Genomic DNA, 288,358 nt, shown 5'->3' with positions numbered 1-288,358 from the left:
TCAATGGCTAATTTGCCCATGCTGCTTTGAGATACAGTTTTTATCATGTCAAAAAGTATTTTTAAAAATAGATAATATAAATCACTTTGGGGATCTAAAAGTAGTTTATCTGCTGAAGGGGTCAGTGATGTAAAATTTTATTTTGATTAAATAATTTGGGGGATGACAGAATGCAGGAGGCTAAGAATAAATATTTTATTTAACTACATAAATCTGAAACATTCCTCATATGAGTCTTTTTAATTGCATTTTTTAAAAAGAAATAGGTTTCACAGGGATGTCATATTTATAGAACATTAGGAAAGAGAGAGAATTAGGGCATAATTCAGACAATTGAACATGTACTTTCTGAAGCTACAGTCCTGAACCTCTTACATAATTCTCTTCAGTGTGTGGGATTTTCAAGTGTATTGAGGGCATGGTGGAGAAAAGATAATGTACCACTTCCAGTAACTGCCAAGTTTGGAGTTAGTATTCATTTAACTACAGAGAAGCTACAGTTGAACTACAGAGAACAGTCCATTGGTTCCCGGTAAATTGCGAGGTCAATAAACACACAGAGTGTTTAGCACCTTGAGAAGGTTTAAGTTTATGAGAATTTCTCTGGAAGCCTATGAAATGATGTGGGATTTCAGAACATGTGAAATACATGGAGGGAAAGTAGTCTCCTTCTCCTCCTTTTGAGAAGAAAAAGCATTAGAAGAAATACTATGTGTGGTGAAAAATTTGATGATTTAAATAGTGACAGAAATGGAGAGGCATAATTCAGTTTAGGAAAGTTTTCTAAGTCTATAGCTCATTTTACATCTCTCCCAGAATTCCAGATGTTCTGTGAAAATTTTTTTCCTGGTAATTGTTTAGAAGAATGTGAATATGGTTGGTTATTTTCAGCCCAGAAGAAAGGCAAATGATTATAGGCTGTTCTGAATATTGTCTGACCCGGCAAAGAGCTGGTTGCTAAAACTCACCCCAGGCCTAGTACCTTCCAGTAAATAACTTGTAGACAGAGAGCAACCAGAGCCTAATTCCTATTTATTTTTTAAGTGATGGCTTAATAAGAGAGAAATTCCAGCTTTGCAATCTTCTGTGCTGTTTCTTCTATAATCTTGTCCAGATGCTAATTGCAAACATTCTTCAGATTTGGGGATTTTTTTTGTTTGTTTTCTTTTGGTGTGTATGTAGCCTTTTTTTTTTTTTTTTTGGAGAAATATAATTGGGGGAGCAAATTCTCAAAGATAAAACTCAGTAAGAGTAAGAAAAGACAAAAGACAGCATTTTGCTTCACCCCTTCCCTTTCTTCACTCAAACCACAAGGAAAAAATAATTGTCCTGAAAGTAAACAAGCCACAAGCATGACAACTACCTTAGACTCAGTGCTGCTTGGAAGGTTCAGATTTCCTTCCATGCTGTTCTTGCTTAGGGAGTTGTTTCTCTCCTTATATTCTTTTCTAATTTCTGCTGGCATTCAAGATGTCTCTTTCTCTCTGCCTCCAGGCCTTTCTGCTCCCTGAGGCTTTCTTTGTGCCTTTTCAAGTCTCTACTGTTTCTCAGGCTCCTTTTCCCCCACATCTAATCCTGGGGAACCATGATAGCCAGTCAGATGTTTCGGAGTTTGTGAAATTCATCTGTGCTGGGGAAGGAGGCCCTTCTGTGTTTTAGCTCCCTAGTTTGATATCTGAAAGGCAGACGCTGGAGAAAAGTGCTAAGCAGGGTTCCCAATCACAATAACCCACATCTACTGACGTCTCACTGTGAGTCAGGCACTTCTCACTTCTCAGGCTTATGTGATGGCTCACTTAACTCACACGGCAAATCCTAGGGCACATTTGTCGTATTTTTCTATTGTACAGAGGAGGAAGCTCAGCCCAGAGACCTTAGGTGACTGGCTCAAGTCTAGGATGTCTTGCAGTTATGAGTCAGGCCCAGGAAATGTGGTTTCAGAATCTGCTCTCTTAATGACGATGATCTAGAATTAATTTTTAATGAGTTAATAACTTTCTGAGCCCAAGTCCTTTCCTCCACTTTGCATTTGCTGTAGTTAACAGTCTTAAGCAGTAACTGTTAACTGCAAGTAACACGAGATCACCAGACTGGAACCCTCAGTGGTCTGATGTCACGTTGACACTATGCAAAGGAACACATGTGCATCTGGAAGTAATACAGATTTTACTACATACTGCAGTCTGATTGGCTTTGCTGGATTAAATAAATGAGTACGGTCTGTACTTGGAACCGGCCTCCCTTTTTGTGGTCTTTTGGCCTGACCGCTCTGGAGAGTCTGTGTGCTTGTCATCTGGCCATGGTGATTCAGGGGATGTGAAGGGCCATCGTCCGCGGTGTCAGTGTGTTTTTAGGCTTTTCACAGGCTCCTAGTGGCAGCAGCCCAAGAGCCCTTCCCCTCTCCGACCACCAGGGCCTTTCGCTGTCTTGTCTCACCAGACAAATATGTTCTCTGCTCTACTATTTCTGAATACATAGGCCATTATGAATGAGTGGAATATTCCACCCTGGAGCACAAACACATAGTATCTGCTCTGCTTTAGTGAGAGTACCCCCAAAACAGAATAAGAAGTTTTGCTTTGAAATTGGGTATCTGTTTGAGATAATTTCACCAACATTTTTTTTGTTGTTGTCGTTGTTAATTAAGAGTTGCAAGTAAAATGGAATTGTGTTTTCAAAGACACAAACACAACTTATTAGGACTGATGAACAGAAATCACCCCACGTGTTCCATTCTGCATTTCTGGTGGATTTCCTAAGAAAATGCCAGTAAACGACAAGGAGAGTTGGTGGTGGTGGTTGTGGTGTCTGCAGGGTTTCAGATTTATGTCCCCAGAACATTCTCATCAATCACGTCGTCAACTACCCCCAGGGCAAGTTGATGCAGCCAGGCAGTTGCTGGTTATTATCTCTGATCTTTAGAGCATAATTACTCCAGAACAAATTAAAGAATGCCTGGGAGTTCAGGCCTTCTCTGATGTTTATACCTTCAGCATTAGAAAATCTAAGGGAAAAAAATGGTAAATTTGATCTGAACCTAAGGGAAGAAGAAAAGCGTGTATTTCTAATTAAATTGCTGAGTTGGCTTCCAATCAATACACACCTGAAAAAGATTTGAAACAAAAGAAAATTAATATTTGCTTTGGTCTTGCTAGCTCCTTTTTCATTTTTTTTTTTTTTGAGAGTTTAAAGCAAAAGAGAGCATCTCATTTAGATGATACACAGTGCCAGGGGTAATAATGAATTTACCTGCAATCAGAAATGTCTCACCTATTGACTTAGTGGATGCAAAATTATACCTAGATGAGTAGCAACTCTTTCTGTATCGCTACATATAGCTGAACACGGGTGAGGTATATCCTGTATATATAGCCACAGGAAAGATCACAAATTAAGATGAGGAAGCAGGCCGCCCACTGTGGGTTTCTAAAAGGCTAAGAGATTAATTCCGTAGACAGTACATCTGAAAACCAGGAGTGTTCAGAATATTTCTTTATGGAAATATATTTGCGGAACATATCCTAAAATGTATAAAAGACACTTCAGAAATCCTTGGAAATAAAAGCTCTTTCTGTCTACCATTTTCCCCTCTAGGACCACTTCTGGACATCCTGTGAGTCAAGCTGCTGAGACATACAGTTTCACTTATTATTGACACTCTGACTGCAACTGAGTATTGCAAGTTCAGACGATGAGAAAGGTCTCTGCGAAGCGGGTTTATGACTGGATACATATCAAGACTCTCTAGTTAAACAGAAAAGAAGAGGCCACATTGTTCTATCACAGTAGTGGGCCCATTCAAAATGGGTTTAGAATGGGGGCTGCTTTGATATTTTCAATGTGTATTATTTTGAGGACAAATACAACTTCAGTGGGGATTTGCAGAGGGCATCTGCCAGTTGGATGCCTGATTGGGAACATTTTGAAACTGACAGATTTGCTTTGTTGTTTTTCACTACCACTGATCTACAATTTACTTATTTTTTCACTTGCATGTTGTGAAACTTCTCAAACACGAAAGAATAGAGAGAATAGTATAGTGAACTCATAGGTGCCTGTCACTCAGCTCCTCATTTGGCCAATGGAATTGGCTCTTGTATTTGTTTGTTTTGTTGTAAGGTGGTTTAGAAAATACAGAAAACTCTTTGGAATCTCTTTTCCCATCAGATGGCCTTAAAAGAGGTGAAGTCATCACCACTGATTAGTTCCTTCTTTGTGGCTATCCAGCTCGTAATGCATGTCATCTTCCATCTTAATGCAGTCATTTCCAGATGTTCCAATTTTCAAAGTACCTTTTTTTTTTTTCTTTTTTTCTTTTGGCAGGACTCCTTTTTGTCTCATGCCCCTTTAGAGTTCACACACGCAATGGGAGCAGTCATGGTGTGTCCCCTGGGCACTGCCTCAAAAACCAGGGTGCCAGATGTGTACACAAGCTCCTTTCCAGGGATACCTGTGACCTGGAGAGAGGCAGAGGGAGAGCTCTAAAATGGCACCTGCCAGCCTCTGTCTTTGGAAAGTATTTCAAAAAGCCCTTCACTGTGTGTTAAATTAGATGCCTGCCCCTCAGGCTGAGGCTCCAAGATAAAAAAAACAGGTCTCTTACATAGAAAGACAGTGCTTTTCAGTTGGCTGCCTCTGTGCTGAGCCCTGGAGTGTAGCCAGGTGAGGCTGTGCGAGCCCTTTAAGAACATTTCTTGGTTCACTCTAGCCCTGTGGGGCTTGTGAATGCAAGACCCAATGACTTTCAAAGCTAGATGTTTTGTGGGGCTCATGTCTCAGGTGGAAGTCTTAAATGCTGGACTGCCAGATTTGGGGCTCAAGCCACCTGCTCTCCAGGGGTTCTGAATTCCCTCCCTATTGTGGGTTGCCACGCCATGGGTGGGGTTTATGGAAAGATTGTGTCTCAGCCTCTCCTACCCATTTCAGTGTGGTTTTGTCTCATCTGCGTGATGTGTAGGAGTTGCTCAGCTAGGTTTTGGATTTGTTCTGTATGTAGCTGTAGATGTGGTGTGTCTGTGGGAGGAGGTGAGTTCAGGATCCTCCTCCATTCCATCTTGTACCAGAAATCTCAAGTTTTCTTATGCATCCAGTTATCACTAAAGGTTGCTTGTCATAGCAGAAGAAGTCTTTCCAAATGTCTATTTTCTTTCTGCCTATATGTTTTCTGCTTCTCTTTTTCTGCTCATAAGATCAGAGGTTTACCCAGTAGCTGTTTTTGGCTTTGGAATAGCCCTTGACAGAGTGGCAAAGAGTTACACTCCACTACTACTATCAAAACTACATTACAGAGTGGAAAATGGCAAAAGAGATAGAAAGCAAGCTAATTTGCTGATACTACTATAAGTAAAACAGATAAACAACCAGGTCCTACTGTATAGCACAGGGAACTATATTCAGTATCTTGTAGTAACATAATGAAAAAGAATATAAAAAGGAATATGTGTATGTATATGTATGACTGAAACATTATGCTGTACACCAGAAATTGATACAACATTGTAAACTGACTATACTTCAATAAAAACAAACAAAAGCAAAACCAAAACCAAAACCAAAAACAAACAAACAAACAAAAAACCTCTCATCACACACAAACACACAAAAGGTAACTATATGATGTGACAGATTTCCTGGTTTGAATTCAAGAGCCAGGAGCATGAAATAGAAACTGAGTGCCGAACACATGGTGTAGCAGCAGGCTGAAGCTGGGGCACTGGAAGCAAAGGAAGAAGAGCTTTAGCTCAGGCTGATATAACAGAACACCACAGTCTGGGTGGCTTATAAACAACAGACACTTACTTCTCACAGTTCTAGAGGCAAGAAATCTAAGGTCAGCATGCCAGCATGCTTAGGTTCTGGTGAAAACCCTCTTCTGGGTTGCAGATGACTACTTTCTCAATGTATTCTCACATGGTGAGAGAACAATCATCTCTCCAGTGTCTTTTCTAATAAGGGCACTAATCCTGTTTACAAGGGCTCCACCCTTATGACCTAATCACCTCACAAAGGCCCAACTTCCTAATTCCATCCCATTGGGGATTAGGATTTCAACACATGAATTTTGAGGTTGAGGGGCACAAACATTCAGCCCGTAACAAGAAAAGAATCAAAGAAGATGGCTGGACTTCTGGTGGGAAGGACTCTATAATGTTGAAAAGGTGAAGCCAGGGATGTTTTCACCCTCCTCTGGGCTCAAGTGCATCTCTGGTTCTGTAATGATATGACTTTACACACTAATTTATTTATTTTTTTTTGCAGAAGTTATTAGTCAGAGTGACAAAATAATTGCCAACACTTTGATTTGCAGTCACGGTCAAATGCCACCCTTTTTCTTTCTGGATTCTCCTGTAGATATTCTTATGCTGATTTTGAGCTTCTGCTCATTGTAGCTGATACCTTTGTACCTCTTTCTGAGTTCTAGAAAGAACAGAGGCACGTTATCCAAGACACATCTTTGCAGAATTTTGTTAAATTTTTTTTCAAAATATAACTATTGCTCATTGCTGAAAATGTAAACAAAAGAAAAAGAACATATATGACACAAAAATCACTTTAATTCCAACATTCAAAGAAATTCTTATATTAATTAACTCTTGATAGAAGTCTCAAAACTCAGTGACTTAGAAAAGTAATCATTATGAATGCTCCTGGGTTTACAGGTCAGCTGGACTGTAATTCTGATTTGGACTGGGGATGGTGGATCTCAGCTGGGCTCATTTTTGCAACTATCATTAGCTGATGGAGCAGTGAGGGTCATCTGGGACTTCCTAGAGTCTGGTCTAGAATGGCCTCAGCTTAGATGACCTGTCTCTGTTCCTCATGGTCATCTTCCAGGAGGCTAACCCAGGTTTGTCATTCTCCTGGCAGAAGTAATATTCCGAGAGGAAAAGGAGAAATGTTCACAGACTCTTGAGGCCTAGGCTTGTAACTGGCACTGTGTCAATTCAGCTGAATTCTGTTGGATATCAAAAAGTAAGAAATAAACTCTACTTCTTGGTGGTAGGAGCTCCAAAGATACATTGCAAAGGGAAAGGTGGAAAGTTGAGGCTCTTTTTACAATCAGTCTGCTACAACTCCTTTAAATGTATGTGTATATATGTATATATAACATATACACACACATACACATACAAAGATATTTATATGTAGATACATATGTACTTTTAAAATGCAAATCTAGTAACGAAGTTATAAAAATGTATATACATGAAATATATGCAGAAGTATCTTTTTACATATATAAATCATATAAATTATAATACAATGCAAATGTGTAATTATATAACTTATATTACATATTATTTATAATATAATAATTAGAATTGTTATATTATATATGTAATTTACAAGCTAGGATTATAGAGCTTAATATTCTGAATTTATTTCACACTCTACCACAACTATTTCTTACTTTATAAAATAATGTTTGAAAATATTATTCTAGTGGTACAAAACACCTTATTGTGCAGATGAACTATAATATTTTTAGCTTTGTATGAACCACTTTTATTTATTTCATGTAGTTTTTTGAAATGTTCACTTTGTTTTAATTATACATTATCTTAAAAAAAATAGGCAGTGAGTAGTAAATTCTCTTCCAAATAGAATTAAATAATTTTGTAGCAGTGATAAAACACAAAAAGCAATGGTCAAAAATAACTTAAAGATATAAAGTATTAAATAAAGAATTCATGAGTTATCTTAAACAGTAATAAAATCCGAATCATACTAAGTAATTCTGGGAAAGAGTGAGAAATAAAGTGAAAATATGCTTGTCTCCTTGTCTTGCATGGGAAAGGGCTATACACGGTATCTTTGGAACATAATCTATGTCCCAGGAATTCTACTCTGAAGTACATAACATAGAGAAACTCTCACAAATCATGCCATACAGATACAAAAAAAAGTCACAATGGCATTATTCATACTAACAACAAAGCTAGAAGCATTCAAAATGCCCATCAACGAGAGAATAGAAAAATATATTGGAATATATTCACAAAGTGGAATACTCTTTGGCAACGAAAACTAATGAATTCCAATTGCAGTTCAGAACAAGGCTCTGAAGCCAGACTGCCTGGATTCACACATAGTTTCTGCCCTTAAAACCTGTGTGACCACCAGCAAGATACTTGACTGCTCCTTACTGTATTTTCTATTTTCCTCATCCCAAAAATGGGAATAATAACAGGATCTACCTCACTGTTTCCTGTCAGCAGTTATTGTAAATACATGTGAATTATTTATAGCAGTGCCTCACATATAGCTCTCAAATACTGCCTATCATTTCAGGAAGGGTTTTTTTATTTGTTTGTTTTGCTTTTTGTGGGTTTTTTTAAGATGTGGAAGAAAGATACTTTTTAGTTGCAAATCAAAAGATTTCTAGGTTGCATCATTTTTATCCATCTTACTTTTGGGTACAGTTGCTCCCTCCTTGGACCCTTTGTAGTGATTCTGAAATGCCCTTCCCCTTTGTCCACTTAGTTCTTCATATGTTTCTCAAGTTTCATCTTCTCAGTAAAGCTATTCAGACCATGCTGTTTAGAATCGCAGACCCACTCTCCACTGCTGGTAGTTCTGATCCCCTTCACTCTGCTCAGTTGGCATCCCTCATCTCACCTTCTAACATACTGTATATCCTCTTTTTCATTAAGCTCATTGTTTACTGCCCGTCTCTTTTAGCTAGAATCCAGGCTTCTTGTGGGCTGGAATGTTTGTTTCCTTTGTTCGATTGCAGATACAGAGCACTAGAGCAGTGTCTGGCACATAGTAGGCACTCAAATATTTTGCTGAATGAAGAAAGAATGAGTATGCGTGAATTCTCACCTAACAACTCCCTGGCTTACAATTTGGGGGAAGTCACTTCATTGCTTGAGCCTCAGTTTCCTTATCTATTTTTTGAAGATGAGAACACTCGAGCTTGAGGTCTGCTGTGATGATCCCAGGGGACGTCTCCGTAAGTACTCAGCACATTCTGACACCTGTACTGGGAGCAGAAGAGGCTGCTGTGCTTCTCCTCCTCCTCCTTCTCTTTCTCTCCATTATGGTCATCCTCAGTTTCCATTAAGATGACCGCGCGGCTCACTACATCTTTAATTAGTTTTTGAACAGTGCAAGTTATAAAGCAATTGCAATCTAAAGAAGGGCATGGATTAAGTGCTCTAACCATTGTCAGGGGAGGAAGACAGGGAGAGCGCAGTGAGGAGATGGAAGCTCGAGCGTGAAGGCTCAGTGAGATTGCAGAGTCTGAGTTCAGGCTTCAGCACTGCCAGCAACCGATCAGATGCCCTGCCAGTGCTTAGTGTCTCTCAACTTGGCTACATATATGAAAATTAGGGATAATACTATCTTTTTCCCAAGTCTGAGTGGAGGATTAAATGAAGTAACTTTTGTAAAAGCATCTGGACTGTGCTATCACAAAGCAGAACTTGAAAAATGTTAGTTGGATCTGAGGAGGCACTTGATCTTTACTTAGAGGAGGAGAATTTTAACATTTAGAGAGGGTGGAAATGGAGAAAGGAAAAAGAGAGGGTTATAGGTGCAATGAGATCCAAGGCATAGATGGAGAACATTTTGGGACCATCAGTTTAGCCTTTATGAGAATCTGTAAGAATTTATGAGAATAAAAACATGGATTTTAGCCAGAGTATGGGAAGTCTTCACTTCCATGTAAATATTTGAAATTATTCAGTGGTCAGTCAGTGGCAAACCTTAAGAGCACTGGGAGCATGGAATTAGTAAGAGGGAACCCACGCTTTAGTGAGATTGATGAATATGACAGCAAGTGGGCAGGCTCCACTGGAAGAAAAGAGACTCCAGGCAGTGAGACCAGTCCCTACTGGGTGCCTGGCGCTTAACCAATATTTGCTGAATTAATTGAATATTAAAGAATGTATTTGCATTTTGTTAGGTGCACTATTCACCATTCTAATTAGTGTCTAGAGACATTATGCACATGATAATGCTTTGCTTACTCTTTCCATCTCTGATGCATGTAATGGGAATGAAGAAAATGGACATTTCCAGTGACTCTCAGGATTGACATACTGTCTCCTCTTTGTCTCATTTAAAATGCAGAGATTGAAAGTCAAATTTTAAAGGATAGAGAAGATTGCATTAAGTCATTAAATAAAACCTCCCTTGAGGCCAAAGGTGTGATGGGATGTAAATAGCCACTTGTCAGCAATATGGATTAACCACCTTAAACCTTATCCTTTTTTTAGCCCTAACAAAATGACGGCTCTTGCAAAACTGAGCAGGTTCCTTGTTTGAAGTGATCTTTTGTTGACACTTGTGTGCCCTAGTGGAACTGGCATCCCAATTTGTGAGTGGGCGCTCAGCCAACTTGCAAATGGGCATGAGCACAGGCAGCCAGTCTTTGTGGCTGACGTGCACTGATTATGCAGGATGTCAGGCTAGTAAAGTTGAAATGGCCGTCTGTCCTCAGCTTCTGTGCTGGCCACTGAAGGGATGGGCTGTCATGAGTCCAGCTTTCAGCTCAATTAATTCCAAAAAATAAGAATTAGCTTCTGCAGTGAAATGCAGCAAATTAATATGCTTAGGAAATCAGAATAGGAATTCCTCCAAAAGAAAAAAGCTGAATCTTTTACTTTATGGCTGTTTCTGTACAAAAGGAAGGACAGATTCTATAACAAAAAAATCACCCACCCTCCCCCAGTTTTTTTTACTTTTTCTCCCTTTAGAATGGGTCCAGATCCAAGAAAGAGCTGGATTTTACCCATGTTTTCCAAGAGAGTAAGGAGGTCTAGGGCAGTGTCTTTTCTAAGTCTTCGGACTTTTATTTTTTGCTTTTGCTTTTTTAGATAAAAGAATAATTTAAAGGCACAGATCAAAATTTACATTGTCAGTGTATTAAGCCAGATGTTCCAGCACTGATGATTCCTGGAGTGGCTCTCTTCAGGTTCTTTCTAAAGAGCCCAATAGATGGATCTTATGTGGCCATTCCAGAATGAGTGCGATGGTCTCTCAGGTCTGCCGTATTGAATTCACTCCATGAGACAATAAGCAGCTGAAGGGCTGAGTCTCTCCCTTCCTCACGGACCTGCCCCTAGTCACTAGCACTAAGTCTGGCATTTGCCAGGTGCTCGGTAAATATTTTTTAAACCAATGAATGAAACTTATTCTGTAGAATCTGTCTGGAGAGGTTCAAGGCTCATAGCAGAAGGGATGGGGAAGAGAAATGTGATTCACTGAACTCCGATAATGCACCAGGCAAGTGCTAGGTCCTTTATACATCCATGGGTATCCCTTGCCTAGCTCTTAACAGCTTAGATGTTACTGCTTTCATTCAGCAAACCTTCATAATCTCTCAGGTCTGGTTTACTTGTCCCTTCTAAATGCTCCCATCTATCATCACAGTGTATTCTAATGGCTGTTTTATGGGCTATCCCTCCCCACTGGATGGCAAACCCAGGAGGGTGGGGACAATGTCTTTCTCATTCACTACTGTTGTCCTAGGGGCTGTGATGCTGTCTACTTCTTCAGTCTCTCCAGTGGGTTGTTTGTTTTCATGTTTCCATGATGGAAGCATTAAAATTCAGGTGAGAAAAGTGAGGTTCCAAGAGGTTTTATGATTTACCAAAGTCAAGAAGCCTATAAAAGGCAGAACCAGAATTAAATCCAGATCTGATCTGTTCTGTGTTTTTCCTTTTATACAACCCTGCCATGCTACTTTATGACACCAATGGTTAGGTGACCAGAGCGTGTAAAACATTCATGCAAAGAGAATAATGTTACTAGAGATGTTCAGGGAAGCCCACGGATCTGCCACCTGAGATACAGAAGTTTCCAGTCTTATGTTGACCATGGCTAATATAGTAACATTGCTCCTGTCCCTTTGCAACTGCATCTCCATAACTTTATGTTTGTTTCCAATATTTCATTTATAAAAGTAAACTCAGTGCCTGGACATCTGGGTATATAGGCAAACAATAAGATATCGTACATTTCAATTTCAACATGAGCCAGAGGGACTCTCTATCAAATCAGGCAAAAGCCTGACTGGAAAGAAGGGATAAAATTTTATCAAGAGAATATATTAAAAACAGATGGAATTGGGAAATAGGTACAAGTACAAATCATACCTACAGTACCTCTGCTGCCCCTAACTATATTGTGGAAGCGCAGACTGCAGATTCCTGAAGCCAATCTAAGGACAAAATAAAAGTGGACAAACATCCTCAGGGTAACTTTAAGTTAGTCAGTTAAACGTCTTTTTCTAGTGCTCCCTGTTGCGTAGTCAAGGTCTTAGGAGACAAGAAACAAAAGTTTCAGAATTTGTTTATTAGCCTAATAGATAAAGAAGATACAGAAATAGTGAGGGGGAAATAGAACACCCTCAGGCTAATGTTACTCAGAGCTACTGTGTGTAGTGGGGTGGAAGGAAAGGCAAAAAAAAAAAAGTTTAAATTTATGTCTTCTGCATATAAGCCATGACATTTTTTTGAAAAGTCTTCAAAGAGGCTTCAAATTTCTCCATTTGCTATCATCTTGGAAAAAATACGGCAGAAAACAAATTCTGTATTTTCAGTCTTTGTCCTGATAATGCACAAGACAAAGGATCCAGACTGACAAGAATTTGTTTTCTTTCATATAAAACACTTTTACCTCCACCTCATATAATACTATGGCTGAGAGGAGACTTTAAAGATTCTTTAGCCCAAGTCTTTATTTCAAAGATCAGACATTTAAACATTTGACAACATTAAACAACTCTTGCCACCATGCCCTCCTATCCCTGACCCTTAGAAACAGTTCCAGATTTAGGCAGAGACGGCACCATTTACCTGACTGATAGTCCTCCCCAGAGGGTCAGACTTCATCAGAGGTTGGCCAGCTTTCAGCTTCTTTTGGGTTGTATCAGTCAAAGGCTTTACTGGCCTCTTAAGCCAAGTTGGGATGATATTATTACAGCAGTACTACAGATTTCCACTCCCAAATTCAAAATATTAAATATATAATTCTTTATCTATGATGATTATTGGGGCTCAGTAGGAACAGGCACATATAAGCACAATAGGAAAAGACAAATACAGCAATGCATAGTTTTTATTACATTCATGTAAAAGAGACGGCATGGGGGAAATGGGTGGGGGCCATATCGGAATTCTTTGTATTACTTTTTCAATTTTTTGTAAATCCCAAACTAAAAAAACAAAATATTTTTATAAGCAAACAAATAAGTAAATAAATAAATTAAGGCCACAGTCTGCAGGGTTTTTGCTACCTACATTTTTCCTGGTCCCTTAAGTGTTTTAGTCTAGGTCCAAAGCTGCTTAGCTAACTGAAACCCCAAGTCGACACCCATAGGTAGAAAAAAAAAAAAAACCTGTTAGTTCTCTTGTAGACTAAACAGAAACCTCAATCCCTTAGTGCTTAGAGCTACCTTTAGGTAATATTCTGCAGAAAAGAAAAGGAAAGAAACTAATGACAAAAAAATGGTTGGGTCTTATTTGAGTAACATGGCCTCTGAATATTTCTACCTTAAATCTTGCAGGGAGCATAGATTCCCTGAGGCCAGCATTTATAGTGATTCTTTTACTCTGAAGTTTCCAAGTAGGATGAATTTTATGTGCAATTATGGAGAAGAAATTTATATTTATACAGGGATCATACTTTGTTTTTATTATTACGATTATGAACCAAAAAAAAAAATGAATGAAATTAGTTTGCATCCTAACCCCCCCCAAAATGCTGCAAAGAACAGGGAGTATGATTTAGAATGAGAGTGACAAAAAAATCATTGTTGTGTTATTTTATGTTCAGAAAATGAATACATCAGTGCTTAACGTTATGGAGCAATATAAACCAGCTTCAGCTATTTCTCTTGAGGAAAGCGATGAACTGGTTGAAAGTAAAAGGGCTGCAAAATAAATAGCACAGCTAACCGCCATGTAGTCACCCCGAGCGTGTGTCTGTGGGTTATGTGCATCAGAGATGTTTTATTTTGTTAGTGTTTACCAATACATTATTCAGAAATATTATGAGCTCATATTCAGAACTATACTTCTAAAAGAAATCTGCAACGAGAGCAAGAACCCATAGCATATTAAATTTATAGAATGCAAAGAAGTTAATAAATCATTTTTTATTAAGGCTAGATTTCCCCCTTTTTCTCTGACACAGTGATATATGCATGCAACTAAATATCATAAACCTAATATTTGGGTGCATGTGGATGAAAGTAAAAATATTCAGCTATTAATAAAAATTATTTCCTAAGGCATATATTCATGCAGGGGATTAGTTCGGTCTGAGCTCTTTTAAAAAGAATATTAAAAGGCAAGGTCCTTGCTGCTGAAGTCACCTTCCCCCATCTCCCTACTTTGCCTCTCTCAGCCAGAAAACTACCTCAATTCTCCACTCCATTTGGGGTGACGAGACCTCCTGATCTTGCGACTAAATGAAAAGCTGGAAAGGTTCTTATTTACTCTTGTACAGAGTCAGCCATTTTGAACACATTTGTATTCACAGTGCTGTTCTCAGTCAGACTAGGCTGCACTCCACACGCTGTGTCTCCGATGCTCGAATCAGGACTGGTCCTGCAGGCCGGTCCTGGTGGAGCTGAGTTACCTTCACATCCATCTCTCGCGCAATATGTAGCCAGAGGACACGCCTCAGTACCTGGGAATTGTGCTTTGTGCAGGCTCTCCCCCTTGTGTTTCCTTGAAGATGTGAGCAAAGGAGAATACAAAATGGGGCATTTTAGCTACATTAATAAACACAGACAGGGATGCTGCGAGTGGTACATGGTAAACGAAAAACAACTGAAATTAGCTTTGGCTAATTATGTAATGACTGTGGGTGAACTGCCTCCCTCTCTTCCAAACTATTTTCTCTCTTACGGTCTTAAGAAAGGCATTTGAATTCATGTTCCCGGTATGGCAGTAGTGATTTCACACATATAATATAATTTTTTTCCACATTAAAATATAGTTTTGCAAGAGTGTGTGTATGTATGTGTTTGCATAAAACGCCTCATAAATGACTTAAAATTCCCGGGAGAAGTGGCAGTGGGTATATATGCATCTTCCAAAGGGAAAACTATTCTGAAGTTATTTCTGGTGCAAAGACCTTCTAGTAGATTACAGACTGTAAGCTACATTTTTCTTAGGGAAAGATATTAGGGATCAAAATGCCACGTCCTTGCAGCATTATTGTGCACTTGTAAATCTCAGAGAGAGGTGGTATGAAGTAGTGCTTAAAAGAACAAACTCGAACCACACTGTCTGCTTGAACCCCAGCTGTGCCACCCTCCAACCCTGTGTTGTAGGCAAAACCTCATAACCTCCCTGTGCTCCTGCCAAATGGGCTTATAGAACTGCTAAGGGAATTACATGAATTTCCATGAGTAACTTGCATAGAACGGTGTCAGGCCCACAGTAAGGACTGCATAAGCAATGGCAACTATTACTCCTTCTTGGAACGGAAAAATGGGCTGATTCACCTCAACCTCTACTTTCACAGTAATGAATCTCAGTGTCACCATCTCACTAACAAGTTAAAAAAAAACTGCAAACAAGTTTATCCCAGACTCTTGAGGACATGCAGATGTGGCTATGTGGTCCTTGCCTTCAAGGAAATTGGACTATGATAGAAAACAAAGTTTCCAGATACTAATATGACAAATGTGTATCTTCCCAAACCAGGTGAAAATTTAAGAAGGAATAAAAATCTCATAAATCACTCCAGGCAAATGGCACCATTTAAAAATGTAAACGCCAAAGCAGAAAATTACCTCACTGTGAATGAATGTTACTATCTGCATGACTCGTTTTTAGTTCTTTCTTACTTAGCAATAACCCTTCTTCGTTCTGTTATAGAAAACACTGTTTCCCTTAATAGGCATTAAACCAGCACTAATTCCTGTGGTTTCCTGATCAATAGCAAGACGAGTGCATATGTACATATTTTTTCCATGTTGGTTAAAACTCTGTGGATTGGCAAGTTATTTCCCCTCTGATACTGTTTTTATATTCAGGTCTTCTAGGTATCATAAGAAACAAAATTAAGAGTAATATATGTTCAATTTTAAAATAAGCGAAACTAAGCTATAAAATTTTAGATGCCTTTGAGTGTACCTCAAAGAATGTGACATCAGCAGTTATATAATTTTATTGCTGATGTTAAGTCTGTGACAAACTCTCAGCTACAGTTTGCTCTGGCTGTCGGAAAATGAACCTTATGAATTTTAATGCCTTTTACTTTTGACATTGATTTATGTTTTGTACAGCTGTACTTTTCTATACACTGATATAAATAAACAGCATCCTTAATAGAACATTTGCAGAATGCCTTGTTCTAAAGTGTTACTTTTCTAACATCAGCTGGAGGTTGTTTAAGTAATAATATTCAAAGTGTGTACACAAATCACAACAATTTGAAGTGATATGAAGATGTCTAAAAATGTTTGTGTGTTTGTTTTACAGATTCAAACTTTTAGATATGAAAACAGTGTTCAAATAAAGCTGCTAGAGGTGCTTTCAAACACTGCCAAAAACAAAGATGACAGGATGATAATCTAATAGACTTAGAGCCAGCATCTGACAGTGAGTCATTTAGATATGAGGTGTTTGTACTCATTCAAGGGCAAAGTTTGGCCTCCAGGATAGGGGAACAGAGGACACAGAAAGGGATATTTTTCTGTACTCTTTCTGTTTATGATTTATGCATCATTAGATGGCATCTTAATTAATTTGACTTTATTTGCATAACAGACATTTGAAAACCGGTTCTATGGAAGTTATAAGGCACCCAGACAGCACAAACTTCCTTCCTCTACTTCTTCATGGGATCAGTGTAGTTGTTACCATAAACCAACTTTACAATGAACTTACATCTTACTTTCTCTCATTAGTAGGCAGTGGCCTCAAAGGGAAGGGAAGGTCTCCATCATAAAGAGATTTTGGTACATGTTGCCCTACACTCTGTTAGGGTCTCACAGACCAAGAAATGTTCACATAAATGAAAGTGTCCATATGTTTTTATAAACTATTCGTATTTTTAGCAGGTATGATTTTTACTCCACAAAATGCAGTTAAAAGAACTATCCCATTCATTTATTTTGTGAGTCAGTTAATCTGCTCTGAGTCCCCCCACACCCAGCTGGCAGGAAATAAAAAATTATGATCATTTTTAGGGGAAGCTTTTCACTCTTGTTAGGGAGTAAAAGAATCTCAGTGATCTCTTGACCTCCAGAACATTTTGGGAAAAACCTTGAGTGTTCAGTTGGCACTGGTCACTACTAATATACCGGTTATCCAATCTTCATGATCCATGCACTGGAAATTCTTCCAGTGAAATAGAAGACATGTAATATGCAACTAAATTCTGAATCCCCAAATTATCTTTTCAAGGTTAGTTTTCTGTAAAATGGTGGGCATTGTCTATTTGCTTATGAAATCTTTCCTGTGGTTTCTTAACAGCAAAGAACTAAGGAATGGACCAGTTCACTGGTGGTCCGTATGACAACTGAGGAAAAGATATACTGCCCTCAGATACATTTAGCACCCTGTTCTGTAAACTGTCTCCGAAGTGAATGGTGCCCCCTAATTGAAACAACTGTACAACTGCATATAGCGGCTTGGTAGAGGTTAGAGATTTCTTTTTAGCTTTGTTTTTCTCAGTACTGTAGATGTTAGAATTACAGAGCTGAAAGAGAATTTGTGATCATTTGACAATTAAGAAGACTGAAGCCCAATGGGTAAGATGAACAGTCAAAAGCAGTTGGTAAAGGAAATGGAATTAGGACTCATGTAGCTTCGCTCCTTTGCTGCCACATTTTCTACTTGACCAAATTCTAGAAAACAAATATGGCTTAAAAAATTCTAAACAAAACAGAAAAAAACACATAAATATGAGAAAGTTAACTTCATTATCCAAAGATTCATCTCATTAAAAATAACAAAAACAAGTTACCTATGCTATTTAAAATACAGCTACCTTTCCAAAAGAAAATGTACAGGCAAACTTCTCGAAATGTGGGTTTTGTGTGTGTGTGTGTATAAATAAATAAATAAATATTTATTGGAGTATAGTCAGTTTACAATGTTGTGTCAGTTTTTGGTGTACAGCACAATGCTTCAGTCATAGATGAACATACATATATTCATTTTCATATTCTTTTTCACCATAAGTTACTACAAGATATTGAATACTATTCCCTGTGCTATACAATATGAACTTGTTTTTTAGTTATTTCATATGTATTAGTTAGTATCTGCAAATCTTGAACTCTCAATTTATCCCTTCCACCCTCTTCTCCCCCTGGTAACCATAAGTTTGTTTTCTAAGTCTGTGCGTCTGTTTCTGTTTTGTAAATAAGTTTGTCTTTTTTTTTTTTTTGTTGGATTCCACATACAAGTGATATCATATGGCATTTTTCTTTCTCTTTCTGGCTTAGTTCACTTAGAATGACAATCTTCAGGTTCATCCATGTTGCTGCAAATAGCACCATTTTGTTATTTTTTATGGCTGAGTAGTATTCCATTGTATAAATATACCACAGCTTCTTTATCCAGTCATCTGTCTATGGACATTTATGTTGTTTCCATGTCTTGGCTATTTTAAATAGTGCTGCTGTGAACACTGGGGTGCATGCATCTTTTTGAATTAAGGTTCCCTCTGGATACATGCCCAGGAGTGGGATTGCTGGATCGTATGGTAAGCCTATTTTCGGTCTTTTGAGGAACCTCCATACTGTTTTCCGTAATGGCTGCACCAAACTACGTTCCCACCAGCAGTGTAGGAGGGTTCCCTTTTCTCCACATCTTCTCCAGCATTTACCGTTTGTGGACTTTTGAATGATGGCTACTCTAACTGGTGTGAGGTGATACCTCACTGTAGTTTTGTTTTGCATTTCTCTGGTAATTAGCAATATTGAGCATTTTTTCACGTGCCTACTGGCCATCTGTATGTCTTCATTGGAGAATTGCTTGTTTAGGTCTTCTGCCCGTTTTCAGATTGGGTTTTTTGGTTTTTTCTTATTAAGTTGAATGAGCTGCTTATATATTCTGGAAATTAAGCCCTTGTCAGCCTCATCTTTTGCAAAAATTTTCTCCCATTCCACAGGTTGTCATTTTGTTTTGCTTATGATTTCCTTTGCTGTGCAAAAGCTTGTAAGTTTAATTAGGTCCCATTTGTTTATTTTTGTTTTTATTTCTATTGCCTGGGTAGACTGCCCTGGGAGAACATTGCTAAGATTTATGTCATATAATGTTTTCCCTATGTTTTCTTCTAAGAGGTTTACAGTCTCTTATCTTATGTTTAAGTCTTTAAGCCATTTTGAGTTTATTTTTGTGTATGATATGAGTGAGTGTTCTAACTTCATTGATTTACATGCAGCTGTTCAGTTATCCCAACACCATTTGCTAAAGAGACTGTCTTTACTCCATTGTATGTTCCTGTCTCCTTTGTCAAAGATTAATTGACCAAAAGTTTGTGGGTTTATTTTTGGGCTCTCTATTCTGTTCCATTGATCTGTATGTCTGTTTTTGTAGCAATACCAAGCTGTTTTGCTTACTGCAGCTCTGTAGTCTTATCTAAAGTCTGGGACGGTTATTCCTCCAGCTTTATTCTTTTTCTTCAGTATTGCTTTGGCAATTCTGGGTCTTTCATGATTCCATATAAATTTTAAGGTTATTTGTTCAAGTTCTGTGAAAAATGTCCTGGGTAATTTGATAGGGATCACATTAAATCTGTAGACAGCTTTGGGCAGTATGGCAATTTTAACAATATTAATTGTTCTAATCCAAGAACATGGGATATCTTTCTTTAAGTCATCTTTAATTTCCTTAGTCAATCTTTTGTAGTTCTCTGCGTATGTCTTTCACTTCCTTGGTCAGATTTATTCCTAAGTATTTAATTTTTTTGGATGCAATTTTAAAAGGGATTTTTTTCTTTACTTTCCTTTTCTGATATTTCATTGTTAGTGTAAAGAAATGCATTGGAATGTGTTTTGTTTCAAGCAAAATGCTCCTGGATAAGCAATGGTACGATGTATGGTCTGTGTAGCACATACGATGCTAAAAGTCCTGGAACCTCTTCTTAAGGGCTTCTCCCAACAGAGGTACAGGAGAGTGGACAGAAGTTAGCAGCAGCCACTTGCTAGGGCTAAGAAAAGTGTTTCCAATGACCTTCCTTATTTAAAAAATAGTCAATATTCATCTTGACCTGCAGTATCATCATCATTTTCTCTCTTCAGCTTGACACAGCCAGTCCATCTTCTCCCTCAGCTTTTACTCTCTTGATTTTCCTTTTTAGTCATTTGTGAGACCAAAGCAGGCTCAATGCCACAGGACTTCTGAAGGTAGCTAATGTTGCTGATGGAATCAGCAATACAATTAACAAGAAACAAATGGCATAGCTCTTGGTGTAAGCATTCTCCTTTGTCCTTTACATATGTTTGCTTTGGATGAAAAATAGTGAAGATGCTCTGGGTTTAAGGACTTAATAGCTTCTTCTTTCAATAGAGGATGATTCTTCCAAGGGCAAAACAAATTACCTAGATTTATTACATTTTTACTCAGTCCATCTACACTCTACCTCATGCGTTACAAAATAGAGTATTTTATTCTCCATTAAAGTCTTTAATTTTTCTAGAACTACCATATTTTTTGCACCTTAAAGAGTCACCTGGGCTATGGAGACTGGTGTTTTAAAGAGATTTTATGTTTTGCATTGTTTCTGTGCTTTGCACAAGAATAATTTTTTTTAATAAGAAGAGTTTCCGCCCACCCCACCTCCAGCCCTGACTCTTATTTCTACATACCAGATGCATTCTCTTCTTTCAAATCAATCTTTTTCATTTCCCATCTTTCAATCAGATCACAGAAAAGGGAAAAATCACCTCACAGGCCTCAGAATCTAATTATTATCTAAACAGGAACATTTATAATATCTAACTAGAAAAATGAGGTAAACAAAATGTAAGTACAGTACATTGCCTCAATTTTATATGATGAAATGGGAACAATAAAGCTTATAAGATCATAAAAGTAGCATAATAAACATCATTATGCATCTAATGGAATGGGTGTTAAGGGTGGTAGATTGCTTGCTCTAAGCCTGATGACTTTCTTTTTAGCCACCTTGCATTACCAGGAAAAGAGAACACTGAAATGACTGTATTCACCGGCCAAAGGATGCTAAGTGTGGGTCCTGGACCTTTACTTACTAAGTAATCTGAGAGACAACATCATGCAAGAGCCCTGTGGTTTGTTTGTTAATAAGGGAATGCTTTATTCTGCTCCTGAAATTCAAGAGAATAAGACAATTGGAGAACATTCCTCCACCTCCTCCTTTCCTAATATATCTTCTTTCTTTCTTTTGATTGGCATCAGCTATGAGACTGGTTGATGAAATTATGCAATGTGTGACATTTTTTTCCCACTACAAAATTTCCATTGAACTTGGCAACGTTAAATTCTAAGCACTTCTCTTTCAGATTTCTGGTCTTCCCAGTGGTCTTTCCTTCCTTAGCCTAGTGCTCCCAGAGTCTTGGGGAAGGGAGCAGAATTCTTTGGTTACCTGTCTGGAGAATTTTCTCACAAACTGTCCCACGGGCAATTTAACATCATGAACCAAACTGACCAGTCACAAAATCAGGCACTAGTAAGTTCCTATTTGTCAAGCTGATTGTCTGAATTAGCCGATATTGAGGGGCTTTCCTCCCCGTCAGTGATAAGAACACCTTTCTCATAGAAGTTTTCAAAGATGATATGGATTGCCTCACTATAGCTGCTGAATCATGGTAAGTGGTAAAAATGAAATGATATTTCAATTCAGTCAAAACAGCAGCTCCACTTTCTATCTATGGCATATTCTGATAGAGCACAGAAAAGCAGCACCAAACCACTGGCTGACATGCACGAAATGCAGTATGGCTTCCTCTAGCCCCGAGATGTATGAGTCAAGGACGTATTTTTGTGAAAAATATATAAAATATTGTTTTAAAAATCCTGCCTCCAAAGAGGGTTCTTCAAATATATGACATGAGCTAGCACAGCCCCTTCAGAGTTTTTTTTTTTTTTTTTTTGCCAGGTTACATCGTCAGCTGTTACTTGTGATACAGTTTCTAGGTTCCTATCAACCCTAGACTCTTATTGGATATTATGGAGCATATGTTTAGCTTGTTTATAAGCCTTTGCATATGAACTGCTTTCATTCCAGATATTATATCTTTTTAGATTATTTTAACAAAATCGTTATTTTGTAGATACACAGGATTCTAAAATTACATTGGTTATTTTCATTGAGATTGAAAGTCAGAATTCTAGCTAGAAGAGATTTTTAAAAATTCTCTTTCCTTCATTCAACATTAGCTCTTCCTCTTAACTTTATAATATATATGTCATCAACATGATTTCCATGTTTTCATCTAAATTATTCATTGAATATTAAATATTGATACAAATATTGAACAGAACATGAAAAAGGCAGAAGCCTAGAGAATATCACTACAGATGATCCCTTTAGAACCTGTGTTTTTTAGACTTAATTATTACAGTAAACATTTTTTAAGGAGAAAAATTGTTTTTCCTCAGTGTTGACTCAGTTTTTATAATTATTAACGAAGCACATGCAAACATATTCATGAGCATATCATTTGTATACAAATACAAGAACAAAAATTTCTAATTGTTCAAAAGAGAAATAAGATTAACACTAGTTAAAAGAAATGGAAATTTTTTCTTATTGACTATAAAGCAGTGATACTATTCTTAATAGCAGACTTACGACTTTAGTGTGTAGTTTTAATTTCAACAGTTTCTTGACTATTAATAGTGGAAACACGCATAGTTGTCTTATACCCAACTTTAATGGGAATTCTTCTAATACTTTATCAGTGTGTATGAAATTTGCTTTAAGGTTTTGATAAATATATTTTATCAGGTAAGAATGTGTCTTACTGTTTTTTGGTTGTAAAGTATAGGTATGTATGTGTGTATATGTGTATGTATGTATGTATTTACATATGGATTTTTTCTTTAGAAAAGATGAAATTTTATGAATGTTAATGAAGTGGTTTTTCTCTTTCAATATGTTACTGCAGTGAGCACAATATAAAATTATTCATTTTCAACCTCTTATTGGAGTTACTTTGTTAATATTTTACTTGGGATTTTGCACGTATCGTTCTAAATGAGACTGGCCTTTTGTTTTCTATCCTGTACAGTTCTTTCTTCTCTGGTTTTAATATAAAAGATATATTAGCTTCATGAATAATTTTGATAGGTTTCTTATTCTACTGGAAAATTTTAAGAAAAGTGCTCTCGCTTTCTTGAAGATTTTGGTGACCTCTCCACATGTACAACAATTTGAGTTTAATGTATTTTTGTGGGGAAAGGATAGCGAAAGAGATACTTCAGTACTTTTTAAACTACTTAAAAGGTTATTGCTATACATATCTTTATCAAGGTACAACTGATACAATAAACAAAACCCATTATGTACTTTTTTTCACAGGGGATATGTGTGTCTGGCTTCTTCTACTCCGCAATTAGTTTTAAGATTCATCAATTTTTTTGGTATCAGTAGTCCATTCCTATTTATTGCTAAGTGGTATTCCAATGTGTGAATATACCACAATTTGTTTACCCATTCACCTGTTGAAAGACATTTGAGTTGTTCACAGTTTTTACCTATTACAAATACAACTGTTACAAGTATTCATGTGCAAGTCTTTTTACAGATATATAATTTTTTTATCTTGGGTAAATATCTAGGAGTAGAATGGCTATATCATTTGGTAGGTATATCCTTAAATTCAAAGAAATTGCCAAATTGCATTCTAAAGTGGTTACACAACTTTTCATTCCCAACAGCATAGTAGGAGAGTTCCAGTTGCTCTGCATGGTCACCAACACTATGCATGGTCAGTTTTTTTAATTTTAGCCATGCTAATAGCTGTGTAGGGGTATCTCATTGTGGCTTTGATTTAAATTTGCATAAATGAAAATGGTGTTGAGTACTTTCATTCACTCATTTGCCATTCATATACCTTTGAGGAAGTGTTTACTCAAAACTTTTGTCCATATGTATTGGATTGTCTCTTTTCTTAGCGGATTTTGAGAATCTTCATCTGTTGTGGATACAAATCCTGTGTCAGACAGATGATTTGCAAGTGTCTGTGACTTGTATTTTCACTCCCTACACAAGGTCTTTCAAAGCGCAAAATTTTTTAATTTTGAAGAAGTCCAATTAATAAGTTTTCTTTTATAGATCATACTTTTTATTACCTATCTAAGAAATCTTTGCCTAACCCAAGTTCATAAAGTTTTTCCTTTATGTTTTCTTCGAGAAGTTTCACAGTTTAATATTTTACATTTAGGTTTGTGACTCATTTTCAGTTGATATTTTATGGTATGAAAACTTTCATGTGTGTTTGTCTCCACTACCATCACTTCTTGAAAAGACTGTTTTCTCTCAACTGAATTACTTTTGAACATTTGTCAAAACTCAGTATATATATAGTAAGATAATATATGTACACAATCAGATAATAATGATATAAAACAATGATGATATATAATCAGACATATACAAAGATGTACAAATAGATAGGCAGATAGATAGCTATCTGGACTCTGTTCTATATCATTCATTCATTTATCTTATCACTTATGTCACATAGTCTTAATTGATATGGCATTATAATATGCCTTTAAATCAGGTAGTGTTAATATTCCAGTTTTGTTTTTCTTTTTTAAAGTTGTTTTAGTTATTAGAGATCCTTAATTTTTCCATGTGAATTTTAGAATAAATTTGTCAATTTCTTCAAAATGTCACCTGGAATTTTGATTGGGATTGCATTGAATCCACGACCAGTTTGGGGGAGAATTAAAATCTTAATGATACTGAGCTTTCCAGTCCATTTGCCTAATTTATGGCTCCCTTTACTTTGTCTTCTTTTATTTCTCTCAGGAGTATTTTGTAGTTTCAGTGTTAAGATATTATGCATAAATTGTCAGATACATTGGTAAGTATTTGAGCCTTTTTATAATACCGCATAAGTTGTATTTTTTCAATTTTAAAGTATTTGTTCCTAGCATATAGAAACGTAATTAACTGTTATAATCAATCATGTGCCCTGCGACCTTGCAAGATAAACTTATTACTTGTAGTAGCTTTTTGAAAAGATTCTTTGGTATTTTATACAGTCATTTCATCTGAAAATAGATTTAAGTCTTGGCCTTTTCAATCTAAATGTCTTTTATTTATTTTGAAAGCCTTACTGAAATAGCAAGAATTTCTGGTAAAATACTGAATAGAAGTATGACAGCAGACATCCTTGTTCATAACTTGAATTTAGAAAGCATTCAGTCTTTCATTATCAAGTATAATGTTAGCTGTAGGTTATTTTCAGTGTCCTTTGTCAAATTGAAGAATTTTCCTTTATATTGAGTTATCTGAAATTTAAAAAATATCAGGAATGACTGGTGGATTTGGTTAAATTTTTTTCGTATCTATTGAGGTGATCACATGTTTTTTAAGGTGTGTTTACATAATGAATTACATTGGTTTTCAAATGTTGAATTCATCTTGTAATTCTGAGACAAACCCAATTGTTCATTGTGATAGGCAGAATTCTAAGATGGTCCTCGAGATCCCCAGCTCACTGTATACAAACTCCCCTTGAATACTGATTGGATCTGTGAACATGATGTAAGATAGTCACTCCCTAGATTATGTTAGATTATATAAAACATCATTGTAGCTGCCTAGAGAGAGATTCTAGTTGGCTTTGAACAAATAAGTTGACATGTTGTTAGAGGGCCATGTTGCTAGGACCGGAGGGTAGCCACTAAGAGCTGAGAGTGACCCTAGTCAATAGCTAGCAAGAATGTGGGGACATCAGTTCTACAACTATAGGAAATTAATTTTGCCATTGACCTGAATAAGCTTGGAAGAGGACTGTCAGCCTCAGATGAGACTGCAGTCCAGGATGACACCTTGATGTCTGCCTTGTGAGACCTTGAGCAGAAGACCCAGCTAACCTGTGTCTGGCCTCCTGACTTACAGATACTGTGAGGTAATAGATTTGTGTTGTTTTAAGCCTCTAAGTTTGTGATAATTTGTTTTGCAGCAAAAATAGAAAACTAATACAGTTATGATGTATTATACTTTTTATATACTGTTAGATTTGATTTGCTAAACTTCTTTTAAGGACATTTTCATATATGTTCAAGAGAGATACTGTTACATAGTTTTCTTTTCCTGTTAATGTTTTTGTCTGATTTTAGTATCTGGGTAATTCAGCCCTTAAAGAATAAGTGGAAATATTCCTTTCCTTTCACTTTTCTGGAAGAGTTTGTGTAGAATTTTTTCTCCAGAGATTTGGTAAAATTCACCAATTAAGCTATCTGGGGTCTGGAGTTTTCCTTGTGGCAAGGTTTAAACTATAGATTCAGTTTATTTTAATAGATTCAATTTATTTTGGTAGAATGACTCAGGTTACCTAATTCTTCTTGAATCAGTTTTGTAGTTTGTGTCTTTCACAGAATATGTTCATTTCATCCAAGTTGTAAAATTTGTCAGGAAGTTGTGTATAATATACCCTTATTATCATTTTAATGTCTCTAGTGATATCATTGATCTCATTCTTGATATTGGTAATTTGTGTCTTCTCTCTTTTTTTTCTGATCAGTGTGTTAAAGGTTTACCAATTTTGTTGATCTTCTCAAAGAACCAGTTTTTGGTTTCACTGATGTTCTCTGTTGTTTTTCTTTTTCTTTCTTTTTTTCAATCACTGGTACTTTGGTCTTTATTATTTCCTTTCTTTTCTTTACTTTGGCTTTCATTTTCCCCCCTGATTTCTTAGAGTGGAAGCTAAGACATTTGGTTTGAGAACTATATTCTCTTAGTGCTATTTATAACATCATTCCACAAGTTTGATATCTTTTTATTTTCATTAAGTTCAAAATATTTATTTCTCATTTTGATTTCTTATTTCTATCTGTTATTTGAAAGTGAGTTTTTTAGTTTCCAGTATTCACTCTACATATTTCTGTTACCAGTTTCTGATTTTATCCATTGTGGTCAGAAAATACAGTTTGTATATTTTAAATCCTTTTATATTTACTGAGACTTTTTTTATGGCTTATAATATTGTTTAATCTTGAAGCATGTCCCATGCACATTTGAAAAGAGTTTGCCTTCTGTTTTGGGGTGGAATATTCTATAACTATCAGTTATTTGAAGTTGACAGTGTATGTTCAGAACCTGAACTAGTGGGCAAAGTAATTTCAGAGTTTTATATGTGATTCTATTTCTCCCTATGTCCTGGCACAACCATTTTGATTCTGGTCTTTGGAGCAGAGATTTTCTAATCACTTTTCAATCAACGGTAGCATTTTTCTACCTCTTAGAACAAAGCAGTGAGTCCAGTTCCATCTATTCAAATGCTCAGAGTCCATGACCTAAGAACCTCTCCCTTCATAGGCATTAAGATTCCAACCATTAAAGGATTTGCCTGTTCTGTATCATTCTGTGCATTCTGGTACATCAAATCCAGGTCCACCATGACTATAGATTTTCTTCATTTCTGTCACCTGAAGATTCCTCTTTCTTGCATTCAAACTTAGCTGTAAATTTTTCATAACTTTTAAAGTTAGTATGTTTGTGTGTTTGAGTGAGGTGAAGGAGGCTTTTTGTATTTTTTCAGCCTGGTATTTTGACTATTAACTCTTAATCTATGTTTAAAAAATTTATTTTAAATCTTGGCTACAATCACTCTAATTCAGAGAATTATTATTTGAATAAACATGTTTGACATAGTGACATTAATAAGTTAAACTTTTGTCTAATAGTTTAGAACAATTAGACCTCTTTCTTACCAAATACATCTTTGAGAGATTTCTGAATGGCAGTTTTAATGATGTGTCACTTGATAACATTGTAAAGCATCCTTGATCATGTTAAAAATGGTTTTGTTATCTTTTTGGTATTAAAAATGAAGTTAGGTGAATTTCCAGTTATTTTATTGCTAGAATAAGAGACAGAAATGGAAAAGAAATTCATCGATTATCTCTTTTATTCTGACTGCTAGTGAACTATTGGTAATTACAAGACCAGGATTAATTCTCCTACGGACAGGTCCTTTTGACTTCAGCATGTCGATAAAACCATAAGAGCTGTGATGCCTCAATTCTTATGCAAGTTCTATTCAAATTACTTTGAAAATTTAGTTCATACACTATGCTTCAACTTTATTTTGACTTACTTTGGCACACGCATACAAATAGAAGCAAAAATAGGCTGTGAAATTACATTACATGGAATTTAATTATAACACCAGTGTTTGGATAATTCAGAGTAAGTTTATATTAATTTTTATAATCATTATTAAAGTTAAGCCACAGAATTCTTAATTTTATTGAAGAATACATTTTGAGAAATATTATTTTAGCCTCTAGAAAATATTTTTCGATCAAGAATAGGAGAGTAAATCTACTAAGAACTTTGTCATTGTATTGTGAATGAAGACAGATCATACGGGGACATTATAAACTTCTCAGAGTTACCCCTGCACCAACACTTGGCTCTCTTGGTGTCATAGTCTCCCTAATTATGAGCTTTCCATTTAGACTGAGCTTCTCTGTCTTAGGGAGTTCTTTTGGGTAGTAGATCAGGTGAGATTAGGATTTTTTTTAAAGTTGGAGAGTTTCAATGAGGAAGACATAGAAGTTCATCTTAACTACAGTTCCTTTCCCCTATTCTTCAGATACACAGTAATACTAGATGAAATATTGAAGACAAAACCAGAAAGACGCAACTTGTCTCAAATATTACACACAATTCACTGTATACATATGAAATAGAACAGCTATACAAGGTGGTGAGTTTGGGCCTAAAATTTGGGCCTTCTGGTCTTTAGGACAGATGTAGGCAGCAGTATCTGGAAGTTTAACGGAGACAAAATACGTCACTGCAAGTAGAGTCTGGAGCCTGAGATGTGCTCCTGCTTACTAAAGGAGGCTGAAAAATCACTGACTGACTTCTTGGGGTTCTGTGTTTACAGGAAGCTCTGGGCTTAGGGAGGCAGAAAAAGAAAGACAGAGCCTCAGGATGAGAAACTGTTTCAAACCATTCGCTGGCTCACTGACTGGATCTACTGATATTATTACCTAATTACCTGGGGCAGGAGTCCCAAAACACCATTTTAACATTTCAATGTAGAATAGGGGCTTAGCACATCAAGCAGAAGTGATCACAAAATTCCAGATCCAGAAAAAAAAGAGAAGAAAAAAACCAAGAACAAAATGAACTGGTACATTACTCTTCAAAAATATTTACTCCATCCCTCCCACTCTGCTAGAAGTATACTTCCTCACCTCACTAAGCTGGGCTTCATGTGATATTCTTAGACCAAGAGGATATCAGCAGATGTGATACAAGCAGAAGCATGAATTGTGCTCATAAGGCTGCACTGCCTTCCTTGAGTCCCCAGCATGGCCATGAAAACATGAGGATAAAAGAACAGTAAAACAGACAAGGAGCCAAGCTGGCCAAACACTTCTCAGATCCAAGTCCCCCACTGATGACCTATAGATTCATGAATGAGAAAGAATGACTGCAGTTTTAAACCATTGAGATTTGTGATAGTTTATTACTGAGCATTTTTGTGATGATAGCTAAATACACTAAGACCCCCCCCCCAAATCGACTTAAAATGACCGCAACACAAAAGTCTAAAATATATGTGGTGCCAACAAATACATGTAATCTTAATAAGGACATGAAAGGAAGTAAAAAACTGAAAGCTTAATTCACCTCTGATTAATTTATGATAGTTTTACAAAGCCTTTAATATATTATTACATTAAATTATTTATTTTATTAAATTAAAATAACTATTTAAGGACGTTAAAGTAGATAAATAGTTTAATCATAGCTATTAAAAAAGGAGATTTTTAAAAAATAGATGAAATAATAGAGTTGGAAAGATAAATACATACTGTAACTCTTAGAAATAAAAGGTACAGCATTTGAAAATTTAAAAATATACCACAACTTCTTTATCCATTCATGTGTCAATGGACATTTAGGTTGTTTCCATGTCTTGGCTATTGTAGTGTTGCTGTGAACATTGGGGTGCATGTATCTTTTGAAATTAGATATATGCCCAGAAGTGGGATTGCTGGGTCATACAGTAAGTCTATTTTTAGGGGAATCTCCATAATGTTTTTCATAATGGCTGCACCAAACTACATTCCCATCAATAGTGTAGGAGGATCCCTTTTCTCCACACCCTCTCCAGCATTTATCATTTGTGGACTTTTTAACGATGGCCATTGCCAGATTTCCATGCCATATATTGTAGTTTTGATATTTAAATAGAGACAGACTACCTTTTAGAACATTTGAGATTATCCCAAATCAAATTCAACTTTGAAAATGTATACATTTCATTTCAGAACTTATGCATATGTAATTACAATATAATATAGTAGTTTAAAAAGGTCCAAAACATATACAAAACTAAGATTTTATCAATTATGGACAAAAAAGTTGCTGTTAAATGCAAGGCCTTATAAGGAAAAAAGGAAGCCAAGATACCTGATAAAAAACAGTAAACTTGATTAACCATATACTGTAAAATAAGAATACTAATCAAACATTACAAACACTTTTAAACAGAACTCTAATATCTAGCAATAATAATAAGATCAGGAATGAGCTTGTTTAATGAAGGGTTAGACTCTGCTAGAGTTTCTTATTGCATTCAGAAGGAGGATAGATACATGTTAAATTAATTCATGGTTAACTATGTATATTGTTTTTTAAGGATCACCCAAAAGACTAGAATGAGATTATACAATTTGCAAAACAGGAGGAAAATAATTTAATAAAAATCATAATGCAATCATAAAATCAAGAGAGTTTAAAGAAAAGGAAATTAAAAACAAACTATGAAAAAGGCTAAAATAACGTGGTAGAAAAAGAATTATCATTCATGCATTAACCAAAATAAAGTGGTGTGGCAATACCTATATTTTAACAAAGTAGACCTTAAATTAAAAACAACATAAGAGTGAAGTGGTATTCTAAGGAACAGCGTGTCAAGAAAATATAGCTATCATTAATTTGCAAGTGCCTATTAGCATAACTCAAATACATATGGAACGCAAAAAGTGGACAGAACTGGAGGTATGACTTCCAGCATAGTGGTATGAGGTACTAAGGAAAAACTTCTCTCCCAGACAAACATTTTTTAAGCTGATCAAAATTAGTAAAGGCAATCATTTAAAGTCTCCTGGAGGCTGACCAAAGGACTCACAATGAATCTGGAAGCATTTATTCAGCAAAACGTACAGAAACTCAGTAATGAAGGGCCATGGCATTCAAGCTACAACTGCACCCCTCTCCCTCAGCTCTTGCCTTACAGAAGAACTATTTCAGTTGGCTCAGCAGCCAAGTAGAAGTTACCATCTCCCACAGCTCCCTAGGGTGAAAGAGCTATTCTGGGTGGTTCTGGCAGCCAGTGAACATTGGCAGTTCCCGTTTTCCACAGCTATGTCCTATGGCAGATCTATACTGAGTGACTGCAGGCAGCCAGCCATGCCTGTTCCTCCACTGGAACACTAACTAGTCAGGAGATATGGGCAGAAAAGCTGGTGGAGAAAGCAGTTTCACATTCCTGCTGATTTGTATTGAAGGAAGCTGCTCTGGTGGGCTCAGCAGGTCAGTGGTAGTTCCCACCTCTCCCACCTTTTTAGGGCAGAAGACCTACTATAGGTAGTCTGGGCATCTGTGAATACCAGCCAATCCTATCCTCTCTGGGTCTAGGCTGCAGAAGATCCATATTGCATGGTGGCAGCAGCCAGTGGTGACACCAGTTTCCCCTGGTTACACAATCACACAGCTCCTACCCCAAAGGGAGAATTTAGGTGGGGAAGCCAATGAGGAAAGAGTTCTTCATCTGCTGTAGCTTGTGGTTCTTAGAACCTCCCAGGTAAGTAAGACTCAGGAGCTGACAACACCCTGCCCTTACAAAGGAGCCCAAATTCAATTGGATCAGACTGTAGAGTATTGTCAAAACTAATAGAAAAATCAGCTAGCAGTTAATAGAGGTTAATAACTGTATGTGATGTTGATAAAGGCAGACCATTCAGAAGTTTAATGAGGGGAAGAGGGAGAGAGACAATGAAAGAGAGACTGGCTAAAGCCACAGATATCCTTGGTGGTCAGGAAGACTGTGTAGTCAAGTCTACGTCCTCTGAGGAGTGATATCAAGAGTCTGCACACTTTGTGGGAAATAAGCTTCAATGAACTAGCCTAGTCACATGACTAACAAACAAACCAACAGACCAGTAAACAACAAACCTCAGAAGGAGGATCATCATTCAGAATTGCCACAATAAATTATCTGAAATGTACAGTTTTAGAAAAAACTGAAACATGCAAGCAAATAGAAAAGTGTGACCCATATACAACGGGAAAAAAAGCAGACACAGAATAATAGAAATTACCTTAGCGGGGTCCCAGATGTTGGGCTTGGCAGACAAATACTTTAAAACAGCCATTATAAACATTATCAAAGTCCTAAAGAAAAATCATACTTTAAAAAGATAAAAGGAAGGTATGATGACAACATTTCATCAAATAGAAAACATCAATAAAGATATTACAAAGGTAACAAAATAGAAATTCTGGAACTATAATAATGAAAATGAAAAATTCTCTAAAGGGGTTCAACAGGAGATCCTTGCTGATAAGAAACAGCAAACTTGAAGATGGATTAATAGAGATTATGCAAGTCTGAAGAATAGAGAAAAAAGAAGAAAAATAAATAGACCCTCAGAAAAATGTGGGACACCATTAAACACACCAATATATGTAACAATAGGAATACCAGAAGGAGAGGAGGGCAAGCAAGGAGCAGAGAAATATTTTAAAAAATAGATAGCCAAAAACTACAAAGGGGTTGAAGAGTAGATTTGAGAAGACAGATCAGTGAACTGGTACTCCCATTACCTGTATGTTGGTTAGCTAATTATGTCCCACACTTTTCTGAGTTTATGTTCAGTATTTTCCTACAGTGTGGAAACTTAGAGAAATTCCTATGCTGTATGTTCTAAACTTCTGAGTTAAAATGTTGCTTGCATTACTGAGAAGGTATAAATCAACTGGAAAAGTTAGTTTTCTACCATGAAAATTTTTACATATTTTATCCAGGCAATTAGCTATCTCGTGGTTGTTCACTTTTATGTTTGAAACACACACACACATACACGATACTCATACATGTTCATATTTACACAATTCTTCGTGGGCTTTTGTTGTTGCTGTTGTTGTTTGCCGATCCAAGTTCATTCTAGCTTTAATACTTCAACGTTACTACTTCTAAAAAATTTTCTATTTGTACTCAGTTATATGCTGGTACATTTATTGTTGGCGCATTTAAAAAAATTCTTGAAATAAACAAAATTAGATTAAAGTTATCCATTCTATATTCTAGAGGAATTTGATTATGGTAGACTCATCACGCTATTTCTAAAGTCCAAGTCTCTCTTCAGAGAATGGAGTCCTTGCATGGCAAATGGGTGGGGAAATTCATTTTCTTTTGTCAATAGCTATACTTCAATTGACTTATATAAACATATAGCAGAATTCTAATTTTAGTAACTCTGTGCACTACAAAACACAGACATATGTACTGAAGCGTAATTATACACAAAAAATACTTGAGAGAGGCACCTAGTCCATAAAGTTGTTGAGGATCCTATTTCTTTCACTGGGATTATAAACTCTCCCTAGGATATGACATCTTAGAACTATAAACTTCCATGGAGGCCGGAACAGTTTACCAACCGACCCATGGTCATAACACCCAACAGAGAAGAGCCGTGGTAACTGTTCATGTTCTTTCAGGCTTACCCAAATCTTCTTGACTTGACCTCAAGTGAGACAGTATTAAGTACTGGCTCTTTCTTTATTGGACAGTTTGATATTTCACTCTTAAGATGTTATTGTCTAAGACTTGAGAAGCTAGTTCTTGAGAACAGCCTCATGAAAGAAACGATACTGGATTTAAAGAAAGAGTGTGCATATCTAGTATAATCCAAAGACTTGTGTTTAAGAAATGACTTATTCGCGTCCACTGGGTCCCTGAATCATGTACATCTCCTGCTACGTGTGGGGTAGCTTGAACCCTGAGTCTGTTTTCCAAGACTGCTTTATGGGAAAGCAACCGTGTGAAATTATTTAAAGACCATGTTAAGTGAAAGGAGAAAAGGAAAGAATGCACTATAAAGGTTGGCATGAAAGATGGCTTGGAGCTACTAATTAGGAATGCTGGCTACCTGTTCAAAAGCTTTTTTTTCCCTAGTGTGAATTCCTATGTCTGATGTGAGAAAGTGGAGGGCAATTTTTTTTTTAAAGCAAAAATTCCTAGCAGACTCCATTGGCTTCTTAACTTGTAAATGGTTACCCTCAAACTTACTAAAAATGATGATGACAGGAGCTTCTGGAGAGTTGAACAGGGAGCAAAGACATCTTCATTTAGAAAAGTGGAAGGCAGTTGGTGAGCAACTGTAGGAGAACAAAGATCATCTGACATGACAAGATTTATAATTATGAGAACATGAAGGATCAGGATTCATTCTGAGTTAGTGACAAAGCTCAGTAATAAAACTAGGACTCAGAAGAGTTCAGGTTGAAGAGACTGGAGAGGGTGGAGGAAGGGAGAGAAGGAGATAAATACATAGACTGATTGATCATTAAGTGACGGGGGTAGGGTAGTCGGAGAGAGAGAGGGGAGACAGAGAGAGGGGAGAGAGAGAAAGACAGACAGACAGACAGACAAAGACAGGGAGAGAGACAAGCAGCAGGGAATCCCTACAGACCATGATGCAGGTGCACTATTAAGGCTTCACTTCCGCTTACAGGCGTGAAAGCACTGTATATCAGCCAGCAGAAACTTGGGAAAGGACAGTTACCAGTTGAATTTTTAATGCAGAGCTATGGAAAGGGGTGGAACAGAATGGGGAAAAACTCACAATAAACAGGACTCATATAGTGACACTGAGAGTAAAGGGGACCATGGAAATACTCATCTACCCCCGACGGGCGCTTATATGAAGTAACAATATTTTTTTCCATCTAAATGCTGCTTAGAATGGTATTTTTCTTCTCTTCTCTCTTCTTCTTTTTTTTTTTTTTTTTTGTTGTTGTTAGTATACAAAGATAATCTGGGGCCAGAAGCTTAAGCTGGCTGCTTATCCAATGCCTGTTACTTTGTGTGACACCTGATGTCTCATATGGATCCCATTTTTCTTGTTTTTTGTTCCTGTCTTTGAACCTGTTGCCTCAGTAACAACCTCTGTTTTTAATAAAAGCATTTGATAGACTCAGATTTAGACTTATAAAAAAGTGCTCTATAATATAAAACAGTGGCTCAGGGTTTGGTGCTGGGGTCTCTTAGCTCTGGTTTAAATTCAAATTATACCCTTTTGCTAATCATGAGACCTTGGGCAAGTTCCTCAACCTCTTGGAGCCTCAAGTTTCCTCATCCCGCAAAATCCTGGTAATAACAAAGCTTTGTCATAAAGCTATTGTGATGATTAAACGAGGTAAGGTAATATAATGCATTAGCACAGTGTCAGGCTCACAGCAAGTACTCAATTAAATGCTGGCTCTGTGTGTGTGTGTGTGTGTGTGTGTGTGTGTGTGTGTTCATATGTGTGCTTATGTATTTATCTGCCAGAAACAACTTTTAGCTCTAGTTCTGTGATGCTGGATTAGTCCTGATCATGACAGATAGCACGTTGCTCTTCAAGGCATAATTATAAATATATGTAAAAAAAAAAAAGACTCTTTGTAAGTAAACATAATAGTTTAACAAGTCATTTTGGAGATGGTATTCCAACATTTTGAAAAGAATGCTGTGGAAAAAGTTAGGCATTTCAGATAATAATAGATATTATGCAAAAAGAGATCATTAGCTAAATAATTAAAAAAAGGCTGGCTTACACAAATCAGAAGTTTTTTTTCCTTTACAGGATTTCTCAGAGCTTTTAACTCATTAAAGGACATTGTGATTTCCAAAAACGGAATATTTGGCTAGGAAGCACGTTTTTCTTCAGACATTTAATGGACCTAGACAGTCATTTTAGTTAAAGCTGTTTTATTTTTATTCCAATTATGTGGCCACAGTTCAGACCTCTTTTGGAAGGCTCTTAAGGGAAGTTCCTTGTGGTTCTTTGCAACTGAGGCTTACTTTTTAAAGTTTTTTTCCCCACCAAAAATTGAATACATTTTTATCCTGACATCTTAATTGTTTCCTTCTTTATTTTTAATTGTAATAAAATGTACATAACATAAAATTTATCATATTCACTATTTTAAAATGCCCAGCTCAGTAGTATGAAGTTTATTCACACTGTTGTGCACCAAGTCTCCAGAACTCTTTACATCTTGTGAAAATGAAACTCCATACCCATTAAACAACTTCCCATTCCCTTCTGCCCCCCAGGCCCTGTCAACCACCATTCTACTTTCTGTCTCTGTGAATTTGACTAGTCTAGGTACTTCACATAAGTGGAATTAGACAGTATTTGTCTTTTGCAACTGGCTTATTTCACTTTGCATTGGTTGACATAATTAACACTAGCAGACTACCCTGAAACCTTCACTGCTTGACATACTTACTTTCTCACTCATGTAGAGATCAGTATGGGTCAGGCGAGCCTCCTACATCTAATGATTATGCCCTTTAGAAGACATGGGCTTTAAGGTCATTACAGGAGGGGAAATGAAGAATGGAGTAGAAATTAAGGCTGCTAACTGCCTCAGCCAGCCTTGAAGCGACCCATGCTATTCCTTATTGGGTAAGCCTACTTACATAGCACTCACCCATCTGCAGTGGAGGCTGGGAAATATAGGAGGGCCCATGGAATTTGGAGGGCACTGATTTTGTGAGACACGTTTACTCAGACTAGTGTTTTATTAAACACAATAGTGACTAGCTGTTGTGACTTTATTAAATTAACATTTGTTAAGTGGTGCACAGGGTGTTGGATGCTGTGTTGAAGTTCAACAACAGATCACATGAGAAACCGAAATAGATATATTTTATTACAGGTCCTAGAAGAAATACATGGTGCACCTCCAGGAAGAACATGGGGAGGTCAAGGCAAGGTGGAGAGAGAGACAGAGGCAGGACCTGGGGCTTATGCCTTTATTAGGGTCAGTGGGTGGAACACTTTTGGGTTTCTCAGCTAGAGCTGGATTGGTCAATTCAAGCCAAAAGAGCCAGGTTTTGGTAAGCCCCACAGAGGTCTTAGCTAAGGGGCATGCAGGCATGGAAGTGCTGGAAGGCAAGTGAGACTGCTGATCACAAGACTGTTGGGGAGTCACATCAGAAACCTACATTTGCTTGTGACTCTGACAGCTGTTATCTAGGGCATGAGCTTGTATGAGGGCGCTAGTGTCAGTTTAAGGTCCTTGCAAGCCATTTGGCCAAAAGAAAGTAGATACTGAGGCAGCAATACCATGAATCAGCTTAGCTAAACTCTCAACATTAGCTGTATTTTTAAAATAGCAACAAATGTATATGTGTGATTTATTTGGTTTACAAATCTTGGTGGACACAGGAATTCATAAACCTCTTGCAATAACTCTGAGGTGCATCAGGATTTTGCAGATAAAACAGGTTCCAAGTATCTATCATTAATCAAATAATACTGTATTGTTAACCAGCAGAAAGTTGAAGCATGAAATTTATGACTTTTTGATTTCCAGATTAGACAAAGGTTAAGTTTAACAGATGAGTATATTTATTGTTTTTAAAAATCTCCAGAAAGAACATTAATGATAATGTTTTCTCCCATAGCTGCTCCTGTGATGAACTTAATTTCAGTTATTTTGATGTGGGATTTTGGAATTATTCCTTACTGTGCATTCTTCTTCGCCTCTGTTATGCAATAAATTAAGCTTGCCACTTTGATTTGAAATTTTCTGGGTTGGTATAGTTGTTTTGACTAACTGATCATGCCTTAAAGTTGTTTTTAATTAAAGGGATATTCATTAACTCTTATGTATAAAACTGATTTACATTCAATTGAAAAGCACATGGCATATTAAGTATTCACTGATATATGCTTTATATCTTACGTTCTATTGTCCATAATAATTACACGAAGACTGTGCCTACATTATATAATTGATTAAAAAGTGTTAAGCCTATGATGCTGTTTAACATATAGACAGAGAAAAAAAGAGTTCTTTGAATGCGTCCAACTTATAAAAACTACTGAATTCCATCAAAACGTATTATATATTGGAACACTGACAGCACGTAACACTATTGCTTTATGTTTTATTACAGTGGCTAATTTTAGCCCCTAATATAGTTTCTGGTGGCCTTGTCTAACACATTTGAGAAAAATAGATATTAGTTTCCACCTTGCTGTGAACTCACCCGGGAAGCTTCAATTTCTTTTTCAAAAATAGAGCCAATATCCAGTTACTTAAAAATATGTTTTTTGGCAATAACTGGAATTTATTTGAAATTTTATTTCTACAATATGAAGCACGAGGATAACCTTGCATTATCAGGTGTCCTGATGCATTCTGAACATACTTAAAATTATACATAATCTTTAATTAATACTAGATCAAGTATTTACAAAGTATAATCCAGAGTTATGATTTACAAATCACTTGATTTTTTGGGTATTAAATTTGGAGAATGAATATGTGTAATGGATGAGATGCATGTAGGGCCAGTTGCAGAAGATGTGTATAGAGGCAAAGACATCTAAAAGATTCTCCAACATAAGGAAATATGGGGGTGCAGATTCCCCAGGAGAAACAGGAATAATAAAATCAGTTTTACCCAGATATATACGTATAAAGGAAAGGATTGAGTTCTACTGTGCAATCTTCAGGGATTCCAATCACAATATGAAAGCTCCACAGCCCTTACAGATTATTTTCAAAATGCATTGCTCAGCCAAAACTACACATTTTGGTTTCTGGTAGATTAGTTTTTGTCATTCCTGCAGCCAGGCTGGCTCATGCTCATTTAATCATGTTTATCATCACAGAAACCAGAGTAAAATGACATCCCTAAGTTCACACAAGAGTCAACAGTAGAAAAAAAAATGAGTAAAATGCTCAGGCCACTAGTTTCCAGGTTGGGTCACAGCCCACAGAAACATCCTATGTCACTTACATCAAGTTATTTGAAATTCTCCCATGGTGCTTCTCTTTAGGAATATGTTTTCCCAGTACCTTTTTTTGTGTGTGTGCTAGAGGGAAATATGAATTAATTTCTTACCAGTTCTGTGCATGGTCCTACTTTCATTTATATTAAATGCATTTTATAAATCCTATAGGTTTATTTTGGATTTTTTATAGAAATATACTGGGAAGGAAAGGAAATGATTGCTAAGCTGGATTTCAGTAATGGAGTAATCAGAGGCATTTTATTCTTTATTTATGATTTATAGTTGTTTCTTTAATGGACTGCAAGGTACATGAAAGAGCATAAGCCAGAAAACTATGAAAACATACATAAATATTTATTCAAATGTGTTATTTTTCACCTGATAACAATGTCTTTTTTTTTTTTAAGTTTTCTCTATTGCAGCATATTTCTCAGAGCAACTCACTCAAGGTTTTTTTTTTCCTTCTTCTGATTTGTTTTGCTTTTATTCATTTTTGCAAATTACCAGAGAAGAGGCAAAAGTTTTATTCTTCCAGAAGAAATTGCACTCACTGCAACTTTAGCATGCCCCAAGTTGAAATGCATGAGGATGTGATAATGATGCTGTTACTGTTTCCCACAGAGCACAGGTGAGAGGCAAAGCGAGTAAACAATCAGGTCACACACCCCGTCTTGCCTTCTACATAATTTGAAGCATAAAAAGAGCCTTGCACAGATCTGGAATTTATACTACCATTCTCAAAAGTCTGAGTGTGTAGTGTGTGTGTGTGTGTGTGTCTGCCTTTTATTTCTTAACAATCTCTCTAGAGATGTTAACATTATGCTTAACAATGGATCGAAAAGTGAAAAATTCAAACAACCATAAACAATAAATAACTGTTTTTATTCCAGTACACCTAATTTTACTGGCTTTAATGTTTTAATTATTTTAATGTTGCAGACATGAGCCAGAATAAGAAAATCTATGGGCCTAATGATAAGACCAAATATTGCTCTCTCAATGGCTTTAAATTTAGACCCCATGAAAGGTATACTGGTAACACAGTCATCCCAGACATCACTTCGGTGGCTGCATTAACTATAGCGGTAAAATACTTGGGTTCTGGAATCAGAATGCCTGGTTTCAGATTATGCCTGTGCCCCTGTCTAGCTGTGTGATCCTTGGCAGGTTACTTAACCTTTCTGCGACTTAATTTCTTCCTTTACAAAGTGTTAGTATTGACAGGAGCTACTCTAGTTTTGTTATTGGGATTAAATGTGCTAAACCATTCAACTATAAAACATGTTAAAGGGCTTGGTGCATTCGAGACACTTAGTACTCAGTAAAATTAGCTAACATCATTAAGCAAAGTCACACTAAAGATTTTACAACTGACTGAAATCTCATTAGAGACTCCTAGTTAGGGATCCAACAGTTGAGTCCAGAAGGACAGTGAGTTCATTGGCATTGAAGGCTCATGTCCACACATGTTTTTTTGAAAATGCTAGAACACAAAACAACCTCCTTAGTAATTGAAGCAAAGATCTCTGTTGACTCACTAAAACAAAATAAAATAATGCGGCATATTACTTAGGGAAGGAAATAAAATTGATAAATGTTAGAAATGTTTAACAATCTCTGATTTTCAGTGAAAGAAAAATGTTACCTCATCCAAGGCAGAGACATAGTTTGGCTCAGGGCAGACTCATTGCACGGAACAGGCTGCTTGTGAAATCTGTGACAGGAATCCCACGTTATCCATTACTCTGCTTAACAGCAAGAATTCCAGAGGGAATGGGATTTGTTTTGTTTTGTTTTATTGTTTTATTTTAAATGTTAAATATATAAATGCTTGAGTATCCATTGCTTAACTACTTGGCATTGAATGATATATTTAATGTACGCCAGTTTTCACAGAAGCATGATATAAGAGTAAATATTTTAACAACAGCAGCAGCAACAACATAAACAGTTCCACAGAGTGTTTGCATTTCCAGATACATGTGAATGTCAGTAGCTATCGTTCCTTTTTTTTTTCCAATCTGGCCTAAGTCATTATGTATTTTCTGATGTTTGAGAGCATAATCAGACTTCTCCATGGCAATATTCAACACTAGAAAATAGCAGAGTGGTATCTATTTTCTAAGATAAAGGCAATGAACATTTTTGAACCTGCAAGAACTCAGATAGTATAATTACTGTAAGGCCTTCTGGAAGACACTACTGGAGGCTGATATTCAAGCAATCAAGACATGAATAAAATGTATATATGTGTGTACGTGTGTGTGTGTATGTGTATATATATATATACATATATAGTGAAAGGTCTGGTGAGGAGCATTAGGAATGTAAGACTACCACACAAGAACTGTATGGTTATGATTGTAAGGCTACAATTGTAAAACTAAATATTAGAATTGCAGGACTAATAGACAAACACATGTGGAAGTTATAGTTACGGAGTTGGATGCAGTTGTCATAAATCTTGACAGGGAAAATTTATGTAACTAAGAGAAGTTGGGAAGAAAGAGGAATTGCATACAAGAAAGAAAAAGTGTGGCTGCTTCTTTCTTCTTTATCTGTGGTTGTGAATCTAAATACACACTAGAACTAATAAATCTAGTAATAGAAGTATAAAGCCATTTAACAGTGAAAAGCTATGTATTAAGAAAGATTAAATTACTTAAATTGCTTAAATTACTGTTTAAGGAAAGAGGGAAATGAGAAAGAAGAAAATCATTCTATACACTAACTTAATCACTGTTCTATAGCACATCAAAAAGAACTATGTAGATAGTTGTACAATTCTGATAAGTCCTATATTTCTCATATTAAATCATGATGACAGGAATAACAACTTGAAGATCACTCTGCCTTGTAATACCAGAACGAAAATCTTCTAAATTATTAGAAGAGATACATAAACACATATGTCATTATCTACTTTCCTGTCTAGATTCATATTTTATCATAACTTTTGGCCAATGAAGATTTCCATTATTTTATTGCCAGTTCAATTATGCATTTAGCAACGTTGTAAAATATTTTAAAATTTATCTGGAATTTTTACATATTTTATACTAGTGGTTGAGATTTAAAAAGATAATTTTGAACATTTTTCAAATAAAAAGTATGGCATTAATATAAAAATTGAGGTGGGGAGAATCTACACTTACACCACTTTGAATGTTGATGTAAAAGTCCTGAACAGAACAATATCATGACAAGATGGGGATTATACTAGGAATGTAGGAAGGTTCCAGATAGAAATCTACTAATATGTTTCAGTATATTAATACATTAAAAGTGCAAAACATTCATGCAATCATAACTATCAATGTTGAAATGTCATTTGACAACATTTCATACTCATTCTTGATAAAAACTTAGTAATACAGGAATATATGACATGCTCCTAACCTGGTACAATATACCAATCTCAGTATGTCAACCTGTATCATGCTGAATGGAAAAACATTAGAGAGACTTGCAACAGAGTTATGAATGTGACGAGAATGTCTACTATCACTACTGTTACTTAGCCTTGTCCTAGAAGGACTAGGCAAAGCAATTAAGCAAGAAAAAGAAAACAGAGGTATACAAGTTGGAAAGAAGGAGGTAAAATTATCATTGTAAACAGGTAATTTGCTTTTATACCTCCGATACCAAAGGAAATGTGACCAAAATTCAACTACAATTAATAATGTGTTAACGTGGATGTGCAAAAAATTAATATATAAAAAATGAACAGCCTCCATGCATCAAATTAAAAGGTAGAAAATATAAAGAAAGAAAAACTCTCTTTATAATACAATAGTGTAATAAAATGTTTAGACATAAAATTAATAGAAAACGAACAATTTCATATAAAAAAAAAAACCTGTAAAATGCTGCTGATAAAGAAGACTTGAACAAATGGAAACACATACTTTGATCTTGCATGAGATGACTCAACAGCATAATGATGTAAAATTTCCCCAAAATAACATGGAAATTTTACGTGAGCTATATAAAAAAAGATTATTATTGGAATTAGACAGTGTGATTCTAAGATTTATGTGGAAAAGTAAGAAAGCAGTAATTGCCAAGAATACTCTGAAAAAGTAATGAGAAAAGTATAACCATTCTAGAAAAAATACTTTATCAACCTCCAATAATTAAAATAGTGAATATTAAAATATGTGAATAGATGGTTAATTGAAAAGAATAAATATCCAGAGATAGGCTCATATGTGTATTTTATACATGTTAAAAATACCATTTCAAATCGATGGGGAAAAGATAATAAAATAGATTATTCAATAAATGATACTGCAACTATGAGGCTCCCCTTTCTTACAGCAGGATAAAAATTTAAAGGTACAAATAAAGGTTAAAAAGCAAACCATTAGAAATTTTTTTTAAAATAATCTTTTATCAGGGAAGAAATTTCTTAGTATGACAGAAAAATCATAAAAAAATGGTTAATACATGTGTCACTGTAAAAATAAAAATAATTATGGGGAAACAACTCCATTAAAGTAAACAAAGGCCACCTTGGGAAAAAATATTTGCAACTTATATCACAAAGGACTAATTTTTCTACTGTAAACATAATGCTCACAAAGTACTATCAAAATAACCCAACAGCTTAATAGAAAAATGGGAAAAGATAGTACATATACTGTTTACAGAAAAGAATATCCAAGTGGCCTTTAAATATGTGAGTTGTACAAATTCAATCATGAGAGAAATGTAAATTATAATTGCAGTGGAATACCATTTTTAGACTGGTAAGTATTAAAATAATTGATAATGCTCTGTTTTAGAAACCATGTTGGGAAACAATATAAATTAGTATGATTTAAATGAAGGGCAACTTAGTAATATATAGCAAAGGCAAAAAAAAAAAATAGACATATCTCTTGACTTAGCAATTCCGTTAAAAAAATTTCTTCTGCAAACTCCAACATGCATGAAATGGCATATATATATATATATATTATGTAATATATATATATAAAATTGTAGCATCATTTGTAGTAGCAAAAGATTAAAAACACCAAAATGTCCATCAGTAGGGGACCAATTAAATGCATAATATAAAGGCATACAATGGAAGAGGAAAAGAAGGGTAAAAAAATTTGTTTTATGTACTGATGTAAAACAGTGTCCAAGATAATAGTAAGTGAAAAAAATAAATAAGCATAAGAGTGCATGCTACCATTTGAAGAAAAAATGTAAAAAAAACCCCACAAAACCAAAAAACCCCACAGAATAACAACAACATGATTATATGCATAATAAATTTCTCTAGATGCATACTTAAAAGCCACATAGCAATTTACTTTAGGAATGTGAACTGGATGTTAGGGTTAGAGGTAGGGAGGAAAATTCATTTTTGATCCTTTTGCACATTCTGAATGTTGTAGGATTAGTATTTATTATCTTTAGAAGCAATTAAATTTAAATTAAAGAAAAACAGTAAGTATTCAACTGTGTTTTTTATGACCTCAATGAAAATGGTTCAGTGGAACGGTTTGAATGGAGTAGGTTAAGAGGAAAATGAGTAGTGAGAAATTGGAGGGAGAACAATAAAACATAATTATAGAAACACATACATGTTAAAATAAGTTTGTGCTTAAGGTTCTAGATGAGGGCAATAGGATTAGGAGGGTTTTTTGAAAGATGGGTAATAGGCAAAGATTGACAATAAGGTAAATATGGATAATGGATAAAGATAATTATAAAGACAGAATATTCCAATAACTTTGCATGTTGTTAGGAGGTGAAACACTAGATTTTTTTTTCCTGATAGGAATTAGATAAAAGTACTTACTATGTATTAAGATCTACTCCTCTTTGGTGGCAATTAAAGCATTTTATCTATCTCTATTTCTGTAATAAAGGGGGTGGGGAGGGTAATTGAATAAATCAAACAAAGCTGCATGGTCATGGGAAAATGCATTCCTGGTGGGGCCAGCAGTATGATATACTATCTCCACCCTGCTGTTAGTGCTACTTAGAGATTCCACCAATATTCATAACATGTGCTGCTTGGGAGAGTTGAGTGGATGAAGGAGAGACAGAAGACATTCTGTAGGTTTAGTACTACAAAACAAATGGAATATGTTTATCTTGTGAAAAGGAGAGGTGGAGAAAAGTTATGAAATATTTCTATTCAAAATCTATAATTATGTAGAGATTTATTTTGCTTTTCATTCCAATATATATTCTACTTTTATAGTTCATCTGTAACTTGGGAAATTTATTTTGCTTATTGTACTTGCTTCTTACCATCCAATTCACACCCAACCCAAGCCATGGCCACTCATACTCAAATGCCTTCTCCAGGCCTGTCCCTTTTTGATTTACTATTTCATGGCTTTCTATTTCCATCATGTGAAAATTATTTGCATTTCTTCTTCCATTCCAACTTTATTTTCAGACCTCTCTACTGACAACTCAAGTGGGTGGAGTTATTGCATATTGTTTTTAGTAGATCTATGTGAATGTGTAGAAATTCTAGCACCTATGACAGTGCCTGTTAATTGAATACAGAGTCAGTACATGTTATTTAAAATAATGAGTAATAAAATTTCAAGAGAAATAGATTTTTGTTTAATTTAAGGCAATTCTATTAGCAGAGCTGTCCAACAGAGAACGAGGCTCTTCTTTCAAAATACAAAAGGTTTTCATTCTGGACAACTAACTTCCAGTTTATTGCAGTAGGAATTCTTCATTAGATGGGCAGTTGGTCTGATGATGTCTAAAATCCTTTCCAAATCTTAATAGTTTTTGATCTTTGGATTCACTCTCTACTTATCACTGAAGTTTAGTCTTATGTCTGCATTGCTTGTGAAAAAGTCAACTTGCTTATAGTAAAGTGATTCACTTTGTATGTAAGATATAAGTTCTATATCAGAATAATCTTATCTTTAAAAAATTCAACCTTCTGAGGTATTCAACCAGCTTTTGCTGGAGGGGGTTTATTGAAATGAGCTGAGACAGAGAGACGTGACTGCACAGGCCTCCAGCACATCAAGGACAACCAAGATGAGACACAACTGGCTCAGCTGTTCAAAAGAAAGGAGAGCTACTGGTTCCAGACCTGCTCCAGAGAGAAGCTCAAAGGGACTCAGCACTGGCAGAACAAAGAACCCCAGGAGGGAGGCTTTGCTCCAAAAGAGAGGTTTTTGCTTCAGGAGAAGACTGTTCCAGGAAAAGGAGACTGGCTCTTTCAAACTCAAAAAAAGAAGTTGATCTCGTGGCTCTTAGCAAAATAGTGAGTAGAAAAGAAATATTAACTTGAATCCAGCTGAACGAAGTGGATCAAAGTAAACCTATTGCATGTCTAGGAAGAGAAATGACTGTTTCTTGTACTTAGCTTTTGCCTGCTTTTCCTTTGTTTCATATTTTGTATTTTTCTATTATTTATGTTTGATAAATGTGCTTTGAAACTATAAGCCCTTTTTGTTTGTTTTCTCTGTATCATTCATATTTAATTCTAGGAACATTTATGGAATGTCTGTTATGGAGCAGACACTATGTGAGGTGCAGCAGTTTAAAAATGAATAAGACATGGCCCCTTCCCATGTGGGAGCCTGGTGGATGGCCACACAACTCACGGTAATAGCAGGGAGTAGTTAAAAAGCATAGGATTTTAAATAAGACACAGACTAGGATTTAAATTCTGATTCTATCATTTTTTATCCATAAGGACTAATTAAAATAAATTCTAACCTTCAGTCCCTTATCTGAAAAATGTGGTATATCTCATGGGTTGTTGTGAAAATTTAATGAAATTATGTATGTTATGGACTGAACTGGGTACCCTCAAAATTTATACATTGAAACACTTATTCCCAATGTGACTATATTTGAAGATAAGGCCTTTGAGGGGGTAATTAAGGTTAAATGAGTTCTCAAGGATAGGACCATAATCTAATATAAATGGTGTTCTTATAGGGAGAGGAAGACACCAGAGCTCTCTCTTTCTGCATGCACACGGAGGAAGGGTCACATGAGGATATGTGAGAAGACAAGCCAGGAAGAGGGGTCTCACCAGAAACCAACCCTGCTGGCACTTTGATCTTGAACTTCCAGTCCCTAGAACTGTTAAGAGAATAAATGTCTGTTGTTTAAGCCATCCAGTCTGTGATATTTTGCTATGGCAGCCCAAGCTGACTAATACAATGTATGTGCATATGAAAAGCCAAAAAAAAAAGGCACCCAGTGCATCATATCTACTATGACTACTTGCACTGTTACTACTACCATAACTATTCAGTGAATATAAGAAAAATACTATGGTATAATTTGCATGTATTATAATTAATATTATCTGGGATGGGATTAGAGAAGATATTAGGAAGAATATTTTTGACTCAGGTCTAGAAAGATTAAAGATTTCTTTATGTGGAGGAAGGGAAAAGTATTTCTAGCAGGAAAAAAAAATGAGGAAAGATAATTGGAAGATTTCATCCACTACATCGAATGCTAGAAGACAAAGTTGGAAAGATCCAGATCTCATTTGTAAATGATGTTGGGCCAGATGGATAGCTGATTTCCTTCTAGCTCCATTCTTTGCTCTTTTCTCTCTTGCTCTCTACCTCATGACTTGAGTTCTATGGACTGCATTGTCCCATTGTAATTCCCCATGTTCTGTCTACACCATTGTGATTCATTCTTTTGTAAGTAAACTCTCCTGGAGTTTTCCTCATTTTCATATACTGTTTCCTGTTAGAACTGTACTGATAAATACTGATTGCTGTATTAAGACTTTACTCATTCAATTGTTTGTTCTATCATAAACATCTGTTGAGTGCTTAAAGAGTGGTGCAAAAAACTGTCTCTGGTCTCTTCCAGTATCAAGTCTGATGTGAGATATATAAATGTATATAGTAATAACAACATAGTATAAAAGATGTTAAAATAAAGAAAGTGTAAGATGCTCAGGACTACACTGCAATGACACTTGACCTGGACATAATTCACAGGTATGCAACATGAGGTTGGCACAGTGTCAAACAAAAAAGCACTGAGGGCAATGGAGATGAAGATATAGAAATTTAGTACATAACAAGATGGTAGTACACTTTAGCAATGACAATGAATGACAGTGAGTGAAAAACATGGTGGATCTGACGGTACACATTTTGTCTAAAGAATCAGCAACAGAAACTCTATGGTGTGAGTAATCCATCCTGATCTGGATGTGATCATTGTTTTAGGAAGACTTGGGGATAATCTGACTTCACTGGATAAAGTAAATTTTGGTCCTTAATTGTTAGAGGTCCTTAATTGTCTGGGCAACAGTGCAAGGTGCAAAGTGCAACTGGAAGTCATCTTGCTCTCAAATCTGTCTTCTACACCTCAGAAACAATACGTTGATTTCCTACTTCTTTACTATTGTTTCTCTCTTTTTCACTTTAAAATTTCTCAAGTGAATAGTAATGCCTGTATTAGTCAGGGTTTTCTAGAGCAACCGAACCAACAGGATGCAGATATAAATCCTTATTTTAAGGAATTGGCTCACATGATTGAGTGGATAGATGGGAGGGACAATTGGAAAATCCAAAATCTGGCAAGCTCGAGTCCCAGGGAAGAAATAATGTTGTAGTCTTGGGGCTGAAGGTAGACTGGAGACTAAATTCCTTCTTCCTAGGGGGACCTCAGTTTTTTCTCTTAAAGCTTTTGCTGATTGGATGAGACTCACCCACATTAAGGAGGGTAATCTGCTTTACTCAAAGTACTGATTTAAATATTAATTACATCTAAAAAATACCATCACAGCAGCATCTGGATTAGTATTTAACCAAACAACTGAGTATCAAAGCATAGACAAGTTGACACATAAAATTAACCATCACAATGAATGTACATGACCTTCATGTCTTCTCCACCTGCTCCTTGAACCTTTAGCAACCTGTATTCCAGTTCCATCACTAACCTGAAACAGCTTCCTCAAAGGGCATAAAGAGTTTCCTTATTAGTAATTCCAGTGGCTTTTTAGCTCCCTGGACCTTTGGGTAACATTCGGCCATCTTCATCCTCATGGAACCATTGTTTTCCTTCTGATTTCTACACACTGTCAGGTCTTCTTTCTTCCTGCCTATTTGACTAGCTGTGAGCATTCCTCAAGGCTTAGTTCTTAGTTTTGGTTTCTCCCCTTCTAATTATAATTCTTGGAAAACATCTTTCAACTGGTTTCAACTGACAGGTTGATGTCTATGACTTCTGGATTTTCTTACGTTTTGACCTCTCATCTAGCAGAGCTCTTTCAACTATTACATTTCTTTAGCCAATTACTAATAAAATCATGTTAGTTTTCCCCATGGCTTCAGGCTGCCTCTACCTTGTAATCTGCTATTAGACTATTCCACATTAAATAATTTTGACTATCTGGCTCTTCTGATTCAAAATTGCAATCGCTATTAGTTTGAGAAATACTCTACCTATTTCACAAAGCCTTTTGTAATTGTGTCAACTGTCTAATTTTTTACCCTTTTACTTTACAACTTTCTCCAATTAGGTAAATCTATTCACTGTCATCAAACTCACTGTATCCAGTCCCAATTAGGTAATTTTTTTGCTGGATATTGGGATTATAGAAATGAAAACTACAAGATGTGTATTGTATACATAAAATATACCCTACCCTTCCTATACTGACAGTAGCAGATCAGTACCAGACATGCGGGAAGCAGATGGAGAATATACCTAAATACAACTCATACTAACACAATTCAGCCTATGACTAAATATTTTCGTACTTTTAAAATCCAAATTTTAGTGAGCAAGCAACTTATCTGATGAGGGAGTAGGATATAATGTGAAGGTCAATAGGTGCCAGGAATCAATGTGTGACCACAGAAATAAACCTTGACTTCTCTTTTTCTCACACAGAATCTCAGTTTTTACTAGCCCAATGTTGTTTTAATAGGTTAAAGAGAGTCAGCTTTGCAACAGCTCTAGAGGGATTAGGTTGAACTGCACGGGTGAGAGTTTATGAATGCCTATCCAATATTGTGTAGCTCCATACACAAAATGACACTTAAGTCAGAGAGCCTTGCCCTTTTTCATGTGTCTTATGTAAGGATTTTGTCATTTAGGATCCTTTACTTCTCCTGCTAAGCATTTAAATTTAATGTCCTTTAAAGTCCAGCTCAAGAATTATTTCTCTCATCAAATATTTTGGTTTGTTGTTTGTTTCCTGATTACTCTGGTTGCCAGTGATCTTCTCTTATTTAATTTAATATTCAGTGACTTTTTAATGTTATTATTTGAAATCATTTTATGTGTGTTAATCATGTTTTTTTCTAACTATGTGGTAAGTCCTCTTTAGGGCAGGGATCATGTATTTATTCTTATCCACTGACTTTATAGAATAGTGGTTAGAGGGTAGTAAGTGCTAAACAAATACTTATTAATTAACTAATATTTCTTTTGTTTTGAGGCAGTGGGGAGAAGCATAGAACAAATACTTCTTGCATATCTAATACATTGCAGACATAGTGTTAGCCCACTATATATAATTTAATTTAATCTTCATAAAAGCAGAGTGAATGAAATATTCTTATTTCCCAGTTTTCAGATGAGGAAGTAGAGACTTCTAGAGGTTAAATGATTTGGCCAAGGTTACAATAATTTGTCACTGTTTGATCTCTGAACCTAGATCTGACTGATTTCAAAGCCCATGTATCCCCAAGTCAACCAGGCAGGCTACTTCCCTACTACACACACTTCCTCTAGTGGATGCTGTGATGCACTGCCCAGATTCCCCCTCCAGGACTGAGGCATTTATTCTCCTTGGAGCTGGAAGTGTTGTTGGTTGAGAGCGTTAGCCATGTCACTCTCTGAGACTTGCCCTCAGCTAAAGAGAACAGCCTCGCCTGACACGATGCCCCCTTTCCAGGTGCGGTCCACATCCAGTGACTGGTCCATGTTGGGACTACTCTGAGTGGCATGCCAACTCCAGAGCTCTCAACAGGACTGACCAAAGCTGGGCTTCATTACAGTTCAAAGTTTCTTTCTATCCAAGACTACTTTCTTCATGCTACCCCCGTGTTTATCCCGGGAGTTCCTCTCAATAAACCTTTTCCATACAAATCTCTGCTTCCCAAGAATTGACCTGCAACCTGAGTCGTGTCTCAAGCAAGATGGTTATCAGAAGAGAGTAACATGTTCTTGCCTGTTACTAAAAGTTCTTTAAGAAAGGCTTCCAATAAATACCATGAGTGCTAAGCTTGCTCTAAAGTGTTACTACTACTGTGTTTTCCTCCCTCCTTGTTTCTAATTCCAAGCAAAAGAGTTCTTACCATGAACAGGACAGCACAGACTTTGTTGTCCTCTTCCTATGAAGTAACTCCCTTAAACTCATGTAAACTGTACAGCTACTATGGTTGGTAGTATTTGTGAGCATTTTTTTCAGAAAATTGAAGTATGATTCTATTTCAAATCATTTTAGATTATCCAGAACACAGGAGGGGAATTAATTATTCTGACTCACAGCAGTTATAAGATATACTTATACTGGTCCTTTTCCAATCCTGATGACATTTACTTAAAACCAGATTTCACATTTGTGTGAGTTTTTATTTTGGCACAAGACTAGATGTTAACTTTTGCCTTTCACACACAAATTATAAAAACATCTATTAAAAAATCTCTAAGTCATTGCTTGTGAATCTCACAACTCTTTAATTTTGGCTCTTTCATGCTTTTGTTGTATCAGAGTAATAGAACATTCTTATTAAATCTAAATACTACCATGCATATGCAGCTACTGTTTGGATTATGCTGGAATATTACTAAAACTAGAAAAGTCATTTTTTGGTTTTCAGTCTCTTTGTAGAGCACAGCCTACTAATAGATGTTAGCTGAGCTGATGCCCATGGAAATTTAAGCACAAGGCAAAATAGCAATGTGTACTGAGATATTACTTACTGAATGCCTTGGGGAGCAATGTACTCTTAGTCCAGACACAAGCTCTATCTTGGGAAAATATGGGACAAGAAAAAAGACTGATGGAATTGGCAAGTCAGAAACAACCTTCCACCTGTAGGAACTCAAGTCCTGGATAAATAAGTAGAATTTAGTGGAGATGGATAGATGAGAAAGCTAAAGAGTTAACATAGTATATATATATATATATATATATATATATATATGCTTAGGGTTATTGATTCTGTTTACACTGTTCTCCATGTAGTTCAATGTAGCTGAATAAACCAATGAAAAACTACCTGCCATTGCCCATTTTTGTTTATCTGGGAGCCTCTGATATTTCCTAGCTGGTAATCTGATTATCCCAGGGCTTTCAATTTCATTTTGTGGAGTCTTTGGGTTATGTATTCTACCTTTTCCTCACGCTACTTCCCTTTTTCCAGCCATCCCACAGTGAGAGCTCACAGCTGTGCCACTGTCCTTGACACTGCATCACTAGCCCATCACAGCCAAGCTGTAACACACAGTGATTGCCTCTCATGTAGCGTAACTGGTAATCAGATTCAGTATCAGTGAGGGGGAAATAATAGAGGGGCTCATCGTGCATGATTCTATTTCAGACAACACAGAACAAAGGGGACCTACCTGGGCTGGTTATTGCTAGTAAAGCTCAGAGCTCTAAAACTTTCAGCACCTTATTCAGAGGCAAGAAAAGAACCAATACAAGCCCTGGGAAGCAGACAGGGGTGACAAGCATTAATAGTGCCATTATCTCAAGATAATCTTAAACTGATAAAATATTTGGCCATGGCCTAGGCTTTTATTTCCCATGGAAATATGGGTTTCAAATACCACAATCTATCACAGAATCTCAAGAGGACTGCACATTTTATAATGTATTAAATTCATGTAAACTGCCACTATGAAGACAGGAAATCTAATTTAGAGAAAAATATTCCAGCATAATAAGGAGGCTAAACTGAGGTGGCCACATTAGGGACACACTGGCTTTCCGGCTGACTATTTTCTTAATCAAAGAACATGTCAGTAGGAAGGCCACCAAAAATGATATGGGATTCAGAACTGTCAGTTATTAGATGCACATAACAGGTAAATTAATATTTGGTGATAGGCTTCTGCTGCGTGGAGCTTGACAGCTTATGCAATGCCACTTTGGCACTACAAATAAGGGGAGATCAGATTCTTTGTCATAGTCAACCAAGTATCACTATTCCCAGGCTGTCACTAGGCTGTTTAGGAATCTGCATTGACTCTTTCAGGCCACCAAAGTCTCTTTAGAAAATATTTTTTCCAGAGATTAATCAGTTACTGTGAGAATTAGTTGAAATACCCTACTGGCCTGTAGTTTCTGTATTGTACAGTCAGGCCTCTGATTTGGAAAACAGCACATAGTCTATCTTGTCCCACACTCTCCTCTCTACCTACCTAGAGAGTAAGAAATTGCCTTGGGTCATACTTCTCGCCAGTGGCAGAGTAGGAAGGAAAACTCATTTCTATTCCATCAAATACAATTTCCTAAAAAGAAAGAATAATTTGTGAAATACTCTGATATATACTCTCTACTTTGTGCACAATCGAACTGTGAGAAAGATGGTGGTATACCTCACAAGTGAGGAAACAGAGATTCAGCAGCAAAGCAACTTGCCTAATGTCAGGCAGAGTGGGAACTGTTATCCAGTTCCACTGATTCCAAGCTCCATGTTTTTCTCACTACATTGTATACAGCTTGTATTAAAACCAAGATTGCTTGCTAATAAATGCTTCCTATAGATTAATGCATTTCCTTTATTAATCTGCTCTTTTCCAGATTAGAAAAACATGAATACGTCTACATTTTTTTTTCCCACAAAAATCTTAGTGCACTTTAACTCAAATTTAAACACTGGGTTAATCAAGCCATTTTGCTCCTCCTGTTCCTTCCTGCCTTCCTTTCTCCTCCTCCCCCATGTTCTTCTCCTCCACTCCTTCCTCCTCTACTTCCTCTTCCTTTGTCTTTTTATACTAGGGGAATAATACTTCCTGAAGATTAACTTATCCTTTTCATGTTTACTTCCTGTGCCATTCCTTCCGGAATGTATATCCAGTCTTCATTCTTTATTTGCATATCATTTAATGTCTATTAACTTCTGAAGGTTACTGAGTCTTACCGGCTGTTCTTTATACAATCATTGGGCAGATCAAATGCAAATGTGGTTGTTAGTTTTACAATCACCCAGAAAAAGTGACAATTAAAAATCAGCATTTTTATCTTTTAATATAAACGAGTGGCATTTCTTACCATAACTGTCAGAAGCCATGCAGTACACACTATCAGATTACACCACAAAGAGGCCAGCACGCTCATATTAAGCTCTAGTTCACTGAATTCTATCAGTCATCAGTTATGAAGGGACAATTTCCCCACAACAGCCTGTTTAGAAAGTGAACCCTTTCTTATGTAGAAGCTTTAGCTTAGACTATATTATCATCCGGGCCACCAATGATAAGATTTAATGGACACTTAAAAATTTTGCTTACATAAAATCTCCTGTAATTGTTTTTAGACAACTCAAGTGATTCAAGCGTGGTGGCATTTTTTTTTAAAAAGTGAGAGCCTCTCACGCAGTCAGAAAGTATTCCAGAAAGAAGGTGCTATGTCAGGATCTTATTTTGAACAGGACTGGGCATCTTTGAAAGGGTGCAGGAACATGGGAGCTTTACTGGTAAGACAGAGAAAGAATGTTCTGATCTCTTCCAAATTAAACTTTCAGGTGTGTTACCACCCACTTCCTCTGCCTCAGCTCCAAGTTCTAGAAGATTAACCAAAGCTCAGGCAGAGAGCTATAATGCTGATGGAGTTTCCCGGGTTGTTGCTATTCCTAGGATCCCTGAGGAAGCATCTAACTGCAGCAGCAACAAAAGCATTCCTAAGACACACGTGTTTGTTTAAGTCTCAGCAGGTGGAACAGTGGGGGCTGTCATAAGAAGAAGGTTAAGGAATATTCTTAGGCTTGATAAGTTTGAATAAACATTAGGCAATGTCTGTGCGGTTCAGAAACAAATGCCACGTTGAAAAACAGTCTATACAAGGGTCTGACCACTGAAGTGACCAAACTGAAAATCCATTATGGTGGGGCTGCATTTACGCAGTGTACTTACTTTATATGCTCAGCTAAAGACAACACACACACACACACACAACACAGTATATTCAATTTTATAGTTACCTACATTTTACCTGGCATTCTACTTGATGTAGAAATACCTTCATGAGGGTGTGTCATGAGAACATAGTCCCCATAGCCCTCTCCTAATGCAAGCATCTCGCTTTTATAAGTGTGCCTCTATGATTAAAGATGTATATTCCTATTCAACTTGGTCCTTAAAAGTGCATGTAAATTATTTCCTCTGATGCCCAGACAAGGAAGTAAGAAATCTATTGTTATAATGAAAGTGAAAACTGATTGTGTTGGACTTTCTAAGAGATGGTAAAATACTAGTATTTGTGGGTGACTGAAAAGATTTTTAGGGGTAATTTTGATTTTAGAACCCAAATTCTGTCTAAGCTATCACTCCTCTCTGATGATGCTCCACTCCACATACATAACTATTACGTTCAGAAATTGGTTTTTAGAGCAGGCACAATGTAAGCATCTCACTTTTTAATGCCACTGAAAAATACTTAATTCACAGGTCACATTAGACATAGCCCATCTTTCTTTTTATGTATAACTAAAGCAAAATAGTAAAAAAAAAAAAAATCCAAGATGTGAATTCTGTTTTCTATTTCAGCTCCTCCTGGACTGATACCTACAGAGCTCATTTGCTTGGTATTAATAGGGTCTCTCTTGAACACATACACACTGACACATGTAAACATGCACATCATATCTTAATAGTTCTGCCCCAAATGGACTTAGAAAATGTCAAAAAGTAATTAATTCAAAAGATAAGCATATACTCAAAAGAATTATTGCTGGAAAAGCCATGATTCCTACAAGAGTTATGTGCTGAAAGGTCAATCTTATGTAGCTCCTGTGAGTCTCTTTAGCTGGTACCATAAAGTAAGTACAAACATGCAATATGGGGCCCCCTTGAAGGTAACCCGTTTCCACGTTTGTACAATTTTAGCATCAGGACCTTCACTCCAATAAGCAGGGGTCCCTGCCAGTCCAGACAGCTACAGGATTTCATGCAAACAGTGAAATGATTCATTGGAATGGCTTAATCCATACCATAGAATGCATGCTATAAACATTTCATTGTTAACTCAAGCATAACCACATACAATAAATTAGAAAAGATATATTTATTTTTATATCATAACTGACTAAAGAATTAGAGAAAACCCTGAGGTAGTTTTGTCTAAGAGAATTATCTCAGTATGAGTTCAGTCTGGATGCCTCCTGTTTTTGCAATATCTAAGTTCTGTTCATCTTCTGCACTCACATCTCTACTGCTCCTTATCCAGCACAAGTCTGTGCTTGGGCATCAGTTATGCCTACTAGAACTATTATTGGTATTTGCATATTTTTAACATTTATTTGTAGTCACCGAAAGTTCACTTTTTATGTCAAGCATTTATTGATTGTTTTGCTAAAGAGAGGTTTTGTTTCTTCTAAGTAAACTCGAAGATCGAGTCCAATCCCTACTAACCCAGGAATGGCAGGCCTGCCTGCTTGACCCTGAGCCTTTTTCTCTCCAACATGGGTTTTATGCTCTTTCAGTTCCCATTGTGATATTTTTGGCCTCACTGCAGGATTGGGAAGAGATTATATTCCATCCTATGGATCAGAAGAGAAACTTCCTGATGGAACCTGAACTGTATAACTACATAAATATCTTCCTGTCTTTGGCAGCTTGAGAGAGTACAGCTTACTCATCTCATAACTAGTGTTGTGTGAGCTGTTGTTGCATTCAAAAAAAGAGGAATGCACCTAAAGAAGCCAGAAAAAGAAAGTCATTATAAAAGTTAAGGATATTTATAAGGATAAGTTGAATATATCCTTAATCCAAGTCAAATTATCTTCGGCCTTATTACTTACAGTAATAATAAGGACACTGAAAATTTGGCCCCCAAATGACTACAACCTGTAATAAAGAAAATAATCATTAAGAAAAAGAACTCAGAAAATGAAATTTTTTCCACTCTCATCTGCTGCTACCAAGAAATCTTTGGCATTCTGGAATCTATATGAAAAATCTTAAATCTCTAAGAAATAGACTCGTAATGTTACAATTTTCTGTAGCATTTAGGTTTCAGAAATACTTCCCATTGGGCTTGTTCTGCCTACACATTTTTATCCTCTATTTCTAGGGGAAATTGACATTAAAGATATGCCAAAAGTCAGATTTTTAACTGGGCTTCCAGTTGCTTTTTGACACTGAATTTGTAGCAATGCCTTGAGAATGAAACTTCTACATCTGAATTTCTCTTAAGTCTTATGGTAGAGAGGGAAAATAGAATTTTTCCGCATTAAAGGGAAAGGATGCTTGGACACAGGATGGGATGGGATCTAGCCCAGAAGTTGCATCTCGTCCAAAGTCATTTACAAATCCCTTGAGACAAAAAGGTAGAAACTCCACACCTGATACAAAAGCAAACTCTAGTGATCTCACCAGGAATTTATTTTGTGGCCTTATGAGAACCCCACTTTTATTCCACCTTTTGAGTGAGGCAGAAAAGCAGACAGTTTTCACTGCTGCAAATCTGGCTTGACAGCACAGCTATCATTAGTTTATCAAACTGGGCAACTTCTAGGGTCACACTGAATGTTACAGGACTATCTTGTTCCAAGCTCCCATCATTTACAGGTATTCCTTTTTCTTCGAGTTAATACTATGCAGAAAAATCTGACATAAATAATAAAATACGCATATTTACATTCCTCTAGTTCTTTTAACATTTCAATGGAGCAAGATCACCAAAAGATGGTGTACAGTGTAAATTATTATTGTTAAGCAATGATTATTACAGATTTCAAAGGTTTGTGGCATTAAACAAAAAATACTTACTTTCAAAATCATCTGAGGAGCAAAACTGTTCCAAATTCCAAATATTTTTACCATGTTGAGGACAATTTTCTAAGAGGATCATTCACCTTGATTTCAATATTAACTGTCAGCAACTTCACTTGCTATTCTAAGAACTAAAATCAAACTTCAATTAAGAAACCAGGCCTGTGGAGATGAGAGAGTTGGGTGATAAATGTTTCCTCGTTTCTAGCAACTATTGGATTTTCTCTTTCACTCAAAGAAATAAGAAGCAGGCAAATCTCCAAGGCTGAGCTTTTGGGGGTGAGACTTTTCTCACAACCCTACACCTAATTATCTGTGTGTACCATCAGCAGAGATTCTCAAGGTACTGCTTATTGAAACTGACCTGGTGGGCATTCCAGGTCTTAAGGATGAATGAATAAATAACTCTGCTGAATGCTGCTGAATATGTGATAATGTAATTAGTATTCCTGCCAACAGAATTGAAAATGAGATGTTGCATCTCCAGGGACTTCTGAACTTCTCTGTAAATAGTCTCTCTTGAAATGCGCAAGATAGGTATGAGCTAAGCAAAAAGGCTCATTCTAAATTAAAATGCTATTATGCTACAGATGATGTGGATGAAGGGCTTACTGAATTGTCAGTCCCAGATTGACAGGGAAAAGCCATCATTCACATATTTTCCAAGCACATTAAGCCCCCAAAGGCATTTGGTTTCTTCAAACAACAAAAAAAGCCATTTGGGCTAGAAATAATCCACCAGAGGGACACAATAGTGACCCACTGCTAGTATCTCCATGTCAGTAAAAATAAACATAAAATTTATTTGATCCTAAGGAGAAGGAAAACAAACTGTTTGAGATAAGGTACTTTCTTCTAGATTTCAAAACGAGAATTTTAAAAAAGTATGATGTTTCAAAATCATCACAGATTGCTGCCTCGATTTGTTTAAAACATTAAGGTATTTACCATATTGGCACCAAATCAAGTCAATCTAATCAATTTCCCCTTGGATACTTCAGTAACTTAGAATTTAAATGTTAATCAGTTCCATTCAGATTATTTACATACAGGTGCATAGGAAATAATCCAATGGATTGTTGCCCAATATTTGCTAGCTAAGACTGCAAAGACAAGAATTATTTTCTCTTCCTTACAGAGCATTTGCAAAGGATGAGTGAACTTCCTTCAGACTCAGCAGGACTTCCTCAGTCTGGCTGTGTTTCAACTCAAAATGATTTCCTCCTCAGAAACAAGCATGTGGATGCCAGTTCATCTCTCACCAGAAACAAGAATAGAGATGTATGTCTCATGGCTAAAGACTCAAATCAGGAAAATGTCTAGAGAGCAGCTGCGAGTGGGTCCAGTTCCTTTAATGAAATCACTATAAACTAAAATAAACAGAGGAAAGCAGACCACACACTGAGCCAAGAATCAGAAGTGTTGGTCTAACACTGCCGCTAACAAGCTCTGTGACTTTGAGCAAATCACGTAAGTTCTCTGGGCTTCATTGTCTGCCTGTGTAAAGGAAAGCAGTTTGACTGGCCACTCCTTGATTTGTTAAAATATATTGAATGCTTGCAGTTTTCCAGCTCCTGTAACAACCACTGGGATTTCTACTGGAGAACCACCTCACAGAGTCTGCATCCTGGTGCACTGACGCTGGCTTTTTGGCTCTCTTTTTTTTTAATATACATTGACACCATCCTGGTTGATTACTCTCAAAACTGTGAAGAGAAGATTGCCACAAGTCAGCATAAACTGCTCCTTTTAATCTTTCAAAACTGGGGCCGACCTTGCTTAATTAAATCAAAAGGTACATGTAAATAATTAATGAATTTACAAGGATCAGCCTATTTCCAGTGTCTGGGGCTTTTACTAGATAACGATTCTATATCATCTTAAACATGGTATTTCATAAAAACTTCTAGTATTGGAGATGGGCTGACCAGTGATCATTTTAGAGATATTAGCAACACTTACCTGCAGAGAGTATGTACTCTGAATTTTTGCTCCTTGGCTTCCCAGATAATATTTTTCTCTACTTAGATTGCTTTCTCTTGGTAATCTTTATCCATCCTAAACCAACCTTCTCTTGTTGAGTCAGGAGGTTTGCTACTTCCAACAAATAATTTTCCAATAATATTTGCTTCCATTTTGAAAAGTGAACAGCTATGTATTGAGCAACTATATTTGACCGACACTAGATTTTTATATACGTTTTTTCTGTCCTTAGATTTCTATAGCCCAAATGTCATTTCTCATCTCTAGTTCATTCATTTAACACATATTTTTTGACCATTTACCATGCATGTGGATTTATTCTACGTACCGGAAACACAGTGGAGAGCAAAACAGTCACTGCCTTCATGGAAGTTCCTAGAAAACGAGTTTCATTTTATTCTCTTCATTTTTTTGTTTTGTTTTGCACATAGTAGAAAGCAAAAATTTGTTACAAAACTAGATGCTTGTGCTGAAGAGACAAAAATATAGAAACCTGGATGCAATAAGACTAACTTCAGCTTTGTTACAGGATGATTAAGAATTGTTGTGCAGCAACTCTCTTGATGATCTGATTAAAATCAAGTGCTGTTTGCATCACTGCCACTGTATCCACACTGAAAAAGCTATGGTTAACGCTAGTCCAGGAATGACTCAGAAGCAAAACGCATGCTTTTCAGTGTCCAATTCACCTGCCTGCCTACCTCCCTCCCCCTCCTATCTCTCTCTCCCTCTTTTTTCCTTCCTCCCTCCATTCCTCACTTCCTTACTTTAGTCTCTTCTTTTCTTCCCGAATCATATAAATGCTTTTCATAATAGCATTTGTTTTAAATTTTCCATCATTTATCTTAAAAGTATTAGCATTTAAGAGATGAGCAGTAGAGAGATGTAGCATTAAATATAAAATTAAAGTATAAAATTTCAAAACCTGATTCAGGAGTAGGGAAGTTTTACCAAGGCAAAGAGCCAATAAAACTTATACTACCTACTGGTGATCAATCGCTTGTAAAGAAAGACTGCATCATAGTTAGCAATGAAGGTCGAGAAGCGGTATGATAGTAAAAGTGTGGTCAAAATTTTACTTCTTAGCATAAGAATTTCTTGGCAAGCATTTTCTAAATTCAGCGTACATTAACTTTTTGAAAGGTTAATTCCGGAACCTAGTAACCAAGATAGCTGAAAGCTTATTGGCCGGAAAGTTTGATAAAGACAACCGAAAGAAGGGGGAAACAAATCTGTTTTTCTAAGGATATGCCCAACTGATCAAGCTTTCATTCCCAGCAGCACACAGATTTTCTGACTTTCAATCTGACACCCATAAATATTCCAGCTCAGCAGGTCTTTGGGTTCCCCCGTCTCTATAAATATACCATAGCTTTTGATTGTTTTATGATGGAAGTTTATTTTATTTTATTTTTGCCTGCACAGTTGGCTTTGTTTTTTTTTTCTATGCTTTATAGACCCTTGTCTTTTTATTAGTTCAGTGTTCCCTGTTGATTTTGTGTTTTATATTCCTGCTGTCACCACCAGAACCTCACTGTAAACAAGAATGTTGTATCTCAGTGGGTTATTTTCTGTTAATGACCTGTGATACAGTATATAAATAAACCAGCGAGTCATCCACAGGTGCAGTTTATTAGAGTTATTGCACTGTGGCTTGGGTAATGTTCCTCAGTTCTTTAAAACTTTGCTGCTTTAAGAAGCAAAGGGGCCAGCTAGCTGGCAGTTTTGAAGAAAGAAAAATGAGCCTGTCACTTTGCAATGGATGGAAACCCAGTCTAATAATCATCATTTTAATTTCTCAGTGTCAACATCTAGGTTGCTATACGACTTAAAAAATTCCACTCAGCCAAATTACCCAGATAAAGTGGTCGGGTTCTAAGAGCTGTCTTGGGCAGGAGTAGAGGGAACACACAACGGCCTCTCCCCACGCATAAAAAATAAAACCACAGGGAAAAAGTACACACTATACTGCGCAATTAGAACAAGAGGGATTGTTTTGGGTTGCTCACAGGTGCATAATGAAGACCGATAATGATAGCTTATTAATGAATTCTCATAACCCCTGGTGAGGTAGGTATTATTAAGACTCAGGTTCACATGGGGCAATGGAGGCTAAGTAACTTGCCCAGGGCCATGTAGTGAATCAGTCCCTCTGAGGGAACCAGAGACACCAAATGAGCTCCTGCCATACCTCATGCTCTAACCACTAGATCATGGTCTGTCTTTGTCTTGGGATGAAATTAGCAGAAGTGAAATTGGAGCTGAAGAGTCAAAAGACAGAAGGAATATTTGGTAATGATTTCAGAAGGGAAATGAAAAGTAATAAAGGACTCTGAAGACACTAACGTGCTTCAGTGAGCAGATATGTGCTACTGGCTTTGAAATACATTAGGAACAGATTCTGTCACACATCAGAACCATTCAGGACTTGCAGAAGACAATGGTAAGAGCAGAGGTAAAGTGGAAAGTACAGTAGAGGAGACCGAAGTTTTGGACATTCTATACTGTTACGCAGTGTACTTACAACATAATTTAGCCCCACATCTTGTCTTGTTGGTCACGCTGTGTAGTGAATAAGGCTGTAGGCTTCTACCTTACTAGTTGTGAGCAGAACATTAGTAGATATTCCTTGATTTTTCCTGTTTTCTTATTATTCATAATAATAATAATGCTCACTTATAAATATTTATAATTATTTATCACTAGTATCAGAAAAAAAATCTCTAGTTTTTGCCAAAGGTATCCAGGATGACTCTATTCTGAACTAACCAAAGCAGCTCATGCATAACAAATCCCTAGTAATTTAAGATGTTTAACTAGTGCATGCACAGCCATACCTGTCCCTGAAATAATGAGTTTCACTTTGATGCATCTCAATCTTCAAATTTGTTACAGTTCCTTAATCAGACAAACATACTTATTTCCCTTTGCTGTGTTTGTTCTAGAAATATTTCTGCTCAGTGTAACAGCATGATCAGTTAGCTCCACTGTTTTTATCAAGTATATGAAAAACATGCGATCTATGCCATTGCATAAAATTGGTTTGGGGAGTTAGCATTCCAATACAACTTATTCAAATTTACTAATTCAACTGAGAGTGATCTATCAATGCATAATCTTAAAAAACAAAATACTAGCACCTAGATTTCACAATAGCCAAGTCATGGCTATCCCCAGTTACATTCTACTTCTTATTTGCTATCCCATAGTGTCATTATTTAATTCTTGGGTATCATTATTGTTCATCTAGAGAGCACCCATTACTTCAGATGCATGCAGCAGGACAATGGCACTTTTCCTTGTTGTTGGCTTAAATGAAACAGGCAGAGCTGTCAGACTGCAAAAATCATACCTGGGTTCTCTGTTCATACACCTCATCTCTCTAGCATTTCTCGTCACTACTACTTTTGGGAAATTGATGAGCCAGTACCAAAGACCTGTACCCATAAGCACTTCTCTCTACATGGCTTGCTTATGGTGTTTATATCTTTATAGTGTCCTTATTAATTATATACTAAGACATGATTAAAATGTTGAGAGAGAGGAAAGCCACTTACAATAATGACTTCAGCCTTTCTCACTTTATGAAAGCTCTTAAATCATTATCTAATGTTAACTCTACCAACTACTTGGTATAACACTTTTTTCCTTTTTTTCTTGGAAGAAGAAACAACTATAATACTTGTTTACAACCAGGCAAACCATATTTTTTTTTAAAAAAGGACAGGAACATCAAATACTGATTGTGATACTTCTTTAATAAGTAATATTTTAAAACTATTATAAATCATAGTGTCTGTTAGGTACATGAGTGTTTCTCAGAACTTCTATTCTGCACTGGTCTACCCAATTTATCATCTGCTTAGAATCTTACATTTTTATTATTTTATACCTAACTTCCATTTTTACTAATTTACTTTCTAACTTACTAAATAAGAGCAGAGAAATGAAAAATCTTATTTTTTGCCTGCTTTGAGAAATGACTTCAGAGTGACACTTGAAATCAATGTTTGCAGATGCTTGATTAAATGCATGTATGGATGTATATTAACATACATAATTTTTCTTAGTGATTTAAATGACATATAATATTTCATCAAAAATTATAACTTAATATAGAATAAACACTATCAAAAGAGCCTCCAGAGGTTAGAATGTAAGATAATTTATGGAGGAGAGTAAATCCCTCCTCCCCCTTGCTTCCCTCAGTTGAAGCTCTGGGAACAGCAGACACTCGGAGGTACAGAGCAGAGGGGTCAGAAATCTCAGAAGAGGTTGGGAGGAAATGATCTGCCAGAGGTTAGCATAACAGTGGGCCAGGGGAAAGGACGGGCCAAGGCTACAGACAAGCTCTTCTCCTCTGCCTCAGAGAAGTGCTGTATGATGCATATATAGCTTTCTCTTTCTGCCTCTATGTTATCTCACTGTCAATAGACCCCTTTTTCCCCTGAACTGGTGGGGACTTTTGGTATTAGAAATCACAGTAGCCTAGCTTTTGAAGGAAAATTAGAGATTTACTCAAACTGTCACCTAATGCTTTGGTCCATCACACATTACTTGATCAATAGAAATCTACCTCTACCTGAATACTTGCAGTGACTGTAAATTAACCATGTCTCAAAGTAGTTATTCCAAATCCTGCCTCCCTGTAGCTTTCAGCCATTTTTCTAGCCTGCCTTATGGAACAGTCACCATAAACGACTCTCAGGTGTCATGCTCCAGAGTTTTGATGGCAGCCATCACTGGTGAGTTCCTCTTCTCCTGACCTGAAATGCCACATTACACCAACAGTTCTTCAAGTCAAGTGGTTATGAGACTCCCCTTATCTTCCTGGCTACTGTTTTCTTAATGCATGCTGGTTTGTCAAGATCCCAACAATAAATGTTTTCTAAGAATGGAAATAATATTCCAGATATAGTGTAATCAATGCAGTGTGTGATAAGGATATTGATTTCTAAGGTCTAGATATACCTCCACTAATACTATTTGAATTTTCTTAAATGGTTGATCAGCTGTATCACAGAACTGGCTCATAGTAAGCTTGAAGTCAGTTAAAAATTTCAGAGATTTTCACATATATATATATCCCAATTAGGTCTTTCCTACCCTGCCTTCATATATCATAAGACTGCATTAATAGGGAAAATATTCAGGAAAAAGGAGATAAAATAACCATTCTATGTTGTGCTTATAAGCTCTCACCTGAAGTATATGTGTCAGTTCACAACCTTGGGAGCTTCCCAGGTAGATATGAAACTGGATCCCATACATAGATAGTAAGGGAAACCCAAGAAAGAGGCAGACCACTCCAGGTTGGTAGGTGGCAGTTTCAATAAGAAAGGGAACTTACATACAAGGCTTGTCTTGGGCAGCCACAAGATGAGTCTGAAACAACCTCAAGGGCAAATCAACTCCTACTCCAGCATTCACAGAGATGCGGACTTGATGGCCCTCAGAAGACTGAGTATGGCCAATGGTGGACATTAAAATTCTGTTCTGTAATTTTTGTCTGCAGCATACTTCTCCTCCTTTTGGAGATAAGTGCTTTTGCACATTTATGGTCTTAATTATCATCTTTAAATATCTATAATTTTTCAAATATTCCAATCAGTGACATAGACTGCATTGCAAATAATTTCAACCCATGAGATATAACTCATATGGACCTAGACATGTAAACAGTTTGGTTGAAAGATCTCATAGTATCCCCAAATCCAAAGACCTAAAAGACTTTGAACCACTAAAGTTTTTTTTTCCTTAAAGTTTGTGCTAACTTCCTCTTTTAACCTAAACTGATGTAAGTCATTAGTTATGTCTCAATGCCACTACCACATCCCATATGCCTCTGTTGAGAATGAATGTTTTCTTGATTTTTTTCCCCCTATTTTGTGACTAAGTCTACTTGCATTAAGAAATGATGTGACCAACAGTGAGAAGAAGAAAGGGAGCATCTGGCATTATTAGTAGCATAGAGCTTGGAGTTCCTGTAGGTGTTTCAGGTGGTATAGCTAGGAAGCATACTACTGAAGGGTAGGAGATCATGTACTACTTAAAACAGAGAAAGACAAGTTGTTGAAGGTTTTTAGTGACCATGATAAATGAAAAGCAATGAAACATAAAAATAAAACAAAAGAATACCACAAAACCTAAAATACCTTAAATATTTGCTTATCAAGTCAGTTTGACATTAGGAAGGGACTATAACTACTGACTGACTTGTTGGTCATGGACAACCTAGAATGTACCAAGCAAAATAGAAAACTGAAGATGAATGGAATATTTAGTAAGTTGTCTACACAAAATTTAAGGAGTATCATGGCACAAAGTTTCAGAAAACCTATTGGAAAGGGGTTTATATAGATTATGATGGTAGCTGAAAAATTGTATTGGTGGATTTGACAGGATAATATCTGGGGAAAAAAAATCCTGCATCATAAGCATGTTTATAATGCTGGTGGACTGATGCTGTGTTTCTACAAAACCCTTAAACATAGCCTATGAGAGAATACCAACAGGATAAGATATAAGACGTAAGAGATCCATTTCCCAGAAGGCAACACTGTGGGCACACACCAACTGAAGATGTAGGGGTTGAAAGAGCCAGCATGAGATATTTGGAAGAGGTATGCAATTCATCTGTGTGTTATTATGTAGACAAATATTTTCTAGCAGCACAACTTATTGCAAGCAAGCTAGAATGGAAAAAATATCTGTAAAATTTAATTGCTTCTGGACACAAATCTCTCTTGAACTTTTTGTAAAAAGAAATGTTCTGGCATTAATTTCTCTCAATGAGGCATTCAGCCTTGCAACTAGAGTTTTACTCTGCCCTACTCCGAACTGATATGATGACAATTATGACAATTGTACGTGAGGAAAAAATTTTTTTTCTCTTTACCCATCTTGAATTCATTGGCTGGTGCCCTGTAAGTTATACTGGCAAAGGATAAATTAATTACAGAAAAACAAAGAGGATTTTATTAACATATGCATCGCTCTTACACATGGGAGCACTCAGCGATGAGTGACTCAAAGGGGTAGTTAGAACTAGACTTGTAGAACATCTTAATAACAATAATGAAAACAATAAATTTTTAGAGAATTGATATGACGACTAAGGTTTGGAGTTTCTAAGGTGGCAAACTGTGGGAAGGTAACTATATAGATGAACTAATTGAAGATATGGGCTGGTGACTGAAGTTTGCTAGGTAGACTCCTTTGGTGCCATCTCTGGGCTGAAAGGGTAGCTTCTGTCCTTCCTGGTAGAGAGGGAAGGGAGGACACCTTTACAAACTTATGTCCTGCTTTTAGGAAAATAGAGGGCAAAGAGCTTTCTTGTATCTGTTTCTCCTCAATAGCCTTCAGTTCAAAATAATCCTTATGACAAAATGGCATTTTTGGGGGTGGCATAATTCTACTACCCTTCACACTGATGTAGTCCTTTTCTTTAAGATTTTCATCCAAACATTGTAAACATTTATGGAGTGTATAGCACAAGTCTAGTCAGTTTGATTCTATGTTTGAAACTTCAAAAAAAATTAGAAATGAAAAGCTTATCATCTCTATCTTTCTATTTCATTTATCAGTTTACTTCTATATATATAAACTAATATGATATTTGTAGTTTTTAATCTGACTTGTAGTGATTATTCCTATATTTGATTGAAGACATTTTAATGTCATTGATTATAGGGTACTGCTCCAGGCCCTGCTGGATTTTTTTTTTTTTTTTGAGTACACAGTATATGCATATACTGTTTTTATAAAATCTTTAAAAAAAAAGAAGAGGAATTTTGAAATACTTCTGGCCTGGCAGTTTTCAGATTTATCTATACAATATATATTTATCTATACAATTATTTATTTGTTGTCTCTCCACTAGATTATAAGTTCCACAAAAACAGCAACTATATATATTTGTTTTCATTTTATTATAGGCACATTTCTACATGCCTGGTAGAGGATAAATGTCTATTTAAGAATAAATTAAAATTGGATGTTACTCTTCAAGTTTTTCCTCTCCTCTCCTAAGGTGTAATTCCTCTTTACCCTGTTCTTCTGCACCTAGCTTGAAGTCCATTCACACTCTGAAGGTGATTATCGATTTGCACCCTCTCACATATCTGATGTCCCGAGATCCTTTCCCCAAAGCATCAGGAGCATCCCTCTCTTCCTTCTTTGTCATCCTGCTGAGAATGTGGATTTTAAAGCCTTGTTTTCTTTTCTCTTTGAACGCTTTGTGCACCAAGTCTCAGATCATTTCCAGTGTTCATCTTTGTAAATAATTCATAGGTTAATGCCAATTTTTGTGTGTGTTCTTGGTTTTGTGTCCCTCTTCCAAGTTATTCACGTGTCAGTATACAACTTAAACTAATCATACAGTCCTCTAAGCAACTGCAGGATTTCTCTGAATGCTTCTTTTCTCTCATGGATCATTTGCAATTGTATAGTCCCAATGCCATTTTCTAGAATCTTTTCTATCAGCCACATTCTTTCCCAAATCTCTTATCATGGTGCCATACTAATTATTTCTTTCAACTACTTGAAATATTATGTGACTAACCTGAAGGGAAAGTAGAATGAATTGAGCTATTAGTATTTAGTAAGTATTATCTAGCTTTTGCCAATAGTATCTCATTTAATCCTTACAAGTGACCTTAAAGATTGGCATTCTTATTTTATTGATGAAGAAACTGAGAGAGATTAAGACGTATACTTTCACTCTGTCACACCATTTACATGTCTAACCACATCTAGCATTATCTTTGCTCCTTATCACCAATTCCTAGTCAACCTTGTCACTCCTACTCAAGTTCCTGTAACTTTGAATTAAAACCTGCTTTATTTTGCTTGTTAAACAAAATGATATCCCAGATAATGTTTTCTGGCATTATTTCTTTTCTCTTTTGTGAGACTGCAACTGCCAAAAAGTTACAAAGTTTATATTTTTTTGTTTATTTTTCCAGTTGACTTGAAACTCCTTGCCTCTGGTCAAGTTTTGGAAACTAAATTTAGAATTTAAAAAAGGGAAGTGAAGTTAGAAAACTCATTTGTTGAGTGTCTACTAGGGCAAAAGTTATGCTAAGTCTTAATTTTTATTAATTTCTTTATTTTTTTAGAAAACATAAGGTATTATTATATTCAACTGATTGTTCTTTTTCCTTTTCCTTCCACTTAATTGAATTAGAATTATTCTTTCCAATAAGCATAATTAGTCAAATCTTCTTCCCAGACGTACCCCAAGTTCCTCCTCATACACACTCAACAAGGCTACATGAGGGAAAGAGGTATCTTTTCCCCCATGTACTGAAGTGATTTAGAATTTCCACGACGTGGCTTGGAGAATAAAGGATTCTTGCTACAGATTATTTAGAATATTGAAGGTGATTTTTCAGGAAAACAGTGAGGTTTTCCCTTGACTCCTAATAGACATACATATAGTGAAAATGTAGTATTGTATTGGTAGGACGCTATATTGAGAGGAGACTCAGGAATTTATTGCCATTTAGGTAGTAATAATAACATTTTTGTGAAATCCTCTCTGTCATCTCTGGTATGGGACATTACCTACTTTGGAGGCATGGAAAGTAACAGCAGGCAAAAAGGAAAAAAACTTCTTAGTTCTGTTGGCCAAATGGCCTGTAGCCATGGCTGCAGAAGTATCGGGTCCTGATATTCTTAATAATATCCCTCTAACCAAAACTGTGTCATTAGAAGAGGCAATATATTTCCATTGTCCCTTTATGGGCATGAATCTCATTGTCACTAAGTTTAAAAGGATATTTGATAAAATTTGCTTTCTCATTTAAAATTTTAAGGTGGTTTTGCTATCTAGTCATGGATTGTCGTATATTCAAAGACAATAAAAAAATCTGTTTTTCCTATTAAATTTCTTAATAGAGTTACTGAGAGTATATGGGAAAAACTCTGCTATGCTAGTATATTCCGTCACATATGTTGTCCTCCACTGTAATGTTTCAGATTTATTTATTAATGTAATGCATTTTTCCATATACCAATCAATTCCACTTAAAGTCTTTGATCAACTGGGCAACTTACTTGGCAACCACATATTCCCCAGTCCTCCTCCTGTGCCTTTTCTCATATCTGAGAAATAAATTCACTTTTAGAAAGACAGAGCTCTAATGAGCCCTTAGGAATCTTTGTTCAAAGATGTTCAGTCCACCAGGGATCAGCTAAGAAGGTGTCTGAAATGTGAATTACTTACTGATTAGAAGCCAACATTAGGAATTTTTTTTCTATTTCTTGAGGTCACCAATCAAATTCAAATCATGTTTTAAATTCCACCCAACACCAAAGCCTTAGACAAAGCCTTTTTTTTTCTGAGAAGAATATTTGAAAATCATGGATTCATGTCTTTCAAACTTTGTGGTGGATGAAAAATAATGCTTTAAAGAACTTTGATCCTTTGCAAACAGTACACCATTAGATGGTTTAAATAGTGTACTTGCCAACTCCCCAGGTCTAAAATGTGTTTTATAGACAATGTGACTATTATTAATGGTAGTTGAATTATTAGAAATTAAAAGGTTTCTAAGCATTTTATAAATAAAAATTTTTAAAGCATTTTAAGGAGTTTGAAAGCATTTTAAAAATGTAAAGAATACAAAAGAGTAGTGAGCTAACCTCTTTAGTTCTTCCTCTCATTAAATTGTAGAAAAATTTTAGCTTTTAATTAACTGGCAAAAATATGGGAAAATCCACAACCATATATACGGCGAGGTTCTTTCTCGTTAGAAAGCAACATCAGCTGAGATGCTATTTAGATCAGCAGGAGCTTAGTGTGACTGAGGGGTCGATATTCGGGGGTGGCACAATGAACAGAGCAATTACTTTTTGTGTTTGTGAGGATACATCACCAAATCTGTATCCTGACTTGTCCTCCACTCCTTAGGGGAGAATACATCTTAGGAAATCTTCAATGTTATAAGAACGAAAGGAAGGAAATGTTTAATTAAACAAGGAGGCTATTTGACCGATGTGGCTTTAATGCCCTGGCAGCCTTCGTAAGCAACGCTAAATCTAAAGTTATAAATGCCTCAGGTTTTAAGAAACCGAGACCAATAAGGACAACCAATCACAAAGAGCCAACCTGGGTTTAAGCTACAGCCAAGCAAGAATTTCCTTACTTTGCTTCTGCCGTTTCTCTGTGGAGAGCCTCCCCCTGAGCTATAGGTGGTTACTTCCTAACCATTACTCATTTGGCATTGCCCAATTCAAACTGATTTTTAATCAAACAAACTTAAAATTTTTAATATGCCTCCATTTATCTTTTAACAGAAGTTAGGGAGGAAGGAAGGTGGAAAAGAAGGAAAAGAGCCCAAGGGAGAAAGGGAGTGGGGAGGAGGGGAGGGAAAGAATCATTAAAGAATAACAAAAACCCTAATTTGCACCTTTATCTGCATCTCCTAGTAGCAAAGGACTGTTACCTGTGTCATTAACATATGGGTCTCCATTATTCAGTCAGTTTCATCTTCATGTTAATGGCCATTATTTAAAGTTTCAGGGAACTCAGAGAGTTTGGTGTCATCTGAGGCTAGGTAGAAATGTCTTAAATAGACTAGTTTGTAAAGCTACTGCAGTTTAAACTAATACCACTGGTTGGTTCATCTTATGCAAAAGGAGATACAGATCTCCCTGAAACCTTCTATTTTTCTTTCCTCCTTCTGCTTAGGGAACTGAATAGAAACTTTAAAGTTTAAATTAAAAGAATCTTCTTTCATTCAATTTGGAGGTGGGAAATTGGAGATTGCTTAGTCTAGAGAACTTTCAAAGGCTTGATACCTAAATGTATTCACTGGGTGAATTTTTCCTGATGATGAGACATCATTTGAATACACTGAAGCCTCATCATTTACCAGGTTGGTAATAATTCTGATACAAAAATAGGCCTCCGTAGGAATGCGGCTTGAACCAATAACAAGCAACAGGGCTTCCTTTGTGATAAATTGACACTAAAGCCCAATCCTGAAAATCTCTTATATTATTTAGAGGAGCAGTGATCAAAGACAGAAGAGAAGAAAGAGCTGGCAGCCTAGTATATTCTCCACTGATGCTGAGATAGTGGCAGTAATAGGGAATGCAGTTACTACCAGGGAGAGCTGGAGAGCAGCTTTAAACCTCACATTCATATATCTTCTGGAAAAGTCAGAGGCAGGAGTGAAAAATAGTCAGCACAGTGTCTTCGGAAAGTTCTTTAAAACTGGCCATCAAATTGCTGCTCCCCAACAGGACTGAGGTGAAGTACAAACTTATGTAGATCAAAACAAAAGAACTGGAAAGTCACTGGAATGCTGATGGGAATGATAAAAAAAAAAAGCTATGGGTTTGCTAATGAGGGTGGTTTCAATCCAGGGAGAATTTAGTCATTCCCTTTTCCAGTTTATACAACATTTTGTCATTAGGCTAAAATTCTTAAAATCTGGTTTTCTCCACATCATTTTTTGCTTAAAACTCCCCATGTGTCCCCATTGCTTATAGGATCCTGACAGAAATGGGCACACCCCTCTCCTGTGTGACCATTTCTGTCCCCCTCTAACCTTAAAAGAACCTATTTATAGAAATGAGACCAGTAAGCAATTTGAAACTAACTCCTGACATGCTCTCTTCAATGAGCACCATGCCTTGTTTAACCAGTCAATTCTTTTCCTAGGTAAACAGAAGTAAGAATGAAGAATTAAGCAGTTAAAGAATGACTAGCTCTCTACCCTCAAAAGCCCCCTAAGCAATCCCGCCAGCAGATCATGGGGTAAGGAAACATCTGAAGAAAGGCAGCCAATCTGCACACAATGGAGAATGATGCAGAATCCAACCTCCCGCCTCAATGATTCACAGGGATTCCTCCCTGCCATTTTTCCTTTTAAAAACTGTCAGGGCTGAGCAAAATCTTCAGAGTTGGTCTCTGGACAGGAGACCACCATCTCCCCAGATTGCCAGCTTTTCTGATTAAGGCACCTTTCCTTTCTACTGACACTTGTCTCTCAAATTATTAGCTTTTGAGCAGCAAGTAGCTGAAGCTCAGTTTGGTAACACTGTGCAGCTGAACAGCTCTAGTAAATTGTTGGACACATTAAAAACTGATGACCAACCAAATTTAAATCTCACGATATAAAAAGTTTATTGACAACTATCTATACTATAGCTTCCTAAGAATTCAAACAGTTATAGCTAGCATAACATATCATTACAGGAGATCTTAATCACTACCAATAAAATAGTAATTCATTTATATATGCATTTTTCATTACAAAAACATTTTCTTTGCAGATAAGAGTTCAATGAGTCAACCCTCCATACATATATATGGCAGTGCCTACAACTAAAGCAAATATTTCCAGTTTATTCTCCCATATATATTGTTGCTTGATTATTTGCATTAACCAGATCTATTCCATAACTTTTACAGTGCTGTTTCACTCTTCCTCTTTTTTCTTTTTTTCAATATTCTCTACTAATTTTCACATCAAAGTTAGTTTCCATTTGTTTTTACAATCTATGTGACCATATTCTAATATTTTGCTTCATATGTTTTCTCAGCAATCTTACAAAGGTTTCATTCATGTTTATGCTTCTTAAAACTTTTAAGCATTCAAATAAGTCAAAGTTCAGCAATGTATGCAATTTTTATAAATGATATTAAGTTAAATTTATAAACATATAATAACATAAGGTGAGAAAGTCCTACATCATAAATTGAAACATAATTTGTTTAGACTGCACTGTACCATTTTTGTGCTTATATCATAACATATAATAATTAAGCTTTTATTAAAATAATGAGCAGAGGAACATACAAATACATGTATAAGTTTATAGAACTTTATCTATGGGTAGATCATGTGTATTTTTCTCTTCTTCTTTCCTTCCTTTATTCCTTACTTCTTTCCCTCCTTCCATTTTGTCAACTGCACAGGAAGTGGAAATTTACAATGATTCATGACTTGTAATTTAAGTCCTTAAACAATCTAGTTCAGATATATCTTTCCAACTTAATTAGCTACTTTTCTATATAAGCCTTTGACTTTAACTTGAGTGTATTACCCTATCACAACAGGGCACTCTTCCTATTTTTCCACCTTGCTTATATTGTTTCTCCCATAACAGTACCTAACCTCTGCTCACTCTCTCCATACTCTATCTTGGTCATGTCTGTCATGTTCTAGTCTCATATATGCCGTCTTTGATTTCCTCGAACCATGACATCCCACCCATCTTACACTTAATCAGAATCACCTGCATGTCCTTTGGTGGCTTGCTTTGTCACACAACTATCCATGGCCTTACCTCCTGCCTCCTCAGCTATATTTTAAATCCCAGGAGAACAAAAACATGGGCATCTCATTTCATAGCACCTAGTGATAATTTGACAGCTTCTGGGGAGTAGCTGTTGTAGGTATAAATGAATGATAGAATGGAAATAATTCTGCCAGTTTGTCTAGGAGACAATCAGAGTTTTTAGATTTATTTGATTTTTATGTTGTAGTTTGTTTGTTTGTTTCATGGAGTAAGGGAAGAGGAAGAAAAGGCAGAAGACTACTGCCTCTGACATCATAAGAATGTTCTAGACCTTTGTTGGAGGTACTATTCAGCCTTACAGCTGAAATACTTGTCAACATGGCTATAGTAATTATACCACTGTTCTGGATTTCATTTTCTTATACTGAAAGCTGAATGGGAGCACAGTCCTCCTAGAACAGGTAGCAGGATAAGCCAGGTGACGAGTATTATTTTCCAAAGAGGAAGGAGAGAGGATGGATGTAGAAGGCCAAAAAAGATTAACTTGACAATTTGGGTTTCTTTATGTAAGGCACCAAGCCACTTTCCTACACAAATCTGAGAATGCTCAAGTGATTTCTTTACATCTCTAGTCAACTTGAGCTCCCTTACTGAGTCTGAATACCTCCCATTATCTGCTGTGAATATAGAGTTACCTTCTCAGCAATACATGTAGACCCTTCAGGGTTATAGCCCTGAGGATATAGAAGAGATTGTGGCACCCTTGGGAATTCGGAAAAAGAACCTTCTGAAGCAACTGCTCTTTTAGTAGAGAAACCAACTTAAAAGGTGACTGGCTAAAGGCAGCCCTGATAATGGATTTTTTTCTTCAGTCAAGGTAGTGCTAATAGTAGGAAGGTCTTGATTGCTTTGTTTCGCTTTGTTTTAAAAATTAGTATTTTGGGCACCATGGATATTGGAAAAGTGGTTGAGGGAGCTCAGCCACAGCTGTGGGGTCAGCTGAAAAGGGAGGAAGGAACTGCAACTCATTGTAGACAGTTTCCCCTGGGGTCCCTGTTTTGTTGGCTTTGAATGAGGCAGAACATTGTTTTCCAAAAATACTCCTATTTTCATTATGATCATCATTGTCATTATCATCATTATTGCTATTCTCCCAATCACCCATCAGAGCAAACTTTCACATATTGACAGTGCCTGAATATAAGCGCTTTAGTTACTTTCTCAAAACAAGAGTCTGCAGGGTCACCCAGTTTTTGTTGCTTCATAGGCAGGGGCCCTCCAATTACAGACAAATGTTCTGAAATTACCTTTGTGTTCCATTCACAAACCACATAGATGTATTTTTCTCATTAAGTGCAATTCCATGATGAGAGAAAAGTAAAGTGGCACATATATATTAGCCCATAGAAGGTAAAGCTATACTTAGAATGTCCTAATTCACCAGACAAAGAATAGGATAAAGTTGTCAAAAGTTGAGATATTATGGGAGTTCCACTGAAGGCTGAGGTATTTCTGTATACCCCAAAGTTTCAAATCAGGTGTTTATTGCCTAAAATATGTCTCAGAAAATTAATGAGGTAGGTTATTACCCACAATGTCTGCGGTTTTTTCCATTACCAGCTATAAAAGCAGGTAGCAATCTCACTGTACCTTGAAGGCATCATTCATTATAAATTATTTGCTTCCAATCATGAGTGGAATACAGTGAAAGGAAAGTACCAAAGAAGGTCTTCACTCTGCTTTCTTAGGACACAAAAATAGGATCACTGAGCATCCATGTTACATTTTGAATTCAAATGATTGGTTGGTAACTGGATCCTTGCTATTATCTGAAACCAGACTGGTTTCTTTCCTTTTTTTTTTTTTTTAAACTAATAAAAGCTTGAGGCATATTCTCTTATCTAGAACAGTAACTCATTACTGAGAAGTATTTTCATTTGTATCTTCTCTCAGTCCTACTTTTGTTCCAACCAACTGCTGGTGAAGATAAAAGGTAGGGGTGGAGATAAAGTGTTCCTTGTGGTTAACTCTGCTCCTGACCTATCAGAGAGAACCAAGAGGTAGATTTCTGCTCCTTACTACCATGTTTGGTCATAGATCCAGATTGCTCTTGGAGGACAACAAAAAAATCACTCTCTGTTGATGACTGTCTGTGATCATGCAGAAGCCTTCAAGATATCCAATCTGTAACCATGAGTAAAAACCGCAGTGGCCAATCATGCAGACACTTCAAATTAGATTCAAATATATTTGTATACACAGATGAACTTCATATATGATTGCCAAATTTCTCCCTTATCTTTGCTATTTAAATCCAGACTTAAACTTTCATATCACACTTGATTAAAGTACACGATTGTTCCACATAAGACTCCGAGGTGAAATAGGCAAGACTCTGAGACTAACAGTCAGTCCTACTGAGATAACAAAGAAGGTGGTAAAAATCATGGACCACGGAAGTTCCTTGGGATTCTGCTTGTGATGTGTTGTGAAATACTAATAGTTTGATATGTTTAAATTGGGGGGAAGAGATAATTACTCAAAGAGCTTGCCAAAATTAAGCGTAGGACTAATCAAGGCTAGCCTGACTGCTGTAGTTTCCTCTTCCATTGAATATAACCCCCGCAGGCAGTAGGGGTGTCTGATGGATGTTCTCCTTAGGAAGTGTGTGGTCATGTCTGATAAGCGCAGGCAGCACAACATCATTTATTCTTATCAAAGCTCCCCAGGCAGGAAAAATTAAGAGATAGAGATTACCATTTAATCTGAAAGAACTGGGATCTTTATTCAGCAGTACTTATAATTTATGTACTTGAATATTTTGCTATACTTAAAACCTTGAAATTTCCAAGTGTAAAAATTGCTGCTAGTTTTCTTAGAGTACCAATGGTAGTAACAACTTACCTTTACATAGACTTCCACTTTGGAGCTGGATTCTTTATCTTAACGACTAAAATACATTGTATCTCTGTAGCAATAGTGATTTGTTAAGGGATAAAATATTGTAATGAACAGAAATGCATTCTAGTGTCTGTTTTTGGTTCATTCACTCATTCAACAAGTTACCATCATCTTTGCACCATACATTCTGCCAGAATTTGAGGTTACACAGCTTATCTTAGCTTAAGGTAGTTTTCACTCTACTAAAAATGAACCACCAAAAACTTAGATGCCTTTAATGACAAAGACTAATTTGTTGCTTATATATCTCTTGAAGGATGGCTTTGACTCTGCTCTACGTCAATCTTCATTTTGCAATATAGGGTGAAGGAGCAACCCCTGTCTGCTCATGCTGGTCTCATTGTAGTGGGAAAATAGCAATGGTAGAATCACATGGTGGTTTTTAAAATTTCTGCCTGGAAGTGGCATATGTTACATTAACTCACATTTCATTGGCCAAATTAGGTCACATCTAGAAACCAATTGTCAATGAGGTGGAAAAAATAATCCTTCTGTCAAGAGGTCTTGGAAGTGAGGGGCAGTGAATATTTCTGACAATAATGCAATTTACAACACTGCCTAAGGGAACTTACAGTCTAGATGGAAAGCTGAAAGTTATGACACAGAAGTGCTACAGGGCATGCAACAAGCAGAGTTCTGTATCAGCATCTATTAAGGTTCTTCAACTTGCTCCCTATTAAACGTTGCAAATATGTACTCTTTTGGTAAATGTTTCTGTTTTCCTTATACTAAGTTAAGGCAGATATTTGCCAAAAGAAAACCAACATAAGCCAGGCTTCATGGTAAAAATAAAGCATTTGGAAATGTAGATCAGATATACAGTGATTTCTCTATATGAGGCCACATTGACTGAATGTCCAATTCAATTGACCGTGTAGATATTGACCATCACAATCACAGGAGGAAAAAACTCTAATTTAATGGAAAAATGACTGATTCAATAGTCACATATCAATACAGTCTCTTGATCATCCAATAACTTTAGATCTCCTTAAAAACCAAATGACAAGGGCAAAGAAGTGGAAACATATTAAAATTCTCATGACATCCCTTGCTGACCTTCATTAGGCCAGTGTTGGTTTGCTTTTGGCTCAGGTCTTTGTACTAGTTCATCCAACTCCAGATGAATGCACATCACACATTCCAGCCTAAACCTCATCTCAGAATTTTCATCTAATTTCATTTAATATGAAATGCCTCTAACATCTAATAAAATTTGATAATATTCAGTTGCCCAAAGGGGCTGATTGTTAACTTGTCTGAAAACTTGTGATTCAGTTTAGTCATCCTTAGAATTTATAGTCAGTAAGTGTATCCATATAAATAATTCAACTACTAAGGAAAGACAGAATCTGTGAAAATGGTGGAATTTGCAAAACTTTCATTATCATGTTTAACATCTGATGAGCTTTTAAAACTGAATACAAAGATCCATTGCTTAATGAAGGCTATTTTTTAAAATAAGTATAATATAGTTCTTAACGTTGCTTGAAACTTGCAAGTAAAATTCTTCTAGGAGAGAAAATTAAATGACCATTTTGATAAACTAATTAAATAGATTTAAAAAGTAATAGGTATCTAGGGTGACCCTCTGTTGTTACTGAAGGAACAGTGAGTGACTCAAAGACAGAGGACATGAACTACACCCAGTTCTTCCTTCAGTGAAATGTGCTATCAGAGCAGTAACTTGCTGTGCTCAGATATTCTGAATTTTGAAACTGAGTGATCTGGATCAAGTGCTGGTAAATTTGCTAGAAATCATATTCCTTTCTTTCTTCTTTTCTTTATTGATTGAACTATTACAACTGAACTACTAAATCTAAATATGTCAGACAAAAAAGTAGTCACTGGATAATGTCTTAAAACAATTATGGTCTCTGCTCCCAGGAATGTGGTATCAACAAAGAAAGAAAAAATAAACAAATTGTTGTAGTAGGTTCCATGAAATAAATAAAGCCCTGATACCTAGAAATCTATGTAGGTAGTGAAGGATGTCTTCTCTGAGGAAGTCAATTGTCCTGGTTCAAACAATGAGTCCTGGGGACAAAGAGTGTTGCAGGCAGAGAAACGAGCTTCCGCCATGTAAAAGATTTGGTTTTTATTCAAGTGCAGTGGAAAGTCATGGATGAGTTTACAAGCAGGGAAGTAAGAGGGGGTGATTTATGTTTAAAACAATTGATCTGGCTGTTGTGGGAAGAGTGAATTATAGAAGGGTAAGAGTATAGGCAAGGAGATACGGTGAGGGAAACTGCACTGGTCCAGGCAAGATGTGATGGGAAACTGGACTAGGAATAGTGACAGTAGAGATCAAAGCAGGTAAACAGATTTTTAAATACATTTCGGAGGAAGATGTGTCAGTATTGCTGATATTTGGATGTATGGAATGATGCAGAGGGAGGCATTAGGAATATTCGTAGCCCTCCAGCTTGAACAACTGGGTAGATGGTGTCCTGCAGTGAAAAGATGAAGGCTGGGAAAGAAATAAGTGGGAAGGTAGGTGGTAATCAAGGAATTCATCTTAATCTGCGTAGTGGAGATTACAGTGAGTTTGCAACTGGAGATTTCAAGATACAGTTGAATATTTGAATTTGGAGCCTGGAAGAAAGTCTTGGGCTAAAGATAAAACAGGATAGTTAAAGCCATAGAAATGGATGAAGTCACTGATGAAAAAAAGGCTGAAAGAAGTGTAAAGAATCTGGGACCAAGCTCTGGAGTCATCAAGAAAACAAACAAAAAACTGAGAAGATAAAGTCAAAAAACTCTGAGGCACACCAGGAGAGAGTAGTGTCCTGGAAGTCAAGGGAAGGCAGTACTTCAAGAAAGGGGTGGTCTACCCTCCTAAACAGTGATGAAATTAGAATAGAAAAAGAAGCGTTCTTCTCAACAGTAGAGGCATCGTTGATAACCATGGAATAAATAGCTTCTCAGTGGAGTGTGGATGGGAAGATGTAGCCCAGACTGGAGTGGAGTGAGGAAGAAATGCGACGTGAGGCAGTGGAGGCAGCAGGTGTAAACAATTCTGGAACAGCTGTTCTGTAAAGGGAAATAGAAAAAAGGACTGTCTGGATGGGAATATGAGACTCAGAGAGCATTTTTCCTGAAGAGTAAAGACTAGATATGTTCATTACTAATGGGGAAGGTAAGGCAGAGAAAGAGTTTGCAATTAAACTGCAATTAAAGCAATGCAAAGCCTATGAGATGCCTACAGCAGGTGGGGAGTTTGATCTTCAATAGACAGAGGAATTTTTTCAATAATAGAGAATGAGGTAAAGATGGATATAGATGCAGGAAAGTGGAAAACGAGGACATGCAGATTTTATCATTTGAGTAAGATGCAGAATTATGACATGAGAGGTAGGGAAGGTGTGGGGCAGAAATTCTGAGAGAAGAGAAATGTCTAGCAAGCTGTCTGAAGCTTTAGGAAGTATTCACATATAAGCGTGTCCCTAACATTTGTTAGAGGCTTAAAGCATGTTGACAGACAGATTAAAGTATGGCATTTTAGTTATAAAAACGGATTCACAATTAATTTCCAGACAATAACTCAAGACAAATTTTTGCATATACCAGATTAAGTTCAAAAATACTTTTTGCAAAAATCTTTCAAAGGCTCGTCTAGAAGAGTAACACTTGTCAATGTGCTCCAGCCATGGCCCAGAGACTGTATCACCAAGACCCCAGAATAGAAGAAAACAGTCAGCATTACATGTCTCCTAATTGCCCCAATCCTCTAACTTGTGTGAAAGAAGCTGATGAAGTCAAAGGGTTTTGCTCAGTATAAGTTTTAGATATTTGCATATCAGAGATCCCATAATTACATGCAGATAGCCATTTTGGACCATGTTTTATATGGATAATTGAGATGCTTATACCACTTATTTTGTATTTTTAAAATACATTTTTTCTGTGACCACCTTTAAAAAGCCCCTTTTACTGGTTCTACTTGAGACTGTTTCCCAAAACCACTTCCAAAATTCGGCACTCTGAGTAAAAATGCTCAAAACCTCCTGGTAAGCCTGAGTATTGATTATCTTCTAATCTAGTTTTGACTTTGCCTTGAAACTTCAGCCATAAAAGATTTAAAAGATTCTGCCCTTCACTAAAAGCTATCATCTGTAATCCTTGCACTTGCCCATTTCAGAATCCAGATGACTGAATGTCACATTCAGTTACCTTTATAAACCCCCAAATCAAAGTTTCTAATATCAACACTTGCCTCACTCATCACTCTTGCTTCTCAACTCCCAATTTATTGGTAATTCTTTACCACCCCTTGCCACTTACTGTCTGCAGGGCTTGAGTGCTCAGAGCAGCTAAGCAGGCTTCTGGAATCAAACAGCTTTAAAAGTTCCACAAATTTCACACTGAAAATGGGAAAACATAAAAACAGTGCATGTCAAAATGTCATCCCATGTTGACAGTAAATCACTTAGCTACCATTTAGTTTGTCTTTGGTGTACTATTGGGAACCACTAGCAGCTGCTGTGCGTGTGCCTGTGTGTATGCGTGCATGTGTGCTTCAGTGCAGTTTCTTAAGCCCTTGGAAAATGCTGCAGCTTTTGCCTCCATTCTTCTTTTTTAACCTTTTACAAATAGCCAAAATTATGTATGGATGTGCGATTTTACTGTCCTTTTCTCTCAAATGCTGGCAATAAAAGTTGATTTGCACTAACAAGCTAAAAGCTCTGAGTGCTACCAGACTCTGCTGCCTTCCAGGAAGGAGAGCAGCTATCAGATCCTATGATGGTAGAAAGTATTTTCACAATAGACATCACAAAGATTTAGAATCCAAAGTTGGGATCCAAACTATTGTTCAGAAGTCAGTCAGTATAGAAGAAAAGATTCAACGGAAAATTGGTCAGAGTACAAACTATCTTCCTCTTCTGCTGCTTCTGATTTCAGTACAGTCCAGATAAACTATAGCTGCTGCAATTTCAGCCCTCCCTACCCTCCTCCACACTTTGCAAGGATTCTGACTATGGTAGGCTCAAGGGGTTAGCAATAAGATATCAACATGTTTACGAGAAAATACGTGCTAGAAATATCCTATCTTTATGCCATTGGCTGGCAGTTGAAACTTCCATTAGTTAGTTACAAAGAAAAGTAGAAAATACAGTCAAAGAATATGTTAAAAATTAAAATATTCCTCTGATTATATGCACCTATTTTTCCCATTTTACATTTCATTGGCAAATTTACTAAATTTGAAAAAAAAATGTTAATTTGAAAAGATGTTACTGTGGTCCTGCAGAGAATTGTGGGCTAGAAATACAAAGCTGCCAATTTGCTAAAGTAGATTTGCCTAAAATATGTATATATTTTCTTCTTAAAAGGTGAAATTATGACTGGGTGGTTTCAAATTTCAACCAGCACACAGAATAGGCATACAACCACTATTTAACCACCATGATTATGCTGTTCAGGCAAACAAAAAGGTGTCCCTAGAAAGGGTGGAGATTCCATGAAAAAAATGAATGTGTCTGAAAGGAAGAATATAGTTCATATTAACAGAAAGGCTAACCCATTTTTGCATCTTGGCCTTTCTCCCATCAATCAAAACCAGAAGGACATAAGTGGAATATTACAATGAGTTTAGGGAAAAAAATGTTTGTCAAACCATTAAGTCACTTCATACAGTATAGACAAGAAGTAGAATGGTAGTGGTCTCAGAGTTTGGGCTTTGGAGCCAAATAGTCTCCGTGTTCTAATCCAAGCTGCCATTTGTAGTGAGTTCCATGAAAGAAATAAAGCCCTGATACCTAGAAATCTATGTAGGTAGTGAAGGATGTCTTTTCTGAGGAAGTCAATAGCCCAGGTCTAAAGAATGAGAACTGGGGACAAAAAGTGTTGCAGGCAGAAAAGTTAGCTTCAGCCATGTTAAGGATTTGGTTTTTATTCAAGTGCAGTGGGAAGTCATGGATGAGTTTACAAGCAGGCAAGTAAGAGGAGGTGATTTATGTTTAAAACAACTGACCTGGGGGCAGGGAGATATGGTGGAGGAAACTGTACTGGTCCAGGCAAGATGTGATGGGAAACTGGACAAGGAATAGTGAGAGTAGAGGTCAAGGAAGGCAAATGGATTTTAATTACATTTGGGGGGAAAAAAGGGTCAGTATTTGCTGATATTTGGATATATGGAATGATGCAGAGGGAAGCTTTAGGAATATCTGTAGCCCTCCGGCTTGAACAACTGGGTAGATGGTGCCCTACAGTGAAAAGATGAAGGCTTGGAAAGAAATCAGTGGGAGGATACGTGGTAATCAAGGAATCCATTTTAATCTGTACAGTGGAGATTTTAAGGTGAAGTTGGGTATTAGAACTTGGAGCCCAGAAGCTGTAAATGACACTTTATAAATTTTGCTCAAATATCAGTAACTTCCAGGTATAATTCTATACATAGAAATGGACACAGATACTACATGCATGAAGTCTGTTTTTTATGTAGAGCTGTACTGTTCCTCTATTATAGAATGGATAAAAAGTTCATTTGGATTTTATTCTTAGAAAAAAATTTAAGCAAGTCTAAGTAAGCTACAAGTCCATTAAAAGCAATAGAAAGAGATAGAGATCAGCTCTAAGTAAATCCTGTGCAAAGGAATTTATCTTTCAAGTATTCACCTCTTCTGGAAGATAAGAAAGATTTTCTTAACCAATTAATTGAGACTGTTAACAAAATGTCATGGCAAATAAACTCAAATTTTACATCAAGAATCCATTTTTTATTGCAAACTTGGCAAGAACACTATAAACTTGTGTAAAGTGATGAGACAGCACTTCCAGAATCCCTGCTGCGCCTCATGATTAAGATTTAAATCCATGGCTTATTGGGAAAAGAAAAAATGGTGACTGGGAATCAGTGGCAATACAGCTACTGATTCAGATTCTGAAGCAGCTATTCCCTGATCTCCTGATGAAAGATGAGACTGGTATTTGACGGTATGACATCATTACTACTCACCAGGTTAGTAGAGTTGACAACAGTGGGTGGAGAATTTGATAGGTTTTCCTGGGAACTATGAGACCAACCTGAGGTCGGGATAGCAACATCTTAGAAGGAATCTGCAATTTACCTGTTATGTTACTCAAACTCCACACAGCCATTAATTGACTTCACATCAGTTAGTATACATATCTGCTTAGATGTCTGGATATTGGGCTCTTAGACGGAGTTTTTCATTTATCTTCATTTCTACCTGGGGACTAGTAAGATGCTTCACACATAGACAGAATTCATTTATTTGATAAAAACAGCACTCTGATTTTGTATGGTAAATTCTGGTTCCAATATTTTTATCCCACAAAAAATCTGTATTACAAATAATTAGTCAAAATGTATTTATTGAAGACTGACCACGTAGTCATTGTGCTTAATGTGTGTGCTCTTACGTGTGTGCAGTGTGTGTATGTGTAAGTTCTCAATGCTTCTTGAGTGAATAAATATGCAAAAAATTCAAGGAGAGTTCATTTAGGCTAAATTTGTCAATGGATGCTCAATGGAAAAGGTGGGACTTGAGCCATCTTTTGGGAAGAAACAGGTAGAGAAATAAGGAGCCAGCAACAACTTCAATATTTGGATAAGGACAATTACCCACTGAAAGAACTTTGCCTTGACAAGGAGCTAATACACAATGTGTTCCCATTGTCATCTTAGTAAACAGCTTTGTCCCCAATGCACAGAAGGAGACTAATTGTGGCTCCCAGGAAAAGCGGTAAATTAGGTTCAGACTGATGTTTTGCTTACAGCTGGAATCATCCCCAGGATTTTAAATTTCATAAGATGTGTGTGAAACCAAGGGAATCTGGGTAGTTGAATGGGGATGTCAGCTGTCCCTAAGAGTTTAATGCCATTTATGTCATTTTTTTTAGATGGTATGAACTTCTTAGGGACAGCTGACACCCCCTTTCAATAACCCAGGTTCTCAAACTTATTTACAAAACAGAAACAGACTCAGATATAGAAAACAAACTAATGGTTATCAAAGGGGAAAGGGGATAAATTAGGAGTTTGAGATTAGCAGATACACACTACTATATACATATAAAATAAACAACAAGGTCCTACTATATAGCACAGGGAACTATATTCAATATCTTGTAGTAAGCCATAATGAAAAAGAATATATATATATACATATATGTATAACTGAATCACTGTACTGTACACCAGAAACTAACACAACATTGTAAATCAACTAGATTTCAATAAAAAAGAAGTTCATGCCAGTATCAGAGTACAAAAATGATGATCATATGGCTTCTGTAACTACTATTACTACTACGTCTGATGAGTTTGTATTTTGTTTTAATAGATAAAGGACTTATTGCCTAGAATCCAACCTGATAACTTCATTTTCTGAGTGGACATTACTCCTGTTCGTGCTGGCTATTGTGGTCCACATAAAAATGAATAAAGTTGGTTGAGTCTCAACTCCAACACTTTGAAACAAAAGCTATTATGAAACTTTTCAAGAAATTTTAAGTCCTGAAATCTGATTCACCACTAGTTGATTAAATCTGCCAACGTGCATCTGTCAAGGTGCAGTGAAGACAGGAAGGGATGTAGAAATGTATCTAAAGCATAAGCTTGATTCTACGTTTCTGTACTATCCACTATAAGGAGCAATTTTGAAAAACTTTTTATTATGGATATCTTCAAACATGTAAACTAGATAGAATAGTAAAATGTATTCTCATGTACCCATGAAAAGCAACAGTAATTATCAATACTTGGCAAGTCTTGTTTCATCTAAGTGTTCACCCACTCCCTCTTTTTCCCTCAAGGATTATTTTAAAGAAAATTCAAGAAATCACGTCATTTCATCTATAAATACTGTCATTATTTGTCTCTAAGCCATTAAAACTCTTGTTTACATAAGAATAAAACCATGGTATGATTTTAAAGGTTGCAGGGATAACTCCTATGTCCTCAACTTGTTTTTACCAAGGTCTAAAATTCTACAGACTTACTGTTCTTTATTGGAAGATAAAATACTAACACCTCATCTGAACTGCCACAACTAAAACCTTTTAAGTTATGACTTACTAAAGAAAAGGTACCTGAATTTGTGAAAGATCATGACTGGCCATTTTTGTGGCCATTTTTGCAATTGTATCTGTAATAGGCACAGACATCTAAGAAAGTTCAGAAACTGTGACAAGGTCCTCAAGATCCTAAGGTTATCTGTTCCTTGAGGGTAAATAATAGTCACAAGTGTGCAAGATCACAGAACAGTGGGTGACAGAGGTAGGTTTCTAAGCCAAGTCTCCAAAGGCTACATCTTAACTTCTGGCTTTTCCCCACTGTCCATCCCTTTCTTGGATAACTTTCCTGGAACTAATGTTTAGTCTTCTGTAATCCTGCCTATAAGTGTATCACCCAAGAATGTTTCTCTTTTCTAGTCATCCTTGCTCCAAACTCCCCATTGTCAATCAAATGTATTGGATTTCTTTAATGTATCAAACAGAAGAAAACAGATACTGTTATGTTGCACATTAGAACAGACTGAAATTCCAATTCTTGCTTCTAGTACCACATGATTATTATCAGTTGTAGAGAACTGGAATTCTGAAAATTCCTTTCAAACCCAATGGCTTCCTTGAGATTCCCTGAATTCATTTCCAGTGTGTACTGATGAGTGAGCTTGAAGGAAATGAACTAGAAGACATGCAAATTATTTCAGACTGCAGCAGCCTGAAGAGGACTACAGAAGATAAAACTTGTAAGTTCCTACGCCAAACAGCAGCCCATCCATCTTGATGGGTTAAGACAAAATTTACTCAATTTTATAGGGAAGGCTTCCTCCGCTCTTCACATGAAAACTTCATCTGTTGCAGAAAGAAAAGAATGTGCCAATGAAGCTTATGAAGTATTGGCATGTTAAATATAGAGGATTCTAACAAAAACTCTAGCCACTACAGGTCACCGACCCCTTCCTGTCACAACCAGTACTCAACAGGTGGCAAGGAAGGGCATGCAAATTCTGAGCTATTTATCATGCTTTGGTGAACAGAGAGCCTGAGATCAACTACATGATTCCAATGAGGTGTTTTCTGCTAACTCAATATAAATAAGAAAGCGGATGATGATACTCAATGTCCTTCTGGAGGCTGTAGTTCTAGTGCCTCATCAAACTTACAGTAGTGGTTGCTCTCCAGTGCTCCCTTCTTCCTGCTTAACTAAATCCCTTCCTTCTTCCCAAGTCTAGTGCAAGTTCCCGTTCCCTCGTAAGCCTCGCTCAATGACCATGGACTTTAGACATTGTTTCCTTATCTTCATTCTTGTTTAACTTATTGTCTTTTTCACTTTACTGGAAAATTAAAAGATGCCTTAAAAGTAATTTTAAGCAGGCACCAAATCAGAGAGATGATCATATGTAAATCTAAAAAAATACTTTGTATGTCTCTGTTTACAACTATTTTTTGTTACATAGGATGTAAGGATTATTGATATTATGTTATAAAAGCTGGGTATAATAGGAATTCTGAGAAGGAATGTGTAAAAGTGGGCAGCATTCCAGAGGGATGTAGCTCTCATATGCAGTAGGATCACTTTCTAGCAAGCTGTTTACTACCTGGTGCCCCATGAAAAGTGACAGAGTGGAGCAAAAGGGCCACAGTGAGCCGCCCTAGGCTCCAAGCAAACTCAGCTGTGTACTCCTGCGCCTATACCCTTATTCAATAAGTAACAGCTGTATCTTTTTTTTTTGCATTGAAGACAAGCTTTAATCTAGTCATTGTTTTCCAGTAATAGAAAACTGTTGACCGTTAATCAATTGACATCTAACATATATTTAACTTATATTTTTCCATTGGCTTATTTTTGAAGTGAAAGCAAATTTATACAGAGAGATACACACTCCACAGACACAGTGTGGTCTATCTCATTCAGAAGGGAAAATAGCTTAGGAGATAACACGCTCCGTAGGCAGAATGTGGGCATCTCAGAAAGGTGAGAGGGAGAGAGACTGAGAGGTGGAGGGGTATCTAGTTTAAAATAGAAGTAGGTACACACTACATAGATGGAGTGTGGGCCATCTCAGAAGGCAAGAAAGAGAGCGACCACAAGGTGCGGAGTTGTTAGGTTTTATGGGCTTGGAATTTTCATATGCTAATGAGTAGGAGGAACCTCCATCTCACCATCTTTCTAAAACACAAGTTTCGAGAAAGGGGGTAAGTAATTTGGAACTTGACTCGTCAAGGACATGAATCTTAGTCATCTAGCACGTGACTTTGATTTGTTCCATCTGCCAGAAATCCACTGGCTTTTTATCTTTCTCTTTAACTAAGTTGTAAACCCACTGAAAATAAGACTCCCCATTTTTGCTATCCTCATGCACAACTCATTGCCTCAGGCAAAATATACTGTCGATGCAGTATTCATTTGCCATTGCTGGTAACAGTCTAAGTAAACACTGGAGTGCTAAAATATTTGCAAAGCCTCTTCTTGAGGAGAAAGGTGGTTTTACCCGATAATTCCCTTGTAGCCCACAGTCACACATAGAGGTAAAATAGATTTTGAGATGAATAAGAATACTAACTTAAAATGTCTAATGGGAATAACAGAATATTAAGTCTATCACTTATTTTACTGTGATTCAAAGTATTTAGATCTATTCTAAGTTATTACTACCATAGACATTTTCTGGAGATTTTAATCTTAGATTCTCTCACAGCTATTTACAGTCAGTAGCTCAAATGGCTGTAAGATAATTCAAGTCTTGTATCATCTTTTACTACTTCTAGGTTTCCTATAAAATCTGAGAAAACAAGAGCTAAATCATTGAGCCTTTTTTTCCCCTCAAAATAACATTTAATGAATTGCTATGTCTTTAATTTTTGTAGGGTAGATACAGACAAATCATTGCATAACTTTTAAATTTACTATAAAGTTTCAACGGAGGATATTGTGTATCATACCATTCAGTGTCTATTGTACAGCAACCTAACATCAGATTCTTCTTTCAAAGTTTGGGACTAGAAAACTTTTTGTTTCCCTAAGGAAATTAAATGCATTCAACTCTGTACACATCCTTGATTTGGATACCAGGAAGCTTACATGGTTTCTGTGCTCAATCCCCAAAACCATATTGAGCTTTCTTATCGGTACATGTGTTTTCTCTCCTTAGCTATGTTTCTGTATTGTTTGTGATTTTACTACTTCTTTTATATTGCATTTGTCATTTTAGTAACTGATTTAAATCCTTTCTGAAAGGATGTGGTATACAATGTATTGAAATTGAAGTCACTCTTAGCATTAAATGAGCAGGCAAGCTCTGGGAGGCTGTACTGGTACCAATATGAGCAATGGAGTGACACTCGCCTTGCTTGAGCTCCACTGAGCAGGCCTCTGAAAAGGCTGGATGATAAGAAGCTGTTTAAGAAAGCTCACCCAACCCACTAGAATAATGAGCTGTATATGGGGCCAATAGACTAAATGCTTTCAGAAAATGCTGACTTTATTTCACTTAGCATGATACTCTTAAGGTCCATCCATGTTGTTGCAAATGGCAGGATCTCCCTCTTTCACAGCTGTATAATACATATGTAAACACATATCACATTTCCTTTATCTTGTTCATCCACTGATGGACACTTAGGTTGCTTTCATGTCTTGGCTACTGTGAATAAAGCTGTAATGAATGTGAGAGTGTAGATACCCTTTGAAATACTAATTTCATCTTCCTCAGATATATACTCAAAGAGGGATTGCTGGATTATTTGGTTGTTCTATTTTTAACTTTTTGAGGAAACTCCGTACTGTTTTCCATAATGGCTGTACCAGTTTACATTCCTGCCAACAGTGCACCAGGTCTCCCTTTTCTGCACATCCACACCAGCATTTGTTCTCTCTTATCTTTTTTATATTAGTCATTCTAACAGGTGTGAGATGGTATATTGTTGTGGTTCTGATTTGCATTTCCCCGATGACTAGTGATGTTGAGCACTTTTTCATGTACTTGTTGGATATGTGTATCAAATCATCACATTGTACACCTTAAACTTATACAAAGTTACATGTCAATTATATCTCAATAACGCTGGGGAGGTGGGGAAGAAAATGTTGGACCTCTGCCTTCTGCTAGGAAAATAGTAACTGAATGGGATCTTGGAGATTGCAATTTAGACAAGGAAATACAGTTTTCTCAAGACAGCCCAGGTTGTTAGTATAGCATTGATCATGAAAAAGGGTTTCTTGAATACCAGCATTTTTTTTTTGACTTCTTGAATACCAGCATGGTTTTCCTGACTGACTTTTGAACATCTTATCACTTCTTAGGTAATGGTGCCCGAAGGTCTGGGCCAAGACAGTCTAGACACAAGTTCAACTTGCTGGAGCCAAGGAGCAATTGTTTCCTGCCCTGGACAGGGGAGAAAGCATCAGGCCTCACTATCTCTGGGTGAGAGACCTGGAAAATAATAACTCTTTCTACATGTTCACTGACATCCCTGAGTACTCAGTAATGTGGGTGTCAAAAAGACAAAACCACATATTGTTACTTCCTTGCCATCATTTTGGGCAACAGCCAGATGGTCATAACTATTCAGCATCCAGATAAGTTTGGACAGGAGAGCCCAAGACCAAGACTGATGTTTGGCCACATGGGAAAGGGCTGGGAAGCCCTCAGGGCTGTCAAGCAAAATATCCATTTCTGGAGAAGTCAGTACAGAAATAAAGGACACAGTTGTCAAGAACAGAATTTGGGAAGTCAGGCCAGGAAGCTAAGTTTTGGTGTAAGTGGGCATCTGATCTTAGGGAAGAAGCTTCTCTATTTTAAAGTAAATTTCAGTTTTTATAGCGATTTTAGGTATACAAACATTGTGCAGAAAACAGAGTTCCTATATACCCCTCATGCCCACAGTTTCTCCTATTATTAACATCTTGTATTAATGTAGTATATTTGTACAACTGGTAGACCAACATTAATACTCTTAATTAATGACCATAATTTATATTAGGGTTCACTCTTTGTCTTGCACAGTTCTCTGGGTTTTTATAAATGTGTAATAGCATGTATCCACTACTAGAGTATTACAGAGAACAGCTTTGCTGCACTAAATTTGCCCTAAGATCAAACTATTTAGCCCTAACCCCCTCCCCCTTAACTCCTGTTTCTACAGTTTTGCCTTTTGTAAAATGTCACATGTAGTTGGAATCATGCATTATGTAGCCTTTCAGACTGGTTTCTTCTACTTAGCAATATGCATTTAAGTTTCTTCCATGTCTCTTTGTAACCGGACAGCTCATTTCTCTTTATTGCTAAAACAATACATCTTGCATGGATATTCCAGTTTGTTTATCCATTTACTTATTGAAGGACATTTTTGTTTCCAATGTTTTGGCAATAATGAATAAAGCTGCTAAAAACATCTGTGTGCAAGTTTTTGGGGAGATGAAAGTTTTCAATGCATTTGAGTAAATACCAAGCAGTGTTACTGTTGGATTATATAGTAAACCTATGTTTGACTTCATAAGAAACTGCCAGTCTTCCAAAAGCAGCTGTACCATTTAGCATTCCTATCAGCAATGACTGAGAGTTCCTGTTGCTACACATCTTCATCAGCATTTGGTGTTGTCAGAGCTTTGGATTTTGGCCGTTTTAATAGATGTGTAGTAGTATCTCATTTTAATTTTCAGTTCCCTAATGATAAATGATGTCAAGCATCTTTTTATATGCTTATTTTGTCATCTGTATGTTTTCGCTGGCTCAGATCTTTGAGCCATTTCTGTTTGGGTCTTTTCTTATTGTTAACATTTTAAGAGTTCTTTGTATATTTTTATTACAAGTACTTTTATCAGGTAAGTGTTTTGCAAATATTTTCTCCCAGCCTATGGCGTGTCTTTTCATTTTTTTCAACATTATCTTTCATGGAGGAGAATTTTAAAATTTTAATGAAGTCTGATTTGTTAATTTTATCTTTCTTGAATTATAATTTTGATGTAATGTGTACAAAAATTAGTAAACTCAAATCATCTAGATTTTCTCCAATTTTATCTTCTAGAAATTTTATATTTTTGCATTTTAGAGTTTTTTGATCATTTTGAGCTAATTTTTGTGCAAGGTGTAAAGGTTTAGGGTCTGTATGTAGATTCTTTTTCCTCTTTTTTTGCATGTAGTTCAATTGTTCCAGGACCATTTGTTGAAAATACTATCCTTTCTCTATTGAATTGCCTTTGCTCCTAGTCAAAAGATCAAAGATTATATTTATACAATCTTTGGATTGTTTCTGGACTTTTTGTTCTGTTCCATGATGTACGTGTCAATTCTTTTGCTAAGACCACATTATCTTTATACTAAGTCTGGAAGTCAGTTAGTGTCAATCTTCTGACTGTTTGCTTTAGTATTGTGTTGGCTATTTTGGGTCTTTTGCCTTTCATATAAACTTTTAATTACTGTGTTGATAGCCACAAAATAACCTGCTGGGATTTTAGCTGGGATTGCATTGAATCTATACATCAGTTTGGGAAAATTAATGTCTTAATGATGTCATCTTGTTCATGAACATGGAATATCTCAATTTATTTAGATCTTTAATTTCTTTCATCAGAATTTTATACTTTTCCTAATAAAGATCTTATATATATTTTGTTACATTTATACCTAAGCATTTCAATTTTTTTTGCTAGTATCAATGTTGTTTCATTTTAAATTTCAAGTTATAATTTTTTTATAGCTGGTATACAGGAAAGCAATTGACTTTTTTATATTGACCTATTTTTATCAGCCTATAATCTTGCTGTATCTGCTTATTAGTTCTTTTTTTGTCTAGTCTTTAAAATTTTCTAAATAGACAATAATATCTCCAAAGTAGAGACAGTTTTATTTCTTTCTTCCTAATCTAGATAACTTTTACATCACTTTCTTAATACATTAGCTAGGACTTCTACTATGATGGTAAATAACAGAGGTGGGAATGCATCTATTTTCTCACCATTAAGCATAAAGTTAGCGTCAGGTTTTCTGTAGATGTTCTTTATGAAATTGAGAAAATTCTTCTTTATTCCTAATATTCAGAGAATTTTTATCATGAATGGGTACTGGATTTTGTCAAATCTTTTTTCCTAGTTATATTTCTATTTATATTATGTATGATTTTCCTCCTCAACCTGTTGAGTGGTAGGTTTTATCAATAGATTTTCAAATACTGAACCAGTCCTGCAGACTTCAAATAAACCTCCTTGGTCATGGTGTATGATTCCTTTCATATTCTGTTGGATTTGATTTGTTAATATTTTTCGCACCTTGGTCATAAAAAGATTAGTCTGTAGTTTTCCTTCTAAGTAATGTCTTTTCTGATTTTGTTATTTAAGTAATACTGGCCTCAGAATGAGTTTGAAAGTTTTCCCTCTGCTTTTTGAATTGACTTCTATCTTTTTTCATTTCCCTGCTAGGCATGATTTTCCCTGAGCCCAAAGGTACTGACAAAGGGTAGGGTGGGGCAGGAAGATGAGACTTGTAGACACAAGTAATCCTTAGGTGGGAAGATCAGCTACACTGAGAAGACCTCATAGTTTCTGTGTTGGTGATGTTATAGTCTATTGATAGCTAATCATTACTAGTAATGGCTAAACATGCAACATGCTTGTTCTAAAGGATCTTAACTATTTTATGAATAAAGACAGAGAAAGGTCTTTAAAACAATTATTGTAGCTATAAACCAAAGAAACAGTGTCCAGGTACACAGTAGGTAATAAAATACTGATTACACATTGACTTTGTAAGGTCTGGTTATGAATGTAAAGTACAATGCCACCAACAAATTTTCTTAAAATGGGAAGGAAATACTGTATTTAATGGTGTTTGAAAACAAAGTAAAAATACATACTTTTTAATGTATTTGAATAGCATTTTAAAATCCCCTATACATTATACTAAGACAAACCACCACTTTATTTTACTTCATTTCCAGATGTGAAAGATGAGGATTGTAATCTTGCAGGATTTTTAACAGAACCAAATAAGATAAATTAATTAATATGTTTTCATCATCTATTATTTTAATTATTTCAGTGAATACAAAAATAAGTCAAACACAGCTCTTGCCTTCAAGTAGCTTGTACTTTAGAAAATGATAGAATGATTACAAATCATTCTGAAACAAAGCCTATTAGGATAAGTGACTTAAATAGGGTACAGACACAATGCTGCAGGGCAAGGCTTAGCTAACTTTTACTGTCCTGGCCAGATTGTAAATATTTTTGTCTTTCAAGCTACAGTTTCTGCTGTAACTATTCACACCTGCTTTTGTAGCACAAACGCAGCCATAGATAACATGTAAAAGAAGGAGCATGGCTGTGTCCCAGTAAATATTTATAAAAACTGGTGGCTGGCCAGGCTTGTTCCATGGCTATAATTTGCCAACCTCTGCTCTAGGGTCTCAAAATAAAAAGAAAGAATATTGTGAAAAAGAGTTTTCAAATTACAAAGCTCTATTCAAATGTCAAGTTATTATTCATTGAGTTTATTGAAAACTGATACAGTGTCTAACTTGACGTTAATGCACAACTAATAGTCCCCGGCTGATAAGCCAATTTGTTGCCAGGTGAATCAAGGGAGTTATAATAATTAAGGGTAATAAACCACATTCATCCTTTTCTTAAAGGAAAGGGAAGAGGAAATACATCCTTCATATTTCTTTTATCTTTTTCAAAGGGCTTTATCTTCCCAAGAGTTTAGCAGATTTTAAATACATCTTTGTCACTTCTCCCTGATGAACTTGGGGATTTAATCTAATTCCCAGCTTAATATGAGAACCTCCTATCCCCTCTCCCCCTCCCCACCTCTGTTAATTGCACTTGAATCCTAATTCTTCCTGGTGCTAACAACAGGAGTTATGAGTTTTGAAAGCTCAGCCAACAGCACCTCAATTTGGCAAGTCTCCCCATATTTTAACTCTACTTTTTTTCTCCTTCTCTTTCTCACTCATTCGAGTAACTTATGTTACTAATGTAACTCATTTAAGTCTGTCTTTAAAACTAAATTTCCATTTTTCACAGTTCAGGAAGTAGGTCTTTTGTCTCTCATATTTGGAGCTAAGTAGATGACTTTTAGCTTCTCAGTGGAACATTATATTTCATCATGAGACTAAACAGCTGCAGGGTCTTGAACTTGAGGGGTTTGCCCACCACAGTGGTCTCTATGGCAATCCACTGTCTACCATTCTAGTCTCAAATTTGGCTCCTGGAGCCACAAATCTGTCTTAACATCTTACACATCTTGACAATTACTTCCTGTAACATATGCAGAGTAGACATGCAAAATGTTGGCAACCTATTTACCCCATAGCGGAAATCATTAGCACACAAGTGGTTTCAACCCAAGTTACTCATGTTTTTCACTCACTATAATTAACATTATTTAATTGTTTCTGTCCCTTTAGATGCAGTTTATTTGAAAATGATTACTACTGTTCCAAAACAACAAAAGCTTTGCAAGGAGTTCATATGTGAACAGCAGCAGAAACTTTCATTGCTATGTTAATTACCCCATGCAGAACTTCAGGATTTAAGAAATCTTTTCATACTGTTCTTAAAAGCATCCGTATTACTAAGAATAGGTGTTCTCACCTCTTTAAGAAGGTCTATCTGCATGCATCTTATATTTATTGCTTCTTACTTTATATCATCTTCCCAGATTTATTTCAAATATCAAATGTTTTTCAACTAATGTAAAATAAGAATCAGTAACCTAGTTTACAATTTTTTACTTGGTGATTTTTCACTAATATTTTTCATTATTTTAAGAGCTTTATTTCTGCCAGACAGCTAGGTGAAGTTCTGCAATCCATACCTCATACTTGACATTCCAATTCGGCAGAGTAAATTTAATGCCTACTCTCGTATCACTAACTGATTATAATCTCTTAGTGGGTAGGAACCGGAGCTTAATTTTCTATGTGCAGCTCTCAGATGGCAACAAGTTCAGAGATTCACCAAACATATTTGCAGAGTAATAAATAGTTTTTGTAGCAAAATGCTCAGTAAAGTGAAAAATTATCAATTTTATCCCATCTTAAGTTCAGAGAGAGAAGGAACTAATAGAAGATGCATGTATAGTAGTCTTGGTCCTGAGGCAAAGAGAGTCTCCTTGCCTGCACAGATTATAAAAAATAATCATGTGGGCATCACCGTGGTATATGCACCATCCTGATAATAAAATTGGAAATCATGTTCCACGAGGAATATTTACTGCTCTAGCACAGGAATTTTGAACTTCTTAACTGGGAAGTAGGCTCAAAAAGCCTGTTAAAAGTTCTTTAAGTCTTAGCTAATGAGCCACATTTAAGTAAAGGGTACTCTTACCTTCACTGTAAAAACTAAAAAATGCTCAGAATTATTGAACTTGTGACTCTGGGCATGTTGGCCAGTTCTCTATGGCAGAAATATATCAAATGCATACAATGTAAACCAACTACAGTATCAGAACTCACAGAACAGCGCAGGGGCTGTGGGGAGAGAAATGGCCGGAGGACTTTGTTTCATAACTTAAATAAGTTATTTATTTGGGGGGGCCTTGTTTTCCACATTTTCCCTTTTGTCTCTGCTTCTCTTTTTCTTTATTTAAGAATTTACACATTTTAATTGAATGTCTCCAAATAGGAAAATGATGCAAAGAATTGAATTTTATCATCATGAAATTATAGAACTTGGGGGGGAGGAATAGACCAGAGAAGCATTCATTAATAGTTTCTTATTTTTGATAAGTACAAATTTGTGTATATTAGGATTATAATTAACGGCAGAGTGATTTAGGCGTGTCATTTGGATTTGAGAATTTTTATCTTAGCACAATGATTAGAGATATAAATTAGTCTACTTTGTTAGAATCAGCTAGTTATTAACAAATTATAAACTTTTTACTATTAACTTTCATGAATATTTATTAACTTGTTACTAGTAGGGACAATGAGCTGAATTAGTCATATACTACCCTCAAAGAGCTTGTAAGTAGTATATGTGAGTTCCATTGTCCCATATTTTTGCCAACACTTGGTATGGTCTGTTTTTTAAAATTATAATATACTAATAGATATGTAGAGGTATCTTATTATGTTTTTTAAATTTAGATTTCCCTAATGAGTAACGATGATAAGCATTTTTTGTGTGCTTATTTGCAATTATTTTACTTCCTTTGGTCTGTTCATATCATTTGCCTATTTTTTATTGAGTTCTTTCTTATTATTAAGCTTTGAGCATACTTTATACATTACTTATGTAAGTCCTTTATCAGGTTTGTGGTTTTAAAATGTATTACCAAGTACAGACCTTGTCATTTCATTCTCTTAATGGTGTCTTTTGAAAGCAGAAGTTCTTAATTTTCATGAAGCCATTTTCTAATTTTTTTTAAAATGGATCATGCTTGCATGTAAGCAATCATTTCTGATCAAGATTGCAGAAGCTTTTTACTGTTTTATTATAGAAGTTTTATAAGGTCTTTCATGTATGTCCATAATATGTTTGGAGTTCAGTTCTGTAGATGATGAGAGGTAGTAAACAAAGTTCAACTTGGTATATAGATATCCAATTATTCTAGCACCATTTGACAAAAAGACTGCCCTTTTTCACTGATGTGCTTTTGCAGCTTTTTCAAAAGTCAATTGACAATATAAGTGTGAGTCTGCTTTTGCACTTTCTGTTTGGTTCCCTTCATGTATTTGTCCCTATTGATGTCAGTACCACCCTGTCTTGATATTGTAACTTTATAATGATTTAGGAGTCAGGTAGTCTGACTTCTCCCACTTTGTTTTTCTTTCTCAAAGTTGCTTTGTCTATTTTGGTTCCTTTGTCTTTCTATATAAATTTTAGAAAAGCTTACCTGTATCTAAAAAAAAGACTGCTGCAACATTATTGGGAACGTGTTGTATCTATAGATCAAATCAGGGAGAATTAACGTCTTAACAATATTGAATTTTCTAATTAATGAATAAGTATATTCTCTAATTATTTAGGTCTAATTTCTCTCAGCAGTGTTTTGTCATTTTCAGCATATAAGTTTTATACATCTTTCACTGGACTTTTAACTGAGAATTGAATATTTTGAAACTATTATAAATGGTATTTTAAAAATTTTAATTTCCAGTTTTTCATTGATCTTGGTAGTGACCTTGTATTTTGCAGTCTTGTTAAAATTTTATTAGTTCCAATAGGTCTTTTGTAAATTCAGTTGGATTTCCTATGTAGATGATCATATCATCTGAGAAAAAGGCTAGTTTACTTCTTTCATTCCAACCTTGATGCAATCTACTTATTAGACTTACCCTATTAAACTGATTAGAACAGCAAGTAAGACGTTTAACAGAAGAGATGAGAACAGACATCCCTGCCTTGTTGCTGATCTCTGGGCGAAAGCATTTAGTCTTTTACCTTTAAGTATGATCTTAGCTGTAGGTTTTTCATAATACCCTTTAAAAGGTTGAGCAAGTTCTCCTCTCTTCCTAGCTTGCCAAGAGTTTTTATTAGGAATAGATTTGGAATGTTGTCAAAATCTTATTTTGCACCTAGTGAGATGATCATATAGTTCTACTTTTTTAGTCTGTTAATACAGTGAAATACACTGATTTTCTAATGTAAAACCTACTTTTCACTCCTGGATAAATCACATTTGACCATAAAATAACATCTTTTTATATACTGTTGTCTTGTCTTACTTTGCTAATTTTTCAAAGAATTTTTGCAACTGTGTTCATGAGGAAAAATTTTTTCCTTTGAAATATTTTTGTCTATTTGATATCAGAATAAGGTTGACCCTTTAGAATAAGTTGAGAAGTATTTTTCCCCTTTAATTTTTCTGGGACATTTTGTATAGAAGTATAGAAAAATCGATAGAATTAAAAGTTTAAAAAAAATTTTTATGTTAACAAAGGTGACAAACCTTTAGCTGCCCTGACCGAGAAAATAAGATGACTCAAATGAGGAATGACTTTAAAATCAGAGATAAAACTTTTCAGATGAAAAGGATTATAAGGGAACTACAAACAATTGTATGCCAACAAATTAGACAACTTGAATAAAACAGACAAAATCCTATAAAGACATAAATAACTGAAACTGACTCAAAATAAATAGAAAATCTGAATAGACCTGTAACATGATTAGATTAGTAACTGAAAAATTTCCCAGAAGAAAATCCCAGGCCCTGGTGAATCCTACAAAACATTTAAAGAAATAACTCTAATCCTTCACAAACTCTTTCAAAGAATAAAAGAGGAGCGACCATTTCCCAACTTATTCTATTAGCCCAGTATTTCCTTAATACAAAACCAGACCACAATATTACAATGAAAGAAAACTACAGACCAACATTTATCTCAGCGATATGTAAAAGGTCTACATCATGAGCAGGTAGGATTTATTCCAGGAATACAAGATTACTTAATATCTGATAATCCATCAGTGTAATATCATATTATGAGAAAAAGGGACCAAAAACCTATGATCACGTTAATAGATGCAGAAAAAAAGGCTTGCCAATATCCAACACTCCTACATAATAAAAATGTAATAATAATGGAGAGAACTTTAACCAGGAGCATTACGAAAACCCCACAGCTAACAATATTGTTACTGGTGAAAAAATTAATGGTTTTCCCCAAGGATCAAGAAGTAACAGGTATGCCTGCTCTCAACACTTCTTATTCAACACTGTAGTCCATTTTGTGGATACACATTTTATTCAACCATTCATCAGTTAATGGATATTTCAGTTGTTTATATTTTTGGCTATTACCATCATTTTCCCAAGGGTTGGTTGGACACGTTTTCATTTCTCTTGGGTTTATAGCTAGCGGTGGAATTATTGGGTCATATGGTATATCTATGTTTAACACTTTGAGTAACTGACAAACTTTTCCAAAGTGGCTGCCTCTTCACATCCCCACCAACAATGTATGAAGGTACCAATTCGTCCATACCCTTACCACATTCTTGTGAGTGTAAAGTGGAATCTCACGGTGGTTTTGATTTGTCCTTGCCTAATGGCTAATGACATTGAGCACTTTTTCATGTGCCTATTGATCATGTGTATACCTTCTTTGAAAAAATGTCTCTTCCGATCCATTATCTATTTTTAATTGGAATATTTATCTGTTTATTATTGAGTTGTAAGAGTTTCTATATATTGTTATATGTTCTCAAATACTTTGGATTCAAATCCCTCATCAGATATGTGATTTGCAAATATTTTCTCTGTCTGTGAATTGTCTTTTTATTTTCTTTAATGGTATGATTTGTAGCATGAGAATTTTTAGTCTGTATTAAGTCCAATTTAGCTATTTTCTTCTATTACCATTTTTGCTGTAATATCTAACAAATCATCACCTAACTCAAGGTAATGAAGATTTATGCCTGTTTTCTTCTGAATGTTGATAAATGAATTAATAACAATTTAGGTCAAATTGTTATTTGTTGAAGTGGAAGGACTAGGTGGTTTCTTGATAGTAATGAAGTAGAAAGACATCATTAAGACTCATAAATGATACAACTCTAAGAAGGAAAAAAATGAGTCAAAGAAAGTCCTTAGATACATATTAAATAAAATTAAAACATATAAACATAAGTATACGTTGGAAGAGAATTATTTCTACAAGGTGGGCCAACTTTTATATTTGAAATTAGAGGTAACACTATTAAGGCTATACTATTATGTTTATTAAGGAAATAATCCATTTAATAATTTATTTTAAAAACAGTTGTTTAACCTAATTTATACAAAGAAACCAACTGATAGATATGTTATACTTATCAACTGGTCATTTAATACATAAAGCTGTCCTTACTCTATCCAAAACATTTAGGGTGAGCAGAAAAGAATATTAATTAATAGGTAGCAAATAAAACTGACATGGATAATTATTTTTTCCCGAAGATTATTTTATGGAATCAGTTGACCCAATTGACCAGTTGCTTTGCAATCTGAATGACAAAACTAAATCTAATGAATAGGTCTCAGAAATGAAGACATTTAATTAACTGATGTTATTATTCTGTGTTGTTCTTATGTTTTGAGAAAAGAAACATAATTGACTCGGGAATACCAAAAATCTTACTATGTTAATTCAACTTAACTCATTTTTCTATCATATTAGAGACATCCAGCAAATATATATAATTTCTAATACTAGAGAAGGAATGAGAATCAAACATTTCGAGTTATCTTTTGGGCTTAGAGAAAACTTTTCACACATACAGGAAATAATGCCACCAACACATAATTGGGAAATCTCTGTAACGTAGATTTAAAAGGTAGGGGGGCGGAAATTCAGAAGCTTTTTTGAATTCCACAATGGAATAAATTGCCTTGGTACGGCAGAAACTAATTAGAGCATTTTCAACGCTGTAAGGGCACTCCTATAAATAAACACATGGATCCACCCATATTCACATTTTATGGCCTTCCTTCAAAATGACGGTGTTACCGAGCTGGGCTCTTGGACTCTTTAACTATAAACTTACTAGAGGCCACCCCAGAACTTCAGGCAAGGCTTGACTGGGTTTGTACTGGAGCCGCGTTAGCTATAGCGCCTCAGGTGCAGACGCTTGCTCTGAGAAGCTCAGGTCCCGCCCGTAAGCCGGGCGAGGGAGGCGTGGCCCACAGATCTCGCGGGAAGTGCGTCCTGCGCAGGCCGCTTGGCCTCGCCACGGGCGGCGGCGCCAGGCCCCACCCTTCACGAAGGGGCTGTACGCAGTGTGCGGGGAGCATGCGCAGTCCCCGGCCTTTCTGCCGGCACCTCAAACATGGCGGAGACGCTCACGCGCGCCACTCCAGGAAAGTCCTATAGAGGTCAATATTGTCCTTAACTGAGAGTGCCCAAAGGCTGGACTGTCTGACCGCAAGCTGTCTCTGTGTTCTTGTCAAAAGAGGACGTTTCGCCTCCTGGTCGTCTGTGGTGAGTCAGCTTCCCTTCTGTTTCGGGAGGCACTGTTCAGGGGGCAGTTGTGTTGGCAGGTGACGCCGGGTCCCAGGCTATCTCCATGGACTGTGCCTAACGTTATGCTCACATGTCTCCTGAATCTCACTATCTTAAAGGTTCAGGCAATTTCCTGCTTCAGAATTTCTAAAACTTGCATTTTTGTCCTCTCTGGACCCGAAAACCATATATGCATAAATACATATAATCTCCTAGTTTCGTGTTACCTTGGACTCTTTCAGTAGTTACATACCAGGGAATAGAATGGAAAAAGGATGCAATAACAAGAGAGTGAACTCGTAACAAAAAAGCAAGAGATCATTTCTACCTAAAGGAACACCTGTTTATTCACCTAGAACACAGGTTGTGAAATGGTGATGTCCAGGTCCAATCTATCCTCCAGTATGTTTCTAGTCCTCTGTGTGAGTGTGTGTGTGTGTGTGTGTGTGTGTATGCACACGCACGCACAGAAGGATTTAAATTATTTTGAGTTGTTTGCCAACATTTGAAAGCAGAGTGTTTCACATGAATATCCAAGTTCCTGGCGTCTTTTGAAAAACTGGAAGATCTGGAAACAGAAACCTAAATCCCTGAAGGCACCCATGGGCTAGCCAGCTCTCAGCAGCAGGAGCACTTCCTCAGATAAGGCCTGAGCCTTACTGCTCAGCTTGCTGCTGAATCCATCTTGTCTACTTCACTCGTTTCTATTCCCTGCCTGACCTCTGAGCATTTGGGTTTGCATCTGTTTCTTTTTTTTAGAACCAAATGAACTGTTTTCCTCTGTTTTATAGGCAGCAATTCTCTCAGCATTCAATTAAAATAAATTACAAGCCTAGAAGCAATCTGTTTTTGAGAAATGAAAAGAAATTTTTAATAATTGCTTTCACAGTTAATGTGTAATCACTGAGTAAATTATTGCTGTGCTTAAGGCTTCTTTAGGACCCTGTTCAGGAAGGAATGTAGAAAGCCATTCTTGTTTTCCTATGAATTGTTGAAACAGCCTCAATTTCGTGTATTGGGCAAAACGAGAAAAGCAATATGTATTTTTGTCGTTTTGAACAGGATGACAAAAAACAAATGAAAGCAGGTGTGTAAACAGCAGTAGGAAGTAATGAAAAACAAGGTCTCTAAGATCACAAAGGCCAGTGTTATTTAATGATGGCCTGGAGCAGCAACTGGAAAACTTCTCTCATAGTCATTGTGTCTCTAGGCTTTAGCATTCATTTTCCCTTAGGAATTAATTTTTTAAAAAAGTATGAAAGGCTTTCTCCCTTTCCATGGACACTTTGAAGTAGCTTGCACAGAGTATGGGACGTAATAGAGAGCAGTGATCCTGGCTGAAATGTAAAATCAAAACGTGCTTTTGAACGTAATATAGTTCTGCAGGAACTGCAAGCCATAAAGTTGAAAACGCCTCTGTTTATGGAATATATCTTTCACATTGAAGAGAAATTCTAGATCCCAGGAAAATCTTTGAAGGATATTAGATTTAAAGATCCTAAGCTCTCCTCAGAAGCTTTACAACATCAACCTTTCTCAAAGTTTTGATCTGAAATCAGTTAAACCTCTTGAGGTAGAAATTTCATTGACACTGAAAAAAGCAAGCAAAATAAAATGCAGGTAGGTGCTAATTGAGGACAAGTGTAATTGAAGTTCACTGACCTTTACTCCTGAAGGTCCCAAGGATGCACAGCTGCAGGCATAACTGCATGAAGTACTGGGTACTTTGGTTATGCAAACACATATCATGGAGTGAGATTGCCTTGAAAAAGTGTACAAGTAATATCCAGGCAAGGGTCATGAGAACGGGTTTTAAAAGATTCTCCCCCTTTGGCATTATAAACGTATATTCCTTGTTTCATTCTTCTGTCATTTAACTTCTAGGCTTCAAAAAATTCCTCTGTTAAATTAATATAATGATAATAAAATGCTTTCTCATGAACTGACACTTTAAAAGGGCATAAACAATTGATAGGAAAACCTGCACATACTGAAGGCACAAACAGAAGTGGCTTGAAACGATCAGAATAATGTCCAATGGACCAAAACCCCTAGTGACCTGTTTAATACCTATGTTAGCCACAAACACCAAAAAGAGTGTCTTTATCATCTAACCAGGAAAATCAATAAGGAAAGTAATAGGCTTATTGTTGGGAAAGATGAGAAAAGATATCAAAGGGGGTCAAACAACTCGCTCAGCTCCTTACTTTGATGTAAGAAAAAGACCTTCAAACTTTTGATCAAATAATGTTAGGATATAGGAAGAAAGCACTAAACTCAGATGAATGTGTGCCAGGAATTTGCATATTACTTCACAGACATTATAATTAAGCATGGAGAGAGGTGAAAAATAGGATTGGTGTCACAAGACTAGAAATGGACAAATATCCAAATCCTCAAAAAGGCAAAAATTGGAAACTCAAGCTCATAAATTTAATATCAACTGGTAGTAAGTAGCTTTCAGAAAAGTCTAAGATGATTATTAGTAGTAAACACATTTAACCTGAGTCTAAGATATAATAGAAGAATCTCAAACTTGATAGTTTGAAGAGAAACTGTAGTTGTTCTAACTCGAGAGATAATTAGTAGATTGATATTTCAGGGAAAAAGTGTTGTAGAATAATTAATTTCTTCAAACATTTGACAAAATCTCCCGTGAATTCTCTGAAGAAACTGTTTAATTTGATACTGTTATATGGGTATAATAATAACAAAAAGTGATTAAAAGAGAAGATAATTGGCACAAGGAAGGAAAACAATATTTAGTGACTCTAGTGTCTATAAATTGTAGCACAAAGTATAGCCAATAAAGAAAGTGAACTTGAGATTGTAAAGTGATAATATAACAGCATAAGTAAAATTGAGGCTTGGTAATGTCCTGTAACAGAAATAGCTCAAACAGAAGAGGTACTAAATTCCGAAGGCTCAGGCATGTTAGGAAGCAAGGCGGAGAAGCACTATGGGTTTAGAAAATTTCCTGCAGGGAAATATGTAAACCTGAAACTGAATCCTAGCTGGGCAAATGATGTCTGAGAATAAGAGGATGTAAACAAAACTACTGAAAAGGCTGTGTAAGTGTGTTGAGACTACCCAGTAAGAGGGGAAGGCTGGTGGGTGCCCGCGCAGGCACTCAAACTGCTGTAGAGCTAACAGGGCCTCATCTTTCTGGACAGCTGTGTAAATTTTTTAGTGTTAAAAGTAGAGCATTCAGAAAGTTATTTTTCAGAAGGATAGAAATGACAAGGGGAACTTGTTACCCCAAATTTTATTCTTACCAACATGGAAAAATCATTTAGTTCAATTGAAATGAAGAAAGATCCTGGAGGAAAATGTAGTTACTTCAAAATGCAAGAGACCTACTCTATGTCTAACCCTTCTAGGGAATTTTTTTTTTTAATTATCATGGCTGTAGTAGAAATTCTCTTTCTGCATGACCTCATTCTTTGTCAATATTAATTTCTTCTTAGAATTTAATACGTAAGTATCTAGGTGCTTACAACAAACAAAGTTTAACACTTCAACCAAAACACATCCTTTGGCTTTTCACAGATGTGCACTTATGTCAAGATTCAGGGAAAGAAAAGGAAAACATTCTAAATAATTCTAAAGAAAATAATATTTTTTGTTGTGATTTGTTTTGGAAGAAATAGTGCAAGCTCAATTACTCTGGCTACAGTAGTAGTAGCTGCTGTGTAACTAAAAACCTCTAAAATATCAGCAGCTTACAAAATAGAAGCATATTTCTCACTCATGTAGAGTTCAATCATTAGTGGTTTGGGGGGGTTAGGTTGTTCATGGAGTGGGAAGGAAGCTCTGCCCCATATAGTCATTCAGGGCCCTGAACAGATGGAGGCTCTGTTATCTACACTGTGTGGTTTCTGAGATTTCTCTGAGTGTCAAGAAAGAGGGCATGAGGATTACATGGGAGCTTTGTATGGTCTAATCCTGGAAGTGACATATATCCTTTCTGCTCCAGTTCTATTGGCCACAGTTGTTTGGCTTTATTCCATTGGCCACATAGATGTAAGGGGAACTTGGACTTGTAAATACCTGCTGTCTGGGCAATTACTTCCCAGCAACAGCTTTGAAACCATAGATGGGAATATGAGTCTTTGATGGAAAACCAGTTATCTGTGTTACATACTGTGTCATACAGAGTTATCTTGATATAGGTCATTCCAAATCTATTAGTATAAAGATAATGTTTTTCTTTACTGACAGTTATCACTGTTTATTGTCTGAACAGTGGAGATCCACTGAGAAAAAGTAACTGTCATTATTTTTGATGGGGAGATGGGTTTTTAATGCTCTCAGGGCCACTGTTATCAAACAATATCAAATATTTAAAATATTATCTTATTGAGTTATAGAATTTTAGAACTAGGAGAAAATTTGGGGAATGACCACTCCAACACCATTTTCTACCAAGTAGAATCATATGTTTTATATTATGCAGTTAGAATATAAATTTATTGTTGAGTGCCAAAATATATGAAATCAGACTTTTTCTTGTGCCTAAATAAAACCCACATAAAAAGCTAGGCATTTAATGAGTCATGTTAACTGTTTCAAGCTTCTAAACTGTTAGACATATCCTCACTCTGACATTGTGGAGTGTGCAAAGGGACAATGATAATTTTGCAGCTTGTCCCATGTGCCGCTGTTATTTGATTTATGTGCTGTACCTGCCTCCTGTGACACTGTCTGAATTTATAAATCTGCGTAAAAGAACAGGGACCCATAACTCAAAGAGGATAAGATGGGCTAAAGCCTGAGGCTGAGAATGTACTGTGGAATTGGAACTCTTTTCTCTCATGAATACCCATGGGTATCAAAGTTGCTAAAGGTTAGCATTCATCACAGAGGGTCCCAGTCAGTATACATGGCAGGGTTCCAAGAATAGTTGTTTTTTTTCTGTCTTCAAACTTTTGTGTAGTCCACATAACAATTTTTTGTTGTTTTTGCTTTTTTAAAAATAAGATAAACTTGATGCAATTTAGTGTTCTACTAATGTATACCTCTGCATCATACCTACCTATTAGTCAGTGACTACTATAAGCAGGATGTCCTATTTATTATGGGGAGAAAAAAATTATAAGGCACAGAGTGTAAGCCCTCAAACTTATCATCCAGCAAAGGAGATGACAGAGCTCGTGAAAAATAATGGCAGCATATGGACAGTATATGAAAAGGATCCTAGGATTATAAAACACTCAGTAGTACAGAAATTCAAAAGAGGGAGTTCACTGAGGATGAGGTAGTGAGGGACCATGTAATATAAGCAAGATAAGTAAGTGCATGCTGCAGCCAAGCTGCTTTATATTCATAAAAGCTTTTGGAGTAGCCAGGTCTTACCACTTCTCCAATCTTTGGTCTGCCTTTCCTTTGTCCTTGTTATAATTAGGTCTGTATCTCAGTGTCCAGTACAACCTATACGAAAATTACGAAATTTAAGTCACATTTAAGGTTTTAAAATTAATTATTGAAGTACAGACGTTTAGTTTTCTCTGTCACGGACAGTAGCCTCATCTCTGCCCAATCACAGACACTCTGGCTTTCAGGATATGAAGGTTAGGCATATCCTTAATTCGTTCATTCAGCAAATAATTTGAACCTGAAATATTCACTAAGCTCTTATTCTGTGTCAGGCACTGTTCTGGTGGTAGGAACGCAACGTTGAGAAGGCTAGAGAGAGAAGTCAGAATGGCCGAGTAGCCTAAGGCACTATGTTGCGAAGGATAGGGACCTAGCCCTCATCATCTTGTTTCACCAGTTTTAGGGAACTCTGTGAAGTAGCTTTCTCCTGCCTCAAAGTAAGGAGATGGTATAATCCAGCCGTTCTCAAAGTATAGGCAGGGAGTCTGCAAGGACAAAATTATTTTCATAATAATACCAAGATTTATTTGGTTTTTTTTCACTCTCATTTTCCAATGAGAGTGTTCCAGAAGCTACATAACATGTGATATCATAACAGATTGAATCTCGAAGCAAACCTGAGAATCCAGCTGTCTTCTATTAGGCCAGACATTAAAAAGATTTCCAAAAGTGTAAAACAGTGTCACCTTCTCTCTAATTGGTTTTGGAAAATAGAGTTTGTAAAAATATGTTATTTATGTAAACAAACAATGCATTTTTAAAATTTCTAAATGAATTAATTAATACATATTTTTAAAATTTCTCAGTTTTAATTTAATAACATATAAATGCTGAAAGGTATAATCCACATAAACAAAAGCTCTTTTGGGTGGGTCCTAATTAGTTTTTAAGGGGGTTAAGCAGTTGAGACCAAAAAGCTTGAGAACCCCTAAGGTAATCTATTGCCCCAAATGGGGACCCTTTGAGAGTGAAAAGGGATACTATTATTAATTATACCAGAGACCAAGGTGACAATACATCCCAGCTTGCCTAGGATAATCCTACTTTATACATATTTTCCTAGTTTATATTACTAATAGCCTTTAGTTTCACTGTCAAAATATCCTGGTTTGGAGAATCAGCTGTATGGTCATCCTACCTGTGGGACTAACTAATGGTTCCTTGTCTTACACCCTCCTAAGCTTGCTATCAAAGACAACTTCAGAACATGAACTTTGCTGGGAAGGGGTCTTCTGGGGCCAAATACGCCTGTCACAAGTAGACTAGTGCAAGAAGCAAGGACACACTATACATCCACTTTATGTTTTTTGTTCTGTTTTGTCTCAGAGACGTCTCAGGTCTGAGAAGAACATTGTTAATCTGTCTTTTAGAGGAACAGGCTTTTAGAGTAGCCCGCATCAACTCTAGTAGTTACCGGATGTCTGAAGAATAAAATCTTTCCTTTTAAGTAACTTCAGCCTTTGAGAGAATGTTGGGAGGAATGAATAATTCCTGTGCTGCATTTTATAGAAGGTCACTTTCAAGTATGGATGCTTGTTACGAAAACTGGAGGAATTTGTATACTCAAATTGAAATAAGGTCATTGTCTGAACAGAATCCTTGAAGCATTAAAAAAAACTTGCCTAAAGCACCACAAGGAAAACATACAGTGTTGAGTATTTTCTCTCTTTCCTAAAGGTTGAGATAGCTAACATTTATAGAACAACAACGCACAAATCTGTAATGAAACACATCACTGAATCGCAACTAAAGACTTTGAGATTAGATACATCCTTTTGGAATACTTGCCAACAAATAACATAGATACGTTATGGATTCTCTTGGAATATGTTTTAAGAAACAATGGAAGCATTACAAGCAGAGTGGGAAAAGAGAGAGAGGAAGAAAGAAAGAAAAAAACCAACCAGCTAGGGACAGGGAGAGAAAAAAACAAGAGAAGAGCAAGAGAGAAAGCATTAGGCATATGTGAGCATACAGCTTGTTTCTTGGGCACATCAAGGGCTTCTAGCCAAGGGCTGTGATGTTATTCTAGACAATTTTACTGACATAAAATAAGGAGTCTAAATTATGATGAAATCAGAACCAGAAGCCAACCACAAGGGAAGCCATTAACAATTTAACATGAGGGAGTGTGGATTCCGCTTGTCAAAGAGAATATTAGAGGACCATTTGATATAAAATGCAACTATCACAGCAGTGAGGGTTAGGTACCTCAGCTGGGTTTGCCTTGAACTCGTTGCCTTACAAAGTTAAACACAGACCTGGGTGTTTCACGAGCACAGCATATATTATACCAAAGCAAAAAATCACATCAACTGAATAGGATGAGGGGTTGATTGGATACCTGTCTATCAAACAGTTGTTTGGCAAAGGCAAAGATCACAGGGAGCAGTAAGAGGTGAAAGTGGACCTGAGGAGAAATTCAGAGAGTTCTTTTTTATTTTTTATTTTTATTCAGGTATAATTGACATACACCATTATATTAAAAGAGAATTCTGAATCTTAAGACATTGAGTCAAATTTTAGCTGGACTGCTTCCTGTCTGTGTGATCTTGATAAATTTTTATCATCTAGAATCCTAATGTGCTTCATCTAAAAATGAGAATAATAATATCTAGCTCATAAGAATGATGTCAGAATTCATGAACAACAACAACAACAAAAATGTAAGGCACGTAGCTCAGTGCCTGGAGGGAGTGGGACCTCACTGAAACTTACCCACGTCTCCTTACTTTTCAACCAGTCTTATTGTGATCTTGTTCACCCTTTCTTACTTTTCCTTCTCCATCTTGTTTTTCTTTTTTTCTGTTCTTTTAAAAAAATTTTAGTTTGATTACAGATTTACAGAAAAGTTGCTAAGACAGTACAGAGAGTTCCCGTACACCCCTCATCCAGTTTCCCATCTTTTCTTTTCTAAATTCATTTTTCTTCAGTTTATTTGAATGTATGTTTCCACCTATCTTAAACAGAAGTAGATTGTATTCTAGTATCATGTTGCATCACTCACTTCAGTTACACCTTCTTCATCCTTACACAATGCACAATTGATGAAAGTTAAATGATTACCATAGGCCAGAATATTATTAAATTATCTGGGGCTGAGTATGATTATTGGCTTTCTTTTTGGATGCAGAAAACTTCAGAATAATCTAGTCTCTAACTTGGAGGGAACTCAGTCAGTTGGAGGCAAAAGAAAAAGTTGATAAAACCCTCATGTCAATCTGATGGTGCAGGTATTATATGAGTTTGCATATGTATTTTTATATGTATATTATATATTTATGTATGGACCCTAACAGCTAGCAATAGATCTGATGGTTTTAATAATTGGGAAATCATTTCAAAGATGTGGTGATCAGGTTATAGGGTTTAAAAGGGCTGAGATAGAAGGTTTAGTTTAAATTTATACCTATGGGGGCTTTATGTAGTATCCTGCTGTACCCCCATGGCCCTGGGTAATAGAAGGAGGAATTGAGCTTCTTTAGTTTCATCTCCCATCTCATGTCCTTCCTGGGTCCCCTTTGTCTTTGCTTGCCAACATTATCTCCGTAATCACTGTTTGGTCCTCATGGAGGTTTCTTACCTAACACTGTTTTCCCCTGAGAACATTCAGTGTTCTCAAATAGCCACAGCAGTCTTACTAACTTTTACCAATAGCAAATACTCTTCCCTTGGTACTCTGTTTAAGCTACATGTCAGGGAAGAGAATGAGTTCAAATGCAGGAATTTACATAGAGCATTATATATAACTAACTTAGTACCCTTTTCCTCCCTGGAGCAGTTACATTTTGAAAGAAGAAGCCTTGCAGTTAAAAAAAAATTACTATCATCCCCAAGAATGGACCTCTAACATTGGAATTTTAGGCACTATGGCAGGAGAAGGAAAAGCATAACCTTTCTTGGTGCTTCTCCAATTGAGGACTGCTGGAGACTATGAAAAAGCATCTAACTTTTCCTGATACTTTGAAATCTCTTAAATTTACCACATTCACAGCAGCTGAGATAATAATATTTATGAATAAAGGAAACATGCTATGAGGAGGGTGGGAGAACCAGCCAAAGGGATTCTTGGGTCATTTGGGGGAAGGTGCTATTATCACACCATCTTTATCTCAACATGAAGATGAACACTGTGTGGGCTAGTGTCATGAATTCAGTGCCATTTAAGCTTCCAAGATCCAAACCAATGGAACAGGAAAACTCACCTAAAGCAATTTTGAAACAGAGTCTTGTTTAATCCACTGCAAGCTCTTCCTCTGGCTGTAGACCTAGGCATAACATTTTTGGAAAGAAGAAATAATGAAGTGCAGTGCTAAAGACTAGAAAATGAAGAATGATTTGAAGGTGTGAAAGGATTGGGAAAAAAGATAAAAGGTAGTGACAGAAGTTTATTTCATTCCCATCGTGAGATTTGGCAATGGTATATTGCTTCTTGCCTTCAGTTACCAAGGCCACAAACCATTATTTTCGAAAGCTCATTGCCCTGTATGTGCATCAAGGTTTTATGGGAAGATAAAGGGGTTGTGAGGGAAAAATTGCCTGACCCTTCCTGTTAATAGGTTTTCTTCTTCCTTTTTCTTCTGGAGAGAATACCTAGAAGAAGGAAATGCTCATGAAATAATAGTAATAGTAATCATCAACACAACACTAATCATCAAATCTTTGTTACTGTACTGTGCTCAAATCAGATCCCTCCATCCTTTACCTTCCCTTTTTCCATCTTCCTCTGTATGAAGAACATGCACTAAATAGTTCTCTGAACGTACTGCTGGCTTACCTGCTAGTGAAGCTTTTATTAACATTTCAATAGACACAAAAAGAAGTGATCTTACTGACAGAGCAAATTCACCAGATGAGCTATACAGTCACAGACAATACAATTTAAATTATATAATGAAATTGCAAACAATGGAGTAAAATAAATGAGAAAAAGTATATTCTGAGATAGTAACCAAGGAGGTTCGTGAATCAAGCTTAGGTTTACTTGGAGACAAGATGAACGCACTGTGCATGGATGGTATAATTTTCCATTTCTTCTTCTGATATCACTCTAACTGGTTTTTTAAATGCACTGACAAAATGCAGCTTTTACTAGAGAGGGATTCAGAATGAGAATTCCTTCTTCTAACCAATAATAAGCAATGCTAGCAAGAATATCTGATATTTTAAAGATTTTGTGCATAGCCCATTAGATTAGCTGAGAGTTCACTATTCTAATATGGTTGTGCAAACCCAATTTGGTGTTAGTTCAGTAGGAATTGGACTTTGCTGGGAGGTATGCATTTGCTCCTATTACACTGCACGTGCAGCAAATTTTGAAGCTTTCATTTGGTTCTCACATTTGGTACTGCAGGCGAAATGCCATTAGGCAGAGTGAGGTAAGAAGAAAAGGCAGAGAAGCCATGAGACCCTGGTCCAGCCTCTGACTTCCACTCAGGAGGTATAGTTAACAGCCAAATTGTGCTATCAGGATTATTCATTTCCTACATGATCTGAGTTTTATACTCCACAAGGAAAAGGAGAGGAGACTGGGTGGCTTGAAGTACAACTTCCCCATTGGCTGCGTACAGGCTGTGCTATTTATTACTTACACCCTCATCTCAGAGCTGAGAAGTGCAAGAGTGTTCCCTGTGTCTGAGCCAAATGCTCTTTCAAATGCCATATTTGGCTTGTACTTCTTTAAATGAGATCAGATTGCTATTGAAAATATTATTTCTCATTTGTTCATGCCCATCTCTTCCTGATGCCTCCAGTGAAAAGGCTTATCTATTTTGACAGAAAAGTTAAACCAAATTGACTCTGCCATAGAAAATTGAACACTGAATCTTGAAGGGTTAAACATGCTTCAGAAATGCTGAGATTTTTTTTTTCCCCCTAGAAACTGCATGCTTGAAAGATCCCTAAGCTGTTAGGGTTACCATGGTAATTATTATTCTTAAATGGAGAGGTTTATTTGTGAAGCAAAAAGACCAACAAACTTGTTGCCTATATCTCTAAATCAGAATTATACCCACAGCCATCTTTAAGGAGGGAAGATTTGGAACTTGTGGAAGATTTGAATAATGAAGATCAATCTTTATCAGGATTTGTGACAGGCTTGCAAAAGAAAAAGGTGGAACATGAATATATTAGGGATATTTACTGAAGCCCTATTTATTGGAGGGGCTTTACCATTTTTACTTTTTGAAGGTAGGGTGAGGGTATAAACAACCTCAGAATCAACTGTATTTTAGGGAAATCAGTTTATTAGAGCATATGTTAGGTTGTTTTCTATATGGCTGATTATAATGGTTTGAGGTCAATTCATTTTAATATGAAAATGACTCCAAGAACTTAACTATTAAAAACTTTTTTTAAATCCTAAAGTCATGGCCTATTGAACCTGTTTCTCCCGATCTTAGGGGAAAGAGACCTTGCTTGACATAGCAACGGTGTTCATAGCTGACCTTAGCACTAAAGAGCACTTTTGCCAAATGTAAGAGTGATGTCATGAAGTGGGGAGGCTAGATACTCTTCCTCACATGGGGAATGGCTCTACTGTATGTAAGAAGAATACTGTCTCACGAATTTGGGACAAAATACAAAAGTCTAAAATTAACTCTGTGATCTCCCTATTTAAGGTCAGTCTGATTTTAAAATTAGACAATGATTTGAAAGCAAACTGAAAATTCCTGTTGGACAGGTGTATCCTTGTACTTTGTACATCCCTTTACTCTTACCCCATAACCGTGTAACTGTGACTCTCCTGGTTGGTCACCCCTGGTAGATGCTGGGGCTCAGAGCCTAAGGAAGAGGAGGCAGGGGATAAAGCATGAAACACAGAGTTGAAGTGCCTGCATTCAAGCTCCTCCTCATTTGTTGTCTATGTGACTTGAGTAAATTTCTTAATCTCTTTGGGCATCAGTTTATCAGCTATAAAATAAATATGATAAGAAAACCACCTTCATAGGGTTGTTAGAATTAGGTAAGTTAATTCCTGCAAAGCTCAGGCTTGCTCAGAACAGCTCTGGCATAGAGAAAGTGTTATGGCAGTGCTAGTAGCTTCTCTAGCGATATTGTCTTTTTATATTTCCATTCTCAGTTACAATCCTGATCAGTTGCTTGATAGAGTTTTTTGAAGTAATGACTGAATGAGACTTTGATTCAATTAAGGGGCCCTTTTATACTTCCTGCCATGATTGGTCATCTTGCTTCTAGGTGAAAACTTCCCGTGACCACAGCAGCCGGTTCTGTTGTTGGAAAGCTCTGTTCAGGAGCTCTGTTGTCTTCCTGCCGCCTCTAGAAGACTGCCTTCTGGGGAAAATGTGTCTTCTTTGAGCCTGTATGTCCTGACTATAAAAAGCCTGTTGTGTTGGGTAGGAGAAGGAGTGTTGGTTTCTCTCTTCCACACATCAGTGGGCAAGCTGCATGTGCCTCACTGAATTCAACAATGAGAAGTGAGTTATGAGACTGTTTTTTCCCCAAAGAGAGATGCTTATTTCACTTGGCAATTTGATCTCTAAATAAGTCATCTTGCCTATTTTGTGGGGTTATTTTTCACTACCCCATTTTACAAGAGGGATTGAGAAAAAGAAGACTTCCTTGACATTTTTAAGCCACTGGGATGCGTTTTAATTTGTTTCCGAAGTATTTAATCTATAAGACATACCAGGCTGAATAATTTATGTAACAAAACAATGGCAACAAGGTCAAAGCAGAAGTATGACTTTACAGTGGGGAATATTCATGACATGATGCTATTTGAGATATACTTCTTGAATATTAAAGAGTTTTTCCTAATATTATGCTCCAATTAAACAAGTGGAAAGGTATAAGAATGAAAATTGGATTCATTTTGAATTGGAGAAATGAAGCAAATTCTAGGAGAGCAATTACCATATTGCTAATGGAAAAATGTCAACCACTGTCCCTCTACATAAAGTTTAGAGATGGTAGCTGAGAATGTTTTCTCTTGTGACCTAGTTACGGTATAAACTGTAGAGTACCAGATATTCTGCATCAGTAGATCAGATAATCATAATCTGATTTATTCAGTGATACATACCTCAATTATTTGTTTTTGGTTACATTTCAACTTAAAAGGAGAAAGCCAAAGCAACAGAGTTTGGTGTTTAAGGTAATTATAAAATGGCTTATAGATGGAATCCTGACAAGATCTCTCTTTTTCCTGTTCTAGCACAGTGAGATTTAGGCTTTGAAAGTGATAATGGCTTCTTATGTACAGTGGACAAAAGTTAGATCATCTCATACATAGTGTAGAAAAACATCAGACAAAGCATGAAAAACCCTAAATATTTGTTGACCTCTATCATCAATTGATGTTGCGGTCTGGGGCTGACCACATTATTATCGATATTTAACATCTATTAAGGACTTACTGTATTAGCTAATTAATTCTTGCACCTCTAATAAACAAGCCAAGAATCTTAGTGCTTTAACATAATAAATGTCTGTTTCTTGCTCATGTCAAATTAGAAGGGCCCCGTTTTCCTTCCAGTTAGTGCCTTTGCCATCTTCTAGGGCCTCCGAATCCTCCGGGGCATCCCTTGCTGGCAGAATAATGAGGCAAGCAGAAGGGGAAAAGAATGTGATAGAAATTAGAAGGAACGAGGCCTAGAACTGATGTTTTGTCACTCTGCCTATTTTCATATGGGCAGAACTCAGTCACATGGCCACACCTATCTGCAGCTACAGCTGGGAAATAAGGTAAAGCACGTGCCAACGAAGAGAGGACATGGATGGTGTTGAGCAACTACAACTAGGCTCTACCACACTATAATTCACTCTCTAAATATCTCGTTGAATTCTCACAGTAACTTTTTGAAGATTAAGAAACTTGAGCTTAGAATGGTGGAGCTGGACTCATTCCTTTGAGTTGGTCTGTGCTCTAAGCCCCTATGCTACATTGCCTCCTTGGCCTTTGAAAAATCTCTCTGTAAGATTTTCTTCACTTTTATAACTAAAGTGATAGTATTTGCAATCCCTGTTCTCACGAGATATTGGAAAATTGTGAGTATGTCAGGACTTGCCTTCTCTCTGTTATATAGATAAACTGGGAATCTTTTTATGGCTAACTCCTCTACTTGTACAATATCTGCCGTCTCCTCTTACCCTGTTCAGCAATGCTCCCCTATCTTTTCTGCATCATAAAATCTTCTTCCTCTACTGGCATTCTCATCAACATACAATATGTTATCATTTTTCTGATCTTGAAGATAAAAACCCTTCTTGACTCCACATGTCTAACTAGCTATTGCCTTACTTCTCTACTCTGTACAGCAAAATATTTTGAGTGGTATATACTTACCATTTTTGATTCTTCTCCATTTCTTCCAGAGTTCCCTTCAGCCAAGCACTCCCATCGCTGCAGCAATACTGATCTCAGTAATTCACCAATGACTTCTATGTAGCCAAATCTAGTCCATTTGTAGTCTTCATCTTATTAGACCTATCAGTATCATTTGACATCATACTCTCTCTCTCCTCCTTGAAAGTCTTTCTTTACTTGGTTTCTGAGACACTAACACTTATCTGGCTTTCTTTCCACTTTGTGTGGCCACTTCTGTGTCTGTTTCCTTGGTTCCTCTTCATCTCTCTTGTCTCTGAACAGGAAATTGCTTCCAGGCTTAATCCTTAGATTACCTTTACTTTCTCTCTTTACACTCACTCTATTGATGAGCTCCTCCAGTGGAATGGCTTCAAATATGTACCATCTAAGAGCTGAAGGTTTCTAGTCCTGATACCCTGATAGAGAGTGTTCCAGATTTGTATCACTACCTGAATGCATGATTAGTACCTCAAGCCATATGTAAATCAATGAAGTTAGAACACTCCCTCACACCATACACAAAAAATAACCTCAAAATGGCTTAAAGACTTAAACATAAGATAAGAACACCAAAATTCTCCTAAAAGAGAAAGTAGGCAAAACATTTTCTGATATGAATCATAGCAGTGTTCTCCTAGGTCAGTCTACCAAGGCAATAGAAATGAAAGCAACAATAAACATCTGGGACCAAATTAAATGTATAAGCTTTTGCACAGCAAAGGAGACTATAAACGAAACAAAAAGACAACCTATGGAATAGGAGAAAATATTTGCAAATGAGGCAACTGACAAGGGCTTAATTTCCAGAATATACAAACAGCTCATACAGCTCAGTAACAAAAAAACAAACAACTCAATCCAAAAATAGGCAGAAGGCCTAAACAGACATTTCTCCAAAGAAGACATACAGATGGCCAATAGGCACATGAAAAAATGCTCAGTATTGCTAATTATTAGAGAAATGCAAATCAAAACCACAATGAGGTATTACCTCACATGAGTCAAAATGGCCATCATTAAAAAGTTCACAAATGATAAATGCTGGAGAGGGTGTGGAGAAAAGGGAACCCTCCTACATCATTGGTGGAAATGTAATTTGGAGCAGCCTCTATGGAAAACAGTATAGAAGTTCCTTAAAAAACTAAAAATAGACTTATCCTGTGATCTAGTAACCCCACTCCTGGACATATATCCAGAGGAAGCTCTAATTTGAAAAGATACATGCACCCTTATATTTATAGCAGCACTATTTACAATAGACAAGACATGGAAGCAACCTAAATGGCCATCAACAGACAATTGGATAAGGAAGTTGTGGTATATAGATAAACTGGGCATCTTTTTGTGGCTAACTCCTCTACTTGTACAATATCTGCCATTTCCTCTTACCCTGTTCAGCAATCCTCCCCTCTCTTTTCTGCATCATAAAATCTTCTCCCTCTACTCCCTCTACTGGCATTCTCATCAACATACAAGGAATACTACTCAGCCATAAAAAGAATAAAATAATGCCATTTGCAGCAACATGGGTGGATTTAGAGATTATCATACTAAGTGAGGTAAATCAGAAAGAGAAGGACACATATACTGCATGATATCACTTATATGTGGAATCTAAGAAAATCACACAAATGAATTTATTTACAAAACAGAAATAGAGTCATAGATATAGAAAACAAACTTATGGTTACCAGGGGAGAAAGAAGTGGAGAGGGATAAATTGGGAGTTCAGGATTTGCAGATATAATTATTATATATAAAATAGAAAAACAACAAGGTCCTACTATATAGCACAGGGAACTATAGTCAATATTTTGTAATCATCTATAAAGAAAATGAATATGAAAAGGAATATATATAACTGAATCACTATGCTGTACACCAGAAACTAACATAACATTTTAAATCAACTATACTTCAATTTAAAAAAAAAAAGATATACACAGGATGATGGGAATGGGGCATGGTTCACCTTTGAGATGTGATAGTCATTAAATGGATCCAGACCAAGACTGAGATGCCCTTCTACCATCAGTGATCTGCTATTAATGCAGTAGAATTTTTACTCCCTGCTGCCCTTGCTTCTGGAGGAATGAGAACAAGTGAGACTGCTTAAGGGTTTTAGGGTCAGACAGAGACAAGAGGGGAAATTCAGAAAGAGATAGGGGCATGGATTGTGATCATTGACTGAAAAGTGATTATAATTCAATTTGATTGACTAATTCAGAAAAAACCAAAATATTCAGAACTAAATTGTATTACAGAAGTCATTAACCTAGATGAGTATTTTCTTGATAGTTGAAATGAATAAAATATCTCAGCAGTTTGGATGTTCAGGGGTCATAACAGTATTGTATAGTTTTGAGAATAAATTCAGTTCATGTTATATGTGTCTGAGTTGAGAATTCTAAGTTCTGCCACTTACAAACATACATATGAATAGGAAGTAGTTTGACCAGCTTACATAAAAACAAACACTGTATCTATTTTTCCTATTGATGTTTTGGAACACATTGGCAGATCCACATTCTCCTTGAGAGGTTAAATTAATGACAGTTAAGCTGATCAATACTTGATTTCTCCATTGGCAAGTACTGCTCGCCAGGGATTAGGGCCCCATGGAGAATCAAAGTAATCTCATTAGGATTTTTCAGTCAAGTATTGTTTGCTTAGTATCATACTGGCCCCTGACAGCCTAAATACATGAAATCACCTCTGGATTGATGAATGGCAGCACTTTAGGTTTGCTAGAAAAGCAGAGGACAATTCATCCTTCTTGTCACTATAAGGCAAATAGCCCACGGGACAAACTGAAGACCACGTAGCTTTAAACAAGAAAGGCATTGAATAGAGGGAAAGCTAATGCTGAAAGAGAATACTAGAGAAACTGCAGTGGAGTCAGAGGAGCTACCAGGCAAACATAGAAAACAAAACTACAGTTGAGAACCTGTGGGACTAGAGATAATAAGAACAGCAGGAGGAGAGAGAAAAAAACATATAAAGAAGAAGAAGGAAAAAAAAACAATAAAAAGAAGATACATAAAAGGGAATGAAAAACCAATAGAAGATGCCAGAATTTTTGACAGTGAGGGGTAGGATCTGAAAGAACTTCTGAAGGAAGCGACTGAACTTCCCTACAGGGCACCATCCTTGACAGTGAGTTATTAACCTAGAGGGATATCTGTACAGCTCCAAGGCCAACAGAAATAAAAGACACAAAATAACTAAAATGCATGCTGTAGATTGCATTTGTATACTCAGAACACTCTACTATAGCTATTTCAAAGAGAAAATAGTTGGAAAACTGCATGTTTTAGAAAATGTAATCAAAAGAAAAGTTTTGTATGTTTTGGTTGTTATTTTTATTTTTCTTCCATATTTTTTTCTTTTGATGTGGCAGTCAGGCCCTATTAGGTAAGGCTGCATTTAAGAAATCATTTGAAAATAGATTGGCCGCTCTGTTTCTCAGTTCATTTTCTTCTATCCATCCCCTTCTCTCGTTGTTTTAGAAGCTTTTGGCGTTGAAAGCATTTCTACCTTTGATTATTGATTACTTGGCAACACTCAGACTAAACAGCAGATTCTGTTTTGGGGGAAATAGAATAACTTCTTTCGGAGAACAGATACGCTGTTTAGTTCAGCTTCATGCTTCCTCCCACATTTTGATTTCACCTCTCCATTCCTGTTCATTAAAAATCACCACGCCCGTGATAAAACCTTGGCCTGTTGCCTTGTCTAGCTAAGAATCAAGAGTTCATTATTTATTTCATACTGTGTAAATTCTAATCAGATACGGGGGATCTTGGTTCTGTACTGCTTTCTCAGGCATAATGCCCTACAATCTTTAACACCACAGAACAGCTCCGCAACAGAGCTAATTCCCTTGGATTCTTTCCCCGGCAGATGCAGATAACATTTTGAATAAGATACGATTCCATTTATTTTTAGCAGTTTGCTTATTTATTTATTTTAGTGGTGGAGCCAGACAAGAGGCTGAGTGAGTTCCTACTCAGCCATGAGCATATTGGGTGACCTATTAATATTGGTGGCTAAGCTGTAGCTCCAGTCCACAGGCAGTTCTGTTCAGATTTATGGCAAGACATGGTGATGGATAAGTATAAACTTTTAGTTATAAGAAAGCAAATGAATATGTCCTATGTTAAAAATAAATGGCAGATAAGCTAATTTAGACTAATCAGAACAAGTCATTCACTCTGGGTGGGAATAATGCTCAAGAAGGGCTCTATAATAAGTCTCTGGTCCTTTGACATATAGATAGCACAATAGAGGTGAAGATAAGCATGTTCCTCACCCATAAATAACCCCCCGATGCGATCCCTAATGTGCTGTGAATTCATTGTGGGTTTTTAGGCAGCTGGAAGACACTAATCAATGCAAAAGAAACTTTCAGTGGTTTCCACTTGGAAGTAAGTATCAATCAAGTCACATCTGTGCTTTAGTTCAGATAGTCTGAATAAAACTTGCTGAGACAAAGCTTGCCAGAGGAGGGAAAAAGTTGTGCTGTGGAGGACAGTTTTTCTTAGGGGATTTCAAAGCACACTGAATCGGATTATCTTCTGATACAATATTTTTCTTTAGTTCAGAGTAGCTTACAAAGTCACTGGTTCTTACATCAAGGGGAATTCATACATTTGGGAGATGTCTGTGTAGGCCATTGATTCCGATATCTTGCTTCCCCCTCAAAAGTGATTGTTAGAATTTATGATGTGCTCTCTGCCTCTATAATGCAAGAAAATAATTTCAAATACAAATGGTAGGTAGGTGGACAATTTTATATTCTGAAATAATGTATTTGGGGATTCTCGCTTCCTGGGCTTTGTGATAGTTTGTGAAATTGGTAGATGCACAGAATCATGCTGTTTAGAGAATGTGTGTTCAGAAAATATTAATTCCTTTTTATTCTTTGAGTGCCTATTAGTTTTCTAGGGCTGCCATGACAAAATACCACAGACTGGGTGGCTTAAACAACAGAAATTTATTTTCTTATGACTCTGGGGACTAAAAGTACAAGATCAAGGTGTTGGAAAGTTTGGTTTTTCTTGGGGTCCTCTCTTTGGTTTGCAGACCACCACCTTCTCACTGCGTCTTCACATGGCCTTTTCCCTGTGCTTGTACATTTCATGGTGTCTCTCCCTTTTCTTACAGGGACACTAGTCATACTGGATTAGTTCCCATGCTATTAGCCTCATTTTCACTTAATTACCCCTGTGAAGACCTTATCTCCAAATATGGTTTCATTCTGAAGTACTGGGGTCTAAGGCTTCAGCATACGATTTTGGGAGAGACATCATTCAGCCCATAACATTCTACCCTCTGGCCCTCCCAGAATTCATGTCCTTCTCACAGGCATCATACATTTGACAATAAACACAGGAAGAGATTTTGAACTGGACAACCATTTAGAAATCTAAGATGACTCTTTGCATTCCCAAGGAGATCAGTAGTTTGAATTCTCTGGCTATGCAACAAAATGAGGATACTTTGTCTGGGGTAAAAGAGGAACACAGAAGCAAGGAAGGTGCCATTAGGGTGCTGCTCCAAGGAATGGTGTCTCTGTCTTTAGAATAACATCAGAATTAGAAGTTGTTTTACTGATCATTTAGGACAATATCTTCATTTTTAGATGGGGAAACAAAAAGGTGTGCAATGGCCAAAGGCACTCAACTAGTCTTATAGCTGAGTTTGGTTTAGAATTTGGATTTCCTGATGCCCAAACTAGGATACCTCTCTATAATCATGGGCCCTGAAGGGAAGTCTATTCTCTTTTAGAGTCGCACATGTGGCTGTCGAGCTCCAGTGAGACATTAGTGAGAGAATGCAGCTTCCTGACAGTCACAGAATGTTCATATTGGATATACAATATCTTAACAATAATTCCTTTTTAATTTACCTTTTTATTTGTGGTAACAGTGCTTACAAGTGGAGAATACAGGGATATCTCATAATGTATTTCCCAACTTCCTCGGTAGTAGCTTGAGTTAAAGACAGTATTGTGAGATGCCTCCCCTTTTCCTATTGTGCTAGCACAGTGTCTAGGGTAGGGCATGCCATATATTTCACTATATTACAAGCTTTTTATGGACAAGTGTCTTATACTTATTTTTACCTTTTGAGCCCTAGAAAAGAGCTACCCACTAAGGTGCTTAATATATACATATGTATATTTACTTAATATATTTGTATATTATTTACTTAATATTGCATATTCATATGCATACACCCATGCATACATGTATATATTTTTAATGTAGGGGTGTGTGTGTGTGTGTGTGTGTGTGTGTAGCTCCTTGTGGCTCTAATGACTGACTGCTCACTGCTCAGTAAAGGAATAAAGGCTGCTTTCAAAGCAATAGTCTTGGAGAGGAGCTTTAACTCTTTAAGCTTTGGTGGCAAAAGCAAGGCAAAGTGTTTCAGTTGGGGAGGATATGTGTGAGTAGGTAACCTTGTTGGTGTGGTCTATACTAGGAGAGGGGTTGTCCGTGGGCATGTCATATCTGGTCCTCACTCACCTTGCCCTTGATCTCACTCCCAGGGACTTGGGTATATAGTGACATTGCAGGGCGGAACAGGTTTGTCCATGAATCTTTCCCTAAACCCTCAGGGAGAATTAATTACTTTTTCCTCTGTACTCCTAAAGCAATTAGTTTCTGACTACCACAGCCATTATAATGTATTATAAATGTCTGTCTCCCATTAAACTTTGAGGTGCCTAAGTGCATGGATTATGTCTTAGCTATCTTTGTGTCCTTAATGCCGCTTATGTAGGAGATGAATAAATGAGGAATAAATGCCAGACTTTGTACTCCCCAGTGATCTGCCTGCCTGTCTGTCTGTCTGCCTGCCTGCCTGCCTACCTACCTCTATCTATCTATCTATCTATCTATCTATCTATCTATCTATTGTCACTGTTCTAACTACTTTAGAGATATTAACTTATTCAGTTCTCCTAGCAACATTCTTCTACAGAGGAGCAGCCTGAAGTTCAGAGAGAGTAAATAACTTACTCAAGGTCACACGCATGGAAAGACGGAGAAAAGAAGCCGCACTGTAAGTGTGGCTGCGGAGTCCCTCCTCTAATTAATTTCGCTGTTCTGTGCCTGTCCTGACCTGGATGTTCAGCACTGGGACAGTCTTGCTTAAAGATGTTAAGAGATCAGGGTCCAAAAATAATGGGGAGCAGGACAAAATCATTTTGACTAGAATACTGCTAATATCTGCAGCAGGAGACCTCTTTTGGGAAACCACAGGGCTCCTCTTTGGAAAGCCAGAGGGAAGGGATAGATTGATGTAAAAATGGGGTTTGGGAAGTGGAGGTACAGAGGTGAAGGGTGAAAGAGTTTTCAGGCCCGTTCTTACATCAGGGTTCAGGTATAATAGGAGTGGATTCCTCTGTCTTCTGAAAGTGGTTGTACTTTGACCTCTTCTCCCCTCTGAGGAAATAGGTTAAGACATTAATTAATAGGCTCATTAATTCTAGGAGATTATAAATTAATATTATACTTTTATTATTATTGTTTATTCATAAGATAAGCCTACACTCCACAAATATCTTCAGCAAGTATATTCAGAAGCTGCCAAAAGTTTTACTCTCAGTTGATCTTGTGGTTTCCTGCATAAAATAGAGGGTCAAAAATACTGAAACCTCTGAGGTGTTACCAATCCAATTTTTACAAACCTCTCATTGAATTATAAGCAGATATTCCAGTTGGGCCAAACAATAACCCCAATATGATCTGCTTCTCATGACAAACTTAGAAAGGCAGAGAGCTAATTTATAATTCCTATTTTGAATCTATTGTTAAACTGGCAGGAATTTTTGGCTTAAAAGCCCATTTGGTGCCTTGGAGAAACATGGTGAACAGTTATATTTGACATTATTCACGTCCTTCGGGGAAATGCTCTTGTTCTTGTTGAAGTAAAGTTCCTGGAGGGAACACTTTGCATTATGTATCTTTTCCTACTCACTCTGATTACTTTTCCTGAAGTTCCCTTGGGTTCTTTCATACTAGACACAGTCTCTAAATTCTCAGTGATGCTCATTACTTCTAATGTATGTGCTGTTCCAGCCTCTTTGCCATTGTCATTCCCAGACTTAGGGGAAGGAACAGGTCGGGGAATGATACAGGATGGTTGTTGGTAGACTGCAAGAAAGCATCTAAATGAAAATGAGTAGATTCAGTGAAAGCAACTAATTGGCTGCAAAACTCTAACCTCCCATGTACGTGAGTCTTTAAACTCATTTTACTCAGACCCAAGACAGCCTCTTAAAATCAGGTGCTTAGAAAAGGGTGCTCCTCTAAACATATTATTCACGTGACTCTCAGCGTGTCTAAAGCCTGGAGAAAAAAGTCTCAATCTCAGGCCTGCAGTTTTACTCTCTTTCAGTTATTTTTTTCTTCCCTCTGTTTACATTTGTCTTTCCTTCTCTGTCTTTGCTTCCTCATTTCTCCAAAGGATATGAGTAATATCAAATGTCTCATTTCTTCTCTTCTTTTTTCCTCCCTCTCTGTCTGTTTCCTTCTCTCTTTTCCTGCATCTGTAGGCCTTTCCAGTGCTGTTCAATAGAAATTTCCATGGTGTTGGAAATGTTCTATATTTGCACTGTCCAATGCAATAGCCACCAGCTATGTGTGGCTACTGAGAACTTGAAATGTGGCTATTGTGGCCAAGGAATAGAACTTTAATTTAATTACATTTATATTAAATTTGAATAGTCACATATGGCTAATGAGTATAAAATTAGCAGGTGAAGCTTTAGACCAATTATTTATCTCTGATATTATCTGCATTATTCATGTGTTGGTGAATGAGAGTGATACCCCCTTTGGCTACTCTCTTCTTTTCTTTTTTTTCAGAATCACTTATCACCAGGGAAAGTTGGTCCAGTTTACAAAGTTTGGTTTGAATCTCTTCCAAACCCTTCCCCTCAACTTTAGAGGGCTTTCAGGGTAAGAGAGCAGTTAGTATCTTTTCTGAAGACAAGATGCTCCTCTCTGGTTGCGTGGAGACTATATATTCTTCAGCTACGGATGCAGGGCATCCTCGTGTGATTGGAGGTTCAGTTAGGGCTTATTTGCAAGGCACAGAAGCAGGTGGGTTTGAAAATTTCATGAGGGAAGGCAGAGGTCGGCAACCTCTTTGGCCATCTGCAGGAACAGACAATGTTGGCACGAGGGTCTTGAGCTAGGGAGGCATGAAGAGAAGGGAAAGGAGTGAAAAAAGATGGTAGGGAAGGAGAAAGAAGATGAAAAAGGAAAGGACAGAGTTGAAATACTCACATTCAGAGTGAGAATGTTACAGTGATTTTGGTTGCAGCTTTGCATCTGGCTATATACACCGAGGAAGCCAGACCCTCTTACCAGAAACCCGGCATTTGAGTCAACTGCAGATGATGTGTCTCAAAATTTGGCAGGAGCCTGAGGGCAGTTATGAGTGGAGGGCAGTCTGTTAGTTCTGTGTATACTCTTCCAGTCTATCTGAATTCAACTCCAAGTGAACTTAACAACTTTCTAGGTAGACTGGCTACTATTTTGTGCCCTTTTTCTTCTTTTACCCTTTACTACCACTTCTTTTTTTTCTTAGCTTGAAAAATGTGTTTTTAATTCCTAGTGACTCTTTTGTTTTTGGTCAGTATCTGTCCTGATTAGTAGGAGTGGAGTATGAAATGACATTTTGAGACAAGGACACTAAAAAAAGCAAAGACATTTCTTGTAATTTTAAAATGCTGCTAAATCACAGATTTTTTCTTTTCTTTTTCCTGAGCAGTTTGCTTACAGTCCTGGAACCATGTTCCTCATATCTGGGAAGTCTATTTTACATTGACTTCTTACATTTGCTACATTTTATACTGACTGGCTTTGCTGTATTTTAAATGTATTTGTGTCTAGACTTGTGGGACTTCAGCTACAGCCAATTTCTACATGATTAAGAGGGTTATTTTGAGTGGCCCCTGTGAATAAACCTAATTTTCCCCTCTGATTAGTGCTTAATTTGAAATTGTTTGTGCAATGATGAAGTCTTTCTTGAGGTTCACTTCCAGATTCCAGTTTCCATTCCCAAAGGTTGCTTTTGATTACGTAAATGCTTTCAGGGTGATTATGTGGGCAAAGTTGTATATTAGGTAGTTTTGGTGCTTTCTGTAAGAAATTGTGTTCTTTAGAAAGGAAGGCTGTGAGTTAGATTTTGAGGTTTTAGGTACTTTACAGTTACATGATCATTCCTTCTATTCAATGCAAAAATATACCCTTTACCTACAACAGTCCTTAATTTTGTCATCCAGCATTTGACTGGAAATTCATTTTTTTGAGACTCCGCATTCCATAGCAGGAAGATTATTGTATATATGTATACATCAGGCTTTTCAGTATATAGTTTCTGGTATCTCTTTTTTCTCCCCCTACCTTCAAAAATTTTAATACATACCTTGCAGGGAAAAAAGTAAGATGCCAATGCTATTCCCCAAATCTGACTTAGAAATCAGGCTACATGACTTCCTGTGGGCTGATGTTTGCACCTCTTAATCTTTGTACACTTACTCTCTCCAGCTGTAAGACCATATAACTTGGTGTTTGCCTCACAGGTTCACAGCTGGAGAAGAACTTTACCTCTGGATGAATTGTACCTGGAGTTTCACCCTTACCTGATTTAGATGATAGTAAGTGAGATTTGGGGCTTAGAGTTGATGGTGGAATGGGTAATATTTGAGAGTATGTTGGGTGGGATGAATATATTTGCATGTGAGAAGAACGTGGAAGGTCAAGGGCAGAGTGTTACAGGTTGAATTGTGTCTACCTCAAATTAATGTGTTGACGTCCTAATCTCCAGCACTTCAAAACACCACCTTATTTGGAGATAGAGTCCTTACGTAGGTAATGAAGTTAAAGTGCGGTTGTTAGGATTGACCCTAATCCAGTATGACAGTGTCCTTGTAAAGAAGGGAAATTTGGAAACAAAGACACGCGCAGAGGGAGGGAAATGTGAAGATGCAGAGAGAACCGTGCAAACATGAAGACTGTCATCTCCAAGCCAAGGAGAGAGTCCTGGAACAGATCCTTCCCTCACAGCCCTCAGAAGGAACCAACCTTACCAACACTTTGACTTTGTGCTTCTAGTCTCCCAAACTGTGAGGCAATACATTTCTGTTGTTTAAGCCACGTGATTTGTTTTGGCAGCCAATAGCAAACTACCATGGGAAGCCAGGCCCCAACCTGGTCAGACTGGAACATGGAACAGACAAAAGGCATATGAGACCCAGTCACTGCTCCATATGTTTTCTGGATGTGTGTATCCATGGTGGTGCCATAATATAGTTTCCTGTGTCCCTTTTCCCCCTTATCTTCAGTTTTTCTAATTTCTTTCATTCTCTATAAATCTCAAAGAATTACCAACAGCCAGTCGAAGGATTATATCCACAAATTTTCAGTGATGTCAGATGCTATCATCACATCCAAGAGATACTAAAAGTTATTTTGACTGTTACTAAAAATGTCAACTAATATTTGCTGACTTCCCACCATGTTTCAGGTAATATATTAAGATATTAACTTCTTCAGTCATTCCAACATTACATGAGGTAGTAGGTATTTCCTTGATTTTAGAGAGGAGAAGACTGACTGAAGCAGAAGGTTCAATCACTTGACCAAGCCCACACAAGTACAATCGATCCTTGAACAACATGGGTTTGAACTGTGCAGATGCACTTACACAGCCATTTTTTATAGTAAACACTGTGCTCCTACAGGATCTGAGGTTAGTCAGATATGCGAATGTGGAAGCTGACACTGGATGTGGAGGGCTGAGTAAATTGTATGTGGATTTTCTAGCTCTTGGGGTTCGGCACCCTTAACCCCTGCGTTGTTCAAGGGTCAACGGTAGTTAATGGCAGAGCTAAGAATCATGAGCACTTTGTACGGTCTTAATCAAGTCTCTACTCAGAGAATCAAATTCTAAGACAGAAAAAGAATCAAGGTAAGATTTAAGCAGGGAGACTATGGAGAGGCAGTTGCTTTTACATACTTGAAAGGTGTCTCTTAAGAAACCGCTCACTTTACTTTAAATATTTCCAAATTTTCCCACTGAAGGCTTTTCCAACAGGAAAACCCTAGCATGGATAGTCATTGTATCAATTCATATTTCAAGCCACAAACAGACCAAAAGCAGTTGCTGCATCAGCTCAAAGAAACAGTCTTCTGTAATCAATTATATTCATTGCACTTGATAATTCAGTTCCTGCCAAGAAACAATTTAAAAAGTCTGTTTACAACAATTTGTTTCACAATTTCTAAGACCACTAAAATGACCTCCTGAGGACCTGGAATTTTTAAAGATTCTTCCAGTGTTGCCTGAGGACAATATGGCAGTAAAACAAACAAACAAAGCCCACTTAGATCTTAATGGTATCTGTGTGAAATGTACACTATTCATTCATCAAGCTTCAGTGTACACATTATAGCTGTTATCATAGGACATGTTTTTTGCTGTAAATAAGTAAAAGACTTCAGAGGCCACAGAACTGGACTGCCATTGTGGCTCCACCATGCTCTTGCTGTGTGTACCTTAGCAAGTTATCTACTCTCTCTGAATGTCAGTGATGTAATCTTTAAATGGAGAGGGCACTGCTTATCTCACAGGTGGGTGTGAGAATTAAATAAATAGAATGGTGAGCATAGAGCATCTGGTACATTACTGAGATCATTAATTTTTACTTCCATTCCACCTTTTCTTTACCTTCATTCTCCAGTATCCAGCATGGTTCTTTGCTCTTACCTCAGCTTGCCAAGGGTTGCCATGCAGAACCATGATAACAGCCACACAGATTGTCTAAAGCTTGACTCAGAACCACTTCAAAGTCAATTTCTAGTTTGTGTTTTTGTTGGGTGGGGGAGTAAAGAATACACAGGTAATACGATATCGGGCCTTCCCTTGCCAAAAGTGTTCAGGAAATTTCAGGTGAGACAAAATATCTCTCCCATTTTTTCATAGAGCCAAGGTAATGAGCGCCATGGTCTCCATTCTCCATTTGCGCATGCGCACGCTCTTTGTGTGTGTGTGTGTGTGTGTGTGTGTGTGTGTGTGTGTGTGTGTTTGTTTTAAGTTTACCCTCTGCAGCTATTTCCTTTCTAGGGCCTTGGATTTATTTTTGAGTCTCTGATCTGACCTTCTTTGGTTGGGCCCTTGTCTACACTCAACTTTTTCAGTTAGTTAAAATTCTTTTCTAAGCCATCAACAATTGGCAGATGCCAGAGGGCAAAAGCCTGCTTCAGTACTTTCACACCACTCTGGATTCTCCCTTTTAGATTTCTGGAAGGATCTAAGGATTTCTCTTAATTTCTTGGCATCAAATCAATGAATTAAGACAAAATTATTTAAAAAATCTTTTTCTTCCAAATTTTTAGCTATTCTCTGCCATCTTCCATATTTTGGGGAATAGAATTCCAGTCCCAGAGACTATATCTAACTCTAAATATAATGCCAAGGAAATCCTCTGTCAGCTCGGTTTGACATAACGAAACACCATGGGCTGGATGGCTCACACAACAGAAATTTATTTCCTCACAGTTCTGGAGGCAAGAAGTCCAAGATCAGGATATTAACGTGGTTGGTTTTTGGCGAGGCCTCTCCTCTTAAGTTGCAGATGATACCTCCTCATTGTGTGCCCACGTGATCTCTTCTTTGTGGTAGCATGAGGTAGAGGGGGTGGCAAGAAGAGTGAGAGAGAAAAGAGAGAGAGAGGGCTTTTTCATCTGGGCACTAGTCCCATCATAATCTCACCTAGCCCTCACTGACTCCCAGTGGCACCATCTTCAAATACCATCCCACTGGGGATTAGGGCTTCAAAATGTGAATTTTGGAGGGACAAACATTTAGTCCATAATAGCCCCTTCTGAGCATAAAATAATGGTTTCATGCTACAGATTTTAATATCACACAGGCCTGCCTGATCTGAAATTTCATTGTCTATGATATGAGTATAATCTAACTTCAAGCGTATTATAAAAAGACTAAATACAGTGCCAGGTATAAAACAGGAACCACAATGCTTAGCACAGTAGGACCTTAACAGAGAGTCTTTCCCTTTCCCCTGTTTCTTCCACCCCCCTCTGTCCCCAGAGTGGCTGTATGTAGCTGATCACCCACTCCAATGTCAGACCAGAGATGCAGGAGGAAGTACAGTTATGATCCCCACTGCATAATGCTGTCAAGAGTTTTCATCATTTGTGTCACTAGAAGGGGTAGAGTGGGCTCAATAGCACAAAATAAAGGCAATTATAAATTTTTATTGAACAAATAAGCAAAAACAAAAAGATGACACCTGGATAGTTTCTTTTTTAAACTCACACTGGAGCCAAAAGTTGTAAGCCATCCAGATGGTGAGCTTGAGAAAACAGAAATTAATCACCTATTTGTACTACAGTTTGAGGATTTAAAGATCTTTGGGGAAGATGTTCAAAAGCTTCACTCCAATTAACCTTACCCTATTAAATGTGCCCATCCCCACATCAGAAGCCAAAGAATGGATTTCAAGGGTGAGAGAAAGCTCAGGGAACATGCCCAATCTCTGCAGTCATTTCCCCAGATTGGAGGAATCTCTAGAGAGAAAAACAAAGCAGCTCTAACAGACAGGATGGATCAGCATGCATCTGGGATACAATATTATTTTTCTCAGAACGTGTTGAAATGGGGACAACCTTCTGATTTAGTTTTAAAGGCTATTTTGAACTGTGTGACCTCTTTCTGAATTTGATCTGATAAGTAAAATGGATTATCATGTGTCAGTAATGTAGTCTTTGCAGAATCATAACCTAGGCCATTTAGAACCCATTTCTTCCCCCTAACACTTTTTTCCCTTGTATAAAAAGGGGGGAGGGAGAAAATGGTGTTTGGTATTTCTTCTTGTGGATAGTCATCAAGTAAAAAGTGTGGTAATTCTGATAGAACCCCTGAGAAATAAGAGATATTAACAGCTCTAAAATTTTGCCAAGAGATACTCTTTTAAAATGTCTTTGTGACTTCTGGTTAAATTGGAAATGAAAAATTAAGAGACAAGCTCATTTTCTCTTACCCAAGAGAAGTGGAAAACTCTCATCAACAGACTAAAAAAAATGAGAAAGAAGGAAAGAACAGAGGCAAGAAAAGATGGAAACATAAACCACAAGGACTGTGTCTATACTCGCATTTTCATTTTGTGCACTCTCTGTGGAACACCCCCAGAAATTTCACCCCACCTCGTAGGACCCTTTCCCAAATGCTGATCCTCTTATTTTAAAAAATTCTTTACATTTTAATACTAAGCAGTATCTTTTGCCAAAATTAATAACTGTTGGGAAGGAAAATTAAAGGATTTGGTCCCTCTCAGCATTTCATTTTGGTGGTAGCTTCCCAACTGAGACTGTGGATACTAAAATCTACAGAATTTGTAATTAGTCACAAGCAAAATCCCTCCCAGTAGGTAGTATGTGCCTTCTTCCAAGTTTCTGGCTTCCAGGAAGGATGTCATCACTCCCACTGTCTTTGAAACTTCCAGTGGGTTTGGCTGGATAGTATTACACACACACACACACACACACACACAGACACACACACACACACTAGTGTGTGTGGGGTGGAATTAGGCAATCATCTTGATTTATTTAACTCCTCCAGTAATAATTTTGAGTGTTTCTTGGGTGCAAGGCAGCTATTTTGTTTACACTTATTGCAAATAAATACTTTAAAAAACAGTTGTGTTATTATGGAACTAAGTGGATTTAACAATACGACAGAAAAGAGTAGCAATATAACAGATCTGTTTAAGAGAGCAAAAGGAATTGCAAGGTGCTAGATGAGTTAATACTGAAATAAGAAAGGGAATTGCTCAACATGGCAGTGAGCAGTATGGATACAAACCTCATTCAAACTGCAACTGATTTTCCATATAAATAGATGCTTAGCTTACTTGGTATGGGGGTGTAAGTGCTGATAACGCTGAACAACTTCCCACTCCCATGAAAGCTTTATAGAAAAACCAATATTAATAAAGTTCTCTGAAAATAGAAATTAACCTGCTCATGTACAGGCTGATTGGTACAAAGAGGTATGTAGAGCATGTTCCTTCTTCTGAAATTACTTTAGAATTTATTCCTTCTTGTCATAATCCTGCAGAGCAGATTGAAAGAGAGAAAATGGAAAGAGAATGAGATCATTGAAAGGAACACCAGTAATGACCTCCCACAAAAGAAACAGAGTTATTCTTGGTTTTAGAATTCACTAAAATTTATTTCATAAGAATATATTATTCTCTCAAGTTTGTTTTTATTTATAAATCTTCTGACAACGAGTTATTCACATCCATATTTCTGCTATTTTTTTTGCCCTACATTAGCTGGAAGGTATATAAGTAGCGCCCATGTACTTGACAATGGGGCTTAAAAACATTCTAAGAGAAGAAAGAACCCTTACAATTGGTTTAATGCTGTATGATTGAGTACTCTTTGCCTTTTTTAAAAAATGAAGAACGTTTGTAACTATGCATCAGAGTATTCTCTGAAGTGTCAACCTCGAAAGTTGATGAGAATAGGGAAGAGGAGCACAAAAGTAACCAGGTGTTTGCTCAGAAACAAAGTGTTTTTTTTTTTCCTGGTGTTTAAAACTGTCCGTTGCTTTAAGGAATACCTCACACATGAAAATATTCTGCTTTATGTTCAGAAGTTATTCATGAAAGGGGGCTTCAAGTTTTGGGTATTCTCTGCCAGAGGGATCTATAGACTTTTTACTAAAACTGTTCAAGTTTCATGAAGAATGTTGATATGAAAAAGGATACAACTATAAGCCCCTTCAGCGGTTTCAGTGCTTTCCTACTAGAGCTTAAATTTTTTTGCAGAAAGTGACGCAAAGCCAGAAGCCATTTTGGAAGACGTTCCCTAAGTTGCAAGAAGGGAAAATACCCAGCTTAGCAGGTTTTTCTTTTCAGCCCTAAACAAAGAAATCCAGCCAAATTCTCATTCCATTTCTACCCTGAAACTATAATTGTGGCCCCATGGCCAATGCATGTGGCTCTGGATCTTACTATATAGAACAAAATGTAAACCGTCTGGGGTGGTGCAAAGCACGCTGGACTGGGAGATAGGAAATGTGTGTTCTACTAGTGATTCTTCTGGTATTAGCTGTGAGTTTTGGAGGGAGTCTTAATTTTCTGTGTCTCATTTTACTTTGAAAATGGGGAAATTATTGTAGAAGATTTTCAGAATCATTTTTAGCTCTACCACAATGGATTCTGTGAATCAAAAGAGAAAAGAAAAACAGAAGGGCATTTATATTTGTCTCTCAATCTGTCATGATCTGTATAGTCCTAAATGGGGGATAGGAAATTCAGGATTTTTTCCTTGCAAATTTTGTTTTCCTAAATGTTCTTTATATTCGCATTAGGGTCAGGGGAGGATACAGCTCAAGTTGTAGAGTGCATGCTTAGCATGCATGAGGTCCTGGGTTCAATCCCCAGTACCTCTTCTAAAAATAAATAAATTAAGTAAGTCTAATTACCTGCCCCAAAATAAAATTTAAAAAAAAGTTCACATTAGAGTCCTTTTTAAAACCCTTACATTCATATAATTATACAAAAATAAGGTCATACAAGCTAGTACTGTATACTCTTATCACACAGGTCAGCGCTCATGGAAAATAACAACTGTCTAAGCTTTAAAAGTTATTAATTCATTCATTTACTCTCTGAAGGAAGTGGATGAACAAGACACATGGATAGTTGGGGAGAGCATTTCAGGCAGGGAGCACTGCAAGTACAAAGACACAGAGGTGGGAGTGTGCTCACTATATTTGAGGAGAGGTGAGGGGCTGGTGCAGGAAGGAATGTTGGTGGAAATAAGGCTGGGGAGGGCAAAGGTTGAGTCATATAAATATTTGTTTCTCATGGTAGGGGTTTTGGTTTTAACTAAGCAGTGAGAGTGCTAGACTATCTTTGACTTACATTTTGAAGGGATAACTCTGGCTACTGTGTCAAGAATAGATGCTAGGGAGCAACAGTGTAAGTCCAGAAACCTATGAAGAGATTGTTGTTGCACTTAGAAAAATGATCATGGCTTGGCCTAGAACTGTAGTGATGGAGGTAGCAAGAAATGGTCAGATTCAGAATATATTTTGAAGGTCAATCCTTCAGAGAGAGAAGAGAAAAACAAATCTTAATCTGCTCTAAACTGGGAACTGTCTCAAACTAGGCCTGGGCAGAAACCTGTTGAATGAAACTTGGTGACACAGACATCTTTGGACACTTGGCCAAGAGCTCTTTTCTGATGGAAATCTGGACCATTCTCTTTTAGTGTTCCTCAGTCCATTTTTCTCTCCTGCAACTCACAGTATTATTACTATGTCAGTTGGAACCCTCAAAATAAAACAGAAAATTGGAAAACAGAAATGTTGTTTGAAAGAGTAAAGATGTATTTAGAACAGTAGATTCCAGAATAATCAGTTCTATGATGCAAGGATAGAGAATCCAGGTAAATGGCTGGAGAAGAGGGAGTACTATGTCCATTTGAGATTCAGAGTGAACCTTACTCTATTTTTATTTGTTTTTATTCTGTTATTCCTTTAGTGGCTCCAAGAAGTACTATCAGTAAAGAAACATGTAATTTGTTAAACCTTATTTTGTACAAACTTACGTAGTCAAAAATCCCTTTTTCACGTAGTTCCCTTTATCATCCTACAGAAGTAGAGTTACAAAAGACAGATACTGAGAAGCTTGGGCTTAGGAAATGTTATTGTGTATATAATCTGTATTAAGAATATTTCTAGTGTTGTTGGACATCAACATATGGCTCTTAATGAGAAAATTTGTGTATTGGTGACAGGATAAAGTAAATAAAGTTCACATTATTGAAATTGACTCAAGGTTTATAACAACCATGAAATGAAAAGTATACTGTAAAAACTAAATGCAGGTTGGTATCTTTTGCAAAAATACTGCGTTAATTTTGAAGCAATGCATATTTTGAAGTACATTAAAATAAAATTTTTATTATGCAAATGTAGGTACTTCCTACAATTAATGTAGCTCAATTACATCATTAGATGTCAGAAAGGCATTTGAAAGGGTAGGTTGGAAATAATTCTTTTGAATGTCACATAAATTTTCTTCACAGCTAATCTCTGAAAAGAGGGAAAAAATTCTCTCTACTCAGGCATAGAATAGAAGCATTAACAATGGAAAGGTCAGTGCATAATGATGCAAGAGAGAAAAGGCCTAAAGTGCCATATTGATGAAATGAAATGGGGGGAAGTTATATAGAAATATTAACCAATCAATCTTTAATTTAAGACCTTTAGGTAACTTGCTAAAATCTTTTTCACTATTTAATATCAAAGAAATGCTAGCCAATAAATTTCTTCCATGGGGAGAAAGCACTCAACAACTGTGTGTTTAGACTGAACACTTCTCTTTCCCTTTAACTTCTCTATATTGCAGAGGATACTTGACAAACTAGTTATCCTAGTACATATTAGATAGCCATCTCATTTTCAATAAAATTAGTCTCTGTAAGCTTAGAAAATTAAGAGTTGATTATACAAATTCCACAAAGGAAAATTGCTTATTCATTGAAATTCATGTTTGGAAAGATATGGGAAAATGGTCATGAAAAAATGGTAAATAAATTTGCAGGATATAGAGCTGTATGTGCATAGTATGATCCACACTTTGTAAAAAATAAATATATGTGCATACATGCAAAGACCAGAAGAGATTATATTAAGAGAAAAATTGTAGCTATCTTTGGACAATGAAATGCATTTAGAAAATGCATTTTTGTCTGCTTTACGGATTTTACAAGTGTGGTGGTATTTAAGATTTCCAGTGATATGGCAGGCATTAGCAATAAGAGTTTTTCTCTTCTTGACCTCATTCTTACCAACTAATTTACCTGTTAACTATATCACTTGGCCTATTAACTTATATATGTATTGTAAAGGCCAGTAAGAGCTAGAAGAAAAGAAAAATGAAAAAGCAGAAAAGGTTAAGTTATCATAGTATAGAATCAAACTCTTAGAATGGTATTTGGAAGAACAATGTATTTGATTGCCTATGAAACTTATTCTACTTTTATAAAGACTTCATTAAACACATAGAGTATATTTATGTAAAGGAAGAGAAACAAAGTCACATTAATTCACTGGTTCACTCACTAATTTATTTATTCAGCAAATATTCATGAGCACCAAATAAATGCCATGCACTAGGAAGCCACTGATGAATAAAATTTGGTAACTACTTTCAAAGAATTCATGGTTGAGCTTTGGAAATAGACAAATGAATATGAAGAATATGTTATTAATATAGGTATGTACCAGACAGATTGGTAACACAATGTATACAGTCATCTCAGATGCTTGAGGATTTTCTAAATTTGAGCTGGGTCCTGAAGAGACATTAGGAGTTTGCAAGATTGAGATGGGAGGGAAGGACCTTACTGGTAGAAGGTTCTGCATGTGAAAAATCTCGTAAATTGTAAAGGACATGAAACTGTTTAGTGGTTTAAAATTTGGCTTAAATGTAGGTGCAGTTGGGAGAATCTATGGAGATGAAATTGTGCAAGAAGGTAGAAACTAGAAGAAGGTTTTCATCATGTTGAGTCATTGGAGTTTATCTTATAGGCAGTGAGGTATCATTGAACAAAAAAATGTAAGTAGCATGGAGAGGATCTGCACTTTAGAAGGATCATCATGGTGGCACTGTGGAAGTCAAACTGAAGAAGACAGTCATGAGTAAGGAAGAGCAGAATATTGTAATATTTTTAGTAAAAAGATAATGAAAGTTCCATCTATGGCAGTTAGGATAGAATGGAAGGGAGAAGATGCATCAGAGATGTAGGAGGTAGTGATTAAGAACATAAAATGAGATTAGGTTCAAAACCTATATCTGCTACCTGCCTGATAGGATATGTGTTGTGGTGTGCCACTCAAATGCCCTTCGCAGGATCCTGTTTCCTCAACTGGCAGAAATGTTAGTTGTTGGCAGTTCATAATTGAGTAATTTCCTGGGGATTGATAGCAGCAAATGGGAGCTGCCTTGCTCAAGGTTATGCTTCTCCTCCCTAGGGGCAGCCTGCATCCAGTGAGTGTTCTATATGGACTACCAACCCCCATCCTCTATGGCTCAATTCAGGAAAATTATAAAGAGCAGTCCTAGCTCCAGACCCCCACTGTGAACAGTTTAGATCTTAACTGGTGAATGTATCTCAGTTCAGTGTCTCCCTCTGCCCAGGCATGCTTCCCTCACTTCCTCACAACATTGTTCCAAGTATGTTCTGCATATGCATCTTCATCTCAGAATCTGTTTCCTAGAAAACTTAACCCAAGACAATTTATGACAAGAGTGGGTCTAGGAATAGATTTAAGAAATGGAATTTGGAGGGTGTGTCAGCCAGAGTTTGGCAATGAGATACCCATTATTGGTGGTAGGTAGAACTCTTATAGCCCTTGGTATGTGTCTTGGTCAGCTCAGGCTGCTATAAACAAAGAACTATAGATTAGGTGGCTTAAAAACAACAGAAATTGATTTCTTACAGTTCTGGAGGCTGGAAGTCTGAGCTCAGGGTGCCAGCATGGTCAAGTTCTGATGAGGGCTGTCTTCCCGGTTGCAAAAGGACAACTTCTCATTGTGTTTTCAGATAGCAGGGAGGAGAGCAAGAAAGCAAGCTCTCTTGTGACTCTTGTAAGAATATCAATCCCATTTATAACGGCCCCACCCTCATGACCTCATCTAACACTAATTACCTTCAAAGGTTCCACCTCCTAATGCTAGCACATTGAAGGGTAGAGTTTCAACATATGAATTTTGGGGGAATATAAACATTCAGTCCATAACAACATACCATGGCATTGGAAGTGTTAAAACTTAATAACACCAGTGGTGAACTGGAATGGGATACTGGCGGTGGGAATCCATTGACAGGTACAATATCTCAAGTATCTGAGAGGTTCTAGGGTAGTGATAATTATAAGAATACTAGGAACCAATGAATGTTGCTTAATATTATCAAAGCATGAATGGAAGACAATGAAAGGGTAAGAATGATTAATCACCAACTCAAGACAATGTATGAAAGTCAAAGCATATAAATTCTTTGGCAGCATATAAATTCTTATCTCCTGCAACCTGAGGGGCAAAAAAAGGCTGAGGATTAGGCTCAGGATTCCTCCAGAGAGTGTTGATTTGCAGTCTCAGCAAATCTGCTCTGTCCAGGTCAGGGCTCTGGTTAGGAGTGGGATCCTAAATATAAGATAGGATATCATGATTGATGCACTCAAAAACCTTAAAACCTCAGATTCTCCTGAACTTCTGTGCCTGCAGAAATGACCCACTTCTCCCTTGCTTAGAGATGATGGAAAGGTAATGTGGCTTGCAAGGTAGCACACACTAACTCAGGATATATTCCACCTACCTTTCCGGTTTCAAGACAAGTGACTAGGTAAAGGTACAATCTAAGCTGGCTGAGGAAGTGCTGGGCCTGTTACAGGAGGAAGAATCTACAGAACCTAGATAACATATACCAGTAGGAGCCGGGAGAGTATGTGTGGGAGTAATAGCAATAATTTGGATACCATCCAGATGTCTATCAACAGATAAATGGATAAATAAATTCTGGTATATCCAGTCAATGGATTACTTACTGCACAGCATTAAAAAGAATAAACTCTCAATATGTTACAAAATAATTATACAGAAGGAAAGAAGTCAGACAAAGGTACATACTGTATGATTTCATATATATATATTTCTAGAAAATGCAAAGTAATTTATAGTGATAGAAAACTGGTGACTGACTGAAGGTGGGACATGAGAGGATGTTCTGGAAGGGTGAGAGACAGGGATTTCCAAGAGATGAGATTTTTGTGGTTGATAAATGTGTGTTATTCTGATTGTTATAATAGTTTTATGAGTATACATGTATGTCAAATTTGTCAAATTGTATACTTTAAACATATTCAGTTTATCCTATGTCAGTGATACTTCAATAAAGCAATTGAAACAAACAAAACAAATCCAGTCCTTTTAAATTTTATAGGTTTCAGGTCTAGACCAGTCCTCTCTGTACCAGTTACTGTGGCTTGGTCATTGTAGCTGATATACAGATTAAAAACAAAAAGGTATAGTTCAAATATCATCTTTACAGGAAGCCCTGGCCCTACCCAGGAGAGGCTTTCTGGCTTCCTCCTCTGGTGCCTCTCTGTCACCTCTCATTTCTGGGAATTGGAACTCTGGTCCCCTGCCAGTCTCTGTCTCTCAAGTCTGGGAACTCCTGGAAAGCAAGAACTACCTTAGATTTATCTTGGTATCCCCTGCCCCACATAGAATCAGGCCTGCAGGACTCCTTTTCAGCCATTCTTTTTCCATCTCCACAGAGGTATAACTCTGACCTTTCATACAGTGCAGGTTAAAAAATCCAACAAATGTTCTCTGTGTTCTCCTGACTAGAAAGCAGAAGGAGACCCATTAAGACCAGCGCGCCTTGATAGATCTTGTGATGTGGTAAGGGTCAAATACCTGGGACTTTTCCTGATGGGAAGGGGCATCATGGAGCCCATTTCTGCTCTCTTAGAAAAGTAGAGAAGTTAGGTTCTACTCTGCAAACCAAGCAATGCTGGCCTATCTTTGTGGCCTTCTTTAGTTTTAGCCTGTCTAATCTCATCATCCACATTCTCCTATTTGCTCACCCAACACAAACTACAAAACCTCCTATTTATCAAACTAGCCAAATATTCCCACTTCTCAGAGCCTTTAAAATTTTTGTTTCTTCTGTCTGATGGAACCACACACACACACACACACACACACACAGAGACTCTCTGGCGTGTTATATTAAGTTCTTGAATTACTAAGTCAAGGATATAAGTTGGCAGTGAGGGGGGGCCAAGAGCCGACATATGCACGTATGCGTGCATGCATACGTGCATACATACGTACATACATACATCCCAGTATAGCTGCCTTTGCTTTCTAGAGTTCTTGCTAGGGACACCCAGATGCTTGTAAAACTGTCTCTTCAGTGTACTCTCTATGTAGCCTAATAGAGAAAGTTCAGATAATTCCAATCACTATCCTTTATACATGGTCCTAGATCATCATGCTAGAGGAATAAGCTAACTGGGTCTATATTTAAAAAAATATTTATAAATGCTGTTCTTTTCTGGTTATTGACCCAAACTCACCATCAACAAAGCCTCGGGGCTCCTGAACCGTGCCTGGCCAGCAGGTGTGGCATTCTGGAGCCCTTTCCTTCACACTATCCTTATTAGTCAAGACACAATTTTTGAAAAAAGAAAAGACTCATTAGCTGTGATGACATACCACACATCCAGAGACTCTCTTATCTCCTATTCTTTTTAGGGGCTTATATCCTGTAAGTCTCTGGGACTTATTTCACTTGATTCTGTGTGTGTGTGTAGTATTGTGACCATACGTAGAGATGGTTGCAGACTATGGATGTGGAGACAGAGAGAGAAGCAAAGGAATCTGAAACTAGATCCCAAGTCTATAGTATGTTTGCCAAAATGTATCCCAATTTGTCAACATTCAACTCATTCCCAATGAACTGGTCTTAGATTTTAAATTTTTTTGTGACCAAACTCTGTTACATTTCCCTATTTCCTAAGAGTGTGGCTTTGGAATTAGCATGGGGTTTAATTTATGACAATGCCATTTACTAACAAATACCATGTGAAATTATCATACAAACCAACCATCTACTCTGTAAAATGGGATCTCACTTGTGTGTGTTAAGATACGGTGTATAAAGCAGACAGCATAGTGGCTGGAACATGGAGGTGGTTGTTGCTGTATAATTGTTCATATATTGCTAATTAAATGCAATTTCCAAGAATATCAGCCATTGTTTAAACTTAAAGTGCTATCTACTTTAAAATATACACATTATACATTCATACACACATATGCACAACACATTTATATACAGTTGAAATATATTTATCATAAAAGTAAAGTTTGGATTGAATCCTGGTTCTGTTGCTTAAGTTACTTAACCTCTCCATCCCTAGGTTTTTTAATCTGTAAAATAAAGCCAGTTACAGGACCTCCAGTAAAGTTTATATGAGGATTAAATAATGCCTGGCACTTGCTAAAATTGTGTAAGTGTTGGTTGTTATTATAATTATCACCACTTTATCAAGTGGTGATGCAGTGAGTAAAGAAAATCAAATGAAAATCAAATTAAAACAATAGCAAAGATATCAGCAAATACATGGACCTCCTTTACTTTAACCTAATTTCTACAACAGACGCTCCTCTCTTAATCTCAACAGGGAACAGATTTCACAGCCCAGGAGCATAATTACAGAAAAGGCTGGCTCCTGTGGTCACAAAGTTATACTCGGGGCATACTGAGTAACTGCCAATTCAGACCTCAAAGGGTGACTGGGGCATATGGTGATAAAGGATCAGTCAAGAGTACACTGTAACGCTCAATAAATGCCAGCAGCTTTGTGAAATTAGAAATAGAGGTCACCGTGCTGCTCCATCAATAGGAAGCAATAAAATCTAAGGTATAAGCAGATAAATGTCACGTTTCACCCCCCTCCTCCCCTTGCTTCCTTCTCTAAAACTACACTGAGAGTCTACTGAGTACCTACCATGTGTCAGACAATGTGCTAGGTAGTGGGGGTAAAATAAAAACAGACATATCCTTGATGTCTGAAGCCCACAATCCAGGGGGATTTTCTCTGCAGAGTTTTCTATGGAGTGGGTCCTGTTGGAGGCTGAATGATCCAGGACCTCGGACTTCACAACACACACAGTCCAATGTGTTCCTGATAGCATGGCAGCCAGTTGTTCTCTCTGCACATTCAGATTCTTGGGGCTGTCTGCCTCTGAGAAGTTCTGCCCTCCCAAGATCTTCCACCATATAATGGGACAGGAGAGGAGATGACATTCTGTCAGTCACCTTGGCTTTCTCCTGTTAAAGGCGTTAGTGGGACTTATTGACTACAATGAGATTTGAGAATTATCCATATGCCAATGCTCTATTTTCTTCTTGTCTTCAGGCACATAGAATTGGATGTCTATGCAAATAAAGTCATAAAAGTCAATAGGTTAATTCTTAGGTTAAAGGAGCCAATATTCTTTGTTAATTTTCACCAGGGCACTTCTATTTGAAAAATGGCGCACTGATTGAAATTTCTTCTGCTTTTCGGTGTCGGTTTTGAGAATAGTCAGTTATAGATCATCAGTGGCAGAGACAAACAGTTAAGAAAAAGAGTCGAAATGCTGATGGAATAAGAGAAAATAACCAACTCTACACTATAACACATTCCTGGATCGTTTAGTTAAAGAGTGAATGCCTTAAAGTGCATTCTGCACCACTGCACCATTGCACCGCTGAAAATGCTTGTCCGGTGTAGTTCAGAGCACCTCTGTGTTGAGTGAATTCCCCCCAGACTGCCTCCTGGGGAAGTAGGGCCTGTAAGAGTAGTTGGCTTGTTCTTATTGCAGCTGCTTTAGGATGTCATTTAGATTAGACATGGGCTAGCGAAGCGCAGTATGGGGAAATACTGGGTGTAAAGTGTGAAGCCTGGAGCACTCCCCCTGGATGGCTGAGGCCCACCTGTGGCCACTGAGAACCTGAGAACTCACTTCCAGATTTCCTGATGCCTGCTTACTTTGTTAGATTTACTCCACTCCAGGTTCCTCCTGTAGCATGTGGCACTAAAGTGTAGGCTCTTCTAGGGAGTGTGTGTGTGTGTGAGACTTAAGGCACTTTCTCATAATTACATAAGTACATAAGGATTTTCTCTATGGAGAGGCCAGAATTGAAATGAATGAAGAAGGGAATGAGGGCCAAATATTTTAATTTCTTTAAACCTTTCTTTCTCTGTTTCTTTACGTGTGTGTCTATGTGTCTGTGTTTCTCTAGACATAATTTATAGAGAGTATACACACACATACATACATACTTAAAAATATTCCATCACTGTGACTTGAACTCAATGATGAAGTGATGAAAGGATGAGAGAAACAATTCAAATACAGCTTTGGGGACGAACACGAGCATGATTCATGATTCCTGGATGCCTAGAATCAACTATATATACCAAACCTATTTCTTCCTTTTTGTCTCCTGGTAGGGACAGTCAGTAATGTACATTAGGGTATAAAAAAGGGCAAAGAAAGTTCCGTTAAAATCTTTTTCAAGGTCTCTTTCCCTACCAGGTTAGAGAGTAATGAAGCCACTAGACTCAGAAACTGTGTCCTTAAACAACATCACAGCTAGGGGAGCAATTTATTATGCTCCCCTCTAGGCAATAATGTTCACCTTGAGGAATTTAAGGCAGGCAGTCCTTGAGAAGAACAGACTCACTCCCCGTACGTAGTCTCTCCTCTCCAGACTGTGCCTCATTCCTGAAGTGCCCAGCATAGGCAATGGACAGCCAGCAGTCTCCTGGTGGTACGCAGTTCTCTTTTCATAACACTGTAGAACGGAGGAGGTCAGCAGTTCCGTCTTTGGATAATGTACATTATCTCATTTTTGGTAACTGGCAAATATGTATTGAATGGCTCTATGTAGGCAATATTGAGAAGGTATAAAGTCTAGATATCTCTAAAGTCAAGAATTTACTTAAACCCCCAAATTTTGGGAAACTGAGGCATACAGCAGGTAAGTGAAGCAGTAAGTGTTGCTAAATTAGAAGCGACACTCTTAAAATGTAAAATAACAAGAAAACAACAACAAAAACTTGAATAAAACTGTGTGTTACTAAAGAAATATGTTGTATTTTGGTGATCTGATCAGGACATCAGTACTAAATGTATCTACATATATTTTGCTGTAAATAGCGACCTGGACTAGGCAAGCAATTGAGGGTGAGATGGCTCCTTAGAGAGTGTATAACGGAATCTCCTTAGGCTTTGTGCCTCACAGTGGAGCCTCCGGCAGCCTTGGCATCACGTGATCCACTTACAGAGTTAGAGTCTGCATTTTAATGAGATTCCACAGGAGAATTATGAGCCAATTAAAGATTGAGAGGTACTGTCCTAGGAGTCTTTGCAAATATATGTTATTTAAGTGAGCACAATTCCTTGCATAACCAATAACTATTATGAATAGAAGTGTGTCTTAGCCCTCATGAGTGGTGAGGTACAGAAAAGGTCTCTTTAAAGACCATTTAGTATTCTAAAAAGATGCCAGACAAAGGTAACTTAGCAGCTAGAATTGTTTATTCATAAAGTGTAAAAATGACATTTTTTAAATGCATAACTGAACTTTCAAAAGAGAAAGACATCTCCACGTGCTAAGAACATAGGTGAAACTGAAAATCAGAATGTATGCACGCGTTGAATCTATGGCTGTTTCAGAGTGAGAAGTTGAGTGAGAGTTATCAGCTGATAGCCAGTAAGCTGAGCTTTCATTTCACCTAACTTGAGGGACAGAGGTAAAGGCTTAGCCCCTGTCAAATTAGGTATTTGGGAGTGAAATCCCCACAGAAAGTTGGGCCTTTGAATGACTTTGTCATCAGAGAAAAAGCAGCTTTGGTTTCACCTCATTTTAGGGATTTAGGTAAAGCACCGGGTCCTTTCGAGCTAGGTATTTGATTGTGAGATCCCTTCATAAAGTTGGGGTCCATGAATGATTTCGTCCTCAAATTAGATAAAATCTAGTCAGTGGAACAGGAAGAAAACAGAAACTTTCCTCTAAAGAGGTGGAGAGAGATTTACAAATCCCACTAAGCAGAAATTAAACACGGGTTTGAGATCTGAATTTATGTTATCCACTTAGCTCATGAACAAGAAACCAAGATACTAATATAAAAATTGGTCTCTGGGTAGTGGTACTACTGAGTTACTTGGTAGAAGCCAGCATAACTATTCTTGATGGACAGTCATGCCGTGAAGGCTACATGCAGGCTACATGAATTTCCAATGAAAATTTGAAACTGTGTAAAAATAATGTCACAATACAAACTACAAAACATTTTTTAAAATTATCAATCTTATGTTGGTGAGTAGATAACAGAGTGATTACAGCCCAAAGAACTTGAAATAATAAATGATAATTTTAAACCAAAAATAAATTTAGTATATTAATAATGATTGACATTAAATTAAGAATTAAAATTCAATGAAATAAACTAGGAATGATAAAACATATAGAAAATGAAAATTTTAATAACAAATTTAAAACCAAATTAATGCATTAAACAAATATACTAGTCACAACTAAATAATGAATTATGAAGTAAACTTGTTTATTGATAAAATTACTCAGAATGAAGCAACAAGAGAATAAGAGAATGGAAAGAGAATATAGCTACACATGTCGGGAATTGAGACATGAAACATAAGCCAAATTAATACAAACAAATCAATAATCAGGCTCATTGTGGTGAAATTGCAGAACACTAAAGCCAGAGAGAAAAAAATTCAAAGCAACTAGAGAGAAATGACAGATGTCTTACAAAAGAACCAGAATTAAATTGATGGAGTATACAATAGAAGGCAGAAAAATGACAGATATTTTGTCTTCAAATGCCAACATAAAATAACAGTCAATCTAGAATTACATACTGAAATAAAGTACTCCTATAAAGAAAGTGTGAAATAATGGTATTGAAAACAGTGCTATTTCATGGAAAGAGCTGCAAAAGACTGATCTCAAGAAGCAAGAAAATTGATCTCAGTGGAAGTAGTGGGGTACAATAAGCTCTGTGAGCAAAGAATCAGTAAATCATCTCAATCAGTAAACCAGCAAAGCACTTAATGTTTAAGACAGTCACCGCCATAACAATAATTAGTTTGGGGGGCATAAAAAAACTTGGATAGAAAATAAAATAATAGACAGAAATAAGATGGAAGGGCTATGATTAGAGTTAGGTATTTTTACGATGTTTATTTCACAAGAGGAAGCCAAAATTATTAATCAACTTTACCTTTGAAATCAAGAATCCATGGTAATAGCTTAAGAATAATCATCCCACATACAGAAGTAATTGTAATTTTTCAATCAGTATAAAGAATTCATGAAGAAAAAGCAGTCCCACAGAAGCCAAGAAAAGAAGAAATCAAGCTAAAAAACCCACGATGACTAGAAAAGCACAATAGAATATTGCAAAAACAAACCCAAAGATACCAATAATCACACCAACTGTAATTTTAAAATGTTTCACAGTAAAAAGACAAACATTCAGATTAAAATTATTTAGCAGTATCTTGCTTATTAGAAATATGCCTCTAACATAATGATAAAAAATGTGGGACGTTGCTAAAATTATGATATGTAAAATGTTTTCTAAACAAATGCTAATCAAGAAAATACCATCTACAATATTATCAAAGAAAAAGATTTTAGTGCAAAAATGTTACTATAAAAAGGATCAATACATTATTATAAAGAAACAAATCAGAAAGGTACAAGTACTCTATACTTAAATACATGTAACAATTAAAAATATTAAACTATATAAAATGGCAAATTTTTTAGATTAAAAAATGAAGTACCAACAATTTCATATAGTTCAGTCCACATATGAAGAAAATAACTGTTACCAAAAGTAGATAAATCTGTAATTATAATACAAGCTTTTAACAAATTTCTTTATATTGAGCAAAAATTTAGTAAGTGTATTATAGAGCTGAACAATGTAATTAATAGTCTTGGTCTTTCTTTCCAAGCATGCATGAAGAGTTATAGTAACAGTCCACGTGCTGGATTGATCATATCTGAGACCAAAAAAGAAGGCTCAGAAAGTAGCAAAGATTTATATAATATGGACCTCAATAAAATAAATGACAAACAATAAGAAAGTAAGAACATCCCCTCCCCTTCTCTTTCCAAATGAAGTTGGAAATTCCCTTCTAAATAGTTTACAGATCAAAGGAAAAATTATAAGGGAAATCACAAAAAACTTAGAAATGAAAACTACAATAAGAGTGCATATCAACCTTGTTTTCTGTTTAGTGATTATTTTCTTATGAGAAACTACTATGACTTTTACATGCCACCAAAAAAAGAAAAAGATTCTCCTCACTGTCCACTTTGTTGTTGACTCTAAACCCGCATTGTGTAGTATGATAGCCACTAGCCAAATGTGGGCTTTTGAATACTTGCAGTGTGGCTGGTTTGAATGGAGCTGTGATGTTATTGTCCATCATACATTAGATTCTAAGGACTATGAAAAAATGTAAAATATCTCAATAATTTTTCTTTTAATTATGTGTTGAAATGATGATAGTTTTGATTTGTTGGGTTAAATATAACATATATTATCAAAATTAATTTCACCTATTATTTTTTCTTTTTTGAAACTGGAGCAACTAGAATATAGAAAATCACATATGTGATTTGCATTTGCATTATATTTCTCCCGGATAATGCGGTTTTTGACTGCTCCTTGGCATCTTAAGTTAGATTTGGTCAGTGATAGAGCAGTTTACTGAGGAGGTAAGAGATTTGGAGCCAAGATCAGCTCTGGCAGGAAAACCATGTCCTTGCATTATTGCTTCTTAAAGCTGGAGCGATAGGGACCAGTTTTGGCTCATGGCCTTTTGCCATGTAAGAGATGGTCCACTGTGTTAGAAAGAACTCCTGTCATAACTTTGCTTGATGTGGTCTCTTGGACCTCTGTGCCTCCTCACACCCTGTAGTGACCAAAGAGACCCTAAGAGGAGTATTCCTCATCTTATCTATTGTCCACCTTCCCCTCCAATATCCATCTTTCCAAATTAAAGAATTTGACTTATGTCCAGATATAGTCTGTTACTTTCTAATTATCACATAGTTTTTTCAGAGAAGAATTTTGAGGTAGTTTTTAGAATCTTGTTCCAATCCCATCTGCACAACATGTAACATGAATAATTCTGTTTCTGGGATATGAATGACTTTCTTATCCAGGCTGTTCCCATTTGATAGTTATTAAAATTCTTCTTAGCATTTAACTAATAGTCAGGAAAACATTATGGATGGCATAATTTATCAGTAAACTTGATAACCTTTTCTTCAGTTACTTTAAAGCAATGGTCCTCAACTGGGGACAGTTTTACTTCCCAGGGAATGTTCAGCAAAATCTGGAGACACTTTTGGTTATTATAATTTGGGGGGGGGTTGTGCAGAGGTGTTAGGGATGCTACCAAACATCCTGAGTGCACAGGGCAGCCTCCCACAACAAAAAATTATCTAGCCAGCCCCCAAATTTCAATAGTACCATAATTAAGAAACCCTACTATAAGGTAATCTGATAAAAAAACAGAATTTTTATAAATATACATACATAGAGAATAATTTTAATGTAAACTTATTTTGAAGTATGATATATATAGGCAGAAAAGTACAAAAGTCTTAAGTGTATATCTCAATAAATTTTTGCAAAGTTAGCACATCTGTATAATACAGAAGCCAGCTCAGGAAATAGAGCATCACTGATACCCAAGAAGCTCTCTCATGATCTAGTCCCTTTCTCACTGTAGACAACCACTACCATGAATTCTGATGCCACAGGTTAGATTTGCCTGTTGTTGAATTTTATAGAAAGTGAATCATAGAGTATGTGCTTTCTGTGTCTGCCTTCTTCTGCTCAGCTTTACATTTCTATGTTTCTTCTGTGTTGCTGTGTAGCAGAAGTTTGTGGTTTCTTATTATTGTATAGTGTTCCCTTCATTTATTCATTCAACTATTGAAGGTCACTTGAATGTTTCCAGTATTTGGTTGTTAAAAATCGTGCTCTGAAATTTTTATGTGTGCAGTGTTGTGAAAATATGTACACATTTTGGGGAGCATATTCCTAGGAGTGAAATTGCTAGACCTAGGGCATACAGATGTCCAACCTCAGCTGATGTTGTTAAACATCAAGGTGGTTGTATGAATTTATACCCTCACCAGTAGTGTATGAACCACTCCAGGTATTTTTTGCATGTGTGTGTGTGTGTGTGTGTGTGTGTGTGTATTTCCCAAGCTTACATTAGGTAGACCTAGTTTCACACCCATCCTAGTCATTAGGTGACTGAAATATGTCCTAATGAGTAACTCTGCTGACCTTATGCATCCCAGGGAAGTAGCATCAGGTGTGGAAAATGTGTGTGTCAATAAACCATTTGGAAGAAGTAGTTCTTTGAAACTGTTGGTTTGTCCTCATTGCCTTCTTGCAGCCAGTTTAGACAAGCAAAACCAAGCACTGCAATCCTGTTGTGACAAAAATAACTAAGATTTTGATATGCTTGTTTTCTGTAAATGTCACCCAAATGTCTTGCCTCTGAAGCCGACGCTGTCCTCGGTATACTAGGCTATTTCACTGTACACAGCATTTTCTCCTGCACAAGTCTATTACCTTATGTTAGAGTCCCTCAGACTGTAATGCACATGTACATAAAAAAGTCTTTTGAATTCTTTAGATAAAAAAACCTAGAGTATATAAAAGTATGTAAACATAATGGCAGTATTGATACTATTTTGATTCCTCCAGCTATTCTTGATATCATACTTCTTTGTTAATTTTTTAACACTGGAAGTTTTCCAGTCTCATGTAAATTAGCATCACAATCTTATAAACATGTTTCTATTTATTGAATCCCAGGTCAAAGTAATTATACAACAAAGAACAACAGTTTTCATACCAGACTGCCTGCATGCATGTAAATTGGGGCTCGCGCCAAGGAGGTAATGAATACAATCTCAGGTTTCATGAGATGAATAAAAAAAAAAAAGGAAAACTAATAACAGAGCTCTCATACCTCAGATAACCTAACTCAGAGTATCTTTCTTCTTCTCCAGAAAGCTAGCTTCTTAATTTTAGACATGATGTTTTAAGTAGTATGAAATAAATCAAAAGGGGAAAATCTGAGACCCCATCTTTCATGCATGAGAGAAAGTGAATTTTCACTTTTTAAAATAATTTGAGTGGCCTCACTACACCATGATGATTCACATCAAATCCCATCTTCTTGGAATAACAGTTACACCAAGGAGGCAGTATAGCATAGTAGTCAAAAGCACTGAGTCTGAGATCTAACTACGTAATTCAGATACTGGTTCTCAAACTCAATAGCCATGTGACTCTCAGCAAATAACCTTTCAGGGACTCAGTTTCCTATTCTGCAGAACAGAGAATAGTAAGAGCACCTATTCCATGGGCTTCTGAAAATTAAATGATATAGTTCATCATACGCGTTAGTTCAATGCCTGGGACACAGTAACTGCTCCACAAACAGGTGGTTGCTGTGTAGGTGACTGGCAATAATGATACTCATAAAGAGGACACAGCAGTATCCATGTCAGTCCTACGATAGTGTGCTGCAAACTTGTGTTAGAGTGTCTCTGAAACCGTATGCAGAAAATAAATGAAGTAAGAGTGGCTGAAATACTTCAAGTCAATTTGGCCAACTTTTAAAATTGGGAACTTAGGAAAAGTAATATGATATCCAATCTCATGAGGCAGTGGAGTGATTAAGAGATCAAATCTGGAGCCAAGCTGTCTAAGTTAAATTTCTATACTGTCACTTTTACTCTTTGTATGATCTGGGCAAGGCATTTAATCTCTGTGGCCCATAAAATGGACAGTCTCTCAGGGTTAGTGTGTGTGTGAGTGTATAGTTCATATGCAACAGAGTAATTTTGAAGATTAAGTCACATAGGTGGCACACTTGAAACAGTGCATGGCATGCAGTGATTGTTACTGGTGTTTGCTGTTACTGTTACTCAGTTGACATCAGATTGAGTACTTTCTAGAAAGGTCACTTGCTGACTATATAGCCAAAAGGAAGCAATTCCTATAAAAAAGATCTGAGAGTGACTCCATGGCCATCACCTCAGGGTTGAGTTCCCATTCTTGGGATAGCTTCTTATGAACACTGCTGACAGGTGTGTGGAAAATCACATGGTACTTTGAGCTTGAACTTGGTGAACATTTGGTCCCAAACTATTAGAAACATGAATGGAAGTGACAGAACTCAGGGAAAGAGTCATTTCAAGACTGCAAGTAGCTTTCCTGTTTTGCTAGAAGTCGGGACTTGAGCACAAAGTTGATGCAGACTATTTCTGTATTTTGAGGAAAATCATTACATGGGCCTTTCAGTTATGCAGATCTAAATCACAGGTTGTAATTAGAAAACGAGGTGTTTGAGAAGCTGTAGATCTAAGGAACTAAACTGTTCTGAGTGATCATGGAAAAGGTCATCTCTGTGGTAAGCAGAATGGTATTTCTGCAAGCTGCTTCATCTAAAAAAAAAAGTTTCTTTCCTAAGATAGATTTCGATGCCTGCGAACTGCTGTTTGTCCTTATGGAGCTAGGTCTTGAGTCTTGTATTGAGTAGCTTCTTGGAGGCGGTCAGGCTCTGAGACCCTGAGACTTTGGACAAGATATTCAGGAATCAATTTCACTAAAGGAACATAAAATGCTCCTATATGTGATAAGTTCAAGACTAAAAGCCCAGAATTTGTGAAACTTGGAAAAACTAAAGCAGCTGTCAATTTTTCTTAGTAATTTGGAAACAAGGGCTATAAAGAAGTAGCCTCTCCTGCTTCCCCAGGCCCCCACCCTCTCCACCTTCTGTGTGGAATCACCTGGGTGTAGGCTGGCCATATTCCGACATGGTTGTTCTGTTGAGCTTGTTCTTACGAGAGTGGGTTTTCCAGGGTCAGTCATCCTGGGACAAAGTCAATTTTGAGACCAGAAATGAAACTTACTCTGGAAGAAAAGAGGGCATAGCTTCATCTCTCTAGGATGTATTTGCCTGGGTCTTGTCTCTGGGGAGTCCAGCCAAGTTTGAAGACACTTAGGGAGAAAACCTACCTCCCTCACAGGGAGAAGCAAGGAGGTGGCCTTTAAAGAGCTTCACAACCAAGGGCCTAGTATTGTGGGCTCTCAGAATAGCCATGCCTGGTCATTACTGTGAATTAGCCTCTGCGTGTACTTCCCTCCTCCTGTCTCTGGGTCTTCACTCAGGTCTGTGAAAAGTTAGAGCTGTCCTTCAAGCTGTTAACAAATGAGTTAAGAAGACAATTTAGGTGATACGAATGACCTTTAACACTTCATGAAGTGGACAGTCTCCTTTCAGAAAACTGCAAAATGGGTGGAAGGCAAGAAGCTTTTATAGGATAAAGAATAAAGGATAAGGCAGAGACAAAATAGAAAATATCTGATTGGCTGGGGCTACATTCATCCTTGTTTGGAGTGAGAAGGTCCAGAATTGGCTTGGTGTTTGGGGCTTGACTGGCTGAATGTACTGCATTTCTGGTCAGGCAGACCATTTGCAAGGACACGAAAATTATCTAAGTTTTGGTTTGCTGACCTGGCACACTAGACAGGAGTTGCTCCATCTTGGGCCTAGAAGTTTATTTCAACACTGCATATGCAGGGAAGTAAGAGAAGGCTAGGCCAGGTGTGCCAGCATGTCATAATTAAGAGCAGTGCCTCCCGGGTGCGCATGGCGATGCAGTCTAGGCTCAAGGGAGCTCTTAAAGTTGGGATCCACTGGATGCTGTTGTCGGGGTGGGAGGACTGGCCTTCTGACAGAGCTGGCCTTAAAGTTATGGAGCCACCTAACAGCTGTAGGGCAGAGAAGAGAGCCCCAGGCTGCGACCCACACGGAATCATGAGCTTGGGAAGGGACATCAAAGAGGATCTGGCTTTTCCGCAAGTGGTAGGTATTCGAGGAAGTTCAGCTTTTCTAGTAGTGTGATTTCATTTGCACTCCCAAAGAGTTGATCCCTAGTAGGCATTTAGATTATGCTTATTTTCATATTGCAAACAAGGGGTGAGGGCAACCTAACAACAACAACAGCAAAACAACCAACCAGCCAAACAGCTGAAGAGACTGCCTAGACTATGAAGAGGACCGTCTGGTTATGCTTCTACCTGTTGGATTGTCACTACAGTAGCAACTGGGGCTAGTCACTTTTAGCAAGTCCTGCCAGGATAGTGTGTGCAGCAAGGGAATTTTTGCACTTGAAGTTGACTAACTGAAGAATGACTCTTTTATAACTTAGCACATTATAGCCAGGGAGATCCAGAGCTGAGGTTCTAAAGTAGGTATTGCTGAACACTTTGTGCTGAAAGTTTTCGTGAGTGAAGAAATATCAGAAATGTCTCTGAAATTCTGAAACAGCTGACACATAAGTTAGAAATTTTTTTTACAGTTTTGATTTATATTTTTCCTGGTTTTTAATCTATTTTTGCTTTCCAATTGTGCAATCTCTTTTATAATACTCTTACGTTCTCTAATTTAAGAGTATTACATTCTGGAGACAAATGCTCTTAAGGGGAAAATCTTGTTAGTGGAATTCTTTTGTAAGTATTTTTATGCCTACTATTACTCAAAGGCAATTATTTCTGGGGTGGGGGGTATTTCCCTACATACTTCTTTCTCTCCTCTTCCAGTATTCCCCCTTCCCGTTGCCTTTCTGTACTCTCTGCACCCTTGCCAGTGACACACACTCACATCATATCCTTAGCTTTTTTCCTTTTGATTTAGGGGCTCTTATAATTGAGATGTAATCACAGAAAAGATTTTTTGTTTATTAATGAACTGACATCAAGGCTTTGATTGGGAGGTGAAATATCAAAATTATTGATCAAAATGAAATGTACCTCCATAAAATTTCATGACACATGTGCCCCTGTGTCTCCTGTTTCCTAGTTACAGCCAGAACATTCCTAAAACATTTTTAAATTGAGGAATGTAGTGACGTGAAGAGCCTCTTTGAAAATATCACTACATATGTTAATAGGGAAATGTCTTCACCCTGTGACTCTGTGGTGATGGGGAAACAGAAACCTAACAGCTGATAGAATTAGAATGTAAAGCATTAGGTTTTCTAGAGATATCTGGGCTTTATTTGCAGCTAATTAACATGAAGTCTGCAGTGGGCATGACTTATTTTCTGAAATACAGCTAGTTTTATCACTTAATGTTCATAATAAATATGCTACAGTATAGAAATAGACTCTCTAGAGAGCAGCAGGAAAATTAAACCACCAATCTAAGCGAGCCAAGTTTGCCATGTCGCCTGTACCTTTCAGCATCCAGGGTCCAGTAAGCATGGAGGCTGACACACTAAACTGCAAGTAATAACACGGTCACTCCTGTGGAGCAAATAGGTCAGGACTGCTGGCTGGATCTTCCGAGACCAGCGTACACCCTCATTCCAGGCACATCATCTCCCACAGTCTTGAATATTGCCTCGGGTCCTAACACCTGTCTTCAGTCCCGAGGTTTTTCAGTAACATTAACCTCTCTTCCTGCTCATTTTCCCGCATGTGAAGAGCTGCAGAGCTCCATGTTTCCTTCTGCTTCCTGGCTCCTCTCTGAGCAATCTCTGTCTTTCTAGGGCATTGCAGGGTCACTCTGGCAGTAAAGTAGATGATTTTAATTAGTTTTAATTATTTTTAAGATAAATTCTGGAGGATTGGAAAAAGCAATAGCTAAAGAAGCATGGAAAGTTTTCTTTAGAACAGAATCTTTGTGACAGGTGTGTATACTCACACAAAAAAGGAGACTTCTCCCTCCCTCCTGTAGAGTAGGAGACTGCCTTCCTTGTGGAAGGACCCCCCCCATCATCACCAACACACACACACACACACACACACACACTCTTTTCTCTTTTAGATCAAACTGAAATATAGTGACCATACGTTGAGGGAAATTGTAGATGAAATAGGCAGGCTCTGAATTTTGCAACCAATTAGAATTTAAATATCTGATTTATTTATGCTTACTTGGTTCTTAGCATAACCTGGAAACTTTGAGATAGTGTCTTTCGTTCTGCTTGTGAAAAGGAGCCTGTGAGATCATTTACAGCTGAGTGAGGAGAAGCAAAGCAAGGATATTAAAGGAGTTCTTGGTTGATGGAAATGCTTTTTCACACAATAGGTGTGGGAAGGATTTTCTTTTCCTCTATAGATTACTTTAAGGAAGGTCAGTTAACTCTTGTATTGCAAACTAGGATCAATGTTTACCAAATGTGTAAAAGACTGAATAAATAGAATTAATCTGAGCAGCACGTTTCTCCATGTAAGCAGTTTCACCAGTGAAATCACTGTTTATCTCAGCTGTAAGCAAGGTGGACTGTTTGCAGGAGGCATCTTATTCATCCTTATGGCTTTATTACTATTTCTTGCATTTCAACCATAATGACAGCCCTGATGAAGTAGGCCAGAAAGTCAAGTTGTGTTCTAGGGACTGAAAATTCAAGCTGAAATATATGCTTTAATCAAAACCTTCTTTTGTTTGATATGCAAGGGAAGTAAGAGGTAAACTGCCCAGGAATGTTCACTAAATAGACCAGGGCTTTCTGAACTTGAATATATCTCCCTGCCACCTTAACTCAGCTAGCACTAATATTCTGTGTTTGAAAGAAATTAAGTCTATGGGGAAATCAATCTTCTAGACCTTACAGAAATGAAATATTCAATACTCTGCTTTTTTTCATATTCCCTGTACATTTCTTTGAGAACATGTGAGGCAAGTTTTAAAATTGCTGTATGTGTGGATTATTATTATTATTATCATTTTATTATTATTATTCTTGGAGCCATGGTAGCAATAGGACAAGCTGGACACAATTTGGAGAAGAAGTAGCAATACTGGGGGGTTGACAGCCAAGAAATGGCACCCTCTCCCTGTGTGTTTTAGAATTATTTGAGAAAAATGCTTGAGAGTCAGACAAATAAATGTAAAAATGTAAGCTTTATTGATGGTAGAATTGACTTAGCAAAGGTAGGTTGAAAATATGACCGTATAGGGCTTCTTTTATACATTTCCCTCAGAATTAAATAACTCACCAAGTCACAGTCAGAACCATAGAGCTTCCTATCCCTATCCCTATCCCTATCTTATCCCCTTAAGTTTGGGAATTCTAAGAACAGATTAACCCAAACAAGAGGCTGAAACCCAAGGTCATGTGTTTGCAGAACCTTTTTTCTAATCTTGCTAGTCAGACAAGTAGTATCTCTTCCTTTGTGAGGCATAGATGAACTGGATGTACAGAAGCATGGGAACTATTTTCCCAAAATTTCCAAGAACAGGAAATGTCTCTTTCATTGGCCTGGTTGGGACAGACCAAAAAAAGAGATGAAAATGGTTTTTTATTAACAATAAGCTTCCATGAAGCTATATGAATTTTATGGAGGGACTAGAAATATTTCTGAGTTAGTGATATTTTAGACTATTTGAGGCTGATTTATGAGCCTTCAGCCAAAGGTAAAGAATCTTCTGTACTGGCCACCACAATAAAGGTACATAAGAGAAACAAACAAACAAAAAATGGAGTGCTAGACTAGTACACAGCCTTATTCTTTTTATTTTCCATTGAGCTTCGTAACCTAGAAGGAAACCTGAACTTTCTACTTTCCTGTGTATCTTGAGTCTGAAGCCACTCCTAGAAGGTATTTTTTTTTATTGCTTTGCTGCTACTAATATTGCATCTTGGAACTCTGTTTACAAAGCTAAAGACACGTTCCCTGCAAAAGATACTCTTCTGCCACTAATCTCAAACTCCCTCTACTCTGCTTAAAACCTCAGAGGCCAGATGCCCTCAGATTCTCCAGATTTTCAAGTTTATAATCCCTACACTAAAAGCACAAAAGATCCGACTTAGAATTCTGTGATGTCTCTACATAAGGACTGTGTGCCCTTTTGTGTGGCTTAGCATCAGCCAACATGTATGCTACACCATTACAACTGTGAACTCTCTGCTCCATGCAGGCGTCATTGATTGGCTGGGTTGTGGCAAGTAGACTAGCTGATACAAAGTCCCTTTCTTTATTCGATCAGCTAGATAGAATTTTTCAGATTTCTCTCCACTTAGCTATGATTATGTGACTTGAGTCCAGGACTAATGAAATGCACATTACTTTACTTCCATTCTTATAACAGTAAAACTACCTCTGTATGATCCTTCATGCTTTTTCCCCTTCTTATGAGCTAAAGTAAAGGCAATACCCAGGGAAGCCATGGAAAAAGCATTTTGAAGATGCAGGAACCTCCATCCATCTGGATTCTTCAGTGGCTTCATGGAGCAGAGTGTGCCCTGTCCTCTTCATCCCCTCAAGCAGGAACACCCATTTCAAGACTTTACAATAGCAATAAACAAACTTCAGTGTGCCAAGCCACTGAAAATTCCAAGTGTATCTGTTAGAGTAGATAACATTACCTTAATTAATACTAATGAGGATGAGTATTCGTTTCATTTCATAACGAGCCCCAAATCTCCTTCAGCCCTAAAAGCCAGGTAACGGCCTCCCATCATGATAGGCACATGGAATAGAACTACTTGCCATTCCTGCTGCAGGGACATTGGCATCTTCCTTCCCCTAGACGGGGTATTGTTGTGATGGTTCAGTTGTGATGGGTTATCCTTGGCATTTTTCTGCAGATTTAAATGTTTTTCAAAAGTTTGGGGAAGAAATTTCTTAAGTCAGCCTGTTCTCAAATGCTAGGGCCCAAATCCACCTGCTGTGTGTCCTTGCACAAGACCTCTTTGACTTGGTTTCCTTTGTAAAACAACAATAAATAATGGTGCTTACCCTATGGGGTTTTTGTGATAATTACACGAGATAATGGCTTTTAAAGCTTTAGTTCAGTAATTGCAAAATAAGTTTGTTATTTAAATTAATAGTTACAATTGTCACTGTGTGCAGTGCAGTGTAACACAATGGTTAAGAATACATTCTCAGCAGTCAGATTCCTGAGGTCATGTCCTTGCTCCACCACCCACTAGCTATGTGGGTACACAAATGTTGAACTTAGTTCTGAGTCTTGGTTCCTCTTTTTAAAAAAATTTTTGTGGTGAGGATTAGAACTGTAATACAGAGAGGATTTAACACAGTATCTTGCCAATAAATAATCGAAGATTTTCTCTATTTGACTTTTTACATAGTTCTTGATACTAATATGTGAACAATTTTTGCAACAAATTCTAAATTTCTTAAAGTTAAAGATCCTTACTTCTGCTTCTAAATACGCCAGATACACCATCACCCAGCAAAAGACTGAGCATGTAACAGTTATCTGATAAATATTAGTTACCTTGCAGCCTGACTGAACTAATTTCTCTTATCGTAGAGAGGAGACAGAAAGCATCAAATGATCACACCGAAGAAAGACAGAGATGGGTGAGGGAAGAAAAAAATACTCATATTCTTAATCAACATGAAGAGTAACTTGCTAACAGAGTATATTCTTAATTATTTATTGCAGCAAATTGAATAATTTTAAGAAAATAAACTTATTAAAACTGGGGAAAAACTGATAGGAAGAGAAGGTCATAACAAAACCCCTCATCCAAAACACCCATCTACCCATCAGCTAGATTCACCAATTATACCATTTTCTTCTATGCTGCTAAACAGTGTAATTATGTAGCTGAATTATTTGATCAGATTAAATGCTAAAGGAATTTATTTAAAAATTAAATGAATAGATAAGAGAGGCTTTATAGAGTTAGGTCTTAAACTAGCTCTTGAAATAGAGAAATAGAAAACAGAAGATAAATAGATAAATAGAAATATAGATAAATAGAAAAAAGAAGGTATTCTGAAATAGGATACTCTGTGCACAGTGGAATGATCATGCAGGCATATGTGGAGGGAAGATTTGGGATGAACAACAGTAGAAAGCAAATTTGAGACCAAATTATGAGTATCTGATAGCCAGGAAATGGGTTCAGGCTGATTATCATAGAAAAAAGGGAGCCTCTTGACAGTTTTTGCATCAGGAGAAGTAGCAGCTAAATATTGGCATTTATAATAATTAACTTCTCATTGTCTTTTTAAGAACTTCAATACATTACCTCCACTCTTGAGGGAACATAACACTCTTCTCACTCAATTCCAAGAACACAGGACTTAGACAATACTTTTGAAAATCAATAACCTGAAGAATTATTGCACTGACACTGTATTGAGTGGCCTGTGGAAAGCTGTAAAAGAAGGAAAATGTGTCTTTTTCATAATTTCTCTACCCACTTTTAGCGTCTTCTTTTTGTTCTCCTTAACCTAGGACAAGGAAGAGACGTCATTGAAACTGCAGGTATACTGTAGAACTGCACTCATATCCCAGAATGTTCCCTTTCTCTCCAGTCAAAAATTTACTTGACCTGCACCCTGTGTTCTTAGGGCCCTCTTAAGTCATGTTATCCAAGTTAGCTAACCTAAAGAGTTTAAGTGCTAGCTTATAAAAATGTTTGTTAACATATTCCTTTTAACTGATGTGTAGGGGTGAAGAGATTTAGGAGATAATAAACAAGCTGAAGATATGAACCCTTCAAATCTTAACACATAGGTGGCAAAAAAAATGGACCTGTGCTGTGTTCATCCCTGAACATGGCCACTGGTTTGAATAAATGGAGAAGCACAACGTATGCTGAGCTGTAACACTGAATCACTGAAGGCTTTAGAGTTACTGCATTCTAGAGGCGTGAATTCATGGTCACTGAACAGAGGAGCTGGGAAAGGAAGGCTCTTTTACCATCTGTATCTGTACTTCCCAGGCTTGACAGGAAGAACTGAGATGAATATTGCAAAATGAATATGCTGACCATGTGTGTGATATGCTACTAACATTTCAAACATGATGCAAATACATGACATGCCTGTCATCCTAACCTTGTAAATCCCTCTGGTTCTCAGGGTGGTGAGTTGTAAACAGTAATGAGTCCAAGCTAGTAGTGTTCTCTGCTGTTTCAAGGTCAGAAAACCCTGAAGTAAACAATAAACACAAATGTTAATTTTCAGTACTTGTCAAGTTGAACCAATCTCATGTGAAGATCTGAATGGTAATGCTTCCCCTACACCATCCTTCCCCAAAGCAAAGTCCAAGGTAATTTAACTTCTGTAGTTATACTGTGGGAAAAAAATTTTATGTTTATTTATTACTACAAAACATTTCAAAAATGTATTGTCCTTCTGCCACTTTCTCTTAACTTTGTCTACGCTTTCTTCGCCGAATTACCATAAATAGTTCTTTTTAGGTTAGTGATTCAGTGGTCATTAAGAAGTTGACCTTAGTACTGGATTTAAAAGGAACATAAAATAGTCATAAATATCAATAGGTAAAGAGTTACTGTTCTAATTTTATCTCTAAAATATTGTCTATAGATAGATAATAATGGAGAAAACATTGCTTTTCTACATTGTTAATAAAGTTTATTTTTTAAGAACAGTTTTAGAGTTGCAGCCAAATTGCATGGCGAGTGCAGAGAGTTCCCATATACCGTATGTACAGTCTTCCCCATCGTCAATATCCCCGAGCAGACTGGTGCCTTTATTATAATTGGTAAGCTTACACTGACATATGATTATCACCCAAAGTCTATAGTTTACATTAGGGTTCATTCTTGGTGTTGTACAGTCTATGGGTTTTGACAAATATGAAGTACGTATCCACCATTGTAGTATCATACAGAGTAGTTTCCCTGCCCCCCAAATTCTCTGTGCTCTGCCTATTCATCCCTCACTCTCTCCTAGCCCCTGACAACCACTAATCTTTTTACTGTCTCCATAGTTTTTTGCCTTTTCTGAAACGTCATAGAGTTGGAATCTCAACAGTATATTAGCTTTTCAGACTGGCTTCTTTCACTTTTAGTGGTATGCATGTACGATTCCTCCATGTCTTCTCATGGCTTCGTGGCTCATTTCTTTGTTGTGCTGAATAATATTCCATTGTCTAAATGTACCAAAGTTTACTTATCTGCTTATCCAGTGAAGGACAATTTGGTTACTTCTGAGTATGGGCAGTTATGAATAAAGTTGCAATAAACAACCATGTGCAGGTTCTTGTATAATTATAAATTTTCAGTGCATTTGGATAAATATGAAGGAATGTGACTGCTGAGTCGTATAGTAAGAGTATATTTCATTTTGTAAGAAACTGCCAAACTGTCTTCCAAAATGACTTTACTGTTTTGCATTCCCAACAGCAATGAGTGAGAGTTTGTATGGGAGGAAACTTAACAGCAGGCAGGAAGAGTGATTTCTCTAATAAGCAGGTAGTGTAAAGAACTAAACACATCTGGCTCAGTTTTCACTGGGATCTTTCTCTATTTCAATTCATCCTGTCCATAAAGCATAGATCTCTATTCTCAGGTTCCTGCAAAGGAGACCTATGGTTGTCCAGTATTGTCTGTGATTGAACAGTTTAATCTGTCTATTTCAGGGATGGAATGACAGCAAGACAGTTTGTCTGTAACCCTAAAGCCAAATTTTCCATTTGTCTGTCTTATTCTTACTTTGTTTCAAATTCAGGTAGGCAAATAGAATAATCTTATACATCGTTCTTCGCAACACCAAAGTAGTACTTTTAACTACAAAAAAAATACATGATGTTATAAAAAATAAAATAATATAAAAGGTTATACAACTTCCCACTCCTGGTTCTAATCAGCTTTCTTAGAGTCAAAAGTAGACCTCTTTCTAGGTTTTATTTTTTAGAAATATTCTATGTATAATTGCGCACACATGTATGTGTGATTATTTTGTATAAATTGTTTCTTAATCTTGCTTGTTTCACTTAAATATGTATCTTGGTGATCATTCCATACAGTTCATTTGAGGTCTGTTCCATTCTTTTTTTTTTTTTTAACATTTTTTATTGATTTATAATCATTTTACAATGTTGTATCAAATTCCAGTGTAGAGCACAATTTTTCAGTTATACATGAACATATATATATTCATTGTCACATTTTTTTCTCTGTGACCTACCATAAGATCTTGTGTACATTTCCCTGTGCTATACAGTATAATCTTGTTTATCTATTCTACAATTTTGAAATCCCAGTCTATCCCTTCCCACCCTCCACCCCCTTGGCAACCACAAGTTTGTATTCTGTGTCTATGAGTCTACTTCTGTCTTGTATTTATGCTTTGTGGGGGGTTTTCTTTTTTTTCTTTTTTTTTTTTTTTTTTAGATTCCACATATGAGCGATCTCATATGGTATTTTTCTTTCTCTTTCTGGCTTACTTCACTTAGAATGACATTCTCCAGGAGCATCCATGTTGCTGCAAATGGCGTTATGTTGTCGATTTTTATGTTATTCCATTCTTTTTTTTTAACATTTTTATTGATTTATAATCATTTTACAATGTTGTGTCAAATTCCAGTGTTCAGCACAATTTTTCAGTCATTCATGGACATATACACACTCATTGTCACATTTTTTCTCTGTGATTTATCATAACATTTTGTGTATATTTCCCTGTGCTATACAGTGTAATCTTGTTTATTCATTCTACAATTTTGAAATCCCAGTCTATCCCTTCCCACCCTCTACCTCCCTGGTAACCACAAGTCTGTATTCTCTGTCCATGAGTCTATTTCTGTCATGTATTTATGCTTTGTTTTTGTTTGTTTTTTTGTTTTTGTTTTTGTTTTTTAGATTCCACATATGAGCGATCTCATATGGTATTTTTCTTTCTCTTTCTGGCTTACTTCACTTAGAATGACATTCTCTAGGAGCATCCATGTTGCTGCAAATGGCATTATGTTGTCGGTTTTTATGGCTGAGTAGTATTCCATTGTATAAATATACCACCTCTTCTTTATCCAGTCACCTGTTGATGGACATTTAGGCTGTTTCCATGTTTTGGCTATTGTAAATAGTGCTGCTATGAACATTGGGGTGCAGGTGTCATCCTGAAGTAGATTTCCTTCTGGATACAAGCCCAGGAGTGGGATTCCTGGGTCATATGGTAAGTCTATTCCTAGTCTTTTGAGGAATCTCCACACTGTTTTCCACAGTGGCTGCACCAAACTGCATTCCCACCAGCAGTGTAGGAGGGTTCCCCTTTCTCCACAGCCTCTCCAGCATTTGTCATTTTTGGATTTTTGAATGACGGCCATTCTGACTGGTGTGAGGTGATACCTCATTGTAGTTTTGATTTGCATTTCTCTGATAATTAGTGAAATTGAGCATTTTTTCATATGCCTATTGATCATTTGTATGTCTTCCTTGGAGAATTGCTTGTTTAGGTCTTCTGCCCATTTTTGGATTGGGTTGTTTATTTTTTTCTTACTGAGTCGTATGAGCTGCTTATATATTTTGGAGATCAAGCCTTTGTCAGTTTCACTTGCAAAAATTTTCTCCCATTCCGTAGGTTTTCTTCTTGTTTTATTTCTGGTTTCCTTTGCTCTGCAGAAGCTTGTAAGTTTCATTAGGTCCCATTTGTTTATTCTTGCTTTTATTTCTTCTAGGAGAAAATTTTTGAAATGTATGTCAGATAATGTTTTGCCTATGTTTTCCTCTAGGAGGTTTATTGTATCTTGTCTTATGTTTAAGTCTTTAATCCATTTTGAGTTGATTTTTGTATATGGTGTAAGGGTGTGTTCTAGCTTCATTGTTTTACATGCTGCTGTCCAGTTTTCCCAACCCCATTTGCTGAAGAGACTGTCTTTATTCCATTGTATATTCTTGCCTCCTTTGTCGAAGATGAGTTGACCAAAGGTTTGTGGGTTCATTTCTGGGCTCTCTATTCTGTTCCATTGGTCCATATGTCTGTTTTGGTACCAATACCATGCTGTCTTGATGACTGTAGCTCTATAGTATTGTCTGAAGTCTGGGAGAGTTATTCCTCCAGCCTCTTTCTTTCTCTTCAGTAATTATTCCATTCTTTTTAATAGAAGAAATGTATTCCATGTTACAGCTGTACTAATATATTTAACCAATACCCCATTAATTGACATATAGCCTGTGTCCATTCTTTTGTTGCTGAAACATTGCTTCACTAACACCCTTTGTATGTTTGAGTACATTTGTAGGCTGCATTCCTAGAAGTGAGTATGCTGTATCAAAGAGTATATGCAATTAAAATTTGATACATGTAATTATTGTCAAATTGCTTTCTAAAGGGAGTACTATTTGAAAATGCCTGTTTCTCTATACCTTTACTAATATTGCATAATATGAAATATTTTGATCTTAATAATTTTGCTTTTTAAAAAGTAGATTGGACTTTCTCAGTGTTGCTGCAAATACCATCAGGATATAGCGTATTTACTTTATTGTTTGGTACAAAAATCAAAGCCAAAAGAGTGTATCAGTTTCTTTAACTCCTGATGAAATAAGTTTAGAGAAAAAGATGTGTGTGTGTGTGTAAATTCTCTATTCTTACCTCCTACCTGAACCCCAAAATTCAAACATACTTTTAGATTCCTTTAGAAAGAATGCACTTGGGTACAAAACATTATTTTAATTTCTAGTGTGAACAGCTCCATTTGCAAAGAGCAAAACTAACTATAACAGGTATGTAATTTCATGGTGTCTTATATAAGTGGTCTTATTTTGTGAGGAGAAAATGCCAATGAGGCATAGTTAAAGGTCACCTATTTTAATGAACCAGTTTATGACTCATGGTTTTTCCTCTTTACTTTTCTTTTGCTTTTTTGGTAGGTTATATTTTGATTAGCATAGAGATTGTCTAATAATTGTAGTATGTCAAGTTCAAATGATTCCTTATCCAATGTGCTTCTTCATCCAGAAGTAAAAGCTGGTGAATTCTTACAAGCTGGGAGGGGTGTAGGGAAGATAAAAGGAGGGAAGGAGAGGGAAGAGACAGAGAGAAAGACAGATTATAAAGGTGAAGTGGGAAATGGCTTAAGGAGAAGAAACTTAGGTCTGAATTTTGTTAGATCCTCTGGTGCTACCATCCTGCTGAGGTAGGAAGGTTTCTCAGAATAAAAGGAATGAATCCTGTGTTCTAGAACCAGTTGATACCATTTTTTTCATGTGACTTCATTTTATCTTTTATATTTAATTAGATTCAGTTTATCTCTCCTCCTGACTCTGTTGGTGATGGAACATAGATGTCACAGAAGCAAAGTAATAATCAACTTAATTCTTCCATAGTGATGTTAGCAATAGTTCTCCAACTTATTCTCCAATCCCCACATCCAACTGCCTCTCCAGATTTTTAGGTGGCATGGGACCTCTGCTCTGGTGCTTTTCAAGATTACTATATTGCTGCCTTGAATTATATTTTAACAACTCAAAATTCACATTTACCCAGGAGGGACGACTGCAGATTTTCATAGTGTCCCTGTGGGTTTCTTTAGGGTAGGTATTAGGTGGACTTACGTTAGTTGAGAACCTTTTATATGCTAGATTTATGTGCTATTTTATTTGATCATCACAAATCCTATGAAGTAAGTATTGTTATTCTAGTTTTATAGATTAAGAAGTTAAATCATTGAGGCCAAGGACATTGTCTAAGATCACAGGGCTCAAGTCATTAACGCCAAGTTTTGAGACCACTCTAACTTCTACCACGCTGTTTTGCCACACTACTTTCTTGATGTTTGTGGGTCCCGAGAGATAAGGTACACAAAAATATCTGTAAAGTATGTTATGTTACATACTTTATGTAATGTATGTTAGCAAACTGTATATTAATGCTCAAGGGTAGTTTTCCTGTGTGTGCTTTGTATTTCCTCTAACATAGAGTAAATAGAAGTGAACAATTAATTAATTTAAAACTTACCAGACCTATGAAGAGGTGTAATAAATAATATATACCCATATCCCCACAACTCAACCTAAGAAGTGAAACATTTCAGTGACAGTTGAAGCTGTGTTCCATCCTTTATTCTTCTCCCCTGTCATTTATATCTCTTCCCACCCTTTCCTTTATCTTCCTGCAGTGACAACCAGTATTGTGAATGTGGAATTTATCATTCTCATTTATTTAATTCCTAATACAGGTGTCTCCTACTTTTCAGAAGTTTGCTTTATATCACTTTGAAGAAAGACCTATGTTAGTACCTATTTTCGCTAACCAAAGAAATAAAAGAGGACCTTCGCTTTTAGGAAAAAAAGGTAAAAAGTTCAGTGTTTGTCTTGCAGAGAGCCCTTAGAGAGGCAGCGCACCCTGAGCGAGGAGAATGGCATCGCCAAGTTCCTTCCCCAGGAACTACTTGTAGCATCGCATCATCAAGTTGCCATAGCTGGGAACTGTCTATGAGCATCTGTCTTCACCTCGATTTCATTTGTGCATCTGTTAGCAAGATGTGTCCTAAGGTAGTTGTTTCTCTGCTTTATGCCATTGCTGCTTAATGAAAGTTGTCTAGGAACACTCTACTCTTGAATAGCAGGAGAAACCTGTGCAGTTGACACTTGAACAACATGGAGGTTAGGGATGACGCCCCCCACCTCTGTCCCACCCCCAGTTAAAAATCTTCCTATGACTTTACATTTGGTGGTCTGCATCCATGGGTTCCACCAACCATGGATTGTGTAGTATTGTGTTATTTACTATCAAAAAAAAAAAACCATGTGTAAGTGGACCCATGCAGTTCAAACCCATGTTACAGTCAACCGTATATAGTAGTATTTTTGGTTTTTAAAATTTCTTTATACTATCATGCTTTATACAGTCATTGGCAACTTGCTTTTTTTTGTTCAACTTTATGTTTAGATTTATATATGTTTGTAAGTATACCTCTAGATTGTTAAGTGAAAATATCTAAAATGTTCTTCTGAAATGTTGATAGTAAAAACAGTAACTTGATTCTATGAGCTAGGCCCTGAAACTGACCACTTTACAGGTTGATTTATTTTATCTTTACAATACTAGGAGATTTTATTCTTGTTGCTGAAACCTAGAAAGTTTAAATTATTCACACAAGATTACAGCTAGTCAATATCAGAGCAAGAATTCCAACACAAGTATTTATAACTCCGGTTCTGCGCTTTTTGTCTTTTACACTGCACTGCCCACCTTCACTGAATTGGGACTTTCATCTCATTCGGCTTTCTTCGAGATCCAAACTCCAAACTCTTGGCCCAGGGCAAGGCATAGAGGAGGAAACGGTGATCCCCACGTGCACAGAAGCTGCCTAAGTAATGCAGCCCCCAGGGTTACCGTCTCTCCACTGCCTCTCGTTTACAGAGGCAGTTACCCTCTACTGTTACTGTGCTGTGTGGTGACATTTGGCATCACCTAGGGCACCTGTTTCCTGAGACATCCTACCCATTAAAAGAAATAACTACATGAATCCATCCCCCAACGAAAACCTAGGCCAATTCACAGCCGTGCAACATGACTGAAAAAAGATGCCATAGAAAAATGTAACAGGCCTTCACAAACCAACCAATAGCTTAATTGTTAGGCAAAATTGCTGTGTCTACAATTAGTACTGTACGGACTATCTATTAAAGAGCAGCCTCTGCCTCCCTCTTGACTCTTTCATTAGCACAATACTCCCACATTAGTACCCAATCATAAACAAGCCCTATCCAAATTTACACTACTCTCCAAATTACATACACAGACTGATTACTGTTTCTTAAAAGAGCAAAATCTACGTGAGCACTAAATACTCCTTCACTTTCAGTGTGTGATGGCGTAATAGTCAGACCCTTTTGAATACATGTGGCAAACAGCCCTTTAACACGGGCTGCAGAAACATGCATTGTACTTAGAATGTGTTTCTTCTAAAGAAGAATTCAAGAATAGCAGAACCCAAAGAGGGATGTTCTCTCTTCTTCCCTTGAAAGGATGTTCAACACTTTTTTTTTTCTATTCTTCCCTCCTTTCTTTCTTCTTTACTGTTCTCTGCTCTATCCTTTAGTGTCTCTGTAGTTCTCTCATGGTTAATTGCCTGGCCCTTCTCTGTTTTTGATTCCCTTTTCACCTCTCTCATTAGTATTTTTCCTATATGCACTACTTTGGCATTTCAGCCAGTCTGATTCTCAGTGTTTGTATCTCTTCTGTCTGATAGTGCTATAGTCCTCGTGATTGTGCGGGGGTTTCTGGTAGGATAGTCCTGAAAAGATGGCTTTGCAACTGGTGAATCTGGTCTCAAATCCACCCTCAATAGAAGTCAAAGATCTTTTGTCACTTTGTTGCTCCAGGCCATCTTTTACTTTCTCAGGACACTAGTTCTTCTCAGATTATATGTGAGAATTACCTATGTGAGAATTATTTGGAATAGTGAAAAATTTATTTTTCTGTTAGGGTTTTTTTTTACAGGTTAAGAATTCTAGTTATTGGAAATGGCAAATACAATTACATATATAAAATCAGTTCTTTCTGGAGGGAGGATTATCATTATGTTTAGTATGATGGACTCTACTCTTTTTTCTTGAAACCTATCTACTCTTCACCTACTTGTGGTTGCATTTATCACTCCAGAAAAGTGCCCGTACTTTGTAAACCCACCCCCCACTTCAGCAGTTTCTGTTAACCTTTTCAGTGCTGCCACATGCTCAAAACAGGGTTTCTTTGACATGCAGTAATTCCTAATTTTGCATCCGAAGTTGTTATCTATTTGGCATGTTTTTCAACTCTAATCTAGGACATCTTATTCACTTTTTACCCTCAAATTAGAAGGCTATCATGCTTATTTATTAAAATGAGATCAAAACTGTAAATAACATCATTGTGATTTACTTTAAAGTACTCCAGTAGTTTCCTCTGAATTCAGTATATCATCTAAATTTTCAGTCATGGAGTATAAGGCTTGCTTGATAAGGCACCTGCCTACCTCTCACAGCATCTAGGAGAATTCTCCTCTCTTGCTTAACATGCTCCAGCCATGCTGTCCTTTTTGAAGGTTCTCAGACTCACTAAGTTCACTCCTGCTTTAAGGCCTTTGCTGTTTCTACTTGCTGTTTCATCTGTCTGGAAGGTTCCTTTCCCAGATTTCAGAAAGGCTGACTTCCTCTCGTCGATCATATTTTAGTTCAAATCTCATCCACCCCTTTGCAGGTCTTCCCTAGCATATATGATGTGCTCAGGAAATACTTGTTGAGTCAGTCAATTAAAAGTTGCCAGTGCCTTTAATTTTCTGTACAGCATACATTCTGTTCCTGTTGACACTGATGATGTCATCAGATGTGTGTTTCCACTTAGAGCGCTGGTCCAAAAGTACTGGTGGGAGGAAGGAGAATGGCCATTCTGTATATATTGTCTCCTAGCTCCACTGGATCCTGCACTTCCTTTGTTGCTCTTTTTTGGGGAAACTTCAGCCTCATGTATGATATTAAAGTTTGATAAAGAGATGTATAAAGTGGCTGAATATTTTTTTTTAATATAACTAGCACATCATCGATCATGGCTGGATGAGGAAGAAGCAGTGACACTTTGATAACACAAGTATCAAGTATTTCTTGATGTCAAAGTATTGTTTGTGTGCTTTGCACAGTTATATAGCTTATGTACCACCCATTTACGAGTAGAAAGCAGATACTCATTGAGAAGACAAGGTAATCTCTCATGATACCACCCTATTTGCTTTCTGCTGCTCTTATCTAAGGTTGTCGATCAACAGTTCTTCAACTTACACCTTTTTAATTCCAGAAAAAACTATAGCACATTTCATATATGCAAAACATATTTTCAGCTATTCACAAGTGCACCATATCTACCAATGCTACTTAGAGGGTGGGAAAACACAAAAACAGCCTTTCATTTACCATCCTTTTAGGCATGGTATATCTGGTTCCTTCTGCACAAGCACAAACCTGACAAGTGGTAACTCAGTAAGTTCTTGTCTTTTTACCCCGTCTTGTACATGAGAATGCAGCTGATCAGGATGGCCACAACCATATAATAAGATTTTAGGTACGTTATCACTGACATAATACAAACCCTCTTTCCTCACTGCCATGAGATAATTCTTTTGATCCAGCCCAAAATAGAATTGGCCTTTTCTTTCCTGTTTCTTTGTCAACAGCTATTTTTGCATGGTTTTCATTACTTCTTAATTGTTCAAACTTCCTATCTTCATTTTTCTTGTTAAGGACCGATTTTACAAATGAGTTCATTATCTCTACCATTTTAAGCTCATCATTAATTTCATGCTCCTCATTTATTAGTGGACCTATTTTCTCTCTGCTACTTCTTTTATCACTGCAGTATTTGTAAAATGCCATTGTTTTCTTTGAGTCCTCTTTACCAGCTTTATTACATTCTATTTATGCAACTGATATCTTTCCTATGTTTAATTGATGTATTTCTCTTTTTTATTTCAAATAGCAATTTTTTCTTCATTGACTTTAATATAAGATGCCAAAATACATTTGTATTTACACTTCATATTTGCACACCTCATTCTTCAAATACGTTTTAAATCTGCTCTAGTCTCCTTAAAATATCAATAGAAGAAGCACTGGCAGAAAGAAAATTGAGACAGTTTCATACCTTATAAATACATTACTGTATACAATAAATTTCTTCATCCTTGATTAGTGAAGATACTCATAATAGTTTTATCTGTTAGACTAATACAGGGCATTATTTAACAGTGACCTTGGCCAGGGCACATAGCAAAGCCAAGGTATAGAATTTCAGTTGCTACATTTGTGGGCATTTGAGGAAAGAATATGTAGGATAGAGGTAAACAGCATGGACCAAGATATGGAAGATGTGGTTCTAGACCACAAACGCTCCTAAATACTTTTAACCAAGTCTCTTGCTCTTTCTCTCTGCTAGTCTCTACATCTCCATGTTGAGTCTCATATTTCTAAGAAATATGGGGGTAGGGATGGGAAAGGGAGAGGTATGTATTTGCAAGTAGAGTACCTTGACGGAATCCAGGCAGAAAAAATACTGTAATCCATGATTCCTACTGTGATACTACAGAGTATTGGATTAGGAAGCAGGAGGCCTGGGGTTTTATTGCAGGTTTCCTATTATTTGACTTCTTGGCAAATGAGCTTTCTCATTTGTAAAATGTGAGAGTAGAATTGGATGGTAGTTAAGATTCCTTCTGTTTCTAAGTGTTCTATATGATTCTTAAAGCTTAGAGTTTATTAAGTCATTCACTAGGAGGTTTATTTATGTATTGAAATCATTAGGCTCCTATTAAGTGCTTTAGATACTCTAGTAAGTACTCTAGATACTCCTAGTAAGTACTCGAGATAAGCCTAACCATTTCCTACACAATGTATGTGCCAGCCCACAAAAGCAAGTCCTGGACACTGCCTGTGTTTGAAGTTAATACCCAGGGTTCCTCTTTACCTCATCCCCCACTAATTTTGTTTTTACTGCACTTTCACTTAGCTTTGAACTCTTGGTATGGAGTCCCAACCTTGAGCTGACCTTTAACCCACCAAGGGTTGGTGCTCCTTAGGGCCCTCTGTGGCATATGGCCTCGGTGTTCTCCCCAACTGAACTAGGTCACATCTTTGACTCTAATCATAACTTACGACTTGGGAGGGAACTCTTAGCCATAGCTCAAGTTCTACAAGTCCAAATAAACTATCCCTGCCCTTCACTAACTTTTCTATGGTTGGGAGCATGCATCAGATAATTATTTATTAAATATTTTGTCCTTGGGGAAAATTTTCTCTGAGACATAGCTCTGCCATTTGTAACTGCTAACCTACTTCAGAACTGCTATGAAAATCAAATGAAATAACTTCTGTGAAGTTTCTTTGAAAAATATCTTACGCTTCTCTGTGTGCAAGTCCCCAAAATAATGGCTTCTATGACACCGCCCCTTATTCTTTTTAAACTTCCTTCCATTTTTTTTTGTTTGTGTGTTTGTTTTTTATGTACTCCCACACCTCTCCCACTCCTTGAAATCATCTCTATTTTTTTTCTGTCTGGTAGACTTCTATTCATTTCTCAAGACCCAGCTCAAAAGTTACCTCCTATGTGAAGCCCTCCTTTCTCTTCCAGACAGAGAAAGCCATGTTCTCCTCTATGTTTATTTTATAGTTTGTTTACACCTTTAGTCATAGTTATGGCATAAGCAGCAGCAGTCTCATAGGTAATAGGCTTTGAGTACTTGATACATGATTGCATTGTGTACGTTGTACCTCATATCATCCCGAAACAACAAGATCAAGAAACAGGTAACCTTGTAAAGCTCTATAAAATTTAAAGGATCTTTCATTCAGTAAAACAATAAGTAACTTTATTAAGGTCATTATGGGAAACTGAGGCCAAATAACTTGCTGAAGATCTACCATTTAAAAAGGGTCTAAGCTTCCCAGAACCCAAGCCTTAGTCCTCTAACTCCACCACACAACCCTCCAAAACATCCTAACAAGGCAGTTGGTGGAATCCACTTAAGCTGTTGTGACTAAGGGTAATGACTCTGCCTTCATCCACAGCATGACTTTGTTCTCACTATCATGGGTTTTCAGTGCTATATTTTCCTGCTCTGTATCATTTAATATTCTTCTTTTTGCTATTCTACTTCTTAGAGTTCTTGCTTTCTTGTAATGGGCTGGACTTTTTTAATAATATTCTCATTAAAGTTCTCAGTTTCTCTATTTGGGATTCCTCCAGGTTTATACTATGTTCAGAATTATTTTCTTCTTCCTTTTATTTCCAAGGAAGTTTGCCTTCCCTGTAAAATCCCTTCCTTTATATCTAAACATCTTGATTTGACTACCATCTGTCTTATTTAGCTCAGCATTATCTGACAGTATCTCTCTGATCTCCAGTCTTGATGGGAGGAGTTATAGAGTCCCCTAGGTTTTTGGCAGAGAGAAAGAAGCTTCCAGGCTAGTACTAATCTTCAAAAAGAAGCCCTTTGCACAAAAGTCATGATGTTCTGATACTTCCCATGAGGTTCTATAGGATTATGAAACACCAGTCACTCTACCTCTTACTCTCAATTACAGCCGTGAGAAATTTGACTATTTAACCATTTTACATCCTCCATGTAAAGACTCTATGTGCATTTTAATAACTTTATTCTCATTAAATGCCAAACAGCTGCAATGTTCAAAGCATACTGTGTGCCTCCTTAAGTGTTACTCAACTTCCAAGGACTAGCTTATCAGGAGAAAATGAGTTCATTACTAATTTCTGAGAATATTATATAGTAAATTTTGATCAAGTAGATAATGCAGTCCAATTATTTATATGAAATACACTCTAAGGAAAAAAGAATGAGAAGCCAGATTAATAAACTTGTAGAGACATTATGAAATCCATAACATGGGTTACAACATATATAATACAATATTCTTAATTTTGTGTATCTGTTGGAATTCATGATGATCCTAGATGTTCACAAAGATAATTTCATAATTTTCAGTGATCAAATAAAAGTGTATTTCTGATCTTTATGGTATTAAGGAAAGAGGAACCATGTATTTAAGAAAGATTTTCAATAATAAGAATTGAAATGGAAAAAAGTGTCTGTTTCATCACAGAATTAAATTAGCCAGAACATCCCATTCTTCAACCATTTCCATTAATCACGGTTTTACTATACTTTTAGATAGGAAGTCTAATCAAGACTATCTGAGAAGTTAGTGTACTGGAATGTCACTTACTAAAGGTTTCAATATGCTTTTCAGAGCTTTTAGACCATGACTTTTAGGAAAAGTTCTCTGGTCAGAAGACCATTTGTCTGCACAGTGTCATGTATTATCTTAAACAATTGTCACTAAAATCTCATTTCCTTGTCAAACAGAGATGGCCTTATTTCTATGATTGTGTGTATGTGGATACATTTGAAGGCACAATAAAATGCAGAAATGTGCTTATATATTCAAGGCATGGCTTGAAAAATGGGGAGGCCTTCCTGGAATCAAGATACCCTTGTTTACTGGATCCAATTGCTCTTTAGACACTTGAGCAATTTAGGCATAGATGCAGTTTTTGGATCCTTTTGTTTTAAAGTGTATCATCCATTACCTAAATGTGTTTTTACCCAGCAAGAAATGGCAGAGCCCAGGATTTATAACATCAGCATTCCCCAAATCAGAAAAATGGTGATTTGGATCATGGTTTCTGAAAAGGTATTAACATGCTTATGCGTGTCTGTCCTTTCCACATTCCCCCCCAAATCCTCAAATATAATATGAATATTTTATAGTGATGTTTAGTAATGAGCACCCAATCCAACCTTAAAATGACTTCTCTTAATTAGCACATTAGTCACTCAGTTAAAAATTGAGTTGGATAAATTATTCAAATAGAATTGAGCAGAGATTCAGGAGCAAATCTGAGAGACAGTGGAAAGAAGCAAGGCTCTCTAGCGTTTTTCACTCACAGAAGGTTAAAGAGGGATCCTGCAAAGCTAAGGAGAGCGGCTCATAAGGGCTGTTTGTTAGTAGAAGAAGCTGTAAGAATGTGTCTAACACTGCCAATATTGGAGGATGACCTTGAAGCACTGATAAACACCAAGCAAAGGAGAAGAACACATGTTGGTGAAGTAATACTTCTTTATCTTTTGCTTTCATAGCTTAAATTAAACCCCAAAGAATACTGCTGTGTACATTTTGGGACGAACTCTCACTAGGCATTCACCTAGTGCCTAAAATACTTTTGAACTGCAAAGAAACACTCATGTTGAAGTTTTGTTGCTTCAGGATAATTCTGTAATTTAGTGCAGAGAAATGGTCCGATTAGCAGTTGGGACCAGCAGGGGGAAGCTAACTGGAGTAAAAAGGTGAGAGAGAGAGTCAGAACTTTATTCCTCAAGAACAAAAAAAATGCTCAAGGGAAGAGGAAGTGGGAAAAAAGCAGAAGGAAGTAGAATTTGTAAGTCAGTGGTAGTGATAATTGGAAACAAAAATGACTTTTAAACTACTGCAAGGCCAAAAAGTCCATAAAAATAAGCAGGGAAGAATCCCCTCAAGGATTTAGACTTTCTCGTGAAATTGTTCAGACACACGGACAATAAACAAAGCAAGAACCCTGCAAGATAGATTCCTATCCCATAGACTTGACTGAAGACAAGAAATAACAGAATTGAGAGGAGACTAGCCATAAAAATCAGTCTGGCTCTCCAGGTAATTTATCTGCAAAAGACATTTGCTTGAACTATTTGTTTTTGGTTGCTATTCTCTTTCCATTTCATGTTGCTTTAGTCAGAGGAAAACACTTGAAGGCAAGAAGCCTGCTGGGTTGTACTTTTTTCATGCTGGGTGAGCCACTTCCCTGGGCTCAGTAGGAACTAGTTTGACTTTAGTCTGATGTGCAACCTTAAGGAGAGATCTTGACTTCAACAGACCAGGAGTCCTTTGGTGGCCATTTTCAGGAGGTGGGTTAATTTATTACATCGTTGGCTGACCAGAGAATATTTGGAGTAAATTGGGGTCCAGGAGCCGTGACCTAGTGGCCAAAATCCACATCAGTCTCCAAGAACTGACCTTGATTCACTTCCACCCTCAGAATGATCATGCCCACCTGAGCTGTCAGACCCAAATTTAGTCTATAGGCTTAACCCAGAAATAACCATCAATTGACTCAAGCATATTCTGCTTCCCATTGATCACATTCTGTAATCGTTTGACCTCAGGATAGCCTTGCGTCAAAGAAACAGGTTGCTACCTACAGGATATCATTGGAATGCTAGCAAAATGCTACACAGACCAGAGGTCTCTTTCTTCCACTGGGCACTTATAGGAGGTGAAATTCTATTCCCAGCTCCAGCCTCTGAGGGATGTATGGAAACTACTTCATTTTAGTTGGAATTATATTGCCTCTTAACTTGTTTATTTGATCCATGCTAATGTGTGCTAATGTGTTTGTTGCTACCCTTGTTACCCATCAAAATGTTAAGCAGCCCTGAGAGAATGAGAAATGAGATTGGGTATTTGTCATCCTGAGTACCCTGTACATGGTTAAACAACAAAGTGTCTAAAATTAAGAGTAAAAGTTTTTCTCATATTCTCCATAGGTAACCACAGTGAATATTTCTGGTAGCTATTATTTCAACTTTTATTTCTTGACGGACTTCAGACAGTTCCTAGAAATATGAAGATTTGGACATTATAACTCTACTTTTTACCTCTGATTTTGTTAACTATGTTGTTATTGTTTCATTGTCAAGTTATATAAAATTTATATTATGAGAAAAATATAAATAATTCTCATTTTATTTATTGATAGGTTAAGTGTAATAGCTTAAATAGAATAAAAACATTATTTTCAGTTTGTTGTTATGTATGTGTTATTCACTCTAGATCTATTTAGTATGGCTGAACTGATAGAGAAGGGAATACAATTCTGTCATTGAATCTCTGCTCAAAATAAGAATGATTTGTGTGCAAAGGTTCAATGCATTTCTCTGTAAACTCCTTTCTGCTCTCTTTTTTCTGTCTAGATCTTATTCTGCTGCCATTGTTTCTTTGTACCACATCATCTTGTGTTATTCTTTTGCTGCTTTGGAATGCTCTCTTGAGAGGTTGTATAATTTATGAGTCCATGTGTACCCCCAAATGTCTTTATTTTGCCTTCATATTAGTTGTTGAGTTTATTTTAGCTAGAATTCTATTACCTTTTAGCTTGTTTATTTGATTCCCGCTAATGTGTTTATTGCTACTCATGTTACCCAGCAAGATTTAGGCAGCCCTGAGGATATAGGACATGGGATTGTATACATTTGAGAGCAGGAGAAGAAAGATTAACCTGAATGTGGTTAAAAAAACAAAGGGTCTAAAGTAGGGGTGGCCATTGCAAAGGATCAGAGAGTAAATATTGCAGGTTTTGTAGGCAGTAGTCTCTGTCACAACTCCACCATTTTAGTGCAAAAGCACCCATAGACTTTACATAAATAAATGAGCAAACCTTGTCTTAATAAAACTTTAGTTGTGTACACTGAAATTTGAATGCCATATAGTTTTCATGTGTCATGAATGTGATTTTAAAAGATTATTTAAAAATCATAAAACCATTCTTAACTTGCAGACCATAGAAAAGAGGCACCAGGCTGAATTCAGCCTGCAGGCTGTATTTGCTGACCTATGGGCTAAAATGAAAATAAAAAGTTTTTCTTTCTCTCCCCATTATAATTACAAAAAAAATTTAAAAATTAAAACCTAAATACCCAAATCAGTTTCAATTGATTTTTCCCTTATTGCTTTGAAGACTTAGTTCTGTTGTTTTCTAGCATCTCGGGTTACTAATGAGGAGTCTGACAGTGGTATAATTCTCAGTACTTAGAAGGGAACCTGCCTGCTCACTCCTGGAAGCATTTAGTGTTTCCTCTGTATCTTTAAATGCTGAAATTTCACCAGGATCTGTACAAATATGGATCTTTAAAGGGTATTTTGCTTGATTCTTGGTGGTTGTGTTCAATCAGTAGGCCATTACTAGGCTTCAGCTCAGAGAAATTATTTTGCCTTTATATGATTCTATTGCTCTTCCCCCTCCCTTCCCCACTTCTATAATTCCTAATAGAATGTTATTAAATTTCCTCTACATATCATTTATGAATCTTAACTTTTTTTTGGACTCATTTTCTTTTAAACTTCATTCTGGGAAATTTCCTCATTTTGTCTTAAGTTAACAATTTCTTGCTGTTCTCCCCATTTGATTCTTTTGAATTTAAATATATATTCTTATATTTTTAATTTAAAAGAATTATTATTCACCCACAGTGAATTGTTGTTGCTTGTTTTGTTGCTTTGAGTTTTTGGAGCCTTTTCAGAGTACAAGGATGACACACTCATATGTCAGTTGTCTTCTCCAAAGTTTTCTCCTTGCTTTTTCTTTATTGATCCAATTCCTCTAGACGTACTCTTTTAGTAAGCCCTCAAAACTGTACTTCACTTATGGTTCCTTTTTATTCCTTCTTTTTTCTCCTCCCCTCACCTCCCACCTTCTCAGAACTGTTATGGTTTCTTTTTATGTGTGAATATTGCTTCTGTCACTTTCTTCTTGAAGAAGAAGGAAATAGATGTATGTTCTCAGTCTGTTATCTAGAGCAGGTAGACATGGATGAGGACAGGGCAAAAGTTGATGGGAGTATGGGAAAATGGAAAAGAAGTTGTTTGGATTCCTGTGGAACCTCATTTGGGACAACATGGGAAGAACCGAGTACACTGTAGGAAGAAGGGAACAAAATCAGACTTGGACCCCTTGACAATTTTAGGAAGAGGGCAGAAAAGCAAAACCTTTCCTAAAACAGAACCTGTAAAATTTCAGCTTATGTTAGGTAGCTAATAGATTCAAATGCTAAGGAGCTTTACGAGTTAAGGTAGTACCATTGATTTGTTATTGAGAGGCTGCAAGCATGTTTGCACCAACCCGTGAATTCAGTCATGCTGAAAAGGCCAGGCTAGTTTTATCTGATTTTCTGGAGGCCTAACCAATTGACCATGGATAAGAACAAGATGGCAACTATGACAAAGTCCCCTTTTCTATATGATGAAATCATTAATGTCTATTTTAATATATTTGCAAATTTCCCTAGTATCAATGCTTGTTATGTTCTCAATTAGTAGATAGATTCAGCCATTTTAATGTTTTCTTGTCTATAAAATCATTTTAATCTTTATCGTCTCAGTGAATGTCAGAGGTACATCACAGTAAAACCACATTTTGGTGTCAAAATATTTGTGATTGTGGCTCAATGTAGACATGGTTTAAAACTGTTCCCCAAATTCCTTCATGTCATTAATAATCACCCTCAGACTGCAGTTTTCTTGCCATATCACCTTTATGTTCTTCCTTTTGAATGGTCCACAATTTGCATGAATGAGGCCCTGAAGGGTACTGTGTCTGAGTTTTAATGATGTTCATGAACTGAACAGAACTAGGGAGGAAAAGAAAAAGAGCATTAAAAAAACCTACCAAACCTAAAACATGGAGCTATTCCCAGAGTGTAGAGACTGTGGATGTTCATTTTGTTTGCAAATAAAATCTAATCTTTCTCTCCCTCTCTCTCTTGCTTTATAATGTAGAGCAGCTGTAGCAATTTGGTCTTTTCCTCTGTGTTGCTGAATTGAATAGCAACTTGAAAACCAATCTGTAGCCCAGGGAAGGAAAACTGAGAAATTAATTCCTCATCCCCTACTCTTTATACCATATATGTGACCCTTAATTACGTTCACAGGGTTCTATTCAGAATGTGTAATGCAGGCCTCGGAGACAAGGGAGCTACCAGACAAATCAGACAAAAAAGACAACCTTGCAAAGCTTTTGTTTGTGAAATAATACCATGCTGGGTTATAAATTTTACAAGAAAAAAATACATGAGAATAATAGGGCTTTCTAAGTCAATTTGGGCTTCAGAGTTTCCATTTGGGGCTCACTCACATAAATGAAAACAATGATATTAAACTTATTTCAACCTTTTAATCAGTGCTGAATTAAATTGAATCATACATATAATAGAAAACACTGCATTATCTCCTCATGCGGATCTTATCTCTCAGGATGAGGTCATAACTAAACATGAAACCACTGTTACTGAATTTAGGGCCAACGTGTGAATTTATATGTGTCCATAGTTTTTAAAAATTTGTGCATGAATCAAACTATTTAAAATGGAACATATTAAGAAATATACACTGATCTATTATACCAAAATCACTGTATGCACAGTATTTCATATGTGTATGTATTAGCAATTTTAATACACATATTAAAGGAAAGAAAAATGATGAGGGCAATGATTCATTGGTCATTAAGAGCTTTAATAAGATCTCATATTTTTTCTAGTTAATATAAGTAAACAGGCTTGTCTACCTACTACTACTTGCCCATGGTACACTGGCTGATACCTGATTGGTGTGCAACAGAAAACATTCAAGTGCGTGACAATGTTACTTTACCTTTCTGTACCTCCGTTTTCTGATCTGCGAAAGGAAGGGGTTGTGATAGATTATATTATCTAAGTTCCCACTGGGCACTTAGAAGTTTTTAGTGGTACAATTTAGATTGTTCACTTTCAACCCACCAGTTGGCATAATTCACAACAAACTTACCTTTTCTCATTGGAAATCTTAAGACTTGAGAAAAATCAAAATTGAAAAGGACAGGAAATCAAACTGGAAAGGAAGAGGGCCCATCCTAGTCCATTACTTCCTTAAATGACTGGTTTTATGCATAGAACAAAATGTAAACGCTTAAATGCTATGTATTTCTCTCACAACACGTTCCTTCCTCAGTTCGAAAATCATCATGACTGCCTACTCTATGCTTTATTCTCCAGACATAGCCCCCATTTGCTTGCTAAACCCTGGTGCCATATCAAACAAATTAAAGCCCACTGTTGTATAATTAGAAGGAAGTTTTAAAAAGCAGTTGCCCTAGAGGGGCAACCATTAATTTAAATTTAGAGTAGAATATAAAGTTTATAAAATGATTTCTGAGAACAGGTTTGTATCTTGCAATGTTACTGAGGTATAGTTGACATAAAATACAATTTATGTATTTAAAGTATACAATATGATGCATTTAATATATGTGTATACTTCTGATACCACCACCACAATCAACCCAGTGAACTTTCTAACGCTCCTGAAAGTTTTCTTATGGCCCTTTATAATCCAAGCTGCTCTCACTTCTCCAACTGTTCCCCAGGAAACTACTGTTCTGCTTTCTGTCTCTATAGATAAGCTTGCATTATGTAGAATTTCATATAAATGGAATTCATACTGCATGTACTTTTTAAAAACTGGCTTTTTTCACTCAGCATAATTATTTTAAAATGCAATCTGTGTTGTTGTGTGTATTGATATTTTGTTCCTTGTTATGGCTGAGATTCCATAGCATGGATATATCACAATTTGTTTATCCGTTCATCAGTGGATGGAATTTAAGTTGTTCCCAGTTTGGGGCTGCTACAAACAAAGCTGTTTTGAATATTCATGCAGAAGGCTTTGTGAGGTTATGTGTTTCCTTTTCTCTTGGCTAAATATCTAAGAGTGAAATAGCTGGATCATATAGTCGGTGAATGTTTAACTTTTTAAGAAATTGTCAAACTATTTTCAAAGGGGTTGCGCTATTTTAAATTCCTCTAAGCAGTGTGTAAGAGTTCTAGTTACTCTATACCAGAGATCAGCAAACCATGTCCAGTTGACCAAAGCTGGCCTGATTATCTGTTTCTGTTTGACCCATGAACTAGGAATGGGTTTTATATTTTCAAATGATTGGGAAAATAAAACCTCGAAAAGTAATAACACTTGGTAAAATGTAAGAATTGTGTATGTTTAAAATTTGGATTTTAATGTCTGTAAATAAGGTTTTATTGGAACACAGCCATATACATTCATTCATATATTGTCTGTGGCTGCCTTTGTACTATGTTGTTAAATAGTTGTGATCAAGACTACATGGCCTGTGTGGTCTTAATATCTTTTCGTTTTTATATATTTTTAGATTCAGTTGCTAAAATGTTGTTAATAATTTTACATCTATAGTTATGAAGAATACTGGTGCATAGATTTGTTTTATTATAATGACTTTATCCTGTTTTCATGTCATGGTAATGCTAGCTTCACAGAATGATTCGGAAGGTGCGCCCTCTTCTTTTTTCAAGAAGAAGTATTATAAAAGTGGTACCACGACTTCTTCAAGTGTTTGGTAGGATTCACCAGTGAAGCCATCTGGGTTTGAACTTTCCTTTGTTGAAAGACACCTAACTATAAATTAAATTTTTCTAATAGATACACAGATATTCAGGTTATCTATTTTTCTTGATTGGGCTTTGGTGGTTTGTCTTTTTCAAGGCATTTCTCCATCTCATCTAAGTTATCCCATTTATTAGTATAATATTATTCAAAATATTCCTATCTATTAAATGTCTATAATATCTATAATGATAGTTTCTCTTTTATTCAGATATTAGTAATTTATGTCTTTTTGTTTTTTCCTGTTCAACCTAGCTAGAGGTTTCTTATTTTTGTTAGCTTTTTAAAAGAATGAATTTTTGTTTTTATTGATTCTTTCATTTTGGTTTTATTTATTTGATTTTTATCTATATTATTTCCTTTTTATTTTACTTTGCGTTTAGTTTATTAATCTTATTCCAGTTCTTTAAGGTGAAAATGCAGACCATTGATTGGAGACCTTCCTACTTTATTAATGTAAATGTTTGATGCTATATAATTTCCCTTAAGTACTAAATAAGATGCATACCACAAATTTTGATATATTGTATGATTATTTTTATTTATTCCAAAATATGTTCTAATTACTTTATTTAATTCAAAATATATCCTAATTCCCCTTGTGATTTCTTATTTGAATCACAAGTCATTTATAAATTTGTTTTTCAAACTTATGTTTGGGAGAACCAGAGATCTTTTTGTCATTTATTTCTAATTTAGTTTCAGTGTGATTGAAAGCATACTTTGTAAGATTTGATCATTTAAAAATTATTAAGATCTGTTTATGGACTTTCAGAATATGGTCTGTCTTAGAAAATGCTTCATGTGTATTTGAGAAAAATGCTGGGTGAAATATTTAACAAATGTCAACTAGGTCAACTTTCTTGATAATATTGTTTATGTCTTCAATAAGCTTACTGACTTTTGATTTAATTCTCCTATATATATTGAGAATAGGATGTTGAAGTCCCCAGCAATAATTGTGGCTTTCTCTATTTTTCCTCACTGTTTTTTCAGTTTTTATTTTGAAGCTTATTATTACATACATAAATGTTTAGAATTTTTACATCCTCTTAATGAATTGTGAAACAGTCCTCTTAGTCATTGGTAATATTTATTGGTCTGAATTCTACTTTGTCTGATACTAAAATAGCTATTCCAGTTTTATTTTGATTAGTGTTTATTTAGCATGGTATGTTTTTTTACTATCCTTTTACTTTTAAGCTGTCTATGTCATTATATTTAGAGTGCATTTCTTACAGACAACATGTAGTTGAGTCTTTCTTTTTTATCCAGTATGATCATCATTGCCATTAATTGGGGTATTTAGACCATTTACATTTAATAGGGTTATTGATATAATTGTTTTAAATTTGCCATTTTGTTATGTGGCTTTTATTTGTCCCATTTGTTCTTTTTCTCTATTTTTGCCTTCTTCTGAATTAATTTAGTGGTTTTCATAATTCTGTGTTATCTCTTTATTAGCTATACCTCTTTGGGGTTTTTGTGTGTTTTTTTGGTCTGTTTTTTTTTTGATTGTTGTATGCTTTAGCGTTTATAGTATATATTTTCATGGAGTCATGAGTACCTTCAAAAATATTCTTCTCATGTAGTATAAAATTTTACAGTAGTGCACTTCCATTTCCTCCCCTTTGGCCTTCTTGCTATTGTTGTCATGCATTTTATATCTACATATGTTATAGACTGCAAAGCATTGTTATTGTTTTTGCTTTAAACAGTCATTTATCTTCCAGAGAAGTTTAAAAATAAGAAAAATATTTCTTTTATATTCATGTGTATATTTACCCTTTCTAATATTCTTTATTCCCTTTTTTAAGATCTGGTTTTCATCTAGTATTATTTTCCTTATGCTTGAAAGAATTACTTTAATATTTTTATAATGCTGGTGCTTCTGGTGATGAATTCTTTCAGCTTTTGTAAACAAAAAGTCTTTGTTTCATCTTTATATTTTGAAAGATTTTTTTTCTTGGGTTGATAGTTTCCCCTGTATTTTAAAGGCAGTATTCGACTTTCTCTAGATTGCATTATTTCTGAAAAGAAAGTTGCTGGCATCCTTATCTTTGTTTCTCAAGGTGAAATATGTCTTTCTCTTCTGGCTGCATTTAGTATTATGCCTGTCACTGTTTTAAGCAGTTTGAGTATGATGTATCTCACTGTGGTTTTCTTCATATTCCTTCTACTTGGGCTTTGTTGAGCTTCTGGGATCTGTGTGTTTGTAATTTTTATAAATTCTGGAAATTTCTCACCATTATTGATTTAAATGTATTTTTCTGATTCTACCACTCTCATTCTCTCCTTCTGAGATTCTAATTACATGTGTGTTAGGTTGCTTAATATTGTCTCCTAACTCACTGATGCTCAATTCATTTATTTTCCTTACTTTGTTTCATTCTTTGTTTCATTCTAGATGGTTTCTAGTGCTAGGTCTTCAAGATCATCAGTTTGTTCTTAAGTATTTAATCTTCTGTCAGTCTTTTGTAGTGTATTTTCATCTCAAGAGATATGATTTCATAATACATGTATTTATCTATATATATGTGTATATGTATGTATGTATCTACAAGTATAGGTGCTTGTGTTTGTGTGTGCATGTGTGTATGTTTATGTGATGGCTCTCTATGTCCTGCTCATTTTCCTCTACTTTCTTGAACATATGAAGTGTACTTCTAAATGCAGTTGTAATGTACTTCTCTACAAGTTCAATTATTCATGTCATTTCTAGGCCTAGAGTTAATTGGTTTATCTCCTTATTATGAGTCTGATTTTCTTGCTTCTTTGCATGCACAGTAATTTTTTATCAGATGTTAGACATTATGAATTTTGGTTTCTGGAATGCTGGATTTCTTTTACTCTTTTAAATTCTTTTAGTGGGACTTTGTTGCAGGATGTAGTTAAGTTATTTGGAAATCATTTGGTCTTTCAAGGCTTGTTTCAGAGCTTTGTTGGCCAGGTCCAGGAGAGCCCTTACTAATTTAGGACTTAGTAATAGGGCTAATTTGGCCTATTACTGAGACATTACCATTTTGAGAGCTCTATTCAATTCCCTATATATTGAGACATCTTTCCACGCTACTGTTTGAAAATCAGACTATTTCCAGCCATGTAGGGTCTCTGAGATTTGCTCTACCTGCTCCTTTTTGGTAGTTCTTTCAACAGCCTTGCTTGTTTTCTCATGTGGATGTGTTGGTGAATATTCAGCTGAAGGTACAAGGGGAATCCTCTACTGATCACTAGCGTTTGCTCTCTCTCTCGCTACATAGCTCTCTTCTGTTTGGTACTCTGCCTTGTGAATTGTTTCTGCTTGGCCTCCTTGACTCTGAACTCTATCTCCTCCACCCAGGGAGACCAGGGACATATTCTCTACCCTACAATGTGACCTAAAAACTGCTTCAGTGCAATAAGCTGAAACAATGATAGAACTCACCTCATTTGTTTCCCTTCCTTCAGGGATCATGTCCTGCCTACCTGTTTTCTAATTTCTGAAAACTGTTGCATATATTTTGTCTGACTTTTTTTTTTTCAGTTGTTTCAAAGAGTACAAAATTTCTGTGGGAAGTTGTCACTGAAAATAAACTATACCTGCTGACATGTGTGCCTTCAGCTTACTCTATATCTGAATCCAACTTGCTTGAAACTTTTCTGAGAATGCTGTCTTTCTGACCTAATCCCTTCTAAAGTTGTGCCCAAGATTTATAACTGAGAATGAATGTGTCTGTATAAAAGCAGGGCAAAATAGAAATGTGAATAAGAAAATGAGGTGTAAGAAACTACCTCCCACAGCTTTACTTCTAGAGACTTCTGCTCAAGTCTGGTGGTACCAGATGCTTTAGGTTGACTGATGAGAAATTACAATAGTGTAATTCTATCCTTTAGCTCTCCAACTTGGCATCCTCTGCCATCTTTGATTTGAGAGTCAGTGACACTATACATAAACACTAGAGGCTTTATCACCAGGATAGGAGACTCACAATCTGTTATGGGTTAAACATTTATATTTATTTCTTATTTTTATTCATTGGGCCTCAAGTTGGTGTTAAATGATATGAAAAAGAATGGTAGAAATTTTTACTTTGTTGTGTCAGTCATAGCAAGAGAAAGCCAAGGTTCAGTACCAAAGAACATGTCTCTTGTTTTCATATCTACTTTTTTGTAAAATTGCTAGAAAACAGCTTTGCAATTCCTGGATTCTTTTACAGAATTTTTGCCATATGTTCATCCCAGCAAAAAAGAGTCCTGTGCCTCAGAATTGCTGATTCTATGTGTCAGTTCCAGGAGGACGTGATGTTTGCACCATTGTGACTAGAGGATAAAAATTATCACCCTTGTACATTTTCTAGGCCTCCTCATTATTATATAATCATCCAAAAGCTTCTATTTAATTTTTGCTCTCGTTTTACCAAGTATAAATGGGATTTCTGCATTCTGAAAACATATAAAATGCATATGTATACTATCTATAATGGGTGGAAAGCTAGAAGTGTTGATAAGGGACCAAATTAAAAAGATGAAACCAGTTATTTTGTCTTTAAGAGTAGTATTTACAACTAAGTAGTATTACAACTAACTATTTACAATTGAAGAAACAGAAATTGTTGAACGTTGACAATATTTGTGGTAAACCATGCCCTCTTCCATTTATGGGATATAAACTATATCTAGGAGGTAATGCATGATTTTCTAATATATAACAAAATTAGGACATTCTTTTCACATTGCTGTTTATAGAAAGGAGGAATTCTTGGTGACTGGAAGTTGACTCAGCTTAGGACTGAGCAGGACAATTGTGATTAGAGCAGGAAAATTCACTTTTATATACTTGAATTCAAAAATTATAGTCTTTGATTGGCTTACTTGTTGGTAGTTCTGGAAAAACTCAGTAACTCTAAATTCATTAATAAAATTTTTCTGTCCCACCAGGACCTACTGTTGAGTAATCCTACAGCCTTTTCATTGTTTCTCACCTACCTTTTTTTTTTTTCCCCACCTTCCTTCTCCAGGGTAAACGTTTTCACTTTCTAGCATGCATTGTCAACTCCCTTTGGCTCCTCTGGCTTCATCACATTCACCTGATGCAACTCTAACCTTTCTGAAATTTAAATCTCTGCCTTTTCTATTCTTAAACGAATGCAAGCCAGTATGTTTAAAAAATACATTGCTTATTAATTGATCTAACTTTTTAATTCATGGTGATTAACCTCAAATGGACCCTTGATACTTTCCGGATAAATTATATTCAATATACCATTATTATGTTTAAATTTATAAATCACTTATTTCACTGAGAACATTGAAACAATCAAGAAGAAATCTCCAAGTTCCTACTACCACCTTTATCACATACCTGCATCTTTATCTATATACTTTTCCTGCTTGCCTGGTATTGTGGATGAAGTGTGCAAACTTTTGTCTGAATGCAGCTCCTACACTTGTCCGTTATGTCCCATTTCCTCTTACTTGCTGAAAGACATCACAGCAGCAATTGGATAGTTCCTTTCTGAGTCATCACTTTTTCTCCTTTTACCAGATCATTTTCCATCAGCATTCAAAAGTGCTGAAATTTATTCTGACTTAAAAAATATCTCCTAATAGGCTCACAGACGTAGAAAACAAACTTATGTTACCAGAGGAGAAAGGGGGGGGAGGGAGGGATAAATTAGGAGTTTGGGATTAACAGATAGACACCATTATACATAAAATAGATAAACAGCAAAGACCTAGTGTATAGCACAGGGAACTATATTCAGTATTTTGCAATAATCTATAATGGAAAATATATATATATATATATGTGTGTGTGTGTGTGTGTGTGTATATGACTGAATCACTTTGCTGTACACCTGAAACTAACACAACATTGTAAACAACTATACTTCAATTAAAAAATAAATTAAATTTTTAAAAAAATCTCCTGATCTTAAATCCCCCCTCAAGCTAATGCTTCACTTCTTTTCATCTGTTTATGGCAAGACTCCTCAGAAGAATCATCTGCATGGGCTGTCTCCAGTTAGTCTTCCTTTATCTTCTATTGAATCTGAATGAATGTCTGCCTCTCCACCTGTTATGCTCTGATCACATTTACCAATTTATCCCATGTTGCTAAATCCAATAGTTAACTCTCAGACCCCATATTAAATCACCTCTCAGTAGCACTTGACAGAGTTGATTATTCCTTTTTCTTTGAAATCCTTTTGTCACATGGCTTTAAGATGCCACCACATTCTTTGGAATTTTCTATTTCACAAAAATATTCCTCAATTTCCCACTAAACTTTGTAGGGCTCTGGAGCCCAGACCTCAGGGCTCTTTATGATTTACCTATACTCATTTGTAAGACAGACTCTTCCAAAATTTATCTCTTCGCCTTGGACTTGCAGCTGAACTCCAGATTTATATATCCAGCTGCTTATTAAACATCACCGCTTGAATGTCTAATAAGCATCTCAGCTTTATGGGCCCCAAACTAAATGTCTTTTCTTCATCTCCAACCTATAGTCTTCTCCATCTTAGTAAATAGTAAACATATCCCCTTGGCTCAGGTGAAAACTTTGGGAGTTATTTTTGACTTCACTCTTTGTCACATACCTTATATCCATTCCCCCAGCAAATCCTGTTGGCTTTATGTTCAGAATATGTCCATATTCCAACAGATCACAACCACCACAGTGCTACCCACAGTGCATGGCAGCATCAGTGCTCTTGCCATGACTGAAATGGTCTAATTACTTACTTCACCATTTCTACTCTCACCCTCCCACTCCATGCGCTGTACAGCTGCTAAAGTGATTCTTTTAGAACTTAGGTCATGTTCCCCTCCTCTGCTCAAGCACTAATGATCTGCCCTTTACCTCAGAGTAAGAGCCAGAGTCCTTACAATCACCTCAGACTTCCTCATGGCTTTTTTCATTACACACATTCAGTTTTTTTCAGATGTCAGCTCCATAATGAAGCCTTTGCTGACCACTCAATTTAAAATTGTAAAACAACTCCCAAGCCCTAGAACTTCCCATTTCCCTTCAATCTTTATCATTTTTCTAAAGAACTTACCACATCATTGTATACCATATATCTTATCTATTTAGTTTTTATTGTCTGTCTTTCCTCATATAAAGTGAACTCCCTAAGCAGGGCTTTTTCCTTTTTCTCTTTTGTTTCATGTAATAATCTTAGTGTCTAGAACAGTACCTGGCACTTAACATTTGTTGAAATAATGAAAAAAATGAGGCTTTTATAGAAGTTGAACAATATATTGAGTCTTTAGAAGTACCTTTATAATTAAAGGATTACAAGATGTAGAGTATTATAGTCTCTTCAACTTAAGGCTAGATGCATGAATATCATATTTTTGTTCATGTTCCTAGGTGTCCGTTTATTGTTAACCAAATTAAAGCATTGGGGTCTACTTAAGTAGTGATGCTGAAAAAGGCATATGAGTGTATGTGCGTGTTTGTGTATGTGTGTGTTCTTCCTTTACCACTCCTGCTCACAACGTATCACTGCTTTATTTCAAGATTCCTAATGGCTCCAAACTTACACACACACATACACACATCACACACTTTCCAGAATTAGGTGCATCTACCTGTCTAATTAGTTCATATCACTTCTCACCAAGGACCTGCCATTTCTGCAACTCTTGTCTCAGAGCACCTTGCTCTCTTTACATCCAGGCCATCACCTATGAATTTCCCTCACCTTGAATGTGCTGACATTTCCTATCTATCTTAGAAAATGCTCACTGTTACCTTTAACAGATGTTCCCAATACTGACTTGCCTCTTCTCCCTATACTTATAGACATGATTGTTTATATCATTCATGTAACATTTATCCTAACCTGCCTTATAATTGATGTATGTGTGTCATATGGCTCCATTGTCCTTCTAAAACATACACCTGGAAAAAGTTAATCTAAGTGAATCAAACTGCCTGTCTTCTTTGAGTTTATACCCTTACTGCTAAGCACTAATGGAGATAAACTCATTACCTAGCAGATTAGTGCTGCTCTAAATTCGTGATATCCAACTTCAACTGGGCTGCCATTGATTTCCTAATTAGTTCTCACTCCCATTTCTTTGCAACAGATATTTCCAGCCTTCTCCATTCTCCTTAAACCTCTGTTCCTGCCAGTTTGCTTCTCACCCCTCAGCATATGTCCTAGCCTCCTACTTAAAGGAGAAAATAGAAGCCTACTAATGACTCTCAACTTTATGCAACCAGAGCAGCTTATTTGCACCCACACTTATCCTTTCCTCCTCTCTCTTCTTTCGGCGGCGTATGAATTAACTGTCTGATGCTAATCTCCCCACCTGTGCCCTTGATCTCTTTCTTTCTCACCTTTTCAGCATTCTCACTCTAAGAATTGAGGAGGATTCCTTCTCCTGTGTCTTCAACTCTACCATTATTTTTGGCTTCCTTTCCCTCAGTACCAAACATGCTTGCCTAAGTTTAAAACAACCTCTTCTTGGTATCATATTATTCTCTAGCCACCACCTTCTTTTCCTCTTTCTTTCATAGATACAGACCTAAAGTGTTGACCATCCTTGTGGTTACTCTTTTCATCTCACTCATTCCTCAGTCTACTGTATTCTAGCCTCTGCGCTGACTACAACAGAGACCATAACTCTACATCTAGGATGAAGTCTTAATTCGTAGCATCGTTAATAAAATAAGGAAAGCTGCCTTTTCATCCCCAGCTCTAGTCATGCCTTCCTCAGTGTTCCCATTCCCATGCTCTCCCCCTCCCCCAAAACTATGTACCACAGCTTCTTAAGTCTTAGAATATGTAATGATCTCTCCTTCTCTGACCTTCAGAATTTCTGGTCTTGTGACTTTGGCTGATTGGTTAGCATTTGAATATCCTCCAGGTCTCACTTGAGATACTACTTTATTCAGAAAATGTCTCTGACCGTGGTCTTCCCCAAATCTGTTAAGGTGGTCTGTGTATGTTGTCCCATAGCAAGTTCTTACTTCCTGTCACATTGTAATTGCTCATTTAATTGTCTACATCCACCACTAGATCACAAGTTTCATTATGGCATACAGCCACATCTCCTTGTTTATCATTAGTTCCTTGGTTTTCTACAACAGAGTTTGTAGTATACACACTATAGTATCAGTCACTGTGAGATATATATATCTATAGAGATATATAGAGATAGATTGATAGATATAAATTTCAACAATAAACGTATGTTTTCCCATTTGCAAACACGTTAGGGTTTGTGAGGCAACAGATGCAAACATAGGGTTACATTATCACTGTAAATCATCACATTTGCTTAACATTTTTGGAATTCTAGACAATCATTTCCATAGCTGTCTTTAACTAAACATGTTTTTCCAATAATATAGCCAAATTTCAATATAATATGCATGTAATATTAATATATATTAGTGTAATACAGATATTGGCTATATGCCAGAGTGTCCAAGACTTAGTCCTTGATCCTTACCCTTTCTTGACCATCATTCTTTTGATAATTTTAATGAATCTTGTGAAGTATTTTATTAGTTATGTATTGCTCTGTAACCAGTCACCCCCGAAGTTGTTGGTATAAAACAACAGCAGTTTCTTATCTTTCATGATTTACGGGTTTACTGGATGGTTCCTCTCCTGGTGACACTTGGCTCACTCATGCCACTGCATTCAACTGGAAGGTAGGCTGGAAGGTCCAAGATGCCCTCACACGCAGGTTTGGTGGTTGGTTCTGGCTGTCAGCAGGGTTGCCTTGGTTCTCCCTGTTGTCTCACGTTGTCCTACAGGTCAGATGGGCTTCCTTACATTGCAGTTTCAGGGCAGTGCTCTAAGGGAGTGAAAGGAAAGCTAAAAGACCTGTATAGACTTAGCCTCAGAGGTCATATCATCCCTTCTGCCACAGTTTATTGGTCAAAGTAAGTCACAAAATCAGTGCACAAGTAGGAGATGGAAAAATAGATTTCACTTTTTAATGGAAGGAGAACAAAGTCATATTACAAAGGTACAGGCAAACTGGGGCAGGATGATGCTGTGTCTCTCCACAGGAAAAAAAAAAAACAATCTATATGATAATGACTCTCAAAATTTCATATTCTGCCCACACATCTTTATCAGGATTAGACTTGTATATTTGACTGCCAAACTAACATCTACATGGACATCTAAAATGAGCATGTCCAAAACTGAACCCCTTATCCTTCCTACTCTGGAAACTGCTCCACTTAACATCTTCTCTGTCCCAGTTAATGGCAAATCCATCCTTCTAGCTGCTCTAGCAAATTTTTGATATCACCTTTGTCTAGAGTGGCTTTATCATCTATCTTCCAAATTGGGATACATTTGAAAGAGAAAACAAAAGTGAAAAATAATTGAAATGATGTAATTTTTTAAATACGTATTTTTCAACAATTTGACCTTATTGTGGATTTCAAAAATATTTTATTCAAAAGTCCTTTCAAAAATAACATTCTTCTAAAATAAAATTTACATGTATTCTTATATTTTAAGAAATAGAAAATAGTGATTTTTTGAACTGCTGATACATTCAATGCATTCTTTTCTTTACACTATATTTTTAAATGAGAAAAATACTGTAAGTGTCAAGGTATCTAGGAAGCTCATAGAAAATTCTGCTAAAAGGAGGATATTTCAGTTCTGATTTTTTTATTAACGTATATATATATAGTTCATTTCAAATATGCCATAAGTTCTTTTTTTTTTGCCTCCATCAGGACTACCTTTCTTTGATAACTATTTTTACAGTAAAAAATTTGTCAGATAATTTTCTCTACATATGATTTCTTTGAGTGTTTCATCATTTCGATGCTACAAAACCATAGGACTTTGCAACTTTATTCCATTGGTTCAAAATGAACATGTATCCAATTAAAAATGGGAGCTCTATGAAAAGAATCTTTCCATACTTGGGATATTGCAAAGTGAAATTATCAAATTTCAAAATGAAATCATATATATCATTTGACCTGTCATCACCTATATTTTCCTGTTGTCTGTTTTTTTTACAGAAATACATTTGTAAGCCTTTCTGTTTTCAGGTTTAATTTTAATAATTAACTATAATCTATTAAAATCTTTGGTAGCTAGAGTTTTGTTTTGTTTTCTTTTAGGCTTTTTCATCCCTAAGTACTTCAATTAAAGATTTCTGATTTGAATGAAAATTAATCAACATTTAAAGGACTAACTCAGAAAAAGTTCACTGTCACGTAGAACACAGTAGTAACTCAAAGGATCGGATTTGGGATGCACTGCCTTGCTAAAGTTTTTTTTTTTTAATTAAACATCAGCTTTATAGCTGTTTTTCTGCGTGTGTGTACAATACTATTTATAAATTTTGACAACTTCCATTTTCATTTTTAAAATATCACCACAAATTTAGACTTAGTTTTGAATTATGCATGTCCCACAACCAATTCCAGTATATTTCTACTACACAAAGACCTTAATTATTAAGAACATCGTTCTTTTCATTATGACTATGGTACTGTATCCCCCAAAATTTGCGTTCAAATTTTCACTACAAAACAAATAATTTTACCTTTATTGTTTCAGTCACCCAAGTGGCATTTGAAGTAATGTTAGAAATTTCACTGGCAAAGGAGTGAAACTTTAAAAGCTTTAATTTGAACTGGATGAATAAAGTAACGAAACCATTAGTGACTTAACTGATTTTCTATCTGAAGAATCTAACAAAACTTACATAGCACCAGCATCACTTAATTATTCATGAAACTCTTCAACTGTTGGACCACAAGAAACTTGAAATGGAAGATGAACAAAAGTAATTTAAAATAATGAGCAATGATGGAAAAGTCATTCTTCATTTAGTAACTTATAAACCCACATTTGGCAGGTCCAACTATAAAATAATTTGGGGGTAACTATCTTCTTTAAAATCTTCACTGATGCTTCTTCATCACATTTGTGTGTTCTGCTCTTCATGTGACCTGTGGTATCGTTAATACCACCATGGAAGATGGCAAATACCAACAAGAGTTTGTGAAGGTTGCATATTTATCATCAACTTTCTTGTGGAATGAAAACTCAGTACTTTTTGTTATTATTAGACATCAATTTACTGTTTCATAGTTTAGCAAAACCAAAAATGTTTGTTGCAAACTATTATAGAAATATTACAAGATAATAAAACAGTTACAGATTTATGCCATATGATGTATGACATATACTAATATAAAATATCATGGTAGCAAGAGTGCTCAGATTCTTTTCTATACAGGACTAGTCTATTTCTAATTTCCCCTTGTATTTCATAAGCCACTGTGACCATCAATGCCACTGTCTGGTGATCTAGTGGCATTGTGTATCTCACAGGCCCAGCAGACACAACTGCCGAGTACACCAAGTGGTCAGCAGGAATGACAGTGCTGAGTGGTCCATCCACTAGACAGCACTAGTTACTGTTGTAAGGGAGCACACTTCATTTTGTCAGAGGAGAAGAGTCTTCTCTTCACCCCACACCAAATCCATTACTACATCCTGTTTTCTCTACCTTCAAAATATATTGAGAATCTTAACATATCTGCAGCCTCCTTGGCTACTTCTCTGGTTCGAGTAACCATCCTATCTCACTTGGATTCCTGTGATAGCCTCTTAATTGGTGTCCATGCTCTACCTTGTCACTCAGCAGTCTATGTTCAATACAACAGCCAACTGATACTTTTAAAATTTAAGTTAGCACCCTTCCTTCCTCTATTAGAAACCTTGCAGTGGCTCCCTCGTTAGCTCAAAGAAGTAGCCAGAATCCTTATTTGGCTCCAAAACCTCACTCCATCCGGCCCCATTACCCCTCTGAACTCTCTTCCTAATTCTGTCCCCCTTTATCACTTGCCTGAACCATGGAAGACTCTTTTGACAGTCCCCAAATACTCTATGCATCTTCTCACCTGAGGGTCTTTCCTCTAGCTGGTACTTCTATCTTGAATGCTCCTTTATCAGATATCCTCTTGGCAGAATTCCCTAACTTTATTCCAGAATGCAAATTAAAATCTCATCTCCCCAGTGAAGTTTACCTGACCACCCTATTTAAAACTGCTATCTGAACACACCCGTATCTTACTACTGACCCTCTGTGCTCTGCTCGACTTTTCCCCTTTTTTCTACAATATTTATCAGGTTCTATATACTGTGTTAATTATAGTACTGGTCAGCTTAGCCTGTCATACTTCTGTGATACTATGGTAACTGAAGACCTCGATGACTTAGAACAGCAGTGTTTTATTTGCAGTGTCTTTCATTCTGAATATTCCATGCTGAATTGCCTTTCTCCTGGTAGAGAGAAGAGACAGCAGAAGCTTCTGCTTAGAAATAATGCCCATTACTCCCACTGACGTTTCATTAGCTAAAACAAGTAATATGGTCAAGCCTGAGGTCAAAAATGTAGAAAATAAAATCCTCCACAGAAAGGGGCTTCATACTAGTTAATGTTTATTATTTATTGTGTGTTCTCCCACTAGTACCTCAAGGGCAGGGCCCTTTATCTGTTGTGTTTGTTTTGTTTTTTTCCTAGTAAATATTAAGTACCTAGTACAGAGTTTGGCACATAGTGGCTATGAAGTAAAGTTTTATTGAATGAATGAATGAACACAAATACACTGTTTATTATATGGTTTTGCTTTTAGAGCTGCCATGGCTAAGGTGAATGCTGTCTGTCATACTTAAAAAAAAAGATTATAGGCTTATCTAGTAATTAATTTATTGTTGACATTTCATGGTTAACTTAACATCCTGTAGTGGAGGATAATGAATAATGTTCCAGTGATCAGGGGATAAGAGTGCATAGCTGGTTCTGTAGCGTTGTCACTAGTTTATTGCCCTTGGAAATGTTTCCTTTGTTAACAGAATCCATATAGCAATGTGTTTAACCCAAAGGAATGTGTCATGATTAGCTTAGGCCAATAATGTCACTACTTTTCTTTTCTTAACCCTTGTAGAAATTGTTCTGGGATGACTTCCTTAAGAGGGAGTTTGCCGAGGGCATCTGGGAATTCATTTCCTCCCTAATAAAAGAGATATTTGTATACCAAGAATGTCTTTTTTAGTTCTTCTCTCTGTATCTTCCATCTTGGATTCTGCTGGGTGAAGATGACATGCCTAGAACTAGGGCAGCCAGTACATAACCACGAGGTGACAGACATGAGAATGAAAGCAAACACACAGAGAATGAAGGATTAGAACAATGAAAAAGCCAATCCTTTTACCACATTGTTGAGCTGCCAAAACAACCCTATATTTGCCATCCTACAGAATTCTTGGTAAGTAAACAATGCATACACTTGAGCAGTGGTTCAAAACATTGTAATTTAGGTGTTTTGTTCTGGCAGCTGAATGCATCCTGAGACAGATCAGTTGGGTGTAAAAAATCATAAACAAATATCACATCTCAAATCACAGCAATATGGTTTAAGAATGTCTGAAATAAATAAGGAATACAAACTGAAAGCATAATTTTGGGATATTACCCATACATTTGATATGGTCAAAATGCTAGAATGTAAACTGAATATAAATGGAGAAAAACTTTAGAAAATAATTAACTTGATTTTGACTTACCTTGACTCAGAGAAGCAGTTTGAGAGTTTTTTAGTTGTCAATCAGCTGTTTTAAAATCACATAGATTCAGTCATAATTAGAAACATTCTACTCATAGTTTATCACCATTTTAATGTGAAAATAACAAACACATAGTAATTATTTTATTATTTACCTAGCATACAAGCTTGACCTTGAAAGGGTCTAGTTCTAATTTGAAGGTAAATATGGTTTTATAATTTTATAGGCAATGGAACATATCTTTGAAAGCATCTGACAATCAGTATGAGACTTTCAGTATTAGTGTATCACCTGTGAAAAATGGAGGTTTTGCTCCAAATTGAGGATAACATTATGGGTTGTAGGAGATATATGCTATATTTGACCCTATGGGAGGATAAGACAGTGACATGAGCAAGGGAATAAATAGCATTCCTATGGAACTGAAATGTATATTAGTTATGAATTCATTTGTAAATAATAGACAATTCTGTTACCATGGCTTAAACAGGTTTTCTTTGTCTTGTGAAGCAGGAAGTTAAAGATGGGAAATTCAGGACTGCCGTCAGGGTTCAGTGATGCCACCAGAAACTAAAGCTGTTTCCAGTCTCAGCTTTTCTATCCTTATTATGCATTTATTAACCCTTATATTTCCTATCTCGGTTGAAGGATGGATTTTTCACCTTATGTTGGCATTCCTGGGCAGCAGAAGGCTGAGTACTAAGCTTCACTAGGTTTTGCTTTTTGACTTGAGGAAGAAACCCTCAAGGGCTTCTCATGATAGCTCATTGGCCAGAACTGTGTCACAAGACAACCCATGGCAGCCAGGCAGTGTGGGAAGTTGAGTATTTTTTACTTTCTAACCTTTAAAGTAGAATAATTCAAGGGTGAAAATAATCACAAATGGGATTTAGAGACTCACTAAAGAGGGTGATTATATGGAAAACAGTTTCTTTTGTGGTCTCTCTTCTCTGGAGCTGAGAAAGTACTTATGAATCTTCATAAATATGGAAGGAAGAAGCATCTTTTTCTACCATTCCAGTCCCGTTCTCCCTGCCTGCAATCCATTCTCTTCTTCCATTTCCACTATATGAACATTACTCATCTTCAGGATCAACTACATAATTTTTGGTGTCCCATGCAGACTGAAAGTGTGGGGCTCTGCCCAACAGCTTAAAAATCAGTCTCGCATTCAGATGGGACCATCACCACAGCCCATGGTGATGCAGTTTCTGTGCTGGGACACACTTCATATCTGGATCAGGGGTGGATGGGAAGCCTCTGCTGAGCTGCTACTGAATGTTCCTTTCCTGACTCTTCCAGTTCTTTCTGGCCTCCAGCTGTGCTCTGTGTGTGGTCATAATTCCCTTGCCTGAGGGTCAGCCTCTTGGGTGGTTGCTCTGTGCTTTACACGGTTCTCAGCTTCACTCCAGTGTTGAGCCCTTGGTAGATCCCTGATGCATCATTAACTGCCTCTGTCCTTTGTCTTTAACCACAGCTGGCAGTCTCTCAGTGGTGATCACAATCCTGCTACCCAGTGGCCAGCAGTGAAAGTTTGTCCACTATAGTAGAGCTAAATGTTTGCACAGAGAATTTTCTGAAGGTGCTCACCATGCTTCAGGTCAGTGTTCTTCCTAGGGACTCCATGCCAAGGCTTCAGGGAGGGCTTAAAGTCACATTCAGCATCCCCAATTCGGGAAGGGCTGTAGAGGCAGAACTCACTTTCTCCCTCCTGGTTTTAGACTTAGTTTCTTCTTTAATTCCTATTATAAGCTGGGGCCTCACATTGTCTATTCTCTGTACAGTGTCACATTCAGAGAAATAGCTCAGCTATCAAAAAGTAATTAAAAGCAATCCCACCATTTACTGATATTTCTTGAAGAAGGTCTAAGGGATTTAATGCATAATTCATATCAATATTCTCACACTCTGTTGCTGCCTCCAAAACCTTGGTGTCCATACCTTATAATCTACGTCCTACAGAAACTCTTATAGAAGCACATTTTATTTAGCTCTTGGAATTTTCACTGTTTCCCTCACACTATTAGATTTTTTCTTTTATTTTCCTTTAAGTGTAAGTATAGTTTCTCCTGATCTCCCCACCCTAACAATATTTCTTCTACCCGACAAGATACATAGAAAAGCCCAGGGACTTCTCTGATAGGCTCAGAATTTCCCTTTGACGTTTGGAAACAGAGAAACCTAAAAGGCAGAGAGAGACTTTATTTTGTGGGAAGAGAGGAGGGAGAAGACTGAAACATTTTAATTAAATATCTTTTAAAATTCCTATCTCTCTGAGACTCACTACCCATGCCTGCCTGAACTCCCTTCCCCCAGACAAGGAAAAAATTCATCTCACTGAGTACACGCAGAACTGTGCTTGGGGGCAGAGAGCCAAGATTGGTTTCTGTTTATCATAGGAAAGAGCTCAAGGTACTTAGTTTTAAGCTGCACTGAATCTAGTATCATTCATCTGTTTATGTTCTTTTAAAAAAGCCTTTAAAAATTCAGTGCAGAACAACAACAACAAAAAAGCAAATTGTCCTTTGATTCCGTAATGGCTTTTATTCCCCAGAACTGTGGTGTGCAAATAAAGGAAAGGAAATTATGTTCTGAATTAAACTTTTCTTGCTTCAGCTGGGCTGAGTCACCTTTGACGTTCCATTTTTTGAACAGAACCGGCCGCACGTCTAGAGTTATTTTAAAAGATATCACGTACTAACTTGCAAACTTTAGAATGTTCTACTTCAGGCAAATCATCCAAAGGAAAGTAACTGAGCTGAATTTACCCATATATTTCCCTAGGCTTCGGTTCCCTCCCAAATCTTTTGGTATCTATAGTAGCATCCAGAATATTAAAGTACAGTCATTACAGATGCATGCCTCTCTGGTCCTCCTGGATGCACCACAGATGGCAAGATGCAATCAAAGGGGGAAGATAAATGCATTAAACTTCCCCTTGCATATATCCCTTGGTAGGGAGATAAGCAAATGGTAAGCAGTTTTTCAGTAAACAACTTCAGAATGTTTCTTAGGTTTTTAAATCAGCCAAGAACACAAGTGAGAGCCTATGGTCCTAATAACTTAAGTCCGTGATAGATTCAGGCAGAATGTTATCTGTAAAGGGTGAGAAGAGAGTGGTATCAAGTGTACATAATCAACATTAAGCAGAGGACTTACAGATTAGTATTCTACATCTCTCTGCTTTTTCCGTAGAATTTTTTTTTCAAAGAATGCTAGATGTGAAGGCATCCTTAGAGCCCGTACAGTCAGCAGCAATTCTCCGTTTCTTTATGGGAGGGACTTGGGCCATCAGTCTGGTGAGAGGACGAAGGCAGCTGGAGCATATGTCTCGAAACCTTGTTCTTTTGCAAGTATGCTAGTTTTATTTAGAGACTGTAAATATTCAGGGTGTCTAGGAGAGTGCCGATGGAGATTATTTGAGAAGAAGGTGAGCTGGCTAGCACCCTACCACGCCACACCCTCCTTGATGCTATTTCAATAGGGTAGAGTCCAAAAGAGTGGAGTTAGCATTCTGAAATATTTTTGAGAAAGAAACATTCACTTTGAATGGTTAGAAACAAACTTCCAGAGGACACCATGACATCAACTGGACACCTCTGATTTTTTTGGAGGTTTAATGGAGACAGTTTTGTGTATGGCCTGGAGCATGGATTTTAGAGTCAGAGAGACTTGTTTTCAAATCCCAATTCCACCATTTACTTGTTGCTTGACTTTGGGCAAGCCACTATACCTATCTGACTCTCAGATTCTTTATTTGTAAGTGACCTACTGCCTAGGGTTGTGTGGATCAAGATGGCACATGCATAGTTCCTAAGACATTGCTTGGCACCTCCTAGGTGCTTGGAAATGGTAGCTAATATTATTAATGTCATCACCAATGTTATTGCTCTGTTGAAACAATATCTGCTCCCCTGTGTTGCCCCTCTGTGTATTATGTACAAAGGGCTAGGGGTGTGCTGAGGAGAAGACCCTGAATCCTGACTGTGGGAAGTAGGGTAGGCTTCATAGAAGAAATGACATATTTTTGCAGGTTCTAAAGGATGAACAGAAGTTTATTAGCTGGGAATTGGGATTTAGGGGTGGAGAATTCCAGATAGAGAGAAAGAACAGTGTGTGTGTAAGGAAAACAGGTTTAGAGTGATTAGTCCTAAGGAACCAGGGCATAGGTGTAAGGAAAGGGAGATGGTTGTGGGGCTGGGATAAGAGAGGAGGAGCAGGATATGAATGTGAATAATAGTCAGAAACCTTGTGAGACTGACAAATTCACACTTACTCTGTGTGTACTGCAGAGCCACTTAGAGGTTTTTAAGCTGGGAAATGTCACAGTAAGATTGGTGTTTTGGAGACAATTCTGGTATGTTATGAAGGGTTTATGCGGAGAAATACAAGATGAGATGCAGGGACACTAATTAGGAAATTATTGCAATACGGAGGCTTAGTTTAGATCAGAGGCAGTAGAAATATAGAGATGAAGGTGTATTTCAGAAACAGAAAGGCAGGATTCTGAAGTGAAAATATTTATCCCTCACTACAGAGTCTCTTTCAGACATTCTAAGACAACTGTTGTGAGTTTTCTTGATCTTCCATTTGCCAACCATTTCCCAGCCCTTTGATTGTTTCAACTTAGAGCTGCTTTGTCTTCACTAGCGTACATTTTGTGAGTAATCTGAATCTGTCATTTTCCTGCTTTAAAATGAGAAGCCTAAATTGAAACCCATACTTGAAATGTAGACTCATCAACCCCCACAAACCAGACAGGGTACATCTAGTATTTTATATAAAATGGCATTCTTTTTTAAGTCTTGTCATAATCTTTTGAACTTGTGGTCAGCTAATACTTTCAGATCTTTTTTGCCTCAACAGTTGTTATGCCACTTTTTAGCATTTGATTTGCAAGGTTTCCACTTGTTCACATAATTTGATATTTTGACAGGCTGAGTTAGTTGCGCAGGTGTCTGGGAAAATCCCTGGACAGTTATATTTTAAAATAGCTTCTTTTCCTAAATAAGTGAGAGTGATTTATGAGTAAGCACATCTGTTAAGCTGTTTGGTAAACTGTTGGTGTGAGCTTCTATAGAGTAAGCCATGGTTCAAAACATTATCTTAAATCTGGAGTCCAAGACCGCTAGCTCTGAAATCCCCTTACCCCTACCCTTAGACAAGCTATTTTACAGAAGAGGAATATGGGGGGAAATGGGCAATCTGTCTTAAAAAGATACATTTAGACTTCATTTGATTCATAGATCATCGACAGATTCACCCATCATTTTCCATAAACCAAAACCATCTATCCAAATACAAGGTGGTATAATGATAATTCATGTGAAAAAAAACTGAAGATTTTTGTTGATAAACTCATAATGTGGCCTTGGGCAGATCATCTTCTTAGATGTGCCTTAGTTTCCTCACCTGTAAAATAGGGAAGACAACAATAAAAATAACAATAAAAATAATAACTGTCTCATGGAGGTCATTATGACGATTAATCACGTTTGTGAGATAATTAGAATTCAGCCAGTCTTATAAAAAGTGCTATAAGTAAGTACAGTATAAATATTTGTTAACTAAGTGTCACTCTCTGTCATCACTACCACAAACTGATGCAGCCCTGCATTCTCTGTTCTTTAGCTTACCCTCAGTTGAGTAAGAATATTTGATCATTTATCAAGAAATATTTATTAAGCACCTACTGTATTCCAGACATGGTGTTTAACTTGTGCTTATACAAGATTAAGAAGACATGACCTTTGCTTAAAACATTTAGAATCCAGTGGTGTTTAGAGATGCTTAAACCACCAATTACAGCACAGGCCATATGGAAAAATCAGTGACTTACAACCTGTGAAGTTATGATAAGTATTCAAGTCTCTCTACATATTTACATATTTTCTTTAAAAAATGGGTTCTAGAAGTATGACTGTTGCATGTGGTAAGAGGTTAGGATCTATAATGTGTTTTGTCCTAAAAATAAGTCCTTAAAAATGTAGGCAGTATTGATCTCTTAGAAACAGATGAGAATTCCTGGGTGCAGAGGTGACTAGAATACAATGGGGATAAAATTAGTGCCAAATTAATGTTTGGAAGTAATTATGGTCATATTTCTGCATCATGGAAGTTATCTCTGCTAGACTGTTTTAGATATTGTCATCTCAAACCTTTTTTTACAATGAGATAATAAACCGATAGCATAACCTTATTCACCTTTAACTGTGCATATTTGACACACAGATCAATAAAACACCTTTTCCTATGTGTGCCTTCCAGCACCCCACACATAAACCAGAGGTCAAGTGGCATTGTGAAAACATTGATCTTTCACTACGCTTCTATGGTCATTTAAAGCATTTACAATCATTCTTCACTGACAATACTATTATGAGTCAATTCACCTTGCAGTAACCTATACTTAACTAGGCTGACAACTAAAATGGTCAGACAAGCTGTATAGCATTCTTTCCTGCCTATAGCCAAAGTCTAATTGTACTTTTTAAAAAACACAATGGAAGATTAAGCTGGTATGGTAAGGCTGTATCCAATCACTGTCCCAGTTTAGAGGAACTTAAGCAGGTTGTTTAATACCACTCTCTTCCTTTCATCACCCATCCTTCCATTGGAATTACAGGTATTCTGGAACGTTGCAGGATTAAATTGCAGTGATAAATTGAACAGGGCCAAGTCAAGTCTACAGGCATAGGAGGGCACCACATCCTTTGAGACTTCATTGAGAGCACTGGGGACTTCCCAGGAAGACCAGTGCTCTCCTGCAGCAGATGGGAAGGCAGCCCAGTTGAAAACGTGGCTTCAGGCTTTGAATGAATCTCACTTGAATAAAGGCTAGATGTTCTGCAAATTATGATGTGGTGTCCACGGAGCTTTTGAACACACCAAAAAAGTCCCTGCTGGAAGTAACCTGGTTGAGACATCTCTCATTCTTGTAAGAATCCTGCAGATTCACCACGATTCTAAAAATCCTTATTTTTCTCTCCTTTTCCTCTCAAATGCATCCATTTTTATGCTTTTGAAACAGAAGCATCTAAAATAATGCATCTAATAGAATTTAAGCCTTTGGAAACACTAGAGACAGATTGGCAGGCTATTTCTGCTTCCTACTCTGGTAAACTCAAGGACACAGACCAGGAACCTACTAACTGCTTGAATGGAGATACTTAAAGGAAAGAAGGGACAGGTTGAGAGGGGCAAAGAATATAAGCAAGATAAAGAAAAATTGGTTAGTATTTCAAACAGCTCTACAGCAGCTCAGTTACCCAGAGAGGCCCCCCACGGTCCATGGACCTCGACTGAAGCTGCAGGGGTTCGATTCCTGTTCTGGCACTTGCTAGCTGAGGTGCTGTCCACAAATGACTTGATCTCGCTAGACCTCAAGGATTCCCACCTGAGCGGATCAGGGTAACAACAGCACTCTTTCTCATGGGTTGTTATATGAGGATTAAGCAAGTAAATATGTGGCACACTTAGAAGCATAAACATAAACACTCAAGTGAAATATTAGAACTGGTAGAACTGTTATTATAAGTAAACATGTTTCAAATTCTCATACTTACAAACCTCAGAATATACTTTTTACCAATCCTAAAATTGCCCAACTATTAGAAAGGGTTAGAAAAGTAATCTTGTTATTATGGTCTCACAAAGGGTGACGACTAAGGCTCTATAAATATGCAGACAAAAGGACCTTTGGGATTGAGCTCAAGCTGTTATGGATGTGAAGACAAAGAAAAACTTCTCGAGTTTAGGGAAGAAGAGAAGAGTCTGGAACGGGATAGAGAAGAGATTTCAAAGCTGAGCCAGAATCTCAATTATGTCTTAAATTCAACCACTCTCTAAACGACTTCCATGCTGGCAGTCATTTTTCTGCTTTTGTTTTGTTTATAATTCTATCAGGAGATATTTCCATGAGAACAAATTTCTGGCTATTAATAGGAAATCAGCGGTAAAGCAAGTTTCACTTTGCTGAACTTATCGATTCCGTAAAATGAAAGCAGCCCGTATCTCCTCTACATCGGCCAGGGCAAAGAGCACTCAGCGAGGAGTCAGGCTTGTTTCTTTCTAAACTGCCTGTCTTGGCCCTTTCAGATCCGCCAGGGCTGAAAAGGAAAAGGGGTGTTCTTTAGCTTCACACAAACTCACAGCCATTTTGATGACAAGAAAGCAGTGTTGCTTCCCAATGCGTCTTTGTTCGAGTGATAGCAGGCCCATTGAAACCTCTGATGGAGCTCATTGAAAATAATAGGCCCCATTATCTTCACTGGCAATGCTGCCATGGGAGCTTCAAACACTGAAATAATGACAGCACATATTGGACGTACAGTAGAAAGGCATAGCGTGATTATGGGCAATTTCTGGCTCTCTTCTGCACACCTCTGTGGATGAGGAGGGGTAGGGCGGGAGAGCACAGAGAAGGGGCATTTCGTCTCTGTGCCCTTTGGGGATGTTTGTATCTTTCGAACTTAAAGGCTTTGTCTTATATAATTTGTAAAAAGTGAAATACCAATTTCAGAATCACTGAAGAAACCAGAGTTTGGGAGTAACGGGTTCTTTAATTTAGTATTGAAATTCTGTCATATTTGGTTACGCTAGGGACGGCTGCTGCGGAACTGGTATGAAATTTCTATCTGAGAGACAGCAAATACAGTAGCACAGGGTGACTCGGGGCTCGATCGATTACAGGACAGTTTCTGTGAGATCACAGAGGCCTCCCTTTCCCCAGGTCTGCTGTCTCTGTAAACCCCAGTGTTCCCAGCAAATCTGATTTTCTAGAGTTGGGAGGAACAAACAGGAAGAGGGAGAAACCTGGAAGGAAGGGACACATCAGCCCCTAGAAAAACACCCGGGAACAGGCCTCTCAGGCTGTGAGAAATTACCAGGAGAAACGTTCTCCTGAGGGCTTAATGAGAGCAAGCAGGAAAGGGCTCCCCCAGGGGGAGAGCAGGCTCTATCTCGTTAAAGTGTGGAGATGGGGGGGATAGAGAATATTTGCTTTTAGGGGGATCTTTTTTTTCTCACTTGTTATTATCTCTATGTTTTCAGAAATGAAGTCTTAAAACCAGCACCCAACACACACAGACATTATTTTTTTCATTTGAAACAAGTCCAAGAACACAGTGTGCCATGTACATCACCCCCGAGGCTCGTATTTAATATAAGAACAAGATGGTCTCCCTGCTTCCCTAGTGCCTGACGAGAGCTGGGGAGAGGCCTGTGGCAGTAGCAGCCTCGTCTGGCTGCTGTGGCAAAATGAGAAGTGACAGAAAGGAAAAGGATCTCTAATAGAAACTGCCCACAAATCTGTCCAGTGGTTGAGGCTGGCAGTTACATTCCCCTAGTCCCAGGTAGGGAGTACTGAGAGGCAACTGCAAGAGCTTATTGCGACTTAACATCTACGTGGGAAGTAACCTCACTCTCCCCACTCATCCTTCTGGCATATGCTTGTCTGTATTTAGTCTGACATGTGACTACTTCCTTTAAGGGACACAGTTCAAGTGACAATGTTATTTTATTTGAGAGATGTTACCCCTTGGGAAACATGTGCCAGTCTACCTTACCAGCACGCATGATCGCACAGGCATACTCTAATGCCACGCGTGGCCCCTCCTTGTCACACCAGACAGAGAAGCCTGCACCCGCAAAAGGCAAGTGATGATTCTCTGGGTGGCTTGGTGTCTGCATAGCAAGGTGCTGGGTGGGTCTCTGCACCTTGGTGCTTCCATTTATGTAGCAAGACTAAAAGCTCCTTCAGATCCCTGACGGTTCTGTCTCTATGCATGGCACCTAATGGGTGCTCAATAGATATTTCTGAATTAAACTGTCACCTGAATGTAAAAGTCATTACTACTAAAAGTAAAATACAAGAAGGTTTTAAGAAAAGAAATTAAATGTCTTGTTTGTATTTATAGCTTCTTACATTAAGGAAGTTTGCCTCTTTAAAATCTCTTAGAAATGGAATTCAAGGCCAGAATTTTATTATATTTATAAAACTCTGTCTTAGTCCCTTCAGCCTTGTATACAAAACACCAGAGACTGGGTAGCTTAGAAACAACAGAAATCTATTTCTCACAGTTCTGGAGGCTGAGAAGTCAAGGTGCTGGCAGACTCTGCCTGGTGAGAGCTCCCTTCCTGGTTCATAGATCGAGCCTTTATGTGTCCTCACATAGTGAAAGGGGCGAGGAAGCCCTGTGGTGGCTCTTTTATGAGGGCACTGACATCATTCATGAAGTCTCTGCCCTCATGACCTAATCACCTCCCAAAGGCCCCACCTCCTAATAGCATTACCTTGGGGGTTAGGACTTCAACATATGATTTTGGAGGGATGCAAACACTCAGACCATAGCAAACTCCAAATAAGGTGTCTTCTCTTCCCTCTGAATCTGGCAAGGTGCTTTACTCTCAGAGCATGTCACTATTACACGTGCTTTCCCCTGAATTCTCTCTCCCAACAGCAGTTAATCTTGTTGTCCACCACACTAATTTTATCCTCTTATTATTTTGAGGAGAGAGCGTAATATTTATTTATTTACTTCTTTATTTACATGTTTGTTTGTGTATCCTGTAAACAAAAGTGGTGATTCGGTGAATTAAAAGCCTTAATAGGCAGAGGAATAGAAAAAAATTACCAAAGGGTTTCACTTCTCTGAGCTTTTCAGTTTCTTAATATTTATTTATTTAAGTTTAGTCCAGTAGTGACTTAAACAGGATTGGTGATCATTTGAAACACAGATTCCAGGATCTACCCCAAAATCTTCTAAATTGGAAGCTTTGGGGATAGGCTCCAAGAGTCCTGCATTTCCAGGAGTCTGTCCAGCTGGGAACATCCTATACAGTTCTCATCCAAACAAGTGTAAGAGAACAGCTAGATTCAGGCCTCAGAAAGCTTAGCGAGGCCTATGTTTCTGGGTGAAACCCCACAATTATAGCTTCCAAACAAAATGAATAAGTTTTGTATCACCTCTCAAAAGCAATCTCTCAATATTGCACTCTTCTGCTCCTGGTGTAAATAAAAGTATTAAGGAGCTTTCCAAAGTCATAGATTTTGTTTTAAGGGGCTGGAGGGAAGATATGGCACAATGTATCAGAGAATATGTTTCCACTCTTAGGACAAGTCTTACTGTAGAATTGGCTGTGAATTAAAATCTGCTGAGTGTTCAATAGTGTGGTCTGTCGATAGTACACACAAAACACTAACCTTCTTTCAAAAAACAGAGCTTAGGGAACTTTTAAATCGCTTTCTCCCTCTAGTGTACCTAGAGTATTTAACCCTCTGAATGGACCAATTTTAACACCTTTTCATTTTATCAACAAAATTATTTTCAGTAATGATCATGTAATAATCACTGATATTCATTTTTTGATTCATCTCATTTTTTAAGCAAACAACTTAGCAACCTAAAAAGAATATATTTCAACTTCAAATAAGTTATTCAAATTTGGTAAATTAGTTCATGTGTGATCTAAAATTTGCACTTACCAGCAATGTGCAGTTCACCTGTTCCATTCTTGCAAATTTTAAACTTCAAGTAGTCACCTAGAAGACAGAACAGAGTGATTCACATTCTCTTTCTTCATTTTACAGTCATGTGCAATCATTGATTATCTACTACTTAATCTCAGGAATATGTAGAACCGCAGCATTTGGAGACAAATTGGAAGGATGTCAAACCATTTTGAACTACTTTTAAACTTAACTTGTATAGCTGGGTTCACAGGTATCAGGGGCTACTGGATAACTGAGAGTTCTCTAAAGTACCTTTTATGTAGAATATAGTGTTCATTAACAGATAAATAATGAAGTTTGCTAATTTTAAGGTCACATACATATTATTAGAACTCAACTATAATCTCAGTGACTATTTAAATATTTTTATTGAACCATAGTTGCTGTACAATATTGTGTTAGTTTCTGGTGTTCAGCATAGTGATTCAGTTATATTGACCTTTATGTAGACTGGTATTTGAGCCCAGCACCTTTCCATATTTTGCAACATCTTGGCCTAAATTATTTCACCTACATGTTCAGTCCTTCTCTTGAGTGGTACCCTGTGGTGCCATTATGCATTTGGTTTCCCAGCACCAAACCTGTGACTGCCTCACACAATTTTAGTGCAACAATCATTCAGATGAAACATTAGAGAGAAAAATTAGCAGATTTGCCTTTGTATAAGGAAGGGTGAACTTTTAAAGAAAATTCTGGCTTTGAAATTATGGGGAAAATTTTTATCCATGTCCTTGTGAACAGATGAAAGATGTACCTTTTGATTAGACAAATGCCCTGGAAATCATCTGCATTTGGATTTTAAAAAAAGGAAAAGAAAGCCTAGCTTACATAACTGTGGCTATCAGCAAGACAGTAGACTGATACAATTAAATACCACTGAACTGAGAGTTCAAAGACTATGAACTTAACTAGACTTTGAGGTCCTTGAGAGCACAAACTGTCTAATTATTAATATCGATATTCCTGGTGCACAGGTATTTTTGCCTTGAATACATCCTCAAAAGTTTGTTAGATGAATGAATGAATGAATAAATGAACAAAGAAAGAATGACATCAGGCACAGCTTCCACTCTGGCTCTGCCACATACTAACTGGTAGCCCAAGGTAAGTCAATAACTTTCACTGTGACAGCTTCCCCATATGTAAACCTGGAACTTGAAGTGAACAACTACCTTCACTTTGGTGGTATAGTGAAAATAAAATACTGCATGCTTGTTAATGGTAACTAGGTAATGGGCTCGTTATATGGTAGTGCCGTATGTTTTGTATAAGTTAAAAGTTGATTTTTGCTGCAAATTTCAGAAAATTTCACTGTCATATAAACAAAGAAAAACTAATTTTTTCCTTTATAATCTAAAGACCAGAGGTTAGACAATGCTGGTGTTAGTCAGTGGCTCACTGATATAGGGGTCCATGTCTCTTCAGTTCTCCTCACCTTTCTCTCATGGTCACAAATTACTGCAGCAGCACCAGCTGACACACTATGTTCTAGAAAAAGTTATGTAGGAGGAGGAAAAATGGCACCAACTGTGTGTTTTCTTTTATCTAGAAAGCTAATATTTCTCTAGGAACCTGTGTGGCAGACTTTCTTTAAGATCTATTGGTCAGAACTTTTTACATAGCTACTCCTGAGTTTTTTAAGTTATGGAAAAGACTGTCATATATGGCTTTAATAAATCATGTTTCATTGCCTAGGGATGGACATGCTCTGGTCCATACAAATTAAGACACTGTTAGCAAGGGAAAATGCTGAGAGGGGTTCTTGGGTAGACATCTGACCATGGCTTCCACGTACATATGTGGAGATGTTATGAGGAACACGATTTTAGAATGCAAGATAAAAACAACATGCCTATGCTTCCACTGGGCATAAGTTTGTGTGTGTGTGTGTTTGTGTGTGTTGGGAAGTGGGTAATAGTGCTAGTGATGGTGGGAGTTTAACCTTTTTTTCTTTGATTACTAACTGCCTAGTTTGGGAAAGGACTGGCAGAAATTCACCTTGTATGTGATGTCTTTAAAGTGATAGATTCTTTTAGAATCAGCCAATTTTGATGCTGCTCTGTGAAAATCTCTGCTTCTCTGGCTTTGCCAAGAGAGAGTAATGGGCCACAGTCTGTCTTTCTCCAATATGTCATATACTTTAGTCTTTAAGTTTCGATACTGAAAGGAGAAGGCATTCCATATCATCAGTGTGAGGTGCCTATTGGAGTAAGAATCATAAGAGTAATAATTACAGTGTATGGCAGAGAAACTCATTCGGTCTGAGAGGCTTCTGACTTATGTCTTTTCCCTTAATTATGGGATCAACCCACTATGCCATTCCTGTAGTTTCTGGTGACCCAGCGCTTCTCTTACATGACAATACATGGCGTGCTTAAATAGGGTATTCATTCCATCATCTGCTTGACTGCATTCCTAGTGCCCCCTCCTTCCCCTCTCACATCCTTGGTGAAATTGCTCTGCTTATTTCCCATCATGGAAAGTGACTAGAACGTAGTGCTCTGACTCTCTACTTCTTTATGAAGTCAGTGTTTACTTTGTTGAACCCATCAGTGTTTCAAAAGGAAAGGAAGGCGACATCTGTGACCCAGCCAATGACAAGAGGTTACAATTTACAACTGCCAAATTGCCAAGTAATTTTATTTATACCAGCCTCTGAAACACAGGAAAGAGCTGCTTTTAAAGCCTTTTGGTCACATGGCAGGAATACAATCCTGTATGAATTATCAGCTGAGTTTTTTTTTTTTCTGTACATGCAGTAGAGCCTGGATTTATTTATAGTGCACCAGGATACTTCAGGGTTATACTGCTGCCATCCAACAGCTTTCTTTGTTTTAAAATTGCAATAGATACTACATATTTTACTACAATAAATTTTTCATTTCTAACTATAACCACATAAAAGCCAAAGTTCCTTCAAATTAGCTGGAGGACTGTTGGTAATAATTTATATCTACCACAATAGTGATAGCCCCATGTGTTTATTAATTATGTACACTCCCTCAAGATATTTTATTTGTAATCTTGATGGAAGTTTTCACTTTCTTAGGCTCCTATAGATTGCCTTCTGGATTCCTATAGAAGCTGTTTTTGTCTTCTTTTTTGACCCCAACAAAACAAAATCATTCTCTTCTTGGCTGTTCTTCAGAACTTGATTCTTTACCTTGTGGTCCATTTAGAATTAACATGAATTGAACTGTTCATTCCACATGAATTAGTAGGTTTTAAAAATTATTGTCCATTACTTACTCAGATGCCCTGGTTTACTTGAATCCACGGAAAGTCAAACTATACTACAAATCCATACTAGGGAGCCTCGATCGGTAATTTAAAGGTTAAAGCAGCAAGACTTTTTTTCTCTTAAAATTCATCAATATTAATTGAAAACAAAAGGGATTGGAAACACAATATTTTAGAAAGATGGCTGATTATCTTAGTCTGCTCAGTTTGCCAAAACAAAATATGATCATCTGGGTGGCTTAAATAAAAGAAATGTATTTTCTCACAATTCTGGAGGATGGAAGTCCAGATCAGGGTGCTAGCATGTTCTGGTTCTGGTAAGAACTTTCTTTCTGGTTTACAGCAATTTATGTTCAGTTAACCTAGTCTTCAACCAAGAGCCCAAACTAAAATTAGTTAATGAATATGCTTTTGGAGGAAAGAAAATTAACTTAGAAGTAGAATGGGAGATGCAATAAGCAATGGAATGTATTTAATTATTTTTATATTTTTCTGTATGTTTGAAATGTTTCAAGATTAAAAATAAAAAAATTATAAGGACCTTTTTAATGAATGAAGAAAGCATGGCTTTCAGTCTATCTGTCTTTCTTCCTTTCTCTCTCTTTCTCTCTCTTTCTCAGTCTACGTTTCTGTAGAATTTAAACCTATGCAAGACAGTTTAACTATTATGCAGTATAGGAAGAATATCTGGGATCGGTGAACTTTCAGGAATTTTCAAGAATATTTGCAACCTATATATAAACTCTGCTGACTCCAAAATAGTTTTTTTTAAACTGTAGCCAAATTCTAAATATTTATTAAACTGTCTACACCACGAAATAGTGACAATTTCATTAAACATTAAATTTACATTCCATAAAAATTCCAGCTAATAAGAAAAATTTTAGATTTTTTTTTCACTTTTAAGGAATTCCTAAAATTCCAAGTCAATACATAACAAATTAGTTTGGGGTCAAGTAGTTTTAAAAGCACAACTGTAAAACAGACAAACAAACAAACAAACAAAAACTTTAAAAATGGTTTACCTTCCAAGTTTTCCTTTAATGTGGAATTTGACTATATTTTAATATGCCTGATATGATGTAGAATATGGTCTCCAAAATTGAGAACATAGGGTCTGTGGTGGTTCTTCAGTGGCCTTCTCACCAAGAATATTCATGTAGAAAGTATGGATGGATTTGTTCCTACAACCATGCTCTTATTTTTAACCCAATAGTCTGTACTTCCCACTCCCTGACTCCTGTATTACCCCTCCCCACTGGCAACCACTAGTTTGTTCTCTATATCTGTGAGTCTGTTTCTTTGTTGTGATAGTCACTAGTTTGTTGTATTTTAGGTTCTACATATAAGTTATACTACGTAGTGTTTGTCTTTGGCTGTCTGATTTATTTCACTTAGCATGATGCTCTCCAAGTCCATCCATGTTGCTACAAGTGGCAAAATTTCATTTTTGTATGTCTGAATGGTATTCCATTATTTCATCTTATATATATTTGTGTGTGTGTGTGTGTGTGTGTGTAAATGTTCCATAGATATACCACATCTTCCACATCTTCTCTATTCATTGATCTACTGATGGATACTTCTATATCTTGGCAATTATAAATAGTGCTGCCATGAACATTGGGGTGCATGTATCTTTTCAAATTAGTGTTTTTTGGCTTTTTTTTTGGATATATAGGCAGGAGTGGAATTGCTGGATCATATGGTAGTTCTATTTTCAGTTGTTATAGAGACCTTCCTACTGTTTGACAGTAGGTACACCAATTTACATTCCACCAACAGTGTACGAAGGTTCCCTTTTCTCCATATCCTTGCCAACATTTGTTATTTGTGTTCTTTTTGATGTTGGCCATTCTGATAGGTGTTAGATGATATCATATGGTGGTTTTGATTTGCATTTCTCTTATAATTAGCAATGTTGAGCATCTTTTCATGTGCCTTTTGCCCATCTGCATTTCCTTTTTGGAAAGATGTCTATTCAGTTCTGCACATTTTTAAATTGCACATAATTTAATTTTAATTTTTTAATTTAATTTTTTATTTTTTATTCGTTTTTTTTAAATGTTAAGTTATATGAGCTGTTTATATATGTTGGATATTAGTCCATTGTCAGTCATATCATTTGCAAATATTTTCTCCCATTTAGTAGGTTGTCTTTTTACTATAACTTCTCTTTTCTTGTTATGGCTATCACAGGAATAACGTTTATTGAGTTATCATATGTCAGACACTGTGCCCAGAGTTCCAGATGCTTAACTCCTTTAATCCTCATGATAGCACTAGGAAATAGCCTCAATTATCTTTAGTTTATAGATATGGAAATTGCGGCTTAGAGATTTTTGTAACTTGCCAAATATCACATTGATAGAAAGTGTTGAAAAAAAGAGTCAGGAAATGAGCCTTTCTGACTTTAGTGCCTTGCTCTTGCCCATTATGCTATGTTGACCTCACAGTCTCTACAGAAAGTAAGAATAGTGTTGGCAGGCCTAATATTTGCCAAATGAATTCAATTCACTTTCATTATAACTTCTAAAGAGTTGGACAGAAAAAATTCAAATAATGATGGTTTGAAATTTCCAATGATGGCCAGAAGGCAGGGCCATTAGAGGTCCCAAGCACTAAAATATTATGGTGATAATGGAGATTGCTTTGTCCCCCTCCATCCTGCATCTAATCAAAATACAAAAAAAAAAAAAAAGCTTAACTGTAAAATTAAGGATAAGATAGCCAGAGTCCTAGTTTTGTCCATGATGGTTGTTTTTTCTGAAACATAATGTATCAGGTTATTTCAAAAATCATTTTTATTTCTTTTAAATTACCTTATTTTGCAGGTGTCTTAAATATAAACTTGGTCTATATAATGGTTAATTTTATGTGTCAGCTTACAGGGCATTTTTAGATGAGATGAGTATTTAATTGGGGAACTGTGAGTATAGCAGATTGGCCTCCACAGTGTGAGTGGACCTTAGCCAATCACTGAAGGCCTGAGTAGAACAAAAGGACCAGCCTCCCTGTTCAGGAAGGAATTCTCGAGCAGATGTCCTTCAGACTTCATCTGCACCTGCATCTGCTAGGTCTCCGGCCTGTGGGCTCACACTGCAGATTTGGACTTGCTGGCCTCCTTAATCACGGGAGCCAAGTCCTTTGTATTAAATCTCTGGAGGACCCTGAATAATATAGTTTGTCTGCTGGGTAATCCACATTTCCAAAAGGCCTGCTCTTAGTCAAGTGTCCCAAATCTATATTTTTTAATGTTAATGTTTGAACTCTCAGCTCAGTATGGTCTGGCTTACTTTGCAGAACATACAACTGAGTTTTTACTGAGAAAACTGTAGTTTCTCCCTCTAACTTCTGCGGTGCTAAGGACACACTTTATAAGTTCTCTTTTTTCTCAGCTCTCCAATGGAAATTGAAACTTTACTTAAGAAACAAGGTAGCATAATTGGGAACATGGACTTTGGAATCAGTCCTTCATTCCAGTCCCAGTGTCCTGTGACCTTAGGCAAGTCACTTTGAGCCCCACTACCCACATTGGTAAAATATCAAACTCAAAAGAGATATTGTCTGTAATGATGTTTCACAAAGCTGTGCTAATACAAATATTCAAAATACATTGATTATTTGGATTATTATAGGTATTATTAGCATGTAAACATGTATGTAATTCATCACCTTTAGGTTATAGTCTTTGGCCATTGGTGAAGATGGATTTATAAACAACTAATGAAAAGGCCCTTTTGAAACTGTCCTTTGGGCACATCCTGGAAGGGATTTGAGAGCCTGCATGTTAACTGAGAAACCCTGAATGCAAACTGGACATAGATACTGCTTTTCAACTATCTGCTGTCCTAAGTCTGGCGAGAGTCTCCAAGCAACTTAAAACTGCAGTAACGTATTACTTCTTGTCCTCCAGTTACCATTTTACTTAGCTCCTTTGCTGACGTCAGGGCTGCTGTCTTCCTGCCTGCCATCCAGCTGCTGAGCACCCTGTGGGTGATTGTGCTTGATGCCATTGTTCTGTTTTCTCATCTCCTCCCTTGACTGTTTTCCCAAATACAAGTTTGGTCACGGCTTACTCTGCGCAAAAGGTGCCCCACTGAGCCCTTTGTAAGAGCCCAACCCACCTGCCTGCCTGTGGGTTTTCATGTAATTTTCAAACTCATGAAAGACAAGTTTCCTGCTTTTTAATATGTCAGATATTTAACTGATTCCAGCTGATTCCATGAGATCCTCCTACTTTTCACCAGGTAAACATCAGAACACATGGTCCATTGTGGTCTGGAAAAACTTTTTTGTATCCAGATTTTTTAAAACATCAAAGCAACCTCAGTTAAAAAAAATTAAATCTCAAATCCAGGAAGTTTTAGCACTTGTCATAGGATTTTCTTCCATCCTCAAGAACAGGGAAATCAAGGGAGTTTCCACTTTAAACCTTCAAGGATTCTGTGCTCTTTGAGTGGAGGCCCTGAGAGCCATGACTTATCCTGTGTTTGCTACAGTGTTTGGTTCTGAGACAAGGGTCAAAATGACTTTCCCAAAGGCTGGATTTCCCCGGGGGCTATTTTTTATGTAGAAGCCCTCATCTCATAAACAATTGAATTAGTTCACATTAACCACTATCAATGGCAAAAGCACACAAAACATGAAGAAATCACCTAAAATAATGTTTTTGAACCAGCTGCTAAATTAAGTAATGTATTTGTTTTATTGCACATTTGCATAATAGGGCAAACTAGAAACTCTCTGTAACAGATGTGCTGGTGGCAGGGAGATTTGATTACTGGCTTCTGTTATTAATCACCGCACAAATCTTAAATGATTTGTTTCTACAGTTTGATCAATTTACATCTCAGAACGTACATTTATGTACACAATGTAGAGATAAAGCATCTGTTCACACCTTTCTGGAGGCATCGATATATTTATGGAAAGTGAAGTTTTGTTAACTAAGGCACAGGAAACTTTGGCCAAAGACTGACAACTTTTGGAAAGATCCTATCTATTTATTCCTCATCAAACTAGTTAATAAATAAAAACCACTTTGCTACGTCCAAAGCGTTGTGCTCTGATGTCTATTGTTTTGTCTCCTTGTCTATTTTGTGAAAAAAATAAAACATATGATATTTGAAACCCACAGGATTTACACCAAGGACATTTCTATTTCCTATATATCACTCCAGAAATTTGTAGAATCACTGGGGCCGTGGTATCATTGAGAACTACTGTATAGAGTTTTAAAAATTATCCTTCTCCTTTTAATTTTGCATTTGACATTTCGTAATCCTGTATCTTTGATTTCCATCAGCATTTTAAATAGGTGTAATACATTTTAAAATGGGATGCCTAAATGAAAAATAAAAATAAAAACACAAGCAATATAAATACTGTTTCATTAATTTCCAATTAAGCATGATAAATGTATTGGTTCTACACATAAATGTTTCCCCAGTAAGTCAAAACGCTAGATAATATGATTTTTTTTAAATTGTGAATATTGCAGTTATTTTGTAAGCAAAAAAAAAGTTAAAATACCAATAGAATAAAGCCAACATTTCAGCCTGTAGATTCCAGAGGCTGATTTACATAAGAACTTGCTATAATGATTTACCATTTGATTCTAACATTTCTCTTAATATTTTACACATTTTCATGTATATCCAATTTCATTAATTTTAGCCTCTTCCAAAATCATGATAACCAACCAATATGAAAGAGAAGCTTTGGGGATTTTGTTTCTCATACTATTCTGTTTTCCTAATTTGGCCTCTTATTTTTACATGGTAGAGAGAAAAAAAAGGCAATAAAGAAATAAATAAAAGAACTCAGGGCTGAAATTAAATGCATCATTTCTGAAAACTATATGGAATTTCAGATACAGGGTTTGTTTCTAATGCCTAGGAAAAATTAAAATGTATATATTTTTCTCAGTCAGAGGCAAGACTGTTATGGTTGCAACCCTGCCTTTTTATAGTTCATCCTGGGAGCTAATGAAGCATTGCATATTGGTTTCAAATTCAAAGCATATGTAGTCACTGAGGCATTTTTTCTTTATATAGCGTGATTTCAAAAGAAGCCCCAAATGTGGTCATCTTAGAAAATGTAATTTGGTCGAATACTAAAGAACTTTTTCCCAGATGACAAAAACCTTCCCCTTTGAGTCGCCTCTGAGAACACAAGCTGGCTGTGGAGCACACTCACAACTCTCTGTGAAAAATGTATGGGAGCTGATGAAAATATATTAAAGGACTAGTGTGTCAAGGCCATGAAGGGCACTGGGCAAATCTGGATAAATGTGTCGAGGTTTCACAGAATCAGAATCAGAAGTGAGTTAGAGGACAATGTAAAAAGATGTTGAAGAGGATAATGTAATCCAGACAACAAACTTAACAGCATTACACATCCAGAGCCATCTCCGAAGTCATTAACGCTGTTGCCGGGGGTGTCTGCCAAAGAGCCAGATGTCATTCTGCCACAACTTGGCATCTGATGGTTGTCATTTATAAGAGAGAATCAAGTGAGGACTGTAATTAGGTGTGTGCTGAATGGAACCCTTCCTTCTGACTCCGTTGGGGGCTTTTTCTAGTCCTGAACACATGGAAAGCAAAGCAGGGGAACTGATCTGCCCTTCAGACTCCTGAAAGTTCATGTGCTTTTTCCCCTGGGGGAAATGTATGGCTTATAGTTTTGTTTCATTTTTTTTCCACACAGTAAGCATTTATTGCACTCTTTGGAGATGACAAAGGTGTGTTACTGCCCCCTGCCCCCACCAAAAGCATACACTCCAGTGGAAGAATCGTCATGTAAACAGATGAGTTACAGATATCCCGCGGTAAGTGCTGTGTTAAGGATATTGGTTTAAAAATGGTGTTGTGGGAGTGTAAAGAGTGGAACAACAACTCTTTGGAGATTTGGGAAAGGGCTCCACAGAGGAGGAGATACTAAAGGATGAGCAAGCATTTGGCAGGTGGGTGAAGAAGTGAGGGGGTGAGCATTCTAGCAGAAGAAATCATGTGTAAAGAAGTGATTATGAAATCACTTATGGAAACGGCTGTTGTGTTCTGGGAATGGTGAGGATTTATACGTGGTGAGAATCTGAGGCACGCGGGCATCCTAGAGAAGGTAGATGGAATGAGGAAAAAATTGCATATTCAATTCTTCCTTATTTTCTGCTTTTTTGGAAGGACAGTTAGACCAAAGAAGGTAAGTCATCACATGGTAATATTCCTAAAACTTTGATGGTAATAATAATAAAAAATAGCTAACATTAGAGCGCTCTGTATTCAGAATATGCTTTCTAATTCTCACCACAACCTTACGAAATAGATTTTATTTTTATTTTACAAAGGAGGAAAAGAAGAATTAGAGATGCTAAACAGCATGCTTAAGTTCATCTCATAGGCGATCAGCAAAGCAGGGGGCGGGAATCTGGAAATCCTGTGGCCTTGCTCTCAAACTCCACATGGTGCGTATCTCCATAAAGCTGTGTGTCTGGCACCTATAGACTGTCATCCTGTTGGCTGGAAAAATGTCATCTTCTTAAGAAGAGAGAATGCAGACTAATAACTAGGCCTCCAGAAATGATTCTTCCACTTTTCTAGATTAAATCTAGAAGTGGTACTAAGAAATAATTTTTTAAAAGATTACTTAAGATAGGAAATGAACTGCCTCATCCCAGATACCCCCATTGGGTGCTAGAATACCCTATAGGCATTGCCCCAAAGAAAGGGCATTTTTTTAAGCTTTCAAAAATGTATTTAGTAATATGTAGAGATGCTTATAATATAGTTATGAGTTCAAATAATGGGATATAAAACTTTATATACAGTATGATCAAATTTTTGAAGGGATAGATATGAATCAGATACACACACACACACATTTCTTTATATGTGTACGCCAAGTGTATATCAAGATAATATTAAACTTTGTCTGAATGCTAGAATTGCATGTGATTCTTTAAAATGTTTACATCTGTCTTCCACTAACAGGTAGAACATGTGTAAGTAGAAAGCATAAAACACCAAGATAGAGAGTCCACATGAGAGAACACAGGCCAAGGTCAGAAGGCACTGAGAGAACCATCAGAGCAATGGCTCCTGAACTCACCTGAGAGGGGTCGAGGCCTCCTGCAAATCAGCCGAGGAATGAGGTACCATCTGTCACTGGGACATGTTAGTTTCTCTGGGAGCATCCCTTACGGGCTTGGACATCCTGTGTTTTAAAACTGTCAGGTTACTCTTCTAGTGGACTCCCAGGAGCCCAAAGCCCTTCCAAAACACCCAGGGACTCTTCTCTCACCCACTCAACCAGGTAGAAAATCTGAAGCTGAGGTAACAACTGACCTCAACAATAAGATCATCTCTCATAAAAGAAGTCCTCCCCAAAATAAAAAGGAGTCCAGTGGCTCCTAGATATCCTTGAAGACACCCAGAACCCTGGCCTGTGCACCTTTCTAACCAGCTGCAGCTTCCCAGCACTGCGGCTGCTATGCCATCCCATCCCAAGTACCACATCCAGGCAGGATGTCCAGAGGCAGATTCGGGCACACCTCTCTCTTAGGACTTTAAGAATGAGGAAACCTTTCCTGAAAGACCCTGGCAGCTACCTTTTCATATTTCATCATGTCCAGAGGGGCAGTTTTTGAATTGAATGAATTGGGTTTTTTGAAAGCTCGGTTTCCTCTCACCTACCTTCCTTTTGGATGTGAGCTATATTATATACCTCTTGGAGGCCCAGTTTTGAAGCGGCTGACTAAACAGAAATATGCCCATCATGTTAGAGAAAAGCAAGAGGGCAAGGATCCTATTCTGTGAACCCACGTGGCTACAGTAATTGTGTTAAAAGCTTAGCAGGCAGTTTCTCTTTTGTGCTGTACTCAGTATAGCTGGCGATAGTAAGGAGAGGACAAGCAAACCTCTGCCACAAGATTTTACTGAGACAACGAGCCTCTTACTCTAAAAATACCTGCACACAGTTAATTGGGTTTAACATAAGGTTTCCAGCCCAGCAGCATTCATCATGGAAGGTATGGGGCCATTTTTCTGCCTCCTGGCATCAGAATGCTTTGGTCAGCTAAAACCTAGGCACAAGTGACAGATTCCCTGCCCCTTATTTATTTTGCAAGAAGCATAGATGGCAGTGAATGAGGAGAAAAGCGGGCCCAGCCCTGCCACGTATGGCTCCCAGGCAGCTGATGAACTCTTGGGACTGAGATTGGGCTTGAAGAAAGGGGAAGGGTGGACCTGGACATAAATGAACCCCCTTTATCAGTGGACCAGTGTATTTCCAGGCTGTAGGAACAGCCCCATCCCAAAATGTATTTGCCTTCCTGTCCTTTTAGAATGGTTTCTGCTCAAATGCCAACATTGTGTCGGGTTAGGGGGCAGTGTTCCCCAAACTATGGAACGTACTTCTATCCATCTGGGTGTGCCTAGGCATTCAGCTTGCTCTCCAGCTACACATGGTGAGTCACAGTCTTGGCCAGATCGCTTGTCTGTGATAACGAAGGGGTTGGAATAGTTTTTCTGAATAAAGCAAGCATTATGCCAGACTAGATCCTTTAGTAGTTAGAACTCCTTGACGCTGCAGACGAGCAGGCCTCGCTGCCTCCAGTGCAGCAGATAGCTGTGCTGGGGAGGGTCATCGGTGTCACCAGTGCTGGCTGATGGAAACCAGGGACTTCCATAAACCTCATCCATCAGCAGCCCTCTTCCAAGCCACCATAAATAAAACAGCATCTGGATAGAGAACAATGTGTTTCCAAGGCAAAAAAAGAAAGAAAAAAAAAAAAGCACTCTTTCCAGCCTGGATCTGAGTCTAGAAGAGCAGAATTCCGATATACTTAAAGCTCAGAGGGCTGCTTGATAGGGTCACATCAGGTTGCAGAATGGAAGACTGTTGAATTCTCTCCAATTCTTCTATTTCAGCCTTGTTCAAGTATTATTTCTTCTCTGGGTTACTGCCAGCTGCTTTCTAACTCCATACTCTTGTCAATCCATTTTCACAGAACAATTGATGTCCTCCAAAAATATAAAGTAGCAGGACATCTTACGCTCTTGCTTAAAGTTCTTTAATGTCTTCCCTTATGTTTAAGATGGAATCTGAGCTCCTTCCCATAGCCCTCAAAGCCTCACACAACCCGAGCCCATCTACCTTCCCAAGATCATCTCATCCCCATGTCCCCTTTGCCCACCAAGCTCCAGCCACATGTCCTTCTGCACATTCCTGGAGAAAGCTAAGGTCATTCTCACATGACAAGTTTTGCAGAAGCTCTTTTCTCTCCCTAAAGTGTACCCCCACCTCCTTGCTCCCAACACTGTCTGCCTGTCCATTTCATCAAGTTCCAGCTTGTCAAGTCCTCAGAAAGGCTGTTCCTAACCATTCTACATAAAATTAGTCTCTAATTTATTTCCTTAATAATTTGTAATTCCTTTATTTATCTGTATATTTATCTTCTTCCTTATTTCTATTATAAGAATGTAAGTTCCTGAGTCAGGGAGCCATGTCTGCCTTGTTCTTTTTTGTGTCCTCAGTCTTTGACAAGATGTGACTTACAAGTCATCAATGAATATTTATTAAATGACTAAATGTAACAGTGAATCAGGAGAGAAATAGGCGGTAAAATTCCACCTCCTCCAAAGGACATTTTCTGACTACACCACCTGAAGTTATCATCATAGTCTTTTCTCCCTGCTCTCTTTTATGCATTATTGTCATTGTTAATATTAGCTCCCATCCACTGAGTGCATGTTGTGAATGTTATTCTAGGGATCAGCCATGCTTAGAGATGTAAGACATTTTTGTTCCTGATGATCTAACTGAAGTTATATAAACAATGAGAAAAGAGAATGACCATAGAGGTCTGGAATTTTGAGAGGATCTTCATGACAGATGCTCTTGGGATTTAAGATCAACATTGAAGGAGGAATTAGGAATTAGAAAGTATGTAAGGAATAGGGAAGGACACTCAAAACAAGGCAAATAAGAATTTTGGAGACAAGCTGGAGTGTGTGGAAAATACTGAGATTATATTCATATATATTAATTTGATTTGACAGAAAATGTCTGGACACTTCTTGTTGAGTATCTCATTTGTTACATTTATATAGCCATTAATTGTGCCCTACTTTGTAAGTGTCTTCATTTGGTATCTTGAACCATAATTTGAATCATGTTATTTACCTATTTTATCAATCTGTTTTTCTTTCTGAGGAGATTGTAAACATAATACAAGCAAAGGCCTTGTTTCATTCGTCTTTGTAGCTATAGAATTTCAGATCATCCAAACTGGAAACCACTCTGGTAATCCTTTAGCTATATGTTCTACCTGAGAATGATGCCTCTTTATGTCATACCTAATAAAAGATTATCCAGCGTCTTGATAAACTTTTTATAGCAAGATTCTTACGAGGCAGCTTGTTTCAATATCAAATATTTTTCATGGCAGCAATTGCTTAACTTTTCTCTTTCTCAACTTTCCACCACTAATCCTAGTTAAATCCCCTGGAATTATACAGGAAAAAAAATAATCCTTTCCTGACAAATAATCCATTGCATATTTGTAAGCATAATTATTTTCCCTTTTGTCTGCTATTTTTATGCTAAATATTCCTACTTCCATTAGCTCTTTCTCACCAATATTAGTACTCATGTTTAAATACAGTGATTTTTCTTAAACATTTGCATAATTACTGTAAACTCCATGACAAATGTACCCCACCCTCATTGTTTCATTCACACTGAATTCATCTCACTTATAATCGTGGCTGATGGATAATAGGCAATTGAAAAATACTTTTTGAATGAATAAATGAAGGAGTAAGAGTACATGTTTAGCCAGTGCAGTAAAGCAAGAAAAAGACATAGTAGGCATCTAATTGAAAAGGAAGAAGTAAAACTCCATTCACTGACAACGTTATCATCTTTGTAGAAAATGTGCAGAATATCTAAAAAGACACTAGAACAAGAAAATGAGCTTAGCAAGGCTGCAGGATACAAGATCAGGTATATCAACTGTATTTCTGTACACTAGCAACAAACAAAAGGAAATTATAATTTAAAATACCATTTATAATACCATCCAAAAAATCAGAAACTTAAGGATAAATTTGTCAAAAGATATGTAAAACCTCTAAACTAAAAACTATAGAATATTAGTGAAATTAAAATGAACTTAAATAAAAAGATAACTACCTTTATGGGTTGGAAAACTCAGTATTGTTAAGATGTCAGTTCTGCTTAAATTGATTTATAGATTCAATACCATCACAAGCAAAATCCAAGCAGGTCTTTCTTTTTTTTTTTTTTTTGAGGAAATTGATGAATTGATTCTACAAGTCCTGTGGAAATGTAAAAGATGTTGATTAGCCCAAACAACTTAGAAGAATAGAAAATTATAAGGCTAACAGTACCTGAATTCAAAACTTAGGAAAAAGCTAATCAAGACAGTGTAGAACTGGTTTAAATATAGCCAAAGAGATGGAAGGAACAGAATAAAAAGTCTGGTTTAGACCCATACATATATGGGCAGCACCAAAGGCAAATTCAGTGGTGTAGGGGTAAACTTTAACAGCCTGTGATGGAACTAAAGGATGCTCATAAGCAAAACAAGTGATCATCAATCCATATTTTAAACTATAAACAAAAATTATTCCAAATAGATCATATACCTAAATGTAAAGCCTAAAACTATAAAAGCTTTAGAAGAACACGTGGGAGAAAAACTTTATGGCCTTGAGTTGGGCTGATTTCATTGGTTAGAAAAAAAAATGGTCAAACAAAACACTAATAAATTGAACTTCATTAAAACAAACAATTTCTATTCTTTGAAAAACATTGTTAGCAAAATTAAAGTCTTTAAAAGATACCATTAAAAAGAAGAAAAATCAAAACAGACTGGTAGAAAGTATTTGCAGACTATATATCTGGTTAAAAGAAATTGTATTCAGAATATACAAAGAACTCTTAAAATATAATAATAATAGAAGAAATGGCCCAATGAAGAATGTACAAAAGAACTGACACTTCTCCAAAAATACACTGATAGCAAGTAAACACACACACAAAAAGATACTGTCATTAGTCACCAGGGAAACACAGATTAAAACTATAACGAGATACCTCAACAAAACTATTAAAATAGTTGAAATAATGATCATACCAAGTATTGGTGAGGATGTGGAGGAACCAGAATTCTTGTGCATTCTCAGAGTGAATAGAAAATGGTAGAACCACTTTGAAAAACAGTTTCGAAATTTTTTAAAAAATTAAGCATGCACTCACAGTATTACCCAAGAGAAATGAAAGCATATCTTCATACAAAGACTGCACATTGTATATGAATATTCAGAATGACTTTATTTGTGATGACCCCAAACTGGAAAAAGCCCAAATATACATCAAATAGTGAATGAATAAGTAAATTTTGGCATGTCCATAAAGTGGAATTCAGTTGAGCAGTAAATTTTTAGTGCACAAAACGCTACAAATGAACTTCAAAATAATTATGCTGAGTGAAAAAATGAGAGAAAAGAGTACATACTGTAAGTGTTCATTTATATAAAAGCCTAGAAAATGCAAATTAATCTATACTGACAGAAAAAGGTTGTGTGGTTGCATGGGTTAGGGTATTAGGGAAAAACAAAAAGGAAGTATTTCAAAGGGGGATGGAGAAATGATTGTTGGTGACATTTATGTTTATTTTCTTGATTGTGATGATAGTTTCATGGGTACATAATATGTTCAAATTTTATCAAAATTTACACTTAATATATGTGCAGTATAGTTCATGACAGTTGTGCCTCAGGAAACTGTTTTTTAAAAAAGAATATGGCCAGAAGTAGTCAGTTAGGTCTAGATTCAAGTTTTACCTTGTCCACCCCTGTGTTTTGTGCCTTTGGACAAGTTATTTAACCTCTCTGAGGATCATTTTTATTTTAAATGGATTCTAGTAGAATCCTTTCAAACATAATAGAAGTGGTGTGACTGTATGTAACATGGTATCTTAAATGGGTAAAGGATAGAGCTCTTATGCTGATGAAATTATGCAGGCTCCACCCTCCCAATTTATAGCCACTAATTTGCAAAGGAACTGAAGAGTCCGTTAAGCTTCTGCCATATTCACATAAATCTGATGCACTGGCAGAGCAGCGAAAGAAGCTGGATAGCTAGAAGGACAGTGAGAGGCCCCTGAGGTGGAACATCCCAAAAGGGAAGGAGGAAGCTAGATGGTGGTGGGTAGAGGAATAATGTTTGCTGGCCATAACAATGGAAGTGCTCATGCTAAATCCAGTCATTTTGAAGACAGGTGTATTCTCTGAGGATAGGACTGAGTGCATGTGAGCAGGTAGGACTGCCTCACTACTTTCTATATACTTTGGTGTCCAAGCAACTTTATTGTGACATATCCCCAACTGAATACAACAGCAAAATCCATCTGCCTCTATATTCACAAATGTCAGGTCTCCAGTGTTGTGCTCCCTATCATGTTTCATTGGCAGCAGGTGTGGTGGATTTCCATCCCTACTGGTGACAAGGAATGGCCAGTACTGATTTACAGATAATGTCAACAGCCATGGAGATTCCCCAACTAATGAAGGTGTGAATTTTCCTCTGGCAAGCAGAGGATATTCTGCAACAGAAAGAGCTGGGTATTCATTTTAACAAAACTATATTTGTAGTCTTTGCAGGTAACAGCTGAGAAACTGAAGTTACAAATAAGAAAAAGAAAAATTCCAGTAAAGATATTTTCCCATAGCATGTCAGTAGAGTAATACCACATCCTCAAACCTAATGGAAACAGTTCTTTCCTCCTCTTACTCAACTCTTTAGCAACACTCAATATGGTTAGTACCGTAACCTTCTTGAAACATTTCTCCTCTGACTCCTGTGAAACCACATGATCCAAATTTTCTTCTGCCTCTCCATTTACTTTTTCCTCCTGCCTCTCCATCTTTTTCCAAATACATTTCTCCAACTCAGGCTTGTCTCCTCATCTCCACATTTTGGTATCCAGTTGTCTACCTAGTAGCTCTACGTGGAAATCTCATGATATCTTTCGAATTTAATTTAGTCTCTTTCTTCCTAACATCTTCCTTCAGTCTTCACCAGCCCACAATTATGCACCAAGTAGTTGGGAGCCCAGAGACCTGGAAATAACCCTTAATTTCTTTAGTCCATTGGTCTAGAAACTCTTTGCAGTAAGGAAATTAATTCATCACACACAAATTATTCTTAATGAATCTATAAGCTCTTACATCTCAAAGGTCCTTTCCATGAACTTAAAAACTGTTTAAGAATCAATTCTAGGAAACTTTCAGAGAATCATTGTAAAGTGTTCTAATATATAGTATATAGTCTCTCACTTCCATTTCTTCATTTCCCTATTCACACCCACTGAAACAGAGTTTTTATTTGTTTAGATCATTTATCATAACTACTACATGTGTCATGTCGCTTATATTGGATTTTGAACCATTTGTGATCACCCAAGTCATTTTCATTTTCTCCTCTCCTTCACTAACAGCCTTGATAAACCTACATATCCCTGACTGCAGTTTCACTCTCAGAGGTAGCATTACCTTTAGTCAGTGTGGCCACTGGGGAGCGAACCAGGATAAATAGGATTAAACTGAAACAATAGGAGGTTTAGGTTAAACGCTAGGAGAAACATGTTGAGAAAAGGTCACTTAGATGCAGAACCATTCTCCCTTGAGAATGTAGGAATAATTCAGTGTAAGTTTTTCAGCATGGGTAGGCTGAAGCTCAATAAATGTCCTCATCTCATAGTAGGCAACTCTGTTGTTTTCCCACCTTGATGAAAAGATGAGAGGAGTCCATGTTCCTTGGATATGAGATTTAATACCCTATGAAAAAGGAAGCATGTCACGGTCCATTCTATATAAAGTCTCCCCTTCTGTTCTCCTTAAGCATCTACTTGTGACTCTGGGGAACAAGGTTGAAGAACCAAATTTATCACTAATGATGAAACTCCATGTCTGTTTTGAATCCTGGATTACACATTTGTTTCGAAAAATTTGTTTGGAGCTCTGAGTCTATGACTGTTTTATAAGGCCTAGTGGAGTCATCTGTACACACTTAGCACTTGTTTCCTGTTCATAATGCTGTTAAATGGAGTTAGTTCTCTAATAAGTGTAACAATGAAATCAAACCTCTTTTCCCCACAGGCCAAGGCATGACACATTCCACTAGCAGAATGGTGGTATCTATCAGTCAAGGGATTTGTAATTGGAGAGAGAATCCTAGCTGTGATGGGACAGAGCTCTATATTAGTGACAGGCTGAGAAGTGGTGAAAAGGGAATTTGCCTTATCATTAACATCCTTTGCTTTCCATCTTTATTGGTCAGAAGCCCAGTGTAAATCAGATCAATTGACTGCACCCTTAATTGTTTTTTTTTTAACCCATCAGTCCTTAACTTGGCATCCCTTCTATCAACACATGTCACCATTATTGAGGGCTAATCATGTTAGTTTTAGAATAATGAATATACCGCTCTGACATAAACAAATTAACATGTTTAATAAACTTCTCACGATAATGCAGTGCCCCAGCTTTCCTTGGCTCCACCTGTAGATTTGTAATGCAGTTCATTGGAGATGATGGGGAGGGAACAGAGTCCTTCTTCATAATTTTTATAGATATCAAATGGCTCTGAAGTAAAGGTTACATGCTGGATAGGGCAGAATTATTTTAAAAGTTACATATTTTGATCTAGTTATAGCACAGCTTTGGGTCTTCCATCACATCTGTTGTTTACTCCTTTCTGATTTCGTGATATACATCTATCAGTGTCTTTTCTAACTGGTTGGTCTCTTGCACCTTAAATCTCAGTTATATCTCCTCATTTTCAGCTATGATTTACACACCTTCCCTTTCTGAGAAGGATTGAGGCATCTTGTGAGAGCTTACTCAACTTTGGCTTCCTCCACTGCATCGTTGCTCTGTTTCTTTAAGATTTGTTTTATCCTCCTTCAGTTGACTTCTTCCATTCTATAGCCATGCTCTGGATTCTCCTATCTGCTTTGTTTTCTTTTTGACCTTTTAAAAATTATTTTCACATAGTGTTAATTAGTCAGTTTACTCATTTAAAGGGAAACATTTATTGAACCACCTACACATAGGTGTAATTTTCATCAATTGCCAGGTTCTATATCTTTATTAACTAAGACAAAATCAAGATCTTACAGACAAATGGTTTTTAAACCATTAATTATACAATAATAAGAAAGTATTTGTAAAGAAGAATCTTCAAGAAACTATGAGAATACAGAAGGAGAGATGGGGGATTAATTCTGCCTATAGTGTGTGGAATGTAAGGAGCTAGATCTGAGGGATAAGAGACTCAAGGAGAGCATCTAAACTGAGGTGATGTGAATAATCCCAGGAGTTGATATACTGCTGAAACATACTTCAGAGCCCTGCACTTGCATGGGTTCCCTCCAATGTGTTCTTATGGTTATGTGTTTTGTACAATATATTTTAACCACTGATATTTAAGACCATTTTCTCTTTCTTTCTTTACTCCAACATCCCTTCCAACATACTCCTCTTGGCTTAGATGGACTTGGAGAGGCTACAGGATTTTTTAGAATATGGTTAGGAGAATGTTGACTTGGAAACAGTTTGTGTTAGTGGGGTACATTTATGTGGTTTGCAATCATATCCATGTGTAGTTAAGATACTGCTAGCCATCCCAAGGTAGATGTAGGTTCCAGGATATTCCTCCAATATACTGTGTCAACTCACTTGGGGTTGGGAAAAAAAGGTGCCAGGCCAGAGTTCGTATCTTTGTACAAATATTTTCTATTGCACCTGACACCACAAGAATGTGGATGGAGGAAGAGAAACACAATTTAAAATGCACAGAGCCAGAAGTTAATTTGTCGAAATTTCTTCCAGTCATTTGATGTATAAAATTATAAATAAAAGAGAATTTGATCTCATAGATGAGTGGTCAAAATGAAAGTTCTCTCCTGCCAGGAATATACTCAATAATGCCTTAAAAATCTTAAAACATATATATGAATGATATTAGGAAGAGATTTTCCTAAACTTTAACATTCCTTAAAAAATGACATGATCATAGCAGTAATAAGTTGTGAAGCTTAAATGAACTTTTCTAAACTATCAAAACATTTTTCATCCAAGCTAGGAAAGATCGGCTTATCTTTGTATTCTCTCTATTGAAAACAAAATTACAAAGTTGTTGTCATAAAGAAACAAAGAATACATGGGCAGCAAAGTTGGAAAAGTCATCATACAGCTAAGTAAGAAGGTGATTAATAAAAACAGTGTCCTGTTTTTTTCTGATTTGGGGAACTTTGCAATATAAATTAATTTTTTAATTTATAGTATAACTTATTTTCTAATTATAAAACACCTATTACTTTATACCTAAATTTACATTTATAAATTTCTATTTTTTTTCGAAGAGCACCACTAAAATTGTATAAACTGATAGCAACACAAACCAGGCTAAATGAACTAAACTTCTCCAGGCAAACTTGGAATTTTCCAAGTATAGGAAATAGTTTGTATTCCTTCAGGGTCCCAATCAAAATAGGCAAACTTAAGTTGGAACAAATCAAAGAGAGTTCAATAAAGGAACAGTTTTAAAGTGTAAACAGGATGTAGGGGACCCATGAAGGATTGTGCATCGTATCTGTTACCTTTTTTTTTTATCAGCCCTGAGTATGAAGAAATGAGGGAAAACAGCAGTACCCAGGAGGGAAACCCAGAGAAGAACCCAGCTTGGATAGGAGCTGAGTACTTTGTTTGAGGACTGCAGAGAGACCAAGGTGACTCAACTGGGATGGAGTTGGGGAATTACACAAGCAAACCTTCACTCTTTTCCCTCCCTCCAGTCTCCTGCCTTATCTCCCACTGTCCTGACCCTACTACAGGACAAGGGAGCCTATCAAGGCCATCCAGGTATATCAGAGAGCAGGAGGCAGAAAATAAGATGGAGATGTGTATAAAGTGGGTTTGATGAAGCAAAACAAAAATATCTGGCCATATCTATCATAATTACATATGTATATGTATATTTTATGTATATATGTGTAAGTATTACACTTAAATATATATGCATATAAGCTATGTTTGTGGTGTGTATAATTACATTCAAAAATGAAATCACACCTTAATTACTATTTTATAACCTGTTTAATTCACTTAATAACAGATAAAAATTATAAACTCTTTTCTATGTTGCGAGGTTTTTTTTTTAATACAACAGGTTTTCATAGGATCATATACTTGTATGTTCCATGGCACCCATATCAGAATTCATTTAGGTTATTTCAGATTTTTTGCCATTATATGAAGACTTGTAATAAGCATTCTTGTGGGTCATTCTTTTAAAAATCAATGATACATATTTCCTTAAAATAAATTCAAGTAAAATTTAGTTGTTTTTATAAACAAAGAGGATTCCCATTTCACCAAGTTCTTGTCACCAAAATCCTCTCTAGAAAAATTGTGCTCCTTTACATTGGCACCATCTACACATTAGGGCTTGTTTTCCTCACATCCTCTCCCAGTTACATGACAGAACATTTTAAAGGCAGGGCTGTGAGTCTACTTCCCTACCATCTCTCACCCCTTAATGTTTGTGATCTGGGATTCTTCCCTTGGCAGTGAACAATGACTTACCAATTTTGAATTCCAATGGCTATTTATTATTCTTATCATTGACCTTATAGCATTTGATATTATTGACCTCAAGCTCCTATTTTGAAAAAAAAAAAAACTCCTCTTTTTGGTCACTTGACTTACTCAACACTGATTTAATCTTGTCTTTCTGTTCTTTCTCTGTCTTCTTCTTTTGGTTCATCCTCCTGCTCTCTGTGAGATATGGCTGTCCATTCTGGCTCAGGGCTCTGTGGGCTGTTGGTCATTCCAGCAGAGTCTAGCAAGCTTTCCCTGCCGCTCCATTTGTCTCTTCTTTCCCTTCTCCAATACTCCCACTCTCATTTGAGCCCTTGGTATTTTTACCAGTCCCCCTGCTTCTAGTTCCAGATGTGCCTTCCTAAAGTACTGCTTTGCTTATGGCACTCTCCTGAGCAGCAGCTTCCAGCACCTCTGTTCCCGTTAACAATCACATGAAACACAAGCCAGCATTTGGTGTCTCCCTTCGACTACTCCTGATCATGTAGCCTGCATTCTAGCTTAGCTGCACAGTTTTCTTTTCCATCCATCCATAATTCTTTTTCTCATCTCCGCTCCTCAAAATTCTACCCTTTCATTAAGACTTGGCTCAAAGGCACTTCCTATAGGAGTCTTCGTCTAATTACCTTCGTTAAAAATGACCCCAGTCTTCCAGGGTCTATAATTCAGATATTTTTCTATTGATATTGTAGCCAGTCTGGGAAGCTTAAAACCTCTATGAGATAATAAAATGATTGAAAGTAGAATCAGGTACTGTTCATCTTCTCCTGAGCACCCAGCATAGAGTTTTACTGCTAGTAAGTGATTGATAAATATTAATTAAGTGAAGGAATCAGCCCTAGAGCAACTGTGCTGAATCTTTGGGTTTAGGAATAGTTAGGGAAAGCTCAGAAATCATCCACAGGCCATAGATCATCTCCAGATTGAGTTTTAAGAAGCATCTGACTTAAAGATACTACAGGAATTTAGGGGGGAGGATATTCCTCAGTTGTGGAGCACATGCTTAGCATGCACGATGTCCTGGGTTCAATCCCCAGTACCTCCATTAAAAAACAAACAAACAAACTTAATTACTCCCCCCCCCAAATTTAAAAAAAAGATAGTACCTACATTTAAATTTCATTTCTTGGGTTAAACAGTGAATATGTCTAAAATGACTGTATTAGCTGCCCCAGAATTCTGAAAACTGTATCAGGATTTGTGCTTTATTGTTAAAGAACTAACAGTTTACTCACACTCAGACCACTGAACAATTCAAAGCTAAACAAATTCTTTGAAGGTGCATGACAGTCTTTGCCACTTGTAAACAGGAGACGGTTAATGTCTCTATCTCCATTGCTACATTTTGGCCTTGTCCACAGAGGACAAGCTTCATTGTCCCTTTTTCCCCAATAATATTGCAAGGGAGCAAGTTAAAATACATTGCAGAAGCATGTATTAACCACAGGATCAGAAACAGGGAAGGAAGGAAAACGTCCTTCTTGTCATGAACAATGTAAAGCCATTTTGCCACTGTAACAAAAGAGGAAAGATGCAGTGGTGCAGCCTAGAAGGCACACATACGATTTCTGTTCTACTTCACTCTGTGCAGGCCTTTCCCTTCCTATGTGGCTTCAGGCTAGTCGTTTCGTTTATTTGTGCTCGGCGTGAGGACAGTACCACCTCCTCACTCCCACTCCTACCTCCCAGGCTGGAGGAGCGCCAGTTGCTAAAGCTGTGAGATCTCCCTGGCCTGGCCCTGACTCCCGCACAATGAGATATCCTCTGTGCGATTTGCACAGCACCTTTCCCAAGCATGGAAACGTCGTAGGACCCAGCGGTGAACAATGAGGCAGCAGGAGGCAGCACCAACGGGCGACATCTAACATGCTCAGGAAAAACAAAATTAAGCAGCAAAGCCCGTTAGAGCAGGAGAGGCTTTTAAAGAGAGCCCTCCCAGGTAATGTAAGCAGCTGCTTTCTCACCACTCTCACGAGGGCACGCCACAGGGCCAAACAGGCAACCCCTCCAGCCCCGGGAGAAAGAGCTGAGCTGCAGTGGGGACCAAATCCATTTATTTTCATGTTGCAATAAAAATACTCGATAGTTTGTAAATCACACACGCTCTGATCGCATTGCTTTAAAGAATACAAGGCAGATTTTCTGACTCTGGGCGCAGCCAATTTATTCATATACGGGAGGCGTTTGATCAGCCTCCCTGCACAGGGATTCTCAGATGATTGTGGCTGCTGAGTTTCTTACTAAATTAGGAGCTGCAGAGGAAGTGTGACCAGAGACGGCGTGCTGGAAGGTGCAAGGATTTTCATGTGGAAAATTTGGGCTGTGTACTACAGGGACTTTGCAGGTGGGAAACGACATTCATGTCTGGTCAGTTTTAATTTCTGAACACAGCTTCCAGGCTCCAGTTCAACCACACGTTGACCCCCAATTAAACCATGCCATGTAAGGCCTCAGTGGCACCAATACAGAGAAATCCCATTCTCCACAGTGCTGTCAGGAGCAGAACAGAATAGTAATTTTGCATTTGGTCTTGTTTGTCAGCCTGCATTTTAATGCATTTTCTAATATGACCACCTGATCCAGAACCGAATGCATTGTTCTCCCTGATAAGCCTGGGGGAAAAAATTCCTGTAAGGCATCTTTGCAAAGGGACTTATCTCTTTAAGTTTGCCGAGTTTCTGAGTGAGTGGAATAGGTTATACTTTGCATTTCAAGAAATAGAACGAAATGCCACCAACAACACAGAATTTAAATAGTGCATAGCTGAAGCTCAGTGTGCTCTTCAAAGAAAATGTAAGATTTGACCCACACCTGAGATGTGTGTTGTTATGACTATTAATCGGATCCTCAAGTCATCAGGTTAAAATAGCCACCAACAAGATGCCTGTTTACTTGGTGACTATGATGGTTCTTCATTGGTAAAGGACTGGGTTTAGGTAGTGTTAGCGTCATATATGAGAACAAAAAGGATTTTTAAAAATTTTTAGGTTTCTTATCTAGCCTGAAGGCATTCTAACTATATAGGGTAGTGATTAAGGCAACAGGTTCTGTAGAAAGACAGGCTCTGTTCAAATCCTGACTCTGTCATTTGACAGATTACCACACTTCTCCACATCTCAATTTCCACCTACTTGAAATGGGGTGATGATAACCTCATAGGATTGGTGTGGGAAGCAAATGAGATAAATTGTCTTAAGGGCTAAGCACCATGCCTTACATAAAAGTGCACATACATCAATGTTTATTTTTATTATGATTAAGGTTCAAATTAATGTGATCGAGCACCTAATAAGTACCAGCAACATTGCCAGTTTCTATCTTTGAAACCCTTACAACTAGGAAGGTAAGCACGTTACCTGTGATCTTACCGTGAAAGATTTCACTGTTGGTGCTCCTTCAGACTTCTCACTGGTTTATTTAAGAGCTGTCCTTCCCTTACTACCCCTGCTTCTGCACACATCCTCCTTCAGCTGGGGTTACTGTCTTCTTTGTAGGACACTGGACCCTGTTACTCAACCTACTCCTGATACTTAATAACATTTTGTTTCTATACATTTTTTTTTTTTTTACTTCCACGTCCCTCTTCCAACTGGAGTTCAATCTTCTTGAGGGCAGACATCTTATCTGTATATACCACTTTAAAGTTTGCTGGGTATATTTTCTCTTGGGAGCTAGCCTTCAGAAAAATAAGTATTTTGCTGGCAGTATCTTCCTGAACTTGGAGAGAAATTAGAAAATCTTACATGTCTTCCACACACTCAGGCTGTTTCAGCATCGGTAAGACCTCAGCCACTCCAAAGAGACTGTCAGGACAAAACTACGATGGAGGTGAGAGGCACAGAAGATTAGAAAGACATTTTAGCTCTTCACAGTTGTATTATACGCGTCTTCCCAAAAAATCTCTTTACACATGGAGAGAGAGTTAGGCTCATTGTATTAATTTAGGAATTCAAGACAAAGAAGCCATGAGCTCACACCTGAAATTCCTTCTTTCTTTTTTTTCTTTCTTTCTTTCTTTCTTCCTTTCTTTCTTTCTTTCTTTCTTTCTTTCTTTTCTTTCTTTCTTCCTTCCTTTCTCTCTTTCTCTCTTTCTCTCTTTCTCTCTTTCTTTCTCTCTCTCTTTCTTTCTCTCTTTCTCTCTTTCTTTCTCTCTCTCTTTCTGTCTGTCTGTCTGTCTATCTATCTATCTATCTATCTATCTATCTATCTATCTATCTGTCAATGCCTCCCCTTGGAATCCACGCAAGAACACAGCAAATTTGAGGGCAAGTCCTCTTTTGTACTGTTCTGATCATCTTAATGAGGACGCCAGTTTGCCATAAGCGTAACTGGGGCTCCGATTAATGCAGCGGGGGCTGTTGCTCTCAGCAGTCCGCACATAGCCTTCTGCACATACAGGCGACTCTGCTGATCTCCCTTCTTCATTGTGCTGCTTGCACAACTATGGGGGAACAACTGCAGCCTGGTGGCTGACAGATCAAACGCCAGGGGTGAGGAGTGTATTTCCAGTGTGTCTGCCACTGTTTTCTCTAATGATCTTTCAAATGAATTCGGTCTCCGTCCTTCTGTCCTTTAGAATGTGTATGTTGGGCTTCAATGATTTCAGCACTAATGGTAAAATATGCACTCTGCGGCACGGCTCTGTCGAGATTTGAATCATTATTTGTCCTCTTCCTCTGGACAGAGTCTCGGGTTAAATGGCTGGGGTTTTTGAAACAAAAGATTTATACTCCATTTTCTTTGTACTATCCATCCACGCCTCCTGTAATAGGAGCCGATTGGAAAGCTCTGTGTCTGGGTTGTCATTTCTCTTGCACGGTATATATTAGAGTCCAAACGACCTCTACACCATCAAGGTTCCACAAACCTTAAATTTAAGCTACCTGCTCCACCAAAGTACCTAAAACAATAACTTTTTTATGTTGCAACAAACATTACATTTAATGAGTACAGTGCACATGTAATGATACAGTGAATCAGTGTGAAGCCTCAAATAATGATTTCTGTTGGCACTATAAAAGGAATGTAATTTTTCTTGTTGAAATACCATTTTTCAGTTACTGCATGAGTGATGTGGTAATTATCCCCTACACCTGGGATTTAAATCCAATCCTACAAGCCCATTTTCTGTTTGCAAGCTGTCAGGCTGATGCATAGGCTTTGTTCTTATCTGGCAGTAGGCAAGGAATCGGTAATTCAGAAACAACAAAGCCACTGATGGGTCATCATGTAATCTGCACTGAAAATTGCAATCTGTAATGAGATTGGAAACGCAGATGAGGTGACTAAAATTGATTACCTACCATATCTGAAAATTTCAATTTTATTCCACAAATATGATCAAACTAGTCCATAAGTTTGGGGATTAGTTGAGAAAGAATAAAGATTACTTCTAAATTAGGTGAATGCAGATAAGTTATTTAAATGTAAATTATTTGCTTTATAGCAATGTGGTTGGTCTGCAGGGTGATTCAAACGGCCACATATTTTAAGTTCCCTGATGGCATCATTTCTGCCTGGGAGTTCCAATTAGAGATGACATATACACTTTCCACTCTTAAAGGGAGTTACAGCAAAGCAGGCTGTGAATGAAACTTACACCAATCCCCAGGCCATGAAAATTCACCTTTCATATGCTTATTGTGGAGAAAATGATCATCTAGAAGTCTTGGGAGCTTCGAGAAATAAGCAGCAGACTGTGCTGGGAGGATCTGCAAACATTATCTTTGCCCCACTGACACTGTCTTCCGAGGGGTCAGGTTTGTGTTTGTTTAGCTCAGGAGCCAAGATGACAGGTTTACAGTCCCCTGCTTCCCACAGGAAGCACAAACTTCATATAATCTTAGAACTACCAGAGACACTGGTGACACTCTGGTCCAGCCTCCAAGCTACCACGAACATCTCTCTCCTTCTTGTTAATAATATGATGATAAATCCTTCTACCGGAATCCTAGCAGAACTTAGTAATCTTGAAAAAATGTATCTAATCAGGAATCACTCTCATGACCGGATTTCAGAAGTGAATGACATTGACAATATGTTCATGTAATGCCACCAAAATATTTCACCTCATAGTCTAGCTTCCCAGAAAGTATCCATTAGAGTGGCAAGAAAGAGCATCGAGATATCAGCTTCTGTTTGAGGGCACATCCTCTAGGAAAAATGTCAAAACTCAGCTTGCTCAGCGGACCAAGGCCAAAAAAAAAAGTTTCCATCCTGTGGGCTATTGTTGCTGTGGCATCTGCCAGAGTCTCCTACTTTGGCGGGTTTTTTGTGTTTTTTTTTAATGGATTAAAAAAAAAAAGTTTCCCTCTGACCGTTACTCTTACAAGCATATTTAAGGAGCTAGAAAGACAGCTAGTGAGGAGTTGGGTCACATGCTCGAAATTACTCTCCAGAATGAGTTTCATATTCAGAAGCGCCTTCAGAGTTACACTGATCTGCCCAGTGAACGTTCTTCTTAGGCCTTTTTCTATAAACCAGTCCTATTTAGAAGGGAAATTCTTGGGACAAACATTTATTATTGCTGTTTTTGTTAGTAGTGGCAGCAACAGCAGCAGCAGTAGCTCTGTTTAACTTCCTTTCTGCCTTGGTCCTCTTACATTGTAACTTTCCTATTCAGTTTCTCTGAGACCCAGAGAGGGTCCAGTGGCAGCTGATGCAAGAAGTATTCGCTGATGCTGATCTACAAATTCTGGAATGACTGAGGCTCTAGTGGCACAAATTAACATTTGCTAGGCTTTATGTTCCATCGTTATTTTTCTTGACCATTATGTATTTTCTTCTTCTAAAGGAGAAAGGAAAGAAAGGAAGGAGTTGCTTGCTCATTTGTGAAACTGTGAGAAGGTTTACAGTATTCCAAGTATCATCTACGTGCATGGAAGTACTTTCTTTATTCTTGCTCTTTCTGTTTCAAAGTTAAACCCTTTCCTTCTGTAGTAAACTCCCTTTCTCCTTTACATCTATTTTTCTCTTCTGAAAATCTCAATATTCCTTTACATGAAGAAGATTTTTAGTGCTCATTTCTGGCCTCCAAATCTCACAATAAGAAAAGGCAGTGTTTGCTGCCCCTGTTCCCACATCACCCACATGAATCTAACTCCCGGCCTCTCTTTTTCATTGAAACTGCTTTTTCCATGAACCCTAGTCCAAGTCACTACAGTCTGTGGCCTGAAAGGTTGCAGGGTCCCAAAGGACCTCTCTGCTTCCCATCATGCATCTCTAAAATTCATTCTCCAGAAAGCTGTCAGAATTATCCTTTTTAAACATAAACCTGATGACATCACTCTCACACTTAAACCCCTCCAGTAGCTTCACATCATACTGAAAATAAAATGCAAACACCTTACACTGGCCTACAGTTTTATGGTCTCTGTCAGCCTCATCTCATACAATTCTCAGGCTCATTCACTGCGCTGCAGCCAGGCTCTGCACCTGTAAACTCAGCTAGCTTGTTCCTGCCATCGGGTCTTTGACATAGCGTAACTTTTTTTATGGCTGGCTCCTTCTGATCAGATCACTGCCAAATTATCCCTTCTTCAGAGAGGCCACTCCAATCAAAGATATTTTTCTAGTCACTTTCTATTAGGACATTCTTTTCAGATTCCTTGATAACATCTATCATTTCTGATACTTCTTTTGCCTATTATTAGTATTGTTATTTTATTTTATCTTGTGTCTCCTCCATCTCAATGTAAGTTGTATGAAAGCAGGGATCTTGCTTGTCTCTCTCACCTTTGAAACCCAAACTTTGAAAATTGCATGGCACACAGTATACATTCAATAAAGATGTTAGAATAAATGTCAACATTTATCTCCTACTCATTTTGTCCAATTGTTTCTTACTCATTTTCTTCAGTAATCAGTTTTCCCTATCTTAATGCAGAACTAATACTTTGACATCTCCCTTTTTGAACTTCGCTTGGCCTTTCAATTCTGTATTACATAGTCTGTGTTTCTTTCTACTTCCCAATTCCTTCTCTAGTCCTCTAATTAAATGGATGAGTTTCCCCAATTTACATTATCATCTTTTATCTCTTTCTCATTGTCTTTCTTGGGTATTTGAGATACCCCATGACTCTGATGGATGTGACAAAGAAAAACTGCCCTGGGTGAGATAAACAGAAAAAGGAAGACTTTATTCAAAACCACTACAATAGAGGAGAGATATTGAACACTCTGCTGAAACAAAAGGCAGGAGAGTTTTAAGCACTGGGGTGAGCTCTCACAGAAAAGTACTAGAAAAGAGGACTAGGGAGAAGTTGATCAATGTGATTAGGCCATCTGTGTTTGCTAATTGGTGCTTATTGAATTTAGGCTCATATCCTCCCATAGAGACTGAGAGATAAAAACACTATCTTTCTTGATGATTACATTTCAAAGAGATGGCTCCCAGGTCCTTGAGAAAGACATTCCTGGGTTATAAAACTGGCAAGAAGCTGGGAGAAAATTTACATCTCGAAGGGGCAGAGAAAAGAATTTACAATTCCAAGTTTTCTAAAGTAAATGCTGTAAGAAAAGGGAGGTTAGAGAATTTAGAAATCTGCAAGAAATCTGTCTAAAGTTCAGTCAAGCTGAGGGGAACATTAAGGTCACCTTGGCCAGAGGCATTTATCAGATTTCCTTCCATATTTGTATGTTCAGATCTGATGCCCTTGACAAGCTTAGATCCTGCATTTTCAGTTGCCTGTTGAATACCTTCAGCTGGAGATCCCATTGTCACATCCAACTCTTCATGTTAAAAACTAAATCTTACCTGAGATATAACTGACATATATTATTACATATAGGTTTTTTTGTGTATAACATAATGATTTGATATATGTATGTATTTGCAAAATGATTATCACAATACTTAATTAACATCCATCACCATACAAATTTATAATTCTTTTCCTATGATGAGAACTTTTAGGATTTACTCTCAGCAACTCTCAAGTATGTGGTACAGTGTCACTAACTATACTCATTGTGCTGTACATTACATACCCACAACTCATGTATCTTATAACTGAAAGTTTGTACTTTGTGACCACTTTCCCCCATTTCGCCCATTCCCTCTTCCCCCTACCTCTGAACCACCTATCTGTTCTCTGTATCTGAGTTCATTGCTTTGTTGTTTTTTTTTTCTAGTTTTTTTGAAAAATCATTGACGTATGTCGCTGTATAAGTGTGACGCATAGAACATGATGGTTTGATTTACCTACATTATGAAATGTTTATCACAATAGGTTCAGCTAACGTCTATCTTTTCAATATAGATCTGTTGACTGAAAAAAATGCACAATCTAAAAGCTAAGAGTTGTGTTTTATTCAGTGGACTTACTGAGGACTTCAAGCCTGGGATGTGGCTTCTCAGTTTGCTCTAAGAGGCTACTCTGAAGAGGTAGGGGAGGAGCCAGGATATAGAGGAATTTGTGCAACAAAGATGAGGCAGTCAGAACATCAAAAGATTACTGCTAATTAAAGAAAACCAGATATCTCAAGTTAGGAAATTTTGCACTTTTCTATGTATGGGAAGATTCAAAAGTCTGGGCTCACTGAAATCATTCCTTTGATATGCACCTTAGGTCTCTAGGACCAGTATCCTGTGCTTCCCATCTTGAGTTTCCTCAGGAGGCACCGTTGTGGGTGACTGAAGAGGCTGGGGGCTTGTCAGCGGGCAGCCTGCTTGTCTCCATCCTCAGTTCCCTCCGGCTCACTGTGGGGGCAGGGATAGTGGCTGATGACTTGATGGCTGCAGCGTCATTTGTTTACTGATATGGAAGCAATAATTTTCATTCACAGAAACAATAAAGAGAAAACAAAGGGGAAAAATTTTCCTTGTGATGAGAACTCAGGATTTAATCTAACAACTTATGTATATCATAGTGCAGCATTAGCTATAGTCATCATGCTGTATTTTACAACTCTAGTATCTCTAGTACTTAAGTATCAAAGTTTGTACCTTTTGGCCACCTTCCTTCAATTCCCCCTCCTGCCACACTCTGCCTCTGCTTAACCACAGATCTGATCTCCTTTTCTATGAATTTGGTTTTTCTTTTTTTAGATTCCACGTATACATGAGATCATACAGTATTTATCTTGGTCTGACACTTATTCACTTAGCATAATGCCTTCAAGGTCCATCTATGTTGTTGCAAGTAATAGGATTTCCTTGCTTTTATGGCTAAATAATATTCTATTATATGTGTGTGTGTGTGTGCGTGCATATATATATATATATACACACACACACATATATATACATAATATACATATATATATATAACAACTTCTTTATCTGTTTATCCATTGATGGACACTTAGGTTGTTTCTATGTCTTGGCTATTCTAAACGTTTATAATGTTTCCATGAACATGGAGTTGCAGATGTCTTTTTGAATTAGTGTTTTTGTTTCCTTTGGATATACTCCTAGATGTGGAATTGATAAATTATATGGTAGTTCTATTTTTAATTTTTAAAGGATCTTCCATACTACTTTCCATAGTGTCTATATCAATTTATAGTCCCACCAACAGTGCACAAGTGTCCCTTTTCTCCACATCTGCTCCAGCATTTGTTATCTTCTGTGTTTCTGATAATTGCTATTTTAACGGGTGTGAAGTGGTATTTCCTTGGGGTTTTGGTTTCCTTTTCCATAATGACTGTTGAGCATATTTCTTGTATCTATTGGCCATTCATATATCTTTTTTTTTTAAATACCAATTCAGGACCTTCGCCCATTTTTAAATTAGATTTTTTGTGAGGTTTTTGTTACTTGTTTTGTTTTGTTTTGTTTTTTTCTTGTTGAGCTGTGTGGGTTCTTTATATAGTTTTGATATTAACCCCTTATCAGACAAAAGATTTACAAATATTTTTCCCATTCCATAGGTTGTCTTTTCACTGTGCATGAGCTTTATAGTTCAATCAGTTTCATTTGTTTATTTTTTATTTTATTGCTTGTGCTTTATGTATCATATCCAAAAAATTATTACTAAGGCCCATGTCAAAGAGCTTTATTCCAATGTTTTATTCATGGTTTCAGGTCTTACTTTTAAGTCTTTAATGCATTTTTAGATAATTTTTGTGAGTGGAGTAAGATTTGGGCTCAGTTTCATTCTTTCAAACATGTGAATATCCAATTATCCTGACACCATTTATTGAAAAGTTTGTCTTTTCTCCATTGATTATTCTTAGTTCTCTGGTCAAATATTAGTTGACCATGTATGCTTAGGTTTATTTCTGGGCTCTCAATTTTCTTTCATTGGTCTATTTGTCTGTTTTTATGCCAGTACCATAGTCTTTTGCTGACTATAGCTTTATAGTATAACTTGAAATCAGGAAGTGTGATGTCTCCTGCTTTTTTTTTTTCTTTCTCAGGATATCTTTGGCTATTCAGGGTCTTTTGTGGTTTCATATAAACTTTAGGAGCTTTTTTTCTACTTAAGTTAAAAATGTCATTGAAGTCTTGATATTGCATTGAACCTATAGATGGCTTTTGGCAGTATTGACATTTTAACAGTATTAATTATTCCAATCCATGAACATAAGATACCTTCCCATTTATTTGCATCTTCTTTGATTATTTTCATTAATGTATGATAGTTTTCAGAGTAGAGATCTTAAACTTTCTGGTTTAATTTATTTCTAAATATTTTATTGTTTTTGATGCTGTTGTAAATGAGATCAATTTCTTTCTTTTTTGGAAAATTCATTGTTAGTGTATTGAAACACTGCTAATTTTTGTATGTTATTTTGTATTCTGCAACTTAACTGAATTCATGATCAAATCTAACAGCTTTTTTGGGTGGAGTCTAGGATTTTCTGTATATAAAATTTTATCTTTTGTGAATAAAGACAATTTTACTTCTTCCTTTCCAATTCTGATACTTCTCATTTCTTTTCTTGCTTGATTACTCCAGCTAGGACTTCTAGTACTATGTTGAATAGGAATGATGAGAGTGGCACCTTTGTCTTATTCTTGATCGTAGAGAAAAAGATTTTAACCTTTCACCATTGAGTAGGATGTCAGCTGTGGACTTGTATATGGTCTTTATTATGTTGAAAAATGTTCCTTCTATGCCTAATTTGTTAGGAGGTTTTTGTTTTTGTTTCTGTTTTTTTTAATCATTGAATGAGTGTTGGACTTTGTCAAATGCTTCTTCTGTGTCGATTAAGATTATCATATGATTCTTTTCTTTTATTCTATTAATGTGAAGTATCAGATTGATTGATTTGTATATATTGAAACATTTTTACATCACAGGGATAAATCCCACTTGATCATGGTGAATGATCCTTTAAATTTGCTGCATAATTTGGTTGGTTAGTATTTTATTGAGAATTTTTGTATCTGTATTTGTCAGAGATATTGGCCTGTGCTTTTCTTTTCTAGTAGCATCCTTTTTTGGTTTTGGTATCAGTATAATGCCAGTCTCCTAAAATGAGTTTGGGAGTGCTCTCTCCTTTTTGATTTTTTGGGAAGAGTTTGAGAAGAATTGGTGTTAATTATTCTTTAAATGCTTGATAAAATTCACCACTGATGCCATCTGGTCCTGAGCTTTTCTTCGTTGCAAGTTTTTTGATTACTGATTTAATCTCCGTGAAAGTCATTGGTCTATTCAGATTTACTATTTCTTCCTGATTCAGTCTTGGTAAGTTGTATGATTCAAGATTTTTTTCCATTTCTTCTAGGTTGTCCAGTTTGTTGGCCTATTATAGTTATAGTAGCCTTTTATGATCCTATGAATTTTTATGGTATCTGTCATAATGTCTCCTTTTTTCATTAATAATTTTTGTTCACTTGGGTCTTTTCTCAAAGAACCTTGATTTTGTCTTTTCCAGATAAATATTCAGCAGTGAAATTTTTGGATCATACAGTAGTTCTGTTTTTAATTTGGGGGGAAACTCCGTACTGTTTTCCATAGTTTTTGTACCAATTTACATTCCCACCAACAGTGCATAAGGGTTTCGTTTTCCTCACATCTTCACCAATACTTGCTATTTCCTGGGTTTTTTGGATAATAGCTATTCTAACTGGTATGAGGTGATATCTTGTATGGCTTTGATTTGCAACTACCCTTCTTTTCTTTTAAAATGATTCTTATATTTATTATTTCCTTTTCATTTCTACTGTCACTGCTTTTATTAACAAAATGCTATTTTAACCACTTTCCCATGTTCATTCTTTCCTACTCAATGGTCCTCTGTAATTTTCCAAAAATGCTACTTAAAGTATGTCCCTGCCCTATAAAACCTTCAATGATTCTCGATTGTCTGCAGGCAGTACCCATTCTAGAACTGGAAATATTCCTTAACACTCAAGTTAGCAATACTTCATAATTTTATAAAAGACCCTACTGGTTTTAACCATTTGGGGTGACTGGGGAATTCTTAAAGTTGGAAAAAATAAAAAAAGGAGGAGAATGTGGCCCAGATTTATTGGAATGGTGGCTTTAAAATGGCATAATAAATGAATTAACAAAACCAAAGAAAGAATTTAAGAGAGAAAGGGAGTATCTCCATTCATGGTCTTTAAAAAGCCTCCATTAGATTGTATCTTAGTATTTATTTACTCTCTACTGTCTCCAGTCTATATGGGCTTATTTATCTTCTAATGTTTCCTACTGCCTAAATCAAAAGCAACTTCTGTCAGTTTATTTCAGTTCACACACACACACACACGCACACAACTGGGAGCCTGTCTTACAATGACTTGTAGAAATTTAGTCAGTCTCATCATATGACTATGGAATAAAATTACTCATAAACTTGCCTGCAAGCAAGGAGAGGCTGGTGAAATAAGCTACTTATTATGTTTCACTGAAGAGAAAATTCTAGGATTACTAATGTCCCTCGCAGCATCAGTTGGCATCACAGATAGTCATGGGAGAAAACATGTAATTCAGATGGAAATGTATTTCTGGTTTTTTGCTAAGCTATCTCCTCAGGTATTTCTATATTTTAGCCAGGGCATTTTCCTTGTGAAATCAGGAGGGACGTCCCATTCTAGGCACTCAGAACACAGATGCCAAGTTTCTCTATATGCTTTTATATATGGGTTCAATATTCAGGCTAGGCCTATGCATAGTTAGGGTAAGGAAAAGGATCCAAAGAAACTAAATTGGTGAGTGTGTTCCATTTAAGGACGAAAAGCCACTAGATCTAGAAAACACTCCCGATTCTGTCAGTATAGAGGAGTTATCTATTCTGAAATACAGGTATACCTCGTTTTATTGTGTTTGTTTACTGTACTTCCCAAACTTGAGTTTTTTACAAGTTGAAGATTTGTGGCAACCTTGTGTTGAGCAAGTCTATCAGCACCATGTTTCCAACACTATTTCTCACTTTGTGTCTCTGTGTCACATTTTGGTAATTATCACAATATTTAAAACATTAAAAAAATTATTCTTATATTTATTATGGTGATTTGTGATCAGTAATCTTTGATGTTACTGTTGCAAAAAGATTAGGACTTGCTGAAGGCTCAGATGGTGGTTAGCCATTTTAACAATAAGGTATTTTTTAATTAAGGTATGTATATTTTTAGACATAATGCTATTTTATTGCACACTTAAAAGACTATGGTATAGTGTAACAATAACTTTTATGTGCACTGGAAAATCAAAAAATTTGTGTGACTCACTTTATTGTGATACCTGTTTTATTGTGGTGATATGGAACCAAACCTGCAATATCTCCAGGGTTTGCCTATAGTGGTATTTTATTGAGTTTTTCTAGATATGGAATCAACTATAATATCTAAACCATTTTGCATTCATTAAGCAATGATATATTCTATTCTTAATAGAATGTTATATTAAATACACTCAATATAATATTATATTCATTTTTTCCAGTCCCTACACATTTGTTCAGAGTTTCATTTTTATAAAACTCTCACATTTTCTATCTGTACAAAATCTGTTTAATCTCTCTACATCAATTATTGATAAGTGAATTATATGGGAGAACAGCATTCACTGCAAAATCTGGCGATTTTAACATTCATTTTCAGGATTTTGGCATTTGAAATATAATATGCTATTTTTAAATACTAAAACACCAGTAATATATCACTAAAAAATCAGGATTTTTAAAATTTTTTGTTTAATATTTTATTAGTTTAGGTAATACTAACTACCCAAACAAATAAAACCTGAGTCTTAGTGACTGAATTCAATAGAAGTTTATTTCTTAATCAGATAAAACCCATTTGACAGTAAGAATGTCTTCTAAAGTCAACCCAGGCATTGATATCCAGAAACCACATCCAGTCTTTAATGTTCTTCCCTGGAATTAACACAGAGCAGTGAGAACTAGTTCCATGGCTCCATCAGGTTTCCAGGGACCTGGGGAATGTAGTTCCTGTCTAGGCAGCTGCTTCCTGGCAGCGATTCTACAGCATGAAACAGGATCACAAATCTTCATTGTTCAGCTAGCTCTTTCTGCCACAATACGCTTAATTAGCTGTTTAAGCAAATTCTGAGCACTCTGTTATTTACACCTTAAAAGATCAGTGACTCACTGGAATTGTGAAAAATGATTCATATTTGCATAGATTACAGGTTTAGATAGATATATAGTTGTCCCTGTATAGTTGTATTACCAGAAGTTTTCATTGGAAGAATAATTTTCTTGAATTTGAAGCCTTCCGAAACTAGTCTGGAAATTGACATAGGTGGTCCACCTACACAAGATAAAACTGAAGAAAATGAAGAAATTTGGATTTTTTTAAATATGTACAATCCATTATGAGTTTTAAAATGTTTTTTAATACATATCTCATTCAAGTTATACAGTAAGGGAGAGGTTATTTAAAGATGAAATCAAAAGAAAATATATGGAACTAGTGCAGGGGTTGGGAAGCTATGGCCAGTAGGACAAATCTGGCCCACAGGCTATATTGTAAATAAAGTTTTATTGGAACAGAGTTACACCTATTCACTTACATATTGCCTATGCCTGCCTTTACATATTGCTCTTGACAATATTATAATAGCAGAATTAAGTAGTATGCTCTGCAAAGCTGAAATATATGCTATCTGGCCCTTAATAGAAAAATGTTGCTGACCTCTGTACTACAGGAATAATTGTCTCTTTACCTGTCCACCAGCTCATGTAAAGGCAGGAGCAGGTTTATCAGCAGCTAGAAACATTTGCACAAAATGCTCTTTCAGTTGAATAATGACATGTTTGACTGACTCACTTTGTTTTTAATCTCACCCTTTTAAAAAAAGGTCAAACAGTATAATTTTATTTTCATTTTTAATGACTGATTAAATTCTCTTCATTTTAGACAATAATTAGCATGTTACTTTGAGAATATATTAATTATTTTATCTAATAACAATTTATATTAGAAAGATAACATACTTTAATACATAGTAAATTTAAGTTTTTATTTTTAATTTGTAATATAGTTGTCCTTTTTGCATTTAAATAGTACTAGATATGTAGTTCAATATAATATAGATTCTATTCGAAGTATCTTTTATTCTCATTAAGCTTCAGTATTTCAGTCACTGGGAAATTCCTTCTATTCCATTGAGATGAATGTTCAAATTAAAGTTAAAGAAGAGGTTAATCAACTTACTTTGAAGTCACCTATCCATTCATACACTGAGTCTCTGACAAACATATACACCTCTTTTAGGAAACTTCTGGAAATGATTGGTATGCAAAAGCAGTGGACACTGAATGAAAGGAGAGTCTGGGGACAGAGACCAGAGCTGAGTTGTCAGTGTCTTCCCTCGTTAAGAGATGGATATAAGAAAAGCTTATCGGTAGTGGTTATTACTCACAGTGACTACAGGGACAAATGGAAGTTCAGATTCAGATTTTAATTAACTAAACAACCTTGAAAGGTATTTCAGTTTTTCTCTCTGAGCTTTGGTTTCTTCGACTATTGCAGAAAGAACAGCCTAGTGGTTTCTCATATACGTTAAATCTAAGTTTATAGAAATGTATATTATAAGTCATGCTTGCTCTTATAGACAGATAAGGTAGATGATAGATAAATAGATACATAACAGGTGATGGATCTTCCCTCATAACAGGGGGCTCTGAGAAAGGGAGATCAGCAGTGAGTGTTGTACGTAATGATTGCAAGAAGAAGTAGAAAGTGAACTGGCATGAAAGGCCAGGGCTTTAGTGTTCTGAAGTTCAGATTCTGACTTTATGTATGAATAAACAAACAAGCAAACAAATAAATAAAGAGAGGTGGGGTGGTGGAGAAAGTGAGAGTGTGAGAGTAATGGCGAGAAAGCCTTGGAAACCTCCTTTTCCCCTCCACAGCCTTGTAAAACATACAATACAAATCCAATGACTGAAGTGGAGGATGAGGTCTAGGTCCCCATCTTCTAGTCCATCCATTTTTTCCATTGCTTTTAAGGCTCTTTTTAGGAATCTCTAATGGAAAGCAGCATTTGAAAACTACTTTCAAAAGTAGTATCTAACCTTCTACCTTTTACATTGTTTAAAGTCCCTCTTTGTTAGTGAAACATTTCTTGACTTTTTATTCTTTTTCATCTCCTACCCCTCCCCTAGTTTCTTCAGTACTTCTTTTGTTTCTTTAACTCTTTCATGCCCTGCATTTTGAAAGCTCATCTATAATTATACTGACTCCTTGAATTTTTATTTACTTTTAAATTCATCTAGTGGGGTCTTACCAGCAAAGTGTAAGGCTCTCATTTCTCCCTGCCCCTTAGTTGATGCCTTATTAACCACTGTAGTATGTTGAAAACTTACAGACATTGGAAGGAGGTGTGGCTTGATCCACCACTCTGTACTGTATCTCCAGCCTGATGTTGGGCATGAGTATGGGGAGTAGTCTAAGTCTACACACTTAAGTGCTGTGAAATATACACCCAGTATTCCTGTAAGATTTCACTTTCCATATTACATTTTACATTAGTCATAGAGATGTTGCTGGCTAGTCAAATTGTTTAATGGCATGGTAACCTGTACCTTTTGCCCCTTGCCTAGTTCTTTCATTATTTTGTGTGTATAGTTGTCTGGCTTATGAGAACACTTAACAGTATCCATTGCAGTCAGACAAATAAAATTCTTGCATTCTTCGACTGTAAAGAGTTCTGATAATTATCACTCATCCCTGAGAAGTGAATGATCCCCCATGGAACATTCTAGATCTTGAAATAGCAATTTTGCATTTTAATGGGATTTTGCTGGATATGTACTCCTAGCTTATAGTTGAACCATGATACACAGCAGCTCAAAATATTTCCTATTAGGGTATTTGAAAAAGATTAAAGAAAATCACTAAATGTAGTGGGTATTCAAAATCTGGAAATGGAAACAGAAAAAAAGTGTGCATGTGTGTGTGTATGAAATGATAAATCATATTTATCAGAGAAGATAAGTGAACTTCAACCTCAAGATAAACTCAGCTGAGATGCATCAATACCATGAAAGGTCTACTAAGCAGTCCTGATTCTTACTTGTACATTACTGTCAGGTAAAACACAGACCATATTACAGCATTTGAGATCCCTCTATTGACTAAATTGCTTACCTATAGTTACTTCTCAGAAACCATAAAATCACTTGACATATTAAAAACAAAATGCTCCATTTTGGTAGTTTGGAAATTATCTGTAGGGTCCTAAAAGTTAAACTGTTGTCTTTACGTAAGGTTGTTACCAAAGGCTATTCAATAGTGCAGTATGCTGTATTTTTACTTCAGTGGTGAAGATACATGGTCCATCCATATTATCTCACTAGTTGTTCCTTAGAATGATGGCCTTTATTTATAAGATAAGTAACTGTGAAGAGAGCTTTAGTCTTTGACTAAAGGATAGGATAAAACTATCAGGCCTTTACATGATAAAATGAACTTTGGCTATATTAAAAATTTCTTACAGTAAGAGATTTATATTTTTGTCTACGGTGAATTAATTTGTAAAGACTAACCTTTCCTCCTGTAAGAATCAGAAAGGCTAGATAAAACAAAGAGAAATCCATTTGAATGCACTGGGGAAAATACAAAGTCAGCAAGGACTAGCAAAGCTAAGATCTTGGAGAAATACTGGAAAGAAGGGGATAACAGAGAGGCGAGTCTAATATTCAGTTCTGCTCTTTCCTTCCCAGTGTTTACTCATTCATAAAAGTGGCCAAGGAGCTAAAAAGACTTTATTCACTCTTCTAAAGTACCGGAGGCAAAAATCAGAGTTAGCTGTCAAGGTGAGGTGCCTGGGCTTTTAGTTGGGATTTCCAAAGATGCATTTTATGAGAGCAAGAATGAGAGAGCCATGGAACATTTTATGAGAAAGGGCCAATCAGAAAACTTATCAGTCTACTTAAAACTGAAACCTAGCTTTAATTAGCTCAAACACAGATTGGATTAATACATTTTATTCATAGCCTAAAAAATGTGAAAAACAAAAACAAAAAATTAAACCCTTGATAGAAGAGAACAGAATCTTTCAGAATCTCAAAATACCCCTACAGTTTTTCACACATAGTTTTTATCAGTTGGTCAAAAGTATCCATACCTAGCAAGAGGCATTGCCAAATGACAAAAAATTATGGGAATACGAGTGACAGTAGGAGGACACCCACAGGAGATACAGATTTTGCAGTTATTAAGTACCAACTTTTAAATAACCATGATAAATATGTCCAAGAATATAGATGACAAGATAGGGAATCTATTAAAAAATCAAAGGAAAGTTATAGAATTGAAAATTATAATAACCATAACTAAGAACTCAATATACAGATGTAATAGAAGATCCAACAAACCCTTGTCTTTCACCACTAAAATATGTTTTGTGAGTACCAGGGACTCTCTTATCCCTCTGCAACATCTAAAATAATGCCTGATAAATGATAGATATTCAACAAATATTTTTTAAATGAATAAATTAATGATAGATTGCCAAGAGGCAAATAAAGTGGCATACCTTTTCTTAAGACCAGAGTTGTAAGCAAGGAGATGAGAAAGAAAAGACACGGGCAAAAATATTTGTTGGCAGAAGGTCAGCAATAGATGAAGATGGGAAAGAGCTGCAGATTCATAGACCAAGCTTTCACTCAGTTTGCTGTCTTATTCTCCCAGCTCTTCCCATGTTAATGAGACTTTTAGTTGGATATAGGGAGAAATAGTTGAAGGCCAACTGTGGTTATTCATCTGCTATACAATCATGGGCTGCCCAGAAGAAAGAGTGAGTTACTAAGTTGGTTCAAACCTCAAGAGGAAATAGACAGAACCAGTAAGTGCCATGCTAAACCTTTCCGCATTCAGATAGTTCTCTTCCCTGAAACTCCTACTAGGGCATTGTGGGACAATCCTTAGAATCCTCTACAGCCCAGAGGAGCAGAGTTTACAGGAACCACTTTCATTTCGAAGGAAATAAGCTGTCTCAATTTAGGCAGTAGGCAATACAGCTTTGTAATACTTGTGTTTTCAAAATTAGATGGTATTTAAAAGGAGCCATCCTAATTGGAAAAGAAGGCAGGAAAAAAGAAAAGTGAGGAGGACCAGTAGCATCCAAGTAGCCCAGGCAGTTTATAGGCAGTGGTTCTAACTCCAGGACCTTCTATTCCAGCTTCTCTATAAATACTTTGAGATGAGATCAGGCACGTTCAGGGTGGTATGGCCATAGAATAAATATTTTCAAATTAATAGTAAGAAGGAAAGAAAAGGATTAGCTTTAGCTACAAAGTAGTTAGACCATAAGGAAATGTTGAGAAAAAAAAAAAAGGCTGAAGTTAAGTATCTCCAAGAGCATTTCCTAGTCTCTAGCACACAGACTTTTTTGAGAACTTGCTCCATTGATGTATAGTGATCATTCTTAGATGGGCTCACCATTTTAGCCTGCTGCTTGGTTTCTTAACTTTGATTATCAGTTCAGTGTTAGTATTGTGCCTGTGAGGCTGCTGCAGGCTATCTACTGTAGATCTCAGCTGGATCAAAATGGAAGAGTCTGAATGGACATCGTTGAAAAGCAAATCCAGGTCCAATGAGAGGAGACATGTTGGGGCCATGGCCAGCAAGACATTCCTAGAAGAGACACCAGAATCCCAGCAATCCAGTATATGAGGGCACAGTTCCCAGGGCAGTCTGAGGTGAAGGCTAACTAGAACGAAAACTGGCCAGGGGCAGGAACTCAGATTATGCAAGGGCAGTCTAGAACATGCTCCTTCATTTACAGACACTAGTGCTCTTTGCTACGTTCTAGGAGTGACCTCTTCAAACCCTGTTCAAAGGGGCCCCCCTCCCTTCACTATATGTTTTATAATACAAAAGTCGCATTGGGGAGTTGAATCCTCTCTCAGTCAGTCCCATTCCCAAACGTTATATAAAGCAATTAAAAGAATACTTGGAGGCCTATGAAAATATTATTGCTTTCCAGAGTTCGAGTAATTATTTTTGCTTAGCTTTATCTGTGATTTTGCATAGTCCCAGTTATAAGAGGTATTGTTTTAATTACAGAGAAAATGACTCTTTTCATTGAGACATGGCAAAAGAGGAGGGAGAAGTTAGTGACAGTGGCTTGAAGGATTATAGACAACTCTTTGTTAAAATGTATGCAAAAGAACACACATACAATGCACACATACAAATACATATACACACAGTGAAATACAAGTGATTCTACTAGAGCCCATTAGCTATTTATTTTATTCCTTTAAAACAGTGCCTTGCAATCCAATAACACACTATGAAACTAGGTAAGGGAGCTGTTTTTTGTCACTCAGTGTGTCATGGTATAATTTTACCTATCATTATTTCAGCTGAAGGTGGCATTTAGGAGTTCATTAGTGATTAACAGAGCCCTCCATTGCTCAGAGATGATCTTAGATATTTAAGGAAAGCATTTAGTTTAGATTGACAGTTTTTCTACCCTTAGGATGTCTCTAAAACAAACAAACTAAAAAGTTATGGTGAATTCTATTAAGAAATGTATATTTCATGTAAATTTGCCATAAACTATAAGCAGCCATGATAATAAGACAGCTCTCTCTCGCCCAGAAAGCTTCATTTCCCTATCAAAAGAGAGCAGTGCTTGCAAGGTCTGAGTAGGAGACTCCTACCATTTTTCAGCACCGTCACTCTCTTTTTATATTTTGTTCATAATGGCAACTGTCTGGCTTGATACATTGGTTCTGATGCTTTCACCTGCTTGTTGTCATTCAGGTGCTAAACGAGGAGGATGAATATGGATAATTCTTTCAGGAGTGTATTAGAATGACCCATCTTGGCATATTTTATGACATATCCCACCAGACCCTGATTATTTTGTGAAGTTGGCATTCAAGTTATACTGGTTGGCTTTTGATAGCTTTTGCCAACTTCCTCTGAGCATATGATTAATCAGTACAATAAAATGGGACACTCTAAAATGCAGGATTGATGCATGGGTAAGGATTTTAAAACTTTCATTCCTTTATCAGTCATTTGAGACAGTTTTAGTGTCTCGTTACCGGAAAGTATTTTAGGAAATCTTTCCCTATTTGATCACTGTTGCCAGTATTGTATAGCCTCTCTGGGGAGAAATGAATCTTTTGATTTTGATAAAGTTTCTTTCTTCCAGAGTGAGGATGGAGTGTTTTATTCTTTGGAACATTGTCGGGTGCCTTTTCATAGGTAATTGAGAGAAACCAATAGTAGCTGGGAAATCTTAGGCCACATTAGTTTAAAGGGTCTCTTGAGAACGAATCATGGGATTAAAATTGGAGACCACTCTTCTATATATATGCCTGCAGCAGGCTACCAGGAAATATATATTGAAAGTTGGAAATCTACAGTTGTTTTCGTTCATTCATCTATTTCATAAATTCTTAGTGAGCCCTATATGTCAGGGGCTATGATAGAATTGATGATACAAAGTCAATAGAGCCGTTGTCCTTACAATACTTACAATTTAGTTGTGGAAAAGATACATGAATATATGCAAAATGTGCATTCAGTCTTAGAGCATCAAGTTAAATACTATCTGAGTTTAAGGGGTACAAGAAAAGTTTCATAGAAATCAACTAATAATTATTCAAACCATAAAACTCTACTTTCAGTAAATGCCTTAGCAAAGATCATGGCTTAGTGTTGATGATCCTAAACCAAGAATCAGCAAATGGAGACCAGACCAGCTCACATAGGAAAAAAAAAAGTATATATTACAGAAAAGAAGATTGAGGTTGGGCTGTTATTTTCTTAGTCACATCATTTAAAAGTTACTGTCATTTCCTTACTGTGAAGAATTTTGAGTTTCATATAAGGATACACTGTATGTCTTTAAATTTTTTTTTAAATTTTAGGTATGTGGATTGGAGTCTGTATACTTTTCTTCTTTAAGATAGTTAAGCCATTTTCAGAAAATTATTTTTGTCTTCTTTGTACAGTGCCAAGTTAAAGAATCCTTTAGCTACAATGTGTACATACTAGGACCTGGTGAACAACCTTAACTAGTAAAGATCAAAATTCTGGTTCCCAGTGGCACCATTTGCAGAACCACATCTCGTGTCCAAAGGTCAAATATTGCCAAGGCAGGACAGCACCACTATGGGTTTCCATTCTAACAAGGCCTCTTAGTGGGGGAGAAATGAAAGAGGATCCACAGAGGTACAAGAAAAGCTACAAGAAGATTCATAAGTTTCTGAGGTTTTAGAATATTTTATCATATTTTGCTACTTCTCAGCAGAAGTAGCAATACTGGATCACCAAGACAATGTTGTATGTCTCTTCAAAGATCTCTTCATGTTCATCTTCTCTCTTACTATTGGTAACACAAAGGAGTGATTGTGTTGGTGAAGTCCTTAGTTCCCTATAATTTCTATCTATGTCCCCAGAGTCACCCTCAATAACATACTGAGTAAAAGTATATTTGTGTGCAGAGTTACAATATAATTCCAATACCTATACCTCTTCCCAAATGAATTTGGCCCCTAAGTGCCCCTTGAGTATTCTTGCTTCTTACTTCCTGTCCCCCTACCCCTCAGTCAGGGCAATGAATGAGGACTGAAAAGAATAGAACATGGCAGGTGGACAAGGCATATGTACCCTGTGGTCCCCTCCCCTAGCCTCAATGGATTGCATATGATAAAATGAACACAGAGAGTAGCCTGTGAAGGAAAAACAAATCACCAAAAGGCAACTTTTGTGAACAATAATAGCAGTCAGTGTTTATTTATTTAACACTTACTAGATTCCAGTTACTGTTCTGTTTATTTTAGTACATGTTAGCACTAATCCTTAGCTTATTTAATTCATACTTGCACCCTCAGTAAGTGAAGGAGCCAAGATTTGGGCCTGATCCTGGAGCCACTGTCTTATACCAGGAGAGCAAGCTCCTTTTGATACCACCATCTACTCTTTCTAGAGATTCAGAGGGGGTCCAGAACAATCACCCTGACTTGTAATATGTTAGAGGCAGCTTCAGCTTCAGATGAGGGGATTCTTTGGATCCCTTTCTCTCAAGTCTTTGAATTTGACTGGTAATTTGATATTTAAGAGGAAGTCAGTGCTGGTGAAAACCAGTTGTGTCTAGAAGATAGAAAAGTCTCTATTTTCTTAATGCTCTGTTGAACAGATTACAAAGTTAAAACTGTTTAATTGCCAATTTTGTAGATCAAGAATTCAAACAGAGAAGGTCATTTTGAAAACCAAAAACTCTGCGATGATTATGAAGTAGTTTGAAAATACGGAATAGGACTATATGTACATTCACCTTGCTCTCCAGATGCTACTGGATTTAGACAAGGAAATCCTCGGGGACAGACTCACTCCTTGCTTGTGGAGGATCAGTTTATCAACATGAAATTAATTTCATCTACACCTGTTCATTTCATGGGGAGACTGAGACTGAGCAGATAATCTCTGCAGACTGCCAGAGGTAAGATGCTGGTGAATGTTTGATTTCTTTTTTATTTTCCACTAAAAGTAATAAATGGAGGTGTTTAAAATGAATATACAGTGTTCAAAACAGAAGCTTGGAGACTTCTTTGATAAGCAGAGGCTGACTTACTAGAAGCAAATACATGGGGTTCCAAACAAGCTGAGAAACAAAAGCCTAGGTTTCTTTGCCCAGTTAAAGTTACATTTTGAAAGAAGCAACCATAACTGGTAAAACACTTTTTTCCCCCCAGATCCATAGGGAAAAGATGTCTGATACCAACTATCCTCAGCTTTCTGGTCTTTTGAGTTCATTTTCCAAATCTATACACTAAGACAGCTGAGAATACAGTAGAAAAAATGTGTCCAGGGAAGAAATAAGTGCATTGGGGAACTGAATGAAAATGATAAAAAAAAAATCACTCACACTTCTTTATTGAAATAATTAAATACAAAGTGGATTGGAGAGTGGCAGATGAATTCTAATAGTAATTGAATTGGCACTTAGGAGTTATCTTATCTGCATTGCCACAATTCAAAACTCCCACAGTGTTTTCTCTCATTCCACATCATATTAATTATGCCTCTCACCCACCATCTTGCTGATGAGCGAAGTAGTTAATATGCGTGGCGAGGCATCCAGCTATCTTAGAGGGGTCAGGTAAGTGGTGACTCCATCCCACATGAAAATGGCATCCGTTTCTCTAGTGCACAAGAAACAGCTAACACACATACCCATAGACTTTCCCTTCCTGCTTCTTGAAAGGAACAAAGGTTTCTGTGTTATAAAGCCCGGAGGGGCTCAGAGAAGCTGCGCCCCCGGAAGCGCGTCAGTCTCGCCTCCTCCCCGGGACTCGCTCGGCTGCCAGCGTCTTGCGAGCTTGTCCAGCTTTCTCGGTTTGCGAGAAAATCTTAGCGCTTGATTCTTGTCAACTCCATCTCCAAAAGTATTTGGCTGACCACAGTTGTCTCTTCTGTGTGTATCTTCAGGGGTCCCGACTAGGGCATGTTGTTCCTGCAGAATACTTGTTGATAGCCTATCTGAAAATGGATTTTTGTTATAAAATTATTTCTAGTGTAATACTGTTTTAGTACACTTCTTTGTTTCATTTCATGGAGAGGAGAACATTATTAACCCAGGCTTAACAGCCAGTCAAAGTATTCTGCCTCTAGTCATCATCACTTTGAGGGAGTGTAATGACTGATGGTTCCTACAGTATACAGGTACTTTCCAGTCTTGACTATATGGGCCAGTTTTTTGTTTTGTCATAGGATTATACAGTGAGAAGACTGGAATTGAGGAGTGAGGAATCCCTTCTCTCTTCTGCTTGTTTTAGCAAAAAAAAGAAAAAAAAGGTGGAGAGGATTAATTAAAAGTTTAACCTAAGGCCAATTAGTAAATTAATTGCTAGGAAAGAAAGAGCAAACAGAGATGGTAAGAAACACCATCTATGGAACTGACCTATAGCTTTATCCACCCTTTGTCTATGTTTCCCTGCAGTTACTCTTATTCATTGTCAAAGTAATATCATTGTCTAGCAAAAAATGCTGGATACACAATCCTTTGGATCATGTTTCTGAGGTTTCCTTTTATACAATAATTTAATTTTTGGATCATGTTTCTGAGGTTTCCTTTTATACAATAATTTAATTTTTGTATGGTAGGGAATGCGATATAATTTTCAACCATTAAAACCATAGCCTTGAATATTAATTATATTGTCTCTCCAGTCATCCAGCAAGTGACCCAGTGATACTAGGACAGCACATGGAAGGTTTTGGTGGAGTATATTTTGTGAGGCATTGCCTCAGGGATCAGTGTAAGAGATCATAGCAACTATTGGGTAGAAGATAGATATGAGCACACTAGTTGATTTTTTTCAACATCAACTTCGTATCCATATTACTACAACTACTTAACTTAGAGATGTCATTCTCTGCCATTGTTATTTGACTCATCAATCTTTCTGTCTTGTCTATAATCCTTAGTTTCTGGCCAGACTAAGGTGAGATTCAACCAAGAGTAGATTTTTCAGTCCCCACTAAGACCCTACACTTTGATTTCCTCATTGTGATTTACTAAAATGTGGCCCAGAGTGAGAGACTATGTCTCTAATCTGCCACACAGTAAAATGGTTATTGGAGAGATGTCAGATTGCCCAATACTTTTTTAGAATGAGAAGCACTAATTTCAAGATTTAATTATTTTTAATCTTTAAAATATCTCTTAATATTTTGGGGTGGTTCCAAAATATGATATAAGGTGTCAGTTTTGGCACTCTTTGACAGAAGGGCTGATCTGCCCTACAGTAAAAATATGATATTGAATTACCTGATTAGATCACCCGTATTTATCAAATTAGGTAGTTATTTACTGAATCTACCTTCTTGCCTAGATTTGATGGGCATGGCAGTCACTGTACAGGCTTCAGTGAGAACAAAACTGTAAATATCATACAGAATGGAAGATTTAACACCAAAAGATGTGATTAACTAAAGGAAATGCATTGCAAATGGCAGCACAACAGGAAAATCTTTGCAATACTGTGGGAAAAAAATTAAGATGGATGAAACGTATTAAATTCTACAAATGAGAAGGAAAAAAGTTGTAAGAAAAAAACTTAAATTCTAGTGGAGTAAAATCAGCTTAGTGAAAATTGAAAATGCATGTAATAAAACTAATTCAGGCAGGATATTAATCTTGTGTAAAAAAGATAAAAGCATGTTAAAGCCTGATTGTAAAATATTAATGTGCTAAACCATCAGAAAACTTCACATATGCCCTTTAGCGATAGTATTGTTAATGATGATAAAAAGTTATTTGCAAATTCTTCTTTTATGAAGTCTGGAAACAGAAAATCTGAAAAACGACTAATGTAGACATCTATTGCATGTAAAAGATAGGAAACAGTGAAGGTTAATAAGGTTCAGGGTGACTGGTCTCTTGACATTTAATTGTGACAGGCCTCTGCAGTCTGTAAGTAAGTGATTCAGGGTGAAAAAGTAGGGTTTGCCCCCTGATAAAACTGGGGTAATCTTAACTCTGTTCCTAATTTACTTTCTGTGGCCCAGTATGCTCTTGGAATTACACTTACCTTGGTCCACTGCAAAACTATAAGGCACCTACATTCCTAGACTTTCTCTTTCCACTGAAGCCCTATTTTATGAAAGCAAAAAGAATTGTATCCAGTTCTACTTTGCTTTTGTATTATTGTATTATATTATATTCTGAGTTGTAGGGCTAGATTCGCTGAAAACTTGTGGTAGCTCAGGGCACTGGTTTTGTATAATAGGGAAAGCAGTGTAATATAGCAGAAGGAACTGAACTAGACTTGACGTGAAATCAGCTTGACCTGTATGCAAATCATCATTGTACTATTTACAATGGATTGTTGATTAGTTTATCAAACCTCTCTGGGTCATGCATACTTCATAGGAAAAACACATACACACAAAAAGGAGTTATAATCCCTATTTTTTACATGTTTTTTATGAAGGCCTATATTAATGTTTTTAAAAGTTTCTGTTGTGCTACATATGCTCCAGTATAATAATTATTAAAAGACTTTCTATTACTAGGGTTTTCTCTACTCAAAAAATTCTACTAGCTGATCTCCCACACAGTACATGTGTATTCCACATTTCAAGATTCATGCATCCATTTTTATGTAACTGGAATGCTTTTCCTCTCCCCCTATGTTTAAGTAAATCCTATGCATGTGTTAAGGTCCAAATTGTATCCCACTTCCTCCATGAGGCATTTTCTAGCTGCTTCATCTCACAGTGATCAATCTCTGGACTTTCTGTTCCTTTTCTGGACTCCTGTTATAATTATTTTCTCTGCATCTCTGGTTGAATTATGTTTCATTTCCCCTTTGATAGTAGGAACAATGACTTGTACTTCTCTTGTATCTCACCTTCCTCACAATCCTCTAAAATGTTTAGCATGTTACCACAGTCTATAATCTTATTTAATTAAGAGATAAGCCTTAATAAAACATGGTTAGCATGAATAAGCTTAAGACATACTCCTGTGGTAATGTTATTCTGAAAACTATTTGGTTAAAACCATCAATAAATGTAAGTTTTTGTAATATGATAAGATGTTTCTAGATTAGATCAAGAAGCACCTTGGACATGATAGATTAGTAGATAGAAAAAAACAGACAATAAATGAAGTATATTTTTCCGATTTTTAAGTCTTTTTAAACACTCTAGCTTTGGGAACACGGAAAGATACATTGGCCCTGATTCAATTCTCCACTTGACATCATAGATCCAGATTCATATTTTGGTTTTGGTTTATTCTTGCATAGAATATATGTTTTCAGACACAATGACATTTAAATAATCTAATTATGATGCCTGAACCTCTCCTTTTTTTTTTTTTTAAGGAATGTTTGTTATTGTAAGGCATTGGGAGGTGTTTTAATCAGAGTTCTCCAGAGAAACAAAACCAATAGGTTGGATTACATAGATGAAAGATAGATGATAAGAGAGAGAGACAGAGAGAGACAGAGAGAGAGAGAAGAGGAGATTTATTATAGGAATTGACTCACTCAATTACGGAGACAGTAAGGAAGAAATTTGAACAATTTCTTCTCTTTCAAGTCCTTATTCCCTCTTTCATAGTCAGATTTCCTAATTACAGAATATTACATGGAATGAGACACTTTTCATTATACAAAAAGCTGGCCCAGGCCCATCACACCACTGAAACTTCTTCACTAAAAGTCATCTATGCTTAAAAAAAAAAAAGTAAAATGAATGGAAACTTCATAGAACTCAACTTACCTGAATTCTTAGCAGTGTTCAACATGGTTGATGACCTTCTCCTTTTTGAAACACTTTCTTCTTTTGACCTCAGTGACACCAAATTCCCCATGTCCCTGGTTGTTCCTTTTACAGACATCCCTTTCTCTGCCTGAAGATCAAATGTTTATTTTACTGAGGATCCTGTCCTCTTCTTGAATTATGTAATTTTCCCATGGGAAGTCTCAGTCAACATTTATATGCTGATGACTCCTAATCCAACAAAAACTCCTTCCTGAATTTCAGACTCAAAAAGCCTAAATGACTTTAGCACATGTGTATTTTCCTGCTCTACTTCAACTTAACATGTTCAAAAGTGAATTTAATATCTTTATCTTTATTGACTCCAAAATCTACTGTTCCTTCTCTGTTCTGCAGCTTGACAACCTGGTTGTCCAAGCTAGCAACTTGGTGACTTCTTAGACTGCGCTATTTCCTTCCCTGACCCATGTCCAATCCAGTATCAACTCTTTGATTTTTCTGCCTAAAAAGTTCCAAGCCTGTCTGCTTCTCTCCATCTCTAATTTTAGGCCTATGCGAGTATTAGTCTGACCAGGAAAAGTGGAGAACTTGAGTCCCCTCACTCTTTGATATATCCTATCACTTCCATATCCTCTAGGACTAAAAGAAGAGTTTTAAAATAATTCCGGATTAGCTGTACGTATTTTTAAGAGGCACCGCTCTCCTGCACAATTTAGGAAGGCTAACATAAAGCAGCAGCCTAAATTTGAGAATTGGTTAGGCTTGAGGTAAAGTCATATGACCCAGCTACTCCATACTTTCACCCCACTTACTGCCCCTACCACAGGTCTGATCACCCTCACCTCTTACTTGGATCCCCTTAACAGCCTCCTAACAAGTATTTCTTCCTCTAGATTTACACCTCCAGTCTACTGTTTACACTGTAATTAGACTAATCCATAAGTATTTGGGAATGAAAAAAAGATTGATTATAAGTATTTTAGACATTTTAAAATATGAAATCCCATCCCCCAATAGGAAGGTTCAGTCACTTCTCAATTAATTGGTTATAAAAAATTTCTAGATGTATAAGTGCCCTTAAAATATCAGAAAGTTCTTTTTCCACCACATTGTAGAACAAAACTCTTGTCTCCACTTAAAAACAATGCTAGGTACTACCCTCTTATTTCTTAAACATTTTATTCCATTAGGCCAATTGTTTGTTTCTCTGTTAGGTGTATCAATTCTAAAGCTAGGGAAAAATTGACAATGACAACATTCTTTCAGTGGCCATATATGTATGTGTGTGTGTATATATACATAACCATATATATAATTATAAGTAATGTATAATTTTGTAGTCACCAAATACAATATTTATATTATTATATTTTATATAGATATTTATATAAATACAAATATCATACATTTTATAATTTATAATTATATACATGATAATTTATAATTATCATATAGTTATTAAGAATGTCCTCATATATTTCTATAAGTATTGTATATTCATAGCAATTATTTTATAATGTAATATATATAATTATATGAAATTATTATTAAGGATATTCTTATAGTTCCTCCACAGAGAGGGTTACACTTACATCATGTAGTCTCCTCCATAAGTCTTCATGACATCCCGTTTCTTTTCAGCCCAGTGGAGGGCATATTTGTGAGGAAACTTGTTCTAATTTAGTTTGGGTGCAGTCAGCTTTACAGCCTTTGTGGTTTACCACTTCATGTCCTCCATGGTTGGCACAACCTGGATACATAAAAGCAGGCCTAATGATACTCTCAAGAAATATAGCACTCAGTTTTCTAGCCCTACACTAGCTACAACGCTGTCCAAATGGTTGACTTCTTCGGCTGCTTTATTAATTGCATTTAGCTTTCTTAAATTTCCTACACCACCAAGTTTTAATTAAGAAACTAATGAGAAGATTCAGAAACTAAGCCAACTGTTTTTCTTATTCTGAAACTGAAAAGAAATATATGACATGGCGTTGCTCCTAAAGGATACTAGAAAATTGTAATTCACCAATGTGGATATTATTCATAATTCTCCTGTGATGAAGTAGATGTGCAATGAGGGTAATGATTTTCACTTACAAACTTTTTTTTGGTATCAAGACCTATATGGATACAAAGATGAAAAATATTAAAAAGTAATAACAATTATGGTCTCAGTAGACCACATAAGGAAATTTACATAACATGGTCAGACATAACTACAATGCAAAGCAGAATCTAAAAATAAGAGCTGCCATTTATTGAGTCAATATATGCTAAGAATTGACCAAAATATTTATACGGATAATCACTAATCTTCACCAAAAATATGCTGTGGTTTTCCAGATAAGGAACTGGATGCTTGGAGAAGTTAGATAATTTTCCCCAGTTTGGCTAGGTCAGAACTTAAACCTAATTCCATCTGCTTGTCTGTCTGTAAAATTTTTGCTGTTTCATAAGTTCCAGGAAAGAGGCTCCAGAGAAGTTTTGTTGTGTGTTCAAAGTAAATTGTATTTGTCCCCAATTGAAGCAACAAGGGAAGGCTTATAATAAAGACTTCAGTAGTATTTATGTTGAAACATTTATTGGTAAAGGTTCTGGTAGAAAGTACATTATTGCAGGTAGAAGGAATAGCAAGAAAGGCACTTAGGAAAGAGATGAGTGTGTACTAAAGGCAGCAAATTATGTATTTTCCTTGTAGGTTAAGTGAAAGATGGAAAAGTAAGTTGTGGTTAGTTCATGGAAGTGCTAAGCAGTTGAAACTTAACACAGTAGGCTACAGGGAGCCATGCACGTTTTCTGAGAAGCATAATTACTAAAATATAATTGTACTCTAGGAAAATTTACCTGGCAGCAGCATGTAAATGGATAGGTGTGTGGGAGGGAGACTGAAAGATAGTGATAATTGTAAAAGGCTGTTGAAGTATTAGGATAATGTCCTGACCTGGAACAGTGGAAGTAGGAAGGGAAGGAGGGAAGACAGCTATGTCTTCCAAACTCCACAGCCTTTAGAATTGTTATTGCTCATCTTCAGATAATGGCGGGTCTAGAAACTGCAAGCCTTAGAAACAGTATGGCCCCATTTAGGTCCAAATTACTTTTAATTATTGACCTGCCTTAGATTCTGTAAGGAAGAAACATTTGGGAGAAATGTTCCTGTGCAGCGTGAAAGGCAGTTCACCATGAAAAAGGCTTAGTTCTCTCTGAAGTAGAAAGGAAGAGTTCTTAAATGGTATAATCAAACCCCTAGGTGTCTCATTGAGGTACTGGCATAACTGGTAGTGTGACTGAGACTTCCAGGCTGCAGGTTTCTCATTTGGAAAATGTGTATGGTAATAATTAGTCTCCTTGCCTCTCTTGACTTTTGTAGAAAGTCAAATGAGATAATTAATGTGAAAGTACTCTAGAAAATGAAAATTCTGTCTGCTTTTAAGGGTAGGCACTATTTTGTTTATGCCTCTCTGTAGTTCCCATTGTGCTGTATTAAACCCACAGTAGCAGTAGAAATGTTTATTGAACGACTGAGTGTACACAGAAGTTTTGGCAGGAGAATGGCTCTTGTACCAATGTTTTGATACTATGTGCTGTGTAGTAAATATGGGCCCATGTGTTGATCCCAAGTCATAAGCCTTCATAGAAAGAAGAGGAGAGGATGTAAAACATAATGATGACCAGCTCCGTTATAGAAATATGAAATACAGGGCAGCTACTACTGGTTCACTTTCTGCTAGAGATCTTTTAATGCCTACTCTAGAGGTGTAATAACTATGAGAAAACTCTTTAGTGAAACAGGCATGTAGACTGTAGACAGTATCCCAGAGATAGGAAAGGATAGGATCTCCTAGAACAGGTGCTTCATTGAATTATCCCTGAGGGAGGACAGGCCTGAAAGAGGAGTATCTAGTTAGTGTGTAAACTGTGAAGGAGGAAACAACATTTCTTCCTGTGACATCACTTTAGTCCCTGGGCAGTGTAAAGGGAAAGACCAAAGAGTGACATTCAAGGGAAAGAGGGAAAGCCACATACCTTCATTCACTCAACAAATATTTATCCAGCATATAAATGGCCACTTAGGGAAATGCACCATGACTGAGGTACATCTTTACCTCCAGAAGACACTGCCTTCAACTTACGGACTTTGAAGGCAGTACAATGAGGAATTAATTTATACACAAGCATATAATAAATTATGTTTCCAACAAATATTGAACACAAGTAACATGCAACTTTTTAAGGTATAAAAGGAATGGTTCATTTCTGAAGATGTTTTCACTAAATTGAAACACATTTACTCTATAACAGATGGAACAAAAAGGGAATAAAAATTAAACAAAAGAGGAATGAAAATCAGTAAGCTTGCTTTTCATTTAGTTGAATGATTTCTACCCTAAGATAATTCTCCTTTGATCATCAAGACATTGCTGGTTTGAGTTTTGACTCTAAGAGGAAGGCAGCTACTGTCCAAAAGTTTCAATAGTGGGTCTTTGTTTTTCAAGGTCATGGTGAACACTATTTTGAAGGCACTAAATTTTACAAAAGGGTGTGGATATGTGAAACAATCTTCTACAGAGATAAAACAGAATAAAAACAAAATCAGAGGAATCCAGCTGGATCCACATTTGGACCCAGAGCAAATAAAAAGGCACTGGCAATGTAGTTCCAAATGGAAAACATTCAAAAAGAAGGAAGCTAGGAAATGCAAATTTTCGAGAAGAATTTGGCAAAAGCCAAAGTCATCTAACAGATAAGATATGATTTTGTTTGTCCTTTCCGTTTCCAAATGCTTCCTCATTTTTAATTATATAGCTATTTCCAATGTATGGGATTTATGTATAAACATGTAGCCAATCACACAGGTAAGACTGAACAAGGAAAGCTGACATAGAAATAGAAAAAGACCAAAAGACACAGGGAAATAGGAGACAAGATGCATTAAAGGAGAGGATTACCCTTGGGTTTGTTTTTTCTTTTTTCTTTTTTTTTACTGTTGACTAAAATAACATTTTTCTATCTTGAACAAAAATCCTTGTCTGGGGTCACAGCTATATTTCCTTCCAGTTTAAGTGACATATTCGCTTGTATTTTGTATTTTATTTTGTGTTGATCTGCAATCTTGTGACATTCTTATTTAAAGGAAATTGTAACTTCAGATAGCAAAGCCCTCTTGTTTGCTGTTGATACAGACTTATCTAAAGCATTATTTAGTGGCATTTTAAAAATCAATTGTGAATTTTAACATTTATAAACATGCTACCCTAAAAATAGATGCTGCTTCCCCCCCCCAGATTTGGAAGCATGCAAGATATTTACCTGGGACACCTTTGAGGGATATATCCTGGTTTTCAATTTGATAATGTACTCAGCATCATGCAGTGCATCTGCACGTCACTAACAAAGGAAAACATTAAGAGAGCTCCCATTTTAGCATAGTTCTAGCTGTTGTCCTTCAGAGACATTTTGGAAACAGAATAATGGTGTCTAATAATTTCAACCAAGCTTGGAATTTATCACAGCTTCAAACAGGTGGTAATTCACTTATATTTATTTTCTCAGAATGTAACACTAGTCTGAATTAAACATTATGATACATACCTGCACTAGTATAAACTATTTTTTCAAATTTTCCTAGTCAAGATTTCTTTCTCAGAGAAGAAAATTAGACAGGTGCAGCACACCAAATGAGATGAACTTTGTCCTGAAAGAAAATTGGTTTTTCCTTTTCAATTTCATTTCAAAGAGATCTGACAAGTGTGGCTTTGAACAAACTTTAACAGCACAATATCCTTTGTGTAAGTTTTCCCTTGTCAGCTTTTCCATTCCAGCAGGAACTTAGAACAAAGTGGATGTTGCCCTTTGAGTTGAGAACTTCATCAGTTGAATGAACACTAGTGTAGTGCAGTGAAATTGAGGGCATACTCTCTCCTCAAATCTCAACAGTGCAGTGTCTCAACAAATATAATTTCTCTATCTGCGCAACGAGACACCAGCCATACATTTAGTTTCATACACTCTCCTTCTTCCTTTTTCATAGTAAAAGCCAAACTATTTGGCAATATACCCACTTGAAATTTTTACAGATTATACTAAAAAGCTTTCCATTGTGTGTGGAGCACGAACATACATTATTTTGTGATGTTGTTTGGTCCTATACCATTTTATACCGAAGTCATAGGGCATCTGTGTGAAGTCAGACTTTCAGGTGCACATTGTTCCCCTTACACGTGAAAGGAAAAAAAATGTGTTTTCTATTTGTTTTGCTTTGTTGCTTTTTGTAACCTGTTGTAGCTTTGCAACCATTTAAAAGTAAAATTCAAAAGCAGAGAAAAAAATACAAGGAACTACTTCATAGAGATTCTAATCTTTACTGCACAAAAGCTTGTTATGGCTACTCATTCCTTGGAATTTTAGATTGTGTATAAATTGTGCTATTTTATGCTGGTAACTAACTGCTTCAACAAGTTTATTTGTCTTCACATACTCTCCTAACTTTCTAAAGGTTTTTTCTTACTATTATTACAAATGGCCTTGCTATCTTTTACTTTCTCTTGTCTCCAACTGTTCCTTTCATCTTCTTTTTTTCCCTGTGCATTAATATTTAAAGACTGTACTAGTGTCAAACATTCATGTAGAGACAACTTAAATGCAAAGTGGATAAGGTTACAGAATAAGTCCATGCCCAATTTAATTACAGCATTTTGATTAACACAGATTGTAAGTAGTTTGAACTAAGAATTTTAAGTTGTTCAGCTTGAATTTTACAAAGGCTAACTAGAGATGAAGTGTAACTTTGACTCAGAAACTGCCAGAAAACACTCTGATTAACCAATTTAGATGTACTGTCTAATTAAGGATCTAAATATCTTTGGATCACAGAAATTCATGTTTATTGATAAGATAAAATATTTATTACCCAGAGAGCTGAATTAGTGAAAAGAACAGCTCTAATCAGGTGCTGACTCCCAGAGAAAAGGAGAATATTGGTTGAAACTGAAAATATGATACTTATGAGCAAACCTAGCTTGTTTATTCAAAGGCTGTGCTTCTTACCAGCAAACTCAGTATCCTTGAAAGGTTAGAGTTGATGAAGTCTGTGGCCAAGTTCCTAAATGGGTTCGATTGATAATGACTGCCCATAGCAATTGCTAATAGAGAATAATGACTGAGCAAGGAAGGAAGGGCATAGAACAGAGGTGGAAGAAAACAGCTCTAAAGCAGAGGCCTTGAAAGGACAAGGGGAAAGAAACCCAGCAGTTTACTGAACTGTTATTAGTTGACCTAAATTTTTTTTTTTGATAAATAGAATATTGTTTCTCTAAAAAATTACAAATATAATGAAGGCAAGGATACATTTTAAGCTCCTGTAATATATTTCCTAGTTCTTGCCAAATGCCTACACAAAGAAAACAATCACTACATTTACAACTTTTTCATCTAAGAAACATGAAAATGGAAGCTACTCTGATTTCTCTTTGTTATACTTCATTTTGTGTTAACTTGTTTTTGTTGTTATTCAAGGCATCTCAAATGAGATGAAGTCGGGTCTAAGTTACACAAAGATTGAAAGCAATATTAAGTAAGGTGATTGCTCTTTAAGTTTTACAATTTTAAAAACATGAGTACGGAGTTTTGTACTTCTGGATTTTAATAGGTAGAATATGGTTTCTGATAGAGTAAAATTACACGAGAGTGTTGCCAGTGGATGTAACCAGTATTCCAGGTTCTTGTCCCATCCCAGAAAGAATTCAGAGACAAGACATAGTGGTTAAAAAGGTAAAGTGAGAATTTATTAAGGGATAGATAATACACTCTCAAGGGGAGAGTGGGCAGTTTCAGGTAAGTGGCTGCCCCGAGTTTCGTTGGCAAGTTGGTTACATCGGGTATAAAAATGAGTGGGTAGAATATTCATTGGGGGGGAAGGGTTTGGGGTCATATTCCCTGATTTTCATCCCAGCTCCACCTTCCCAGAGGAAGGAGAAATTTTTGTCCTTATTTAGTCTGGATTGGAAGTGTCATGGTGCATGATGGGTACTTCTAATCTGCAAGGCTAATTTTATTGTAATGAGGGCATAAAGAGCAAAAGGTTACATTCGGACACTGGAGATTCTTGCCTTTTCCCACCTTTCTTTGTTGGCCTCCACTTAACACCCCCAAAGTTGTGACCTCTTATCAGCCCAGAGGTTCCTGCTTTTCTTTCTCTGCCCAGGGAACCCTGGTGCTTACATGATATATGGTTTTTTGCATTTGACCCATGCCCCTCCTTTCTACCCAACTTCTGCCATTTGGTCTGCATTCCCTTTTTCTGCTCATATCTAGCTATCTGCCTGCTCTAACAAAAGAGCATACTATATTTTACATATGTAATAATATTAAAGACAAACTAAGTTTCGATACCTTTTCAAAGGCATTACCTTTCAAAATGGAATAACTAGCCAGATAGAGCCATTTGCTTGTTGGTAATTCTGTTAAAATTGTAATTAAAAATTAAAACACACAGACTCACACAAACATACACAAGCCCTGCTCATTCTAGCTTTGCAAACTCATAACAGAAAAAGGATTAAGTCTAAGACATATCAGAGTATTTGTTTGGATGAACTTTACATGGCCAGAAAAATTTTAGAAGGGGAGATGCTAGAATACTTGTGCATATCAGGATTATAGTTCTTGGCACATATTACACATTAATTTACTCTGAAAAGGAAATTATTTACTCTGAAAAGGAAGTTTTCTAAACAAAAACAAGGTATATCCTGCATGTTAGATCTTGTAGTTTGTCTCTTATGGTTTGCCAAAAATGTTAATTCAAATGCCAGTGAATACAATATTAAGAGACTTAGAAATTAAAAGTAGGCAGCTGTTCAATATAAACACTAAAAATATGTGAAAATGCAACCATTTCTTAACCACTTTTACATAATTGGCATTCATACATACTTCTAGTGAGACATCTTTTTAGTTTCCTCTCCCTTTGTTTGGGCACAAGATAGTAATTGCTGCCAGGGCTGAATAATGTATTTATTCCCTAGAAATTAGAGTTCAATGTATTATCCTATTAAAATAATATATTACAGCATTATCAGCATCATTATTACAAAAATGGTTTCAGAGCAATAAGCCACGTTTGACCAGAGGACTGTGCTGCTGTAAATCTACTGGAATAGCATGAGGCGTGGTACTGCTGACCAGAAATTCCTGTGCACAGGCCTCTTGAGACGTGTTAGTTAGAGTCACAGAAATATTAAGCACTTCTGTCTGAGTGCTAAAGAGAATACGTTTAAGCAGATAATGTGCTTCAAGAGAAAAAAAAAATTTCTGTGTGAAATCAGAGTATCTACTGATTTCTGTATTTAGAGGACCATCAAATGGACATTAAAGTAAGACTTCTAAAATGTCTATATGTAGTAGTGACAAGCTTCACAATTAAATTTAGTGTCCCGAGTGATGACAGATTATAACCTATTGCCCATAATTGAGGTCTGGTTCTAGACAAAATTATAACTCAAAATTTATCTTGTTTCTTCCACCACTTGCATTTCTATTCTCTTTCCCCACTGGCTACTTCATCTCTTAAAAGACCCCAGGTACATTCATCTTTATAAGGAAAAAAATAACAGACTTTTGCGTTTAGAAATGTTCTTATTTTAACTTAATCTTAACACATAATAGTTACCATGAGAAAAGACATCCTAACATGTTAACTGAGTCCCTCAACATCACTCAGATGCTACTTAGTAGGTTCTCGAATAGGACACTTCCTTTCTTGATTGATAAGATGCAATCTGTCCTCCTCTTAGCATTGTTTTCATTAGTAGCAGGTAAATTATTAAGTCAAAAATGTGTATCACTGATTGTGAAAATATGGACAGCAGCAAATGCAATTGTTCTCGCTATGTGTTTGGGGTCTGGTGGGGCTTAAGTTAGAGGCCCAGCAAAGGTACTTTTGCATTTTGAAAAATCTCCACTAGCCTGTACATGAAAAGGAAAACATTTCTTATGGACCCATCAAAATTTCAAAGAGTAGATAGAGCTCTTGGTTAATGCCTATGTTTTCCTGGAGAAAAAGACCAATTGATGGATGCTGTGGAAGTCTTTTTAATCTGAGATCTTCTTTAAAAAAAAAACAAGATTAAGAAAAAATCTTGTTCCTTTAAAGTTCCATTAGTAGCATACAAATTATTTGAATAATATTCAAATTAATAATTCCTTCCACCTTGTATGAATTCTCTGTGAAGTCTGTCTGTACTTGAATACATCTGTGCTCTCAGCAAGATCTAAAGCAGCACTTCCCAGACACTGGTTTGCATAGAAAGCTCCTGGGCCAGAGACTGTAACACTAAAAAGCTCCCAGGTGCTGCCTTTGCTATCCTCTGGGGGCCAGCTGTTGAGGACAGGTGTTCCTGTAGGCCAAAGAAAGGATGCCAGCCTAAATTGTTCAGAATGTTTGGATCTGAGTCTCTGTCCTAGTTCTGTGCTTTTAGGAATGCACAAACGTCCTTTTGTGGCTCTACCACTAACTACCTGAACAACCTTACACAAGTGCCTGTAAATGTGAATTATCTTACCTTTGCAGCTCACAGAATTGTTGAAAGATCAGGTGATACAAGGAAATTGAAATGCTTCATAAGTTACAAAGTGCTATGTGATTAATGTTAGATATTAGTGTGTTATTTCAAGGTCCTCTTCTAATGAGTGTAACACTAGTCTATGAGAACCAAAATCCCACAGCAGGAAAAAAAAAATTGGGCTGTCTCCCCTTGATTAAAATCATATGATCAAATTCTAGGAAAAATGGGCAATAAGGTTTGAAAAGGACTCCAACTCTAATTACTAAAAATGCAAAATTAAATAATAAGAATAATAAATCTGTCATATTGGCAAAGTTGTTTTTTTTTTTTTTCTCACTATGATCCTCAGAGATGGGGAAGGTGCAGTGAGATGGGCACTATGATACACTGCTGGGGAAAGTGTAAATTGGTAATTGGTTTCTATGAAACATTTTAGAAATATATGTTAGGAGCCTTAAAAAGTGTTTGTTGTTACTCAGTAACTTCACTTCTAGGAATCTATTTTAAGGAAATAAAAAGAGATGTGGTAAAATATAGTTTATGCATCAAAATGTCCGTTACAGAATTAGTTTCGTAATAAACTTTTGCAAGATCCTAAATGGCCAAGAATAGGAGTACTGCTAAATAAATCTGGTGTTTCAAATATAATGGAATGTGGAGACAGAACTTTATTCAGAAACACTTGGACTTTCAAATTTTCAATTCAATAGACAAAAACAAAACAGCTATCCTCCAGAGCAAATTTTGTGAAATAGGTGAGTCTTGGTATGCCGTGTAACCTCAAAAGTTTTAAATATAAATATTTTTGACCTTGGTAATGTCACTTCTAGGAATCTGTCTGCCTATTTGCATTTTCACAACTGAAGTAAGCTATATCATAAAATTAAGCCTAGCTCTGGGATTCTATTGTCTACAACAACTTGTGAGGAAATGTAATTCAACTATCATTCTTTAAAATTCACAAGATGGCATTTTCAGGGTCTTTGCACTGCCCCCGTTCCATTTTTTGATACTTTAGTTTAGTAGATTCCTTTATTCAAGAGATATTTATTGGCATCTACTATATATCAAGTATTATGCTGGATATTATAGATAGGAATTCAATAATAAATACAGATGCAGCCTTAATTTGGATTTCCTAGAAAGAAACTAATACGATTTAGTCATGGATACCAATAGGAACATGAAAAATGCCCAATATCACTAATTATCAGAGAAATGCAAGTCAAAACTACAATGAGGTATCACCTCACACCAGTCAGAATGGCCATCATTTAAAAATCCACAAATGATAAAAGCTGGAGAGAGTGTAGAGAAAAGGGAACCCTCTTGTACTGCTGGTGGGAATGCAATTTCGTGTAGCCACTGTGTAAAACAGTATGGCGATTCCTCAAAGGACTGAAAATAGACTTACCATATGATCCAGCAATCCCACTCCTGGGCTTATATCCAGAGGGAACCTTAATTCAGAAAGACACCTGCACTCCAGTGTTCATAGCAGCACTATTTACAATAGCCAAGACATGGAAACAACCTAAATGTCCGTCAACAGATGACTGGATAAAAAAGTTGTGGTATGTTTATAGAATGGAATACTACTCAGCCATAAAAATGATAAAATAATGCCATTTGTAACATGGCCTGGGAGAATGTTATTCTAAGTGAAGTAAGCCAGAAAGAGAAATAAAAATACCATATGATGTCACTCATATGTGGAATCTAAAAATGAAAGACAAAAGAACTTATATATAAAACAGAAATAGACTCACAGCCACAGAATACAGACTTGTGGTTGCCAGAGGGGAGGAGGGGTGGAAAGGAATAAACTGGGAGTTCAAGATTTTCAGATACTGACTGTTATAAATAAAATAGATAAACTAATTTATACTGTATAGCACAGGGAGATATATTCAATATCTTGCAGTAGCTTATAGTGAAAAAGAATATGAAAATGAATATATATATATACATGTATGACCGAAGCAATGTGCTGTACGCCAGAAATTGATACAATATTGTAAACTCACTATACCTCAATAAAAAAAAGAGAAAAAAAGATTTAGTCATGTATAATGCAACATAACTGCAGTAATGTAACCATAAGAGAAACAGAATATTTGATGGAAGACCAGAGAGGGTGACTTCTGGTGAGGAAGAATGGAAGTGTTCCAGGGGAAAATAGCCTGGAGAATGAGAAGGACAGGTGTGTTTGGGCAAAAATCCAGAGAGAAGATTTTCTGATACAGAGTATGATTAAAAGCAGAGGCAACAAACACACAAAGTCGTGCCACATTGAGGAATATTGGATTCTCCTGTTTGGATTACAACATTGGACAATTTGGAAAAAAACACCAGGAAGTTTTTCTGAGATAGATTAAATCGTCAAGTACCCTGTGTTTCACGCCAAGTTTTTAACTCATCTTAGAATGCAAAGCCTTTGAAGGTTTGTAAGCAGCAAAATTACACAATTAAAGGCATCCTTTAGGAAGATGATTCTGTGCCAAAGAATTTTATAGGGAACTTGATCTAGGAAGTATATACAAGAGACAGACTGACCAAAATTCCAAATCCATCTCAATAACTTTATTATTTATGTTGCTGTGAAAAAATTCTTCCTCTCCTTCCTGAGATTCAGCCAACCACCTTTGTGTGAATTAGAAAAGGAGCCCCACTGGGCAGATGGAGCTCAGAAGCACACTACGGAAGCAGGCAGCACCTTTGTGCAAAGAAAAGGCTTCTCCTGGGTCTTTGAATAGATTTTGTATTATGTGTGGGGAACAAGTTGAGTTTTATCCCTTACTCTCCACTTAGCCAGGCGGAGAGTTGTTTCCCTTATTTGTGAATTGAGAATATCAAGCCCCACCTTCTAGGATTGTGGTTAAGTCATATACTCAGGGACTATAGAGGAGACTTGTAATAGATGTCCAGTGAATAACAATGAGGATGATTACAGTGGTGATGGTGATGATGATAGTGAGCAGCAGCAGTAGTAGTCATGCTAGTAGTAATGTCTACTATTATTATCTTGACTTAGGATAGTAAGGGCTTAGATGAATATTCAGAGAATAGAAATGAACAGGTAAATAAAATATGCAAAAGTAAGAATGGATGGTACTTGATGACTAGTTAGATTTGCAAAGTGTGGGAAAATAAGTCAAAGCTGATTTTCAGTTTGGTGAACAAAAGAAGAATGATTAGGCTCCAGACAGAAATAGTGAAGCTAGGAAAAGCCATTATGGGAAAGATGAAAAGATCTGTCTTCTATGTGTTGTATGTGAAGGAAACAGTGAGTTATCCAGATAGAAATATGCATCAAGTGATTGAAAATGTAGGATTAGAAGTCAGAATGAGGATGGAGACAGACACAACTCATCTAAGATGCAGGTGCATAGTAAGGCTGTAAAATCGATGTGATCACTGAGGGAAGGTACATAAAGAGAAGAGAGCATGGACAGAAGTAAAAGGATTCCTCTGTGTATTTGCTATAAGTTTCTACTGCTCAGTTTCAAGGGTTGATATTCGCAGCATAGTTGATGTGATAAAAACCTTCACAAAGAGGGCCATGCTGCTCTGTGCAGTCATACATGACGATCCTGTTTGAGGATTCCCCAGGTTTAGGAAATGGAGGAGGAATAAAGACAATCCACCTTTTCTGAAATGCAAGGAAAGGCCACGGAAATCAAAAGGTAGGGGGAACCTCACTCTCCAATTGGTGGAGCTGTGGTCTCAAAACTGTGAGATGAGACTCTGTTGCTTTTTTGTTCTCTCTCTGTCCATCTGCCTTTTGGCTTCCAGTGCAGCCATGGAAATACATGACAGAATGAGGCAACTAGGACCAGACAAGGGAGCCCCAGAGAAGAGGAAACTCACAGAGAGATGGCAGAGAGGGAGAGCCTCAGGATAGCTACTCCATAAAGTTGTTTATGAACACCTGGGTTCACTCAAGGTGTGCGTGTCTGGATCTAATCAGCATACCAAAGGCTTTGAGAACTGAACTAACAGATCACTATTCACAGTGGTTCGTATGCAGGATAGATCTGAATAACACTACAGAGCCTTTGAAAACAACTGCCATGGGAACCATAGCCCACAGAAGCAAAGCTGGTTGAAACCTGCAGATTGAACCTAACCATGCTAGTTACCTACTAAAACAAAAGTATTCATAGTTTCCATAAAATGTAAATAGGCCCAGAGTCTCACAGTATTAAAAATGTACAGGACACTATCCAGTATTACTCAAGATGTGAGAAAACAAATAAAACTCCAGCTCTCATGGGAAAAGACAAACAACAGACACCAGTGACAAGAAGACACAGCTGTTGGAATTATCTGATGAATACTTTGAAGTAGTTAATATGTAAAAGCTCCAATAAACAATCACAAAGGAGGAATAGGAAGCTTTAGCAGAGAAGTGGGAGATATATCCAAGAATCAATGTTAATTATAGAGTTGAAAATACAATAAATGAAATAAAAATATCACTGATGGCCTAAATAGCAGACTGGAAATGAACTTGAATCTCAGGAGTGAACTTGAATGGTTACTAGAAATTATCCAGTCTAAGCAACACAAAGAAAAAGAGATTTAAAAAATATAAGGCAAGTCTTAGGACCTGTGAGAGAACATAAAAGGTCTAATGTTTGTGTCATCAGAGTCCTAGAAGGAAAGAGTGTAGTGCTTTAAAAAATATTTGAATAAACAATTATAGAAAACTTCACATTTTTGGTTAAAGGTAAAAATCTCTAGGGGAGCTGGGCAAATATCAGTCAGTAGAAAACCCAGAATGTAGACTGTGCCTACACTCATCATAAACTATTGAAAGCTGAAGACAAAGAATACAAATCTTGAATGCAACCAGAGAAAAATGATGGATTACCTGGAGGGGAACAATATTCAAATGAGAATGAATTTCTCATCAGAAATCATGGAGATGAGAAGGAAATGGCAAAATGTCTTCAAAGTGCCAACAGAAAGGAACTGTCAACTCAGAATTCTGTATCAGGAGTGAAGCCAAAATAAAGATACAGCATCGAGAAAATTTTTGGGGTGCTGGAACTGTTCTGTACCCTGATTGTGGTGGTGATTGCACAAAAGTGTACATGTGTAACTTAAAATGTGACAACCAGTGGCTGATGAGCCATGGAAGGCTTGTGAGAGGGACCTCATGGATCAGTAACTTGGAAGCCATGTTGTGTTACTCACCAGAGAATGGTGGAAGCACCAAAGTCAGAGCTACTAAGAATAGAGTGGCAGCAGGAGTGAGTTAGGCAGGAACTGGTAGTAGAATTCAGTTTACACTTTGACTAATAATTTTCTGGACTAATCTATGGTCATTTTATGGTTCATAGCAGCATTTTTTAAAACACTCTTCTGAAAGACCTAGGGCTCAGTGTGGATGTCCAGGCAGCATTGCTGGTGAGGCTATGAGGAGACCAAGTAGGTGGTGTTTCCAGCCACCACCTCAGCCTCAACAATGTAGGCTACAATATTTGGTTCCCATTAAAATTTTTCTTGATAAGGGGGCTGTATTTCTAGAGGGGGAAATAGCATTGCATGGTTTGTGTTAAACATTGCCCCACATAAACATGTTCAGCCAAAAGCAGATACTGAAGTAAAAGAACCACATTTGTGAATCTTATTAGAAGCATCACTTCTAAGAAGAATGTGTGAGAGACTTTTAGGAGCAGCTAACTATTTCAGGAGGTTTAAGGACTGCTTTAAGAGAAGCTACTAAAATAGGAATAAAGAAAGGAAAAAAAAGTGCTGAGGAAGCCTATTGGAAAATAACATATCCAGTGTTGAAAATCAGAGAGAAACATATAACGCAGTTTTCAGATTTCCTAGTTGACCTGCATGCAAATGAGCCCACAGTGCAGTATTACCTTCTGGATTCTCAGCACAAGTAATCTCCGGCCGCTTCACTGAGAATGTGAGAGTTTAAAAAGAATGTGGGAAAAGAGAACGAAGAGTGTATCACAAGGGAAGAATAATGGGGGCCCATGGAGGTGAACAACTTTTAAATCACTACAGAATTCAAAGAAAAGCCAGAGAAGATTTTAGAAGGTAGGATTTGAGAGCTTAAAAAGGGAGAGGATGTTAAATATTGCAGGATGACTGAAGGGAAGAAAGAAGATATTCATACAGGCAGTAACGAGAGTCAGGCATGACTAGGTGGGGTCTGGGCCAAATGAAAGGCAGAATTTTAAACATCCCATCCTCACAGGAGCAGGTCCTTAACAGGGTTAAGGACTGCCACAGGGTTAATAGATACTGCCACAGGACCACAGTTGGTCTTAGATACTCCCACAAAATCAGGACTGTGACCTCCGAGTCCCACCTCTTCTAAGTGCTTTAAAGCACAAGGCCCGAGCAGGCAGCTGGGTTTAGGTGCAGCATTGACTCACAAGGAAGAGTCCTCTGGTCTTACTTTTAGCAGTACAAGTGAAACCTTATTTTAAGAATTGAAAAGTGAGAGGTTAGCAAAAAAAGAGTTCTTTCTCAGGTCACGTTAACTTATGGCAAGAGAAACAGCAAGAAGGGCCAGAGAAGGGTATTGACTGTTGAGGACAGGCCGCTATAGATCACTCCCATCTCTAGCATTCAGCAAGTCAAAAGATAACGTCTTCATGTTATAAAAATTGAAAACTTCTAAAGCTCCTTTTCCAAGAGCTCCTGGTTAAGGAGGATAGGTTTACTTTTTTCCTTTGTTTATTTTTAAAACCAAGTTTTCTGAACCCAGTAATTTTCCTTGTGGTCTAGCAGGTCAATACATGTTTTGGCAATTTTAGAAAGCATGTTTTATTTATTTTCCCAATCAACCAAAAAGCCCCTTAGGAACCATTGTAGTCTATTGGTTAACTATGTTTTCATTCATATGCTTCTTTAAAAGGTCTATTATTTACAGACAGACAGTAATGACTTTATCTGAGCTAATCCAGTTCATCATGTCATTATATATTTAGGGCATGTCCTGCATTTAGAAAAATCCCTGTGAGAACCCTGTGCAAAGTGCCAAGAATCACAGTAGCATTCATTAAATTTCCTGATTGCAGTGTTATATGCGGTTTTTTGCCCCCCTAGCAAAGATGAGCAATTCACTTCTTGCTCCAGGAGTACTCAAGCAAAAACAATTAAACAATTCAAATATTTGGTTTTGATGATTTTACTATACCATCCAGAACTTGCCCCCAACTGGACATGTAACAGTAGATGTTCTTGGTCATTAAGGAGGTGTCGAGAAAGAATACAGATGCATATTTATCACTACCAAAGTAAGTATCAACTAGTAATAGTTAGTAAAGGATCTATTAAGTACGTCACTTTTGAGGCCCTCAGATTAAGAGAAGATACTAGGAATTGGGCAATGCTCATTTCCACTTAATCTCAACTAGGCTTCTTATAAGATTATTTAAGTTTTATTTTCTTCATTTTACAGCAAAAAAATTTATTCTGGTTTGCTTGAAAGAAAATTAATATTCATCATTGAACTTTTTTTCTTGTACCTGAAGGAAGGAGAGTTTGATAAAAAGATAGATACTAATTTCTTTCATATTTACATCTAGCCAAGATCACCACCCTCTGGGAAGTGAAATCTAAGGCAAACTCAGAAGTATGATTACGAACCCACATGAAGGAGCCCTTAAACATGTATCTAGATTAGGGAGAAGTAAGTGAGATGTACTCAAGGGTTGGGGCAGCCCTTTAAACCCTTGCCTATCAAGGGAGTTCCCAGTGAGGAATCCCTTGGTTTTTGTCTGCTTTGCTGGTTTCCACGCCTTGTTTTGTGACACTTCCTTAAATGATATGTCATATCTCCCATTATTTGTTAAATTTAGGGCATTGTCATTGGCCCTTTAAAGTTACTGAAGGAGAAAATAGAAAATGGAGAGATCTTAACAGTTCTTAACCTGAAGTGTGGTAAACAGACAAAAGCTGGTCAGCAAAGCTCTGGTGAGAATGCCTTGCAGGAGGGAGTCATAATGAAACTTCCCAAGACAAAGACGGCAGTGAGTTACTTGCACTAACTCTACTGGCTGGCAGAGGGGAGACGGAGTGCTCTGATCTTGCAGGGCCTGACCCAACTCTTCAAAGCTACCCCAACATGCATTCAAATACATATTTTGAATAACATCATCAAGGAGACATGAGCAAGTCTGAGGCTCTTCAGGACTGTAGATGCTTAATTTTCCATTTTCTACATTTTCCTTTTGTTCCAGACACTTCCAGACTCCATTCCCAATTTTTTTTCTATGTGCAAAAATGAAGGCTTTGTGCACTCTGTTGCTATGGAAACAGGACAGAGAGAAACAGTTTATGTATTTCAAAAGCTGTCAGCCTATATGCTGTGGATTTTGATAACTAAACCCTATACACGGACTATCTTTTCTCTACTCCCAACGCCCGATGCCATAACATTTATTTTCTTTTATACATGTGTGTGTTGCTTGGGAAAATTAAGGATCTATTTATTTAGCTTCGATGCAATCCATTTTATATTTAATTTAATGTCCAGGGGACGGAGAGAGGCTTTGGTGACGCAGTTAGAGAAATATAAAACTATTCTTAATAAATGCTTACGAAATCAGAATGAAGAGAGAGTTAGCAGGCATCACAACTCAGTCTATTGGCAAAACAAAAAAAGGCTGAAGCTCTATTAATTTTAAAACAGGTCTGAATGTTGCCTGGCTTATGTTTCATAGAAATGTAATGTCTGCTATACCTTCTTCAGCTCTCTAATAAAAGAGCTATTTTGAAATTACAAAATACACTGTGTTCTCCCCCAGAGAACCCAATTCAATAGCTTATTGATTTTCCCTGGCATACTTGGTCTGGTGTGAAGGGGTTTCTGGGCTCCTGGACCTGGAAGGCGGGTGTTTGTTTGTAATTGATTAAGATTCTGTCCAGCAGAGCCCTCCCCCCAACCCCCTAATAAACGAATAGTCTTTACGATAGTTCAGCCCGTTAAGTGCTTGCCTTCCTACTAGTCTCAGTTGCTTTCCAGCACTTCCTAATATTTTCAAGAAAATGACTACGATTGTAAGGTCATTTTTATCAAGCTTAGATGATGCAGTTAAGTGGACCAGGAAAAATACATAAGAACTTCGACCTTCAAATCTAGAGCACACTCCAGTAGTTAAAGGGTCTGTCGGGCTCTCTGCTATACGGCCCACTTTCCCAGTCTTTATAACTAGATGATTCACTTGAGCCTGAAAATCAAGTCCTTGTCTAAAAGCGTCTGTTTTTTTTTCCCCCCTCCATGAAATCATATCAGCAATAATTGATCTAAGTGTGTGTAAAGGGTAAGTGAAGGACAATTGAGAAAATAATGAAGTTAGTGATGCTCCCCACTTTTTTTTTAAGAAAGTATAATGTCCTTGATTTTAACACACACACACACACACACACACACACACTCTCACACTCTCTCTCTCAAATCTGTTGGTCACAATGAGTTTCAGAGTTGTAGTAGCTTAGCATAAACTCCTTGTTTATGTAGTCATTTACCCAGTAGATGAGACTGATTACAGAAGGATTCTCCAAAGTAAATTATTTTGTTATTCATAATAATCGTAGGTGTTTAGCCCCTTTTCCTCCAAGGAACTTAAAGCATCCAGTTGACCTTCTCTCATAAATACTTATGCTGCTCCTGAGGGGTGACACATTTTAAATTTCTGTTAAATTGCTGGGGTAAATAAAACCCAGAGATATCACATAGCCCCATCAAGGCATTTGTCAGAGTGTCTGTGATAATTTATAGGTAAAATGGAGAAACAAAATCTGGCTGCTTGAGTGTGCAGAATGAAATAATCTCCATTAATTTGGGCTTCTACAATGTATCAAAGGATTCTATCTCATTGGCCCTGTGCTGGTCACAGATTTTGTCAGTCACTTGGATGAGAATATCAAATACATGATTATCAAATTTTCAAATGGTATATTATATGCTGTAAGAAATAGAAAATATACTGTATAGTAGAATCAGATCTCCAAAAGATAACTAATATCTTGGGACAGTGGCTACAGCCAACAAAATTAAGTTTAGTAGAAATGCAAGTGCCTGATCTTTGATTAAAAAAATACTGGAAGCAACTGTGAAAGAACAGCTTGGGAAAGATGTAAATATTGTTTTTATAGATTCTTATAATAATAATAACATCGATACAAGTTTGTCATGTATTGTGTCTGACAAAAGAGCAAACATGACCTTGGACTGCATTCGTATAATTATATTCTGTATAAAGAAAGTATTGATTTGGATGTAATCTAGCTGGTCAGTCATCCTCTAACAGGCTACCCCACTGATCTCAAGAATTACCTGTACCTCTTGACACAGAATCTCCAGGGAAAGAGACTGAGACAAAATGGAGTTTATTCCAGAAATATGAGAATTCCCAGAAGGAATCAAACCCTATTCCGTGGTGAATACCTGGTAGAACTAGTGATGCTTAGGCTAAAGGAGGCCAAGGGAAAACACGATGGTTGTCTTCACTGTTTCCTCAGAGGTAAAATTAGGACTGATGTTTTAAAGTTACAGAGTCCAGATCATTGTGTGATGTAACTTTTTAAACAATCTTGAAAATCCAAGGATGAAATGTTCTGCCTCTGTGGGTAGTGAGTTCTCCATGGCTTGGTCCAATTATCAGATAGGTAATTAACTTCATTAGTTTTGAGATCCCTTCTAAATTGGGCTTATAACTCTGATTCTAGAACCTGCTCAGTAACACATGATACAGTTATCCTTGGCCCAAAATAATAAAATATATGATGAACTGATGCATTAAAACGTAAATCTAAAATGCATCTGGACAAGTGAAAGTCTGAAGGTTCAAGTTTATCTACCCAGCATGAATAACAGAAGATTTTTATCAAACCCTTCTTCACTTTCAAACAGGTATAACTGTGCATCTATCAAGGATGGGAGGTCTTCAGACTGATCACTTTGATGCAGGTGTGCTCAAGCAGAATCATCCCAGTTACCACATGCCGCGATCCTCCTGCAAACTCAGAGATGGTTGCCAGTGTCTGGGGAAAGGGGTGATGGGGAGTTAACGTTTAATGGGTATAGAATTTCAGTTGGGAAAGATGAAAAACTTCTGGTAATGGATTGTGGTGATAATGGTATAACAATGTGAATGTACTAAATGCCACAGAACTAAATGCTTGAAAATGGGTTAAAAGGGTAAATTCCATTTTGTATATCTTACCACAATAAAAAAAATTCAAAGAAAAGAAAATCATAGATAGTCTCACTCGGAGTCGCTAGATTCATCCCCAGGGCAGTATTAATAAATTGGTCAGCATATCCAAAGTAAAATCATCATCCAAAGACCTGATTACCAGATCATCCTGCATCTTCGCCTTTTTTATCCCAGACTGTCTCCTTGTGAAAGTATATGTGGACACAAGTACACATATGTGGGTGCTTTGAGGGTGTACATGAATGAAGAAGAAAAGATCAGAATCTAGCTCCTAAATGCAGTTTCTTGCATTCCAGCTATGATAGGGTAACATTTACCATTTATCTGTGGGAAAGAAGTAGGGTTACTGAGTAGGGAGGCTGAGGGGAGAGTACTCACGATGAGCTGTGATTGTTGTTAAATCTATTTACGTACCTTGGAAAGTATGGAAGGTCTCCTGTTTATGTCACCATACTTCATTATGCAAAAGATGCATCCAGCAGAGCTTATTTGAAATTCTGATTTATTGGCCCCACCTGGTGATTCTGATCCAGTAGACCCTGGGCTGGGGAAATTAAATGTTTAAAAAGAAATCCAGATGCTCATGAAGAAGTTTGCTGAAGAAAGACATTATGAGAAACACTAACCTAGAGTATAGCCCAGTAGTTCTCAAATTTCTTTATCTCAGAATCTCTTTTTTTTTAATTATTAAGGACACCAAAGAGCTTTTGCCCATGTGAGTTATATCTGTCACTGTTTACTGAATTAGAAATAAATGCTGAGAAAAGTTTTAAGATACTATTCATTTAAAATAACAATAATAACCCAGTAAAGGTTTGATTCATTTAATAAATTCAACTAATGCATTAATTTGAAAAGCAGTAGCTTTTTAAACAAAACAAGTTAGAAGATTTGCACCTCTGATGCCTGGCTTAATAGGGGATTTCTGAATTTTCTCTAAACTTGATGAAATATGTTGTTTCTGTTGAAACATATGAAGGAGATTGGCCCCAAACAAATATTTAATTGGATAGAAGAAGAGTATTTCAGTAACCTTTTCATGTATTTGTAGATGTTGCTCTTTGATGCTACGCTGAAGTGCAACAAGTGGTCATTTCTTAAAGGTTAGTTGCACTGTGAAACCTGAACCCATGTCAGTAAGCTTTTTGTACTCTGTTACCTTATAGTACATTAGTCTGTATTGCACTTTGTGTGTCTCTTTACCCATGTGTGGTTTATTATTTGTAAAATCTTATTTTTAAGTTATACAGAAATTCTAAATATTGATGTATTTTTATTATACATCAGTCAGTCATACCACATTAATTAATTTCACGACTGGTCTCATCAGAAAAGCCTTACCATATTGAGAAGCTGCCAAGTTTATGATAGTGGATAAAAATTTTCCGCAATTGTAATTATTATGTGAAAGCTTGAACTTCATAGCTTGCAGCAAATACTGTAAGTTGTTTTCCTTGAAGAAACATACTCACTTAGTTTATTTTAAGAAAACAAGTGCCAAATGCATAAATCTGGTAACCATAGTTTGTCAGTCATTCTTCAAAGTGAAAAAAAAAGGTATTCTGTGAAAATGGTGGCTAGTTCAGCTTGCAACTCCAAACCTATATCTGTGCTTCTCCTGGAGGCAGTCACTGTACCTCAGTATGCAGTAGAGGTACTTTTATTCATATTTTTCACTTTGTGACACAAATATTCAAGAGCTGTGTATTCACAGATTGACATTTAATAAAATTACTTTTTACTAGTATTTTAACTATAAGTGTGTAGTGGTAAAGAATACAGTAACTACTAGTATGTTTCGGTGGCACCATGTTGATCCGTCATTAAGGTGACAGCAGTACTTCCCACCACTGCTTTAGGTGATGCTATGCCTCTGCACTGAGAATTTTGCAGCTGTTTCTCAGTTTTTTCCTCCCGCCTTAAGTGGCAGGATAGGATGGCTAGAGTGGGCTGGAGTTGGGTATTTCCTTTCCCCCAGGTCAGTCAGGCTCGTAACGAAATCCCATCAGGTTAGGAGGTCCTGGTTAACTAGTTTCTCCTGAGGCCTTGTTAAGAGTGCCCTGACCTGTTCCAAAATGGTTCCCTTTCCCCTCCTCCCTATAGGAAGTATAAAAGGATTTTTATTTACTGTGGGAACCTAGTCAGGGTAAAACTTATAAAACTGTGGGGGCGCCTCTATGACTGGGTCCTCCTGGAGTTCTGACTCTCAGACTTGTCCACACTGAGCCTCCAGCAATTCATCAATTACAGTTCAGGTTTTCCTACTCCAGCCTTTTCTGGTTCCCACTGCAGTTTCTGCTCTGAGTCTCTGCTCTGTGACTCCCTGTGTTCACCTGTCTCTTCAGTTACCGGCCTGTGTCCTGACCTCTCTTTCAGAAACAAGAAGAGTTAATATTTCAGTCTGTTCAACTTTTTTCTTGTTGTTAGGGTGAGTGGTGACTTGCAAGCTCCTTACATGTAGACCCAGAAAATGGAAGTTTCCCATCACTGCTTTTGTATCATCTGTGCAAAATCGATAGAGTGAAAAAGGCAAATAACAACTTGGTGTTATTTTGAAAATAGTTTTGACTTCACAGACCTGAAAGGAACTTGGAAACACCCAGGGGTCTGCAGACTATACCCTGAGAACCTCTGATGTATCCCATCCAGTGTTCATCTCTGGAGGTGTTCAGGTTGAAGTTAATGGTGGTATTAACAAGAAGAGAGCAACTAACATTTTTGTGCCACGTATTTTTTGAGTTTTACATAACACTTTATTCAAGCCTCATCAGAAGGTGAGGATGATAATAGGTACTATTATTACCTCCATTTTACAAGTGAAGGATGTGAGGTAGAAAGAGGTTAAAACACTTGCTCAAGATCATAAAGCTGGTTAAGTGGCAAAGCAAGAATTGTCTTTCAGACCCTTTCCTGGAGGTGAAAGAAGCATGCATTGAGAGGAGGCCTCACCTCGGAACAGAAGCCCAGAGCATCTGACATTGTCCTCCAGCAGGAATAATATAGGGAAAGTTACCAAGTTTATGCTTGCCTGGATAAACACTACCAGCCTGTCCCAACCATACTTAAGTTTTAGTTACCTTAGTGTAGGAAAAGCTGTTCTGTGAACATCCATTTCTTTATTTTCATCATTTTTATTTTGTCTTAGTTTGGTCAAGTAAACTTAATCAGATCCATTGCTTTATAGCTTTCTTAGATATCTACTTTGCTGATGATCTTTTACAATGAACTGAAAGTCACTGCTAACTCACTATGTAAAAAAAAATAGGTACATGTATGTGTCTATTCAGTATAAACTAGAGAAGAAGCTTTGCCACTAGACATTAAAAGAAAAGATATGCCATATCAGAAGTTCTGTGTGACTCCAGAGAGTCAGAAATTTACTCACAAATATCAGAATATTAGAGAGTAAACCATGTATGTGCATCTGTTCTAGTCATTAGAGGAATCTATTCCACACATAAATGCCCATATCCTTTCCAAATATTTAACATTCATTCTGCAGCTAAAATTGTTTGGTTTTCCATGTATTTTGATGTTTAAGGGTTTCTGTTTCATAAGGAGACTAGTAGGATTCAAATGAAACTACCATTTATTCAGTATCTGTGTTATGCTCAGGCTAACTCCATCTGTTTTCCTCCTTCCCTATCTCATAATTCTTTTAAGACTACTCATATCTAGTGACTTCTACTATGACATTACTGACATGTCTTATTTTATGTGTTCTTTCCATCAGCCTTCAAAGGAAAAAACTGAAGCTCAGAGAAAGTTGAGGGACTGGCCCATTGTTACGCAGTTTTAGCCTGAGTTGTATGTAGTCCTAGACCTCTAAAGCCAAATCCAGAAAAATATGAGAACAGAACAAACAAGAAAAATGCATAGTTTTCTAAATACTAGATATGCTCTAATCTGTTCAAACTGTAGAGTATAGTTAGGACAGGCTGGTAGCATTTACACAGGCAGGCTGCTTTGGTTTATCCAGGAATCCCTGTATCTTGAAGTAAGAAAGCGGGTATGAGTTGACTAGAGCTAGCTGTCTCTCAGCAGCAGGAGGTTTTCTTTTCCTTCCAAACAGTAATGAATTATAGTTAGAATATGTATGAATGGTATAGAGAAAGCATGTGTTGCAGATGCTGCCATTCCCTTCTTTGTAATTTACTGTGGTTTTCTTTTCCATCGAACCCTGAGGTTGTTTCAATATTCTTCTCAACACAGGACTCCAAGTAGCACACTACCAATTGATCACAGTTAACAGTTCAAGATGAAAGCAGTTTTCTTCTCTGGTTTAAAGTGAGTCTTCATCATTGTAAAGGACTCAAGAACTATTCTCACTTTCAGAGAGATTTACATATTGAAAGATCACATTTGTGAGCTGTGTATGTTTAAGATTACATAGGTGCTCATTATCATAAAAGAAATAGTCTGACACTACTTAAGAGGTAACTCAGTACCTGTTCATACAGACGGTAAATTTTCCATTACCAAACAGCATCTGTGCCCTCTTATCAGAACTAAATGCAGCCACTTGCCACTTGTTTTTCTTCTCTGCCCTTCATCAAGTCAAGGAAGGTGAGAGTCAGAGCTCTGTACCACCGGGATCCAAAGAAAATGAGTCATACACACCTGAGCACTGTGAGCTCCAGCCCAGACGTCCTCTCTCGCTCGCTCATCCGCCCTTGCCTGCATACTCAAAAAAGAAAAGGACAGAGTGAAGTCTTGGACGAGCTCCCCAGAAGAAATCCCTTAGCAATACTAACTGGACTCTTAATCAACTAGCAAATTCCCTCAGCATTTTCAGAAAAGTTAGGCAAGTTCTGAAGATAAACCTCCAATAAAAATTAAGGTGATTATTCATTGCAGCACAATAGGAGAATCACCATCTCCTGGTAGGCAGCAGGGAATGGCACAACCCAACAGCTGTGCCCTAACATTGAAGCTCTCCCACGGGTGCTTTCAAGCCTCAGTCAGGACAGTGATAAGGGAACTACAGTGGAAATGTGGAGCTTCTGATGGTTCAGGTGAGTCGGTCAAAACCAAAAAAAAATCACACTTCAAAGTGTTGTCTGCATTAAGAAAAGCACAACAAAGGAGGAGGATGGAGAGGGCAGCTCCTCACCTCCAGCTCTATCATGGAGGCTCCTCTTATCATTCTGCTCCAGTCCCTGTGATTATGAGGAGGGAGTGAAAGCATCCACTAATCAGGGCAGTGTGGTGTGCTATTCACAAGCTCGTAACTGGCAGTAAAACAGAAAGGCCCGTGTCTGCTCTGCTGAGTAATTTCCACACTGAGGCCCTGAGCAGAGATGTCGTGTCATTTGTAACATCTGCCTTGGCATCCAGGAGCCAAAGTAAGCTAGTTAGGGAGTTTCACTGCTTCTTTCTCCCTCCTCTTATGACAAGTCTAAAGGACTCAGGGTTATTTATAAAGAATACTAGTCTGAGCTCTTTAGAGAGTTGTCAGTTTGATGCAGGTGAGACAGAAGAGTATATTGGAAGCTAGGGAGACACTCCAGCCTCTTCTTTACCTAGAAAAGAGAGGAGAGTAGCCTCGGTATATATGGAGAAACCCTCAAGTATCAAAGCAGAAACAGGAAGATTAGAGGGGGTCATCATAGCTCCGCAGCAGGGAAGATGCAGACTATATGCTTCATTCGTTTTCTGGCTCTTCACAGTTTCTTGGACAGCAAGAGTGAGCGATATGAGACTCTGGCCCAGTAGTAATGATGGGACCTAGTACTAACTGCTAACTGCAAGAGTACTTGGTTTTTAACTGTGATCTTAACCTTCC

The 288,358-nt window shown here is 36.8% G+C and overlaps 3 long non-coding RNA genes across 3 annotated transcripts; all 3 read left to right on the top strand.

Annotated features, from left to right (window-relative positions):
• Positions 1-46,281: 46,281 nt before the first annotated feature.
• On the top strand, positions 46,282-47,302 carry LOC140697110 (uncharacterized). The gene is made up of 3 exons (XR_012073929.1): positions 46,282-46,434; positions 46,661-46,778; positions 47,118-47,302. It is a non-coding gene; the product is annotated as an uncharacterized lncRNA (long non-coding RNA).
• A 54,736-nt stretch (positions 47,303-102,038) lies between these two features.
• Positions 102,039-216,548, top strand: LOC140697108 (uncharacterized). Its single transcript, XR_012073927.1, has 3 exons — positions 102,039-102,197; positions 209,231-209,360; positions 215,178-216,548. It is a non-coding gene; the product is annotated as an uncharacterized lncRNA (long non-coding RNA).
• A 1,674-nt stretch (positions 216,549-218,222) lies between these two features.
• On the top strand, positions 218,223-219,641 carry LOC140697109 (uncharacterized). The gene is made up of 3 exons (XR_012073928.1): positions 218,223-218,328; positions 218,845-218,961; positions 219,488-219,641. It is a non-coding gene; the product is annotated as an uncharacterized lncRNA (long non-coding RNA).
• The last annotated feature ends 68,717 nt before the right edge of the window (positions 219,642-288,358 follow it).

Source organism: Vicugna pacos, chromosome 6, assembly GCF_048564905.1.
Source record: "Vicugna pacos chromosome 6, VicPac4, whole genome shotgun sequence".
In the NCBI taxonomy this organism is placed as follows: domain Eukaryota; kingdom Metazoa; phylum Chordata; class Mammalia; order Artiodactyla; family Camelidae; genus Vicugna; species Vicugna pacos.
Note: the sequence above shows the minus strand (reverse complement) of the source record. Positions and strands in the feature narration are given on the sequence as shown.